Consider the following 288,358-nt stretch of genomic DNA (forward strand, 5'->3'; position numbering starts at 1 on the left):
CCACTTGAATAAAACAAGTCAGAAATTTTTACTCCTGATTTGACATTGAAGAAGACTTAAGACATTTTTATTAGATAATTAGATAATGTATGTTATTAGAGAAAATTCAGATAAAATTATAGATTTTGAAAAACAGAATAAATAAAATGTCAGTAGAAATATTTTGACATGTACACATATTTTAAACAAAATAATAGATAATACCAATTTAGTAACTCATTAAGAGGAAGAGATAAAATTTGAATGGAAGAATAAACTCATATTATTTAATAATCAAATTAATTTAGAGGATTGAATCATACTGACACTTTGGAAATATTTTATATCTTCCTTAAATGAAACAAAATACTGGCATTAATGTAGGTAAGATAAAACTCAAATGTGCCAATACAATGAGTATATTGACAATAAACTGGTTAATTAATATCAATTCAAAAATACTTAAGGTAAGAAAATACAATGGAAACTTGAAATGCTTTAAGTTTAACAGCTTGTATACAAAGCACACTTTACAGTATTTTCCCAATTTAACATTCCTAAAAATGTAACTGAGGCTACTAATAAGTTGTGAAGATGAAAGAAAAATTTCTAAGTAGTAATAAGTATTAAAATTTCTAAGTAGTATAAGTAGTAAAAAACAATTTAATAAACCATACTAGAGGCAAGAATGATCTTCCTTTTCTTCATAAAGAAGATCATGTCACCATATTTTGTCAAAGAGTATACTGACAAAAGTATAGAGAAATATGTGTTTTTGGAGTTGTCAGATGATTAGTTAATTCAAATATTTTTTCAGATTTTTTATTTTGATATTATGCTTTAAAATTTTGTAATTGATATAATACATTCTCAATGTAAACAAATTTTCACTATAAATAACTGTTCATAAATATATTGATTTTTTAAAGTAGCCCCTACTTTTGCATTTGTATGAACTACAGGTACCCTAATTTGGAATTGCCTCTGCTTAAATGTTCAATGAAAATTTGATATATACTTAATTTATTAAAATAGCTCTTTACCCACTTGGGTAAGAATATGGTGTTCTCTGCTGTGTATGCAGCTTAGGTAAAAGGGATGCAAGAGAAATAAACTGATGAATATAATATCCTTTGGTATGACTTAATAGTAGAATTATTGTTGGCTCTGATTTTATTTTTGAAATATTAATACCTTATAAGTAGCTCTTTATATGTCAACTTTATAAAATGGCTCTGCTGAAGTGACTTTCCTATAAAAGAGGAGGTAAGGAAGTCAAAAGGCTTATAAGAAATGTGTAGGTTACCTAGATATTGTTAGAGATAAATAATTGACAGTATTTATACTCCATGTATCTATCTGTCTTTTACTTTAAAACATTTCTTGAAGAATAGCTTACATACAGTAAACTGCAAAAAGTGATAAATTTATGCAACCACCAACAATGTTAAATTATATAATACCCAATCAGTTTTCTCAACATTCAACCCCCAGAAGTAATCAGTATTTTATCTTCTATCAAAGATTAATTTTGCTTATTATATTAAACCAGCATTTTGCTACTATTTCTAAGAGGGATATATCCCATCTCTGCTTTACTACTGGTTACCCAGAACTTCAAAAATGATTAGTGGAATTAAATTATTAATGATATATTTTTCACATATAACAGTTCATTGGTTCTTGCTTTAAAAAAAAAAAAAAAAAAAAATGTAATCAACAAGACTATTTCTCGGGGCTTCCCTGGTGGCGCAGTGGTTGAGAGTCCGCCTGCCGATGCAAGGGATACGGGTTCATGACCCGGTCTGGGAAGATCCCACATGCCGCGGAGCGGCTGGGCCTGTGAGCCATGGCCGCTCGCTGAGCCTGTGCGTCCGGAGATCCTGTGCCCTACAACGGGAGAGGCCACAACAGTGAGAGGCCCGCCTACTGCAAAAAAAAAAAAAAAAAGAATACTATTTCTCTCTAGCTTGTGTGTGCTTGTGTGTCTATGTCTGATCTTTGTGTGTGTATGTGTGAGCATGTTGTAAGTGCGTGTGTGTCTGTGCTCATGTGAACTGGTAGTAAGGCAAATTTTCTCAATTTGAAGGGCCTACTGAAAACAGAAAGAAGAAAGAAATACACTATATCTACAGTTCTAATTTATTTTTTCTAAATATAATCCTTTAGTAGAACAGTTATACAAGTTGCAGTAATTACTTCAGATCAATCCAGGAAAACCTTTTTGAAAAGGTCAGTTTACAGGTTTATTGAGAAATATGAGAGAGTTGAAGACTGATGGAAAAGAAAACAGGTGAACATTCAATTGAATGAAGAATAAGATCCCAAATACTGGTAAAGGAGGAAACAAATTATGCAGTCTAAGCATGCATTTAGTGAGCAAGTAGGGCTTGGGGAAAAGGAAAGCAGAGGGGAATGAAGAATAAACTAAATCAAGAAAGCAGATAAAGGATAATCGATGTGCTTATCCCAATATGGATCAGAATGGAAGGCTAATGAAACATAACTCCAGTGAAAACAACAACCAGATAATGGAGATTTTTCACTATAGGGGAAGTTACTTGCTTTTATCCATTTGGTAAGAAAGAGAAACCATAGATTTTTGAGCTATATTTGCTTTGTCAGGGAATTCTAATTTGTGGTGCTTTAAACAAATATTTGAGTGCCTTCCTCTGCCAGGCTCATTTTGTTGTCATTCTATTTTGTTTTCATTTTTCTTTTGGAGTGTGATATCAAATAAATTCTCTCAATGCAATCTCTTATTCCAATACACAAAACAGACCCATCTTTTAATTTTATGTTTCCTTGAAACATTTGAATTAATAAATCTTGCTTTAAGATCCCAGTTTCTAACTGCAGTCAGTAGTCAATCTGAGATATCTCTTTCTAGGAAAGGCTATTTTTCTTGTTTTCTCACTGACCCAACAGTTCTTAACTGTTACTTTAAGGAATAACATAAATAAGACTAGCAGGATGCTGATTAAACATAGATATTCCTCATTTAACAAATTACAGTATTTAACCTTATCTTTTTATACCAGAAAGGAAGTAGAAAGCATTATCTTATTCTCTATATTCCAGAATGGGAATCTCCATTTTGCAGGGACATTTTCTGGAGTCAGCTTTCCAATGAACCATTTAGAGGGTGGCATAATGGTTTAGTCCAATGATCCTTAATTCAGAGAGATGACTAGCTCAGATTGAAATTCTATAATATGGTAATTCTGTCACTTGGGGAAATTACTTCTTATGCAACTTCATCTATAAAATAAGGATAGTCGTAATACTTACTTCAAAAATTTCAGTGATTGTTAATTGAAGCAATCAATGCAACACTGTTGACGTAGCTCTTCTCAGGTCACTTACTGTCAGTTGTCCTAATTCCATTTGGTATTATAGTGCTTTTCCTGTTTTGTCTCTTAAAAGTTTTCTCTTCATTTCATATCCTTTTATGAGCCATAGATTCTCATATTACTTAAAACTCATTCCATGAAACCAGTCTTCAGAATTTGTAGATACACTCATCCTACACCATGCAAGCACAGCTCAAAAATTGCAGCTGTGCTGTTGATTTTTGCATTCATGCTGGCTTCCTACACAAACCTTTACCTTCTTTAATTTTCTTGGTGCACAGTAAAACACTAGAGTGTGTTTCAAATGAGAGATCTATGACTTCCTTAGTGTTGATTTGAATAAATTTGCACCCAATGCTGCTGAGACTACCGTTCAGATCATTCACTAAAATGGCTAGTTTATCACAGTTAAATTCAAGCAGCCTTAGAACTATATGAATAATAGCAAAATTTAAACAGAATTCTTCAGATATTTAGAACTTGAACCGACATATTATCCACAAAGTTTATGGAGTGTGCCTTGATGGAGAGGGGAAGCAATTGCTGTCATTATCTAGACCCTTGGGAAGTCTCCAGGAATGCTCTAGAAATGTAATAAATCATCACACTCCTTCAAATTATGCAAATATCCATTTTTTTCCCTAGCTCAAGGGCCTTAATACTTTTGAAGGATCAGATTTCTTTTTGAGATCCAGCACGACTTTGATTATTATTAAATTTATTACACAAATAGTACGTGTGCATATTTACAGAGTATTATTTGTGATGGCTCACTTACTTCTTCCCATAGCCATGGAATCCTGTTATAAGCTATCAACATTTCTTACCTATTTTGTTGAAAAAAGGCAAATGAAATACCTGTCACGAAATGGTTTATCACCCACTTCAACCTTAAAACCTTTCAATAACTTCCCATTTTTCTTAAGATAAAAGTCAATATCCTTAAAATTACCTCCATGGCCCTACTGGCTGGACTCTGTCTACTGCTCTAGTCTTCCTTTTCATAGCACTTTTCACAGCTTCAGCTGCAGAAGTTTCCCTTCATTTCCTTATTCTTTCTTCTCACCATAGAGTCTTTGTACATGTTGTCTGCTGGGACAGAATTAACCCAACTCCCTCACTCAGCACGCTTTCACCAAGTTAAATTCTAAAAATCCATTAACGTAGAGATATTAGATTACTTAAGCCCTCTCTGAACCCAAGTCTGGTCAGGTTTTTTTCTACCATTCTTCCATTTAAAATGGTTGCTTTTCTTTGGAGCACATAGGCCAATCTGTGATTATTTATTTGCTTTTTTATTTACTTATTTGTTTATGGTTTTTCTCCACTGATCAGTTCATAAACTCAGTGAGAACCAGCACCATGCTTTTGCTCCCTATTTTATGCTCTGGGCCTGGCCCTGTGACAGGCATGATTATGGTTACAGAATGTGCTAATTTTGAAAGTCAGAAGCCAGGTAATGATTGAAGCTTACTTCAAAGCATAAGAGGGAGATGACAACTAATTCCAGATTTTTACCCCATCTTTTTGAAATAAGCTGTGGGGAATAAATACAATGACCTTACTCTTGACTCTTGAGTGTCAAAGTGACAAATCTAGAAAGGATCCATTTTTAAAAACTAAAATTAAGAGCTTAATTTAAATTGGTGTTTTTTTGATAGGGTTTACAGGCAACAGAATTTTCTACTTTCGATATATTTCTTGGAAAGTTTTTTTTTTTTTTTTTGGTACGCGGGCCTCTCACTGTTGTGGCCTCTCCCATTGCAGAGCACAGGCTCCGGACTCTCAAGCTCAGCGGCCATGGCTTACGGGCCCAGCCGCTCCACGGCATGTGGGATCTTCCCAGACCGGGGCATGAACCCGTGTGCCCTGCGTTGGCAGGCGGACTCTCAACCTCTGCGCCACCAGAGAAGCCCCTCTTGGAAAGTTTTATTTTATTTATTTATTTATTTATTTGTGGTATGTGGGCCTCTCACTGTTGTGGCCTCTCCCGTTGTGGAGCACAGGTTCCGGACACGCAGGCTCAGCAGCCATGGCTCACGGGCCCAGCAGCAGCTCCACGGCATGTGGGATCTTCCCGGACCGGGGCACGAACCCATGTCCCCTGCATCGGCAGGCGGATTCTCAACCGCTGTGCCACCAGGGAAGCCCCGGACAGTTTTAAAATATGAGAAGACACAAAAATCTAAGACTCCAAAATAATTGATGATGGTGACAAAATCATAGGAACACAATCTATTTAAATAAATTACTACTATTTTCAGGGTCTTATCATGTAATCCGTCTCTTTAATCCTTGAGATCCATTATGATACCAGATGAGGAGCTATAGGTATAACTACATGGTAAAATTTAGTATTGACTGGTTTGATAAATAGTAGATTGCTATTTGAGCTGATGACAAGTTTAGGATATCAGGATCCCTGATTTGGGTTTAAGGTGGAATGTGAGTTTGTCTCCTAAAGTGACCTCTTCTAAGATAGGTCTAGATTAGGTTATTAAAATATTGACCCTATTTGGCCTATTGCCTATCTGATTTATGAGTTCCTTACAAATTTCTGATTCAGACAACTTATTTGAATTACAAATTGTCAAGATATTATTTAATCATTTGGACTCATACTACATATTTTGACTACCTGAGTATTATGAGATTTCACATATGATACAGCATTCCTGAGCATCTACTTGTGTTGGCATTATTATTATTAATACTTATTAATTTCTAAAGTAAATAGTAGCAATGGTGGTATCTAATTTTATATGTTGAAAACACTTTTATTTTGCTATAAGCTATACTAGGTAACTTATATTGGATACTTTATTTACTCCTTTGAGAGCATCTCTGTAGTATTTAACATAAGACTAGCAAATGTAGATACCATAGGAGTATTTGTTGAAACAATAAATGAATGTGAAGACTGGCATTTTTATTTCAGCTCTACTGCAACTTGTGATCACCCTCTCACAAATAGCATTCATTTGAATGTTATAGAAACATTAAGAAGTTTTTCTCATCTTCAAAGAGAAAAAGCTTGACTATATTCTTCCTTTTTAATCTAAATTACTAATAACAGGTAGCCCAGTAACTTTAAAAGATGGAGAAATGTATTTTTGTGTAATCTTGTTTTAAAGGTAAACCTTGATATTGATCATGAAACTCCTTTAAGGCAACATATTTTGTTTAGTTTCATTTTTCTATTTCTTGGGAATAAGCTGTTATTTAATTTATTATTTCATTGCTAGTGTCTCCCACAATGTTTAAATTACTCCCTGAAGGTACTTAGTAATCATTCTCTAAATAAATTAATAGTTGAATAACAAAATCCTCTTTCATGTTCTGTCCATGTAAATATCTGACAATGACTTTTACATACCCCCCTTCTCCATATGAATCATATTTCCTTCCTCTAGCTTAAACATATCTGTTTCTTTCATTCATAATTATATGAAAGCAAGATTTAATAGAAAGTACATTGGAAATATATTTTGGTTAAACTCAGCAACTTACAGAAAAACATAGAGAAAATTACTAAACATTTAAAGTGTTGGAAGTGTTTGTATACTGTAAAGTTCTATAAAACATATTAACATTTATTAATTCTTTGTCATATAATGCTATGTACACTGCATTACACACTTTACATCTGGTAATGAATTTACTTCTTATAGCAATCTCATGAGTTGGTTATTGCTATTGGTTTTTAAAATTATATTGCTGTTTAGAAATCCATTCATCTGAATGCATATTTAGCTTTATTCTATTGAAAATGTGGTGTTGAGATATGAATCTAATAATCTAGGAATCCCAGTGCATAATAGAATATAGTGGATTTCTTAAAGGGTCACTTCTATTAAGATGATTTTTTTTTTAATTTTTAAAAAATTTTAAAAAAATTAAAAATATTTATTTATTTTAATTTTTTTGGCAGTGACAGGTGTTAGTTGTGGCATGAGGGATCTTCACTGAGGCATGTGGGATCTTTCATTGTGGCCTGCGGGCTTCTCTCTAGTTGTGGCGTGTGGGTTTTCTCTTCTCTAGTTGTGGTGTGCAGGCTTCAGAGTACGTGGGCTCTGTAGTTGTGGTGCATGGGCTCCAGAGTGCGAACGCTCTCTAGTTGAGGTGCACGAGCTCAGTAGTTGTAGTGTGCAGGCTTAGTTGCCCTGTGGCATGTGGGATCTTAGTTCCCTGACTAGGGATCGAACCTGCGTCTCCTGCATTGGAAGGCGGATTCTTTACCACTGGACCACCAGGGAAGTCCCAAAGGATCACTTCTATTAATGAAGGCTAAGTAGATACACTTGGTCTATTACACTTCCTAGATTTATCTGCTTATAAATATTATCAAAAATAAATTGGGAATATTCTGGTATGACATATATTTGTAAACTAGATAAAAGCATTAACTGATAGTAACTTTCTTTTGAAATTAATCACAATGTTTGCTCTGGTTTTTTTCTCCGCAAATTACACTGGCATTAATATCAAACATAATTATCTATAATTATCACTATCATATGCATCCAATTCAAAAAAATATGGCCTCTTTGATGCCAATATTTGTATGACTAATGCACATTACTATAAGTTTTATTAGTGCCTAGGTGTGTAACATTTTGGCCAGGAAAGTTGCATTAAGTGTAAAAATGTAAGTCACCTTTTACTATTTCGGAATTTAGACCTCTCATTTATGTTTCCCCCATGTTTTAATATACTTAAGAAAAAAACAGTTTAAATTGTCTTACAGTAAAATTGATGTTGTCTGATGATTCACCTCTATGAATTTTAACACCCATGTAGATTCATACAATACCACCACGATCAGGATGGAGAAGAGTTCCATCACTCCCCAAAACTCTCTCATGCCATTCCACTAGAGTCACACATTTTCCTAACTCCTAACCCTAGCAACCACTGATTTATGCTACATTACTATGGTTTTGTCTTTTCAAGAACACCATATGTATGAAAACATATGGCATGCAACCTTGTGAGACTGGCTTCTTTACTCAGCATATAGCCTTTAAGAGTTATTCAAGTTGTTGTACATATCAGTAGCATATTCCTTTTCATTATTGAGTAGTATTCCATTGTATTGATGTGTACAGTTTGGATAGCCATTCATCTTTTGAAGACATTTGAGCTCTTTCCAGTGTATATTATGAATAGATGTACTATAAACATTTTCATATAGGTTTTTATATAAATGTAAGATTACAAATCTTTAGGGTAAGTACATAGGAGCAGGATTACTCAGACAAATGGCAATGTATGGACATCTTTATTAGAAACTATAAAGCTGTTTTCTAGAGTGGATGTAACATTTTGCATTAGCACAAGAAATGTGTAAGAGATCCAACTGCTTGGTATACTTGCCAGCAGTTTGTATTGCCAGTATTTTATTTTATTTGTTTATTAAATTTTTTTCCAGTTTTTTATATTGAAGGATAGTTGATTTACAATATTATATTAGTATCAGGTGTACAACATAGTGATTCAATATTTGTATAGTCTATATTCCATTTAATGTTATTATACTATATTTCTGTGCTGTACAATAAATCCTTGTAGCTTATTTATTTTATACATAGTTTGTACTTCTTAATCCCCTGTCCCTATATTACATCTCCCACTTCCCGCTCCCCAGTGGTAATCACTAGTTTTGTTCTCGATGTCTGTTAGTCTATTCCTGCTTTGTTGAATTCATTTATTGTTTCATTCCACATATGTGATAACATACCATATTTGTTTTTCTCTGACTTATTTCACTAAGAATAATACCCTCCAGGTTCATCCATATTGTCGTAAACAGCAAAATTTCATTCTTTTTATGGATGAGTAATATTCCATTGTGTGTGTATATATATATATATATATATATATATATATATATATATATATATATATATATCACATCATCTTTATCCATTCTTCTGTTGATGGACACTTAGGTTGCTTCCATATCTTGGATACTGTAATTAATGCTACTATGAACATTGAAGTACATGTACGTTTTCAAAATAGTCTTTTCATTTTCTTCACATATATACAAAGGAGTTGAATCGCTAGATCATATGGTAGTTCTATTTTTAGTTTTTTGAGGAAACTCCATACTGTTTTCAATAGTGACTGCACCAATTTACATTTCTACTAATGGTGTACCACATCCTTACGAACATTTGTTATTTGGCAGCCATTCTGACAGGTGTGAGGTGATATCTCATTGTGGTTTTAATTTGTATTTTCCTGATGATTAGAAATGTTGAGCATCTTTCATGTACCTGTTGGCCTTCTATATGCCTTCTTTGGAATAATGTTTATGCAAATCTTCTGTCCATTTTTTAATGGAATTGTGTGTTTATTTGATGAGTTATATGAGTTTTTTAATATATTTTGGATATTAATGCCTTATCAGCCACATATTTTGCAAGTATTACCTGATATTCAGTATGTTGTCTTTTTGTTTTGTCAGTGGTTTCCTTTGCTGTGCAAAGCTTTTAAATTTCTGTAATTTTGCTTTTTTTTCCTTTGTTGGAGAAGACAGAGCCAAAAAAATATTTCTAGATCTTACATCAGTGTTCTGCCTATGTTTTCTTCTAGGAGTTTTATGGTTTAAAGTCTTACATTTAGGACTTTAATCCATTTGAGTTTATTTTTGTATATGGTATGAGAAAGTGTTCTAATTTTATTATTTTACGTGTAGCTGTTTAGTTTTCCAGTACCACTTATTGAAGAGACTGTCTTTTCCCCACTGTATATTCTTAGCTCCTTTGTCATTGATTAATTACCCACAGGTAATTGGGTTTACTTATGTGCTTTCTATTCCATTTCATGATCTATGTGTCTGTTTTTTTTTTTTGTGTGTGTGTGTGTGCCAGTATCATACTGTTTTAATTACTTTAGCTTTGTAAATTGGCTGAAGTCAGGGAGCATGATACCTCCAACTTTGTCCTTTTTTCTCAAGATTGCTTTGGCTATTCAGGGTCTTTTGTGTTTACTTTTATATTTTAGGATTACTTGCAAACAACATCAGCCATTATTATTGCTGTGTTAGTTGAAATTCTTCTCAGGGTCAGTGAGTGCTTAACTTTGTTCTGTGAAGCATATCCTGACTTGACATACGGTTACTGAGCATACTTAGAGTTCACCAAATACAAACATAAAATGTACAAAATGTATCAAGTCTTTCAGGACCATTTGATGCCTGTAAGAACTCAGATGAAACAAAACTGAAAATAAACAAAAACCTCTCAATTCCGTTAAGCCAAAAATTTGGCATTACTTTTGTGAAATATTGACTATTGCTGTGTTGCCCAACCAACAGATAATTGTGCATAAAAAGATTTTGGCCTCCTCCACATTTTTCTCATAAATCCAAGATCTGCTTATATTGTATAGGAGATGCCAAAATGTTTTATAATCATCTTAGATTTCACTGCTCTAGAAATAATGCTATTGTTGAGATTAGTTACAATGAAATGTACTTCTGGAGAAGTTGTATTTTCTTGGATAAAAGTGAGTATAGCTAAAAACTCTTAAATCTCTGCCACACATTTGTATTATCAGTTTATACCATCTTTTGAGACAGTAAAATAATAAAACTTTCCTTTTTCTTATAGAAAAATAAATTTCATTGTGACTTTAATATCATTTTATGGCTTATTGTGATAGGCAGAGAAATGTCCTCAGTAAAGATGCTAATGCCCTAATCCTTACAACTTTTGAATAGGTTAGACTGCAGAAGGAACTTTGCAGAAGTAATTATGGTTTGGGACCTTAAAATAAAGAGATTATCCTGGTGGGCCCAATCCAGTAGCCTGAGCCCTTAATATCCAAGAACTTTATCTGACTCAAAGCAGAGGAGTAATGAAGCAGATAGAGAGATCAGAGAGAACTGAAGAATATGGGGCACTTGACCATCTGCTGCTGGTTTTGAAGGTAGAGGAAGGTGGACATGAGCCAAGGAATGTGGATAGGCTCTAGAAGCTGAGAATCACCCCATAACCAACTGTCAAGAAATGGAAACCTCAGTCTCACAACCCTAAGGAACTGAATTAGGCCAACAATCTGAAAGAGCTTGGAGAGGATTCATCCACAGAGCCTCTAAAATGAACACAGTTCTGCTGATACCTTGATTTCTTCCTTGTGAAACCTGTAACAGAGAAACAGCTGAGCTATACTGTGCCCAGGGTTCTGACCTACAAATTGTGAGATAATAAGTGAATATTGTTTGAAACTGCTGAATTTGTGGAAATATCTAATATGGCAATACTAGAAAATTAATATATTTATTTAATATCTTTCTATTCTGCATCCATGATGCTAATATTTATGAAGCCAGTTAGATTTGGATAGGAGAACAGAGACTTCCATTTCCACTTCATAACTATCATCTTTTTATTTGCTCTCTGAAATCCCTGTTTAAATTTGTTTTCTTCTTTTTTCAAAACATGTGATATCGGGCTTCCCTGGTGGCGCAGTGGTTGAGAATCCGCCTGCTGATGCAGGGGACACGGGTTCGTGCCCTGGTCTGGGAAGATCCCACATGTTGCAGAGCGGCTGGGCCCGTGAGCCATGGCCGCTGAGCCTGCGCATCTGGAGCCTGTGCTCCGCAACAGGAGAGGCCACAACAGCGAGAGGGCCGCATACCACACACAAAAAAACCCCAAAAAAACAACAAAAAAAACCCATGTGATATTTATTACTGCTATTTATTTATTACAATACTTGGGACCAATTAACCCTTCAAGAAATAGCATGGATCAAAGCCATTAGGTAAATCTCTACTGGAATACATTTGCTTCTTAGAAGCACTCAATTCTAATACTAGAATATACCACCCGACTGTGGCAGACAGACTCTAAGTTGATTTCCATCATCCCAAATTCCTGATATTCATGTCTTTGTATTATTCTCTTCCTTTGAGTAAGTGAGAACTGTGACTCACCTATGACAAGTAGAATATAATAAAGGTGATGATTTGTATAAAATTACATTACATAGATTGTAATGTCGATCTTGCTAGATGAAACTCTCTGCCTTATTGGATTTGAGAAAGCAAGCAGGCTACTAAGTTTGCAGCAATATTGTTACACAGAAGTAGATAACAAATACAATGCCCTTATTTAGATTAGTAGTAATGTTAAATGACACTTATTGCTGCTACTCACAAGACACCAGAAGGTGAGGACCAATAAAGGCACCCATCAGTTAAGTAAGTACGTCTATTATGAATTTCCAAAATAACAGAGCAACTGGTCAATTTATCCAAATATAATTATATTGGGAATATTTGTATAATCTTAGTTGCTGGTATAATTATTATATTTAATCAGTAAAGAGTTTTGTTTGGGATATGTATTAAGTACTAGCTAGTTTTAATGGAGTCTCTATTCACAGTAGGTTGGACTTGAGGTTTTACAAGGCAGATTGAATCTAGCTTGCTAAGTAATAAAGAGATCAGAAGGAATAGAGCCGAAGACTGGAAGAAGAAAAAGAAAAACTGAGGGTTAGGGAGGACACAGGTCTTGAGAAAAAATATACCTAATGATAGAGTTTAAATAAAATTATATGCACTTTTTTTTACTTCTAAAATCTTCAGTAAAACTTTAAAAAATAATGATAATCTGGGTGTAATTTGAGATTATTTTGCCAGTGAAGTCACTGAAGATGCTGAATTTATATCAAGGATATCTTGATACTTATACTGAATTAATCCACAAAGACATTAAATTTTTTGTTCACCTTGATGATTAATAAATAATGCCTTATTTAAAAGGAGGTATCCTTGTAGTATACTTAGTATCATAGTATTGCTTGACCTCTTTATTATTATTATTATTATTTTTTATTTTTTATTTATTTATTTTTTTTGTGATATGCGGGCCTCTCACTGTTGTGGCCTCTCCCATTGTGAAGCACAGGCTCCGGACGCGCAGGCTCAGCGGCCATGGCTAACGGGCCCAGCCGCTCCGCGGCATGTGGGATCTTCCCGGACCGGGGCACGAACCCGTGTCTCCTGAATCGGCAGGCGGATTCTCAACCACTGCGCCACCAGGGAAGCCCCATGACCTCTTTTTTAAATTGTTAATGCAATATATTTTTTCTGCTTCTTCATATGTCAAGTAATATCTGATTGTGTGGAGGACATTGTGGTTGCTACATTTTTCAAAGTTTAATTTGTGTTTTCTTCCTTAAAGGGAGTGTTGAGTTTGTTTTGATAGACAGTTAATTTCCACGTATTTCATCTTGGTCCTGCTGAGGCTTGATTTCTAGATTTGTTAGGACATGTCTCCACAGCCCTTACTATATGGGTAGCTTTACTACTGGTAGATAGCCTTACAGGGACTTTAACTGAATATCTGGAGAGTTTAACAAGGTTTATCTGGTTGGTAGAACTTCGCCATCTCTAATAGCACTTCCATCACTGGCATCTGTCTTCAGCTCACAATCTCCAGTGTGTCTCTGACAGAGCTTGTGGAGTTTTCTTCTCATCATTTAGAATTTATTATTTTCCCAAAGAATCAAAGGAATCAGCCTGCAGATTTCTGAAACTTCTGCTCCATGTTGTTCTTTTTAATACCCTGCTCTTCAAATTTTAGTCTCCTCGTCATCAAATTTGTTGTATATTCCCTTTGCTCACTGCACCACTGCTCTTTTTTCAGGCTCCATCTCTCTCTTCAGTGATTCATAAAGTGCCCTAAGCATAAAGATGAAATGAATAGGCAGGTGTTCTTCATTTTTTTCCACTTTGCTTTATTGTGATTCACAGATATTGTGTTTTTCACAAATTGAAGGTTTGTGGCAACCTTGCATTCAACAAATCTATAGGAAAAATTTTTTCCAACAGCATTTGCTCACATCATGTCTCTGTGTCACATATTTGTAATTCTCACAATATTTCAAACTTTATCACTATTATATTGGTTATGGTGATCTGTGATCAGAGATCTTTTATGTTACTACTATAACTCACTGAAAACAGATGATGGTTAGCATTTTTTAACAATAAAATATTTTTAAATTAAGGTATGTACATTGTTTTTAGACATAATGCTTTTGACTCACTTTTTAATGATATTTGCTTTATTGTGGTATTCTGGAACTGAACCTGTAATATCTCTGGGGTATGCTTGCACTGTTCACATCATATGTTTTCCTTTTCTCAAAACTCACATTCCTTTGTATATTTTCTATTTTCAAAATCTTTTTCTTAAATTTTGTCTAAAATTGTTTCATATATTCTGTTCTAAAACTGAGTATAGTAAGAAAGCCATTCCCATATTCATTCCTTTGTCAATATTCAGCCACTGTTTACAAATCAGTATAAATTCATACCACTGGCTATTTTTTCATTCAGGAATCTGTGCAATAAGATATATTGTTCAAACTGTTTCCCACTGGGAAATTTTTCCATTTACACTGCCATCCAGAAGAAACCTTCTGTGAGTCTATAATATGCTAGCATATTACACCAAATCATAGGAAAACCAAAACCAAAATCTTTTAATGCTTTAGCCATAAGGGGATTGTCCATAAATCCATATAAGTGCATAGACAAATAGGATGTAATTCGGGAGGTGTAGATGTTTGAAACTGTGAAACACCTGCTATGTAACTTATTATGCCTTCTAATTTTGCTCAGATAATATAGATAGATAGGTACATAAATAAACAGATAGAACTTATGCTTAATCATGGAATACTGATTATGATTATGATGCAACTAACTAATTAAATAGTTTTATGGCTCATATTCCCCAGTTCAGGATTTGCATTTCAGTTCACATGATTATTTGGTGTCCTGTGGTTCAGTAAGAGGCTATTATGCAAAGTAATAAAAGTTGCTTGTAGAAGACAACTTGATTTCACCACAAAATGTCTTGTTTTTATACTCTGACTTCTATTATTGAGGAGTGTCAGAGGGTCCACACAGTATCCCCACGTGCAGAGACACTTCTTACACCATTGATCTGTTTGGATATTAAACCCAAAAGGGCACTTTGGATGAGCTTCAAACTATTTTCCTACTCTGGAAAGTTTTAAAGATTAGACTATAAATGAGCTGGAACAGAGTTCAACATACCATGAACCATGGGTTGAATATCTGTTCTTGTTAATAAAGTTTTACTGGAATGCAGTCATGTCCATTTGTTTATTCACTGTTTATGGTTGCTTACACATTACAGTAACAGAGTTGAGTAGTACTGACAGAAACTATTAACAACAAGTCAAGCCAACTAGTTTTAAATATTTTCTACGTGGCCGAGAAAAAAAAAAAATTGTTGACCCTCAGTTAGACCATCAAAGAAAATGTGGTATATATATTCCCTTCAAAGGGGCCTATCAAGTAATATATCTCACTCTAAGTATCTGGTGGAGCAATGCACACCAGCTTTCTTTCTTCACCTGTAGAGGCTATCCCAGTACATCCACACACTAGATCCCATGAAATTTCACCAATTAATCAGAGTCATAAATTTAATGTGGTTAATGATAAATGTAATGGATTAAACAATTAATAGGCAGAGATTATCAGACTGAATGAAGAAACAAGACCCAATTGTATTTTGTCTATAGTAGGCACTCATTAGATATAATACAAAAATAGATAAAAGGTAAAAGGATAGAAACAAAGATATATCATGTAAATAGCAACCACAAAAAATCTGGAGTAGCTATATTCATGTCAGACAAAAGAGAAATTAGTACAAAAATATTACTAAAGTTAAAAAAGGCATTTATAAAAATAAAAGGGGAAATCTATCAACACAGAACAATTAAAAAGATATATGCACCTGATAAGTGACCACCAAAACACATGAAGCAAACCTGGGAGAAATGAAAAGAAAATGGATAATTCAACATTTCAACAATAATAGTCAAAGACTTAATACCTCACTTCCAATAATAAATAGAATAACAAGAAAAAAGACCAGCAAGAAATAGAAGACTTGACCAGCTTTAAATATATTCCAAATGATGTAACAGACATCAATAGAACACTATACCCTCTAGTAGCAGAATATACATTCTTCTCAAGTACACAATGAACATTCTGTAGTGTAGATCATACCCTAGAACATAAAATAAACCTCAACAAATTCAACTAAATAGAAAAAAAAATACAAACTATGTTCTCAAACCACAAAGGAATTGATTTAGAAATCAATAACAAATAGAATTTGGTAAATTCATAAATACATAGAAACTAAACAACACAATCCTAAATAACCAATGGCTCAAATAAGAAATCAAAAGGGAAATTAGAAAATATTTTGAACTGAGTATTAATGAAGATATAACATGCCAAAATGTATGAGATGCAGCTAGAAAGACATTTATACTGGTAGATGCCTCCCTTAGAAATGAAGAAACATCTGAAATCAACAACCTTACTTTCCAAATTACAAAAATAGGAAATGAAGAGAAACTTAAATCTAAAGCAAGCAAAAGGAAGACAATAAAAGAGGAAGTAATAGTTAACGGGATAGATTTCTCTCTGAGGTGACAAAAACATTCTAGAACTGACTGTGGTGTTTGTAATTGTGCAATTTAAATGTGTGAATTTTATGATATGTAAATTATATTTCAACAAAGCTGTTTTAAAAATTAATGTGCCTTATCTCACACACTTTGAAGTACATCATCATACTAAGGAGATATCTTTTAGACATTTGCAAATATATATGTGTACATAAATGAGCAAAGGATAATACATTAACAATTGTACCCTATATTTTTTCACCCTCTGTAATTTTTAGTAGAGGTTAGAATTGCCTGTTTTGGAAATTTTATTTGAACAGGTATACATTTAGTAAAGTGAACATACAATTTACAGTTCAATAATTACATGTGATCAGGTTACACATCAATAAACAGAACATTATCAACACCCCAGAAACCCTTTTCAGCCTCCTTGCTGTCACAATATTCCCAACCCCAAGGAGCCCAACAGGAAGAAAACTCCTCCTCTTTTCTGGCAAAAACTCAGCCAATGAAAAGCCACAGACACTTTGTTTACTATAGCCCTCCCAACTTCTTTATGCCCTCTGTAAGTGTTCTCCTTCCCACTGCACAGGGTCTGACTTGGCTGCAAACCCTGAAATGCAATTCTCTTCTGATCCCAAATAAACAAATTTTCTTGTTGGAGAAATAACTGACAGTGTATTTGTTTTAGGTCAACATTGTGTATATTTATCTATATACATATAAATATATGTACATATATAATTGAGAATTATAGAATCATGTTCCAATTAAAAATTTAAAATGCTGATATGTTAATGTGGATTATGTTTACTCTATAGATAAATTTGGAGATAATAGGCTTATTTACAGAATTGTCATTTAACCTATGAATATAATATATCCCTGTGTTTGTCTTTATTTTTCTCAAAAATATCTTGTAGGTTTTGAAGATCTTATATTTATTACTACCTATTTACTTTTTATGATGCTACTGTAAATTGTACTATTTAAAAAAATTTACTTTCTATCTTCTTTGTTGCTTGTATACAGGAACTCATATTTATTTCTTACCTTGTAACTTTGTTCACTTCGGTCAATTAGTTCAACTATATTCTGATTTTCTACACACACAAGAATGCCATTTGATTTCTTTAAGATAAATACTATCATAAAGAATTTAAAAAATGATAAGATTCAAGTTGTCAAAGTTAAAAAATATTCTAGATTTTGAGATTAATGTCATGTTGGAGAAGACCTTCTATACACTGAGCTTATTTCATAATTTTGTTAGGTCAATCATCATCCCCTTGCCTCATGTTTACATTGGGATAGACTTTGGCTAGAGTCAGTGGTTTGCACTTCTGAATGAATATTAGTGTCACCTGTGAAGCTCCTAAAAAACACACGCATACACACACACACACACACACAAGATATATGTTCAGGGCTCTATTCCAAGATGTTGTGATTGTATTGGTCTGGGATGGTCTGGATATTATTAAAGTTTCAGTATGCAGGCAGGGTTGAGAATCTGTAAAGCTAGCCGTTGTTCCTCAAACTTTTGGGTACATTAGAATCATGGAGAGCTGATTCAGCAAGTGTGAGGTGGGGCATTTAGGAACCTGGCATTTCTAAAAACTTCCTAAGGTCATTTTAATGCTGGTAGTCCAGGGACTATATTTTGAGAACCATTCCTAGCCTAGCTATATATCTTGCCCATTTCTAGCCAGAATAATGGGGAAAACATATACATTAGGGAACTTCAATGTCTTTTGTGACTGCCTGTTTTCAGATATAGTATTCTGTTTTGGTTCCCTTGTAATAAGAAATTTTAATCATGCAAGCTCTGTCCCTGTGAGGAAAGATTATGGTGGTTCAGATCCGATTAATCTAGGTGGGTCATACCAAGTAAACAATGTTAGCATATCCTTCTGGCCATACTCTTCAAGAATCAAATTCTCCAGTCAGCTTTATCAGCAATAAAGTCGCTGTATTTCCACTGTCATATTTCTCAACTAATTACAAATTTGGAAGGGTTTTTCAAGAGTGTTTAATATTATCGAACAATTTAGTATGTGTGTAACTGAAGTCCCAGAAGTAAGAGAGAACGGTGTAGAATATATATTTAAAGAGATAATAGCCAAGAATTTTCTGTAATTATTGAAAGGAACAAAGATACAAAACTAATAACTTTTGTGCATGCATATCCATACTTTATGGTGCATCAAATCCTCTCCTAGAAATAGTAATAAAACAAATGTGTGAAAGAGGTGTGTCAAAAGTCATAAAAAAGAATGCTCATAGCAGTGCTCTTCATGCTAACCCAACACTGGGAAAACCCAATTACTAACAAAAAGCACTAGATAACTAAGCTTCCATATAGTCTTTCAATGGAACAATTATACAGCAATAAAGACTACTGTTAATTGAAAAAGAATAAATATATACTATATATAAAATAGATAGCCAACAAGGACCTACTGTATAGCACAGGGAACTATACTCTATATGTTGTAATAGTCTATAATGGAAGAGAATGTGAAAAAGAGTATATATATGTATAACTGAATCACTTTGCTGTACACCTGAAACTAACAAAACTTTGTAATTCAACTATATTTCAATGAAAAATTTTTAAAAGAATAACTATAAACAATGTATTGATCATAGCATTTAGATGTAATCTATGAAAAATTAATTTGCTGTATTGAAAGCATAGTGTTCCTCTCTGCATAAGAGGACAGAGCTATGATTAGACATTGTCATGAAGGACACTATGTACTCCTAAGTTTTTACATGATTTTATATGTATGTGATACTTCAATAACAAAGTTTAGTAGAGAAAATAATATTCTAATATGTATTTCCTTATCTTCTTTTTATATTTATGCTAGCTAGAAGTTTATAAATTTTATTTTGATATTTGTAAAGAACCACCTTTTTCACTTAATAATTGATTTGGTTACTATTTGATTTTATAATTCATTCAGTTTCTACTTTATCTTCATTTTTTTTTTTCTGGACCCTTAGCTTTGTTTCTAATTGCCTTTTAACATGAGAAATGGAATTGATTATATTTTTTCTTTTATAAATGAAAAGGTCTTTTCCTACCTTCTACAAAGGATGTGGCTTACAGTGTGGTTTAATCTCCCATTTCATAAACCAACCAACCAACCAAGCAAACAAACGAAATAATAATGTACCAGTAGGAGGTTTGAATAAAATCGCTTTTAAGTTTCAATTATTTTTTAAAAAAATTATCATAAATTCTTCTTATCATAAACTACTATCTGTATCTGTCCTATAGGTTTAATTCCACCTTGATCAGAGAAAATTGTGCCATTACTTGGCCAAATGAAAACAGACTCCAAGTAATATTTCCCCACAGTTTTCCATATTTTCAGTACCCTTAAGCTTTCATTGAGCTGGAGGAAACTCTGAAGAAATTTGAAAAAGATTGTTGCATTTAGAGATATTAGATGAAACAAATCAATTTGTAAAATAGGATTAGGTTCATACATAGGAATATGCTCTAGTGTCTTAAATAATTAGAGCAGTGTAATCTTTCAAGGACATGCTTTAGGAAAAAAACTAGACATTTGAATCTTTAATGTTTATGGATTATGAATATTTTCTTAAAGCTTTAAGGATAATTTTTAAATATAGGACTCAATGAAAATAATAGCTTGAAAAATTACTATAAATCAAACATACATATACACAATATTCACCCAATGTAATATTAACTATGATTTACTCTTCTAAGAAGTTGGTACCCAAAACAGCTGTGGAGAGAAAAATAATTATAGTATGGTGAACAATAACAACTGTTTTAATCATGCATGCTAAATTGAAATATAATCTAATCTCATGCTTCTCAGGACATATTAATTAATAGTAAATGTTCTTTTAGTGTTTAGTATAAAATTTTTTATTTGATCTATGCTTGATACTTTCCAAAATTGCTTAATCTTTATGAGAAAGAGCCAAGATAGACTTTAAGACATAAAGCATTAATTATATTTCAATATAAAGAAAGCTGTGTTCATTTTCAAGCATCATTCCTCTAGATATTTTATTTTGTCTATAAGAACTATATATTTTTTTAATTTCAAGTACACAGGAATTTTAGAGATTATCTCCCTCAATCAACATATTTTGTAAGTGAAGAGGCTGAAATCTAGATACAATTAATATATTTACTCAAGTTAGATATTTATTCAAGTATAAAAGAGGATTAAAATCTGAATCTCATGTACTCCAGTGAAATCCTATTTCCTACCATGAAATATACCTCTTTAAATTTTTGGCATCTCATATTTAAAATTTTGTATGTCCTACATTGTAGAGAGTGTATTTCTACTATAATAAAACTTTAAATATTAAAATATGTTTATCATTTTTCTAGTGTATGCTGCAATAAAAACATAACCCAGATTTACTTTGCTGTACAACAGAAACTAACAGAAAGTTGTAAATCAACTATACTTCAATAAAAATTAAAAAGAAAAAAATATGACCCATTATCAGTGATGTATAATACTAAAGCTTTTATATGTTTGGTGATTTTATGCCCCCTATGGATTTTCTATTGCTCTACTCAATGTTCTCTTATATTTAGAGCTCATAATTCAGGATGGTGTCCTGTCTAGATAGAACTCATCATAGGTAAGGATATGCTTTAAGAAAATAAACTAGACATATAATTCTTTAATGTTTATGAATTATGAATATTTTCTCAAAACTTTAAGGATAGTTTCAATATATAGGACTCTTAATGAAAGTATAACTTGAAAAATTACTGCAAATCAAACATAGTCTTAAAACTTATAATCAGAAGTGGCACCCATTCCTTTGCCCACATTTCTCTGGCAAATGAACACGGCCAAAGCATGATGAAAATTTATGACAATGGGTTAGGAAGGTACATTCCTCTTAAAGGGAATTCCAGGGAATATTTTGAAAAATACAATTTTACACAAAAATGAATTATATTTTTTTCAAATTTATTAACATATAGTGACATACAAGGAACTGCACACAATCAAAGAGTAAACTTTGGTGATTTTTGACGTATACATACACCCGTGAATCCCTCTCCACAATCAAGAAACCGAACAATTCTATGATCAGCAAATAATTTTTCATGCTCTTTTTCAATCCCTCTCACCTTTCAACTCTGTCACCAGGCAACAAACTTCAGTCACTAAATTTAGTTCACATAGTCTAAATTTATATATAAATGGAATTGTCGAAATTTATATATAAATGAAATTATATAGGATGTACTCATTTTAGTTCGTTGAACCAGCATAGTATTCGAGGTTCATTTCTGTTGGTTGCATATTTTAATATTTTGTTTCTTTTGTTGTTGAGTAGATTCTGTTGGATGTATATACAAAACTTTATCTGTAACTAATAAATATTTGGATTATCTCCAGTTATTTGCTAGAATGGTTAGTGCTGATAAAAGCACTCAAACAATCATTGGTATGGATATATATTTTGATTCATTTTGTGTAAATACCTATGAGCAGCATGGCTGGGTTGCACGGTAACTGAATATTAACTTTACAAGAAATTGGCAAACTGTTTGCCAAATTGGTGGTACACTTTTTCATTCAGTTCGTAATATTTAAGAATACAAGCTGTTCCATGTCCTTGACAATCCTGGGCATTGTGAGCTTTGTTAATTGTAGTCATTCTAGCAGATGTGGTTTTAATTTCAATTTCTCTGATGTTCGTCTTTTTTTTAATGTATTAATTGGTCAATTAAGTAACACACTAATTTCCTTAATAAAGTGATATTCAGATTTTAAATTTTTTCATATATCGATTTGGACAAGATATATTTCAAGAAAAATGTTTATTTTATTAGAAGTGTCAAATTTGTTGTCATGAACTTATTTATAGTTTTTATTATTCTTTAACAATTTAATTTCTCTTAGAATTACTGGTGATGACTTCTTCCACTTTTAAATTGGTGCTTTGTGTTCTCTCTCTTTTTTACTTGACCAGTTAACTGAGCTTTTCAATTTTGTGGCTCTTTCAAAATAAAAGCTTGTTGCTTTGCTAACTTCTATTCCATTTTTATTTTATATTTCATTGAACTCCTGTTGTTAAATTTTATTATTTCATTGCTTTTCTTACTTGAGTTTATTTTGCTCTTACTTTTCTAGCCTAAAATGGTAGAACCTTAAGTCATTGGTTATGGACATTTTTCTTTTCCAATATAAATGTTTAAAGCTACAATTTCTCCTACAAGCACTGCATTAACACTATCTTATAAGTTTTACATGTTTTTTTGTTATTATGGATTTAATTTTTGAAAAAAATTACCTTGTAATTTCATCTTAAACCCATGAATTATTAGAAGTTTTTTTTTTTGTAATTTAGAGTGTTCCAAGATATTTTGTTATCATTGATTTCTAATTTAATTACATTTTGGATCAATATAGAAAATTTTATATGTATTGAGGCTTTTTTTTCAGAGAATATGTTCTTCCTCATTGACTGTACCATGTTCACTTGAGAAGAGTGGATACATTGTCATTGTTAGATGTAGTGCTCCCTAAATATCAATTATATCAAGGTTGTTAATATTATTCTTTACATATTCTCTATGTTCACTAACTTTTTATCCAGTTATTTTATCAATTATTGAGACAAAGCATTAAAATCTACCATGATTGTAGAATTGTCTATTTCTTAAGTTCTGTCAAATTTTTTTGCCTCATGTATTTGGAATGTTGGATATTAGTGTATAAAATTATACAATTAACAGGTCTTTCTGGTGAATGAGTCCCCTGTTTTGTTATGAAATGTCCCTCCCTCAGAAATACTTGTACAGGTCACATCCCAGGGACACAGTCCCATTGGAAGACTGGGACTTAATCATAAGATTATAGAACAGCTTTCCTCTCTAACATCTCTCCAATACACAAACAAAGCTGCCGTGTAATAACAGTAGACTACAGCCTAAAGAACTACAAGACACAGAGTCTTCAGGGAGGAGTATTTATGGAGACCCAAAATCAACAAAGGAGACCAAAAAATGACAATAAAGGAAATTAAAACCTATAGCAAGTTAAACTACAGGAAAGAGTAGACACAGTCTAATTCCTAACCAGATTAATAAAAACCATACACTAAAATCTTAATTATTTAATTCCTAATACCTAATACATTATTTTTTTCTTTCAACAAAAAATCATAAGACATATAAAGCATGGAAAACATTTTATAAAATACAGTCTATAGAGACAAAAAACACTCAAGTGAAACAGATATTGGAATTATCAAATAATTTAACGATAAATAGCATATTAAAGACTCTAATGGAAAAGTAGAAATGCAACTACAGATGGGTAATGAAAGCAGCAAGATGGAAACTATAAAAATAAAAATGAAATTACAAATAAAAAACTTTGTAACAATAATGAAAAATACCATTGATAGGATCCTCGGGTATTTAATACAGCTGAGGAAAGAATCAGTTACCTTGAAGTTAGATCAATGGAAACTTCTGAAACTGAAATACAAAGAGAGAAGAAAGAAAGAACAGGACAGTCCATTCAAGAAATGTGGAACATTTTTAAAGGTGTATCATTTTGTAACGGGAATATCAGAAAGAAAAGAAAAGGAGAAAGAGAAGTAAAGTTTGAACTAATAATGGTTGAGATCTTTTGCAAATTAATTACAGACACCAGAACACAGATCTCAGAGAACAACAGTAGGTTAAACAACAAAATGTCTACACCTAGGCATATTATACAATACAAACTATAAAAAAATCAAAGCTAAAATCATACAATAAGTTGGAAGAAAAAAGTCTTACACATGAAGTTCAAGGATAAAAATTACAATGACTTCTCATCAGAAAATATGTAAGAAAGGAAAAAGTGAGTAAAATATTTAAAATTTGGATTGATATTGGAATTCCAACCACCAAAACTGAGAGAAAATAAATTTCTCTTGTTTAAGCCACTAAATCTGTTGGATTTTGTTATGGCATCCCTAGCAAACTAACACATACCCCCTTCCATTAAAGCAGTTAAACTCCTTTCCCAGGAAACTGATAAGTATATACATTGGCTTCTACAGAAACCTATTAGAAAAGACCTACATTATAGAAATTTTATGGGATTACATTACGTTTCTTATTAGAAAAAAAGGCATTCAGCCCTTAAAATAGCAGGAATTTCAGCCCTTTCCATCTTTCTCTATGGCATTCTGAGTGTGGCATTGTCCAAAGTCATCCAAATGTTTCTTGCCACACTCTGATTGTATGTTTAATGCTAGTTTAGCTAATGCAAACCATTCTTAGTCTTATGCCAGGAGCAAATGGGTAAACCAAGAAACTGTGACTGAGGAAAAAGAAAATAAAAACCATTTGTCAACTCAAAAGAAAGGTATTTTAATCATGTATTGCTACAAAACATTACTATAAAATTTAGTGGCTTAAAATTTTTAAAAAATATTATTTCACAGCTTCTGTGATTCAGGAATTCAGGTGTTACTTAGCTAGGTTCATCTAGCTCAAGACCTCTTACAAAGTCCACCAGTCTAATATTTTATATCCAGTAAATTTCTCCTTCATATTGAAAAAGAAATAAAGACATTCTCATACAGTCAAATATGTATGTCACTCATTCATCATCAACAGACCTGCCTTGCAAGAAATATTTTAAAAAGTTTCCCAGGGAGAAGGAAAAGAATATTATACGGAAACTTCAATATACATAAAGAATGGAGGAACATGGAACAAAGAATAAATGAGAATAAATTTGTAAAAAAAATCTTATGTTTTATTAATTGAAAGATAATGAATTTAAAGTAAGTAGTAGCAATGTTCTAGGTGATGATGGCAAGTGGATAAGTGAAGTGATGCCAGTAATATTATAATGGATGAGAAGGATGAATTGTGTATAATCTGTTACAAGCTGTGCACACACTGCATGTAAAGCATTATATTGTTATCTGAAGGTGGACTTAGATTAGTTTAAAATTTATATTAACATTAGAAAAACCAGTAAAATATTAATATTTTTAAAGTATAATTGATTTGCTAAGAATGACAATAAAATGTAATCATATAAATGCACCATTAAAACCATAGAAAGCCAAAATACAAAAATAATGTAAGTACTAGACTGATCCATGTGTTAATGGATTCAAGTTGAAGACATCAGTATAAACTCATGTTTAACATAATACAAAGATATATTATTACATACAGAAATATTTACAGAAATGTTTATGTATATATGTATATTCATATTTTTTGTTCTGTCACCTGAGACTCTCTGTCAGAATAAATGACACCCAGGAGCAACAAGCCCATCTAATTCCCTGATCTTGGTTTCTAATATCATTCTCCAATGAAAGAAACAGGGGATCGGTCTTCCCTGGTGGCGCAGTGGTTGAGAATCCACCTGCCGATGCAGGGGACACGGGTTCGTGCCCCGGTCTGGGAAGATCCCACGTGCCGCGGAGCGGCTGGGCCCGTGAGCCGTGACCGCTGAGCCTGCGCGTCCGGAGCCTGTGCTCCGCAACGGGAGAGGCCACAACAGTGAGGCCCGCATACCACACACACACACACACACACACACACACACACACACACACACACACAAAGAAACAGGGGATCTTTGGAGAAAGCTATTGATACTACTAAGGGTAGTGCCTGAAATATGCAAGATGAGCTTGGAACAACTTCATATGAATAAAATATTCATGAATGAAAGACAAAATACAGTAAAATCAATAGATTTCCTTTATATCAGAAATAAAATGTATATACTAGGAAAGTATAGCTCATTTATAATAACAATCAAAACCTGAAGAAACTCAGAATTATCTGAATCACAGTTTCTTCACACAAACTCCACAGCAAGATCTAAAGTAGATCTTAATAAAAAGGATTGGTATCATGCCTATGGATCCTTTCAGTTCTGTGATTACTTCAGTACTGTTAAGTGGTAAATTTTGCCCAAACTAATTGTTAAATGCAATGATATTTCAATCAAAATCCAAACAGGATATTTTGAAGCTTCTCAATTTGACCCTAAAATTGATATGGAAAATATTTATCTAAAAATAAAAATAGTAATGGAAATTAACAAAGATATGAGGGTTTTCTTATTCTGATGTCAAAGCATCCATTCATCTGTGATTAAAAATGTATTTATTACCACAGGGATATACAAAAGAGCAGAAAATAAAAATGAGAATTTAGGGAGTGCAGAAATAAGCATGTACATATAAGGATATTTAATGTGCTGTGAAACTTCACATATGTGACCTGAAGATGAATAATTCAGTAAGTGAGTTTGGGACACCTGGGGGAACTTTTAAATCATTTTTTATTTGGCACAATTTATACAAAATCCGAACTTCAAAGATATTACAAGTAAAGACAGAAAAATGCATTTATAACCCTGGATTTTCTGAAATTATGCCTCAGTTAACCTTGACATGAATCTTTTTTCTTATGGTGACCCAGTATCAATTGAATGTCTAGGGAGTAAACCTAAAGGGGTTGGACAATGAAAATATCAAATGATAAAATACAAACAAAACAAAACAAAATGTAATTAGCTGGTCTTGATTCCAAATATAAGTTAAATATTTTTATAAGTTGAATGGTTAATAAGATTTTTTACATATGTGTCTTAATATGATTAAAATGAAAACAAAACATACATAACCTATACAAAGTTTTAATGCTGCCAATCTAAATATCTTGTCCTCTTTTTATGTTAAAATGAGTCAAAATTTTAATAGTTTTAAATGTTTTGTTCCCTCTACTGTTTTCTGAAGAGATTTATCTTCAAAAACAAAAACTAGGATAGAATATTTGAGTTACCTTGAATAATCTAAGGCCAGCTTTTGTCAAATTGTGTTTTCATCATCTCTTAATAGGTGTTACTTGGAAAACATATTCAGTGGTGAAAGGGTGAGAAATTTGGAGTTAAATATAGTTTATGTGAATGCTAATGAGCAATATGAATCTTTACAAGAAAGATATTATTTTAGTGTTTCCCAAATTTATGACCCCAGAAACTTGTATTACAAAAAGTGTTGTAGAGAGCACATTTTGGGAATGTGCAATATTGCTAATAATTGTTATGTGTTTAACACTGTAAAATAATTAGACTCTGAAAACACACTTTATTAATATAGTATGGGTTCCAGTTATCTAATAGATATGAATTATTTATTCTAGAATTAGAAAGGAGTTCAAATGTTACTTTGGAAACTCTTTATCTCTCACTTTTTTTTAAGTTCTATGTATTTATTCATTTCCATATCTAAAATGAATCTTCTCAAATGAATAACAGGCATTATTAGGTGAAAGAAAAGTAATGCAATCTACTTTTAACAACGAAGGCACTTCAGTTATTAAATTAATGAACATTAATTTAAGCATTTCCAATTAACCTTCTCTATCCCCAAAGTCTCCTAGAGTTCCCATTTGTTGCTATACCTTAATATTTCCCAGCTATGACTTGAAACATACTTTCAGTAATGTGCCATTCTCAGTGACAGTGAATAGTTGGAAAGGAGCAACTCACTAAGAGGTTGAATTCCAAAGTGCCAACAGATAAAACAGTCATCTGGCAGATCATCTGTCAAAAAAAAGTATATCATTGCATCTGCAGGGAAAAAATGCAGGCTCACATGTATCAAAAACTCTCCCTTCCTTGTTCTATTCACTGCATGTCAACATATTCTTGGATAAATGGGAATAACTTTTTCCCCTACTACCTGAATAATTTATACATAAAATGAAAATAGTATAGGGTACTGCACATGTACCCAGAGAAAACCATAATTCAAAAAGACACATGCACCCAAATGTTCATTGCAGCAGTATTTACAAGAGCCAGGTCATGGAAGCAACCTAAATGCCCATCAACAGAGGAATGGATAAAGAAGAAGTGGTACACATATATAATGGAATATTACTCAGCCATTAAAAGGAACGAAATTGGGTCATTTGTAGAGACATGGATGGATCTAGAGACTGTCATACAGAGTGAAGCTAAGTCAGAAAGAGAAAAACAAATATCGTATATTAACATATATATGTGGAATCTAGAAAAATGTTACAGATGGTTTGCAAGGCAGAAATAGAGACTCAGATGTAGAGAACAAATGTATGGACGCCAAGGGGGGGATGTGGGCAGATGGGGGGTGGTGGTGGTGGGATGAATTGGGCGATTGGGATTAACATGTATATACTAATATGTATAAAATAGATAACTAATAAGAAGCTGCTGTATAAAAAATAAATAAAAATAAAATTCAAAAATTCAAAAAAATAGTATAGGGTAGCATAATATTAGAGGCTGAAAACATTCTAAGGTAAGATTTTCTTTGAAAATATATTGTAAAAGTCATTCTCATGAATATCAAGCCTGAATTTTTTTAAAAAATTAATAGTTAAATATGAATCATGATTACTAAAGCTTGCATAAAAATATAAAAACTATTTCATGGGAAAAAACAAAAAACCTGTCATTTTTATTTCCATAATGGAATGCTGTGTGATGACACCTAATTATCTTTTTAAAGAGAAGACTGTAACAGTGGTAAAGAGATTATGATAAAAGTACAACTCTCAGTAAAAATGTGGTTCATTAAGTATGATCATTGTAGTTCTTACCTCCTAAAAATATTCTTTGGAAATCACAATGATTGTTCACATTTAAATCAGATTATCACATTAAATTTCATAACTAATAAAGTTATTTTTGTTTAATATATTTTCATTTCTAAACCTTAGCAAAGATGATATTTTGGTATATTTTAAATAAGGGGAATCCTATTGATTGGTCAAGTGTCCAATTTTTTGTTTTGTTTTGTTTTACAGAAATATGAAACTATTTCAATTCTTTTGCATCTGCTAAACCCATGTGTCTGGCTAGAATGAAAAATAGGAACTATGTTATATTCTTCTAATTTAGATGTCCATAGTGAGCCATGAAGTTTTCATACAGCTGTGAAATGTTTAAGTGGTTTTTAAGCATATTTTAAGACCTGCCATTGTAACTATTACATCAGAAAATAATTATTGCTAGAAAATTTCTCACAGAAAGTGAAAATGGTGATTTTTTTTTTCCTTTTTTTCCCTCTTGTGAAAAGGTTGTTTGGTCTCTCTCATTTAATGCCAAAAAATTCCTAATTTTACTGTTGATAAAACACTCAATTATACTGTTAAAGAAGTGAGTGTTCAATATTTACCAAATATGAGATTTAATCAAAGGGGCTATTTTAAGAATCTAAGAAAAAAAATATAATCTTCTAAATAAAATTATCAATATTTATTGTGTTAAATTTCACAAGGCAGATATATTACATATTTTAAAAAATATATGTGGCAATGCAGTATACACAAATGTTGAAATCTCTAACAAACATTTTGTTTTATCATTAGCACTTAATAGTGTTATCTGGACAGGATGATACAGTCTTTTCTCTGTTCCCTCTCAAAATGAAAATTGGGCCAGCTAATCAAAAATATAAATTATTCCTTAGATTTGAGCAAGCTACATCCAAATATTCAAACAATCCATTTACAAAGAGGTATGGACATCAGTCTGTCTAGAGGCAGTAAGAACAACAGAACATGAGATTCAGTTAGAATATGAAATGTTTCACTTCTGAATTGTGTAACTATAAATGTTACTTAACCTCTCTGAAGTTTAGTTGCCTTATCTGCAAAATGCAGTTCCACTGTAACTGATGAGAGTCCATGTTTCCTTTAAAGCATTTAGCCTGATGCTTACAGAGAAAAAAGAGCAGTATTTGAAAGTATGAATTTTGGAATTAGATTGCCTAATTTAATTTAGCTCTGCCAGTTATTAACTATGTGATTTAGGGTAAATTACTGGGCATCATTTTCCTGATTTGTATAATGGTGATAATATTGGTGCTTATTGCATAAGATGATTGCAAAAACTGAATGCTAATATAAAACATTTAGAATTGGGGTTAGTGCATGACTAATAAATATATATGTGCCATTTTTATTACTAGTAGTTGCTGCATTCTGATACATTTGAGAGGTAATTGTCATTTTGACAATTCTTAAATGTACTAAGGATAAAATAATAATAGTATTAACTGAGAGATTTCTTGTATCATGTTTTAAAATTTGGACAATTACATTTTGGATTTAGGAAATATGTCAATGCACTCATTACTAAAATAAAGATGCTCTAAAGGAGCTTAATAAAGAGACTGAGAGAGAGAGAAAGAGACTGAAGTTATCCAAGTTTTCTTCCAGTGCAAAACTCTACAATTTGATTAGTCTTGAGATGGGTAAAATAAAAGAATAAAAATGATTCATTCAATCTTCTCAAACTTACTATTCATTGTTAAATTAATAACTGGCTATACTTCCATTGTGGAATAGAACTTTAGTCAATTTTTGAATTGGATGGAATTTTGGAATTGGATGGAAACAAATAAGGAAAAGAAAGGAGACTCCCGATTAAAGTGGTTAATTACATAAGTGTATATGGTTATTGGAGCTTAACATCTATATGTTCATAAGGAGTTTCTTAAAACTGGAAAGCTTCTTGTATTAATATGTCTGAGCTAAAATAGAACTGCTTTTTTCCTGCTCAGAAGTCACATCACAACAACAAAGAGAAATAGAACCAAAAGAGCAGTTGTCATTTTCCACACAAATTAGAGCTTCTGTAACTCCATATAGGGACAGCGAAGGCTGCTACACACAGTGAAAGTCAAACAGAGGGGAGGAAAGATGTTTAGAAAAGATAATTGTAGTGCCAGCCTCAGACCAAGACAGTTTTTTTCAAAAATGGTATCAGTCCATTGTTTATAACAAGAATGGAAACGCAGTCTGGCAATGGATGCTCAGAAAAATTTAGAAATGCAAAAATATTCTTCCAAAGGAATTTGATTAATAAGTTGAACATCATAGCAGTAGAATTTACACAAACATGCAATATGTTACTAAAACATGCTGAAGGGGAAAGACTGTATTGTGAGAAGAAGTGAAGCTTTAATCTCTGTAGAGCAGTAAAATGCAAAATAATTTAGATGCTCATATTGTAAACTTATTGTAAACCAGAGATAATTATTTCTAGCATGAACAAAATGGCCAGCCTCATTTAAAATTAGTTATTAATTTTGAAAAATCAAAATTAAAAAGTAAGCAAACTGTTGGAAAAAATAAACAAAACAGAAAGTAAACCCTCCAAATGTTGTCACTGTCAAATGCAGCTGGTGAAAATCATTAAAGTTTTCACATGAATTTGAAAATAAAAGTATTAAAGTAATAATCTGTATTAGTTACCTATTGTGGCTTAAGAAATTAATTAGTAGTTTCAAATGACAAACATTTATTATCTCACAGTTTATGTGGGATAGGTATTCAGGAAAAGCTTAGCTGGGTGGTTCTGACTGAGGGTCTCTCACGAAGTTGTCATTAATATGTCTGCCCATGGTGTAGTCATCTGAAGGCTTGACAGTAGCTGAAGGATCCACCTCCCTCTTTATTCAGGTGGCTGAGGTCAGGATATCTCAGTTCTTTGCCATGAGGACTTCCATAGAGCTGCTAAGAAAATGGTAGCTTCTTTCCCCAGAGCAAGTGATGAAAGAGAGAGAGAGAGAAAGAGAGAGAGAGAGAGAGAGAGAGAGAGAGAGAGAGAGAGAGAGAGAGGCAGTCACAATGTCTTGTTATGACATGGTTTTTGAATTTGTATGCCATCATTTCACTACCACTTTATTTTATTTCTTAAAAACAAGTCACTAAGTTCAGCCTACGATCAAAAGGAGAGGAATCAGGGCCCAACTCTTGAAGGGAGGAGTTACAAAAAAATTTGTGACCATATTTAAAAAACTAGCATATCACCCATTTAAAAATATGAACTCAACATATAGACCTAAGGGCTCAGAAACTATGTGACAAAATGAATTTAAGCTGAAAGAGCTCAAAAAAATTGAGAGAAATATTTTATAGAAGAAATAAAAGCTAACTTGAAAACAAGACAGAGAAGAGTAGGCAGGACAAAACAATGATAAAAGATATATAATAAGGGCTCATAGAGGACTTGAATTCCAAAAGTGAGCAAAACAAAATGAAATGATTAGATGCTTTATAGGATTAACGAGGAAATGATTGTTTTTCACTAATCGTATTTAAAATTATTGGCACTCTCACTCTATGTAAATATTAAGCTTCATCTCTCTGCAACCAAAACTCAGGCATGGACCTGTTACTCACTAGGATAAATGAAAAGTGAACTAAAGTAATATATGCCTTTCTGGGCAGAATTTTTAGATCCCAAAGCATGGTATGCAGTGCTCTTTTTCCCTGCTGCTCTGATCAACATCTCTATTAGACAGGGCTCTTAAATGTCCATGATGACAGAACCCCACTGAAGACATGCAATGAGTGAAATAAACTTGATTTTTAAAGTTTTTGAAATTTGTGAACTTGTTTATTAATGTAATATAAATAAGCTTATCATAAATAACATGGACTCTGAGTGGAGCTTATACTATCCTCCGTCCTGGATCTCAGGGTTTGGACTTGGACTGAAACTAACACTGTCAGCTCTCCTGGTTCTCCTGCCTTTGGATTCAGACTGGAGTTATACCATTGGCTTTCCTGTATCTGTACTTTGATGACTGCGGATCTTAGATGTTTCAGACTCTATAATCCTGTGAGTCAATCCCTCTTTCTGTGTCTCACCCTCTGTCTCTCTCTATATATATACATAGAGAGAGAGAGAGAGAGAGAGAAAGAGAGAGAGAGAGAGAGAGAGAGAGAGAGAGAGAGAGAGAGAGAGATGCAGCTTTCTAACTAGTTTCTCTGACTCCATCCTTATCCTAGTCCAATAATACAACTGCCAAAATGACATGTCTAATAAAATACATCAGGCTATATCACTGCCTGCTGAACAACTATTTAACAGCTCTTCACTTTTTTCAGAATAAAGGTTAAAGTTATCATGACTTGTGGTGCATTTAATGATCTGAAAATAATGCTATAAATAGTAAAATAACATTATAAAGCAAAAATATTATAATTCATAAATGCCATAATATATTGCTAAATCATCTATTAATTATAAATGAAACATAAGAAAAATTACTAAACTCTTGAGCCTGAAATAAAAATAAAAATGGAAATACTAATTGTGAAATGGTAAGTTATGCTAATGTAGAACTTAGAATTTAGTTATTTAGAGATATTCTATCGACTTAGGTACTTAGAGTTGGTAGTTGCTAGCCACATAGCTATTGGCATTTAGACTTAAATTAATTTAAATATATGAAATATAAATAAGTGTATTGTTAAATATATAAAACTTAAAAAGTGGCTTTACTAGCCAGTCTTCAATTACTCGATTGTCATATGTGACTTGTGGTTATGTATTGGATACCTGTAAATACAAAATATGTTTAATACACATGTAATACTGTAATACTAGTTATCCCTTTTAGAAAAAAATGTGCCTTTTATATGAACCATCAGTTAATCTGGGGCTTTGATCCAACCTGAGGATATACACACAAAACAGAACAAGAGTATTCTTCTGGGTTAAAGTATTACAAAATGCAGACATTATCTTTTTCTGGGTCCTAAATTTAGCTTTCAATTCAGAGTATTTGAATCTGTAATACCAAGTTTCAAGTTCTAGTGTAGGTTTAAACCAGTTCATGGGTTCACAGAGATAGAAATGCCTACTGAGTCTCAAATTTTAGACAGATCACCAACACTGATATCACTGCCACAATTGGAACCATGCTCAGATCACAGCTGAGGGCTTAACATACCTGTTACGTTACATTTGGAGCTTAGGAGTCTTTGCAAAGGCCTCCCCTGAAACCCTGGCCTATGCCAAGTTGTTGCAGTCATGTAGACCCACTTACTCCTGCAAACTAGTGCATAAGTAAACATTTCTCAGAGCAGATAGGAACCCCATCAGGTTGGAACTAATGCAGATGGTACTCTGTCTTTGACTAGGTGCCTTCCAAGTGACAAACAGGAACATGTAGACTCATGTGCCTGCATTCACCTGTCAGAAATTTATCAGTGCCTATATTGGCTTTTAGCCATCACAACCAATGTATTAGTCTGGATTCTCCAGAGAAACAGAAAATAACTGGAGACCTATATCTGTATCTTTCTCTTTCACTCTCACTCTTTCACAATTAGAAAAGTTAAATAGAAACTATTAGTTAATAATAGTTAGAAAGGTCTTCTCTGGTAGTGCAGTGGTTAAGAATCCACCTGCCAATGCAGGGGACATGGGTTCAAGCCCTGGTCCTGGAAGATCCCATATGTCGTGGAGCAACTAAGCCCATGTGCCACAACTACTGAGCCTGTGCTCTAGGGCTGGGAGCCACAACTACTGAGCTCACGTGCCACAACTACTGAAGTTGATGTGCCTAGAGCCCATGCTCTGCAACAAAGAGAAGCCACTGCAATGAGAAGCCCATGCACCACAACAAAGAGTAGACTTTGCTTGCCACAACTAAAGAAAGCCCGTATGCAGCAATGGAGACCAAATGTAGCCAAAAAAAAAAAAGCAGAAAATAAAAATATAATAAAGAAAATTAGTTAGAAAACTATTGCAATTTTCAAAGTTGATATTGTGAAGGCCTAAACAGAAGAATGGACAGGGCCATTGAGAAGTGAAAAATTTTCCAAAGATAAAAATCATATTAGTGACCACATGGAGTAGTCTCCCAAGAATTTACAGTCTGGATATTATATACTCTCTTAGCTTATGAATATAGTATTGTAAATCTTTCCAATGGAGTCAACTCTGGTTTCAAATTTTAAAAAGATAAAATTATTGTTACCTGTGATTCCATCTCCTGCATTACTTGTTTATGCAGATAATGGTACTATTATCATTAGTCTTTCTGTAAAACAAAAAGCTCTGAGCAATAACATATCTTTTATGAATCTTCCTTTAAATGACAGAAAATCCATTTCATTGTCTGTTAGATAGTAAGAGGAAGTTTTGTGCCTCATAATTGTAAAATCCAGAGGCAAAGCTGGCTCAGGCAAGGTTTGGTCCATCTTCTCAAATATTTTCATCAATGAAAAGGATACTTTTGGTTTCTGCTCTGCCTTCTCTGATCAGCATACAATTATATGTCTACATCCACTCACCTGCTCTTTCTTTGTGGTTGCAAAATAGGTGTACTTTCAGACTTGTCTGTGTGTGTGTAATTGCATTTGTGTGTGTGCATGTATGTGTATATGTATGCACAATGTATATGCACAATGGATGTCCTGGATTATGTATAAATGGGCCACATTTTGAAGTGGACATAAATTTTTGAATTTTTGAGAAGGATTTCAGAGTGCAGTAACTCATATTAGGGGAAATAACTGAGGTGGATGAACCCCTGCAAACCACTTCTACAACAGATGTTTTTACAAGACGTGGTAAAATACCCATGAGTTGGAGTCAGTATTGCTCTAACCTCACTGATCCTTGTTTTTCTCATCTATAAATTGGGAGTGATAAATATCTATCTTTGAAGGATGTGGTGAATACAGACCAATGTGACAATGTGGTTTCCTATCCCAGTTCTGATGTATACTAACTGTGTGAGCCCAAATAAAATAAGTAATCTGTCTGGATCATCTTAGCCACTTCCCACAAAGTGGAGCTAGTAAGAGTCCCTATTTCACTTTTAGCCTTTATGTTTTCAAAATCAAGTCTAAGAGATGAATGAGAGTCTATCCATGTAGAAATTGAGGAAAAAGGCAAGGAAACTTGCTTTGACAAAATCCATAGAAAATGTCATTTATCATTGGTCAAAACTAGGTCCTATGCTTATTTTTGAATAAACCACTAGGAGCATGAAATAAGCTTATTAGACTAAGCCTTTAGTGTCCACTTTTGGGGAGGGGGTGTTGGCATAAATACCAACTGAACCACATCTCTGACTGGGCTAGTTACTCAAAATATGTTATCCAAAGAAAATTCCAGATAATATTTTTTTTAAAGGTGGTTGAAAGATGTGGAGTGTCAAAAACAGTACTACCTGGGCATGGAATAGCTGCCATATTTTATAAATCTTCAATAGAGAATGTTCTGGCAAAAGCCATATAGATGATATTCTTATAACTATTGCCAAATAACAGAGGTAATAATCTACTAAAATGGATTTAAGTTTTCACACACACTGGATAATTCTCTAAATCTGTTAATAAGAACCTATCATTAAAAACAGCAAAAACATCAACAATAATGAAATGATTGAAATAAAAGTGTTCCTATATACCTGAAATTAATACAGTATTGTAAATCAACTACACTTCAATTTTTTAAGTGTGTCTAATAATTCTTTATATTAGAAAATTTTTGTACTGTTCATAAATGAAATATATTAGTACACAATGTATAGCATCATTTTTGCAGGCAGGTGGGGACTGAGAGCTGAGACTTGGCTTCGGAGGTCAGATCCCAGGGAGAGGACTGGGGTTGGCTTCATGAACACAGCCTGAAGGGGGCTAGTGCAGCACAGCTAGCTGGGAGGGAGTCTGGGAAAAAGTCTGGAACTGCCTAAGAGACAAGAGATAATTGTCTCAGTGTGTGTGAAGAGAGAAGATTCAGAGCACTGCCTAAATGAGCTCCAGAGACAGACACATGCTTGCGGCTATCAGTGCAGACGCCAGAGATAGGCATGAGATGCTAAGGCTGCTGCTGCAGGCACCAAGAAGCCTGTGTGCAAGCACAGGTCACTATCCACACCTCCGCTTCCAGGACCCTGTGCAGCCTGCCACTGCCAGGGTCCCGGAATCCAGGGACAACTTCCCCAGTAGAACACACGGCGTGCTTCAGGCTGGTGCAATGTCATGCCAGCCTCTGCCTCCACAGGCTTGCCCCGCATTCCGTACCCTTCCCTCCCCCTGGCCTGAGTGAGCCAGAACCCCCTAATCAGCTGCTCCTTTAACCCCCTCCTGGTTGGGCAGGGAACAGACACCCTGAGATGACCTACACGCAGAGGCAGGGCTAAATCCAAAGCTGAACGCTAGGAGCTGTGAACAAAGTAGAGAAATGGAAATATCTCCTAGCAGCCTCAGAAGACGCAGATTAAATCTTCTCAGTCAACTTGATGTATCCTGATTCTGTAAAATACCTGAATAGACAATGAATCATCCCAAAATTGAGGCGGTGGACTTTGGGAGCAACTGTAAACTTGGGGTTTGCTTTCTGCCTCTAATTTATTTCTGGTTTTATGTTTATCTTAGTTTAGTATTTAGAGCTTATTATCATGGGTAGATTTGTTTATTGATATGGTTGCTCATTTATTTTATATATATCTATCTATATATTTTTTTCCTTTTTCAATTTTTATGGGTGTGTATGTGTATACTTCTTTGTGTGATTTTGTCTGTATTGCTTTGCTTTTTTTACCATTTGCCCTAGGGCTCTGTCTTGTCTGGTTTTTTGTTTTCTGTTTTATAGTATAGTATCTAGTGCTTGTTATCATTGGTGGATTTCTTTACCGGTTTGGTTGCTCTCTTCTTTCTTTCTTTCTTTTTTAAAAAATTTTTATTACTTTTTTATTTTTAATAATATTTTTAATTTTTATTTTAATAACTATATTTTATTGTATTGTATGTTTTTCTTTCTTTCTCTTTTTTTCTCCCTTTTCTTCTGATCCATGTGGCTGACAGGGTGTTGGTTCTCTGGCTGGTTGTCAAGACTGAGCCTCCTAGGTGGGAGAGCTGAGTTCACGACACTGGACCACCAGAAACCACCCGGCCCTATGTAATATCAAATGGTGAAAGCTCTCCCAGATATCTCCATCTCAGTGTTAAGACCCAACTCCACTCAATCACCAATAAGATACAGTGCTGGACACCCCGTACCAAACAACTAGCAAGATAAGAACACAACCCCACCCATTAGAAAAGAGGTTGCCTAAAATCATAATAAGTTCACAGACACCCCAAAACAAATATTACTCACACCTCTCTGTCCACATCATAGAGGACAATAAGAGGGGAAAAGCACCTATATATTGAAAGAATGTGATATTAGATGTGTGTACGTATTGTATATACACAAACACACACGTGTATACAGCACATACATGTGAAATATTTTTAAGGAAACTTCATTCTTAATTCTTAAGAAAACATAATTATAAAATTTTTTTAGAGTATCATGTTGGTCAGACATAGATAAACATGTAGGTAGAAATACAGATGTAGATACATTTGTCCAGAAAACTTCTTTTAGGACCTTTATCATTTAAAAATGCACAAAGGACTAAATTGATCCTAGGATAATAGTGGCTACTTTTATCTGAATCTCTCAGACAGCTTTAAAAAAAAAAAAAAAAAAACTATGATAAATAAGAATTGCATATAAAACCATATGACAACACCCTCTGCAGATGAGAATTCAGAAAATACCATAGTCCTCAAATTACCTATAAGTAGAATGATGTATACCTAATTACAACAGAGCTGCCAGTGGAAATACTGCTTTTGCAAACTTGTGGGTGTAGAAAGTAGGGGAGGGGAAGTCTGAAGATACTTCCTGGAAAAGACAAGAGATCAGGTTACAGATGAAACACAAACAAAACCATTTAAAGAAAGAGAAAGTCAGCACTAAGATGAGTGAGACATTTGCCAGTTCATAGCATTAAATACAGGGAAGACCTTGAAAGAAAGTGGGACTGAAAAAAGAAAACTCAAGGAAACTTTGCTTTGAGAGAATAAACAGATAAGTAAAGAAGGGGTGTGCCTCTTGGAGATTTTTCAGTGGAGGGGAAAAATAAAAATAAAATAAGGTCAAAAAAGTAAGGATACTGCACAAATTTAAAAAGACTCATTGTACAAACCCAAACCTCCCACTCTCTATGAAATCACTATGAAAATCAACCACTACAGAAACAAACAAAAAAATGCTCTTAACTAAGAACATTGCCCATGCAATGCCTAAAATTAGAAAAAATAAAATAAACAACAACAAAAAAGAGAAATTTTATACACAATTAAAAGGAGAAAAAAATATTAGGAAATGAGAATTGGAAGAAGTTACAGAATTCCACTCCTCCAGTAACAATAATGCAGCAGAAGAAAACTATGACGTAGCACTCCAAACAGAATTAAATATTTTCAAACATTATTTGGCATTATATAGTAAAAGTGAAATTGGAAATTTAGAAACTAAGAGCAGACATGGCTAATAAACTAGAAGAAGTAAGAGAGGTAATCAAAGCCACAAAAATTATTTATTAAAAAAAGACAAAACCATCTCAGAAATAAGGAACATATTATATATATATGTGTGTGTGTGTGTGTGTATATATATATATATATATATATATATATATATATATATATATATATTTTTTTTTACTAAGTAATTGGCTCATGAATTTATGGAGGGTGAGAAGTCCAAGATCTGAAGTCAGCAAGTGGGAGACACAGAAGAACCAAAAATGTAGTCTGGTCTGAGTCCAAAGGCCTAAAAATTAGGAAAGCTAACTGTCCAAGTTCCAGTCTGAGGTCAAATGTGAAGGCAGAAGACCATCTTCCTAGCTCAGAGACAAAGGCAAAGAATTTTTTCTCACTCAGCCTTTTATTCTATTCAGTCCCTCCAGGATTTGATGAGGCCCACCCACATTGATGAGGACAATCTGTTTACACAGTTTACTGAGTCAAATGTTAATCTTATTTAGAAACACCCTGTTAAAACAATAAATAACAGTTGTTCTATACATAACAGATGGCTGTCAAATGTAATGGTTTTGATGAAAAATAAAAACAATAATGAGTGGTTAAGTAAGAAAATAAAGAGGATTAAAGGCACTATAAAATGTGAATGCACAGAATGTGATGAGGATATCTGGATGAATATTCTTAAGGATTTTGGTAATGCAGTTATTGGTAAATCCTAAAAATTTGCAGAAGCAGACCACCCATACCTAATACGAGCACTTGTGCTGGCTGATTTGACCTTATAGAAGTCTCTCTACTACAAAGTAACCAAACCTTGCATTAGCCCGGGTTCCCCAGAGAAACAGAACCAATAGGAGCAGTATACAGGGGAATACTTAAGTATCATGTCCAGAGTGTCAGAATAATTGTTACCTTTTGAGTCTCTTACCACAAAGAAGGAAGCACAGTGCCTGGTGATAGTGTTTGGATTCTGGATACAGCAAATTTCACATATGGAAACTTTTGTTTTTCTGAGCCATATACTGGATGATGTGAAAAGCTGCAACCTTTAGTGTCAGAACAGAAAAAGATTCTAGAGTAGGTCCAGAGCATTTCTACTCCCACATCTTTGTGAATTAGCAGTGTGGTAGGATCACTCTTGGGAGCCATTAAAATACATGGGGTGGCCAAAGGTATTGTAATTATATCTGAAGTGACCATGTACCAAATAAAATATCCCATAAACTTAATAGTTTCTTCAACTTATTTCCCCTTAGCCATACCCCCAAATTATCTTAATGCCTCATCCTAGCTAACTCTGAGGAAAGTGTGATGTTGGAGAAGTCAGAATAAAAATAGTCAGAATTTAAAATATCTCTCTTTTGGAAAATGCATTAAAATATGTGTTTTAAAACACATTGCTAGCACCCTTTCCAGGGCCTCAGACAGCATTCTTGCATGTTAGGGAACTTGAGGCTTAAGCTTCATTAGCTTCTGGGAAAATTACCTCTCTCATTGTGCTTTATTATTTGAAGCAATCTATTATCCTCTGAAATGATTTGGTTTGCTGTTTAAAGAAAGGAAAAAAATGACCTTGAAAATTTTCCCTTTTATAAGATCCACAAATAATAAATTACAGTTCTCAGTCTGAAATCAATACTTTAATTAACTTTAATTTCATCTATTAATAATGTAGTTTGAGGCAGAGTACTTACTCGTCTCCCAGCAATGTATATTATATATTTATTAGTTTGGCATTTTATTTTGTTTAATTTGGCCCATCATCAGAAACACAAATTAATCAAATTTCAACAGGGCAAGCAATTCATAGAGAATAAACATCACAAGCAAAACACGTCTCAAAATAAATTAACAAAAAAATAAAAATGTATCACAAACTCATATACAATGCACAGCACTGAGAAACATCAGATGGAATGAATACATGTCAACATTTTTGGCCCCAATAAAGAAATAACTAATGAAGTAGCATAGATAATAACATATATAACAGCATTCCAAACATGCTGACATAACAAATACACAATAACTCCTGTCTATTTGAATGATAAAAGCAGCCTAAAATGAAACACAATTTGTATAGTACCTTAGCAAAGTAGTAATAAATGAGATGACTATCACTCTGCATTTGCGGCAGCTGCTATCTTCTTCATTCTAATAACTTAAAGGCAAAATAAGAAGCAGGTATTTTGGTGCACTCAACTTACAATTAATCTTACACACAGAAAATATAATATAAACACCCAAATTACATATCACTTGTCTCAGTCAGCTAGAATCTACAATCTTGGCTACTTACCAATAATTTGGAAGATTGGTATATAAGAAAATAAAAGCATACTTTGTCTCACATCTCTAAAAACAAAACAAAACAGAAGATAGTCTACTAAAAACATATCCTTGCAGTAGCTGTAGGACATATTTTCTTTACCATTGACTGGCTGACAAATGTATTCTAAACTACTTTAGATAGACATGAAATTTCAGCAGATTGAGTGATATGTTTATGTATTTTTCTTGCTTCTATGTATATTTCTAAGAATTATTTTGAATCTAATTGTTGAGAAAAGATTGTTGCCTCTGAGAAGTTAATGAGCTTTATTTCCTTGGACAATTTAAATTTGATATAGAATTATATTTTCCTTTTCTTTTAAGCCAAGAGAAAAAGCATCACATTTATGGACTAATTTTAGTATACTATTTTCACAATTTCCTGAATGAGAGCAGTAACTTCCTAAGTTGTTTCTCTGCATCTGAATTTCCTTATGAGAAAAGTGTTTCTTGCTACTCCTCATCCTTGACATTTGCACTTCCAGTTGTAAGAGTGCAGAGGGATCTCAGAGTTTCAGGTTATCCAGGTAAATGTGTCCTCTCTCCTAATAGTCACATTCCTATGCTTGAAGATCATCAAGACCAATTACTTTCTGGTCAACACTGTAGGAGTACTGCCAAGATTAGCATTTAAAGACCTTGTCACTGATTCCTGCAGTTTCTTGGAGGGTTGCCTTTTCACCCTAAATCTGTTGGTATTGAACATGATCCTAGGAAGTTGATACAAAAATGTAATTTTGAGGCAAAACAAACTGTCAGATTTATAGCCTAATAAAGGACCCCATCACTGGTCAAATTTTGCTAGTAATTTCCCTTGGCATGCTATGGAGATGCAATTGTTAAAATTCTTCCAGTGGTGAATTGAGATGATATAGATGTGGAAGACAAGGTGTGTTCAGGGAAATTTCAACCATTTGGGAGGTTCAATAGAAGCAGTAATTATAAAGAATATGGAATTGGTGACACTTGCTCGATGTTATTGCTTCACTGCAGAAAGGTTATGAGTGATTAATAAGCCATAAAGTCTAGTAAACAGCATATAAAGGAGTCTTACCTCCTATAGCTACATACCAGAAAAAAATGATTATCAAGGTGGTAGAGCTCCAGCAAAGATTAAATTCTCAACCCCAGAAAATGCATTATGCCAAGACCATAAACCTGATTAGGAAATGCTTAGATTCTTAGAATCAATATGGGTACATATGGCTTCATGCACTTAAATTCTGAATTCCCAGGTTTAGTCAAAATACTTTGGCCAGGCAGAAATTACTTCTCCCTGTTTAAGATAATACACTCCATTGCTTGAAGACCATACAGAAGTCCCTTCCTTGCAAGAAAACACATGACTCCTCATGATAATACCACTTCCTCTTGGCCATCAGACTGAGGCAGGAGATAGATGGGCTCCAGGTTAGACATTTACAACTGGCCTCCTGTTGACATTTCTTGGGGCAGGAAGAAGATGGGCATCATGCTGGACACTTAGGATTAGCCTTCTGTGTGCATTTCCTGAGATAGGAGATAGGTGGGTTCCAGGTTAGATATTTACAACCAGCCTCCTGTTTGCCCTTCGAAATAGAAATAACAACAGAGACAGAGTGAATAGCCAGGCTTTGTCTCCTGAGGACACTTTAAATAACAGTCATGGCAGGAACAGTGAGGGGCTAAACATTGTTGGAGTAAAAGATCAAGAGGTCACACATTTCCCATCCTTGAGGCAAGGGAGACACTGCACATGTGCAGAAAGGCTCCTTGGAGGTCAAAAAAGGAGAGATTATCACCCCATAATATGTGATGCCAACCCCCCTCCCCCGCCCATAGCCCTCTGGGCAGGAATCCATCTTGGAAAAATTCCCTCACGTATGTTGGGGAGGGTCCTAGGGTAGGTCGAGTGTGGAAAAAGAAACCAGATAATTGGCCAAAAGTAAACAAAGGCCCAGAAGAACTGCCCTATATAAATGATTTAAGTGCCTCTTTACTGAACTCTTCCTCACTAGGGGCACATCTCTGCCTTGCTTCTGTCTTAACTAAACAAACTGTTTCTCTGTGTGCTCTCCCACTTGTTGTGGTGCTGTGTCTCTAATAATAAACTTTGTACCTTTTTTTACAATTTTTGCCTCCTTGAGAAATGCATTTTTCAATGGGGGCAAGAACCAGGGAAAATTTGCTTATAGCCTCTAGCCCTTGCTGGTCTAGTGGCTAGGATTCCTGGTTTTCATTCAGGATACCCAGGTTCAATTCCTGGGCAGAGAACTAAGAACTCACTTCAAGCCACCACTCACTGCCACTGCCCCTCTGAGTCAAGACTAATAACTACAGTTAGGTCACAACATAACCCTGCTGAGAAAGAGAAAGATATCCTAAGTTTGTAAGGGGGCTTTCAACTGAAAACAAAATGCACAACCTAAAAGCTGAGAATTATGTTTTACTTGGTGGACTTTCTGCATACTCAAGCCCATGAGGCAGCCTCTCAGTAGCTCTGCAGGACTGCCCCGAAGAGGTAAGGGAGGAACCAGGATATATAGGAATTTTTGCAACCAAAACCAGGTAGTTGGAACATGGAAAGATTACTGTTAATTAAAGAAAAGAAGACACCTCTGCTTAATAAATTAGCACTTTTCTTTTTTTTTTTTTTTTTTTTTGCAGTATGCGGGCCTCTCACCGCTGTGGCCTCTCCCATTGCGGAGCACAGGCTCCAGAAGCGCAGGCTCAGCGGCCATGGCTCACGGGCCCAGCCGCTCCGCGGCACGCGGGATCCTCCCAGACCGGGGCACGAAACCGTGTCCCCTGCATCGGCAGGCGGACTCTCAACCACTGCGCCATCAGGGAAGCCCAAGCACTTTTCTATGTGTGGGAAGATGCAAGAGTCTGGGTTCATTGAAATCTTCCCTTTGATATGCACCTTAACTATCTAGGGCCAGTATCCAGTTCTTCTCATCCTGAATCCCCTCAGGGTACACCACTGGGGGCAGCTGCAGTGGCTGATGGGTTGATGGCTGCTACATCCTTTGTTTACTGATGTGGGAGGTTACAGTTTTGTCCATAGACTCTACACCAAAGGAACTGTAGGCCCTAGTACTTAGAGCTCTAGAGTGAAGGAGAGGCTGGATCACTACATGGAAGAAAAGTGCAACACCCTAACAAGAATATATAGTAATGATTAATCTGGTTCTTCCTCAAAGGGCTTACAGCTGTTTAACTATTTAACTATAATCAAGGAAAGAAGATTACCCAAACATTGCAAAAACTGTTAGATGCGGGAAGTGGGTTGACATTGTTACCTGGAAAAGGTAACAATTGTTACCTGACAATTCATTTATAATGAATTGTCATTATAGCCACCCTTCCCAATAAGATAGCCAGAGGTCATTGCCAAAGGCATACAGATCACATAATAAATGAAACCCTAGAACAGGTATGGCTCACAGGGGCTGATAGGTCTAATAGGTCCACAGAACTACTTGATGGTGATTTTCTTGCTATCCATATGTATAATGCTTGGTGGTTTTTATCGCTGTTCATTTGCAGAAACCCCACATTGCTTCCTTAATCTGTGAGGTAAGAGATCCTATGGAAAAAGCCAAGTGCAAGCCTCAGAAACTAACCCTCTTCTCACGAAGACAGTAAATCAAGAGCACTATAGTATCCTGGGAGGAATGGCAGGGATTAAAGCCACTTTTTAGGCCTAATGGTTGTTGAAATTGTGGGCTTATTATATTTGCTTTCATTCAGTAGTCTGACACCTACAAAAGTCAGATATATCCTTATATATACCAAAGTGCACTATCACAAACTCAAACAAATAGCAGCCTCAATTACAGTATCTTCTCCAGTTGTGTTGTGCCAACTAGAGAATCTAAACACAGATTCCTATAGTTTGTATACAGTCATTAATTGGGAAAATGTGTCCTTTTTCATTGCAATCAAGTGATTGAGAAGAAGCGGAAGCAGTTTGCATCTGCATGGTGTATTGGTTTTCTGGGACTGCTTTAACAAATTACCACAAACTCGGTGACTTAAAACAGAAACTTATTCTCTCACAGTTCTGGAAGACTGAAGTCTGAAATGAAGGTGTCAGCAGGGTTGGTCCTTTCTGAAGGCTCTGAGGGAGAATCAGTTCATGCTTCTCTCCTAGATTTTGGTGTTTACCGCAGTGCCTGCCATTCTGTGGCTTGTAGATGCGGTCACTCCTATACAGCCTGGGTATTCACATGGAGTTTCTAACTGTCTCTGCTTTCTGTTTTTATAAGCATTGCAGTCATTGGATTAGAGCCCACTGTAATCCACTTATTACCTCATTTTAATTGACTAATTACATCTACAAAGATTCTATTTTCAAACAAGGTAACATTCTGATGTTCTGGGTAGACATGAATTTTAGGGGGGCATTATTCAACCTAGTACACTTGGTATTGTCCACAGTACACATTTTCAGTCCTACCCTCTGTAAAATTCTAGAACTAAGGGAAATTCAACCAGTTAGACATTCTACACACATCCATTGGTTGACTATATGGGTAACATCATTTGCTGGATGATAACATCTGGTTATATGAGAAAGAAATAGCAAGCATATTGGAGTCTTTTGAATTACATATGTGCTTCATAGGGTGGGAACTAAGCTCTATGACATTTTGGGGGGCATCTACCACTTAAACTAAATTTTTAGGTTTTATTTATTTTTAAAATTGAAGTATAGTTGATTTACAACATCATATTAGTTTCAGTTGTAGAACATAGCAACTCAATATTTTTATAGATTACACTCCATTTAAAGTCACCACAAAATAATGGCTATATTCCCCTGTGCTGTACAATAATCAGCAATAATAAAATACATCCCTATAGCTTATCCATTTTATACATAGTAGTTTGTACCTCTCAATCACCTACCCCCATCCCAACTCCCTCCCCCCACAACCCCACTGGTAACCACTAGTCTGTTTTCTATACCTGTGAGTCTGTTTCTGTTTTGCTATATTCATTATGTTTTTAGATTCCACCTATAAGTGATAACATACAGTATTTTTCTTTCTCTGTCTGACTGATTTTGATAAGCATAATGCCCTCTAGACCCAACCATGTTGTTTCAAATGGCAGAATTTCATTCTCTTTTATGGCTGAGTATTATTTCCGTTATATACATTTGTTGATGGATGCTTAGGTTGCCTCCGTATTTGGCTATAGTAAATAATGCAGCTGTGAACGTTGAAGTGCATGTCTGTTTTGAATTACTGTTTTCCTTTTCTTCAAGTATATACCCAAGAATTGCTGGATAATATGGTAGTTCTAGTTTTAGTTTTTTACGGAACCTCCATACTATTTTCCATAGTGGCTGCACTGATCTACATTCCCATCAACAGTGCACTGGGTCTCTCTTTCCTCCACATCTTCATCAATGTTTATTGTTTATAGACTTTTTAATAATAGCCTTTTTGACAGGTGTGAGGTGACATCTCATTGTGGATTTGATTTGTATTTCTCTGATAATTAACAATGTTGAGCATCTTTCAATGTGCTTATTGGCCATCAGTATATCCCCTTTGGAAAAATGTCTATTCAGGCCCTTTGCCCATTTTTTAATTGGGTTGTTTGCTTTTTTGATATTGAGTTATATACATTTTCAGTCATGTGTGTAATGGGGAATGCAGAATAATTGTATCTAAAGAAACAAAATAACAACAACAAAACCTAATTATTGCATTTCTCAGTCCCTACCAAAAAGATATAATAAAATGCCATCTTGAACTTTTTGGATTCTGAAGGTGGCACATTCCACAATTGGCTGGGCACTTTTAACCTATGTGTCAAGTTGTATGGAAATTTGTCAGTTTTTAAAAAGGCCTGGAAGAGAAACATTTCTACTGCAGACCAGTCAGTGGTGCAAGTAGTCAGCCCATTAGGAAGTAATCACCTTTCAGACACTATGACTCTAAAATTATGTGTGGTGAATATTCATGTTATATGAACCTCATAGCAACACAAACTAAGAGAATCAAAAGGGAGATACCTAGGCTTCTAAAGAAGAAGAAGAAGAATAGAAGCTCTTGTGGTAGGACAGAAATACAGGTAAAGAGCATGAAGAGTGTTATAGGACAGGTTTCCTGGCAAATAAATTCTCAGGCAGAAATTTGAATACAGCAGGCTTACTTGGGAGGACTCTAGGGAAACTAGTCTATAGGAGTGAGGATTGGACAGAAAGAGTAGTTGAATTGCTATACACTTAGAACAGAGCCCAGTTGATCTTACAGGGAGCTCTGGGGCTGGGGTATTCCTTCAAATCATCTTAAATTGAGGCATGTTACCAAACTCAGTTTGGCTGCTCACCACTTGAAAGACAATACTTGAGAAACAAATACTGGTTGGAAAAGGAAAGGATGATTTATTTGGGAGGTCATCAACCTGGGGAGTAGAGAAATTCCTGTCCCAGAACCAACTTCAAAGATTCCCCATCAGCTCAGCCAAATGTTCTTAAGATGACACTGCTGCTTAACAAGCTCCCATCCAGTTTTCTTTTCTTCCCTTTTTCCTGCACATGTTTCAGAGCTGCATGGTGATGTTATCATTCTCTCAGCCTCCTCCAGGTCCCTCCATATTTCCAATCACAGACATTTCCCATAATAACTGTCTTGCATGTCCATCTGGACTAACACACCCTCCCATTTATATCACTGTTCCTAATAGTCCTATTAAAATTTTTTAATCTTACTAGGATTTACAATTTATCGACTTCATAACCAATCCCCTCACTTCCATTCTTATTCAGTTTACACTATCCTTGTTTATATTTACTCCCTTGCATAATCTTCAAATTATTTTCTCTTCTTTATATAAACTCATTCTCTGGATTTTGTCATCCCCCAGCCCATGACTTTAAATACCATGCCTCTGCATATGTATACCAAACTTATACTACTACCTGTTTCATCCTTCCTTGTGAATCCAATACCATTGAATGAATTTCCATTTTAATACCTAATAGGCATATCAAATTTAACCTGTTCAAAATTGAACTCTTGATCCAGCTGCCAACCTGATTCCTTTAAAATTTTTCTGATTTTAGTAATTAGCAAATTAATTTGTACAGCTGCCTGGATTAAAATTCCTTTTTCTTTCATATCCTGAATATGCCAAATCTGACCAGTTCCCAACCTCTTCACTGTTATGCAGCAGTCCAAGACCCAATAATTTTTTACCTACATTACTATAATCACTTCCTAATTATCTCCTGTGTTCTACTCTTGCTTTCCTATAATATGTTCTCATCACTGTAGCCAGAATGATCCTCTAGGAATGGAATTCAGACATCACCTCTGCTTAAAACATCCACAAGGATTGTCCTCCCTTTTAAGTCCCCAAGGACTTAAAAGATTAAGTCCTTCAAATAATCTGTGACCTTATGGGGCTAGCCTCTCTAACTAGATCTACTAGTCTCCCCTCCTTCATTCACTCCTATAACACTGTCCTCTTTGCTACTACTGAAACACACAAGGCATACTCTTTCCTTAGAACTTTGTACTTGCTACTTCCTCTGAATATAATGTTTTTTCTTTAAATACTCATTTTGCTACCTCCCTATCTTCATTAAAGATTTGCTGAAATCTTACCTTCAATATTTCCTGACAATTGTTCTAAAAATTGCTCCTCCTCAATCCCTCTGGTATTCACTGTGCCTCATTCTTTCTTTACATTTTCTCTATAGTACTTAGTTCTACCATTCTCTTTTACTTATTTATTTATTTAGTTAATTATCTACCTCAATTATTCTAGAATTTCTAGTTTTGTTCAAATATTCTAGATTCCTTCTGAATTTTGTCAACTCGTTATGTCGAGTACTGAGAGAAATGGATCTTTTTATATCTTTGCTTAGTTGTCAACTTTTACTTCATATATTTTGAAGTTCTTATGAGACATACTCATATTAAGCCTGTTCTAGCTTCTAGATAAATTAACTATTTTATCATTATGAGTTATTTCTTTTATCTTTGGTACCAACCACTGCCTTGAAGTCCACTTTATCCAATATTAATAGAGCTATTCAACTTTCTTATTTTTTATATTTGCATGGTAATATCTTCCATTTTATTTGTTTTCAACTTGTGTATATCTCTGTATTTAACATGCAACTTTTGTAGCCATCATATTTTCAAGATCTTATAATTTCCCTTATCTGATAATGTCTATCTTTTAGTTGCAATGGTTATTCTATTTACATTTAATGCAGTTAGAAATATATTTAGGTTTAAATCGAATATCTTGCAATTTGTTTTCTATTTTCCCCAGATAATCTTTAAAATTTCATTGTTTTGCTGCCTTCTTTTTCTGCCTTTCTTTTTAATTTTTGTCTAAGTTAATTATCAATTAAAAAAATTTATTCTAACTCTACTATTCTCTTTGCAGCTTACAATTTTGTTGTTTTTGAAGTGGTTGCTCTAATAGTTTATTTAATATAAATACAAAAAATATTTTACCAATATTTTACCCTTTTTTCCCAGAATTCATCAGTTGTTTACATTTTGTCTTATTTGCTTTCTCTCTATTTTTTTCTCTCAATTTTTTCTACTACTCCTTTTCCATTTGTCAATAATCAGTAAATATTTCAATTATGTAAATATTTCATTCTTTATCAAAATTTCAACTGCAAGTTTTAGCATTCATTAATAATATTTTAACTCAATCATTTATTCCTTAATTTTTAGTTTTATTTTTCCTCCATCTATTTATAGAGTCATGCACTTATTTATATCACTACAGAGTTTTATTTTGTTCAATAAGTTAAAATCCATTGCCATCAATGTTATTTTGATGCTCAAATTGTTCCAGATGTGGGCAACAGGAAACACTTCAGTCTGGCTCCTGTGTACTTCTGATACATGCCCATCATTCTATGAGCACTTCCTTATTTATGTTACAACAGTTTTCTCCAGATACATCTTATTCATTCATTGTCCCAGGCATGAAATCAGCCTTACCTTCAAGGAATTTTGGTTCCTTTTCAAGAAAAATTATATTTAAAAACCAAGATATTGGTTTTGGGTTTGTTCTTTTTTTTTTTTCTTTTTTTTGTCTTACGCGGGCCTCTCACTGTCGTGGCCTCTCCCGTTGCGGAGCACAGGCTCCGGACGCGCAGGCTCAGCGGCCATGGCTCACGGGCCCAGCCGCTCCGCGGCATGTGGGATCTTCCCGGACCGGGGTTCGAACCCATGACCCCTGCATCCGCAGGCGGATTCTCAACCACTGCGCCACCAGGGAAGCCCTAGGTATGATCTTGACTGGTGGCATGATGTTGATTCCAAAGCCGACTAAAACAGATAGATTAAGGTATATAGACATGTATACAAGTTTCTTTGTCAAAAACTCTGATTTCTTGCTAATATCTCCAATTCCATTTCAACATCAAAACGTAAATTCTAGTCTTCTTCTTTTCTTAATTATAATACTCCTTTCCAGCAGTGAGGAAAAATGATTAACTTTAACCTCATACATTTGCTCATTTATTCAAAGATAAAAAAAATACAGAAATTAACTTGCCAATTTACCTCATATACCACTGGAATAAGCAAATCTAATAACTAGAGTTCAATATTTGTTTAAAAATTTAAGTTACATTTCACTTATAGTATAATTTGAGGTAAAAAAAGATTGATATATCAGTAACAACTCTGAATCCAGTTTTATGAGCATAGACAATCTAGTTGTTTGAGAGAGTCTCAGTTTCCTCAACTAAAATTTATCTACCAACAACACCTGACTATCTTTTTTTACAATTGCTCTAATGTAAACTGAAGATGATATTAATAATCAAAGAAGCAACAAAATACCTATCTGAATGTTTCAAAGGCAGTTCATTTTTGCCTTTTCTTAGTACATTCAAGAAGTCTTTTTACAGAGGGTGTATTATCTGTGTGGCTAGGTTACTTTAGTTTCTTACTTTTATTTGATGTCTCATGGGTCACAAACTTATAGAACATTTAAGAAAAATACTATTGGAAATCTTTCTTTGACATCATAGGAGGAGTTGGAAAAAGAAATAACTTCTATTCTTATCAATCTCTGAAAGCCATTAATTTCTGTCTTTCAGCAGGTCAGTGACCACCTTCACTAAGTAGTTTAGTGATGAAGAGGACACGAAGAAAACAAAGAAGTGAATGATCAATATTAGTGCAGGACACTTGAAGAAGATAAGTAGTAAAACATCCCACTGTGTATAAAAAGCATAGATGACAAAGCAGTAATTTCAATGTGAAAGCTTCAGGGAAAAAACAGACAAATTCTAAAAGGAGAAATACAAACAAAAAACCCCCAACTTTTATTTTATATTTTTATAAATTTATTTATTTGTTTTTATTTTTGGCTGCGTTGGATTTTCGTTGCTGCACGCAGGCTTTCTCTAGTTGCGGCGAGCAGGGGTTACTCTTCACTGCGGTGCGTGGGACTCTCACTGCCATGGCCTCTATTCTTGCAGAGCATGGATTCTAGGTGAATGGGCTTCAATAATTGTGGCAAGCGGGCTCAGTAGTTGTGGCTCATGGGCTCTAGAGTGCAGGCTTAGCAGCTGTGGTGCATGACCTTAGCTGCTTCACTGCACGTGGGATCCTCTTGCACCAGGGATCGAACCCGTGTCCCCTACAATGACAGATTCTTAAGCACTGTGTCACCAGGGAAGCCCCAAATTTAAAAATAAATACTATCAATGAAAACTGAAATCTTTCATTGATGGGTAGAATGTGTTTTATGACCATGCTTCTGAATAATCAATACTATTATTTCCTCCAATGTATGCTACCTAAATGGATTTTTATAGTATATTTCATACAGATAGATTTTTTAAATTTTATTTAAAACTTGTCAATATTTCAAGTACATTTTTGCTTACCAAATTTTTAAATGCAATTAAAATTATTTATTTTGTCAACATTATAATTACACACATTTATACATTTAAATTTTCAAATGCTAAGTGCAAATGTCACTCTGCAGAATAAATAATAAAATAAATATTCAACATGATTTATGATAGTTGTCATGGCCAAGATATTATATATTTTAATCAATTAATGTAGTTTTATTTTCACATATGATTTCAATCATTGTGAGCTTTTAAAGAAAATTCTCATAAGTGTCTGTTTACTGTCCTAAGTCTACAATTGGAAAATAAATGTATATTAATAATTTCCTTTCTTTGGTAGCTAATATGATTTCAATAAAAAGAAGCACTAGTAAGGCTGAGGCAGAGAAGAGGTTGAAACTCTATATCCAAAATAGAAATAGAAAAAAATAATAATCTCTCTTTTGATTACCATAGAAGAAAGTAGATTGCTGACAGTTCCCTTTTTTTCTCCATAATCCTATCAATGTTTCCCTTTCTTTTCTCAGATACATAATCATTGTCTAACCTACAAAAAGTGTCTCCTTTTGAAAATATAATGGTCACCTAAGATTTTATTCCTAATCAAAATAAAATGATTGTGTAATGCCATTAGTTTACTAATCTTCCTCCTTCTTTTTCTTTGTCTATACTTCTTTGCTAACAGACTAACTAGAAATGAGTTGATACTATAGCTCTACTGTAACAGATACACAAATAAGAAATAGAAGACTAAGGATACTAAAATAGGAAAGAAGTTGGAAAATCTTTATATTTGAGACTAGGAATAAAAGACCAACAACAACCTTCTGTAGTCATAATATATGTCAGTAATTTATACATACCTACACTATCTCAAATTATGAAATAGGCTTCATTTTTCTCAGACAAAAATCTAATTTTAAAATTTATATTTCTGTTTCTCCACCACAATATTCTCTCCTGACTTCTTTCCCACACCTGTTATTGATATTTTCTTTGTCTTTTATTACATCAAAAGAAGTACATGTTTGAGTGTGTGTGTGTGTGTGTGTGTGTCTGTGTGTCTGTGTGTCTGTGTCTGTGTGTGCTGGGAAATGATCAAGACAGACCTTAAAATATGTAGACAATAGGTTAGATAAATTGGAAAAAAATAAATACCAAGAATAATTTAGAAAGACCTTTCAGTAGTTGAGGAAAAAGAAATGAAGGCTGATTTAGTAGTAGAGAATATTATAGAAATCATCACAGTGAAAAATAATACTAAAGTTGAATTAAGATTTTTAAACTGAAAGTGGGAGTCCAAAGGAAAGGAAGAATAAAAATCAAAGATTACTCAGGAAAAGAAACTGAGTAAAGAAAGCAGAGGAGCAAAATGTGCTGATTCTATCTTTATGGATCAGAGTTGTAAATAATAGTTTCATCACTCTCAGCTTGTTTTTTATGTTGGTCCATCTTGTCTACTCTAAGCCTTATCATCTGTAAAATGTTGATAAAATGCCGACCTAACAAGATTGGTTGCAATAAGGATTATATGAGCTAATGTTCCTAAAGTGTGTATTAAAGCATCTACTGATTAATCAGTATTCAATAGATGGTAGTTATAAGATTCCAAAATATTCCTGTCAAAAATTAGTAATTTTTAAGGCAAACATAAATTTCCAGAAAGATAATGACTTGTTCATATCTGGGTAATACCATATTCATTTCTTTCATCCTGAATAATGTGAGCATTTTTGACTTAAAAGAAATTAGAGCTTTCAATATACCTTAATATCCTATTAATAGTTTATAACAGTCAGGTTATTTCATTTTCATACCATTCATACTTGTAACCATAGGTTACAAGTTCTTAAAGTGTGTTATTGTGGATATTTTTTTTTTTTTTTTTTTGCAGTACGCGGGCCTCTCACTGTTGTGGCCTCTCCCGTTGCGGAGCACAGGCTCCGGACGCGGAGGTTCAGCGGCCATGGCTCACGGGCCCATGCGCTCCGCGGCACGTGGGATCTTCCCGGACCGGGGCACGAACCCGTGTCCTCTGCATCGGCAGGCGGACTCACAACCTCTGCACCACCAGGGAAGCCCTGTGGATATTTTTAAACTAACTTTTAAGTGGGGCTAAATGCATAATCCAAACAAAAACAATTACCAAAAAAAAAAAAAAACAAACAAACAAACAAAAAAAACCAATTACCTCAGAAGTATATACCTTGGACAACAAATGTTTACATTATCTTCATTTGTTTCAAGTAAAATTAAAACATTTAAAACAGCTTTTGTATTATTATATGATAAAGAACAAAGTAAAGATTCAGAGTACATCCAAAGTAATTGAACCCAGCTTATCATTAATAACTATTAAATGATTTATTGAAAAGTAGTTAATGTGAACGACAAAATGATAAAATAAAGGATGACCTTTCCAAATTTGGTAAAAGTGAAAATATTGAAGCAACTGTTGCCATGGATACTGTGCTTTTACAAGCCTGCTATTTCTCTGGTAGTTAAAAAGTTTCAATAGTCAAAGAAAAAACAGCACTTTAACTGTGACATTACCTTACTTTTGAAATTAAAGGTATCCATGTATCTTCCAAAGAAGACTAAATACATTTTTTAAATTGCTTTTCATCGGGGTAATTGAGGGTAATATAATAGGCCTAGAAACTGGCACATGTCTTTTTCAGCAGGTAGACAGCAACTGAAATTTCCAAGTGCTATTTCTCCCTTTCACTACTGGCGGTATAAGACTTACCTATGGCATTTCAAACCTGATTTCCAAAGAAATCAGAAAAGGTATTTTTGTTTTGTTTTGTTTTGTTTTATTTTCTTGGCCCCAAAATTTCATATACAGAAAGAAAAAAAAGTATATAAATGCTATGGATTTATTTATTTTTTTCTATTCTCTCCTAAGAGACTTCAGTTTATACAGATTTTTCTTGAATTGTATCATTTTTATTTAGAAACTTGCAATTGAATTAGGTATTAGGTAGTATCTACCTTACTGCATTGGCTAGAACTTCCAGTGAAACACTATATGGAAGTGAATATCCTTGCCTTGATCTTGATCTTAGCAGTAAAGTATCAAGTGTTTTATCATTAAATGTGATGCTAGTTCTAGTTTTTTTTAGATGCCATTTATCAGGTTGAGGAAGTTGCTTCTGATTCCTAGGTTTCTTAAACTTTTGTATACAAAATAGATGTTGAATATTATCAAATGGTATTCTACATCAGTTCAGGTGACTATAAATATATAGTCACATTTTTAAAATTTTGTGATAGGTGATTTACTTTGATTTTTTAAGGTTAAACAAAACTTGCAACCTGTAATAAACACTTGCTTATGATGTATTATAATTTTCCTATATTTTTGGATTCAATTTGCTGTTATTTTTAAGAAATATTTTTATTGAAGTATAGTTGACTTACAATGATTCTGGTGTACAGCAAAGTAATTCAGTTAGATATAGTTATAGATAGGTATATATAGATATTGTTTTTCAGATTCCTTTCCACTATAGGTTATTAAAAGATATTGAATATAGTTCCCTGTGTATGTGGTAGGTCCACAATATTTTGTATAGAGGAGACTTACTTTAATTTTTATTTTATACTGGAGTGTAGGTGATTTAAAATGTTGTGTTAGTTTCACACATACAGCAAAGTGATTCAGTTATATATACACATATATCCATTCTCTTTCAGATTTTTTCCTATATAGGTTATTACAGAATATTGGGTAGAGTTCCCTGTGCTATACAGTATGTCCTTGCTGATTATCTATATTATATATAGTAGTGTGTATATATTAATCTCAATCTCCTAATTTAACCCCCCATACCTTTCCCTTTTGGTAACCATAAGTTTTGTTTTTTTGTTTTTAAATTTTTATTGTAGTACAGGTGATTTACAATGTTGTGTTAGTTTCAGGCATACAGCAAAGTGAATCAGTTATACATATACATATATCAACTTTTTTTTTAGATTATTTTCCCATATAGGCCATTACACAGTATTGAGTAGAGTTCCCTGTGCTATACAGCAGGTTCTTATTAGTTATCTATCTTATGTATAGTAGTGTGTATATGTCAGTCTTAATCACCCAATTTATCCCTCTCCCCCATTCCCTGGTAACCATAAGTTGGTTTTCTACATCTGTGACCCTACTCCTCTTTTGTAAAGAAGTTCATTTGCACGCTTTTTTATTGATAGATTCCACATATAAGTGATACCATATATTTGTCTTTCTGTATCTGACTTACTTCACTCTGTATGACAATCACTAAGTCCATCCATGTTGCTGCAAATGGCAATGTATTATTTTGTTCTTTTTTATGGCCGAGTAATATTCAATTGTATATATGTACCATATCTTCTTTATCCATGCCTCTGTTGGTGGACACTGAGGTTGCTTCCATGTACTGGCTATTGTATATAGTACTGCAGTGAACATTGGGGTACATGTATCTTTTCGAATTATGCTTTTCCCCAGGTATATGCCCAGGAGTGGGATTTCTGGGTCATATGGTAGTTCTACTTTTAATTTTTTAAGGAACCTCCATACTCTTCTACATAGTGGCTGTACCAATTTATATTCTCAACAGCAGTGTAGTAGGGTTCCCTTTTCTCCACACCCTCTCCAGCATTTATTGTGTTTTTCTTTTTTGTTTTTTTTAAACATCTTTATTGGAGTATAATTGCTTTACAATGATGTGTTAGTTTCTGCTTTACAACAAAGTGAATCAGTTATACATATACATATGTTCCCATATCTTTTCTCTCTTGCATCTCCCTCTCTTACACCCTCCCTATCCCACCCCTCTAGGTAGTCACAAACCACCTAGCTGATCTCCCTGTGCCATGTGGCTGCTTCCCACTACCTTTCCACCCCACGTTTGGTAGTGTATATATGTCCATGCCACTGTCTCACTTCATCACAGCTTACTCTTCCACTCGCCATATCCTCAAGGCCATGCTCTACTAAGTCTGTGTTTTATTCCCATCCTACCCCTAGGCTCTTCTTGACATTTTTTTTCTTAGATTCCATATATATGTGTTAGCATACGGTATTCATTTTTCTCCTTCTGACCTACTTCACTCTGTATGACAGACTCCAGGTCCATCCACCTCACTACAAATAACTCAGTTTAGTTTCTTTTTATGGCTGAGTAATATTCCATTGTATATATGTGCCACATCTTCTTTATCCATTCATCCAATGATGGACACTTAGGTTGCTTCCATGTTCTGGCTATTGTAAATAGACCTGCAATGAACATTTTGGTACATGACTCTTTTTGAATTATGGTTTTCTCAGGGTATATGCCCAGTAGTGGGATTGCTGGGTCATATGGTAGTTCTATTTGTAGTTTTTTAAGGAACCTCCATACTGTTCTCCATAATGGCTGTATCAATTTACATTCCCACCAGCAGTACAAGAGTGTTCCCTTTTCTCCACACCCTCTCCAGCATTTATTGTTTCTAGAGTTTTTGATGATGGCCATTCTGACCAGTGTGAGATGATATCTCATTGTAGTCTTGATTTGCATTTCTCTAATGATTAATGATATTGAGCATTCTTTCATGTGTTTGTTGTCAATCTATATATCTTGTTTGCAGAAATGTCAATTTAGGTCTTCTGCCCATTTTTGGATTGTGTTGTGTTTTTTTTTGGTATTGAGCTGCATGAGTTGCTTTTAAATTTTGTAGATTAATCCTTTGTCAGTTGCGCCATTTGCACCTATTTTCTCCCATTCTGAGGGTTGTCTTTTGGTCTTGTTTATGGTATCCTTGGCTGTGCAAAAGCTTTTAAGTTTCATTAGGTCCCATTTGTTTATATCTGTTTTTATTTCCATTTCTCTAGGAGGTGGGCAAAAAAGGATCTTGCTGTAATTTATGTCATAGAGTGTTCTGCCTATGTTTTCCTCTAGGAGTTTTATAGTGTATGGCCTTACGTTTAGGCCTTTAATCCATTTTGAGTTTATTTTTGTGTATGGTATTATGGAGTGTTCTATTTTCATACTTTTATATGTACCTGTCCAGTTTTCCCAGCACCATATATTGAAGAAGCTGTCTTTTCTTCACTGTATATTCTTGCCTCCTTTATCAAAGGTAAGGTTACCATATGTGTGTGGGTTTATGTCTGAGCTTTCTATCCTGTTCCATTGATCTATATTTCTGTTTTTCTGCCAGTACCATACTGTCCTAATTACTGTAGCTTTGTAATATAGTCTGAAGTCAGGGAGCCTGATTCCTCCAGCTCCATTTTTCGTTCTCAAGATTGCTTTGGCTATCTGGCATCTTTTGCATTTCCATACAAATTGTGAAATTTTTTGTTCTGGTTCTGTAAAAAAAAAAAAAAAATGCCAGTGGTAGTTTGATAGGGATTGCATTGAATCTGTAGATTGCTTTGGGTAGTAGATTCATTTTCACAATGTTGATTCTTCCAATCCAAGAACATGGTATGTGTCTCCATCTATTTGTATCATCTTTAATTTCTTTCATCAGTGTCTTATAATTTTCTGCATATAAGTCTTTTGTCTCCTTAGGTAGGTTTATTCCTAGATATTTTATTCTTTTTGTTGCAATGGTGGGAGTGTTTTCTTAATTTCACTCTCAGATGTTTCATCATTAGTGTATAAGAATGCCAGAGATTTCTGTGTATTAAATTTGTATCCTGCTACTTTACCAAATTCATTGATTAGCTCTAGTAGTTTTCTGGTAGCATCCTTAGGATTCTCTATGTATAGTATCATGCCATCTGCAAACAGTGACAACTTTACTTCTTATTTTCTGATTTGTAATCCTTTTGTTTGTTTTTCTTCTCTGATTTCTGTGGCTAGAACTTCCAAAACTATGTTGAATAAGAGTGGTGAGAGTGGGCAACCTTGTCTTGTTCCTGATCTTAGTGGAAATGGTTTCAGTTTTTCACCACTGAGGATGATGTTGGCTGTGGGTTTGTCATATATGGCCTTTAACATTTTGAGAAAAGTTCCCTCTATGTCTGCTTTCTGCAGGGATTTTATCATAAATGGGTGTTGAATTTTGTCGAAAGCTTTCTCTGCATCTATTGAGAAGATCATAAGGTTTTTATCCTTAAGTTTGTTGATATGGTGTATCGTGTTGATTGATTTGCATCTATTTAAGAATCTTTGCATTCCTGGAATAAACCCCACTTGATCATGGTGTATGATCCTTTTAATGTGTTGTTGGATTCTGTCTGCTATTATTTTGTTGAGGAGTTTTGCATCTATGTTCATCAGTGGTATTGGCCTGTAGTTTTCTTTCTTTATGACATCTTTGTCTGTCTTTGGTATCAGGGTAATGGTGGCATCATAGAATGAGTGTGGGAGTGTTGCTCGCTCTGGTATATTTTGGAAGAGTTTGAGAAGGATAGGTTTTAGCTCTTTCCTGTTTGATAGAAGTCGCCTGTGAAGCCATCTGGTCCTGGGCTTTTGTTTGTTGGAAGATTTTTAGTCACAGTTTCAATTTCAGTGCTTGGTCTGTTCATATTTTCTCTTTCTTCCTGGTTCAGTCTTGGCAGGTTGTGTATTTCTAAGAATTTGTCAATTTCTTCCAGGTTGTCCATTTTATTGGCATACAGTTGTTTGTAGTAATCTCTAATAATCTTTTGTATTTCTGCAGTGTCAGTTGTTACATCTCCGTTTTCATTTCTAATTCTATTGGTTTGAGTCTTCTCATTTTTTTTTTGATGAGTCTGGCTAATGGTTTATCAACTTTATTTATCTTCTCAAAGAACCAGCTTTTAGTTTTATTGATCTTTGCTATCGTTTCCTTCATTTCTTTTCATTTATTTCTGATCTGATCTTTATGATTTCTTTCCTTCTGCTAAATTTGGGGGGTTTTTTTTGGTTCTTCTTTCTCTGATTGCTTTAGGTGCAAGGTTAGGTTTTTTATTTGAGATGTTTCCTGTTTCTTAAGGTATGATTGTATTACTATAAACTTCCCTCTTAGAACTGCTTTGGCTGCTTCCCATAGGTTTTGGGTGGTCGTGTCTCCATTGTCATTTGTTTCTAGGTATTTTGTGATTTCCTCTTTGATTTCTTAAGTGATCACTTCGTTATTAAGTAGTGTATTGTTTAGCCTCCATGTGTTTGTAATTTTTACAGATCTTTTCCTGTAATTTATATCTAGTCTCATAGCGTTATGGTCAGAAAAGATACTTGATACGATTTCAATTTTCTTAAATTTACCAAGGCTACTTTTGTAACCCAAGATATGATGTATCCTGGAGAATGTTCCCTGAGCACTTGAGAAAAATGTATATTCTGTTGTTTTTGGATGGAATGCCCTATGAATATCAATTAAGTCCATCTTGTGTAATATATCATTTAAAGCTTGTGTTTCCTTATTTATTTTCATTTTGGATGACCTGTCCTTTGGTGAAAGTGGGGTGTTAAAGTCCCCTACTATGATTGTGTTACTGTCAATTTCCCCTTTTATGGCTGTTAGTATTTGCCTTATGTATTGAGCTGCTCATATGTTGGGTGCATAAATATTTACAATTGTTATATCTTCTTCATGGATCGATCCTTGATCATTACGTAGTGTCCTATTTTGTCTCTTGTAATAGTTTTTATTTTAAAGTCTATTTTGTCTGATATGAGAATTGCTACTCCAGATTCCTTCTGATTTCCATTTGCATGGAATATCTTTTTCCATCCCCTCACTTTCAGTTTGTATGCATCCCTGGGTCTGAAGTGGGTCTCCTGTAGACAGCATGTATATGGGTCTTGTTTTTGTATCCATCATCCAGTCTGTGTCTTTTGGTAGGAAAATTTAATCAATTTACATTTTAGGTAATTATCAGTATGTATGTTCCTATTACCATTTACTTAATTGTTTTGAGTTTGTTCTTGTAGGTGTTTTCCTTCTCTTGTGTTTCTTGCCTAGAGAAGTTCCTTTAGCATTTGTTGTAAAGCTGGTTTGGTGGTGCTGAACTCTCTCAGCTTTTGATTGTCTGTAAAGGTTTTAATTTCTCCATCAAATCTGCATGAGATCCTTGCTGGGTCGAGTAATCTTGGTTGTAGGTTTTACTCCTTCATCACTTTAAATATATCCTGCCACTCCCTTCTGGCTTGCAGAGTTTCTGCTGAATGATCAGCTGTTAACCTTATGGGTATTCCCTTGTGTGTTATTGTTGTTTTTCCCTGGCTGCTTTTAATATGTTTTCTTTGTACTTAATTTTTGATAGTTTGATTAATATATGTCTTGCCATGTTTCTCCTTGGATTTACACTGTATGGGACTCTCTGTCCTTCCTGGACTTGATCAACTATTTCTTTCCCATATTAGGAAAGTTTTCAAGTATAATCTCTTAACATATTTTCTTAGTCCCTTTCTTTTTCTCTTCTTCTTCTGGGACCACTATAATATGAATGTTGGTGTGTTTAATATTGTTCCAAAGGTCTCTGAGACTGTCCTCAGTTCTTTTCGTTCCTTTTTCTTTATTCTGCTCTGCAGTAGTTATTTCCACTGTTTTATCATCCAGGTCACTTATCTGTTCTTCTGCCTCAGTTATTCTGCTATTGATCCCATCTATAGAATTTTAAATTTCATTTATTTTGTTGTTCATCATTGCTTGTTTCCTCTTTAGTTCTTCTAGGTATTTTTAAATGTTTCTTGCATTTTGTCTATTCTATTTCCAAGATTTTGGATCATATTTACTATCATTATTCTGAATTCTTTTTCAGGTAGACTGCCTATTTCCTCTTCATTTGTTAGGTCTGGTGAGTTTTTACCTTGTTCCTTCATCTGCTCTGTGTTTTTCTATCTTTTCATTTTGCTTATCTTACTGTGTTTGGGGTCTCCTTTTTTGCAGGCTGCAGGTTTGTAGTTCCTGTTGTTTTTGGTGTCTGTCCCCAGTAGCTAAGGTTGGTTCAGTGGGTTGAGTACGTTTCCTGTTTGAGGGGAGTACTGCCTGTGTTCTGGTGCATGAGGCTGGATCTTGTCTTTCTGGCGGGCAGGTCCACGTCTGGTGGTGTGTTTTGGGATGTCTGTAGCCTTATTATGATTTTAGGCAGCCTCTCTGCTAATGGATGGAGCTTTGTTCCTGTCTTGTTAGTTGTTTGGCATAGGGTGTCCAGCATTGTAGCTTGCTGGTTGTTGTGTGAAGCTGGTTTTTGGTGTTGAGATTCATATCTCTGGGAGATTTTTGCCATTTGATATTACATGGATCTGGGAGATATCTTATGGACCACTGTCCTGAAGTTGGTTCTCCCACCACAGAGGCACAGTCCTGATGCCTGTCTGGAGCACCAATAGACTTTAATCCACACAACTCCGAATAAAAGGGAGAAAAAAAGAAAGAAAAAAAGAAAGAAAGAAAGAAAGAAAGAAAGAAAGAAAGAAAGAAAGAAAGAAAGAAAGGAAGGAAGGAAGGAAGGAAGGAAGGAAGGAAGGATAAAATAAAGTAGGGCAAAATAAAGTTATTAAAATAAAAAATAATTATTAAGAAGAAAAATTTTTTAAATTAGAAAAGAAAAACATAAAAAAACTGGGATGGTCAGAACCCTAGGACAAATAGTGAAAGCAAAGCTATACAGACAAAATCTCACACAGAAGCATACACATACACATTCACAAAAAGAGAAAAAGGGGAAAAAAATAATATATCTTGCTCCCAAAGTCTACCTCCTCAATTTGGGATGATTCATTGTCTATTCAGGTATTCTACAAATGCAGGGTCCATCAAGTTGATTGTGGAGCTTTAATCTGCTGTTTCTGAGGCTGCTGGGAGAGATTTCCCTTTCTCTTCTTTGTCCACACAGCTCCAGGGGTTCAGCTTTGGATTTGGCCCTGCCTCTGCGTGTAGGTTGCCTGAGGGCATCTGCTCTTTGCTCAGACAGGACGGAGATAAAGGAGCAGCTGTTTCGGGGGCTCTGGCTCACTCAGGCTGGGGGGAGGGAGGGGTACAGAGGCGGGGCAAGCCTGTAGCAGCAGTGGCTGGTGTGACGTTGCACCAGCCTGAGGTGCACCATGTGTTCTCCCAGGGAAGTTGTCCCTGAATCCCAGGACCCTCGGAGTGGTGGGCTGCACAGGCTCCCGGGAAGGGAGTTGTGGAGAGTGACCTGTGCTCGCACACAGGCTTCTTGCTGTCTGCAGCAGTGGTCTTAGCGTCTCATGCCTGTCTCTGGTGTCTGCAGTGATAGCAGCAGCTGGCGACCGTTTCTGGAGCTCCTTTAAGCGGGACGCTTAATCCCCTCTCCCTGAGCACTAGGAAGCAATGAGGGAAGAAAAAGTCTCTTGCCTCATTGGCAGCTCCAGGCTTTTTCCTGGACTGCCTCCCAGCTAGCTGTGGCGCACTAGCCCCCTTCATGCTGTGTTCACACAGCCAACCTCAGGCCTCTCCCTGGGATCTGATCTCCGATGCCCGAGCCTCAGCTCCCAGCACCCCCCTCCCCGTGCCCCAGCGGGTGAACAGACAAGCCTCTCCGGCTGATGAGTGCTGGTCGGTCCCGATCCTCTGTGCTGAAATCTCTCTGCTTTTCCCTCCACACCCTGTTACTGCACTCTCCTCGGCGGCTCCAAAGCTTCCCCCTCTGCCACCTGCAGTCTCTGCCTGTGAAGGGGCTTCTAGTGTGTCGAAACCTTTCCTCCTTCACAGCTCTCTCCCACTGGTGCAGGTCCCATCTCTATTCTTTTGACTCTGTTTATTCTTTTTTCTTTTGCCCTACCCAGGTACGTGGGGAGTTTCTTGCCTTTTGCAAGGTCTGAGGTCTTCTGCCAGCGTTCATTGGGTGTTCTATAGCAGCAGTTCCACATGTAGATGTATCTGTGGGGAGGACGGTGATCTCCGTGTCTTACTCTTCCGCCATCTTCTCTCCAGTCCATTTATTGTTTGTAGAGTTTTTTGTTGTTGTTGTTGTTGTTGTTGTTGTTTTTTTGGCTGCGTTGGGTCTTCATTGCCGTGCGCAGTGATGGTGGTGGGGGGTACAGGCCTAAGTGGAGATGCTGAACTCTGTCCACTGTGAACATTTTATGAAGTCTGTGCATGGTCATAGTAGCATCGAAAATGAGAAATATGCCAGAGAAGGCATTTCAAGAAGATGGAATGTGAGCTGAGGCATCAGATCAGGAAACCTGCTGCATTCAGGCAGAACCTTCTTATCCTCCAGCTTAGCGCATAAGTTCTCTGAGTGTGGTTCCCAGAGCAGCAGCACGACGTGTACATTTCAGGCCTCAACCACTGCTGGGGACAGGTCCAACAGTCTGTGTTTCAACAAACCCGCCAGGTGATTCTGAACCACAGGCGGAGAGTATATGGAGACTGGTAAAATAGAAAAGTCATCTCCAAATTTTTGACATTGTGCCTATATTGATAAAACATCTAGGGTTATGCATAATCTATGTATGTATATTTCTTTATAAGGTAATATGCACTGTGTATTAATCTTATGTAAATTATAAGGCACATGACAATAGATATAAAAACATAAAATAAGTAGGAATACAAGCTCTAGTATGTTTCTCTAGCACTCCACAGGTCGTCCTGACCATCCCCGTTTGGAGGTCACTGAAGCAGGCAGTGGCCGTGTGGTGGAGGCTCTCCTGTTCCAGGTAGGGTCCTTCTCCATCTTCCTCTGCGGAATTTTTTTTTTTTTTTTTTTCCTTCCTCTGCGGACTTTCTAAGGGTTGTGACCCCAAACGCCATCTGCTCAGCGCCCGGGCGCGCACACCACAACACGCGGCCGCCTCTGCTGCTCCTTAGGCCTAGAGTTTTTGATGATGGCCATTCTGACTGGTGTGAGGTGATAACTCATTGTAGTTTTTATTTGCATTTCTCTAATAATTAGTGATGTTGAGCATCTTTTCATGTGGTTTTTGGCCATGTCTGTTCAATAAGTGGTGCTGGTAAAACTGGACAGCTACATAATAAAAATGAAATTAGAGCACTCCCTAACACCATATACAAAAATAAACTCAAAATGGATTAAAAAACCCAAATCTAAGGCCAGACACTATAAAACTCTTAGAGGAAAACATGGGCCGAACATTCTTTGAGGTAAATTGCAGCAAGATCTTTTCTGATCCATCTCCTAGAGTAATGAAAATAAAAACAAAAATAAACAAATGAGATCTAATTAAACTTAAATGCTTCTGCACAGCAAAGAAAACCATACATAAACAAAACAGAAAAACAACCCTCAGAATGGGAGAAAATATTTGCAGATGAAGCAACTGACAAGGGATTAATCTCCAAAATATACAAACAGCTCATGCACATCAATATCAAAAAACAAAACAAAACAAACAACCTGATCAAAAAATGGGCAAAAATCAAAAAATGGGCAAAAGATATAAATAGACATTTCTCCAAAGAAAACATACCATAAGTTTGTTTTTGAAGACTGTGAGTCTCTTTCTGTTTTGTAAATACATTCATTTGTATCATTTTTTAGAATCCATATAACTGATATAATATTTGTCTTTGATTTACTTCACTTCATATGATAATCTCTAGGTCCATCCATGTTGCTGCAAATGGCATTATTTCATTCTTTTTTATGGCTGAGTAACATTGGATTGAATATATGCACCACATCTGCTTTACAACAGTATGATTTTATTGTTGTCATGTGTATCACTTCAACATTTTTATAAACCCCATGCTACACTGTTACTAGTTTTGCTGTAAACAGTCAATGGTCTCTTAAAGTGATTTAAATGATATAATTAAAAAATCTTTTATGCGTATTCACATAGTAACCATTTTGTTTTGTTCTTTCCCCTGCGTAAATTCTGATTTTCATTTGTTATCAGTTTTCTTTCTTCCTAAATAACTTCCTTTACTATTTCTTGTAGTGTGATTCTGCTGGAGATTCTTTCTTTCAGACTTCACACTTCTGAAAATGAGTTACTGAAAATACTTCCCCTGATGGTTTGAAATATATTTTAACTGTGTATAGAATCCAAGGTTGATACGTTTTTGTTGTTGTTTTTCTTCCATCACTTTAAAGGTTTTGCTCCATTGTCTTTTGTTTTGTATTGTTTTTAGCCAGTAGTCAACTATAATTCTTATCTCTGTGACTCTACACATGGTGTATTTTTCCTCCTTCTACCCTGCCCTGCCCTACTTTGGCTATTGTTTAGATTTTCTTCTATCATTAGTCCTGAAGAATTCGAATATAGTATGTCTTGTTATCATTATTTTTTTTTTTTTATTTCTTGTACTTCATATTTTTTGAGCCTCTTTGATATCAAATTTTGCAATTTTGGCTATTATTTTTCTGATGCTTTTTCTGTCCTCCCTCACAATACAAATTTATTAGGCTGCTTGAATTTTTTGGTTCACCCACCAATATTCTATTAACTTTTCTTTTTAACCATCTTTTTCTCTGGCTTCCATTTGGGATTGTTTCTTGCTATGTATTCATTAACAGTAATCTTTTCTTTTGCAATATCTAATCAGTTCTTAATAACATTCAGTATATTTTTCCTCTGATACATTTTAGCTTTTGCTATGGACTGAATGTGTTCTCTTAAAATTCATATGCTGAAGTCTAATCCACACTGTGATAGTGTTTGGAGAAGGGGCCTTTATGAAGTGACCAGGTCATAAGTATGGAGCTGTCATGAAGAGGGTCAGAACACTTTTAAAAGAGACCCCAGGAAGCTTGCTTAATCCTATCCACCATGTGAGAGGATAGCCATCTATGAACCAGGGAGCAAGCCCTGGCCAAACACCTAATCTACCATTACCTTTATTTTGGACTTCCTATCCTCCATAACTGTGATGAATAAATGTTTGTTGCTTGAGCCACCCAGTCTATGGTATATTCTTTTGTGGTGGCCCTGAATAAGCCAGTTTCTAATCTTTAGAATTGGAAATATGTAAATGCTCTATCTTCAGTGTAACATCCCATTTTTCTTTTAATTTCTTAAACATGTAGAATAGAGCTATAACAACTGTTAATGTTTTTGTCTAATAATTCTATTTGTGAAATTTCTTAATTTCTTTCAATTGATTACGTTTTCTTTTCAGTATGGGTTATTTTCTGGTATTTTTCTACTCATTTTCATGTCTGGTAATTTTTGTTTTACTCTCTTGGATGTAAAATATTTTTGTGTTTCTGTAAATATTGTTGAGGTTTGTTAAGCAATGCAGTTAAATTACTTGGAAATAGTATGCTTCCTTCTTGTCTTTTTATTATTGTTGTTTACTTTTTATTTAGACATGATTTTAGATTTACAAAAGAGTTGCAGTTTTACTAAGGAGAGATCCTGTTTAGCTCTAACTCATCTTCTACTAATATTAACATATTACAAAATGACAGTACAATTATTAAACTTGAAATAATAATATTTGTAAAATATTATTAACTCAACTATAGAGGTTATTCAAATTTTACCAGTGTTATCACTCTTGCCTTTTTTTCCTTCTCCCCAGGTACAGTTCAGGATATCAAGTTGTTGTTGTTTTTTTTAAAATATTTCTTAGGCAGGGCTGAGCAGAATTTAATTTAAGCCTAATATTTCCCAACTACTGAGTGAATATCTTTCAACTGTTCTGCCCAGTGAACCTTGCTTTATGAGATTTCACACACTAGTTAGGGTAAAAATAACTATAGCTTTCCCTATGTGTTCTCTGGAGTTTGTTTACTCTAATCACTTTGAGTTGTTTCCCCAGACTGTAGTAGTTTTCTCATATATATATGCTGATCAACACTCAGCTGAAGAATTGAGGAGAACCCTCTTCAGATCTCTGGAGGTTTACTTCCACATAACTCTTTTCTTTGGAACTCTGTGCTATGAAATCTAATCCTCTTGGTCTTAGTATGTATCCATCTCCTCTCATCACCTCATTGAGAAGACAAAAATTTCTTAGACTCTTCCTACACTGCAGCCTGGAAACTCTCCAGGCATGAAGCTTGGGTGATTATAAATCTCACATTTTTTTGTTTCCTGTCTCTCAATGGTTACTGTCTTCCCTACCTGATATCCAATTTCTGTAAAACCATTATTTTGTACATTTTAATTATGTTTTAGGTTTTTTTAAAGGTAAGTTGGTAAATCTGATCTCTGTTATTCCTCTGTCATAAAGAAGTAGAAGTCTTATTATTAAATTTATATTCATCCAAATGATGAATATGTCTGCCTATGTCAGGCACCTGGGAGACACCAAAAAATGTAGATTATTTCAGACTAAATTTTAAGCTTGGTTTTAGTGGAATGTACACCATTAAATCAAATTCAGGTGAAGGTGTCTCCAGTAGCTTCCTCTACAGGCCTTTGGGGGATACTCAGGACTAAAATGGGAGAGAGGTTAGTCTGAGGTTACAACATATGTAATTCAAATTATTATGCTGTATAACATAAATTTATACAGTGCTGTATATCAATTATATCTCAGTAAAAGAGGAAAAATTAAACCAAAATAAATTAAATAGCCATGAAACAATATAAAATACACAGTATATATATTATGTTATATGTAACATATATATCATATATATAATATAAAATACACCCTACTGGTATCCAAATTTTCTTTCTAACTTTATTCTATTTATGCTATTAATTCTAACTCCATATCATTTGGTATTGAAAAATCACTAATGAAATGAATTAATTCTTTCTTATTTATTCTCAAATTTAAGATTTCATTTTTGAAATAGCCAAGAACTATCATCAAGAAGACAAGTGATAACAAATGCTAGTAAGGCTGTGGAGAAAAGAAAACTCCAGTGTACTGTTGGTGGGATTGTAAATTTGTACAGCCACCATGGAAAACAATATGGAAGTTCCTCAAAAAATCAAAGATATAACTACCATATGATCCAGTAACTTCACTTCTGGGAATATACCTGAAAGAAACAAAAACATTATGTCAAAGAGACATCTGTATCCCCATTTTCATAGCAGCATGATTTTCAATAGCCAAGACATGGAAAAAACAAGAACAACAACAACAACTAAGGATCCATAGATAGATGAATGACTAAGAAAATGTACTGTATATTGAATGGAATATTATTCTGCCATAAAAAGGAAGGAATTCCTCCAACTTGTGGCAAAATGTTTGGATCTTAAGGGCATTATATTTAGTAAAATAAATGAGACAGAGAGAGACAAACACTGTATCATTGCTCTTGTGTGTAAAATGTTTTTAAAAAGAACCAAAAAAGCATATGTTAAAAGAGATCAGATGTGTTGTTACCAGATGCAGGGCATGGAGGGAGAAGGAATTGAATGAAGGTGGACAAAAGGTACAAAATTGCAGTTTAAGATAAATAAGTACTAGAGATGTAATGTACAATAGAATGACTATACTTAACACTGAATTATAGTATTTATGAATGTTGTAAAGAGAATAAATACCAAGAGTTCACAACACAAGAAAAATACATTTTTCTTTTTTTTTGTACTTAGATGATGGATGTTAACTGAACTTATTGTGGTAACCATTTTATGACATATGTAAGTCAAATTATTATGCTGTATAAAATAGATTTATACAGTGCTGCATATCAATTATATCTCAGAATAAGTGGAAAAATTAAACAAAAATAAATTAAATAGCCGCGAAACGATATAAAATACATAGTATATATATTATGTTATATGTAACATATATATCACATATATAATATAAAATACAGGGCTTCCTTGGTGGTGCAGTGGTTGAGAGTCCGCCTGCTGATGCAGGGGACACAGGTTCGTGCCCCAGTCCGGGAATATCCCACGTGCCGTGGAGCAGCTGGACCCGTGAGCCATGGCCACTGAGCCTGCGCATCTGGAGCCTGTGCTCTGCAACAGGAGAGGCCACAACAGGGAGAGACCCACATACCGCAAAAAAATAAATAAATAAATAAGATAAAATATATCATATATTGCATATATTATTTAATATCATATTTTCTATATTGCAGCCATTATGTGCAATTTATATTATATATTAAATATACAATTATTACATATATATGTTAAACATATGTCATATATATGTAATATATTACAGCATTTAATAGTTCTGGACAAGGTGGATTCCCCACATATTTAATCTGACAAAGAGCAAGTCAGAAAACCTTAGTATAATATTTTTTAATACTGTCATCTTAAGTCTCTGGGTGAGGGGTAAGGGAGCAAATTCTTGTGGCATGATAATTTGTTTTATTTATATACATTACTGGTTTTAGCTTCCTAATAATTTAAGAATTTTGGCATCTATTTCCATAATTGGAATTGCTTTTGTTTGGTTTTTATATCAAGTCATAAAAGGTTGTATAAAGTTTATACAACCAAATTCAACTCATAAAAGGTTGTATAAGGTTTTATAAAGTTGTTATAGCCTTAAACTTTAATCTTAGAAATAATTTGCCTGGATACTCTGTTACATAGATTTCTTCTTCCATACTCAATTTGAGGTTAATTGTATTAACTAAAATTTAATATCTATGTCTTTCTTCATATATATGTGTGTGTGTATATCTATATCATATAGTACTATCTTCATATACATGTATTCATATATTTATATATAATATATAAATCTATATATAATGAAACTATATTCCAATATAGTTCTCTCTTTAGATCTCTCTCACTACTCATATATCACACATACACATGTCATACATATACATATATATATACACAGTAATATATATATATATATCCACTATCTACAAGAAATAGTCACTTTGATCTAGCACAAACATTTAAAAACCAATACAAATGTTACTAAAATCATCAACTTCAAATAGTCCCTATACTTTTGGCACAATAATCTATATCTTGGAATGTGACACTAATTGCCCAACAGAGAAATGTAAACATCTCTACTTTTTTTTCTCTCTTTCCCTCACATTTATACTACTATTACCAAATTCTACAAACCTCCAAAATTATTTTGCATATCACAGCCTACAAATATACAAAATCCTTATCATTTTCTTCAACATCACTGACACTTCTCAATGTTCACTTACTATTTGCCAACTCATCTTTTATAGTATAATTAAAGAGATCTCCCAAACTGCAAATTTTATCATATTATTCATTTCATTAAATTGTTCAAAGGTTTCAGATTCTTTCATATAAAGTTCTCCATGAAATCACTCAATTACTTCTCCAGCAACACATGCACCAGCTATTCCTCACATCTTAAAATTTTTCAAATTTGCCATGATCTCACCTAAATCCTAGCCTTCTATCAAATTCTTTCTCCTTCATGTACATTACCTCCTCAAACTCAAATTTATCCTTCTTTACTTGAGATGTCCTCAGAGAAGTCTCTCTGGTACCTTATACATTGGGTTTATGTTTAAATAGTTTACACAATTCCATTGTCATAATCCCAGTCATACTGCAGTGTTATTATTTGATCAATGTCTATCTTTCATGGTATGATGTGAGGCCTGTAAAAACATTCAGGACACTCATCCTTAACATTCTATCATCTGTGTGTAAAATGATGCGTGGAATATAAATGGTCCTTGATTCTTGAATTGATAGGACATTATTGGAACAAAAAAGAAGAACTGTTAGGTTAATTAATACAATACTATAGAGTAAAGATGAATTGGGGGGATAAAGTTTTAGGAAGGACTTTATGGAGAGACAATTTTTAACTGGGTATTGGGTGCTGAATGATAGGTATAGATTATGAAAATGAGGTCATGTGAAAACCTGGATAAAGAACTTGTAAATGTATGAAGTCAGTATAATATGTTTCACATACTGGGAATAATAAAAAAAAGTTTGGCTGGAATGTGGAGGCTGTGAAAGGAACGAGTTCGGGAGAATATATTTGAAAATGAAGATTTCTTTTCTCACACACTTTAGAGGTTATGGAGTAATTAAAAAATGAAAAGGAAGTTTTAGGAGCCAGTTGAAAATATGGGGAAGAAAATTAACTAAATCATTGTCAATTTAATGCTATAAAATACTGATATGAAATTATAAAATTTCATATATGTGACATATATATATCATATATATATATGATGTAAACATTACCCTTGATTTCTTTTGAGAAGTAATTTACAGGCTATACAATGATTGTTTATATCCTTATAATTCTGCTGAAATTAACTATTTGCTTTTATCTCCCATTTTCCCAAATTTCTGCACAAATATATTCATATGGATAATTCAAACACATATATTCTTGCTAAAGAAAATATTATGTTTAGAAAAGAACCTAGTATCCCTCCAAGTCTAAAATACAAAAAAAAATGTTTAATGTGAAATATAGGAATAATTGGCCAATTCTTCACTGTAGGAGATCTCTCCTTAGTAAGGCATAGAGTCAGAAATTTCAAGTTATTTGAACTGTAATTAATATCTTATAGCATTAGAGAGATAAATCCAAAAAAAGAAACTACCCTAGTGACTTCACTTTTTCTTGGCAAAGCAGTCTTTGGGACAACAATTATCTTAATTAACTTAAATAATGGTTTGCTGGTGCCAGAACCTAAGGCAGGAAGGTTGTCCTGGGAATCCTGGAAACACTGTGGAGGCAGCACTGTTAAAAAGAAAAGCTTCTTAACAGCAGGTGTGATATGCTGCACTATGTTCATCAAAAATACTGGGCAAGATGAAAGAGATGATTTGAGATGCATCCTTCAAGCTGAATATCCTTTGCTATATCTAAATCGTGATACTAGAAAAGTGACTTACAGAGACAACTGTCTATAAAAGTTCAAACTTTGCAGTTCTTCTTTTAAATAAATTAATCCTACTGCTGAAGAGTCTTGATAAAATTTTGTAGAAACAGTGAACAGTGATACATTTGCTCTGACTCAATTTTAGAAAGCATCCATTTAGTACAGTTTAAAGGAGTTGGGATTTCAGAATGGAAGAGTGATATAACTAAAATGTCTGAGAAAGAAAATAAACACATATATATTAAATAATATTAAGTACAAAATACTGAACTATCACTTAAGACATAGAAATATGTGTCATTTATGGCTCTCTCAAAGGACTTTAAGTAAGATCAAACAAAAGGATATGAATTCATGAAAAATCAAATATCCATAAAATTATTTCAAAACAATAGCATATTTTATAATATGGTATCTGATTAATTGGGATCATTACACACAAATTAAAAGATGACATTTTAATTTTAAGAAAAGTGTACCTCAAATAATTGTTTAAATTGATAAACTACTAACTATGAGCTATTGAAATTTAACCATGATTTTTAAAAAAATATATTTATGCATAGCACCATCTAAAGTGCTTACACATAGGCTGTCATTGTCATGTAGTTAAAATTTCATCTAATTTTCATTTTCTTTACCTTTTATATTCTTCATTATTTACTGATACCTATTGTATTCTAGTTAGAAAACAGATGACATACTCCTTTTATGGATATTCTGGGTGCATTAAAAAATAAGAGGGTAAGGACAAATCAGAAAAGTTCTCTCTTCTTTACATCGCCAGGACCCTGAACTTGCCATATTATCATACTGTTTCTCTTCTTGAGGAAGGTAAAGTACTCGACTTCAAGCACAATATCTATCTTCATAATAACTGTTTTCTCAGTTCTGAGCACAGAACCTGGCAAATTATTGGACCTCAACTAATACTGTTGAATGAATAAAATCTAGTACTCCATGTGTGAGTTTATAAGAACCTAAAGTAAGTAACAAACTAAACAAGGGGGACCAGGCAGTCTTGAAAATGAAATTTGACTTCAGGTGATATGAGAGCTGAAAGAAAGGAATTTAGCAAAGAAAATGCTAGATTTAAAATATGGAAAAGTATAAGAATGATGATGTTATTAAAATTGACATAATAATAATGAACAAATAATTTATAATTAATGGTAGAAGAGTTGAAGACAAGTTTGGGCATGTTGATTGGAGATAATGGTGAAACGTTTAATGGAAATGCTCTAGAGACATCTTACAAAGTGGGATTGGATTTTGGAAGAGAGGTAAGACTGGAAATACAAATGTAAGTTTATTAGCTTTATTTTTTAACATATTAAGGAACGTGTGGAGTTTAAAGAGAAAATAATACCTGAAAAGAGAGAGTGTAGGTAGCAATAAGGGACCTTAAAACTGAAGAAAGTCAATATCTAAGGAGAAAAAGGAAGGTAGTAAAGAAAACAGAAACACTAGTGGTGAAAGAATGGGGCAGGTGCAGAGAGCAGTAAATGGTTCTGCTTGGTTTCTCTGGAAAATGAGGTCAGTTATATAAATAGAAAATCATTGGGTAGAAAGATTTGGATAGAAAATTTCAAATATGATGATTCTAATCATTTTACCCTGGGCACAAAATACTGAGTGTCAATATGTGTGACCTCACATTCTGTCAGCAACTTTGTTTTCTTCAAGGCCTAGAAATAGTGGAAGTGGTGAAAAATAGAGAAGAAAAAAATTATAAAACTACAATTTTGTTAACTGAACAAAATGACTTTGTTCTGGTTGAGCTTGGCATGAAATTTGCATTACTTTTGACTCATTCAATATCATACATTTAATCTTAAAATCAATGTGATTTGCAACCCCCCCCCCCCACAGTTCTGATTGCCTCTTTCTCTTTTGTATATTTAAGCTGTTTGACTGTGGGGGCTTTGTTTTCAGATAAGCCACAATTCCTTTAAAATAGACAGCGAATCAGCAGAATATTATAGATAATGACATTGTAATGTGTTTGAACTTCAGAGGAGGAAAAGTCTGTAGAATTTTTTTTTTTTAATGACTCTAAAAACACTCAGTGAACTGCCATTCAGTCCCAAGTTAGGACTTTAAGTCATTATCTGCTTCATATGGAAATAATTCTAAAATAATTAAAATAACTGCATGCATCATATTTCAAATAAAGCTGTTGTGACTGATTTGATTAGTAAATAAAAAGTGTAAGTATATAGTATGTTTTGTGTCAAAAAATAATAAAGATTTATGTTTTATGATTTATAGATTAATGCATAGCCATTTATCATCTATAGGAAAAGTGTCATAGGTCAATCACTCAGGAAGTACTCTACTGCTGTTTTGTGTGAGGAGATTTTTTGGAGGTACTTTCAAAACACTACTGAAAAGGTAAAGGAAGCAGTTGTGGACAGAGGGAGAACTTGAGCTGCTAAGAAGTTCCACAGGGAACTCTGGAGCATCACCCCAAATTGCAAGGAAATGACCCAGGCCTTTGTGCCCCACATTAACTAGTCATAGGATGTGATTTGCCCCATGGAGGGGTTGAATTTTGAGTAAGTAAAGATTCCTTTGGGAGCAATTTTTGAACAGGAACTCAGCTGCGTGCTACCATGAGGCAGAATTCCCTGCAGCAGCAATGAGGTTCTCAATTTTTAAGGAGGCCTCTACATCACAGAATCTACCATACAGGAAAGTTGATAACGCTGGGTTTCATGTTTTCAAAATCCTGCTTTTCAAGTCTATTTTTTAAGGAAAATATCCCTTCCCTTTCTTTTCTATGGTGGGCTAAATAAGGAGTTCAAACCTTGGATGTGTCTCTAATCAAGAAGTGAAAGGCTCCCTCTTTTTGAATCTGGGAGTATCCTCTGACCACTTTGACCAATAAAATACAGTGGTTGTGACACCATGCTGACTCCAGGTCCAGGCTTTAAGAAGATGGGCAGGTTTTTGTCTCGTTTCTTAAACACCTAAACTGCCATTTGAAAAGTCTAACTTTCTGAGGAAAACCTCACAGAGGTTTTCTAAATGTAGTCTTAAGCAGGGGTTCCCCAACCCCTGGCTGTGAACAGGTACTGGTCTGTAGCCTGTTAGGAACTAGGCTGCACAGCTGCAGGTGAGTAGTGGGTGAGTGAGTGAAGCTTCATCAGTATTTACAGCTGCTCCCCATCACTTGCATTACCCCCTGAGCTCTGTCTCCTGTCAGATCAGTGGTGGCATTTGATTCTCATAGGAGCGCAAACCCTACTGTGAATTGCATATGGGAGGGATCCAGGTTGCATGCTCCTTATAAGAATCTAATGCTTGATGATCTGAGGTGGAGCTGAGGTGGTGAGGCTAGCACTGGGGAGTGGTTGCAAATACAGATTATTATTAGCAGAGAGGTTTGACTGCACAGACACCATAATAAATCAATTGCTTGCAGACTCATACGAAAGCCCTATCAGTAGTCGGGACCTTAAAGATGGCAGAGGAGTAAGATGTGGAGATCACCTACCACTCCACAAATACATCAAAAATATAGTTACATGTGGAACAACTCCTACAGAACACATACTGAATGCTGGCAGAAGACCTCAGACTTCCCAAAAAACAAGAAAATCCCCACGTACCTGGGTAGTGCAAAAACAAAAAGAAAAAACAGACACAAAAGAATAAGGATGGGACCTGCACCTCTGGGAGGGGTCTGTGAAGCAGGAAAGGTTTCAACACACTAGGAAGCCCCTTCACTCTCAGAGACAGTGGGTGAGCTGTGGGGAAGATTCAGATAATGGAGGAGAGTGCAGCAACGGGGGTAAAGAGGGCAAAAGAGAGAGATTCCCACACAGAGGATCGGTGCCAACCAGCACTCATCAGCCTGAGAGGCTTGTCTGCTCACCCACCAGGGTGGGTGGGGGCTGGGAGCTGAGGCTCGGGTTTCAGAGGTCAGATCCCAGGGAGAGGTCTGGGGTTGGCTGCGTGAACACAGCCTGAAGGGGGCTGGTGCACAACAGTTAGCTGGGAGGCAGTCTGGAAAAATGCCTGGAGTTGCCAAAGAGGCAAGAGACCATTGTTTTGGGGTGTGTGAGGAGAGGGGATTCCTTCCCTATCTGCCCACAGAAGGCAGAGCACCGCCGAAACGAGCTCCAGAGACAGGTACATGCTGTGGCTATCAGCTTGGACACAAAAGACGGGCATGAAATGCTAACGCTGCTACTGCAGCCACCAAGAATCCTGTGTGCAAGCACAGGTCACTATCCACACCTCTCCTTCTGGGAGGCTGTGCAGTCCATAACTTCCAGGGACCCATGATCCAGGGAAAACTTCCCCAGGAGAACACACAGCCTGCATCAGTCTGTTGCAACGTCACACCTGCCTCTGCTGCCGCAGACTCACCCTGAATTCTGTACTCCTCCCTCCCCCTGACCTGAGTGAGGCAGAGCCCCCAATCAGCCACTATTTTAACCCCCTCTTCTGTGGGCGGGAACAGATGCCTGAGGGCAACCTACATGCAGAGATGGGGCCAAAACCAAAGTTGAATGCCAGGAGCTGTTCAAAAAAAGAAGATAAAGGGAAATTTCTCCATGCAACCTCAGGAGCAGTGGATAAAAGTTCCCACAACTTGAAGTACACTGCATCTGTGGAATATCTGAATAGACAGCTAATAAACCAAAAAAAAAAAATTAGGTGGTGGATTTTGGGAGCAATTGTAGACTTAGACTTTCCTGTCTGCATCTGACTTGTTTATGATTTTTAGGTTTATCTTAGTATAGTTTTTAGCTCTTTTTATTACCGATGGATTTGCCTATTGGTTTGGTTGCTCTCTTATTTTTTTATTATTATTACATTTTTTAGATTTTTTTATTTTAATAATTCTTTTTAAAAAATTTATTATTATTTTTTCTTCCTTTTTTTCTCCCTTTTCTTCCGAGTCATGTGGCTGACAGGATCTTGGTGTTCCAGCCTAGTGTCAGGCCTGAGCCTCTGAAGTGGGAGAGCTGAGTGCAGGACATTAGACCACCAGAAACTTCCTGGCCCCATGTAATATCAATTGACGAGAGCTCTCACAGAGATCTCCATCTCAAGGTAAGACCCAGCTCCACCCAATGGCCAGCAAGCTCCAGTTCTGGATGCCACATGCCAAACAACTGGCAAGACAGGAAAAAAAAAAAAAAAAAAAAAAAGCCCACCCATTAGCTGAGAAGCTGCCTAAAATCAAACTAAGTTAACAGAAACTTTGAAACAAGCCACTGGAGGCAGCCCTGTCCACAAGAAAGATAAGATCCAGCCCCACCCACCAGGGCACCAGGAAGCCTACGCAAGCCACTGAACCAACCTTACCCATTGGGGGCAGGCACCAAAAAAAATGGAAATTATGAACATGCAGGCTGCAAAAAGGAGACACCAAATACAGTATGTTAAGCAAAATGAGAAGACAGAGAAATACACAGCAGATGAAGGAGCAAGGTAAAAACCCACCAGAGCAAACAAAGGAAAAGGAAATAGGCAGTCAACCTGAAAAATAATTCAGAATAATGATAACAAATATATCCAAATTCTTGGAAAGAGAATGGAGAAAATACAAGAAACATTTCATAAGGACCTAGAAGAACTAAAGAGCAAACAAACAATGATAAACTACACAATAAATGAAAGTAAAAATTCTCTAGAAGGAATCAATAGCAGAAAAACTGAGGCAGAAGAATGGATAAATGACCTGGAAGAGAAAATAGTGGAAATAACTACTGCAGAGCAGAGTAAAGAAAAAATAATGAAAGGAATTGAGGACAGGCTCAGAGATCTCTAGGACAATATTAAACACACTAACATTCAAATTATAGGGGTCCCAGAAGAAGAAGAGAAAAATAAATAGACTGATAAAATATTTGAAGAGATTATAGTTGAAAACTTCCCTAATATGGGAAAGGAAATAGTCAATCAAGTCCAGGAAGCACAGAGAGTACCATACATGATAAATCCAAGGAGAAATATGGCAAGACACATATTAATCAAACTATCAAAAATTAAATACAAAGAAAATATATTAAAAACTGCCAGGGAAAAACAACAAATGACACACAAGGGAATCCCCATAAGGTTAAAAGCCGATCTTTCAGCAGAAACTCTGCAAGCCAGAAGGAAGTGGCAGGAAATATTTAAAGTGATAAAAGGGAAAAACCTACAACTCAGATTACCCAGCAAGGATCTCATTCAGATTCAAAAGAGAAATTAAAAGCTTTACAGACAAGCAAAATTGAGGGAATTCAGCACCACCAAACCAGCTTTACAACAAATGCTAAAGGAAATTCTCTAGGCAGGAAACACAAGAGAAGGAAAAGACCTACAAAAAATGAACCCAAAACAATTAAGAAAATGCTAATACATATATACATATTGATAATTAGTTTAAATGTAAATGGATTGAATGCTCCAAACGAAAGACATAGATTGGCTGAATGGATACAAAAACAAGACCCATGTATATACTGTCTACAAGGGACCCACTTCAGACCTAGGGACACATAAAGACTGAAATTGAAGGGATGGAAAAGGATATTCCATAAACGGAAATCAAAAAAAAAAAAAAAACTGGGTAGCATTATCATATCAGACAAAATAGACTTTAAAATAAAGACTATTACAAAGAAGGACACTACATAATGATCAAGGGATCAATCCAAGAAGAAGATATAACAATTGTAAATATTTATACACCCTACAAAGGAACACCTCAATACATAAGGCAAATGCTAACAGCCATAAAATGGGAAATTGAGAGTAAAACACTAATAGTAGGGGACTTTAACACCCCACTTTCACCAATGAACAGATCATCCAAAATGAAAGTAAATAAGGAAACACAAGTTTTAAATGACACGTTAAACAAGATAGACTTGATTGATATTTATAGGACATTCCATCCAAAAACAACAGAATACACTTTATTCTCAAGTGCTCACAGAAAATTCCCCAGGATAGATCATATCTCATGTCACATATCAAGCCTTGGTAAATTTAAGAACTGAAATCATATCAAATAACTTTTCCAACTACAATGCTATGAGACTAGGTATCAATTACAGGAAAAATAACTGTAAAAAATACAACCCATGGAAGCTAAATAATATGCTACTAAATAACCAAGAGATCACTGAAGATATCAAAGAGGAAATCAAAATAAACCTGGAAGCAAATGAAAATGAAAACATGAGAACCCAAAACTTATGGGATACAGAAAAAGTAGCTCTAAGGGGAAAGTTAATAGCAATACAATCTTACCTCAAGAAAAAACAAAAATCTCAAAGAAACAACCTACACTTACACCTAAAGCAATTAGAAAAAGAAGAACAAAAAACCCCAAAGTTAGCAGGAACATAGATGCAAATATCCTCAACAAAATATTAGCAAACGGAATCCAACAACACATTAAAAGGATCATACACCATGATCAAGTGGGGTTTATCCCAGGAATGCAAGGATTCTTCAATATATGCAAATCAATCAATGTGATACCTCATATTGACAAATTGAAAGATAAAATCCTTATGATAATCTCAATAAATGCAGAAAAAGCTTTCAAAACAATTCAGCACTCATTTATGATAAAAACTTATGATTAAAAACTCTCCAGAAAGTAGGCAACAAGGTCACCTGCCTCAACATAATAAAGGTCATATATGACAAACTGACAGCCAACATCATTCACAGTGGTGAAAAACTGAAACCGTTTCCTCTAAGATCAGGGGCAAGTCAAGGTTGCCCACTCTCACCACTCTTATTCAACATTGTTTTGGAATTTTTAGCCACAGCATCAGAGAAGAAAAAGAAATAAAAGGAATCCAAATCGGAAAAGAAGAAGTAAAACTGTCACTGTTTGCAAAAGACATGATACTATACATAGAGAATCCTAAAGATGCTACCAGAAAACTATTAGAGCTAATCAATGAATTTGGTAAAGTAGCAGGATACAAAATTAATACACAGAAATATCTTGCATTCCTATATGTTAACATGGATAGATTAGAAAGAGAAATTAAGGAAATAATTCCATTCACCATTGCAACAAAAAGAATAAAATAGGAATAAACCTACCTAAAGAGACAAAAGATCTGTATGCAGAAAGCCATAGACATTGATGAAAGAAATTAAAGATGATACCAACAGGTGGAAAGATAAACCATGTTTTGGGATTGGATGAATCAACATTGTGAATATGACTATACTACCCAAAGCAATCTACAGATTCAATGGAATCCCTATCAAACTACCAATGGCATTTTTCACAGAACTAGAACAAAAAATTTCACAATTTGTAAGGTAACACAAAAGACTCCAAATAGCCAAAGCAATCTTGTGAAAGAAAAATGGAGCTGGAAGAGTCAGGCTCCCAGACTTCAGACTATACTACAAACTACAATAAACAAGACAGTATGGTACTGGCACAAAAACAGAAATATAGTCAATAGAACAGGATAGAATTCCCAGAGATAAACCCATGCACATATGGTCATCTTATCTTTGAAAAAGGAGGCAAGAATATACAATGGAGAAAAGACAGACTCTTCAATAAATGGGTCTGGGAAAACTTGACAGCTACATGTAAAAGAGTGAAGATAGAACACTTCCTAACATACACAAAAATAAATTCAAAATGGTTTAAAAACCTAAACGTAAAGCCAGATATTATAAAACTCTTAGAGGAAAGCATTGGAAAAACACTTTTTAACATAAATCCCAGGGAGATCCCTTGTGACCCACCTTCTAGAGAAATGGAAATAAAAACAAAAATAAACAAATGGGACCTAATGAAACTTAAAATCTTTGCATACCAAAGGAAACCATAAACAAGACTAAAAGACAACCCTCAGAATGGGAGGATATATTTGCAAATGAAGAAACTACAAAGGATTCATCTCCAAACTATACAAACAGCTCATGCAGCTCAATATCAAATAAACAAACAACACAATCTAAAAATGGGCAGAAGATCTAAATAGACATTCCTCCAGAGAAGATATACAGATTGCTAACAAACAAATGAAAGGATGCTCAACATCGCTAATCATTAGAGAAATGAAAATCAGAACTTCAGTGAGGTATCACCTTACACCTTTCAGAATGGTCATCATCAAAAAATCTACCAAAAATCAATGCTGGAGGGGGTGTAGAGAAAAGGAAACCCTCTTGCACTGTTGGTGGGAATGTAAATTGATACAGCCACTATGGGGAACAGTATGGAGGTTCTGTAAAAAACTAAAAATAGAATTATCATATGACCCCACAATTCCACTACTGGGCATATGCCTTGAGAAAACCATAATTCAAAAAAAGTCATGGGGTTTCCCTGGTGGCACAGTGGTTGAGAATCTGCCTGCCGATTCAGGGGACATGGGTTCGTGCCCGAGTCCGGGAGGATCTCACATGCCGCGGAGCGGCTGGGCTGGTGATCCAAGGTCACTGAGCCTGTGCGTCCAGAACCTGTGCTCTGCAACGGGAGAGGCCACAACAGTGAGAGGACAGCGTACCACAAAAAAAAAAAAAAAAAAAAAAAGCCATGTACCACAATGTTCATTGCAGCTCTTTTTACAATAGCCAGGACATGGAAGCAACCTAAGTGTCCATCTACAGATGAATGGATATAGACGATGTGGCACATATATAACAATGGAATATTACTCAGCCATAAAATAAACAAAATTGAGTCATTTGTAGTGAGGTGGATGGACATAGGATCTGTCATACATAGTGAAGTAAGTCAGATAGAGAAAAACAAATACCACATGCTAACACATATATATGGAATCTGAGAATAAATGGTTCTGATGAACCTAGGGGCAGGACAGGAATAAAGATGCAGATGTTGAGAGTGGACTTGAGTACATGGAGTTGGGGGAAAGGTAAGCTGGGACGAAGTGAGAGAGTAGCAATTTCATATATACACAACCAAATGTAAAATAAATAGTTAGTGGGAAGCCACTTCCTAGCACAGGGAGATCAGTTCGGTGCTTTGTGACCAACTACAGGGGTGAGATAGGGAAGATGGTAGGGAGATGCAAGAGGGAGGGTATGTGGGTATATATAAATACTTATAGCTGATTGACTTTTTTATACAGCAGAAACTAGCACAACATTGTAAAGCAGTTATACTCCAAGAAAGATGTTAGAAAAAATAATAATAAAGAAGAAAAATTACCCTATCGGTGAGTGGCAAGTGAAAACAAGCGCAGGGCTCCCACTTATTTTACATTATGGTGAATTGTATAACTATTTCATTATATATTACAATCTAATAGTTATAGAAATAAAATGCATAATAAATGTAATTTGCCTGAATCATCGCCAAACCACACCCCCCCAAGTCTGTGGGAAAATTGTCTTCCATGAAACCCGTCCCTGGTTCCAAAAGTGTTGAGGACCATTGGTCTTAGGCACAGATGAGTGTTTAATTTATCATGTTTTCATGAATTCCCTTTCGGGTATTACTTAAGCAACACTAAATCTTTCTGAGTCAGAATACCAAAAATATGTTAATAAGTATACATTATAATTATCCCTCATCTGCCCCCTTGCTGTCCCTCTTTTCTGCTGATCCAATACAACATATTGCTAAGAACTGCATTTTTTCTTATCATTTAAACTGGAGCCCCCTGATAGAGAAAGAGAGGAGAAAGAGAGGAATATGAAAGAGATAGAGAGAAATATAAATATAATATAAATATAAATTGTATTCAAAAATATAAATATATAAATATAAATTGTATTGGATACATGGTCTAGCTCTACACAGCCATGTCTTCCAGAATCATATTGAAGTTAATTTATTTTCAAGTTGTCATTTTACATAATGTTTTCATAAACCTTAATGTGCAAGAACAGTGATATTTCAAGCAGAGTTTCACACAACAAAGTTTTCCTTTTCTCAATTTCTCATAGTTTTTCTATTCACAGTGTATAGTTATCTAGTGCCCTAATTCCTACACTCTCTGCAGGCAGACTCATCACTGCCTCATGATTGGTATGAAACAGGAGTGTCCCAATGACTTTGGGTTGTAAGCCAACTCTAATGTGTTAGAGACAAGAAAAAGAAGACTCACTTTTGGTAAGTATTTTAATATGTAATCCTTTTTTGAGATTTGAATATTTGATGACAGGATTTGATGTGTAATAATTCTCGAGTTTATTAAAGGATGTATTACTAATGTTGCCAATAACTTGAATGCATCAAAATAATTTAAGTGTGAAAGATTACTTAAAAATTTATTTTAGAAAATTGTATTTTAACATTTTGTTATGGAAAATTTCAATCATATATGTTAGGAGAAAGAATAGGTTAATGAACTTCCATATACACATCACATAGATTTAGTAATCAATAAATTCAGCCATTCTTTCTCCTTCTTATCCTTATCTGTTCTTCCTACCCCAGATTATTTTAAAGAAAATCCAACACTTCACATCATTTCATACATAAGTACAATATTACAGTATGCACCTCTAAAAACAGTTCCTTCTTAAAATGATAGCCATAATACCATTAGTATATATAAAATAACTATATCATGTAATATCTAGGCAGTACTCATAATTTCTTGTTATCACATAATTGTTAGGTTTTTTGAACATTTAGTTGAATCACGATTCATGCAGTTTATATATATATATATTGTCTTTTAAATCTGCATATATCTCTCCTCTTTTCATTTTTCAGTTTATTTGTTGATAAAATTAGGTCAATTTCCTATAAAGGCAACTCCTTGCCTAGAGGATAAAATAAAATTTACTTAGCAGGTTTACATTCCAATCATCCATCCTTTCATCTATCTATATATTCATTGAACACATATGTGTGAATGTCTCTATCTATCTTAGTTATTGTGTATCAATTAATATTTTAGTGTGCATACAGAGAAAACTATTACACAACTCTAAAGGCAATGGCAGATTTTGTTCTGGTGATATGATAAGTTTTGTGTTTGTGAGAGCAAAGCAATTATAATATAAATATTCCTAGGTTTTCCCTTAACCATGCCAAACAAGGAAGTTTCTGTCTTTAATTACTTGATATTTTTCTTATTTCTCAAATGCTCAGAAAAATTACCCTTGACACTTTTTGGAAGGGGACCTTTCTGATGCAGAAACTGAAAGAAATGATAAAGTGTAAAAATAAAGTATTTAATGTCTAAGGATTGAAAGAGCATAGTCCAGGTGATGGATTATAGTTAGAAAATTATTAAATGCTATAGGAAGCTAGTATACAGTGATAAATTGGTGAACAAATAAATACTGGATAAATAATGCTGTTTTAAATTTCTAGTATATGAGGAAGAGCACTTCTATATGATGACAAAATATGGATTGAATGTGCATTTGAGAGATATAAATGGAAAGAAATTGAAGAGCATAGAATTTGAGCAAGTCAAGGATTGTGAGCTTCTACGCTGAATGAATCATCCATGGGAGAGTAAATGCTCCCATAATGATGCACAAGCCAAGGATATAAAGGGAGACTGTAAAGATTGTAAGCCCAGATACAGAAGCTTTCCAAAATGACAAGTTGAGGAAATATTTGGAACCATGTGTTTCTATAGACAAAATGAAAAAGATAGAGGGTATGCAGCAAATAATATGAGAGTACAAAACAAAGAAACAAATTGTAGGTAAGTTTAGGACAACAGATTAGGAGAGGAATGGAAAGATAAGAAAAGTCAACTCTATCTCCTTGCTTCTGAGAGAAAATAAGTGTAGCTACATCAGTGGATTCCACCTAAATTGAGATTTCAGAAGAACCTGTTTCTTCACACTAAAGGCAGGATTCAATTAAGGTAAGCAATTATAAGAAACACCAGTTAAGACACTGAGCATGTGATTAAATTTATGATGAAAGAATCTTAAGTCCAGCCATCCGTGCATTGTTCTTACTATGGTATTCAATTGATGAGCCCTGGCTGTTGTCACTTCACTAGAACAGCAGTTCTCCATTTTTTGCTGTACCTTTGAATCATCTGATGATGTCTGATTCCCATTCTCGGATTCTGGATTTAACTTATCTAGGGAACAGCCCGGATCTCAGAACCACTGAACCATTGTGAGCATTCCTAGTGACTAATGTATGTCGTGAAGATCTAACATAAGCCTAGAATAAAATAATCATTAAATACACATGTGTTCTTGAAATTATTACAGAAACCAAATCTAGATGAAACCCCAGATCTAGTATGTACTGAGAAGAGAATGCAATGGTTATTATGATTAATGAGATTGTCACTTTCTCTTTTGGATTATATTGAATTGATTTAAGAGTGACATGGACATGTATACACTACCAAATGTAAAATAGCTAGCTAGTGGGAAGCAGCTGCATAGCACAGGGAGATCAGCTCGGTGCTTTGTGACCACCTAGAGGGGTGGGATAGGGAGGGTGGGAGGGAAGGAGATGCAAGAGGGAAGAGATATTGGAACATATGTATATGTATAACTGATTCACTTTGTTATAAAGCAGAAACTAATACTCCATTGTAAAGCAATTATACTCCAATAAAGATGTTAAAAAAAATCTTTCACTCTATCAGTATATACTTTTGAAACATTGCACTGAAAAATCTATTTTAGTAGTTTCTGCCTAAAGCTAAAAGATTGGTTTCAGCTCCTAAGCTTTTGAAATTTTGAAAGATGCACATTGATTGTAGCAGAGATTGCCAGGAAAAAAAAAAAAAATTGTTCATAGAACTTCAACCCAGAATCTAAACTATAACGTTCTAAATTGGATATAATTATTTCCAAATTCCACAAAGTATGAAACTTTTATTATATAAAAGCTGGTGTTTAGAGAAATTTAGATTAAAACATATTGGACATTTAACAAAATCACTAAGAATATAGATTTTGGAGTCAAACAAATCTATTTAAATTAAGCTGTGTTCCTTTCCACGTGGAAAAGTATTTATCATACCTACAACTTTATTTCCTAGTTTGTAAAATGAAAATATGAATACATCATTCATTTAATTGTTGTGAAAACTAAATGATATAAGTGAAATAAATTAGTATTTTGATTAATAATTATTAAATGCTCAATATTAAATATGTATACAAAAGTTAAATAAAAAGCTAAACGCTAAGAGCAAGTAACATAGAATTAGAGTAATATTTCCCAAAATATTCCTTATTAACTACAAAAATATTTATAAAGTACTTACACAAAATGCACTGTTTTCATGAAGCTAAGCACTAGTGAAGAAGATAGAAAGTAACCATAAAATTATACAAACACATGTACAATTATAAATTCAAGGAAAAAACCTTAATGTAAGAAGAAGAAATGGATTTCTATAATAGAAGATAACAAAAGAACCTGAATTGAGCTATGTGTGGGTGAATGAGAAATTTTCCCCTAGGAGGTGATGCTCATATTAAAGTATAAAGATTAATAAGAGCTCAATAAATAAAGGACTCATAGTGTGTGTTTGTGTGCGTGTGTGCATGTGTGTGTGTTTAACTTATTTCATTTTCCAGAAAGAACTTGAGACTTGTTTACTGCAAAATAACTTTTTGTAATCCACACAGACTCAGAAATAAAGTTAAAGAATCCTGAATTAGAAAATTTCCTATCTGAGTAGTTTTCATGACTGATAGGAAAAACAGAGGAAGAGAGATAATCAGGAAATGGAAATCTTAATTGGAAAAGAATTGAGAACATTCATAAAGACAAGACTATGATGTGAATCTAAAGATAAGAAATATGAGGAGAGAAAAATAAAATGGTACTCACACTGGGAAAATACAAGTTAATATATAAGCTGAGGTGGTTTTAAATGATTTAAATGAATTCTCCCAAAGTGATGGAAACCAAAATCTAAATACTAGATAAGACTTACAAATTTAACTCTTCATGACTTGAGGATGAATATCTATGGCCATCATCACGCAGATCTGACCATCACTTTCATCTAATCATCATCTATGTTTTGAAAACCATTTAAAAAAAATTTCCCCTACTCTTTGCCTTCAAAGAGACATATTCTCATTATATAATAGAAATCATTCAGAAAAAGTACTTATTATTATTTTTAAACTTTACTGTTAAATGACTTAGATGTTGCAGGTTTTGTACAAAAGATTGTCTGATATGCAGATGATTTCTTTTTCCAAGACAGCTATTGATAGTATTGATTCCTATTAACTCTTCAAATAAATAAAGAAGAAAGGGCCATTTTCTTCATGACAGAAATTGCAGCCATCACTGGGATAACATATAGCAGCTGCTAATAGCTGTGCAGACTGGAAACTGCAATTCAGGGAGAAACTTGGCAGGTGGAATGCAATTACCCAAACTGGACCTTATCCAGATATATAGGGTAAACACCCTCCCACTCTTATAGATTGCTTTCAAATCTTTAATGGTCATAAAAAGACTAGTTATTTAATTTTTTTCTGTCTCACTCAAAATATATCTAGCTTTGTCACATTAAAATAAAATTAAACCTAATTGTGCCCCCAAAAAACAAGTCTAATACTACTATTTTACTTTTGGAGTGTGCTCATATAATAAAGTATTGACATATTTTATGCTTTTAATTAAATGCTGTATTTCTCTCTCATTTCATATATATATGATATGGAAACAGTATATGATGAATTACAAATAATTTTCTTCTCTTTTTTTGAGGTTGCAAAATAAGCTAGTCAAATGAAGTCACTCCCCACAAGGGGTATATTTATTTACCTGATATTAATATCAAACTAATGTGTTAAAAATTACAGATACATTTATTTTATTGTGGGATATTAGGTTTTATGACTTGACAGGTGGCTCATATTTTTACAATGAATTCTCTCTTCTTCTGTACCATTACTAGTTTAATCCTAATTTGGGAAGTAAATATCTGATGTCTGGATTTAAAAAAAGAAAACAAAAAAACACACCTTGGTTTTGATCTAGCTTCTGCCACAATGAGTTTAGGGCAGACTTTTCAGATTCTTTTCTACTTTGCAATGTTGTCTCATAAAAACTTTTAGACTCTCTCATTTTATGTACTAAATTCTATAATTTGCTTATTTTCAGGGGAATACAATCAATGTTTTGGGGTTTATTTTGATTTTGTGGACAATAGTTAACAAATATTTATGCTCAACAGACTTTTAAATTAATCTTAGAAATTAAAACAATTAAAGATTTCATACAGATATTTGTCTCCCATTGAATTTAAAATCAAGTGTTCCTCTTTATTCTTTTTCTTTTATTCCCAGACACAGTACCTCATTTGTCTGACCATATCTCACTTAGGTTTCTTTGGATGTTGTCTTGTCCAGCATTTGACCTTCATTTTAAGCTTATTTAAAATTTTATTTCACCTGATATATTAACTTGTACTTTCCCAGTATGAATTTCATTTTGCTTTCCTCTACTCATATTTGTTATATTTACTTTCATTATATTCCTATCTATGTCACAGTTCTCTATTCTTCTCATTTTATTATTACATGAAATTTGATCATTTTAAGGGCAAGTCTGATATTATATCATCAGCAACTTCCTAAGATTTTCCTAAACAGACTTCATGTATAGGATTTATTATTTCTGTTTAAGTTTTGAATAAATCTCTATCTCTAAGGGTACCACATATGAAGTAGATGTTATTTTAACATCTAGAATGACTACTGTAATGTTCACAGCAATTGCATTACAATATTGATTAATCTATTAATATTACCATCACACAGACTTTTTTCCCCATTAAAAATGAATTTGATGGCCGTTTTCTTTCCTCCCAAGTTATGCTTCATTCTGAGCTTTCAAAAATTTTTCACAACTTTAAGTGGCCCAGGATGTTTACCAGTTCCCTTAATCTCCAAAGGTGCCTGTCATCTGGATCTCCTAATTTGCAAATATTCAAATTTCCCAAGAATACTCTTACATGTGTTTGTATTCATTACTCTCTAATTGCTTCAATTTTTTTCTTATTGTCAGAAAATCAGATAGGCACAAAGTCATCATTCTTTCTAATCCTAACATCATTGAAATAGCTTTTATAATGGAATATTCCAACTAATTTATGAATAACTCTAAACAGTAGTATTTTGTTTTGAATTGAGGACCTTTGAACAATGATGAAGGAAATTGTTCTTCATGTTATCATGATCTTAATAAATGATTTTAAGAATTAGCCAAACCACTTTGATATGAATTTTTTATCATTGTAATATGGAATTACATTGTATACAAATAAATATCTCACTATCATGACAATTTTTGTTTAAACACAAATTATGGTAATTTAAAATACACCAAATTCTCTGTTTATTATATCATAGATTGATGAAGATACTGTTACTTATTTGGAAGAAATTGTTTTACTAAAGAAGGATTTAAGGAAGCTTTCTACTTATGAATATCAATGAGGCAGGGATTTATTATTAACTATTTAGTATATGATAGGTTTTCCACTAAGCAATAAAGATTCAATGTTGAAGAAGACAGACCCCTTTTTTAATTTCTCCTATAGCCTTCATTCTCTTGGATAAGACAGATTATTAATAAGTAAATAAAATGACAATATGAAGTTATGTATGTATGTATGTATCTATGTGGCATCATTACACAAGTGCTGCATTTTTAGAACAATGTTAAAAGAGAATGAGCACTTTCTTTCAGATATGGTATCAAAGAAGGTCTCCCTGAAATCATGATGTTTTCAATGATGTTTTAACCAAAAAAATGTGGGGGATGTTTGTGATGTTGGGAACATACTGAATATCCATGAAATAGGAAAGAAATTTGATGTACTCTGGAAACAATGGGGACATGGCATACAGATGGAGCTTACAGTGATTGAAGCTACCAAAGTTTGGAAAAATAGACAGAGATGCATCAATCAACTGATTTATATTTTAAAGTTAACTTTAACTGCTCTTAGAAGATGAATACTAGGAAACAACAATTGTGAAAGGAAAAAAAAAAAAAGAAAACGGTGAGTGAACCCAGATGAAAATTTACTGTGGCTTCTAATAGGATTAAAAACATATGGAAGTGAGTCAGACTGGAAATTCCCTCTGGCAATGGATAGGAGCAGGGTGGCCACTATCACCACTTTTATTCAACATAGTACTAGCAGTCCCAGCCAGAGCAATCAGGCAAGATAAAAAACTAAAAGTCATCCAGATCAGAAAGGAAAAAGTAAAATTGTCTTTATTTGCAGATGATGCAACCTAAAGACTCAACCAAAAAGAAAAAAATAAAAATAAAAACGTTGTAAATAACAATGAACTCAGTAAATTTGTAGGAAGTAAAATGAGCATACAGCAATCTACTGAATTTCTACATGCTAATAATGAAACATCTGAAAAGGAAATAAAGAAAACAATAACATTTTCAATAGCATCTAAAACAATAAAATACTTAGAAATAAATTTAACAAAGAAAGTCAAAGATGGCAATGAAAACTATAAGACTTTGGTGAAGGAAACTGAAGAACACACAAACAAATGGAAAAATATCCTGTGTTCATGTAACAGAATAATTAAAATGACCATACAATCCAAAGCCATCAGTAGATTTAATGCAATTCCTATCAAAATTCCAATTTTTTTAAACAGAAATAGAAAAAGAAAAAGTTCTGAAATTTGTATGGAACCACAAAAGCCCCCAAATAGCCAAAGCAAGTCTTACAAAGAAGGGCAAAGCTAGAGGGTTTGGTCAATGAATCTATGACAAAGGAGGAAAGAATATACAAGGAGAATAAACAGTCTCTTCAATGATTGGTACTGGGAAAACTGGACAGCTGCATGTAAAACAATGAGATTAGAACATTTCCTCACACCATTTAAAACAACAAACTCAAAATGGATTAAGTACCTAAATGTAAGACTTGAAACCATAAAACTCCTACAAAAGAAAATACACATAACACTCTTTGAATCTTAAATTGTAGCAATATTTTTTGTATCTGTCTCCTAAGATAAACAAAATAAAAGCAAAAAATAAATAAATGGGACCTAATTAAACTTAAAAGGTTTTGCACATCAAAGAAAACCATCCACAAAATGAATAGACAAATTATAGAATGGGATAAAATATTTGCAGATGATATGATCAACAGGGATTAATATCCAAAATATATAAAAAGGTCATACAACTCAAAATCAAAAAAACAACCAAGCAAATATAAAATGGGCAGAGGACCTGAACAGAGATTTTTCCAAAGAAGACACACAGATGGTAACAGGCATAGGAAAAGATGCTCAACATCCTTAATTATTAGAGAAATGCAAATCAAAGCCACAATAAGATATCACATCACACCTGTGAGAATGGCTGTCATCAAAAAATCTACAAATAACAAATGTTGGTGAGCTTGTAGAGAATAGGTAACCCTTGTACACTGTTTGTGGGAATGTAAATTGGTGCAGTCACTATGGAAAACAGTTTGGTCATTCCTCAACAAACTAAAATATAACTACCATATGATTGAGCAATTCTACTCCTGGGTATATAACCAGTAAAATGAAAACACTAATTAATAAAGATACATGCACCTCAATGTTTATAGCAGCACTATTTACAATAACACAGATATGGAAGCAACCTAGGGTCCATCAACAGATGAATTAATAAAGAAGATATGATATCACATATCATATACATATATATATACTCATATACCCACACACAATGGATTATTACTCAGCCATATAAAAGAATGAAAATCTGCCATTTGTGGAATGTAGATGGACCTAGAGAATATTATGCTTAGTGAAATAAGTCAGACAGAGAAAGACCAATACTCTGTAATATCACTTATATGTGGAATCTAAAAAATAATAATACAAAGGAATTATATAGCAAAACAGAAACAGACTCACAGATACAGAAAAGAAACTTGTGGTTACTAGAGGAGAGAGGGAAAGTGGGAGGGTCAAGTTAAGGGTATGTATTAAGAAAATACAAACTAATATGCATAAAATAGATAAGCCACAAGGATATATTGAATGAGACAGGGAATTATAGTGATTATCTTTTAATAACTTTTAATGAAGTAAAATCTCTAAAGATACTGAATCACTATCAGTATTTTTAGAGATACTGAGGATGGACTGAGGGGCTCATAGTGACTATCTAACATACAAGCCAACAATCTGACATCTCTGAGAAATTTTAGACAATTTTTCTTGTCTATAGAAAGGGAATAAAACCTCTCATAGGATGTGGAGAGAGTAAAACAGAATGAACCCAGATGCTGTATTATTAGTTTTCTGAACCTGGTAACTATTTCTGCTTCCCCCACATTTTACCCCCTCTGTGTAGCATAAAGCAATACAGATAGAAGACCCACTGAAAAAGCTCTACAAATAATATCCATTTGATAGCGTCATAATTCATGATCTCAGTGTAGTTATTGGATTGCTCCTCCTTTTCCTTGAGTTACGATATTTATTTATTTCACCAATCATTCCTAATTCTAAGAATGATCTAAAGGTTGTTGATTGACTTTGGACATTACCACGTAAACCTTGACACTTCTGGCAGTGTTACCTTTAATTACGGAGTTCTCAACAGGTGGAGACATCCTTTCCTTCTTTTTTTCCTCCATCTCTTGCTCTGCCTTTCTCCTTTCTCTCCATCTTTTCTATCTCTTTATTTGTCTGTCTTATCTGTGTTTTTCAAGCTGAGAGAATAATGCTAACCATAAGGAAGTGATTCAAAAAGTTTAAATATTATAGGACTCTGAGAAAAAAAAATGAGACTCTTTTTTCCTTGTAAGCCTGTCAAACTACAGCTATGGGAGTAATAGACTCCAAGCCTTCCTATTTTTTTTTTTTTTTTTTTTAACTGAACAGCCATTTTCTGATTGAGCTAATGGAGACATTAGAGTAATAGCTTGTCAGGTGAGCATATTCTTGTGGTGTGTCAAGTCATTTTTCTTCTCTAAAAATGCTATGGATTAGTCATGCAGTTTCATTTGTAAAATCAGTGAGAAGGTGAGTAGTGATAATTTTGATTCATAGAAAGAGAAAATGTTATAAATATTTAATACAGCAGTCTGTGAAATCTCCCCCCAAAAACAAATATTGTGACTATGAAGCAGTCAGATTAAGGATCAAAATAAATTAATTTCAGCCATATTAAATAAAATTGCAATATATAAGGTTTTATAAAAAATGATAGCTGTTTCTCTGTGCCTAATATTTTCCACAGGATTATGCCCTGTTTCAAATTCTGCCTCAGTGTGTAATTTTTTAAGAATAGGGATGAAGCAAGTATAAATGATTATCATCTCACCTTATCAGACTTCATATGTAGAAAAGTTCCCTTAAGATATCTGAGTATAACAATTTAAAATACATATTTTTGTGAGTTTAATCCAAGATATAAATTAGCATTAATTATGGTAAGTCTTTAATTAAAGCTAGTGTTCAGTACATTATTACCAATCTGGGAAAATGAGGAGTCTGTGTGGATAAATTTATATGCAACAATTAAAATTTCTCCCTCCTTCCCTTACTCCCCACAAACTGTGCCCCAAATTCCAGTGTCTACTGGCTTGTGACTTCATATGATACCTCTTCTTTTACCTGCTCTGTGTGCTCTCAAGATATATTAATCACTTCACATTGTTTCTCATGGTAAATAAGTTAACTACCTTGCATCTGTTTTTCTAGGATCATTTTCCAACCTTTACTAAATCTCCAAAATTCTTCCATAAATAAAGAAAAAAATTAAAATCACCAATAAACTCCAAAACACTCCTTTGAATATAGACAACATATTTTTATTCCATGTAACATTATAATATGGTCTAACATTTATAATTAACTGTTCACTTGTCCACTAGATTCATTCACTATATGTATGCTATAAAACAGACCCCATGTAAAATTTATAGACAAGAATATCCAATTGCATAACAAATAGAATCTTAATCTTTTGCTCCTGAACTAAGAGTCAGGAACAAAATAGAGGACAAGTCATTAAATGAGCAGCATAATTCATGCTGTTACCATTCCATGTAAAATTATCCTATCTAACATTGATGGAATATCATATCTACTGGCCTGGTCGGCCAGTAGATATGACACTCCTCTTGGATGGTAAAGAAAATTGTGTTATTTGAGTGCATGAATTGTATAACTCATTGCCCCTGGTGAACCAGTTAATAAGTTGAATTCAGAAAATATCACTCCTGAGGTGTGTGTTAGTAGTATCCATAGGGCAGTGTTGGAGGATGGACTGAGGGGCTAATGGTGATTACCTAACATACAAGAGACATGAGACAATCTGAAAAGTCAAAAATTCTAAATAGTCACTGCAAATTTTAACAGGAGAGACAAATTAAATCATAAGCCATGAAACTTGACAAGCTGCCAGAGAATCAGGTCAACCAAGATGTCAGCAATGGAGTTGGAACTGAAGCAAACATTAATTTAGAATATTGAAAAGGGGAAGTATGAACATGCAGAGAAAGAACAGAGTACTGATGAGTTCATTAACAACCAGTATATCTTTATATTTGAAATACCTTACATAGTCCTTAATGAAAAGCTTCCACTACTGAATGTGTTCAGTCTATATGTACTGACCACCTATATAGGGCAGACTCTGTATAAGGAAATGTGTAAAAAATAAAAATCACAGGACATAACAGGATATGCTGCTTGCTTGTCCTTGTGATTCTTAAAACATAAGTTAGAGAGATGAGGAACATGGAAAACAAGTGATACAAGTGTGGAACAAGTTTAAGAAGAAATTTCAGAAGAGTATTTGATCTTTTCCAAGTAATCAGGAATTCACCCTAAGTATTCCATTTTAAAATCACTTAAAAAAGTAACAGGATATTGTCTGTAGCCCAGAGCCCTGCACACATCTGGTGGTCCAACCCCTTCAGCAACAATCACTAAAAGAAAATATATCAGCATGGGAAATCTCAGTATGTTCCTCTCAATTTTGCTGTGAACCTAAAACAGGTATAAAATTAAAATTTTTATTAGAAAAAAATTTAACAGGATATAGGCTATAAAGAAGTAAAGAGATAGATTGGTGTACTGAGAACAGAAAGAATAATGTACAGGAGATAGAGGAATAAGTATCATATAACAAATTGATTTAAGCACAATGTTTATATTAGGAAATACTGAAGCTTAATGGAGTCCTCTTCTCTGGAATGTCACTTATTGTGATAAAAGAGATGATACCTCACTCTCAGCCTTGTTTTCCCCAGAAACAAACAAATAAAAACTAAAACAAAACACTTAGCAATGATCTTATGTGTTCACCAAAGGCCTACATAATCAACCTTACATTCAAGAATGAAACAATGTACTAGTGAAGTCAAATTCAAAATTCACACAAATACTTGGTAATACTCATTAAAAATGGCTATCAACAGGTTTTGGGTCTACAGTTTGTTTATGAAGCCATTATTTTTTCTTTCATAATTTTTTTTTCACTACAGCTAGGATACCATCTGGATAGTAGGAAAAATACTTAATAGGGGATGAGAAGAAGAAAGTATTAGCCATAGCCACATGTACATCTGTCTATGCTGCTTTGGCAGCAAGTGACATATTTGAATCCTCTCTACTCAACAGCAGCAGTATGTCAGTCTATGTATGTATGCACTTTCAGAAACAAATCTCTTTCAGTTTAGAAAATAATAGCACTTCAAGGTCTTCCAGAACACGCTCTGATCTTTTAACTCTAGGTTTAGAGTTTATGTTGTAGGACTGGAAGACTAAAAACAAAAACAAAAAGAAATAAAAAGAAAAAAAGTGATCATTTTTAATCCCTCGCCTAGAAATGTGTAATCTCAAGGTTGGAAGAAACGGGCTTGGTCTATTGTGTGTGTGTGTGTGTGTGTGTGTGTGTGTGTGTGTGTGTGTGTGTGTGTGTGTGTGTGTGTTTGTGTGCATTAAAAATGCTGAAAAAATGGTCAATCTAGTACTTCCCAGAAAAGTATTGAATTATTCCAGTCTATGGAAGCTAATGAGCCCAACAAGAAAAACCTACAAATATAGACAGTTGTGATTCCTTCAAGGAAATAGCTCAACCACATCACAATGCAGTGAGGCTCAGCATTTTTATAATCTTGACCTATTCACACAAAACTTTCATCCAAGTATAACCACACATTTGATAAACAGCTTTAACCTGAAAAGGACAGAAAAGGAAACAAACATGGTGAGGGGAAAAAAAGAACTTGGTGGAAATTGAAATATAGAAACAGGAAGAGTGGAGGAAACCAGATGTCTTCTCCTTTAGGACATGGCAAATTGGAGATGCTGAACATCTCTCTGTCAAAACCACAACTAAATGTTTTAGATAAAATAATTTAAAAATATACTTTTGAAAGAATAGATGACTTTCAAGAAAGTAAGCAAAATTATTTGAGGTTAAGGAAAGAGCAGGAGTGAGATATCTGGAAACTAGAGTACTAAAATTTTCAGATGTTTCAGGGGCAACTGAGAAATTCTATGCCTGGAGGTTGCTAAGAAATTCTATGTCTTATGTTTCTTTCTGGGCAGATTCAGAGAACATTTTCTAGAAAATCGTCCATAAAAACAGAATGTGGGATGGGATATGCCATTCTGGAATACTTTGAAATAGGGGGAAAATATTCCCTAGAAAGGACTACACAGAAAATGCTCTGTCTTGAATTTGGTTCTGAGATAGGTTATGAAAGATGTTTTTCATAGCAATTCATTAACACTGAGGACTATGTAGCTGTGTTTGAAATTGTCTACAAAAATTTAAAAGGAGGAAATAATGTAATATATGTTTGTACTAACCTGTAAAAAAATCTATAATTAATTATAAAAAGAAAAAAAAAGCTAGGATTTGACCAAGTGTGACATCCATTCTTTTTTTTTTAAAAAAAATTTATTGGAGTATAGTTGATTTACAATGTTATGTTAGTTTCAGGTGTACAGAAAAGTGAATCTGTTATACATATACATATGTCCACTCTTTTTTAGATTCTTTTCCCATATAGGCCATTACAGAGTATTGAGCAATTACAGAGTTCCCCGTGCTATAGGGTAGGTCGTTATTAGTTATCTATTTTATCTATAGTAGTGTGTATATGCCAATCCCAGTCTCCCAATTTATCAGTATATTAATAATAATTGTATTTAAGTAGTTGCACCATAAGTAAGGGTCTTTTATTTCTTTTTTTATTTCTCCTCTTTTTTCCTTATGATATATTTTCTGGTTTAAGGCTTATATTCTAATTTTTAAATGTTTATATTAAATTTAATTTAAAAAATTTAAACCATTTAGGATAAGATTTCTTTATATTTCCCTTTTCCTATCCATTCAAGAGTCTGGTGTATGCCAAAAATGAAATATTTTTCATGCATATATTACTTTTACCCACAATTTTAACTTTAACACATGTATTTAAAATTTTTTTTAATTTATTAAAAAAATTTAATGTCTTTATTGGAGTATAATTGCTTTACAATGGTGTGTTACTTTCTGCTATATAACAAAGTGATTCAGCTATACATATACATATATCCCCATACCTCCTCCCTCTTGCATCTCCCTCCCTCTCACCTTCCCTATCCCACCCCTCTAGGTGGTCACAAAGCACTGAGTTGATCTACCTGTGTTATGCAGCTGCTTCCCACTAGCTATCTATCTTAAATGTGGTAGTGTATATATTAGTCCATGTCACTTCCTCACATTATACCAGCTTACACTTTCCCCTCCCCCTGTCCTCAAGTCCATTCTCTACGTCTGTATCTTTACTCCTGTCTTGCCAGGAGTAAATCTCCATGATTTAGGAGCTGACTCTTGCCATGTTACAAGAACATCAGAAGACAAAAATCTGGTATGAGGGTCATTTTTCGCAGAAGCAGAATGGACTTCATCCACATGTGCCATAATCTTTACAGATTCTGTTTCTCTGTCATTGCATGAAAGTCAGTGAGGGCATTTTCCAGATACTTGGGTTCAGTCCTTTTGATATGATTCTCAATTTTGAGACAGCCATTTCAGAATGTTACATAACTGTGAGCAAAACTTAACACTTTTAATTTTGGGAGTACTAAGTTTAAGTTATACAGGGAATTATCTTGGAAAATTACAGAATCCTTGTTTTCTAGGCAGAATACTTTAAAAGGTAAAGATAAACATTTCATAATTTCTTATTATCAAGAGTAGACCAATAATCCAATAATAATTTGTCCTTTTAGGGGAGGAAAGAAAATTAATGTATAGTTTTACATAAGTACACTATTGATATTAAAGCTTACTCTTAAACTCCCCACAATTACAATTTAATTTTAACTGGCTTGATTACACAAGGTTCTTTCTCTATCTTTCATTTTCTTTCCTTACCAAATTTCTATGTCCATAGTTTGTCTTTCATTTTCTTCTTTATCATTCTGAAGTAACCAAAAGTTTTAGTTTAGATAAAATCACCTTCATTTCCCTTAACAAGTATCTATCTTAATACCTCATACCTTTCTTAGCCAAAAAGTTCTTACTTTCCTTGCATATATAGTTTTCCCTTATTATTTCTAGTAGCTTTAATTATATATACTAATTAGAATTCTTAACTTTTAGAAACTTTAATTTCTAGTGAAAACTAAGAAGTAAGCAATTGTGAACTGTATATAATACTGGTGATTTTTTATATTGGTAAATTTATTAATACATTTCATACTTTCTAGAAACACATTTCTCACAGTGCAATCTTTCAATGTAACATGATACATTTAATTAGAGACTTACATTTATCTTTAGTATCTCTACAATAGGAATTCAAAAGTAAATAAACTCATGATCAGTACATAATGTTACACTAATTTATTTTATTTGAAAATAATTAGGCAAAACTCTAAAGTTTTTAGTCACCAAACATATTTTGGAAGTTATTTTTAAGTACACATACCATAAAATATAATTGTTGTTAAAAAGTTTATCTATAAACTCTTATTCCACTTACATGTACCTAAATCATTTGTTCTCAACACGTTTGGATTACCAATGAGAACTATATGAGACATTAGGTAAAATCAGCCTTTGTTCTAAGTTATTGTTATTTATTATAATATTATTAATTTGCTGACAAATTTTGCTACAAAGATAACATGACTATGACAAGTAAATCCAGGTTGAAAAAAAGTTCTTTATACGCATCATATTTAATGTTAACCTTAAAGATGTCTGTTTTAATTAAACCAATAAACTTAAATTAGCTTTCAATAATGGAGGACTAGCCCAGATCATGAGAATTTGAATAACATTTGGGTTAGTTTCTGACATATTGCTGAGAATTTTAGAATGCCTAATCCTTACAATCCTTGCCTTCAAACCAGCTAAATAGAGCTCTTTTACTAATTAATTTTGTCAATGCCATCTAGAGATATAAAAATATAACACAACTACACCATACACATATAGGCAAGCACACAAACATATAGATAGATACAGAGACATAGTTACTAATATTTGTGCAGAAGATTTATAAAACTTCTCATTAGTGCAATTTCCAAATACCTCCTCTCTCTCTCTCCCTTATGAAAAAAAAAAAACAACCTCTTCTTAAAGTTTGCATTTCAAGGAATGACTCTTAGGTCCTAGAGAAGACTGGGGAAGGGGGCAGGAAGTCTGCATCACAAAAACACAGATTAATTGCAGGACAATTCTGTTTCCAATGCCCTGATTTTTTTAAGCATTTTGAGAGGAATAGCGCAGGGTTGGGGGTTTGGCCAAAGAAAGGTCAGGTGAACTTTGAACTTCTGTAGACACTCCTCACTCCTTTCAACCAGCAGAGATCTGCAAGACAAATAGTTGTTTCCAATTTCCCAAAGAATTGAGTTCAGCTCTGCTTTTACCTCTTTTATTTTTACTTTTTTGTTAGCTTTTTGCAATGAATCCTTCAAAGAAGCTATTTTGGGATTTCAAGAACTTTTAGAGGCTTGTGCATACTAATTAAAATAATATGTGTCCCATTCTATTTGTTTGATTTGGGATCCCTTGCTTCTAGGTGCACTTCTTAAATGACCTTGTCTATTCAGAATGTTTCCCATAACTGCCATTGAAATTTCCCATTAGAGCTGTTTGATAGGTCCCAGGCTACAAATGCAGTTCAACCCACATTTCTGTCCAGTCATCTCTAGCCATAAATGGGGTGTAACTCGCATTTTTATTCAACCATATTTTGGAGCCCCCAACCAGATGGCTACCAGGCCAAGCTCTCAGGAGGCAAAACAAGCTTAAAAATGTTTTGTTGTTTTCATAAATACCTATAGCTTCTGCGATCACAGTGTTCAGATATAAAATAAACAGGTGTGCCAGAAGATGGTGTGCCCAACTCTTTCGATATAATAAACTCCAGATAAACAAAATTTTATTCACCTGAAGCCTCCCACTGGACTCAGTTTGGCATAACTAGTCTGATCCCAGACCCAGTCCAAATCTAGCCAGTATCCACCAACAATTTCTATGGAACCTGGAAATTTCAGCCTGCAAGGCTAAGGGCTTGGCTCTGGACAAAACCATCTGTCAAGTCAATTTGGCTTCAGGCAGAAATGTCTACTAGCTCAAGCTGACCTGCTCTGTAAAGGGAAGTCAATTATCCTGGGGGCTTGTTACAAAGACAGCAGAGCTCAAACCAAGAAGTATTCACCAATGGTCCTTGGAAATGTCAAGAAAGTCAGACAACTCAAAGGGTTCATGGGGAACCACCACTGCTTTTCTTGTCCCCAAAGCTTCCAGAAGGCTGCTTTGATCCCGTCTCTGCCACCAAATCTGTTAAAAACAAAATTCAACCAAGCAAATTTGAGGATCTAATTGGCTTTACTCAACAATTCATGAATTGGGAAGCACCCCATCTAGTAAATAGAAAGGCACTTCAAGGAGCTGTATAAAATAAAAGCCTTTTTATAAAATGGGACAGAACAAGGAGGTTATCAGCAAAATAGAAGAAAAGAATGTTTTACACAAGTTTACCTCAATAGTGCTGACCAGGAAATTGCAGAAATTCCATTCCTACTAGAACTTGAAACTGCAGTAAAGTCTTATTTTTTTCTGTCCTGAGGGCAAGTGACACCACCTTAGGCCTGTTGTTTCTTTTTTTAAAAAACACATCATTATAGTATATAACTGAAATTGGGATATATATATAATATTTACATATAGTATATATATATACATATATATCTGTATGTACACTTACACAAAAACAAACATATATGTATATGTATATACACACACATATATACATGTGGATATGTAGGCTTAGTGATCATGGTCTTACTTTCCAAATTTTCCATTTAATGAATGTTATAAAAAATACCTATTGAGCACCTAATATGATAGTGGTGAAGAAAAGAGATGATATCTGGAATGTTAGCTTTACAATTGGGTCAGAGATTTCCTACGTAAATGCACTGAATCACTTTAGGCATTAAGCTTCCTCTTACTCCGTGTATTAGGTAGTTAATCAGACATTGGCAGAAAGGAAGTGACAGTGGTGAAAAGACAAGAGGGGAATAATCGTCACACCCCAACCATCTGGGAACTCTCCCCTGACCCCACCCAGAACGGGGGCGAAACTATGGTTGTGTGGTGGGCAATTTATCCTGATAAAGAGGGAGCACAGTACCAGGACGGAATTTCCCCGGGCTGCTCATGCCCAGACCAGACAGGTTTATAACCTATAATAAAGTCAAACTCATTATACCATCATTATAATAAAATCTGCAGGTGGTTCCCCCCCCCCCCCACCGACCCGGGTGGGCTGTTCTTAGCGAATCAAGGGTAAAGGCATGCCCCCAAATGAACTTGTTATGTAGCTTGGGACTGTCAATCAAATAATGATCCCCTGTCACTCACCAATGATTGTGCCCCGCCTCCTCTCAGAATGCTCCTTATAATCACCCCTTAAGCCTGTACAGAAGTGCTGGTTTTACTTCGCAGAAACAGCCTGCTCTCCCACTGAGTGTAACTAAGCTTTAATAAACTTTACATTGTACTTAAGCCAGGAGGAGTAGTCTGCAATTCTTTGCTTGCTATCACAAGGACAGAGATTGCTGGTCTGGGTCTTCCCTTTACCTCCTCAGTCGAAGCCATTTGACACAACACACGCATACCCAGCAACACATAGAAGGATATCACAGAAACAGCAGCCTAGTGTTGCATCCTTGTAAGCAATCTTAATATGCTGATTTCAATTTTTTAGAAAAGGTCTTAATAACTATGAACAGCAATAGTGAATATCAAATCTGCAGTAGGTACATAATGGGCAAGAGTACTACAACTTCCTTTTTTATTTACTAGCAAGAAAATAAAAACTTCAGGTTTTTAGATGTCATCTTCAAAGTTCCCTTGGTTCTTTACTAGAGGAATGCTATATTATTCATTTTATACTAGTACCTTTATTTTTAATACCTGAGCATCCTCAACAATTCAGTGGAGCCCATTCCTTTCCTAGGTCTGGCTCTGCTTTTTGCTCTTTTTTTTTGGCGGGGGTGGTTTACATTGGAAAAAAAAAAGAGACAGAAAAAGAAATTCCATTTAGAAATTTTCCTATCAGTCCACCAACTTTTTATTCCCATTTTTATCTTCTGTTCTATATGTCCCACCCTGTGTTATAATTATCTCTTACTGTGTATCAATTTACCCTCATTTTAGTAATAACTTAAAAGAGCAATGATAATTTATTGCGCTCAAGAATCTGCAATTTGGGTAGGACATGGCTGGTTGGATAGGATGGTTCATCTCTGCTCCACGTGGTTTCAGATTGGGCAGCTCAGTTGGGATTGGAGGATCCATTTCTAAGATGGCTCACTCACATATCTGGTTAAGTATGTGTTGGTTGTTTTCTGGTGACCCCATTCCTCTTCACAAGGCTCTCTCAGTGGGGCCACTTGGATTGTGACTGGGCTCCAAAAGGCAGTAACAGAAACCTGAAACATGCAGAATTCTTCAGAGCTACAGAGCTAGTGACAGCTCCTAGTGTCTGAAGTCCTGAGGTCACAAATTGGCAGTGGATCACTGCTGTCATGTTCTAATTGTAGAGCAGTTACAGAGCTCACACAGTTTTAACTGTTGGATCCATAAACCACTCCTTTTGGGGTAAGAATGTCAAAGAACTTGCCCTCTTTAATCTACAGTCTACCACACACCAGCCACAAAGTATCTATTTTTCCCCCATGTACAAAATACATTCACTCCTGTCACAGCGCCCCAACACCCAATTACATCTCATTGAACCTAGGATCTTGACATCTAAATCAGGTCTAGATATAAATGAGGCTTCTTGGGTGCAGTTCATATTAATATGAAGACATGTGAATTAAAGGGAGCCGTTGTCTGCCCCCATACATTTAGCATACAATGTTGCAGCTGTAGGGTAGTGATTGATAAGACAACCAAAATATTTACTCCCATTGTAGAAAAAGGAAGCCAAAAGTAATAGAAGTTGTGGGTCTAAGAAATTCTGAAATTCTACTTAATGTTGCAGGTTCTTTGAGTAGGGGCCAATCCTACTATCTATGATTCTTCGTACTTATTGACTGAGTCTCAGGAAATTTATCCTCCTTCCTTTCCATAGTAATGGCCCATTTTGCAACTGAGTAGACATGAGGTAGGAGGTAGATGGGGCCCCAGGCTGAACAGCTGGAGTTTGTCTGGATGGGCAATTGGAGCTTGTCTCCTCCCGACATTTCAAGGAAAAAGATAACAGCAGGAGTGGAGAGGAACTAAGCTCTGCTGGAGTAGAAAGATATCAATAATATGACTACATCTTTCATTCTTAAGATCAAGGAGACCTCCCCAACTACACATGCACAGAAAGGTCCCTCAGGGGTCAAAAATGGAGGGGGCAGTAGCCCATAATATGTTCTGCCAACCTCCCAGAGATCCCCACGCTGGAATCCATCTTGGCTAAATGATACACATGCACCTTAGGGAGGGCCCTGAGTCAGATCAGATATGGGAAGCAAGCAAGGTGATTGGCCAGAGGGAACAAAGAAAACTGCCCCCATATAAGCGATCTAAACCATTCCTTTCATGGTCCTCACTAGTGAGGATACCCACACTCTTCCTTGAGTGTGTAACTCTGATTTGCTTCTGTCTGAAATAAACTGCTGCTTTGTGTGCTCTCCCACACCTACTGTGCTTCTAATACACTCTGTGCTTGCTTTACTATCTCGGTCTGTTTGTGAAATTTTTTTCCCAAAGAAGAAAAGAGCCAGACCTCTGTTTCTAGCCACTGGTCCTTGGAGGTCTAACAGTTAGGATTCCCCATTTTTCACCCATGTGGCCCAGGTTCAGTACTCAGGCAGGGAACTAAGATCTTGCTTCAAGCTGCTGTTCACTGCAGACACACTGAGATCAATTAAGCCTATTACCTGCTCCTAGAAGGTTTGGGATCTAAAAGTCTTTTTTTTTTTTTTTTTTTTAATTTTATAATCTCTCCTTCCTTTTTGATCCAAGCTGGTAGAATGTCACATATTTTAGGTTTCAGGTGACAGCATACCACTTCCATGTACAAGAAATCCATTCTAGTTATCTATTGTTCTGTAACAAACCATTTCAAATTGAATGGGTTTAAACAACAGCAATTGTTTATTTTGCTCAGGAATCTGAATTTTGGGAAGATTTTTCTTAAAGGTAATGATACTTTGCTCCATGTGGTATCAGATGAAACAGACTGACAGAGCAAAAAGGTTTACTTTGAAGGCAGCTCAGTCACAAGAGAGGGAGATGCACACTTGCTTATTCCCAGAGAGCCCAGCCAGGCTGGCAGCCTGGGGGCCGTCCTTCCTTCTCCACATGGGTCTCTCCGTGAGGTTTTTTTTTCAGTATGGTAGCTTGTTTCCAAAAATGATTGTTCTAAGCCATAGAAAGTGGAAGCTGCCATTTTTTTCCTATCTTTTTCTCTTAAAGAAAGACCAGCTTTATCATTAAGGTTGATGTCTCTTCCAGCTACAGAAGTGAGCATATAATCCAATCTGACCAGTTAGAGCCTTGTATCTCTCCAGCTGTATTGATTCAGGCCTGGTCATGTGCCTCAGTCAAAGCCAAGTAAATCACACATAAAATTTATAGGCAAGGGGCTTCCCTGGTGGCGCAGTGGTTGGGAATCCGCCTGCTGATGCAGGGGTCACGGGTTCGTGCCCTGGTCCGGGAGGATCCCACATGCCGTGGAGCGGCTGGGCCCGTGAGCCATGGCCGCTGGGCCTGCACGTCCGGAGCCTGTGCTCTGCAACGGGAGAGGCCACAGCAGTGAGAGGCCCGCATACCACAAAAAAAAAAAAAAAAAAAAAAAAAATTTATAGGCAAATATTGGAAAAGATGTTCTACATAGTATAAACTATGTCTGGATTGTTAGGGAATATTTTTGAAAGTATTTGCAGAGTCCCCCTGGAAATTACAGTAACACCCAGAAAAGTTGACACTAGGATGAAAATTATTTTGTAAGAATGTAGAACTATCTTTGCCTGAAATCAAACTTCACTCTAGATTTTTCAGTTCTGGGAAAATACATTCCTATTTTGTGATAGTTCATTAACCTTGCTTGATCTGGACCTTCTGTCACTTTCAAGAGATTTGAGTCATGGCAAAAGATGTTTTTCTTCTAACCCTCTATCGCTAATATGTTTATTTATTACACAATTCTCAGAAGTATTTAACAAGAAGATAAAGCTTGTCTAAATTTGACCTCAGACTATATCTTTAGCCTTATTTCTTACTATATCAATCCCTTACCCCTTGAGTACAGTTACACTGAATTGCATAAAGTTTTATTTTAATTATTTAATGTACTTTGCAAAATTTACAACTTCAGCTTAGATAGCTGTTTTCTTCTTTACTCGTAGAGGGAAAAACCTACTTGTCTTTTAGCTAAACCTACTCAACTTAAGCTAAGTATCAGTCACCTGTGAAAGATTTAATACTTCCCCCAGGAGAAATGGGGCATTTCATCTATGTCATTTTTATTACCATTCCAAATTTTCATTTTATTAATCCCATATGTTACAGTTACTGTATGTTATTTGTTTGTTCATACCTCATAACTACAACACATAAAACATATTAGTAAAAAATAAGCTATTTTAAATAAATACAAGATTATTGTTAACAATTAAGATAAAAATTTTAGGCATTATTTTCTCTAAACTTTGATTTGTTGGCAAATTGGAAGCCAAAATTGCTCCTTTTTTTGGATTGCTATAGTGCTTGCATGTAAATAATACATTCAAGGTGAACAATAGAGTTGACAAAATTTGGCAACACGATATACACTAACTGGAATATTGTGGAAATCGAGTAATGTTTTGAAAATTTAAACATATCCTAAAAGACCAAAAATTTTTGGTTTAATATAATAAAGTAATGGAATATTGGCTCTTAAAGTTTAATCTTGGTTCCCTTTCTTTTCAAAAGAGTCTTTTAAGAATTTTCTTATAATAACTTTTCAAACCTCAATTATCTCCCTCTTCTCAATTTCAATTGCTTTATCTTTTCTTTATGTATGTTTAAAGTTTAGTATTTCCATTCTTAGAAGAGATGTAACAAATTTTATGTAGTCCTTATAAAGGTGAATTCTTCAGGTAAAATATTTCAAAGACTAATGAAAATATTATCCATTACAGTGGGAATAGGATAAAACTACACTTATCTTTTACTTTTTGATTTATATGCACAAGTGACACTCTTAAAATTAGTAAAGTTCATGCATGAAGAATAATAAAAATATAGTGTTTTATGATGTGATTGAAAACATCTGTACATACATTGTTGTGTTTTTAGGATTAGTATTTTCAAGGCTGTGTTTAAATACTGATAAAATGTTATATCTTCAACAGAGAGGAAGAAACAAAAGAAATGACTTAAGGGAAACATCAGACATTTTGTCTTATGCATAGTGAATTTGATGTGATAGGAAGACATTTAAGTAGAGATGTCTGGGAGACAGAGAGCGATAAGGGACTAGACAGAAAGAAAAAGGTCAGAAAGAGGAGAGATCTTTCTATCTCTGTAGATAGAAAACTGGGGAGGAAATGAGAGCTTTCATGATTACAGAGATGTAAGAAACCTGAGAAAAGTCCATAAAATATAAAAGAAATTACCAGTGGCACTCACCAATGCAGTCTTTTTGGTACTAATATCATTTGTATAGCTTTTTGCAATTTATGAAAAGCTTTCACATGCATTATATAACTGTGATAATGTTTGTAAGAGTGCTAATTATAGGGCTTCCCTGGTGGCGCAGTGGTTGAGAATCCGCCTGCCGATGCAGGGGACTACGGGTTCGTGCCCCAGTCCGGGAAGATCCCACATGCCGCGGAGCGGCTGGGCCCGTGAGCCATGGCCGCTGAGCCTGTGCGTCCGGAGCCTGTGCTCCGCAATGGGAGAGGCCACAACAGTGAGAGGCCCGCGTACCACAAAAACCAAAAAAAAAAAAAAAAAGAGTGCTAATTATAATTCTTTTGTAGACAGTAGTTGTCTGGTCTATTGATTTAGCAGCTATATTTTTAATAGGGCAGAAGTTATCTCTAAAGAGGTCCCAGACTTAACTATTCAAGAAACATTATGATAGGGAGTACATTTGAATGAAGGTTCTATTACTTCTTTCTTCACTTTAACATCCACTTCTCCCAGCCAAATAATATGCTGAATGTACTCACATCGTCCACCCGCTAGCCTAAAATCTCTTCCACCTCCACTGTAAACACTGTCAAATTTCCCAAAATTTCTGAGCAAGTCTTGTTTTCATTCATCCAAAACTCTCAATATAATAGTAATAGCAAACAATTATATAGCAACTAAATGCCCTATGACTATCCTATGTTTTTTATGGATAATGAATCATTTACATCTCACAACGACATATTAGTAAGAACTGTTATCATTCTTATTTAATAGATGAGGAAACTGAGGCACAGAGATGATAAGTGATTTCCCAAGGTGACATAGCTAGTAAATGTCAGAATTGGAACCTGAAACTAGGCTTTCCGTGTGTGTGTGTGTGTGTGTGTGTGTGTGTGTCTGTGTCTGTGTGTGTGTGTGTGTTTCACTAAGGGATGGTGGTTCTTAAAAATGGACAGTAAATAATTTACTGCTCAGTAATTTAAATTGTTGGTTTCATATAAAACAATTCATTTATTCCGTAAGTAACTTGTAAGCATCTTATATGTGACAGACACATACAGTAATCCCCTACATATGAACGAGTTCCATTCCAAGAGCATGTTCATGAGTCCAATTTGTTCATAAGTCTAACAAAGTTAGCCTAAGTACCCAACTAACACAATATAGTACTGTACTGTAATAGGTTTATAATACTTTTCACACAAATAATACATAAAAACAAACAAAAAATAAAGAAAACATTTTTAATCTTACAGTACAGTACCTTGAAAAGTACAATAGTACCAGCTACATCACCACTGCTTTTATGCTTGCTTCTAGACATCCTGGTCTTGAAATAAAGATACTGTACAACTGTACTCGATACAATACTATATAATAAAGTACACAAAAGCACAACCACTTGTAGAGGATGCACACACGTGACAATGTATGCCAGACATGAGAACTAACTTACGTGATTGGACATGCAAACTCACATTTGCATCTTTGAAATTTCCCAATGTGTAGGTTAGTATGTAGGGGACTTACTGTAGTGGATATTGTAGTAAAGAAAACAAAGCCTTGTGTCTGCAGTAGCCTAATCTATCCTATAGAAAGACCCTGAAATCTTTTAATTAGGTGCTAATTAGACTTGTGGTGATCATTTAGCATATTTTGACATACAGATATTGAATCATTATGTTGCACACTTGAAACTAGTATAATGTTATATGTCAATTATATCTCAAAAAAAATGGAACAAAAAAAATCCCTGAAAGGAAAGTACATGCAGTATAATATATATATATATATATTTTTTCAGGTTATACATTTCAAAGACTAGTGTAATGTATATACTATTCTTAATGCACAGACCTTATTAACAGTGTCACTTGTGAATATAAATCAAAAATCAAAGTTAATAGCAGTTTTATCCTTTTTCCACTGTAATAAATAATAGTTACACTAGTCTTTGAAATAAATTACCTGAAATACATATATATGTATATATATATATATATATATATATATATATGAATAATTAGAAATGGAAAGGGCAAAAGACCTAGCAGACACTTCACAAAAGATGATATAAAAATGGCCAGTAATCACAGAATAAAAGTAATTCAGCATCACTGGTTATTAGAATAATGCAAATTAAAACAATGAGCTACCAATTCCATTCACTTAGAAAGGTAAAAAAAAAAATAAAAGAAAAAAGCTGACAACAACAAATGTTGGTGATGATGTGGAGCAAGTGCGACTCTGATACCTTGATGGTAGGAATGCAATAAGGCATAACTACTTTAGATAACTGTTCATGAGGAGAAAGCAAACAAATGTTAAAAAAGGAAACAACAAAACAAAGCAAGACTTATACTGGAATTCATAGAGCATACTTATTCATGTTGTCCAAAAATTAGAAACACTCTCTCCATCAACAGAAGATTAAATAAATAGACTACAGTAGAGCCAATACAATGGAAAATTCATCAGCAATTAAAAAAAGGAACAAACAACAACATGCACAAAATATCAAAAACATTGTGTTAAGCAAAATAATACAGATAGATAAAAGTATATACAGTGTTATTCAGTTTACATTAGATCCAAATACAGGCAAACTTAAAACAGTTTTATGATTATCAAAATTTTGTAGTGGTTCTGGAAAGTATAGGAATAGTGGTTTGGGAAATAGGATATTAACTGGATAAGGAAATGCCTGGGGAAGAACAAGGAGCACTTGAGAGGGAGGAAGGGGAAATGTTTTATATTTTATTTTGGGTAGTGGTCACTCAAGTGTATACAATTGCCAAATATCTACTGAACAGTTTATTGCTCATTGACTACATCTCAATAAAGAACAATTCTTCGTTCATATAACACTGTTACCAAACTCAGGTATGACTGCTCGCTGCTCAAAAGCCAATACATGAGAGACAAGTGTTGGTAGGAAAGGAAAGTTTGCTTCATTCAGGAGGTCACCCTGGGGAGAAGGCAGATTCATGTCCCAAAGAACAAATTCCCCACTGCCCATCAGGGAGCAAGAGCTTTTAAAGAGGTGTTTCAGGGGTGCATAACCTGAGGGAGGGAGTTATGTGTAGAACAGCATGGTCAGCTCTGACAATTATTTCGAGATTTGTCATGTAGTGGTCTAATCAGCATCATCTTGATTGTTTTAAGTACAGTAGTCTTCAGTTCCAGGGTTGGTTTGTTTCCATTTCCTTGAGGCCAGTTCTTGGAATTGTGTAAGATGGAGCAGCTTATGTCATGGCTACAGTGTGATCATCATGTGGTTAACTTCTTCCACCTTGTGGGGGTTTCAGTATCTGCAAAACAGCTCAAAGGATATGGCTAACAATATTATTTATAGCCCTTGATGAGAAATTAAAGTCCCTGACTTTGTTTAATGGCTAAATTATTATTATTTTATCATATTTGATTGCTTTCTTTTGCTTCTGCATTTTCTCATTTTTCTGATTAAACTTATTCTTTGACTAAAGTTTTTCTACAGGCAAGAGGCAGGAAGAAGACTTGGAGGGCTCTGTCCTGGGAAGGCCCCATAGGGGCCTAATCCATTATAACATATATTCATAAATTTTAATTTTATTTCTGATTCTTTCATACAATAAATTTTTTTCACTAAAGTCATGAAGTTTATTTTACCACTGCTCTATTCACTTCAGAGTACTATGTTAAAAAAATTGACAGAGCATGAGAAATATTATCAATTGACATTTATTGTAAGCTATGAACAAGGAAGCTACTTAAAGTCAGAACTACAGAATGGTTAATGTTATTGGCTATAGAATAAGACCTTCCATTAAAATCCCTGTTCTGCTGCTGAGTAGCTGTGTAATCTTTGGCAAGCTCCTGACAATTTCTATGCCTCAGATTTCCTTATATGTTAAATGAGCATAATAATATTTTTATCACACAAAGATTCATAAACAAAAAAACAGTTTGTTTAAATTGACACTATTTTATACATGATGAACAGATCAATCCTGCCTGGTTATCAAGGCCTTTTGTGATTTAAGCTCATTTTATGTTGGCAATTTATTCTCATTTGCTTCATTATAAGAAGTTACTTTCTCTCTTTGTAGATGACATGATCTTAAATATAGAAAATCCTAAAGAAGCTATTAAAACTTTAGAGCTAATAAACAAGTTCAGCAAAGTTGTAGGGTATAAGTTTAACATACAAATGTGAGTTGTATTTCTATACACTAGCAATATGGAAATAAAAATTAAATCAAGAAAATTGTTGCATTTACCATAACATCAAAAAGAATAAAATGCTTCGTAATAAATTTAAATAATCACAACTTGTACACTCAACATTACAAAACACAACTGAAAGAAATTTACAAATATGTGATAAAATGGAAAAACGCCTGTGTTCACGGGTTGGCAGCCTTACTATAGTTGAAGGGCCAATAGTCCCAAATTGATCTGCAGATTCAATACAATCCCTATCAAAATTTCAATTACCGTTTTTGCAGAAATGGACAAGATGTTACCAAATTACACATGAAAAATTAAAGATGCTAAGTAGCCAAAACAATCTTGAAAAATAAAAAGTTAGAGTCATCACAGTTTCCAATACCAAACGTTTTACCAATCTACTGTAATCAAGACAGTGTGGTACTGACAAAAGAATAAACATAAAGATTTATTAAATAGAATTGAGAGTCCAGAAATCAACTCCTTAGCCCTCATGTTTACAGTCAATTGACTATCAACAAGGGTGCCAAGACCATTCAATGAGAAAAGAATAGTGTGCAACATATATTTCTGGGACAACTGGATGTCCATCTGCAAAAGAATGAAGTTGGACTGTTATACCATTTACAAGAATTAACTCAAAATGGATCAAAGACCTAAAAGTAAAAGATAAAAGTATTAAATGCTTATGAGGAAACAAATATAAATATTCATGGCCTTGGGTTAGGTAAAGCTTTCTTAGATATGACACAAAAAGCACAAACAACAAAAGACAAAATAGGTAAATTGAACTTTGTTAAAACCAAAAACTTTTGTTTATCAAAGAGCACTATGAATTAAAGTGAAAAACCCAAAGAATGGAGAACTTTTCTCAGATAATATATCAGATAAGGATGTAGTTTCTAGATTACATAAAAATTAGTTACAACTCAACAATAAAAAGGCAAATAAACCCATAAAAATGATAAAATGTTTGAATAGACATTTCTTCAAAGAATATACATAAATGGACAATAAGCTCTTGAAAAGATGCTTAACTTCATTAGGCATTAGGGAAATTCAAATCAACTCCTTAATGAGGTTCACATCACACCTACTAGGATAATTTTTAAAATATTTAAAAGCATTGAAATCATATAAAATATATTCTTCAGTCACATCAAGTAAAACTGACAGTTAATTTAACAGAAATATATTTGGGAAATTCATAAACAAGTGCAAAATAAGCAACATACTACTAACTAAGAAATGAGTCAAAGTAGAAATCACAAGTGAAATTAGAAAATACTTTGAGATGACTGAAAATGAAGACATAGTATACAAAAATACAAGAGATGTCACTAAAGCACTGTTTAAATATACCACATTAAAAAGAGGGGAATTATCTCAAAATTAACAACCAAATTTTCCATCTTAAGACATTGAAAAAAACAAGAGTAAACTAAATCCAAAAGGGAAGGAAGGAAGTATATAGTATGGATTTGAGTGGAAATTAGTGAAATAAAGAATAGAAAGTAAAACATTAGTAAAAATCAGTAAAACCAGAATGTCATTCTTTGAAAATAAGGAAATTGATAACCTTTTAGCTAGAATTACCATTAAAAATAGAGAGAAGACTAAAATTGTCAATGAAAGATGGACATTACTGGCAACCTTATAGAAACTGAATAAAATAATACTATTTTATTATGAATATTATGAACAGTTATGAAATGGTTGGGTATATACTCCAGACAAATAATATAAAATTATCACAAATATCTATACATGAATATTCATCACAACATTATTTATAAAAGCCAAAAAGTGGAAATAATTCAAATATCTATCAATTGATGAATAGATAAATACAGTGTAGTATATCCATATAATAATATATGATTCAGCAATAAAAAGAGTTAAAGTGCAGTGGCATTCTATGATGTGGAAAAACCTTGAAAACCTTATATTTAGTGAAAGAAATCAGTAACAAAAGACTTCATATTGTATGACTCCATTTACATGAAATGTCCATAATAAGCAAATCTATAGAAACAGAAAATAAATTAGTGATTCCTAGAGCTGGAAAAGGGGATTGGGATGGTGGCTTCAAGAGTGTTATTAAGGTGTACAAAGTTTCTTTTTTTTGTAATGAAAATAAAGTCATCACTCAGTCTTGGAGGGGATTGGTTCTGGATTCCAGAATCTGTGCACTCTCCATTAGATAAAATTGTGTAGTATCCACAGGTTTTGCATCTGCATATAGAGAGAGCTGACTCTATTTTAAAACTGATGGAGTGATGGATGCCATACTCTAATACACTAAAAGCCATTGAATTATACACTTCATATAGATGAATTGCATACCAGGTGAATACTATCTCAATTAAGCTGTTTAAAAAAATATGCAGGGCTTCCCTGGTGGCGCAGTGGTTGGGAGTCCGCCTGCCGATGCAGGAGACACGGGTTCGTGCCCTGGTCCGGGAAGATCCCACATGCCGCGGAGCGGCTGGGCCCGTGAGCCATGGCCGCTAGGCCTGTCCGCAACGGGAGAGGCCACAGCAGTGAGAGGCCCGCATACCGCAAAAAAAAAAAAAAAAAAAAAATATGCAAAGTATATACATAAATAACCACTATGCCAATTTTACAAAACAAGTGCAAAGATTATAACATTTAACAAATAAAGTTGCTTATTGTGGGAAGATGGAGATTAGAAAGAGATACACAAATAAAAGGAAGTAAATAAACAAAGAATACTGACAGTACTGTGTTGTGAACTAAGGAATGGTATTATCTCAAACCTCTGCACCTGAGACCCAAATAAATACTAGGAGGTAAACTTTATTATGTTGTGAGGATTAAATGTGCTACAAAATGCCAGACACAGAGGAGGAGGAACTGAAGAGATAGAAACTACAATTATGATTAGTCTTATTGTGGAAATAGGAGAGGAGACGGAATGACCTTCTGCATCTTAAGGCTTCTAGGATCTATTTCTTAGCTAAGGAACAGCACTGCACATTCTCTTTCTCTGGTGTCCCCTCCAAGAATCAAGTGGATTAGAGCTTCAGCTGTATAGAATAGCAGCAGCAGTCATGAGGAACAAGGGATCTCTACATACACTAGAACTCTGGTTTTTAATCTTTACCATTCATTAGATATACCTGGGGGGCTAATTAAAATACAGATTACTGGGCCTCAGATCCAAAGCTTTTAATTCAGGAGGTCAGGGGTAAGTCCCAAGAATATGATTTTGTAACAAGTTCCCAGATGCTGTTGCTGCTGGTTATGGTCTGGGGACCTCACTTTGATAAGCACTGCATCAGTCTTCAAATTCAGCACAGTTGAAAGTTATAAAAAGAGAGATGGTGGAACAAGCCAGTTATGAGTTAACAGAAGGAACATTGCTCAGGATGGAGATGTAACATGAACCCATGACACCAACCCCCCAAGCAATCCTCAAGCAGAAAAACTGATTTTTGGGTGTCTGCTAATTAGGCTATTATGGAGTTTTCCTGGTGAAAGTAGTAGGAAGCAAAAGTTGACCTAAACACAAATGGGCTAAGCCAAGACTAAAAATTTATTTCCAGTGTGCCTCTTCCTCTTTTCCCCTCAAAGCCACCTTTATAGTAAATCATACAAAAATCAACCCTTATGAGTACACTATGTTAATTCTTCACAGTTAACCTTTGGGTATTTAATAAAAGCTTTTTATTTATTTATTAAATACTCCTTTGGGTATTTAATAAAAGTTTTTCATTAAAGACATATATGGACCTTTTTATATAATCTTATTGACATTGAACAGTAATTGGGAAATGCCATAAACTGGTACATAATTGTTAAGACTTAATATTTAAAACTTAAGAGCTAAACTTGGGCTACAATATATATATGTTATGTGACTATTGGCAAGTCATTTAAACCCTCTAAGGTTATTTGCCTGTAATTTTGGCCAAAAATATTTACCTACTGTAAATTGTAAGGATTAGATAAAATTGTATGTTCTGCTCCTGTCACACTGTAGATACTAAATAAATACCTTATAACATGTCATTGTCTTAATTATGACAAATTATTCTGAAATGTAAGGTCAGGTACAGCAAACTACGTTTATTAAGTATTTGTAGAAATATGATACGGCATTGCTATAAAATGAATAAAACATAATTTTTCCTGGGGTAAAACTTTAATTTTGAGGCATAATAAATTAAAAATACTTACTCAGCAGAAATCACAAATAAAATAAATTATGCAAAATAGATATAATGAAATTGTGAGTGGAAAGTAATTAAAACCTAAGATTAGAATGTGGGAAGTTCTTAAAATAATCACTGTATTAAGCCTACAATCACACAACATTGAACTACTTTGGTACTTGCATTTCCACTGACACAAATAATGAGCTTTAAAATCAAAGATGACAGTGTTAGCCTAACTAAGCCTTTTCTTGTTACATATTTATGGATTTTTTTCTTTGAGCTTATGTTCTTTAAAGTCCTATTATTTGTATTTGAATCATTTTTCTTCTCCCATGAAATGATTACTTTTAAAAAATGACAGTTAAAATAACTAGTTTTTTAATGGTATTTCATAATTCTCTGACTCCATTAACAGCATTGATTACATATTACAGCTATCTATCTATCAATCCTTTATCTAGAAAACTGTATCTAGATATCTGTATCTATTTAAATAGATTGATACACAGAGAGAGATAAGTGTGTGTGTGTGTGTGTGTGTGTGTGTGTGACACAGTAATGGAAGGTGATAGGTTTGTACAGAATGTTGGCAGAAGGCTTAGCTTGTAGATTTCTGTAGCTTCATTGCCTTTGAACAGGGCAGCTTGTCTTTTATCTCTTTATACGTTTTCATGTTTTCACATAGAACTACTTGAAGAAAGAATACCTAGATGAAAAATAATGTTTGAAAATCATCTACTTTAGAAAACTAACTTCCTTGTTGTTAGCATGCACCTGCATCTTACCAAATCCTAGCATGAAATGATCAGAGGGTTGAAAAATATAAGCTTCCTCTTGGTCTGCAGGCATATCACTAAACTCTTAGGATAGAATTTTCTTTGTATAACCAATTCTTTAAACAAGGTACAGAAACAATTACAGATGTTTTTAATCAGAAAAAATAAGTAGAAAATAAAGGAAAACCCTCAGGTGTAATATGTCAATTTTTTATCATCATTACTAAATTGGAGAGTTCCTGTTTTAGTATGATTTCTATATAATTAAAGATAAAAGCTCTGATTTGAAAAAAATCTAAGAATCTTTTAGATTCATATTCAGTAGAGCTTGCTAAAGATGAAATGTTTCCTCTGTTTTTTTCTTCCAGGAAATATGTGTATTAGAAAAAACACAACTAAACTAGATTATGTTTACATTTCAATAAGAATATTTATTTTAAAGAATCGATTAAATATAAATATTATTAACAAATATCAAAGAGACAATAATCTTGAGAATCATGAATCATGAAGAGGTGTTTTTCTTTAAAGCAAAAACATGTATGTAAGGTAAATATAGAGAAATATACAATTTTATCTTGCCAGCATATTTGTATTTGATTCCATTAGTTGAGTCCACTCTATGTTATCAAAAGAAGTAACATTCACATTTTAATGGAATGTTCAGCCATTTATGGTGGCACTATATACAAAGCTCAGTCAAACATAAAGACTGACATACAGTAACCTCTTTAATTATCTAAGGCTAGGATCTGTGCAGGAACTCTGGAAGAAGAGCATGTCAGCTACAGAATTAACTTGGCACCTGAAGTAGGTGATAAGTTGACATTGTAGCTATGTCCTATCTTGACAGGATAAACACCTGCCATCAACAGGTGTATGGCACTAAAAACCTGAGCAGGTGGGTTGTCGCCTTAGCCTGGCCTTTTAATGAAGCTAGAGATTTCAGTGTCAGGAACTGTTGATTTCCGACCCTGACCCTGTGAACAACAGCATACTATAACTCACATTCTTACTCAACGAAACACAGTCAATTAACTGCAGAGAGAAATGAAGGAGGCTTTTGACCTCAATTCCACAAGTACTTTCACCTTATTTCTGAAAGCATCCCACAATCACCAGGCAGGCCACATGTGTGGCAGCTGAATTCCCTAGCAGGTGCTTTATGCTGCGCTAAAGCCTGGCTGGTAAGTAGGAGAAGCAGTTTAAGGGCACTAAAGCAGAAATTAAAGTGACACAGTATAGTGGCTTGTCTGCTGGGAAACAAGAGAGCAGCAGATGGAACAGATGAGAGAGCAGCCGTCAAAGCTGTGTACCATCAAAAACTTGGGGAAGATACTGATACAGAGCAGGGAGAAAAGCAAATTCTGCCAGGCTCTTCAAAATGTGACTAGCATCGGGACTTCCCTGGCGGTCCAGTGGTTAAGACTCCACACTTCCATTGCAGGGGTTGCGGGTTCGATCCCTGGTTGGGGAACTAAGATCCCACATGCCGCAAGGTGCAGCCAAAAGATTAAAAAAAAAAAAATGTGACTAGCATCATTGGACAATTCTCTCGGGTTCTTGTGTGACTTTACCTCATTGATTATGTTAGCATAGCATTGCACAAATAGATGAGGAAATGTTTGAAATTCTATTTGGTATTTGAAATTCAGAAGGCACTAGGCTAGGTCTTGGGAGGAATCAAAATAAGAAGCAATCCATATTCTCAAGTACAACCCAGAGGGAAATGCATGGCTTCCACATGACTATATTCAATAACTATATGGATTATTTCTTCATCTACACACTTAGACTAGTACTGACAGGAAAAGCTAACGTGAAAACACATTTCAGAAAATCTGATAAACCACAGCTGGCCACATGGAAACTTATTTCTAAAGCACACCTGACTTCCTGAGAATAATTATGATGACAACAGTGGCTGTATAACTGGAGATCTGGAATAAACTATATCATGCAAAGTAGAGGTAACATAAATTATTTTTAAATGCTACCGGCACAACCATTTTTAGGGACACTGAAAATGAAATAAAGATTAAAATATCAGGGTTTAATTCTAAATGAATACAATGTTAAGTGATAAAGTCTAAATATGGAAAGAAATAATTACAAGAGAGTTAAAGGTGAGGTTTGCTCAAAATAGAAAGTATTCAGGAAAATATATTTGGAAAATACAGAGATAACCTTTGAGGTAGGCCTTGAATAATGAGCAGCAGTTCGGCAGGCAGGAACAGAAAACTACCACTACAGGCATATCTCACAGGAAGTAGAAAGACATAATATTAAGTATCCTACCATTCAATTCTTCAATATGCTTCTAAAATGCTCTACTTTCCGAATGTTTTTTATAGTTCATATTATGTTTTTGGAAGCTTCTACACTTTCTAAAGTTTCTCAAACTTTCTGAACTCTCTAAGGCAAATATTGTGGTATCCTCTGTATCTAGTACAAGCCTTCTCATTTAGCAAATTTCTGGTATATATTTTAAATAATGTATAGGGGCTTCCCTGGTGGCGCAGTGGTTGAGAGTCCGGCTGTTGATGCAGGGGACACGGGTTCGTGCCCCGGTCCGGGAAGATCTCACATGCCATGCAGCGGCTGGGCCCGTGAGCCATGGCCGCTGAGCCTGCACGTCTGGAGCCTGTGCTCCGCAACGGGAGAGGCCACAGCAGTGAGAGGCCCGCGTACCGGAAATAAATAAATAAATGATGTATAGAATAGTGAAATTTTCACTTTGGTCACTAATGTTTGCTTATGTCACCATCCATATGATAAAATTAGCTTACAAGATGACATAAATGCTAGCTGCTCTAATGGTTAAATTTCAAAATATCAGTCACTTCACACACTTCAAGTTTATTTCTACTCATATCACAAATTCTAAAGCGGGTGTATCTGACCCCACAGCTCGCCTCCAAGAGATGACATAGCACTAAGGCATGTTCCAGTGTGTGGATGTTTGCTATATTCTCCTTATAGCTCCCAAGGTTATCCTGAAGATTTAATTGCATTTCTGCCAACTAGATGAGGAAATGGGAATGGAGGGTTGTGTACAAGGCTTTTGTTGAAGTGAGAGGATTAAAAGTAATGTATATTCAGCGATGTCCTGAAGCTGGCTTGTAGAGGTTCATGAGAGCCAACTGTGCACGTCTCTTTCAAACTCTGTGTTCAGTGTATGTTGGTAGTTTGAAATTAGCCATACTGAGACTATTTAAACCACAGAGATATGTTAACTCCACAAAGGTAGGTTATTATTATCATTATTAATTATTATCAGTGTCATTAATTTACTTATTTTACAGAGTGCTTACTTACCAGCAAATCAGTCTAATATTATTTCAGTCCACTTTCTATTGATCTAGCATTGTTACCTAAAACAAGGGGCACTCAGGGCTTCCCTGGTGGCGCAGTGGTTGAGAATCTGCCTGCCGATGCAGGAGACACGGGTTCGTGCCCCGGTCCGGGAAGATCTCACATGCCATGCAGCGGCTGGGCCCGTGAGCCATGGCCGCTAGGCCTGTGCGTCGGGAGCCTGTGCTCCGCAACGGGAGAGGCCACAACAGTGAGAGTCTTCAGATGAAGAATGAATACATTTTTCAGTATAATTGTGTGTGTCCCCAATATTTCATGGAACATACCTATACTAAAAACATTTACCTGTTTATTTCAAATGCAAATTAAAATGCATCTCCTGCATTTTTATTTGTTCAGTCTGACAAGGTAACATGGCCACATGAAGGGAGCCTGGAAAATGTGGTTTACCTGTGTGCTCAGGAAGACTAGGAAAGAAATTTTAGTTAACACACAGCAGTATGTGTCATAGTAACTTAAATTGGTTTTAGATGTGTAGACTGAATAGCTTTCTTTTGCCCCTCCAGATCCAATTCCCACCCTCTTCATCCTGCTCTGGTTTTGGATTAGGTTGTCCCATATGGACTGTATCAACATGCTTCTTTGCCCTCTAGCTTTTGGGTGAATTCAGTCATCTGGAGGCAGAGGTAGGACACTGAAGAATCAGAGTGGATTGGGATGAGCATATTTGTTCCTTGCTATAACATCATTGCTTGGCTCCACCCCCTTACTGAAGACCACAGTTCTGACAAGAAACTCTTCCATAAAACTATCATGAGATATTTTATTCTCTATTATACATAGACAAAACTTTTCAGACCTTCTATTTATGGCTGGTTTCATCTGTCCCCTTTGTTGATATGTATATGCTTTGAAAACATTTGCTGAGATTTAGAGTTAGGTATCTACCATTATCCTCTTAGGAACATAGACCAAGTGGCTGAGAATCTGAAACCTCCAAATATCTCTGAACTTTCTTACCAGAAGAAAACCACTCTATTGCTCTGAATTAATTTACTTTCCCTTGTATAAACAAACAAATAAACAAACAAACAAAAAGCACTTGTCAGTGACTGAATTTGAGGACATTGTTTCACAGGGATATCATTTATCCTCAGAATTCACACTTAGCAACACTATTTTCCACAAAGCAAATATTATTTTAGGGGACAGGAGTCATGGGAGCATGAAATAAGTGTATTCCAGTGGGTTTGACAAGGTAGGTTTGAGTATCAAAGTTTTTCCATATATATACCAAAGCTGTTAAAAATGATGAGAAAATTTCTGAACATGAACACTTGTGAGTGCACACACACACATCTCTCAAGTACATACATGATTGCTATATAAGTAGCTTGCAAGTTCTGGTCCTGTAAAACAAAAAAAATACATAGCCTTTTGCTTCTGTTGTGTCAGAAATATCTTGGGTTTTTATGGCAAAATTGACCTTTAATAAATTATAAACCTCAGCAAAATGCAATAATTTTGATGATAATTTTTATTTTATTTTATTTTAATTTTATTGAAGTATAGTTGATTTACATGTCATGTTAGTTTCAGGTGTACAGTACAGTGATATATATATATATATATATATATATATATATATATACCAGATTATTTTCCCTTATAGGTTACTAAAAAATATTGAGTATATTTCCCTGTGCTTTACAGTGGATCCTTGCTGTTATTTATTTTATATATAGTAGTATGTAAATGTTAATCCCAACTTCCTAATTTATCCATTCCCACAACCTTTCCCTTTGGTAATCATAAGTTTGATTTCTATGTCTGTGGTCTGTTTTGTAAATAAGTTCATTTGTATCTTTTTTAAAAAAATTTCACATATAAGCGATGTCATATCATATTTGTTTTTCTCTGGTAGGATTACTTAGTATCATAATCTCTAGGTCCTAGGTCTATGCATGTTTCTGCAAACAGCATTTCATTATTTTTTACGGCTGAGTAATATTCCAGTGTGTGTGTGTGTGTGTGTGTGTGTGTGTGTGTGTGTGTGTGTACACATTTTCTTTATCCATTCAACTGTCAATGCACAATTCAGTTTCTTCTGTGTCTTGGCTATTGTAAGCAGCGCTGCAATGAACATTGGGATGCATGTATATTTTTGAATTATAGTTTTCTTTGGATATATGCCCAGGAGTGGGATTTCAGGATGGTATGGTAACTCTATTTTTGGCATTTTACAGGACCTCCATACTGTTCTCCATAGTAGATGTACCAACTTACATTCTCACCAACAGTGTTGGTGGATTCCTTTTTCTCCACATCTGCTACAGCACTTATTATTTGTAAACTTTCTGATGATGGCCACTCTGACCATTGTGAAGTGATACCTCATTGTAGTTTTGATTTGCATTTCTGTAATAATTAGCGATGTTGAGCATATTTTCATATGCCTCTTGGCCATCTGTATATTTTCTGTGGAGAAATGCCTATTTAGGTCTTCTGCCCTTTTTTTTTTTTTGATGAGGTTGTTTGTTTTTTTGATATTAAGTTCTATAAGCTGTTTGTGTATTTTGGAATTTAATCCCTTGTCGGTCACATTGTTTGCAAATATTTTCTCCCATTCTGTAGGTTGTCTTTTCATTTTTATGGTTTCCTTTGCAGTGCGATAGGTTTTAAGTTTAATTAGGTCCCATTTTTTGATTTTTATTTTTATTTCCATTATTGTAGGAGAAGGGTGTAAAGAGATCCTGCTGCGAGTTATGTCAAAGAGTGTTCTGCCTATGTTTTCCTCTAGGAGTTTTATAGTATCTGGTCTTACATTTAGGTCTTTAATCCATTTTGATTTTATTTGTGTACAAGGTGTTAGAGCATGTTCTAATTTCATTCTTTTAAATGAAGCTGGCCAGTTTTCCCAGCACCACTTATTAAAGAGACTATCTATTCTCCATTGTATATTATTGCCTCCTTTGTCATAAATTAATTGACCATAGGTGTGTGGGTTTATTTCTGGGCTTTCTATCCTGTTCCATTGATCTCTATGTCTGTTTTTGTGCCAGTACCATACTTTAATTTTTTTTTTTTTTTTTTTTTTTTTTTTTTTTTTTTTTTTTTTTTTGTGGTATGCGGGCCTCTCACTGCTGTGGCCTCTCCCGTTGCGGAGCACAGGCTCCGGACGCGCAGGCCTAGCGGCCATGGCTCACGGGCTTAGTTGCTCCGCGGCATGTGGGATCTTCCCGGACCAGGGCACGAACCCGTGACCCCTGCATCGGCAGGCGGATTCTCAACCACTGCACCACCAGGGAAGCCCCCATACTTTAATTTAATGTTTGTAAAAAAGATAAAATAGAGACAAGTATGGGACCAAAGGATGTTACTACATGTTATTAGTGAAATTATCTCTCTTGGTTATTGAGTCAATATTTTATTCTTTTCTTGTTAACTGTGCTTTAATTATGCTTGAAAATATTAATAGCTTGAGTGGAAAACCACTATCTTATTCTAGAATAACTATTGATATTTTAAGTAAGATGTACAATGTTTTGATTCTATAATATGAAAATTTGAATTAAATTAGTCCTCAATTCAAAAGCAATACTTGCCCTGATATTTCTGATCCTTTTTTATTTAGAAAATAAAAAATTAAGTTGTTTATTAAAGTGGTAAATTGAAAAAAAGGATTTGAAATTCTATATTAACCTTAATCTGAAATACAATTGGAATGACTGCATAACAAATTTTTATTATGTAGACAAATCTATTCCTTATATCTGATTAGACTTGGGTATATTTACAAACACTACACATTTTCTGAATGTCAGACTTGAAATTAAATGCACTGGATTGTCTCCAAAGAAAATAAGATGCCAGTAACTGGAGGTATTCAACCATAGACCTGTGACCATTAAAGAAAGAAAACTTCATGGACAGTTCAAGCATTAACCATTTTGTTGGTGTCAAGTATTTTTAAGAATGGTTCTATTAAACCTTGAACTTCTTTATTCCTCTTTCCATGGCCCATATGTAAAATTTAACTGATATTTGAATAGACATTGACAATCCCCCAAACATTCATTTGAAGTCATTTAAATCTAAATTAGATACAATTTATAAGGGTACAGAGAAATAATTAAGTTACCTGTTCTGCTGATGAACTCAGTGGAAGGTAGTAAAATTTACTAAAAAGTACTGTGTGACAATGAGTTTCTTTCAGTTAAGTTTAAAACACACACACAACTCTTTACTATTTTGAGTATTTGATTACCTGTGCTAATATATCCAACTAGGCAATCATCCAAAATGTATTTACTGAATCTATCCTGTACAACACACTTTCTAAGTTTTGTGTACATTATGAAAATAACAAGTTATGGGCTTCCCTGGTGGCGCAGTGGTTGAGAATCCGCCTGCCGATGCAGGAGACACGGGTTCGTGCCCTGGTCCGGGAAGATCCCACATGCCGCGGAGCAACTAATCCCGTGAGCCATGGCCGCTGAGCCTGTGCGTCCGGAGCCTGTGCTCCGCAACGGGAGAGGCCACAACAGTGAGAGGCCCGCATACCGCAAAAAAAAAAAAAAAAAAAAAAAAAAAAAAAAAAAAAAAAAAAAAAAAAAAAAAAAAAAAAATAACAAGTTATATATTATCCTCAAAACTTTCTTTCTCTCTATAAAGGAAGATTTAGGAAGTATAGCTCAAGAACATAACCACTAGGAAGCTCTCACTGAATTTCTAGAGTGGATTTAACAGCTTTATTTTGTGCTCTTAAAACAGCTTATCCATAGTTTTACAATTGATTTACCATATTGCATGGAAGTATTTGTTCCATCAATTAACCTGTTGGTTAGGAAGGCAGAATAAATATTTTATGTTTTTTAAAAATATATATATTTTATGTCTTTTAAAAATGTGATAATCTGGAACAAATGCCAGAATATAGCAGAATAAAAATAAAAGTTTATTTATTTCAATTTTCAGCTATGGGGGCGTGTCAGAAACCCAATAAATGTTGGCCAAGTAATCTGGGACTGGCAACGACAGAAAGCCATGTACCGCCTATACCTGAAAGACAATGAGGGGGACATAGTTGGTGTAAACCCAAGAAAACAGCTGTGGTGAGGTTTGCCTCCTTGGAGTTGTGAGTTAAGGACTGGAGGAGTAATATCTCTATTTTACATCAACTAGAGAGCAAGGGCCTTTTGAATGAGAAAAAGAGTAGAGTTGAGAATGGTAAAAATGTGAAAATATAGAGACAATAGAAAATACCCATCACAATAGTATGTTAAATATGTTATGTAAATGTCAACATCACCCAAGATGATCAGCAAAAGAGCAGAGAAACACAAAGTCAAGGATATTAAGCAGCAACAACAACAAAAATCTGTAATCTTTTATTTGAGAAACTGTTAGTATGAACTAGTTTATTTTTCTTAATAAAATAATGCATGTTTGCTATCTCTAAACACTGAAAAGTCTTAGAAGCCATAGCAACCTAGTATCAGTGAAGACCCTAGTTCCTAGGTTATTGTCTTCAACATTTCTTACTAAAAAAATTTGGCTCCTTAGAATAGCGTCTAGTTTCAGGGGTGATGCACAGATGAAAGGAATGTACCAGATGTACCTGATCATGTAGTAGGGCCAGAGAGCACAGAAAGCAAAGATGGCTGAAGTTTTGTAAAAAGGACACAGAAAATAAGATGGATGGGTGGTGTCAATGTTAGTTTCTTTATTGTGATATTGTACTATAGATATGTAAGGTGTTACCATTGGGGGGAAACTGAGTATAGGGGATTTCTAAGTCTCTTATTTCTTACAACTACATGAAAACTCAGAATGATCTCAAAATTAAATTTTGTTTTTAAAAAAACATAATGCTGTAGACATCTATTGCAAAGGAAAAGAAAAATACAAAAGGAGAAGAAAGAGAAACAATAATTCTAACGGACTTGAATGAACTTCCTTTTAATAGAGTCAGGGTTTGAAGATCAAAAAAGAATAACACCTACAGTGCCTGAAAAGATATAAAAGCTCTATAGCTCCAAAGATCCATAATTATACTTAAAGAAGAATGTAGTACTTCATTAGAATTTATTGGGACACCAAAAAGGAAAGATTCAAATATTTATATTGTTTCCCTTGGTAAACTGTTTCAGGTTAACCAAATACTTAATCAGGAAAGCTTTTTTATGTTTAGGGAAATTGGATCTAAAAATGCATATTTTTTTCATTGTTATTTTGTAACCTATAATGACATAATAGACCTATGCAATAATCATCAATACAAGCTAAAGCTGTTGGATAAGTGATAAATGGGGAAATTTACTTTGAATAGATCAAGCTGAAAATACCTGATGGTACTGTTGGAACACAGGACAAATAACACTGTGAAATTTCTCTTGTTATACAATAGACTGTAAACCACACAACTTGTGTATTATTCTTGCCAAATAAAAGAACTTAAATCTAATCAAATAGTAGCATCTAACTTCCCATTCAGAGGAAAACATTCCTCAGTGGAGAAAGAAGTTAAACAGTTCTGTGAAAGAGCCAATGACAGTTTGTGGAAAATTCCAAGACTGAAGATCCATTTTTGTCAGGGAATAAATGTCATGAGAAAGGGGAGAAATAAGATTGTTAAAGTATTGAAATAAACATGTGACATATCAACTCTGTAAAACCTGTGAACTCTTTCATAGTCTAGCAGTTTGTAAAAGACTGCATTAATTATGTTTGAACACTTCTACAGTAAAAAGTGAAAAAAGAAATTAAGAAAGATAAACACTTTAAATGTTATGTAAGAATGGATTATGAGATATTTCAAGCAGGGAAATAGGGAGTTACTGCAATTATCTCAAAAAATTTTTAAAAAAAGAGAGGATGGTGAAAAGGAGAAGGAGGAAGAAAAGAAGAAAGATGAGAAGGATAAAAAGAAGAGGAGGAGGAAGAGGTGGAGAAAGGAGGAGAAATACAAGCCAAAAAAACCAAATGTATCTAATTAAAATTCAGGGTTTAGCTATGTGTAGCTTTGACCACCACAGCAAAGTACAGACCCAATTCATTCAAAGCAAAGGATGTTTACCAGATGAAATGACTTTTAGTAACATCTTGCAGAAAGAAGCTTGCTCTTTACTGTAACTTTCCTTGCTTTTGGATTTTGGAGTAGATAAAGAAGAAAAGTTTAATCTTTTTGTGAAAATGACCTTTGATATGTTTGGAGTCATCTCATATATTGCTTTTCAAGTTTTTGAGCTAAGCTATAACTCCAAATATTCATGGTCAAAGAGTCTTACTTTTATCTAAAATGGGATTTTTTTAGAAGTCAAAGGCTTGCAGCATATTTTATCATGCCCCCCCCCTTTTTTTTTTTAACATCTTTGAGTATAACTGTTTTACAATAGTGTGTTAGTTTCTCCTTTACAACAAAGTGAATCAGTTATACATATACATATGTTCCCATAACTCTTCCCTCTTTTGTCAACCTCCCTCCCACCCTCCCTATCCCACCCCTCTTGGTGGTCACAAAGCACAGAGGTGAACTCCCTGTGCTATGCTGCAGCTTCCCACTATCATGCCCCTTTAAAAGCAGTGTGAACATTTTGTATTACGGAAGTGATCATAATCAGTCAACTTGCAGTAGCCTTTCTATTTCTACTCAATTTTGAACATTTCTTTATACCTCCTTTAAATGAGGATCATTACCCTTCAAAGAGATTATTTTAATTCTGGTTTGGCTTGTGCTACAGATGTTTAAAATAATTGCTGTGGTGGCAGTATGATTGACTTGTGATTTTTTTCATAGAGAAGTAATGAGCACATAAGTTAGAAACTATTCATTTTACTATTGTTTTTTTCTTACATCTAGTTCTCCCAAAAGATTTGCCATCTACCTCCCTTTTCTGAATATTCCCAAAATTAAAACCAACACTGCCTCCAAGGATATTTTGATTATATGTTTGTGTTTGAACATTTTGATCTCTCAGGATGTATGTCTAATAATATTCATAAAAATGGAGGTAAAGACGGTAAACATAAGATCTTTCTTCATTCATGTAATCATCCAATAATCTGATATCATTTTATCTTGATTGTTTTACTATGAATTTTTATAGATTTTAACTCTATTTTACTATCCATCTTCCTTGTGAATTATTTTCTTACATTTATCAACAAATATTTATTGGGGATAATTTTGAGTGAAGATACAACGCTTACCTATATGCAGAATAGAAAAGGAAGGTGGTAAGTAGAATCTGCTCTTTTATTTTATAAAGCCAGTAGTTTCAGCTTCTGTCTCTGTTGACCTCTTTTCTAATTATTGAATAATTACATATTAATAATGGATATTTTATATGTAATGGAAGTTTGCTAGTCTTCTCTGTTATCTCATGGTATCTCATATCAGCAGAGTACAAGAGTATAATTCTCCATAATGGCTAATTTTAATGGATTTAGATATAGTACCTAGATTGTCAGGAAAAATCTTGATTATATTTTGCAGCTAATATATTTATTTGACTTTTAAAATTTTCTTTTTTCTATATTCATCATTTCAGATGTGTCCTCTCTTTCAGACGTTAGTCCTTCTAAGTGTTTTTTTTTTTTCTCTAACAGATGCTAAGCTACTGGTTTCCTTTCTTAATTGACAGCTCTTTATTCTATATTATTGACTCACTACCTGAAATTTTATCCTGATTGTTTCCTCAACTTGTAAGCTAACAATTATGATTGTCGGCCTCAAATCATAATAATTATTGACAAATACTTGTGATTAATTTGTTCCAGGCACTGTTCAAAGCATTTAATAACATATTAAACCTTAATAAAAGAAATCCCTCTGACAGAGGCATCTTTGATAGGCACTTTATCTGTTTATCAATATCTAGCTCTATAGTTGCAGGTACACAGGAGGTTTCACTTCCCCATCAAGCAGAAGTTAGTCATAACCATGTAATTTACTTTGACCAATTAAATGTTAGAGGAAATAATTTGCAACAATCAAATGTAGGATGATTTAATTGGCTGAGTTCAGCTCCCCAGCCTCCTCATGGGAACTGTGGGCTCATGTGGTGGTGCTTTAAGTTAAAAATAACCTGGGATTCTAAGCCCACCTATGGATAAAAGCTGCCCTGGTGAGTCACCCAAACCAGTAGTAGGCTGTGTATGAACAAAGAATAAACTTTAGTTGTGTTAATTTATTAAGGGTTTGATGTCAATGTGTTATATACCTTAGATATTTTCAAATAATTCTCTGAAAAATATTCTCTGACATTAAAAAAAATTCTCACATACATGTGCACAAAAATCATCAATACCTAGGTGATATTTAAAGCCATGAGAGTGGAGGAGATATTCAAGAGGAAAGGAAAAAGACTAAGGCATACAATCACTCCAAAATTAAGAAATCAAAGAAAGGAGCAGAAAACAGTAAAGGAGTAAGGGAAGAGAAAGACAAAAAACGAGTATAATCAACCATGTCAAAAGCTTCTGGTAAATAAAATAAATTTATGGTTGAGAATTGATGATTGCACTTGGCAACATGTAGAATGTTGGTGACCTTGAATAAAACAGTTTCAGAAGAGTTATATGAGAAAAATATTAATTTTCAAGTAAATGCACAGCAATAAGCTACACTGTATGTTAAGGGACTCATTTCATTAACATAATTAAATTGTTGAAATACAAAATATATTTGGTCAACATCACAATTCGAGAATGAATAATTTTAATTATTCTTTTATTGACCATCCAAACTTCTAAATATCTGTTGCATTAAAAACACTAATGTGAGAACAGCCTTGAACCAGAGATATAATCATTTATTTATACCACATTTTACATCATTAATGCAATTTGGAAATAATACTAGCAGTTGCAATAAGTTTCAAATCTTACTAAGATGCATTTTTCAGACTCCATTGATATGAATATCTAGTGTGTTTAAGATTTTCGTATCAACCTTTTCACACTAGCTGCAGAGTATTTCATAAAAGCTGCATACTTCTCTGGATTCACATACCTTTGTAGATAAAAAGGCAGGTGGTAAAAGGCCAAACACTTTGAACTAATGACAATATTACAGAAGTCAATTAATGAGATACTGACATGGAAACTAAACTTTTAGTTTATCCTTTTTTTTTTTTTTTTTTTTCCGGTACGCGGGCCTCTCTCTGTTGTGGTCTCTCCCGTTGCGGAGCACAGACTCCAGAAGCGCGGGCTCAGTGGCCATGGCTCACGGGCCTAGCCGCTCCGCGGCATGTGGGATCTTCCCGGACCAGGGCACGAACCCGCGTCCCCCGCATCGGCAGGTGGACTCTCAACCACTGCACCACCAAGGAAGCCCTAGTTTATCCTTTTTTTATGATTTGGAAGGCAGTTTGAGATCAGGAATTACTCCGTTATCCATGGGAGCAAAATGTATTGATGCACTAAATGTGAGAATTCTTGCTATTTAAGTGAAAAACAAATCGCCTTCTATTGACGTGTGATAATATCACTATTTTCAGTGATAGTGACTTGACTTGCAACTATTCCCACATTATAGGTGATGTTAAAAAAATTATAATTTTAATTTATTTTAGCATGGGATCTTGAGTTATGGATCATAGTATTGAGGGAACAATACACTTTCTTGAGTACACTGTAGAAAGCAATAATTTGGATTAGTGTTCATTTATTCAAAAAATATTCATTGTCTAACTATTTGGTGCTTACACTCTTCCATGTTTGCAAGCATCTGCATAAATAAGTATTTTTATTTTATTTTAATGATATGCAACTATTAAATAAATGCCAAAATTTATTATACAAAATAACATACATTTGATGAATTATAATAAACATTTATACATTGAATATATCCTTGATCTAATCAGTAGGTCAACATGTTGCCTTCTCTCCTTCATTACAAGTTAGGAAATAAGAAATTTTGAATATATTGATAGAAAGATTAGAAATGATTATGATAAAATGTTTTCTATACTATAATTGTAGAATGAAGAGTGCTAAATAGATTCATTCATGTGTTTATTAGTACTTATCTTTAAATAGAGCTGAATTGGATCGATGAGCATCCAGTGACAAAATTTTCAGTATGTCATTCTTAAAAGTACTACTCTATCTAGAGCCTTTTTATAATTTCTATTCTACGTACAAAGGGTACAGGACCTCAGTTGTCTTGAAACAGAGCTCATTGAGAAATCTGAACACTATTGACCATATATTTGTCATCAGAGTTGTCTATAAATGACAGAGATTTACAAACAGTAAGTTTGTGAAGAAAAAGGATAAATGAAACAGGCTTCAAAGCTTGACTCATAACTGAAAAATGGCAAGTCTAAAGTAGGCTCTAGATTCTCTGTGACAAGTGAAAAATAAATGTACTGGGTCATCTGTGGAAATGCTATTGATAATGGGCAACTTTACAGATAAAGCTAGCCTCAGTAGTTGCACTGGAGCAGAAATAAAAGCTGAATTGCATACCTTAAATCTCTTCATAACCTGCTGGGACAAAAAAAAAAAAAAAGAAAAACGCTTCTCTTCTGTTTTCTTTTTTCTACTACACTCCTGGAAATTATGGGATTTCGTCAGGTAAGAGTAAAAGAAGCTAAATGCATTAAGTCTATATCTCATTCTGACAACTAAACTTATAGTTCGAAAAAATTCAACAATTCTTGAATTCTTTCTTTTTCATTTTTTATGAGGAAATTCTGTATTAATTTCACTTACAACTTACTTTTTTGATTTTCCCTTCCTTAGCATTCTATCTATGAAGCACTAGTAATCATTGAGAAGAGTCTAAAGTACATTTTAAATACTGCATTTTTTTCACTTACATGATATTTACTTTATACCTTCCTAATTGATTTCTATTCTGTGCAATGTAGGTATACCATAATGTGTAGAAACGAAAACTTTTCTCTTTCTAAGAAGCTTACAACACATTAAATAGAACAAAGCATGATAATAAACACACATACATAACACATGCAAGAAGTTACATGATAATGTTATAAAGTGACATCATACTTCAGAGGAGGGATGGATTACTTCTAATATATTCACTGTGAGAGAAGCATTCATGGATTTAAACCAATGTACTACTGACACAAGAGGTGATATTGGAGAAATCAGAAAAGGCCAAATTGTGAAATTCTCTCAAGCAGCATTGTAGAGTGTTTAGAGTTTATCCCGATAATATTAGGGAGATATTGAAGGATTTTTAAAAAGAAAATTCAGTAAAATAAAATTCAAATGTTAGCATATCACCCTCTCTTGTTGACAAACAACTGTGGTCTTTTGTCAATTTGTTAATTAAATTCACAAGGCAGAAAAGTCTTCACTTAGTACAGGGATTATTTATCTTTGATAAAGGTTTCAAGATAGACAACAGCACAGATTTTATGGCAACAGCCCAGCAGGGGAATTGAACTTGTAATGCAATCACCAAAAATGAGCCAAATGAATAAGGATCACCTGAGTTAGAGAAACCATCTGTAAGGTTGCTTAAGTTTTTAGACCTGGCAATTCTAGAATTAATTAGCTCCAGTTTTCTAGAGTAACTGCATCTACTCAATTCCAGCTGTTGGCTATGTAATAATAAAATAAATAGTCAAGTGTGAGTACAGTTTGTCTTGAATTCAATGTGGGTATACTCCTATAAATTCCTTGACTCTTTTTTGTTAGGCATATTGATCAAGGGTCCAATATTCAAGAGCTGCTGAAGTTAGAGGAAAGGGCACATTAGGCATAACTGTAAAGTCTTTCCTTCTAACTAGAGACTTGTATTGGCAACAGTATAAAAAATGGACACAGAAGGTTGTAATGTAAATAAGGTAATAACCACTGGGACAAGACAAATTCATGTATCTAAGAGGTAGAGTTCATATGAACTGGTGTTTGTTAAGATTTCAGGAAGGATTTGTGGGAAGAGTCAAGGATTATAATATCTTGGTTCTATGTTAATAATTGGACGAACGGATATAATTCATTGACATATAGAATACTGGATAAGGAGATACAGATTGGTATTGGAAATGGGGAATCTGAAAATATTGAGTTCATATAATTCTTTTTTTTTTTTTTTTTTTTTGCTGTACGCGGGCCTCTCACTGTTGTGGCTTCTCCCGTTGTGGAGCACAGGCTCTAGACGCGCAGGTTCAGCGGCCATGGCTCATGGGCCCAGCCGCTATGCGGCATGTGGGATCTTCCCGGACCGGGGCACAAACCCGTGTTCCCTGCATCGGCAGGCGGATTCTCAACCACTGCGCCACCAGGGAAGCCCAGCCCTTGAGTTCATAGAGTTCTAAGAAACAGTCAAGTATATTGGTGTGGCTAAAAGATTAGTTCATAATTCTAAAGATAGTACTCAGATCGATTTCTTAATATTCAACCAAGAAAGTCTTTATACAAAGAAAATACAATCAGTATATAATTAAGAAAAATTAAATTTTAAGTTGCCTTCTCCCAGCACTGTAATCAATGAGAATGAAAAAGTAAGATCTTTTCATTCTCATTTACTCATATGTTTCTCTATTAATATTTATTTTTTAAAAAAGTTGAATTGTACCTATGAGAATCTAGTGACAAAGATGAATTTTAACTGACAGTGTCCATCTTTCATCATATCTTTTATTCTTTTTATTTTATTTTTTTTTTTTTTTTTGCGTTACACGGGCCTCTCACTGTTGTGGCCTCTCCCGTTGCGGAGCACAGGCTCCAGACACGCAGGCTCAGCAGCCATGGCCCACGGGCCCAGCCGCTCCGCAGCATGTGGGATCTTTCCGGACCAGGGCACGAACCCGTGTCCCCTGCATCGGCAGACGGACTCTCAACCACTGCGCCACCAGGGAAGCCCAAGAAATTTTGTTTTTATTCTGTGTTGATAAGGGAAACACTGAAGAAGTTCAGCAAGGGTATGATATGGCACAATATAGGATTTGTTTAATATGCAGATAATATCAGTTCAGACTCAGTATTTTTCAAATAGCATGGAGGAAGCATTATTTTTGTGCCAATATCAATGTAACAGGGTATGAACTATTAATCACCAATAGCAGAATAGAGACATTAAATCATTCTTACTACTTTTATTACAAAACTTAAGATCACTAACCCTCCCTGAAAATAGAACACTGATTAGAGATGTAACATACACTTTAGCCTGTGCTACAAAGACGAGATGCAAATTCCACCTTCTGGATTTTCTCAGTTGTATTTCCTTGGCTGATGCCTCTGTGTTTCCTCCAGCTGGTCTCTTAAGGTCTCTTAGCCTGTGGAAGTGCAGCGTTCCACTCTCTTCTGGGGCTCTTCTTGCCTGTCCCAGTAGTCCTCTAGACATGATTCAAGATGATTGAAACCCAGTTCTTTCACACATGAAAGAACTTGTTTGTTATCAAAGCAAACATTGGGAACATAGGCGAAACTCCACGCAGCCTCCAACCTTTCTTATCAGGGCATCAGAAAGCACATTAGTCATTTACTCCCTCTATGTTTCTTAAAATGGGTCACACAGTATCTTTTAAGTTCTAGAAAATGTAGGTTACAACTGTTATTCTATCAGAGTAATTCCCTTAAATCCTATCTCTCTGAAAGTTAGATGAAAAGCAAACCTTATATTTTTCAAAGGTGGAAGGTGGGAGAAAAGCACTGCACTTCAAGAATGTTTCTCTATTCTTCAACGTATTCATTGCTCTGCTTTTCTAACCTTAGTTATTGGAAGCTGTAGTTAGGTCATCTGATAAACATGGAAAACTGTTTCTTCAAGGTGGTCATGTATCTCACGTTGGAAATATATATATATAATATAATAAATAAATATATATATATATATCAGGTCTTCACTCGAAAATGAGACTAAAAGAGTTCAATTTAATATCAAGTTAAAAATCAGAACTAAGGGTGAATGTTTTCGAATCGAGGAAACTTTCAGTGTACTGAAAGTTTAGATCATGAATGATTAAGATAGCTAATTGAATTTGAGAGGATTATTTTTATAATTATTCATCCAAGTGAATATTAAATACTAAGAAATGTTAAGATACTGGGAACTGTGCTGGGCACCAGTAAACAAGACCTCTATTATCTTAAAATCTACTCTGCATATATGTGTACCTTCAGATTCTAGCAAATTTACGTGGGATGTTTGGCGATAGATAGATCGATAGATATACATATATATATACATATATAAATATACACACACATATACACTATTTTCTAAGATTAGGACTATGATAAGGAAAATAGTGTTTGAAAAGCATTTAAGATATATATATTCCTGAACTGAACTAAGATATATATATATTCCTGAAATATATATATTTCAACTGCCTTGAAAAAAATTAACCTTTCCATGAAGACTACCTTACAAACACATTATGCTAGTTAATTACCTGTATTTTGCCTTCTTTACTTCAATATTAATTATAATTAACTACTTATCTCTGGCTATTATATAATTATCAAATAAAAAACTATGTCAATCTGATCAGCAAACTGGTGAGCCAGTGTTCTATGTCAGCTTAAGATAACAAAGCGCACCCTATTACCAAGAAACCTGAAACAAAATGGCATTACCTGTAAAAGGCAAAAATGGTGGTGCAGGTATAAGATGCTTTAAAACCAAATGATATTTGCATAAAAATTTTCTAATTTTCTATGTTTGTTTTATATGATAATAAAATCATCTCATGATATACCTAAAGGGTCTGGAAATTACTTAAGAAGTTGACATATCAAGATTTATGTGAGATTGACATTTCTATTAAATTATTATTATCCAAATATTTGCATGTTGATGAATTGATTTCTTCTGGAAACAATACACAATGTGACTTTTTAAATTGACCCTTTGTGTTCTTAAATGTTCTTGATATTAATTTAGCTGTGCTTTATGCCATTGTTAATTAGCTTTTAGTAGTCTGGGTTTATATGATTTTTTATTCTGAAATATGTATATTTATTTAAAGATCTTTAGAGATTTGTCTTCCATATTACGATATTTATGATAGGGGATAAAGAATTTTCCCAGTGAGAAGCTAAAGGACAATTTGAAATAAATCCCAACAGCCACATGTGTCTCTGATTACCTTGTAGTCATTGCCAGAGAATAGTATGAATGTTATCCGAGAGGTTATGTCTTGCTATGCTTGTGTTTTATGTAGTATTCTCTTGGAGAGAATCTTTCTTTTTCTCCCTCAATTAGTAAGTGATAAAGTACGTAATACTGACACATGGGACCATGAGGCACTGGATATTTCAAAATCTTTTTCAGGATGAGTGCTACAAGAATCAGAAAATGATCAATGTTATGGAGATTGCTAAATTTGAGGAACAATGTAACTTTAATTCACAGTTTGTTATAACATCATTTAGCATACTATATCATTTAAATAAAATACTTTAAAATATTAATGTGATCTCATGAACACCAGGTAACAATAATTTTATGTGGATTGGAACCATCTGCTTAAACACATGCCATTTTTTATCTTCTTATATTATTTTTTTGAGATAACTCTTGCTCTAAGAATTATAGCTTCTTTCCTGGTGTAATCGTCCATAGATTCAGTGGTAAGGAAAAGCAGTATAATCTGCTCCAACAATATCCAGCCAAGATGTTGAAACTGCTTCCTACTAAAAGAATACAGGACTCCTTTGTTCCTTATTTAGTAGAGGATAATTCAAGTTGATCCTGGGATAATTTGCTATTGGCAGAAATCAAGGTTTCATTGACAGGTAGCAGGATCTAGTTAAAAAGGATTACCTAGTCATCATGTACAAAGAGGTGATACAGTGACAATTTGAGCATCCAAAAGAAAATAATGACGGCTAAGTGGATCCAGTCTGTGTAAAGTCATAAGTTTGTGATGCTGTAAGGAATACCTAAATATAAATTCTGCTAGAAATAATCCTATGTGCCCAATTCTTGCAAATATGGGGAACAAGTCACTCAAATGATACATAAATTTGAAAAGTTTTGGAGCACAGGCTTCGCACGCACAGGCTCATTGGCCATGGCTCACGGGCCCAGCCGCTCCGCAGCATGTGGGATCTTCCCGGACCGGGGCACGAACCCGTGTCCCCTGCATTGGCAGGCAGACTCTCAACCACTGCACCACTAGGGAAGCCCTGAGAAACTTTAAGTTGTGAAAGCAATACAATATATTTCTCACATGAGGAAATTCAAATAGATGTTAAAGTGAAATGGTAATATATTTAATTTGTTTTCTTCCTACAATACATGAAGGAGTAAATTTTAGAAATATTCTCCAATATATATGGACCTGCTTCATTTTGTCTTTATTTATATAGTCGCTTATATTTCAGCTTTCTCATCTTTGTTAGTCAGTTGCAATTTTTCAGCTGCTTTCCATTTTCAGAAACTTTGTTGTTCTCATCTGCTACTGTCATTGTGATTTAGTATTTTATATTCGTTAACTATAATTTTGGTAGGGTATGAATGAGAGATAACAATGTAAGTGGCTATCTATTTATTCATGTTTGGTGTATAAGTAGAAGTTTTTTTGAGAAATAAAATACTTCATTTTTCCTCGTATCTCAGAAAACAAACAATATCATGAAATTAGTGTATAATATTTCTATCTGTTTTTATCTGTTTTGTTACTTATGTAATAATCTTAAATAGTAGTGTGTCACCTCCTGTTTATGTACACAAGTTTTTCTAGGATGAATATTGAGGTAACAGAATGAGCTTTTCATTATTATACAATTATAACAAGGTATATAACTGTCAAAGCTAGAGATAGATTTTTCAATCTCTTTTGTGACATCATTTGGGCATGAAATGTGAACTGGAGTAATGTGTGCAAATTTGTTGTTTAAAAGAAAATTAATTGGTCTAGATTTCGTCTCTTCTACCCTTTCTCTAACCTGGGTGCAGAAGTGGAAGTGGCTGGCTTTTTTTTTTTTTTATAGAAGATAACTATAACACTCTATACTAGCCAGTAGATACATATGGCTACTAGAATTAAAATTTTATAAAATTAATAATAGCATTTTTCATCTACATAAGCCACATTTCACATGTCAATAACCACATATGGCTAACGGCTACCGTAATGAGCAGTGCAGATAGATATAGAAATTTTTTTATCATCTCAGAAAGTTCTATTGGTCAATAAGGGGATAAAGAATGGGAAAAAAAATGAAAGCAATGCACGTCAAAACCTGAAATATTGCAGTGCCTTATGGAATATACCTCTCTTTCCATCTTAAATTTCTGGACTAACTTCAAACTGTTGTTTGAAAGAGAAATAAATATCTATCTTATTGATGTCACTTCTTTGAGGCTACTTTATTAGATCAGCATATCCTGTACACACACAAACACACACACACACAGTTGCATACACACACATATGTGTATATAAATGTTTGTTTGCAACCTTGGGAGTTCCCCAGGGTGAAATTCAAAACTTGTCCCCATACATAGAAGGGGAGGAGAGACCAAAGAGGCAGACCACTCCAGATAGGTAAGCCCTGGTTTTAATAAGCAAGGGAACTTACATAAGGAGGCTTGTCTTGGGCAACTACAAGAAAATTTGACCTCTGCACCTGCCTTTAAGAATCTAAAAAGTTTATATAGAGGTCTTAATGGGGTTCAGTCACATATACAGTCCAGATGCTTGCATCTTTGAAACAGCTCAGGCTATGGGAACAGTGGGCAGAATTTATACATTCCAAGGACAGGGGAGGAGGTAAGGAGTATCCAACTGCCTGGGCCCAGCTTGCAGGTAAACCAGCTGTCATGTCCTTTACATGACTTCTCCAAATCTCCACCTCTCGTGACCAGCTCTTACAATCTTACATGTCGCCTTCTTCTGAAACATGCCCTGAGCAGTGAGCAGTGGTTTTATCAGCATGGAAGTGGTTGGTTTGGTAGCTATCTGGCTGTGTTAGAGGCACATTCTACAGCAACAATACAAGCACATGCAAGAGAAAATGCAGATTAAGATAATGATTCCCAAAATAAGCAACTTTTTTGTGATCCAGTCAGTGGTCTTGTCCTCTTGATGACTTCCAACAAAGAGAGAGTTTCTGATCTTTACATATGCCAATGTTAAACTTCACTAAATATTTCTATATTGGTTGTATGTTAATCTCCCATTTATAGTTTTTAAGAGCCCTGGGTTCCTGATACCCCCACTGAAACGACATTTTTAGTGACGATATGCTTTTCTCAGACCTCTTACTTTTCCATTTCAGCTGCATTTACTATCCTTTTCACAGAGAATTTGTGGGTATTGAAGAAGGCACTGAGGCTGCTCGGATTATCTTTCCTCTTGTTGGATAGGCATGCTTAAAGAAAGTATAAAGTCTGATCTCTCAGAGCTACATGAAAGATGTAATGGAACCAGCTCTGCTCCTTTGCATGTGTCCTGTCTTTGATTAATGCTGCCTGTAACTGGTTGGGCAAGATTATCCGGTTTAGAGTGTTTAAGTCCATCTGGCCACACACAGAAGCATGCCTTTCATTTAGACTTTAGCAGTCATTTCACTGAATACTTAAAATATATCATTTGATTTCCTGTTCAGACTTCAGGTAGGGAAGAAAGGATTTTTACCTTAATCTCTTATCCTGTGTGGCTAAGTTTAAAAATTTTGATTTGTTACCCATTGCTTCCACATCCACTTAGCCCTTAACCACTCCGTTTAGGATATGTGCATTTGAATTTTTGCTTCTAAGTTTATATTCTTCATTTTCCTTGTATGTATTTAGTTTCCTCAACAAGTTTGCATATTTACTAAGGACTATCCAAATGGTTCTTCTACAAAGTGTACAACTTTGAAGAACTTAAACAATATAAATTTTCTCATAATAATCAGTAATAAGAAACATAAGATTTACTAGTAAGAGAATTATCTTCACAGTAAAAAATGGTTACAAAATTAATTTTCACAGTCGTGTTAACCTCTGTCAGCCTCTCAAATGGTAGCCAAGGATGTTCTTCAAATATTTTTATTAGGATCAGAAACATCTTCAAACAGCATATTAAGCTGTTTATTCCAAGTTAACTGAGATTTATTAAGCACTCATTATGTGCCAAACACCATGCCAAGTGCTTTATCCATATCATTCAATTTATTTCTCATCGCAATTATGCGAAGTAAACGTAATCACTACACTTTATGGGGGACTAAGGCATAATTATTAAGTAACTTTACTAAATTTATATAGTTAGTAAATAAACAAGAGATATTGAAATCCAGGTTTGACTCCAGAGTATGTTCTTTTAACCAGTACAATATATTGCTTCATAAATATTTGATGCTTATACATATTTTGACCTCACATAAACATTAACGAAAAAGAAGGGAAGCTTTTAATACATGGAGAGAGGTTTAGAGCTCCTGGGGTGTTCTCAGTTATGGTAGAGTGCATGTTTGTGGATCTGACAAAGAGGAATGGGAATTGTAAGTATGCTATGAGGAAAATGGTAAGAGATGGTTATCTGGGTATGAGGGCATGACAGCTCCTGTAATCTTAATAACTTTGAATCAGTCAGTGGAGTGTTTCATAAACCAAGGCAAATGGTATGTTTTAAACATGATTTTGTAAAAAATTTTCACCTTCCTCTTTTTTAGCATTAGTCATTGTATGAATGAGTGTGACAGAGGGATCAGAGAGGAGGGCACATGGTGAGAGTGACATCACCCACAATTTCATGGTGATCAATTCTGGAAACTCTAATTAATCTCCTGCTATTTTGTGGCATAAATGACAGCTTTTGCCAGAAGGGATAGGCTAATTGTTACACAATAATGAAATAAAAGCAGTTCATTGCAGAGTGATTACCCCTTATGCCTTCACTGGCATAATGAAGCATTAGGTCTAAAAAAACATTTTTATAACCTAAGAATTGCATGAAACTTCGTGCAAATGAATTTGATGATATGTAATTGGCATTATGAAATTAAATTTGTAAATAAACATATGGGAATTAGCTTCATGATGTTCGTATTCGACATGTGTAGAAATTTTACAGTCAATTAAGAAACATTTAAAAAAATCACTATTCCTATTTTGTTCTCTAGAGTTTCTGTTCGTGTAACATGAGTTAATCATCAATATTGTGTAGAAAATGTTTAAAGGTATTTGATTACTTCGTGGGGATTTGATAAAATATGCTTTGTATTTTATAGTGTCCCAGTGTCTTGTTTCTGTAATTAAAGTTACATAGAAAGCTAAGTTTAACATTGAGCTCATAGAGCAGTTTCTGAAAATTTGCCAACTTAATCTGAATTCTGTGTATTTAAAAATGTCCACTTGTATGGTGTTATCTAATTACAGAGGCATATTGAATTGCAGACATTAATGTAGCACTATCTGTTATTAATTCAATTTTATAGTGGCTATCAGAATGTTTTACCTCTAACAGGTTGCATATATACATTATTAATAAATTAAAATAGAGTACTACTTTTTTTTGTTGTTGTTGTTGTTGTTTTTGCCGTACGCGGGCCTCTCACTGTTGACGCCTCTCCCGTTGTGGAGCACAGGGTCCGGACGCGCAGGCTCAGTGGCCATGGCTCACAGGCCCAGCCTCTCCATGGCATGTGGGATCCTCCCGGACCGGGCCACGAGCCCGTGTCCCCTACATCGGCAGGCGGACTCTCAACCACTGTGCCACCAGAGAAGCCCTAGAGTACTACTTTTTATCATTCTTTTAGCAAGTCTAAAAATTACGAATTGTGTTACAGAAAAGTAACTTCTTTAGCAACTGTCTTTATAGCAATCATTCATTTTTTAGATCTATATGAACATTATATAATAATCAGATGAATGTGATACTTGCATAATAGTGTGATGATATGAGTTTACTATAAGAAACTTAAATATATTCCTCATTTTTGAGTTTGATCTCATAAGTTAAATGTGAACACTTTACTGGATAAATTTCATTCTTTCTATCATTCAAGTACTTGAGATATGTGGTGAGAGAACTTATAAGAGGTTATACAGAGAGTACAACAGGCAAAAAATACATGCATGTATTCTTGTATATGTTTACCTTAAAATGTAAATCTCTAAAAGTAAAAGTATTCTTGCTTAAAACTCAGGAGTTTGAACATATAATCTATCTTAAAGCAAGGTTATTCACACCTATAATAAGTATATAAAGTGTCTTCATCCATGCATTCATTAAAATAGATTGAATATTTATTATTTATTGCCATTCTTTTATTTTAAGATACTACAGATATAATAAAATTTCTCTACTAATCAGAACTGAGGCCATGAAGGACCGCAAAAACATTAAATGACAATTACTATCTAGGTCTCTCAACAAGGAAACCAAGAGTCATTATGGATATTCCAAGAAGGGCTTCTAACTCAGCCTGATCACTTTGGTCAGGTCTCACATAAAGCAGACCTGGATTTCAATATCTCTTTTCTTTCATAAATTATATATATACAGATAAATTATTTACTAAAATGCCTTGATTTCCATGTAAAATGGAGATAATTATACTGATTATTTAATATAATTGCTCCAAGGAATAAATAAATATGTGCAAATTATTTGTCATGGACCTGAGCACATAATCAGTGCTTAATAAATCTTGTTTCTTTCTCTATCATCATTTTTCATTACCAATTTTACAACTCCGTCCCCCACTGTCTCTCTCTCTCTCTCCATTCCTCCCTCCTTCTCTCTCTATTTCTCATTCTTATACACACACACACACACACACACACATTGAAAATCCTTCATGTAATGTCCTTTCCCCATCTCAAATCTTTTTTTTTTTTTTTTTTTTTTTTTTGGTGGTACACGGGCCTCTCACTGCTGTGGCCTCTCCCTTTGCAGAGCACAGGCTCCGGACGCACAGGCTCAGCGGCCATGGCTCATGACCCAGCCGCTCCGCGGCATGTGGGATCTTCCCGGACCGGGGCACGAACCCATGTCCCCTGCATCCGCAGGCGGATTCTCAACCACTGCAACACCAGGGAAGCCCCCCATCTCAAATCTTGACTGCTGTATTCCTCATGCTAGTTAACTTTTCAGACTACTTCTATTGCAAATAGTTATTGATCAAAATGTCTACTTGAATAACATGGTATTTTAGAATTGAAGTGAGAGTTAAAACAGATGCTAGATTATTAAATCTAACCTTGGATGAAAGCAGATGAGGATATACAAGTCAACCAGTAGAGAAGTAGAATAAAAAGGGTGTGGATATCACTTTTAAACTCTTAGGTAAAGTTAGTGAATAGGTGTCTTAGAGGACTATATATTCCATCATTTTTCCAAATACCATACCGAGTTAAGTACTCTAAACTTTAATTTATACACTCAGTGCATCTTTATTTTGATTATTTGACTGAATCGTAATAGAACCACAGATAAAATCATGTGATCCACAGTATACATGGCATTATTATCTGTAGCATAAAAAGTTACTCTCTTCTATTTTAAATTAGAATTAATAGCATTTAGAGAGAACAGAAAAAAGGTAAATTGGAGAAATGCAGTGGGGGAGGGTAGTTACATTACTGTCAAATTGAATACTTAACAATCATTCAAGAGCTCAATAAATGTCAGCTAACTTCTCATAGAGGGAAACGTGAAAAAATCAAAATCAATAAAATGAAAGGCCATGATTTCTATATTATGATAGTTTATCTTGGCAGCTAGGAGGCTCTATGCTTTTTGTGCTTTTGTAGTAAATGTAAAAAAAGAAAAAGCTGTCTTCTGGAAAACAGACATAACTGATTTCAAACTCCAACTCTGATACATTAGCTATATAAACTTAGGTAAGATACTGTTTCCTTATCTGTATAAAGGGGACTATAATAATTTTCAGGAGTGTAATGCTTAAAGTAATGTGCAGGGTGCCTAACCCAATGCCTGGCACATAGTGAACAATTACTGGATAATACATATATAATAATTAGTTTATTTATAACAAAGCTTACTTTATAAAAGAAATCTTCACTGATAATTTTTTAACCTTTACAAAATAGACCACAAATATTGGATAATAGTTTAATATTTCTTTTGAAAAACTAGCTTGAAAAAGTGTCTTTTTCAGTTTAAGGTTAATGCAAAGTGAACTGAAGATGTTAATCAAACTTATGACATTTGCTACTGAAATATTGGACTTTGAGTATTAGATATAAAGCATGATGTGTTGATCTGTCTAGGATATCCTTACCAATGAGTAACAGAAAACTGACAGCCTCTATCATCCATCCACAAGCAGGAAATATTGATGACATATTTTTAGATCCAAATCTGAATGCCTTTCTCTAAACACTTCAAGAGAATTTAGAGAATGACTATACATAAAACAGTGACATGTTTCTACAATGAAAAGTGCGTAGAAGACTGAAAATTGCCAAATTTTTGGCAAGTTATGAATGCCAGAGTAATGTGTTGGCTACATAAATAAAAGAGAAATAAGGGAATAAGAAATAAGAAAGGGATTAGAGAGACTGTTAAGTAATAAAAGGTGAGATACATAAATAAGTATACAAGCAGGTAAGTTTATGTTCAGCTCTAGAACATTCATTTAGTTGAATGTACTTTAACACTAAAGAAGGCTGGGGGCTTCCCTGGTGGCACAGTGGTTGAGAGTCTGCCTGCCGATGCAGGGGACATGGGTTCGTGCCCCGGTCTGGGAGGATCCCACGTGCCGCGGAGCGGCTGGGCCCGTGAGCCATGGCCGCTGAGCCTGTGCGTCCGGAGCCTGCGCTCCGCAAAGGGAGAGGCCACAACACTGAGAGGCCCGCGTACCAAAAAAAAAAAAAAAAAAAAAAAAAAGAAGGCTGAAATAGGCACTTAAGTGGAATCTGGGAACGTTTTTAAGAAATACTGTTTCTAAAAATGCCAGCATCAGTGTGTCAGTAATGACCATTTCTTCTGTATAATTAATATAAACACAAATATTCTAGGCTAGGAAGAAAAAAAATTTCCTACCCAAAGTCTAGGTAACTCCAGCTTTACTAGATCACTTAAATGTTTTTCACCATTCTTTGCAGAGGCATAAGTTACCCATTTTATCATTTTGAAGAAAAATGATAAAAATAAAACTCAATTAAATAGAGTTGGATGACCAGAAGGTGAAGCTCTCATGCTCTGAGGTGATTGTATAGCCCAACAGGAAGAAGAAAGACTCCTCTTCTTTCCTGGAAGGAACTCAACCAATGAAAAGCCATGGAATCTGTTTACTATAGACCTCCCAACTTTCTTTTCCACTCCATGAAAGTATTCTCCTTTCCTTGCCCTGTGGGAACTTTCACGTGGCTTGCCATATTTGCAGTCCCCGAATTGCAATTTTCTGAAGATCTCAAATAAACCCATCTTTGCTGGAGAAATATCTGGCAGCTTATTTGTTTTAGGTCAAAAATTTGTAACTGGGCTTCCCTGGTGGCGCAGTGGTTGAGAGTCCGCCTGCCGATTCAGGGGACACGGGTTCGTGCCCCGGTCCGGGAAGACCCCACATGCCACGGAGCAGCTGGGCCCGTGAGCCATGAGCCATGGCCGATGAGCCTGCGCATCCGGAGCCTGTGCTCCGCAACTGGAGAGGCCACAACAGTGAGAGAGGTCCGCGTACAGCAAAAAAAAAAAAAAAAAAAGTAACTATATGTAAGAAAAGAGCAGTTTACAATGACATCTAGGCCCCAAGCTAGACATCAATGTATTTCAGTAATATATTTATATAGAATATAGTAAAGCAATCATTAAAGAAGGAAACATTGCTGAAAATGTCAAATGTTGGAAAAATTTTTCACAGGCTAATCAATTGCAGGATCTTCTCTACAAGAATAATCAATCATACTTATTTTCTTCAAAATTGGATAAAATCTAATGGAATATTTCCTCTTGATTGCTAAGATGGAGAATATGTTGGGTTCAATATTCTTTAAAATATAAAGACCTCTGCTTTATTCTATGCCATTTGAAAGTTGCATCAGACGTACTTTAGATACTGTAAATAAAACATTCTTACATGTCTTAACAGTGTAAAATATTTATTCTTGAGTAGAAGGGAAATACTAAGAATACATGTAATACTATATATTAACTATCCATTTTCTTCATCTACACTTCTAAGAATTGACTTTTAAAGTCTAACTTTTCTCATATTCAATAAAATTGTTTTTATGGTGATCAGAGGCAATTGAAGTTCTAATGATTTCAAATACATTAATGAGATCTGTCCATTTGTTACTTGAAGCAGTATACACAAACTTTAGTCAAGGGATGTTTTTTTAAACATTTCCCTAGTTAACACTTAAAATAGTTGCCAAGAGTTTGATCATAAATGAATGTAAAAATAATTAGTATAGTGTTTCCTAACATGTCCCTAAAGTGTTTTCGGAATGGAATCATTACAGCTACTTTTCAACTCTGAATTGTATAAGCTTATACAAATATTTCCACAAACGGTTCTCTTTTAATATCATTTTCTTGGAACCAAAGAGCGCTGTATATGTGGCCTTGCACATTTGTAGCTTTTAATAACATCCTGATATTCCATCAGTAGTTTTGAGTGTTAGTGGCACTATATAGCAAGACCTACCATCTAATCTCATGCAATATAATTTACAGTGTAATTTTGCCATACAAACATATCAATGCACTGTAATTTTGGTGGGTTGATTTATCTGGAAGTTTTCATGAGAACAGAAAGGGACAAAAATGAGATGAACTCAATGGTGACAGTCTTGGTAGTATTGGTCATATGTATAATTTTACTTTTAAAGTGAATCCACGTGGAGATTGTCAAGATATTTAGTTTTTATGATGCCATCAAATATCATTAATATGTATATAGAAAATTTTCTGTGATTTAGATGTTTGGGCTTAAGTATAAAAACTGAATAACCTCCATTCTGACTCAAAGTCCTCTATTAACTACATATGTAGGTTATTATTCATATATTATATTAATAAATATGAATTAAACAGTCATAAATCTTACTCTTTTAATAACCATTGTACCGATGATATTTGTGTAATGACAAACTTATGCTTCTTATTAAAATCGCTCATAAAAAGCTCAGTTATTTTTCCCTGTTGGCCTGGAGAAACCAGCTACAGAGATGTTTTAATTTAAATTAACTGTTTCAAATTAATCTTGAATGTTATCAAATTAGAGACATTAGAGAAATACAGGAAAAAATAAATGTGAGAGAAAAATTTCACTGCTTCAGACTCCTTTCTGGTACTTTTTAATTTTAATTTTTTAAGCTAAAAAAATTAAGCTAACTAAATTGCTAACTAAGTTGCTCATAAGCTGACTAAATTTTTTGTATGTATACACACAAATAGTTGTGTTTATATTTGTGTGTGTGTACATTTGTGCATTTCATATAGTCCAGAATTTCCAATAAAGATAAGATCACTTCATTTTGGTTATGTAAGCTTTAACCTAGAATGTGGAAAATACAATTGATTTAGCTATTTTTATCTTTACACTTTTTCCAAAATGGTTTATTCATGCCTGGTAGCTTTCTTATCTTCTGTCAGATAATTTCTCTTTTATCTTTTCTAGAAATGTAGACTGTCCCTTCTTTCATGGGATTTTTCTAGCCTGTACATTCATCATCACCTGATTTTCATTAGCCAGCTTACATCAACATCAGTCAAATTCAGGATTTGATGTATATTCTAGATGGAGAACTACTTTTTATATTTGAGTTTTACTTAATAGGAATACATATTTTTCTTATTTATTAAAATGTTCTGATTTTATCTATAAAATGATGTTTTTATATAATTTTCATTTGGAATTAGCTGAAAGACGTAGAAATATATAATTTATATATCATGTTAGACAATTTCCTTAAGGAACTATTTTTTCATGTCTAAAATGGGAGCAATGATTTCTGCTTCATGAACACAGGAATAAAAATGAAATAAAGTATTTAGTGGTAGACGTGGATAAAATAAATGGTAACCTTAAGTAAAAAGATATTGACCATATCTAGTTTTATGTAAAAAAATTCAGCTGAGTTTTTCTAAAGGGAAAAATTAAATAATATGAACAAGTAAGTCTCAAAAGACTGTAAACCAACAAAGAATACTAACATATGAAAAGGCCCTATATTCTCTTATAACATGGTAATGTGTAAATAAATTAAGAAGATTCTATTTTGTTATTATCAGTATGGTAAAAATTAAAAGTGGGCATAGTATTCCTTGTTATAAACATGTAACAAAATTAGTACTAATATACACTAATCCTGGAAAGACACATAAATGACTCTTAGGAAGAGAAATGTGGTAGTACATTTTTTTTTGTTTTGTTTCAGAAATTGAAGTGTACATAATTTTAGCTCAGAAAAAATGATCCACTTTTATGGATCATCTGTACCCATTTACACACTCAAAAAATAAGTGCAAGCCTCTTCACATCAGCATTTTTGATAACTAATTATTTTTCAAACCCTGAGGTTAATAGAAATAAAGTATTGTTCATCTAGAGTCTTCAGCCATTTGAAAAGAAACAGGCTTTTACTGATAATATGTAATAACCAAAATTTATTATATATACATAAGTAGAAATCCTTTCTAGACTCATATTTTTCCACTCATTTTTCCTTTTATTATTTACTTATCTTGATGCAGAAGTCAGCTTTTGCTGTGAATGTTAAGAAAAACTATAATATGATAGTTAAAATTTTGAGACCATAATTATTTATTTCATATATATTAATTGGTTAAATATTTGTGATTCTATCTTAATGCATTTAAATATATGCATTTTCAAAAAATTGAAAACTTAATTTATTCAAAATAATCTCCATGAATTTATATATGGATATATGTCATTAATGTGTATACAATGAAATATAAATGTAGTCATTTTCTTGTTGCTCAATTAAGCATGTACCACAGTATTTCACGTTTAGTCATTGAACAACTGTAAGTATATTGTGTGGTATATAAGATTATACATGTTATATATACTTATATAATATATATAAATATATGTTTCAAAATACATAATTTATATATAAAATATATGTTACATTTCAAGTATATTTAAAATGAACAAAGTTTTAAATATATGTTACACTTTGCTTCTTTTTATAATGCAATGAATCAGATGCCTTTTTTCCTAGGTCTTACCTTAAGGTACAGTCAGGTGTATGAATAGACTATAAATAATGACATAGAACAGCTATTTAAAATAATATATTTTAAAATTTATATAGAAATAGATGCAAATATTTATTTTGTGTGCTAAAGAAGCATATTATATACCTGTCTTACCAAATATGAACTCAATATAATATTTGAATACAACTTAATGTACAGTTAAAGCAAACTGATAAATAAGAATCAAAATATATTTTTAAAACATGTTGGGTAATGATATTTGCAAAAGTATATTTTTATTTATAAAGATTTTATAATGAGACTGCTCAAAATGAAATCAAAAGTACTTATACAATATGACTTTAGTGTTCAATACAATTTTTTGCCTTTTACGTAAATGTATAATATTTATAGTAAGATAAGCCTGTATTTTAGCAAACAAACATCATGCAGTTGCTCTATCTACAACTTTGGTTATGCAATAGCCATTTGCACAAGATGCATTTTTATGGATGACATGAAAAATTATGTTGTTAGCTTTTGAAAGAGGTGTTAAAATCAGAGAGCTTTCCCTCCCATTTTTATAACTCATTTCTAGCTTTCACTTTCTAAAATTCAAATGGCTAATGATTTATCAAAACATGTTAATAATTATTATTTGAAACCATTCATGTTCAAAAGTACAATATTTGATGAAAATTTCCCCACAATCTGGATTGAATACTAACAAGCTTGCAGACTTTTTTAAGATCACTGTTGAAATTATCGTCTCTTTCCTAGTCAAGAGAATTTTTTTTGCATTACATTTAACCCTTGCCTATTTTAAAACAAGGCTAGAATAAAATCATGCAGTATAACTGACTAATACCTCAGAATTTTTGAAGTACAAGAATTTTCTAATAAAGAAAAAGAAAGAGAAATTAGTTTTACAGTGAATGAACTTCAGATGCCAAGATAAGAGTGTGAGTATGTAACTCAGAAAACATGATAAATGATCTATTAATTTCATGATGATATCCATTTGAAATTAAATTAATGTTGATTTAAAAAATTACACTATTTTGCCCTCTGAACTATAAAGATAAAGGCAAAACCAAATACTCTGGAAAGATGCAAAAACTGAGAGTAAAAGTTCTGGACATATATAATACATTCCATATTTTCATTAAAATATAATTAAATTTATTTTTACATATGTTCATGTGCTGTTTCCTTTTCAAATAGAAATAGTCCTAGCATATCATAGCTCTTGGGTGTTATATTTCATAGAACTGCTAATTGGTTCACTGCTTTCCTCAAGTTAGTTAGAATCCTATTTTCCTATACTTCAATTGTATTTCTATTTAATCAATGTCTGCTTGTCTTTTGTACCGTAAATATAGCAGCCATTTTTGCATCATTGTTTTATGGTAACTGTCAAAGCTTTAGTTAACCATTCAGGTTTACTAACAACTCTCACTCTTTCATCTAGATAGACACTTTTAAATTGCAAATTTTGATCTGTTTTGGTACTTAGAAAAATCTCCACTCAGTTAAAAAATATTATGTGTAAAATGAGACAAAAAATCTGCTTGTGAAAATGGCAGAAGATTAAACAGATCTGTAAAGAAAATTAAGAAACAGAAAGATATACTGAAGAAATACTTAGAATGAGGTACAGAGAAACAAATGGTTAGAAAATATAGAAAGAGTACAAGATTGATATGAAATACAGTTGCAAATTTATATGTGGTATGAATTCCAGAATGAGAGGAAAAAGAATAGTGCCTCTAGGAAGAAATCATACCCAAAAGGTAATTATTTGGGAAAGATGGCCTGTTAATGCCATATAAGCTTGCATGAGGATTCAGCTAGTGATTTCTAAAGACTTGCTAAAATCCAAGAGTTTACAACGTGTGTGAGTATGAAGCCAATGGAGACCTCAGATGTAAGGAGTTTTGCACACTTTTTCAAGTTATTCCTCCAGGGAGTCCACCAGAAACTCACAGGAAAGGTAGAGCTTAACTCCTTTCTCTTTGAAAGTGGACACTGAGTTGGGACTTTCTTCTAATGAGCAGAGTATGGAATTGTAAGAATAGTAAATTTACTGTGGAGAAACCTGACAGACACCACTATAACAATAAAATCAAGGTGAACATAAGTTGTAATGAGATATTTATATCACATACTCCTGATGTGAGGCAGTAAGAAGAGGATTTCTTTACATACCTCACTACATACTTTTGCACAAATTATTTTATACTTCAATAAAAATCTTAAAGATAGAAGTAAGAAAAGAATTGTAAAATGAACCACTCCTAAAAGATACACAAATACACCTGAGTAAATGGGAAGACATCTTTTTTTCTTGGAGAGGATGTTTTAGCAGTATAAAATGTTAATTTCTCCTCTATAAATATACAATTTTAGTGTAATCCACATATAAATACAAACAAGTTTTTTCTCTCTCTCCCAGAAATAGTAAGATAATTCTATTGTTCATACAGAGAACATTTATCCGCAATACTAAAGGGCATTTAATAAAAAGATCAGAGAGCAAACATCTTCCACAGATATTAAAAGATTTATAAGTCCTCTATAATTAAAACAGTGTAGTCACACACGAATAGATGGACCCCAGGAGCAAAATATAAAGTCTAGAAACAGAAACAAGCACATCAGGAAATCCCGTACTGTTAAGTGCTTTATGGAAAATATGGAATTGTTAATATGCTAAGTAGGGATATTTTGATAGCCATTTGAAAACAGTAACACCTGATTCATAACTCATATTAAATATGAGAAAATTTTGGTGTTAGTAAAAGATCAGAATATTAAAAACAATATCATAATTGAAAACATCAGTTAATTGACATCTCTAAGTATAGGGAAAGGCTTCCAACTGTGACTCACAATTGAGATATAAAAATAAAAGATTGATAAATATGATTATGACATTTAAAAAAAGATTTCATGATAAAAGAAAACCATATACAATGTCAAAAATAAAATATTAAACAAACTGGGAAAATATTTGCAACATATATCACAATTTTTTAAGAGGGATATTTTCTCATATATGTGTCTCATATATACGTATATTACATAGATACATATTCTCAAAAGTTGAAGGGAACAAAAGGCAAAGGCAATGAACATTTCACATCAAAGTATACAAATGACTCAAACACGTGAAAAGTAAACTCCACACTGCTCATAATAAGAGAAAACAAATTAAAGTACATTGAAGTGCTAATTCTGAACTCTTTCTTTGGAAATATTCAAACACTTGACACAAAAACTTTTAGTGAGACAGAAGGGAAAACAGTACTCTTATAGACTGTAATTGAGAATGAAAAATATTAAAACAACTATGGAGGAAAATTTGGTAATATCTAACTTCATATGCATTTATCAATGTTAATATTCTGTTAGTGATATAAAGCTATATGTTTTCAAGATATTTCCATCAGGAGAAACTGATTACAGGGTGCATGGTATTTCCCTTGTTTATTTCTTACGACTGCATGTGAATGTATCAATGCAATTCTCTCAAAGTAAAAAGTTTAATTTAAAAAAAGTAGCTCAGGTTAATGGTTATCTTCGGGGAGGAGGAAAGAAGTAGAGTTTAGTAAGGGGGACAATGAGATTCTGTGATACGGGTAATTTTCTATTTCTTAGAAATCCAAATTGTGGTAAAACAGGAATACTCATTATGTAATAAGACATAGAGGTAGGGCTTCCCTGGTGGCGCAGTGGTTGGGAGTCCGCCTGCCGATGCAGGGGACACGGGTTCGTGCCCTGGTCCGGGAGGATCCCACGTGCCGCGGAGCGGCTGGACCCGTGAGCCGTGGCCGCTGGGCCTGCGCGTCCGGAGCCTGTGCTCCTCAATGGGAGAGGCCACAGCAGTGAGAGGCCCACGTACTGCAAAAAAAAAAAAAAAAAAAAAAAGACATAGAGGTAAACAGTTGTTAAATTTGGAATTTTCCATATGCATGTTATATTTCAATTTTTTAAAATTAAAAAAATAAAGGCTAACTTGGGAAAATTATCCTAACTTGCTAAACATTTTGGCTTGTTGATAAAACTTTCACAAGAAAAGTTGGCACCATGAATGGACTTTCTAATATATGGGGAGTAGAAATGGAGTAGCCTACCCTTTAAGTTTGTACATGAAAGAAGTATTTTCTAATTGGTCCTTGGATCCCTAATTCGAACTCTAATCTGATTAGATTTAAAGAGACTAATGATTTCTAATTGTAAAGAGACCACTGATAGTCCACAGCATGATCTGACAGTAGAAATAGGCAAAATTTCACTATTGGGTACCTGCAATCAAACATTTATAAAAAGCAAGAATCTTGATGATACATATTTTCAAATATTTTTGTCTAACTAATGAGTATAATGAGACTACTTGGGTGCTCCTAAAGACACTGAACAAAGTGGGAAAGCAAAGGAGGAGCTGGGAATTTGAATACAAATTCCCAGCTCAAGAACCGTAAATGACCTGAAAGTTTCTACATCTGCCCTGAAAGATAACCTTTTTTTCCTAAAGACACAGGGCGAAACTGACAAGACCCAAACTCAGAATCTTAGTCCGTAAGTGGCCAAATTACAACACAAAATAAATTTCTAGGCTTGAAGGTAGTTTACTGGTAAAGTGAGGACAATAACTGGGAAGAAATGAGATCCTGAAGATTGGAATGAGGTATGTGGGAAGATTTAGTAGAGCTAGGGAATTAAGCCCCTAAATTCTGATGAGTCTTTTTTGCCAGGAGAAGCAGACACTATCCTCAGTAGAAGCAATCACCCACCCCTAATAGAAGACACACCTCTTTCCCCATCTGAATGGATTAATCTTTCATTGCCTGAAGAAACTTTAATAGCCTCCCATGGAGTAATTGCCTTGAATGACAATTCTGATTCTCTCCAGGACCCACTCCACCACCCCTCTTTGTTTCTAGATATATAAGTAGGCTCAAATCCCAACAGATCCCTAAAGGTAAGGTAAAAAGTGTGACCCATGGGGACATGGACTACACTCCCCCAAAATAGCTGTTTCTAATTTATATAGACAGAAATCTGGGGAATATGTGTGGGAATAGATAGTAAGGGTGTAGAATAATTGTGGGAGGAGTATAAAGGTGAATGCAGCTGAATTTTTGATATGGGCTCTCTGAGCAGAGATTCTACATTTAATGTTCTAACTGTTAAAGAGTTAGAAAGGGCTCTAATAGTTTTGTTAGTTGCTTGGCTAAGACATGAACCAAAGTGTGGCTAATGGTGACTGATGTAGAAATGCCAGACTTGCCTTGGTTTAATGTAGAGATCTGAATGCAAAGTCTCAGGAGGGTTGGAATGTTAGAGTGGATTTGTCATTTAAGTGTACTTACACTGGGAAGGTCCAGAAGGCACACTTTTCAACAAAAGTGTAAGAATAAATTTGTGAAGGGAGCTCCAGCATCCTTGAAGTACTCTGTGATCACTTTTCTCTGTAGGCCAGATTTTACAGTGAGAACTGCAGACGTTGAATTGGGAAATCTAAATATAATGGGAGCAAATAAACCCCTGAAGTCACAGGGGTCAAGTGGTGGCACTCAACCCCAAAGGCAACTTGGTCATGGTTACACTAATGGACGGCAGAGTCAAAGCAGCAATCAGAATAGTCTGACTTTCATAGACCTTTGTCATTGGCTACTTGATTATGGTGTTCCTGGAAGTGACATTGATAGACATCTTACCAAATTCTTACTTGATCTGTATAAGCAAAAAATTTGCAGCCTAGCGAATAAAAGTGTAAGTTGAATCATAAAAACAGAGTCATGGCCCATGAGTCAATTCTCAGTCTTAAGTCCCTTGAATGAAGGGGAGGCTACGACCCCTTTAGGAAGGACTCCTGTATACAACCAAAGTTTATACTTTTAATCTTTCTCACAGTCTGCCCCAGAGTGATTTATGATCTATTACCAGGGTATCTGTGCACTGGGGAAGAGGAAATGATCAGACCTCTTGGGGACTATTGGACACTGATTTGAACTAACATTAATTCTGGGATACCCCAAATGACACCGCAGTCCACCAATAAGTGGTATTTTCATCTGTTGCAGATGTGTTTTCATTACCTGACCAAATTAACAGATCCTCTTGTATTGATCTTGCAGACGCTTTTTTGAAATCTATCCATGTTAAAAAAGACCACCATAAGCTGTTTCATTTTAGCTGGTAAGGTGAGCAATACACCTTCACTCTCCTTCTTCAGGGGTATACTAACCCTCTAGCCGTATGTCATAAATTAGGTTGCAAGGATCTTGATTCCTTTTCCCTTCCACAAGATATCACACTGGTCTGTTACACTGATAATATTATGCTGACTGGATCTAGTGAGCAAGAAGTAACAACTAATCTACACTTATTGCTAAGATATTCATGGCCAGAGGATAGAAAATATTTCAAAAAAATTTCAAGGGCCTTCTACCTTAGTAAAATTTCCAGAGGTTCAGTGATTTAGGGCAAGTGGAGATAATCCTGCAAAGGTGGAGGATAAGTAATTGCATCTTGATCCTCTATAATCAAAATGGAGGCCCATGCCTATTGGTGCTCTTTGGGTTTTGGAGGCAACATATTCCTCATTAGAGTGTGTTGCTCTGTCCCATTTACAAAGGGACATGAAAGGTTGGTAGTTTTAAGTGGAGTCCAGAGCTAGAGAAGGCTCTTCAACAGGTCCAGACTGTCATGCAAGCTGCTCTGCCATTAGGGTCATGGGAGCCAGCAGACTCAATGGTGCTTGAAGTGTCAGTGACAGATAGAAATGCTGTTTGTAGCTTTTGATAGGCCTCTATAGGTGAATCTCACTGCAGGTCCTTAGGATTTCAATAGCAAAGCCCTCAGATACTCCACAGACCTCCATTCTTTTTTTGAGAAACAGCTCTTGGCTTCCTACTGGACCTTAGTAGACGCTGAATGCTTAGCCATGGACCACCAAATTACCATGCAACCTGAATTGTCTATTGTGAACTGAGTGTTTTCTGACTCACTGAGAAATAAATTTTGCCATGCACAGCAGCACTCATCTAAGAAGTGATAACAATGATCATTCCTGTGTTATAAGAAAATCGTGATAGATTATGAATAATGCATACATAAAGGAATTTAGAACAGAGTCTAAAACACCTGCAGTGTAAGTATTAATTATTATAATAAATTGGATTCTTATTTTATCAGAAGATTTGATAGGACTAAAAGATGTGTGAAATAGTCATCATTCAATATTCCTTCAAACAGTGAAATCTATGATTCTTAAAATAATTTCTGAATAATTTTGCTAAGTAAATTTACCTAGAGCAAAGTCAATTACTTGGATGAGTATGTAGTCTTTGTAGAAAAACAAACAAACAAACAAAGAACACTTCTAAGGTATGTCTTTTAAAGACATTAGACATTATTCTAAATTTATTTTTTCTGACTTTGTGTGTTTTCAAAAATACTGCATATTCAGCCAAATTTGAGCTGATTCTTTAATATCTCTCATTTTTGTATTTCAGCATGAATGACCATTCATATATTTCCATGTTTCCAAATATAGCACTGGTGGGCCAGGCAGATATAAACAGTTCACACTTGTTCCAAACATTGCTGCATTACAAGTGTAAATAAAATATATTGGTCAAATGAAGACTCTGACACATATGCCACAGTGCTATTTTTACACTCTGATGTCAAACTCTGAACTCTAAGATATACACAAATCTCTTCTCATTATTTTTTGCCAACCTTATGAATAAGCTTTGTACACTTTTGCATTTTCTTGCCTTTTTCTCAGCTATTACTTTATTCAACAAGTATCTATCTATTAAGCAACTACTAGCTGTCTGGCAATCTCCTATATACTGTTAAAAATACCAAACCAAACCAACCAAACAAACAAAAAACTTGGTTCAAGAGAATTTTACATATAAATGATAGAAAAAGATAGAAAATAATATTATGCACACACAAAATGTTAAGTAATGGTAAGAATTTAGGAGAAAAAGCAAAGAAAAGAGATGTAAGGTTTGGGGAGTGCAGACACTGAGCTTTTATTTAGGAGATCAGGAAAGAAAAAAAGTAGAGGGATTGTGATAAATTATACTTAGGTAAAAATCCAACAAAGTATGTGTAAGATCTGTTCCTGAGAATTATAAAATGATGAAAGAAATCATAAACCTAAATAAATATATAGATATACTATTTTCATGGTTTGGAAGACACAATATTAATAGATGTCAATTCTCCTCAAATTCATATATAAATTCAAACAGAATCCCATAAATACATTTTAAAAAGAAATAGATAAGCTTATTCTAAAATCTACAAGAAAGAGAAGAAAAGCAAATTGCCACATACATTTTATTAAACATTTAACATATTGAAGAAATTATATTAAAACATTTTAAATTGTTAAATATCTAACACCAAAATGAGAAAATTTAAATGATAATTTTCTTTAAAAATATTGTTTGCCAACTAAATGTAGAAATCCTGCATTGAAAAAAAAGCCATAATATATATATATATATATATTAATGTAGAAAGTATCCAAAGCCCAGTTTCCAGATAAATTTTCAGATAAACTATGCCAATTATCAAACAAAAAATTCCTACCATATATAGGTATACAACTACCTAACAAATATAGAAAATTAGCCAAATTTATTTGCAAAGGTATAACACTGAACAAAGGATCAATACCACATATAGACTTAGTTCCCAAAATAGACAAAATTCCTACATGGATGTAGATATAAAAACATTAAAGAGAATATTATTCAAGTGTCTCCAGAGCAAAAGTGATAGAAAAACATGGTCAGTTCTATTAAAGAAACGCTGGATAAATAGAAGGAACTCTATTAGTACAAATAAGCAAATTAAAATTCCCACTGATATAAATGAGGTATTGATATATCCAATATATCCAAAATCTTTTCCAAATTTAAAATATTCTAAAATGTGCATCTAACATGGAAATTAAGGAAACTGACTAATGTTATCAAGTTTATATCCTTTTAAAAAGCTATATTATAGTAAATAATGATAATTAAACCATTAAGTCAAGAATGCCTGCTCTAAAAACAATAATAATTTTGGAAGATCTTTTTAATACAATAAAGCAGAGAAAGTAAAATATAACTACTGGAAAATTCATATGAGAGTTCTGTAACTCTGAAGAATACATATATTTAAAGATTGTTTTTAAAACATATCCATAGCCAAATTGAAGATCAATTTTATAATTGCTATCTGAGTCTTTCATTAGGAAATAATCTCAATTAGGAGGCAGTTTGCTTGCTTTTTTCCATTACTGGAAGTGATTAGTTATTGTTTCAGAGGTTTTGCTCTCAGAAGAAATTTCATTTTTAAGGATTTAGCCTTAAAGAAAAAGAATAAGCACTGCATCGTTTCCCACAATTTAAGAAAAACCGGTCCCCTTAGGATATGCCTCAACTATTTTTCTTTTAAAGATTTTTTTTTTATGTGGACCATTTTTAAAGTCTTTATCGAACCTGCCACAACATTGCTTCTGTTTCATGTCTTGGTCTCCTGGCCGCGAGGCTTGTGGGATCCCAGCTCTACGACCAGGGATCAAACCTGCACCCCCCGCACCAAAAGGCGAAGTCCTAACCATTGGACCGCCGGGGAAGTCCCAGGATATACCTCAACTTTTATATGCCTCATAATTTTCTGAAAGGTACCACCCTAAGCAATGTGTGTTAGTGTATGTGTGTGTGTGCTTGCACACATGTGTGCATGTTCAGTGAGGGTGGGGAAATGGAAAGTGTATGTTTGAATGTGTTTTTATTGTGTGTATATTTATATTCAATTGTCAAAAAAATATTCAAGGCAGTAGGAGCTAAATCACTGAAATACTGATATGTTTCCATTTTACAACCCCTCATTGACTGATATCTTAGTGAAATGCTACTGTGAGTTCTGCTCTCAGACAATGCATGTAGTTAGATTATTGCTTGACAGCTGAATTTCTCTGGCTTTGAGAACTCTTCAGTTTGTTGTGAATCGACTGTGCTGATACTGAGAGAAAAAGTCCATCTGTTCAATTACCACCATTATCCCAGCCCTAGTACTTCCAATGTTGTAGTACGATGAAATAATTTAACACTGCCAAGTGGATATTGAAAAGTATACAACTTTCTCCAAGACATGAAAAGACTTTTTACCATCCCTTTAAGTTTCTCTACCAGTATTTTCCAAACTGTGTTCTTTTGACAATAAAGTTCAGCTGGCTTAGGGGTGGTGATGATCTCAGTTTTTAACTGCTTATTTCCTGCAGATCTGCATAGTATTTTGGGGCGAACAGTTGCTTTTTTAAAAAAAAGAAAAAAACAGAAAAAAAAAAAACAAACCTACACTAAGAAGAACAAAACTGAAGCTCTACACAATGATCAAGATCTAATTATAGAGCTGTGTCACTCAAGGAAGTGTGGTATTGACACAAGAATTGACAATTAGACCAATAGATAGAATAGAGTTCAGAAAAAAGCTCACCCATTCATGTAATTTATAGCAATGTGACCCTGGAGTAAATTAGAGAAATGATCATTCCAATTTGATGTCCATATGGGGAAAAAAAAGATAAATCTGTATTTCTACCATACATTATATACAAAAGTAAATTCCTGATGAATTGTAGATACAAATTCAAATGGTAACATTATGAAGCTTCCAGAAGAAAAAATAGACATATTCCTGACTTAAAGTAGCTTCCTTTTATAAAGGAGTCAAAATCATGAAGATAAAATATGTAGTTGATTATATTAAAATTAATAACATCTGTTTTAAAAACATCATAATATTCAAAAAGTAGGTCACAGAGTGAGCGGTAGTACTTCTAATACACATATATTTTATAAAAATTCAGAAAATAAATCAATTTTCAAAAACCAAAACAAAGTGGCAAACAATCCAATGAAAAATGAGCAAGATAGTTGAAAATGCATTTTTCCAAATAGAATATCAAAGGCCAATAAATATATGTAATGATTCTGTCTCTTTAGTTATCAGCAAAATTAAGAAGAATAAGAATAACAACAACAAAAACACAATGTGATACCACAACATATAGCACAGAATGGAGATTATAGATAAAAATATAGAAATAGATATAAATATTGATAGGTGATAGATAGATAGGCAGATAGATGAAGAGTAAAGTGCATTTTAGAATATGGAGCAACAAAAGCAATCACACGCTGCCAGTGGGATATAATTGATAAACCAACTTGGAAAGGCTGTTTGGCAATTTCTACCTAATCTGACTAAATACAAAACCTATTGCTACCGAAATCTCAGTCTCTGTACACTGGCAGTGAATCAAAATCATGGAGACAGTTTTGGGTGAAGAAGAAAGAAGTAGCTTTATTATTTTGGCAGGCAAAGCAGACCACAGCAGGCTAGTGCTCTCAAGACTGTGTCCTCCCCGAAAGGGTTCAGTGAATAAAACTTATAGTATTAGCTCAAAATAGGGTTCTTGATAAGAGTAAGGGCAGATGTGAGGTCTGCATTCTTCTCTTCTCATGGATCATTTCAAAGCCATCAAGGCTGGAGTCAGGAGGTCCCAAGATGGGCTCTGGAGGTCAATGGGGTTATCATACTGTGACCTACTCTTCTGGAATGAATGCTAACAAACAAGAGGAGTGTGAGCGAGTGTTTAAAAGAGGAAAAACACAAATTGCCTGATATAACTTTAACAAGTGTGTTACTTTAAGCAATTAGGTGCAAACGAATCATTAATGAAAGAAAGAGAAAAAAAAAACTACATGGAAAGAGGATGTGCAAGTGAAGCATAAGGTGATGGAGACCTAGCTAGTCCAGTCAGTTTTAGCTATAACACTGTGACCTAGTAATTCCACTTCTAGGTATAGAGTCAACAGAAATTTATGCACCTGTTCATGAAAAGATCCATATGAGAACGTTTATGGGTTTATTATTTGTCATAGGTCCAAACTGAAACTAATCAATTATCCATGAACATTGAAAAGATAAGTGAACTATAACACGTAATGCAATGCTATGCTGAGATTAGAATAAATGATCACAGAGGTAAAATCGAGTAAGTAAAGGCAGACATGAAAGAGTACATGATGTATGATTGAATTTATAAAAAGTATAAAAACAGGAGATAAACATTTATTTATTAGAAGTTAGAAGTCAATATAAACTTGAAAAGTGTAGGTTATTGTCTAGAAAGAAGCAAGAAGGGGCTTCTGTGGTGTTAGTAATGTTTATTTTTTATATATAGAGGTTACATAGGTGTAAATTTTGTGAAAGTTCAGTGATCTATCCAGTTGCATGGGCACATTTTGAAGTATTTTATATTTAAAAATACTGAATTTAATTCCCTAATATGTACTAGATTTCTCAAAGGAACAAATGCAGGGTTTGCAATCTTTATTTGAAATTGTAAAATTACTGATCATGCCTATGTTTTTCTTTATTATAAAATAAATTGTGTGTACAATTAAATATGAAGGTTCTGGTAAGACAAACAGATAGATATATTCTTCTGTGATAGAAAGGTGATAGAATGTTTACTTTGAAAAATTCCAAAATAAATGTGATTGCCTTGAAATCCCAAAACATTGGACATTATTTGAGGACCAGAATCCTTCTAAAATCTCTTCCATTTCATTTCCATAATTTTCAGCTTTTCATGCAAAATAGTATTCAAAATTAATATTTATTATAGATTCTTTGTAAGTTAAATGTAAATATTATCTAGAGTCAAACTTTCTACACCTTCACTTCTCAGTTCAGTTCCTAATATTTTTATAGATAGCAGCTTTCACATCATCATGCAGTATGTTTTTCACTGTCTTATTGACTCATATCTTTTATTTAGAGTTTAATTTACAGGTCTTAGGAGATGGAACATTTGTGACAAGAATACCTTTAATCACTTCTGTCATTTTTTTCTAAGCACATTTATATACAGAGAATTCAAGTTAGTTTAAATGAATCTTGCTTATGAGTGCAAAAAGTATTTTTAAAAGGATGTTTGAAAAATGTATCTCTGTGTGTGTGTATGTAATCAATAGATCAGGCACCATTTTATTTTAATTTTAGAACAAATAATTTAGTAACTGTTTAGCTAAAGTTAATATTTTTTTAAAGTTTATAAGCATTATAAACCCCAAAGGAAAAGATTATTAGGAAGATGAGCACTGAAATAAACACTTTGCATATTAATCGTGATACCTATGTAGGAAAGTATAATTTAGTAGAGCATAGTAGAGAAGAAAACAAATAGAAGTACTGAAAATATCAAACAGGGCTTGTCAATTTGATGTTTATGAAATTGAAAAACAACATCAACAACTTCAGCATATTGAACCACTGCTCTGATTAAGCATCTGAAACAGAGTGGTTTTAACATCTAGTACATGATGTTTGGAAAGGCTTCAGTGGCCTGCAGCTACAACCTTCATTTCAAAAGAAATTGTCAACAGGGAATGGAAACCAGTCAAGATAATGTAAGAAATGAAAGAACATTTACTCAATCTCTAAGCAATACATGTTGGACACTAGAAGAAAAAAATATTGCATATATTTATCTTTTCAAGTAAAAGCTTTAGCTCTGTGCAGTCAATGACTTGTCTGTATTAAATTATTAAAAACTCACTTAAACTATTAAGAATATCTGTTTCTTAATGATTTTCTTCCGGAATGTGAAAGGTCAGAATTCCATAGATGTCACATGTCCCTCACATACCCTTGAGTTCCTTTTTAACTAGAGTTAACCCTTAATAGAAGTGAATTTCCAAGATCACATCTTTTACCAAAGTGTTATTTTTCTTTCCCTTTGGAAATGTAATTAGCACAGACTTAAGTTTATGTAACATCATATACATGTTACTGTTGGTCAGAAGTCACATTTTAAAAACTATAAAAGTATAAAACATATATTACTTTCTATTTTAATTTATTACAGATTCTGGAATACAATATACTTTAAATAAAATATTTGAAGAAGACAGTATTGAGTGGCAACCATGCATTGCAGGTAGCCTCTAACCAAGTAGTCAGTTGAAATATAAATAAACAAATCAGCAGGAAGGAACTTTCTGACAATACCCTGGCAAATCTATCTATCTATCTATTTTATGTATGGAGTATATATATACACATTATATATACATATTAACTACATACTATGTTGAATATAATATATACATTTATAATCATAATATTAATGATTATTAAATTTAACTAATATTAATCATAATATGATATAATTATCCATATATAAATTTATCAAGGGGACAGGTTGAAGCAATCATGTGGGGAGCTTTAATCATTACGAACAATGAGAATTAATCCCTTTGATTTGTTTTGTTGAGATATAATTAAAATGCAAACATTTAAAAAATACTTCTTCCTAACTCTATTAAGCAGGAAATGAAGGATAAGATAAAAGCAATTTTATAGATAACAATATAAAAGAAAAAAAATCAAAACACGATTATTTAGAAGTTTCAATTGCTTTTATTTACTATCAGTATATTTAACCTTCACAAGAAATTGCACAATGTAATCCATATTTTCCTATTGTACTAAGCTTTTGCAGAGTCAAAAATGTTAAACTGGCATTGAGAAACTTTGAGAAAAGTGCATATAATTGGGCAGACAGTATCCCCCAAATGGAGACACATACATTATTCATCATTGAATTCGTAGCACAGCACCTTGAACAAAGAACCCTAATGAATATTGGGTACAGGACTATCTATAAATGTGTGTCAACTTCTAAACTGTAGGGAAAGATAATGTGGTTTATATATAATAACAAGTTGAAAGACAGATCAAAGATTATGGGTAAAAGACCTAGAGTTACTTGTCATCTGCTTGGTAAAAGCCTGCCTCAAAGTGCTATTGCATATAAAGCAGGAAACATTTCTTTTTCATTATGATTAGGTTAATACCCCCCAAAAAAAATCCTTTACTCAAACCATGGTGGCTTTGCACTTAAAAAGTAAGCGGTTTCTTATCACTTTTGTGGGGGAATTTCAGGAAAACAAAATTACTCATGTAATTAAGAATACGTTGAAGTGATCATCGAAGAATAACCTAGAATAATTATGAATCACTTTGGATGAAATACTGGGAGATAACTGTATTTAGTCCATGAGAAGAGTCATTAAGATCCATGAGTATTCTTTGAGAGTGATAGAGTTACAGTGTAAATAATACTAATTTTCAGACAATAAAAGTGATACTTAAGGTTTCAGTGATCTAATGCTGCAGAAACTTGATATAATATTAAAATCATTTATTGAGCCCTGCTCAATTTTATTGATGAAAATCAAGATATCTATTTTCAAAACAGGGCTAGACTAAACTCAGCTGTATGGAAAACTTTTAAATATTTCCTGTCCTTCCTTCCATCCTTTCCTCCCCTGAGCAAGATTATTCTATACTTATAATTTCTTCCCTTTTGATCTAGTTTTTGTGATAAGTATTTTTTTTAGAATAGTCTTGCTATATACATATACCAGTCCCTACTTTGCCACTAATTTTCACACAAAATATAAATTTTATTGAGAGTTCCTTTGAGTAAGACAAACATGTAGATGTAGACTGTCCATGGAAATGTAGGAGAACAATTAAAGAAGGCTAGAGAATATATAATAGTATTGAAAACTGTAAAGTCTTTGATACTTTTTCCTTCTCTGAGTCAAACTTGAGAAACACTCATGATAAACACTGAAATTAATAACATGTCCTTTTTCTGTGATTCAGAGCATCTAGTGTTTTGCAAGTGACTGCATGAATTTAAGGAGCCAAGGATATATGCTAGTCTATGAATAGAAATCTATAACAATATTAGAAAAGCATCCAATCTAATCAAGATAGCTAGTTCCAGGGAGGCATCGACTATTAATATGTAATTAGTATGGCTAAGCATGTTAACCTAAGCAATTGATAATGAAACAGGTTCACGTGAGTCTGGAATAGAAAACCCAAGCTGTATTAGTTTGATAGTGATTGTCTCACACTGGTTAATAGGAAGAGACTCAGGGAGTCCAGCTTATTAAAGAGGTAGGCATTATTGTGAAACTTCTTCAATATTTAGATGAGGTAGGCCTACTATCTATCTTTGATGATTCCACATCCACAATTTTAAATGTCAGTGTTCTTTTATCTGTAAAATTGCTTCAATAGTTTAATCAATCTCATAGCCTTATGAGAGTTAGGGAAGGTGGTGCATGTAAAGAGCTTAGCACAGTGTCCGAGAAACCCTTAGTAAATGGTAATTATGTACTCATAACATGCTAAAAATAATTTACCATATATTAATTATTAGTAGTAATAGTACTGATGCTACTTTACTGATACTGTAAATTTACTGATACTGTAAATTATATGAACTCTAAATATTGCACCGCATTTGCTGTACACAACAAACCTATGGGATACATATCTCTATTTTACAAACGTGGAAACACATATTAATTCAAAGCTGGCTGAATCCAAAATTCTTAATCTTTATTGCATGTTGCCTGATATGTACTAGAGAGTACTCTAACAGATAAGAGCATTCCAAGCATTAGATAACTATATCCACTTCCTGCTATTAAACATGTATATGAAAGGATTTAAGAAAAAATTTAGCCATTTGTGTTCAGCAAGTGATTCCTTAGAACAAATTCAAGCATCACATGGGTGATTTAACATATAACTTTAGAGCGTCTTCCAATCCTGATGTTAAATATGTGCATAATTGTGTGGTCCACAGATTTTTATTGAGTGGATATAAAACTCTGGAAGATATTAACCAAGGATATAGTCCAGGCATGGCAAGCTGTTTTACAGTGTTTATTGAGTGCTGAAGATGGACCAGGCAGGAAAAGAAAAAAAAAAACATAATAAAACAAAAAAATTCGAAAGTTTCTGGTTTGTGTGTGCCACATACTGAGCTGGGTCTAAGCTTATTTCTAAAACCTCTCAGTAATTGCAAGAAGTTCTCATGAATCCCATTTTACTAAGAAGAAAACTAAATCCAAGAGGTAAGTAAACTTTCCAAAGACAGAATTACTGCCAAGGAATTTAATGACCCATATTATCTCCAAGTATCTCCAGCGTAGGCATTCACCTTTTTAATGACGTATATTTTACGTAGAATCATAGAACAAATATGCTGTGCTTTCTTGAACTTGAATTTTATTTTACATGATAGTAAAATGTCTATCATGACAAAGTCAATTATCAAATTAATAATCGTCAATTATATTTAAGACTTAAAAAAAGAGATATTTTCCATTGATCTGTGAAATAGTTTAGCTTATGCCCAGCACACTCTTTATGAGTCTCCTGATTTTACTGCCATTGGCAGAAAAGTGGTAAAATATATGTTAATATAACATAAACAAAATTACATTACTATAAATCTATCAGTAAGTGTAAGGCAAGCATTTGGGATACCTTCAAAAGTAACTTGTTAACATTGAAACTAAAATTATTATGCATATATCATTATTACTTTCATAAAATATGCCACAGCTAATGGCAACCTAGGAATCCAGAACCAGGAATTAATTACTTCACTGCATAATTTACAATATTTATATAGTAATGTATAATTATTGACATATATGACATTGTATTTATATAATTATTTACATTTTCCAAAGTAACTTTTACATCTAGATGTATTTATGCTCCCTGCAGTGAAATGTAGATTGCATTTTTCTTTTAAACCAGGAGTCAAACATAGAGAACATGACAAAATTCATTGTCTAAATCTCAAAGATAGGCAGAATGTTTGTGTTGTTTTTCACTACTTTATTTTTCCTATATTCTGAATATGATTAAAATAATTGTTCCTACTTAAGAAGCCATCAGAAATTTCCCTGGGAAAAACACTGATTAAAGTGAAGCCAGAATAAAAAATGTCAGGTACTCAAATCTTTATGAACTACCCTCATTATGTGTCATATGTGTCACAGTTAACTACCAGTCCAAAGGCCTTTGGGGTTTATAATCATTATCATTTCACTTTTAGACATGCCTTTTTACCTATGCTGTCTACAAAGTAGAAACTATTTGATTTCATATTTAATACAGAGGACAAATTACCATGTCCCTTAAAGTAGGGGTTAATGCTAGTGGATGAACCAAATACAATCCATCTCTTCCTCTCCCTTCTGCTGCTTAAACTTATGATGACCCATTGTTCCTGGAGGTTAGAGAGTTTCCTATAAATCTAGAAAAAAAAATTACATTCCCACAATAACTTCTAACAGTCTTTCAGTCAGTCCCCTTCTAAGAATTCATCTACTTTAGGAGTTTGGGATTAACATATACACACTACTATATATAAAATAGACAACCAACAAAGACCTACTACCTAGCACAGGGAACTGTACTCAATATTTTGTAATAACTTATAAGGGAAAATAACCTGAAATATATATATATATATATATATATATATATATATATATATATATATATGTGTGTGTATATAAAACTGAATCACTTTGATGTACACCTTAAACTAATACAACATTGTAAACCAACTATATTTCATTAAAAAATAAATTAATAAAAGAAGAATTCATCTACAGGATATATTTTGCTTCATTTAAACATGTTAGTGCATTAGAGTATTTCCATATCAGATACTTCATTTGGAATAGTGATATAACAATTGGGAGCTTCTTTAATTCCAGTAGACTTTTAAAGATACTGACATTTTGATTTATATTGACCCAAGATCTCTTATTGAAACCCTTTGGGTATATATTTCCAAGTGAGAGGTTTTCAGATTTTGGAAATATACTACAGTGTACCTGATAACGCATACTGTTCTCAGCATGGGCTTGGAGAGCAGTTCCTACTTATATTAAACTGTTCAAAAATATTAATTAAAATATTAATTATAAAGATAGAATTCAAATAGTCATATTTCAAATTATGTTTTCCACCAAATGAGTTTAGACAAGTAAGATTTTGCATTGAAAGGAATTTTTAAAGTTTTTCTGCTTTGTCAAAGAAAATTTTAGAATTTGATATTGAGGATGAGATATTTTATACTCTGTATAAATATTTCATATGTGGTCACAAGGTCTAAAACTCACTTGCTTTTTAAATGCAAAATAACAGCAACCAAACAACAGCAACTAAATTACCAGTCAATACCCTAACAACCCCTACCCTGTACCCCAGAATTTCCAAAGTGTATTTTCTTTACAATACAAGGAAAATGTTAATTGACTGCCAAAAGAAAAAATCTTTTGTTTTTCAAGAATTGCTTTAGATCTACATTTCATCCAGAGTTTTAAAATTTGAGTAATGCATCTATCATAAACAATTGAGTTTTTTTAAATTGCATTAATTGCCTTTTTATTGCTGAGTTGTAAGAGTTCTTTAAACCATTGAGTTTTATTTTGTTGTTGTTGTTTTGTTGGGTTTAGAGTATAGAATACTTTTGTATGCACTATATTATTCACCTTCCTTTTTGCCCTATGTGTCAGGTAACATTAGAGTCCGAGTCTTAGAAAGACTGTAACCTTCCCAAGTCTATTCAGTCATTACATAAGAAAGTGAGAATTAGAAATGCCAGAGAACTGAATAAATGTATTTTTCAGTCTTATGCTTTACCTAAATAGTATTAGAATATAAGGAGGAAAGGTAACATGAATTAAAAAATAAAAATAAAAAAGAGGAGGCTGTGGAGTCATGATTACCTGGATTTGAATTTAGATCTATATCTTTGAAACTGTATAACCTTGGTTAAGTTACTCCTGCTCACTTTATCTTATTCTGTTCCTTCCTTTTACTCTTTGAACATTTTAATCACAACCTATTTTTAAATCCCCTTCACATGCTTTTATTATATACGTCCCTTCCCTTTTAATTTTCTCAATTCTTTCAACTTTCAAATTTATTTCATATCTGTGGTTTCCTGATGTGCTTTGTCATTTTATCTGTGAGATCAGTTTAAGTGGAAGTTGCTCTCTGATGAAGAAATCAGTCCTTTTGTAAGTCATAACTGCAAATCAATAGCTAGAAGGAGAAATGATTGGATGTTAAAGTTTCAATGGACGAAACCAGAAATCTTTACATCGTGCTGTTCAAACTCCTTTCAAATAGCTTTTTAAAATTTTGCTAAATTAGACTGCCAATACTACCCTCTCCTCACTTGTTGACCATCCCTAAATCTTCAATCTACCAAAGTTTCATGAGGTTCTTTCTTCTTTGCTGACCCCATGGCAATTTGTTGAGGATATTCTAGGTTGTACCTATATATAAAAGAAAAGTTTCAAATGTAATAAAGGAAAAGTTTCAATTCACTGATTTGTAAGCATGTTTATCAGTTTTCTTATGCTATTCATTTTAAAGTAAATATATATGTAAAATTAGGAGTCTGTGGTTTTATTTTCCATAACACTTTCATGGGAGTCAAGCATATATCATGAGATGTGAAGTTTTTGACCTATAGAAGTTACTTATTTCATATTTATTTTGCAAGACTCTATGGGTTTCATGAGTTGTGGATCTCTCTCTTTCTTTTTCTCTCTCATTTATGGATTGTTTTGTTTGTGTTTTGATTTTGACTCAGAATTTCTGTGCTGGCAAGTGGTAATCAGGATTCAAAAGCTATTCAAGGAATAGACTTGGAGTTCCTTTTTCTTCTTTTCTTTAACTCTTTATTTGAAAGAAAATCCAACTTACAAAAAAATTTTGCAAAAACATCACAAAGAACACTTTTTTCTTCTACCATTTTCAAGTAAGTTGCCAACATAAAACCATATCATTTTCAAATATATTTTAGTGTGTAGTTCTTAAGTACTAGGACATTCTGCTGCATAATCAAAATGTAACCATCAAAGCCAGGAAATTAATATTGATACAATACATCTTCAAAGATTTTCCCAATAATGTCTTTAAAACAAAAGTATCCAGGCAAGAATCTCGTTTGTAATTAGTTTTCATGTCCTTGCGTCTTCTTTAAATATAGAATAGTTTTTCACTTTTTTGTCTTTCATGATCTTGACAGTTTTACTGGTTACAGGCTATTTGTAGAATATTTCTCAGGCTGGCTTGTCACGATTAGATACAAATTTTGCATCTTTAGCAGTAACATCACACAGTGATGCTGTATTCTTCTCATTGCATTCTATAGGTAGCATGAGATTTTGTATTTGTTTTGATCCTATTATCAGTGTTAATTTTGAAGACTTGATTTGGAAAATATAGTCACATAGTTCAAAAAGTACATTATAAAGGTTTCCCATCAGATGGTTATCTGCACAGGAAGAAATCTGGGCATCAAATGTCCTTTGCTCACTCAGCAGGCTTTGAATTCAATCATCTTTTTCCTACTTATGAGGCCCCCAGATTCTTCTGCTAATCCAGGTAAAAATTTGTGATTGATCTAAACCACTTATGCTAATACATATATCTAGGCATGAACATGTGATTTGATTCTGGCTAATATGAAGTAAGAAAAGGCTTCTTGGAGGGTATTTGGGGAAAGATCTTGCTTTCTTGAAAAAAGAAAGATAAGGAGCACAGCATTCAGATTTTTCCCTTCTCTCTTATTTTCTTCCTGTTTGGAAGGCCCATTTCATGGATGGAGGTGTAATAGATGTCTTGAAACATTGACCAAGGAAATCAGCAAGGTTGTAGAGCAGAAAGACAGACCTTAAGACCTCTCTGAAATCAATGTCTTCATACCTATCTGTGATAGCACTAAAGTTGTTTTTACAAGATTCAAACACTCAAAAACCATTCACAAATAATTATTGAAAATTTAAATGAGCTAATCCACTTAAATTGAATTTTCACTGTACTTGACACATGCTACATAATCAATATATGTTAGCTGTTTTATTATTGTTGTTATTCTAACCTATGAGTTATCATAAATAGAATAAATAGCTTAGAAGACTAACATTCCATAGAAATATCAGAAATTAAATAAAATGCACAAAAATATAATACTTGCCCTTAAGGAACAACGGTTTAATGAATATTGATTGAAACATTTAAATCAAATTATAAACAGTTTTCTTTCTCTCTCCCATACTTCGGTTTGAAGCTACCACTTCTACTGATATTACCTGTTGTTAGTTCATAGTTACCCAAAAATCATATTTTGCCTAAGACGTTTTCTTATAGAACTATAACATCAGCCAACTATACAACGGGATGAAAACTGCTGTACTTACAACCTAACACTTCCTGATTTTGCCCTAGAGTGGGCTGTTGATTTCAACATACTTTGCTCTATTTTTAAAAATTTTACATCTGAACTTAACACACCAAAGAAATTATCAGTACTCCCAAGCCCCCTTAGCAGAAGTTTACCAGGCAACTTACCTCATCATCCTGACTTCTAATACCATCTACTTTTATAATACATACAAATGGAATTACGGAGTTTATATTTGTTTATATCTGGTTTCTCTCATCATCATGTTTGTGAAATTCATTCATATTAGTGCAGGTAGTTGCTAATTCATTCTCATTACTATATAAAGTCCATTTTCTAAATACACACAAAATGTATCCATTCTACTCTTGATGGATACTTGAGTAGTTTCTACTTTTCAGATATTGCAAATTCTGTCACCATAAACATCCTAGTACATGTCTCTCTGTGAACATATGCTTGCATGTATATTGGATATAAGAATATTTAAAGTATTCATATATATACATACATATATTCATATACATAGAATTGCTAGGTCACATATTTATATATATTACAGTTTAATAGATACTGCTAAACACTTTCTTAAGCAGTTATCAATTTATCCTCCAATGAATTGTGTGGTTTTAGTGTCTCTACACATTTGCCAACATTTGAGGTTGACAGCCTTTTTAATTTGTTTTTGTTTTTGTTCATTACTATTTTTTGTTTTGTTCTTTGACATTCTAATTATAATGTATGTTTTTCTAATGATAAAATATTAAAAGGTTAAAAAAATGACAGGGACAATTACATAGTGAATGTATGTCAAATACTTTATTATTTTTATTAGTTAATGAGGGAAGAAGTAGACTATTGAAACCAGTTCAAAGTTCATTTGAGCTGCATTGGTAATCTAATAAAAAAATGTTAGGATAAAATTAGATTTTTAGATCTAAAGCTGGTTGATGTCATTTAGGACAATGTAGTATAATCTTTAGACTTATCATTTTTAGCAGACATACTTTTTTTGTATCTTTACTTGTAAATAATCTAGAAAATAAATCTGCCTTACAAAAAGTAAAATAAGCCAGTCAGCAGAAAATCAATCAAAAGTGGAAGACCAGAAATATCCTAAAGGAATAACTAGTAATCTCCTCTGTTATTTCCAGAAAAACGGAATTAAGAGAGTTGTCAGAGAATATATGATCCCTTGATGAAGAATCATGAATGCAAATGAAAGCACTTGATTGTAATAAAAGTGAGTCAGAATCATTTAATATTAAAAGAGGAAGACAACATAAATGTTAGAAAACTTAGTTCTTTGATAGCAAGGACACTTTGTTCTGTGCTTTTTGTTTTTAAAAAAAATTAAGGAAATGGTAAGGTCAACACAAGCAGATAAAATTATCCTTCTTGTGAGATATAGAATCTTTGCTATCTGGACAGATCATACATAAGGCTTACATAAAGTATTACCTTTTACTTCCCCTGAATTAAAAGCTCTGTAACCAATACATCATTTTAACAAAGAGAAAGCCAAATTCCAATTTTACACTATTATACTATTTGACAGGAAAGTTGTCCTTAATTATGTAAACTTGATTTAAAAATATTTCTGAGCTAGTGGTCTTAATAAAAATATAATTTTTCTTTCAAGTCTAGCGAATTTAAATATTAAAGGTTTAACTTTCTTATTTTATGTTACTTTGAGGAATGTTAAATTTATATACCCACTGATTTATTTCTATAAACATACAGAAATCTTTTAACTTAATACATATAAATTTTAATTTATGAATACTCCCTGTAGATAGAAAAGTCTTTACATTGAGGTTAAAGATTTTCTGAGTTGTAAGCAGAGACAAACAGAAACTTAAAATGCTTGTAGCTTCATTTCTACAACTTCAGTTCATTTCAAAAGTAGAAACAGGGCTTCCCTGGTGGCGCAGTGGTTGAGAGTCCGCCTGCGGATGCAGGGGACATGGGTTCGTGCCCCGGTCCGGGAGGGTCCCACATGCCGCGGAGCGGCTGGGCCCGTGAGCCATGGCCGCTGAGCCTGCGCGTCCGGAGCCTGTGCCCCGCAACGGGAGAGGCCACAGCAGTGAGAGGCCCGCCTACCACCAAAAAAAAAAAAAAAAAAAAAAAAAAAGTAGGAACAAAAATGCAAAAGCTCAAGATTCCAGATACCAAAGAACTATTCTAATTGAGCACAAAATGTTTTCTTAACTGATTTCTGTTCACAAATATATGAAGAAACAAACCAAAAGACTAAAAAGTAGATGTTCTGTCACCTCTCACTTGGTAGGGTATAGATCTTCATCATTCATGTAACAAAAATCTACAAATTATCAGACTAAAAACCAAATTCTGAATCACACCAACATTGGGAAATAACTTATTGGCGTGCATGAACTAGCAGCAAACAACAAAAGAGAAAAATCAATAGGAGTAATGATGGTAGAGGGAAACAAGGAGATAGGTAGAGGAAAATTCCATTGCTTCTTAGATTTACTTCTGGAAGCCAAGAAAGAAATGGTGTCTCTGAACTTAAGTGGCCATGAGGTGCTCTTTTTAAGCAACAAATATTACTTAACCCCATCAGATAAGTCCATTGTGGTAACTAAATAGGATATACAAAACTGAAGACATAAAATAAACGTGTATCAAAAATTTTATTTAAATAATGTATTAATAAGGAAGATGTTAAAACCAGTTCAAAATGCACAGCAAAGAGCTGGATATTTAGAGATAACTCAATAAATGCATATTGAGACAATAAACAATAATTTAGATTATATTTCCAAATGACAGAAAATATTTGAATTTTGTTTGCTTTTCAAAAATTAAAAACTTAACTTCTGATTCTATTGACTTATAAAATGTGTAAACCTATCAAAGTTGCAAACACCGTATCACACTTCACTTCAAGAAAATTGAACAATCTCTTTGGCTTATTTCCACATTTCAGATTATTTTTCAGACTGTCTTTTTACTAAATTACTGTTTATCAATTTATCGTCCATGAAGAAGTGTCCAAGTTTTTCGCCTGTTATATTTCAGTTGCAGTCTCTATATTTTTCATATTGATTTTTAGAATGAATATATGTGTACATGTATGTATATACATTTCTTTTTTGTTTGTTTTTGTTTGTCCTTTTCCTTTAATTTTTAAAATTAAAAAATGTTTAATTGAAGTAGTTGATTTACAATATTATGTTAGTTTTAGGTATACAACATAGTGATTCAATATTTTTATAGGTTATACTCCATTTAAATTTATTACAAAATAAGGCTGGGCTTCCCTGGTGGCGCAGTGGTTGAGAGTCCACCTGCCGATGCAGGGGATATGGGTTCATGTCCCAGTCCGGGAAGATCCCACATGCCACGGAGCAGCTAGGCCTGTGAGCCATGGACGCTGAGCCTGCTCATCCAGAGCCTGTGCTCCGCAACAGGAGAGGCCACAACAGTGAGAGGCCCATGTACCACAAAAAACAAAACAAAACAAAAAAATGGCTATATATCCCTGTGCTGTACAATACATAACCTTGTTGTTTCTTAATTTTATACATAGTAGTTTATGTCTCTCAATCCCATACTCCTATTTCACTCTTCCCCCTTTCTTTCTCCCCACTGGTAGCCACTAGCTTGTTCTCTATACTTGTGTCTCTTTGTTTTGTTATATACATTCATTCATTTTATTTTTTACACTAAACATGTAAGTGATAATAGAGTATTTGTCTTTTTCTGACTTATTTCACTATAATAATGATTTCTAGGTTCATCCATGTTGCAAATGGCAGAATTTTAATTTTTTATGGCTGAGTAATAGTCCATTGTGTGTGTGTGTCTGTGTGTGTGTGTGTGTGTATCACATCTTGTTTATCCATTCATCTAATCTAACTTGATGGGCATTTAGGTTGCTTCCATACCTTGGTTATTATAAATAATGCTGCTATGAACATTGGGGTACATGTATCTTTTTGAATTAATATTTTCTTTTTGTTCTAGATATATACTGAGGAGAGAAATTGCTGGATCATATGGTAGTTCTATTTTTCTGATTTTTTTTGAGGAAACTCCATACTGTTTTCCTTAGTGGCTACACCAATTTACAACCCCACCAACAGTGGACTAGGGTTCCCTTTTTTCCACATCCTCACCAACATTTATTATTTGTAGACATTTTAATGATAGCCATTTTACAGGTGTGAAGGGAATCTCACTGTGCTTTTGATTTGTATTTCTCTGAAGATTAGTGATGTTGAGCATTTTTTCACTTGCCTGTTGGCCATCTGTATAACTTCTCCAGAAAAATGTCTATTTAGGTGTTATGTCCATATTTTAACTGGGCTTTCTTTTTTTTGATAGTGAGTTGTATGAGCTGTTTATATATTTGGATATTAACCCGTTATGTGTCATATCATTCACATATATTTTCTCTTATTAAGTTGTCTTGTTGTGTCAATGGTTTTGATTTCTGTTTTGATTATTGTAACTTTATAGTTCCATGTAAAATCAGGGAGCACAATACCTCCAGCTTTGTTCTTTATTCTCAAGATTTCTTTGGCAATTCAGGGTCTAGTGTGGTTCCATACAAATATTAGAATTATTTGTTCTAATTTTTTGAAGAATTCCATGGGTATTTTGAAAGGTATTGCATCAAATCTATAGATTGCTTTGGGTAGCATAGATATTTTAGCAGTGTTAATTCTTCCAATCCAAGAACACAGGATATTTTTCCATATCTTTGTATTATTTTCAAATTCCCTCATCAATGTTTTACAGTTTTCAGAGTTTTTATCTTTCTTCTTCTTGGTTAAGTTTATTATTAGGTAGTTTATTCTTTTTGATGTGGTTATAAATGGGAGTGTTACTTTAATATCTCTTTCTGATAATTCATTATTAGTGAATAGAAAAGCAAAAGATTTCTGTATATTAATCTTGTATCCTCCAACTTTACTGAATTCATTTATTAGTTCAAATAGATTTTAGGTGGAGACGTTAGGTTTTTTATGTATAGTATCATGTCACCTGCAAATAGTGAGACTTTTCATATTTCCTTTCTGATTTGCATGCCTTTTATTTCCTTTTCTTGTCTGATTGCTGTGCTAGTATTTCCAATACTATGTTAAATAGAAATGGCAAGAGTGGGCATCCTTGCTTGTTTAAGATTTTAAAGTAAAAGCTTTCAGCCTGTCACTGCTGAGTATGATGTTAGCTGTGGATTTGTCATAAAAGCCTTTATTATTTTGAGATATGTCACCCCTATACCCACTTTGATGAGAGTTTCTATCATGAGTGAATGTTGAATTTTGTCAAAAGCTTTTTCTGTATCTATTGAGTTGATCATGCGATTTTTATCCTTCCTTTTGTTAATGTGCTTTATCATATTGATAGATTTGTGAATATTTAACCATCCTTTCATACCTCAAATAAAACCCACTGATCATGGTGTATTATTTTTTTATATATTGTTGAATTTGTTTTGTTAATATTTTGTTGAGGATTTTTTGCATGTATTTCCATCAAAGATATTGGCCTGTAATTTTCTTTCTTTCTTTTCTTTTCTTTTCTTTTTTTTTTGGTAGTGTTTTTGGTTTCAGTGTCAGCGTAATGGTGGCAGAGAGCCGAGTAGAAAGAATGTAGGACAGTTTCATTCTCTTCAAGTTTTTGGAATAATTTGAGAAGGATAGTTATTAGCTCTTCTTTATATGTTTGGTAGAATTCCCCTGTGAAGCTGACCAATCCTGGAATTTTGTTTGCATGGAGGTTTTTAATTACAAATTCAATTCCACTACTAGTGTTTGGTCTGTTCAGATTGTCTGTTTCTTCCTGATTCAGTCTTGGCAGGTTGTATGTTTCCAGAAATTTGTCCATTTCATCTAGGTTGTCCAGTTTTTGGCATGCAACTGTTCATAGTATTCTATTCTGATTTTTTTGTATCTCTGTGGTACTGGTTGTTATTTCTCCTCTTTCATTTCTTATTTTGTTGATTTGGGTCCTCTCTCTTTTCTTCTTGAAGAGCATGACTAAAGGTTTATCAATTTTCTTTATCTTTTCAAAGGACCAATACATGGTTTCCTTGATCTTTTTATTGTTTATTTTGGCCTCCATTTCATTTATTTTGTCTCTGATCTTTGTTTCCTTCTGTCTGCTGACTTTGAGCTTTGTTTGTTCTTCTTTTTCAAATTCTTTTAAATGATAAGTTAGGTTTTCAATTTGAGATTTTCCTTTTTCTTGAGGTAGGTCTTTCTCACTATAAACTTTCCTCTTAGAACTGCTTTTGCTGTGTCCCATGAGTTTTGGAAAGTTGTGTTTTTTCAAGTTGTTTCCTGATTTCCCCTTTGATTTCTTCATTGACTCACTAGTTTTTTAGTAGCATGTTATTTGGTCTCCACGTGTTTGTGCTTTTCCCAGATTTTCTTCCTGTAATTGATTTCTAGTTGTACATGGTTGTAGATGGAAAAAAAAAAAAAATGTTTGATGTAATTTCTATCCTCTTAAACTTGTTGAGACTTGTGTTGTGTCCTAACATGTGATCTGTACTGGAGAACATCCATTTTCAATTGAAAAGAATGCATATTCTGCTGTTTTTTGATGGAATGTCCTGTAGATATCTATTTAGTCCAACTTGTCTGTTGTGCCATTTAAGACCACAGTTGCCTTATTGATTTTCTGTCTAGATGATCTACCCATTGATTAAAAACAGGTGGCAATGTCCCCTATTATGACCATATTATTGTCAATTTCTCCCTATATGTTTGTTAATATCTGCTTTATAAATTTACTTGTTCCTGTATTGGGTTCATTTATGTTAAGGAGTGTAATATTCTCTTCTTGTATTGATCCCTTTATCATAATATAAAGAAGACATACAGATGGCTGACAAACACATGAAAAAATGCTCAACATAACTAATTATTAGAGAAATGCAAATCAAAATTACAATGAGCTATTACTTCACACCAGTCAGAATGGTCATCAACACAAAATCTACAAGCAATAAATGCTGGAGAAGGTATGGAGAAAAGGGAACCCTCTTGCACTGTTGGTGGAAATGTAAATTGATACAGCCACTATGGAGAACAGGATGGAGTTTCCTTAAAAAAACTAAAAATAGAACTACTATGTGACCCAGCAATCCCACTACTGGGCATATACCCTGAGACAGCCATAATTCAAAGAGACACATGCACCCCAACGTTCACTGAAGCACTATTTACAATAGCCAGGACACGGAAATAACCTAAATGCCCATCAACAGAGGAATGTATAAAGAAGATGTGCTACATATATACAATGAAATATTACTCAGCCATAAAAAGGAACAAAATTGGGTCATTTGTAGAGTCATGGATGGACCTAGAGACTGTCATACAGAGTGAAGTAAGTCAGAAAGAGAAAAACAATATCATATATTAATACATATGTGTTGAATCTGAAAAAATTGGTATAGATGATCTTATTTACAAAGCAGAAAAAGAGACACAGATGTAGAGAACAAGTGTATGGATACCAAGGGGGAAAGGGGAGGTGGGTTATATTGGGAGATTGAGATTGACATATCTATGCTATTGATACTATGTATAAAATAGATAAATAATGAGAACTACTGCATAGCACAGGGAAATCTACTCAATGCTCTGTGCTGACCTAAATGGGAAGGAAATCCAAAAAAGAGGGCACATATGTATAGCTGATTCACTTTGCCGTAGAGTAGAAACTAACACAACATTGTAAAGCAACTATACTCTGAGAAAAAAAATTTAAAATATAACAAATTTATAATACCCTTCTTTGTGTTTTGCGATAGACTTCATTTTGTCTGATATGAGTATTACTACACCTGGTTTCTTGTCATTTATATTTGCATGAAATAACTTTTTGCATCCCCTCACTTTCAGTCTGTATGTGTCTTTAGTTCTGAATTGGATCTCTTGTAAGCAGCACATAGATGGTCTTGTTTTTTAAACCAATGCACCACCCTATATCTTTTGATAATATAATTTAGTCCATTAACATTTAAAGTGATTATTAATGTAAGTACTTATTGCCATTTTATTACTTATTTTTTGTAGTTCTTCACTATTCTTTTTTTCTTCTTTTAGTTTCTTCTATTGTGGTTTGATGCTTTTCTTTAGTGGTATGCTAGTTTTCTTCTCTTTCTTGTTCTGTGTATCTATGGTAGGTTTTTGATTGTGGTTATCATGGGGTTTATATATGTTGACTTATAACTATATCTATTTGTTTAAACAGGTGGTCCTTTAAGTTCAAACACATTCTAAAATATCCACAATTTTTTACTCCCTTCCCTGAGATTTTGTGTTTTTGATGTTATATTTTACATCTTCATGTTTATCCCTTTACTTTTTACTGTAGTTATATCTAATTTTACAGGATAGACCTGGAGTCTGTCATACAGAGCAAAGTAAGTCAGAAGGAGAAAAACAAATACTGTATGCTAACACATATATATGGAATCTAAGAAAAAATAAATGTCATGAAGAGACTAGGGGTAGGACAGGAATAAAACACAGGCCTACTAGAGCATGGACTTGAGCATATGGGGAGGGGGAAGGGTAAGCTGTGATGAAGTGAGAGAGTGGCATGGACATATATACACTACCAAATGTAAAATAGATAGCTAGTGGGAAGCAGCTGCATAGCACAGGGAGATCAGCTCGGTGCTTTGTGACCACCTAGAGGGGTGGGATAGGGAGGGTTAGAGGGAGGGAGACGCAAGAGGGAAGAGATATGGGAACATATGTATATGTATAACTGATTCACTTTGTTGTAAAGCAGAAACTAACACACGATTGTAAAACAGTTATACTCCAATAAAGATGTTAAAAAAATTAACAATTTTTTGTCCCTTAGTCTTTGTACTAGTACAGCCTAGTACAACGTGGGTGGGTGATGCACAGCCTTTATACATAGTTTAAGTGGGTGATGCACAGCCTTTATATATAGTTGTCTTTATATATATTTGTTTACTAGTTGATTTTTCCTTTCCTATAAATATTTTCTTGCCATAGCCTTTTCTTAGCTACTTATTGAAGACCCTTTAACATTTCTTTTAGAGTAGGCTTAGTACTGATGAATGCTTTTAGTTTTTGTCTGAGAAGTTCTATCCTTCAACTCTAAATGATAATCTTGCATAGTAGAGTATCATAGTTTTCAGGTTTTTCCTTTTTAGCTTTTTAAATATTGTGCCATTGACCTCTGGCCTGCAAAGTTTCTGTAGAAATATCAGCTAGAAGTCTTATGGGATTCTTTGCATATGACTTTTTTTTTTTTCTCTTGCTGCCTTTAAAATTTTCTCTTTATATTTAACTTTTGTCAATTTAATTATGATATGTCTTTGTGTGGGTCTGTTTGGGTTCCTCTTGTTTCATCCCATTTGTGTTTACTGTACCTTGATATCTGTTTCCTTCTTCAGGTTTGGGAAGTTTACAACCATAATTTTATCAAATACATTTTGAATATCCTTCTCTCCATCTTCTTTTGGGATCCCTATAATGCTAATGTTGTATGTTTGATGTTTTCCCAACAATATCTTTAAAACTGTTCTCATTTTTTAATATATTTCTTTATTTTTGCTGTGCTGATTAGTTAATTTCCATTACTCTATCTTCCAGATCACTGATGTGTTCTTTTGTATCACCTAATATGCTATTCATTCCTTCTAATGTGTTTTTCATTTCAGTTATTGTATTCTTCAGTTCTGATTGGTTCTTTTTTATATTTTCTAGTTTATGGTTAAAACTCTCACTGTATTCATCTATTATTTTCCCTAATTCGGTTATTATTCTTATTACTAATGCTTTGAATTCTTAACTGGTAATTATTCATTACTGTTAAATAGCTGCTTTTTCAGTAGTTTTCTCTTGATCTTTCAATTGAGACAATTCTTCTGTCTTCACATTTTCTTTATTTTTCTCTGTCTATATGAAATTAGGTGAAATGGTTACCAGTGCATTCTTGAAGGGGTGTCCTTATGTGAGAGCATCCCTATACAGTCTGCATGAGCTCAGTAGCTGCTGGGAGAGCTATATTTGATGTGAACACTAGTTACATATTTTCTTAGTGTGTGCTGGCAGCTATCATCTTTGTTGGGTGTGGAGCTGAAGATGGAGGGGCTAGGACAGAGCCAACTGTGAGGTGGGGTTCCCTTTTGCTCAGTGGCTGTCACTGCCCTATTTGGGGCATGTTCAGCTCCAAGTTTCTGAAGCAGAAACTATGAGGGTTGGATCAGAGCTGGCTCAGTTCTCTTAAGTGTGATTTCTTCCCCTTCCCAGTATTGGCACTCTCACCTCAGAGGGGAGCAGTACTGGAGCAAGAGTGGCTGATGTGGGTATTTTGCAAGGGTCTGAGGGTGGGCTGTGGTGATCTAGCTGCCATCAGTGATCCAGACTGCTTCTGATGTGCTGCCTGTACAATCAGTCACCAGTAATGGTTGCCTTCTACCTCCTCAGATGCTGCTTAAGTTTTGAGCTGCCTCAGCACCTAATGGGTGAGATTTTTCCTAGGTTGTGGCAGCACTTGCTTCATTATGGATCTGTGACATGAGGCAAGCAGTGCAGGAACATTCACTGGGTTCAGACTGGGTCACATACTAGGGTGGTCGCAGTAAACCCATGTTGTTTCAAGCCACTTTCTCTGCACTGCTTTGGGTGTAAGCAAGCATTCTGCACTCCTCATGAGAGGAATCTAGATTTTCCACAGCTCTCCTAGTAGTCCCATCAGCCCTCCAATCAGTCAAGGGAGCGAATCTTCTGCTTGTTGGATCCCAGGGCTGGGTCCCCAAGATGTAGCCTGAACTACTCACTCCCCAGGAAGGGTTTCCACCCATACAATCTCCCTTTTCCTCTGATTCCCTTCCTGGGGCACAGATCTGAGTCTCTTCCCTTCCTACTCAATTCTGTGTGGATCTCTCTTACAGCCTTGGTTGTACAGGAGTCTGTCTGCTAGTATCCAGTTAATTTTCAGTGAGCATTGTTCCACAGGCAGATGTATTTTTAATGTGTTCATGGGGGGTGGTAAGTTCTACATCCTCTTATTCAGCTATTTTGATTCAAGTCCTTTCCTTTCATCTTTTATCTGTGCTATAATGCTCTGCATAACTGCTATTATACCAAGTTTTCATTTCTATTACTGATTGATTGTGTAGTATAGCAACAGGATACTAGACTGTCTGATTTATAGAATACTAAATAAGAGACAAAGAGAATATTTCTTATTCCAGCTAATCCAAAAAAGCAGTGTTAACACAAGTGTTCAGACTTGTATTTAGTATATCTGAGTCTTGTTTTAATATTATGACAATATCTTGAATAGCTCCATTCTCTGAATTTTTACATAGTCAATTATACAGGAGGGGAAACTATAAATTTTATAAGCTATTATAATTTTAAATTCAATTTACATTAAGAACTGGGAAATGAAAAGTCCCATGTCATGTTTATAGGTTACAGCTTCATATAATTCTACCTCTTCAAATTCCATTTTATCTTAATGATTAAGTGAATATATTTAATGTCCTTTTCTCATAGCAATACCAAAGAGAGATATACGGTAGATTATAAAAACAAATTAAAAATGCATCATTATGAGGAGAATAAAAAATAATGAGACAAAGAGAAATTATGCAGGGGCTGTTCTAAATATCTATTTAGTGTTAAGTACTACTAACAATGCTAATATATTACTTGTTACTATTTTAGAAATATAAGGGATCCAGATAATCAAGACAATATGAAAATTAATGGGTAAGTAAATACATGTGAAAAAATCAAGCAAAAATTGTCAGAGTATAAGACATGATAACAGAAAATTTTATTTGATCTGCTGTCTTTTAGAATGGCTGAAAATAACAACAGTGTTCTAAATTCAAAGAGAACTTTACCATTTGTAATGTAGTTTCACTGACATTTTTAATTTAATTTTGTCTGTGTTATCAATCTAAATTTAATAACCTTTTGGACTAAAGAATATGCTGTGGTAAGAACAAACTAGTCTGAGGAGATCAGTGACAGTATCTAATTAGCTTAATTTTACTTAGTTTTTTAGTAAATGACCTACAGTTGAACTTTCTTATCATTCAACACCATCAAATACCACCAGGTTATAATTTTGGTAACAAAAATTCTTTAAATAAAAACACTAGAGTTTTGGCATATAATTTTTTTTTGTATATCCATAATATAATGCCATATAAATATTAAATCATACATAGATATGTGCATGGGACAAAATAAAGCCACCCACAAACTGTATTTATATAATTCAATATATTCAAGCATCTTAGAGATGACTAGCTCCCAGATAAGTATGTGCACTTGTGCATTTACAGCAGTCTTCTTTAAAGGTTCTGTAAAACACCATTGCACTTTTTTATTCAAAATATTTATTGAGCTGATATTATTATTAGTTGGGGAATACTATACTATGAAACAAAAAGAGGAATAAAATGAAAGTCTTCTTTTCAATAAACTTATAATCTATTACATATGTACACACACATAAATAAATTTATTCAAACATGAGAACATGTGTCAGCATTTACCAGAATAGAAAAGACATTTAAAATCCAGAAGATGGAATATTGTTTTCAAAGGTTGGTTTATTTCATAAAGAGCATATAATTTGGAGTACCTTCAAGATGGTGGAGGAGTAAAACATGGAGATCACCTTCCTCCCTACAAATACATAAAAAATACATCTACATGTGGAACAACTCCTACAGAACACTTACTGCATGCTGGCAGAAGAGCTCAGACTTCCCAAAAGGCAAGTAAATCCCCACGTACCTGGGTAGGGCAAAAGAAAAAATAAAAAACAGAGGCAAAAGAATAGAGGTGGGACTTGCACCTCAGGGATGGAGCTGTGAGGGAGGAAAAGTTTCCACACACTAAGAAGCCCTTTCACCAGTGGAAACGGGTGTTGGGCAGGGGGTAAGCTTTGGAGCTGTGGAGGAGAGCACAGCAACAGGGGTGCAGAAGGCATAGCAGAGAGGTTCCTGCACAGAGGATCAGTGCTGACCAGCACTCACCAGCCTGAGAGGCTTGTCTGTTCACCCTCCAGGGCAGATGGGGGCTGGAAGCTGAGGCTTGGATTTGGAGTTCAGGTCCCAGGGACAGTACTGTGGTTGACTGCATAAACAGCCTGAAGGGGGCTAGTGGAAAAGCTAACTGAGAGGGAATCCAGGAAAAAATCTAGAACTGCCAATGACACAAGAGACCTTTGTTTCAGGGTGTATGAGGAGAGGATATTCAGAACACCACCTAAATGAGCTTCAGAAACAGGCATGAGCTGCAGTTATCAGCACAGACAACAGAGATGGGCATGAAATACTAAGGCTGCTGCTGCATCCACCAAGAAATCTGTGTGCAAGCACTATCCACACCCCCCCTCCTGGGAGCCTGTGTAGCCTGCCACTGCCTGGGTCCTGTGATCCAGGGACAACTTCCCCAGGAGGACTCACGGTGCCCCTAAGGCTGTTGCAATGTCATGCCAGCCTCTGCCACTACAGGCTCACCCCACATTCCATACTCCTCTCTCCCCCTGACCTGAGTGAACCAGAACCCCCTAATCAGCCAATCCTTGAACCCCATCTTTTCTGGGTGAAGAACAGATGGTAGAAGGTAACCCATGTGCAGAGGTAGGGCCAGATCCAAAGCTGAACCCCAGGAACTGTACGAGGAAAGAAGAGAAAGGGAAATTTCTCCAGGCAGCCTCAGGGGGTGGGTTAAATCTCCACAATCAACTTGACGTAGGCTGCATCTCCAGAATACCTCAAGAGACAACGAATCATCCCCAAATTGAGGCAGTGGATTTGGGGAGCAACTGGAGAATTGGGGTTTGCTGTCTGAGACTGACTCGTTTCTAATTTTTATGTTTTTCTTAGTATAGTTTCAAGCACTTGTTAGCATTGGTGGATTTGTTTATTGGATTGGATTGGCTACTCTCTTCTTTTTTTAAAAAAATTACTTTCTTATGTTTTATTTTAATAATATTATTTTTATTTTAATAACTATTTTATTAGTATTGTTTTTCATTTTCTCTTTTTCTTCAACCTTTTCTTCTGAGTCACATGACTGACAGAGTCTTGGTGCTCTGGCTGAGTGTCAGGCCTGAGCCTCTGAAGTGGGAGAGCTGAGTGCAGGACAGTGGACCACCAGGGATATCCTGACCCTTTTTAATATCAATTGGCAAAAGCTCTTCCAGAGATCTCCATCTCAATGCTAAGACCAAGCTCCACTCAATGAATAGCAAGCTCCAGTGCTGGACACCCTATGCCAAACAACTAGCAAGAAAGGAACACAGCCCCACCCATTAGCAGAGAGGCTGCCTAAAAACATAATAATCTCAGAGACTTCTCAAAACACACACCGGATGTGGTCCTGCCCACCAGAAAGACAAGATCTAGCCTCATACATCAGAACACAGGCACCAATCTCCTCCACAAGGAAACCTACACAAGCCACTGAATAAACCTTACCCACTGGGGGCAGACACTAAAAACAATGGGAACTACAAACCTGCAATCTTTGAAAAGGAGACCTCAAACACAGTAAGTTAAGCAAAATGAGAAGGCAGAGAAATACGCAGCAAATGAAGGAAAAAAAGTAAAAACCCACTAGGCCAAACCAATGGAGAGGAAATTGGCAGTTAACCTGAAAAAGAATTCAGAGAAATGATAGTAAAGACAATCCAAATTCTTGGAAATAGAATGGAAAAAATAAAAGACACATTTAACCAAGAACTAGAAGAACTAAAGAGCAAACAAACAATGATAAACTGCACAATAAATGAAATTTAAAATTCTCTAGAAGGAATCAATGGCAGAATAACTGAGGCAGAAAATGGATAAGTGGCCTGGAACAGTAGAAATGACTACCACAGGTCAGAATACAGAAAAAAGAATGAAAAGAATTGAGGACAGTCTCAGAGACCTCTGGGAGAACATTAAACGCACCAACATTCGAACTATAGGGGTCCCAGAAGAAGAGAAAAAGAAAGGGAATGGGAAAATATTTGAAGAGATTAGAGTTGAAAACTTCCCTAATATGGGAAAGGAAAGAGCCATACAAGTCCAGTAGGCACAGAGAGCCCCTTACAAGATAAATACAAGGAGAAACATGCCAAGACACATATTAATTGAACTATCAAAACTTAAATACAAAGAAAAACATATTAAAAACAGCAAGAGAATAGCAACAAATAACATACATGGAATCCTCATAAGGTTAACAGCTGATCTTTCAGCAGAAACTCTGCAAGCCAGAAGGGAGTGGCAGGGTATATTTAAAGAGATGAAAGGGAAAAAGACTACAACCAAAATTGCTCTACTCAGGAAGGATCTCATTCAGATTCAATGGAGAAATTAACACCTTTACAGACAAGCAAAAACTAAGAGAATTCAGCACCACCAAACCAGATTTACAACAAATTCTAAAGGAACTTCTCTAGGCAGGAACCACAAGAGAAGGAAAAGACCTACAAAAACAAACCCAAAACAATTAGAAAATGGTAATAGGAACATACATATCAATCATTACCATAAATGTAAATGGATTAAATGTTCCAACCAAAAGACATAGAGTGACTGAATGGATATAAAAACAAGACCTGTATTTATGCTGTCTACAAATAACCCACTTCAGACCTAGGGACACATACAGAGTGAAAGTGAGGGGATGGAAAAAGATATTCCATGCAAATGGAAATCACAAGAAAGATGGAGTAGCAATTCTCATATCAGACAAAATAGACTTTAAAATAAAGACTATCACAAGAGACAAAGAAGGACACTACAGAATGATCAAGGGATAAATCCAAGAAGAAGATAAAACAATGGTAGATATTTTTGCACCCAACATAGGAGCACCTCAATACATAAGGCAAATGCTAACCACTATAAAAGGGGAAATTGACAGTAACACAGTAATAGTTGGGGATTTTAACACACCACATTCACCAACGGACAGATCATCCAGAATGAAAATACATAAGGAAATACAAGCTTTAAATGATACATTAAACAAGATGGACTTAATTGATATTTATAGGATATTCTGTCCAAACAACAGAATACACTGTCTTCTCAAGTGCTTATGGGACACTCTCCAGAACAAACAATATCTTGGGTCACAAATCTAGCCTTGGTAAATTTAAGAAAATTGAAATTGTATCAAGTATCTTTTCTGACCACAATGCTACGAGACTAGATATCAATTCCAGGAAAAAAGCTGTAAAGAATACAAAGACATGGAAGCTAAACAATACACTACTAAATAATTAAGAGATCACTGAAGAAATCAAAGAAGAAGTAAAAAAAATCTAGAAACAAATGACAATGAAAACACGAGAATATGGTATGCAGCAAAAACAGTTCTAAGGGGGAAGTTTATAGCAATAAAATCCTACCTCAAGAAAGAAGAAGCATCTCAAATAAACATCCAAACCATACACCTAAAGCAATTAGAGAAAGAAGAACAAAAAAATCCTCAAAGTTAGCATAAGGAAAGAAATCATAAAGATCAGAACTGAAATGAATGTATAAGAAATGAAGGAAATTATACCAAAGATCAATGAAACTAAAAGCTGGTTCTTTGAGAAGATAAACAAAACTGATAAACCATTAGCCAGACTCATCAAGAAAAGAGGAAGAAGATTCCAATCAACAGATTTAGAAATGAAAAAGAAGTATCAAGTGACACTGCAGAAATACAATGGATCATGAGAAATTACTACAAGCAACTGTATGCCAAAAAAATGGACATCCTGGAAGAAATGGACAAATTCTTAGAAAAGCACAACCTTCCAAGACTGAACAAGGAAGAAATAGAGAATATAAACAGACCAATTACAAGCACTGAAATTGAAACTGTGATTAAAAATATTCCAACAAACAAAAGGCCATGACCAGATGGCTTCACAGGCGAATTCTACCAAACATTTAGAGAAGAGCTAATACCTATCCTTCTCAAACTCTTCCAAAATAGAGCAGAAGGTGAACACTTCCAAACTCATTCTACAAGGCCACTCTCACCCTGATACCAAACCAGACAAAGATGTCACACAAAAAAGAAAAGTACAGGCCAATATCACTGATGAACATAGATGCAAAAATCCTCAACAAAATACTAGCCAACAGAATCCAACAGCACATTAAAATGATGATCAAGTGGGTTTTATCCCAGAAATGCAAGGATTTTTCAATATACGCAAATCAATTAATGTGATACACCATATTAACCAATTGAAGGATTAAAAACCATATGATAATTTCAAAAGAGGAAGAAAAAGTTTTCAACAAAATTCAATACCCATTTATGATACAAACCTGCCAGAAAGTAGGACTAGAGGGAACTTACCTCAACATAATAAAGGCCATATGTGACAAACCCACAGCAAACATCATTCTCAGTGGTGAGAAAACTGAAAGCATTTCAACTAGGATCAGGAACAAGACAAGGTTACCCACTCTCACCACTATCATTGAACATAGTTTTGGCAGTTTTAGCCACAGTAATCAGAGAAGAAAAAGAAATAAAAGGAATCCAAATTGGAAAATAAGAAGTAAAACTGTCATTGTATGCAGATGATATGATACTATACATAGAGAATCCTAAAGATGATACCAGAAAACTACTGGAGCTAATCAATGAATTAAAATTAAGGAAACGCTCCTGTTAACCATTGCAACAAAAAGAATAAAATACCTAGGAATAAACCTATGTAAGGAGACAAAGTACCTGTATGTAGAAAGCTATAGGACACCGATGAAAGAAATTAAAGAGGATACAAAGAGATGGAGACATTTACCATGTTCTTGTATTGGAACAATCAACATTATGAAAATGACTATATTACCCAAAGCAATCTACAGATTCAATATAATCCCTATCAAACTACCAATGACATTTTTCACAGAACTAGAACAAAAAATTTCAAAATTTGTATGGAAGCACAAAAGTCTCCGAATCATCAAAGCAATCTTGAGAAAGAAAAAAGGAAGCTGGACGAATCAGGCTTCCAGACTTCAGACTATACTACAAAGCTACAGTAATCAAGACAGTATAGTACTGGCAGGAAAACAGAAATATAGATCAATGGAACAAGATAGAAAGCCCAGAGATAAACCCATGCACATATGGTCACCTTATCTTTGATAAAGGAGGCAAGAATAAACAATGGAGAAAAGACAGCCTATTCAATAAGTGGTTCTGGGAAAACTGGACAGCTACATGTAAAAGAATGAAATTAGAACACTCCCTAACACCATACACAAAAATAAACTCAAAATGGATTAAATACCAAAATGTAAGGTCAGACACTATAAACTCTTAGAGGAAATCATAGGCAGAACACTTTGTGACATAAATCACAGCAAGATCCTTTTTGACCCACCTCCTAGAGAAATGGAAATAAAAACAAAAATAAACAAATGGGACCTAATGAAACTTAAAAGCTTTTGCACAGCAAAGGAAACCATAAATAAGATGAAAAGACAACCCTCAGAATGGGAGAAATATTTGCAAAGGAAGCTATTGACAAAAGATTAATTTCCAAAATATACAAGAATCTCATGCAGCTTTATGTCAGAAAAACAAATAACCCAATCCAAAAACGGTCAGAAGACCTAAATAGACATTTCTCCAAAGAAGGTATACAGATTGCCAGCACACACATGGATGAATGCTCAACATCACTAATTATTAGAGAAATGCAAATCAAAACTACAATGACATATCACCTCACACCAGTTAGAATGGGCATCATCAGAAAATCTACAGACAACAAATGCTGGAGAGGGTGTAGAGAAAAGGGACCCTTCTTGCACTGTTGGTGGGAATGTAAATTGATACAGCCACTATGGAGAACAGTATGGAGGTTCCTTAAAAAACCAAAATAGAACTACCATAAGACCCAGCAATCCCACTATTTGGCATATACCCTGAGAAAACCATAATTTGAAAAGAATTATGCACCCCAATGTTCATTGCAGCACTATTTACAATAGCCAGTACATGGAAGCAACCTAAGTGTCCATCAACAGATGAATGGATAAAGAAGATGTGGCACACATATACAATGGAATATTACTCAGCCATAAAAAGACACAAAATTGACTTATTTGTAGTGAGGTGGAGGGACCTAGAGTCTGTCATACAGAGTGAAGTAAGTCAGAAAGAGAAAAGATTCAACATAATCTACTTCATGTGTACTGAGAATACAAGACAGGGTTTAAGTGTATGGGATTTTGATAAAATTGTCTGGGTTGAAATCCATCTTAACCAACCTCTAACTGTTGTATATATTTGTGCAAGTTATTTAACTTCTCTGTCCCACAGTTCCTTAGATGAAAATATCACCAATGTTAATATTTATATCACAATTTATTGTGAAGATTAATTTGGTTAATATATGTAAAGCATTTTAGATAACGCCTGGCACAAGGTATATGCTATGATTGCTGTTGTTATTAGTATATTGTTACTATTATTCTGATAGAGAAACTATATACATAGACATCTGCAAGTCAAATTCATAAATGTACATTATTATAGGGACATATTCAGAAAATAAATATGAGTTAAAGTTATAAACTTCTCCACACATAAGGCTACAGATATAAAATATTAAAAGCTCAAACATGAGCTTATACAATAAAAAATTTTGTATTTTACTAATTAATTGAATAAAAAGTTTATTTCCTTTCTCAGCAGCTTTGTTCTATTCATGCAACATTTATACCCCTATCAGTGTCTGAATGAGTATCGTGTGGCTAGTGCTGTGGTACTTCGTTTGTTCCCTGAACAGAGTTCTACAAAAAGCCACGGTTCTTCTCAGTTCTATGAAGACATATAAAAACAAATTCCATTAATATATAATTATTTTAAAATAAAATTTATAGTTTTTAGCGTTTGTAGTGTTACCAAAATTATTTTTGGCAATTTTATTTTATAATAGTTATTTGTGTATTAAATGGATCACATAGAAACCTACTTATTTTAGTAGGTGTTTTATAAGTTAGAACTAATTATAGTGGATGAAGAATTAGATTGGATGCTCCCTAGATGGCAGAATTTAGGGAGACAATTTTGTAGTATTTTTAATATATAGCTTTCAACAGTAAGTTATGGGCAGATTAGTATATGGCTGTCATTATAATCATATTTTTCTTGCACATTACTCAAATTTTTAGTTTAAAAAGATTATTTTTAAAGCCTTGTTGATATGTAATTCACATACCATACAATTCACTCATTAAAGTACACAATTCAATGGTTTTTAGTATTTTCACAGAATTATGCAACTATTGCCACAATTTTAAAACATTTCATAACTCTGAAAATAACTCTATGTTCATTAACAATCATGCCTCATTTCCCTCAAAGAGAAAGATTTTCAAACATTTAATTTGTGTTATTCACTGAGTGTTTTGACAAAGAATTATGTTGGTTCGACCACACCCCTGAACTCATCTCTTCTCATTGCTAGCTCATGAAAGTAAAATAATTATTCCAGTTTTTCTCCTTTTTCTTTTCTTATTTAATTTCTCTCTTAGGGAAAAATATCAATCATGAGGCAAAATCACATGTAAGAAAGCAGACGCAAAAAACCTGGTGATTTTAAAGGATCAGAAAGTAAACATGAAAGATAATATTGGCTAGTACAAAAAGAAGTGTGACTTATTAAAAGGCTGGTGAACAAAGAGCAAAAGATTTAAAAAAAACAAAAAGAGTATAAGGGTACAAGTTGAAGGCAGTGAGTATGATATCATGATGGAAAACCTACTACGATATTATTGAAAGTGAAAAATGTGATTACTAATTTTCTGAAAGATCAGACATTCCCACAGCAAAGGATAATTTATAAATACATCAATAAAAATATAAACTTCCTGTAATATATCCACACATTCCTTTCTAGGTAATTTTTTGGCAATGCCTACCCACTCCTATACATGATGCAAATTTGTAACAAATTCATCTTTTTTTTGTAATTTATTTTTATAATGGGGTATAGCTGATTTTCTTTTTTTTTAAATTAAATTTATTTTTTTATACAGCAGGTTCTTATTAGTCATCCATTTTATACACATCAGTGTATAAATGTCAATCCCAATCTCCCAATTCATCACACCACCAACTCCCACAACGAATTCATCCTGAGCCACTTATTTCCTTCAACATCTTGTTCTTTCTTCCATACAAACATTTGATCACATTATGCCTTGAACATATATTTCTTACATAAACACTTAACCTATTTTATTTATATTCGTCCTCAAATACTATTTGATATTTTGATATTATTTGCTGCAGGAAGTCTCCCCATCTTTCATTCCAGAATATGTTAGTCCTGCTACAAGTTCTATTAACCCTGCTACTTTACCAACTTAAATTTATCCCATGTTGCCATAATTTCTCACTTAACTATTTGTCATCCTGATAGACGTTTTGATGAAACAAGTGATTATTTTTGTTCAGGTTTGATATAATTACAGTGCTTACTAGTTGGTTAAAGTGAGAATTTTACTAATGGTATGTAACTTTTGGTTGTGTGTAAAAATGCAAGTGTGTTTATTTCTAAGGGCTATTGGGTAGATAAAAGATGCTTTAATCAAACCATTGTTTGCCAAAGACTGTTGCTACTTAGGTTAGATGCTCTATGATCTTCTTGCAAATTCTCATTTTATCTCATCTGAGACCTATACTATCTGTTGCTGGTTCAATAACTCCAAAAGCCCACAAAAGGATGTATAGAGAATTTGCACATGAAAGTTGACCAAGTGATCTACAGATATCTAAAGTATTGTTTTAATCAAATAAACATTTTAAATATTCTAGTAATTGTAAGACATGGATTTTGTTAAAGGAAGTATGGAGCATAGTCAATAAATATTTGTTTGCCTTATACAGAAAATCTAGAACAGTGTTAGTTGCTGTAGAGAAATTAAAGGAGTAAAAGTCTTGCATCCAAAAATGTTCAATTATTTGATAAAATTGTCTGTATAGTACACTCATGAATGTGTTCTTATTGCGATGGTGTGAAATACAAAGGTATAGTATTCAAAAATAAAATGTAGAAAGAGACTCCATATAAGCTTCAAATTATCATATTCAATTAAATTTCAAAAATACGTGACATGGACTTAACCTCTTTTATTAGCTCTCTATGATAACGGCACCTTTTAAAAATGGATTATCAAACAGCTCATAAAATGAGATTGTAAGATGAACTCAATTTGGTAACCTTAAACTCTGTCTCAGGATGAAAATAAAAGAATTCTATTTATTCTCAGTTATTAAAAATTATTGGTTTAATGAAATAGAGAATTTGAAGTTTTATCAGACATCATAAAACAAAGTAATTTTATGTCTTTTGTGCTATATTCCAAACATCATTGTGAATGCCATTACTTGAACATTATTTTTAGGAAAATAACATTTATCATTTTTACCTTTTAAATATTTAATGGTTTTTAATAACTTGCTTTACATTTACTGCTTTATATAAGTTCTTGACTGCTCTGTGCAGTTTAACATTAAATAACTTAAATTATTGTCCAACTTAATGGCATTTAGAAAGAAAAAAATATCAAGTGACATAAGATAATTATATTACCTAAGGTAGAAAGAGCAAAAACAATATACATAGAAATACTGATACTTTGATAGATAGTCACCCAAGTTTTTCAGAAGGGAACATACCTAGATATAAAGTAATCCTACTATTATGCAGTAGGAAGATATAAAAAAGCTAAAAGAAGAGATGAAGTATTCTTGTTGTTGGGTCCACGATTTTTCATATTACATTTCAAGGACAAGTTTTGAACATAAAACAAGGAAATGCAAATGTAATAATAAATCTCTACATAATTGATTATTTCATATGCCAGTATAGAGATGTTGCTTTTCTGATAACTGTCTTCAAATGAGTAAGGAGACAATTAGGGTTTAACTTCCTCATCAGTCTAATCACTAACTAACAGAATAGGTATTTGAAGGGACTGGGTATTTCATTTGAGAACAGAAAGAAATAAGCCTTAATTAAGTTTCATTAAATTAATTATAGAACTTCCAGGTTAATATAGTACTTTGAAAATAGTCATTGAATCCCTCTCTCCTTCTGAATTCCTGGGACTAAGTTAATATACAAACAGTGAAAAGAATCAAGCAACCTATTGTGATATTTATTCACATAGGTTACCTTAAAATCACAGTGTGATGTAAGGAGTCTGGACCATGCAGTGAGACCAACCTTGATTGGGATCTGGATTTCTTACTTAATGAAAGTATAGCTGTAGTTAGGTTACATAATAAATCTGCTTCTGAATCTCTGAATCAGTAAAATGCAGATATATGACTTGCAGACTAACTTAGGGTTTTAAATGAGTACGTATATGCATAGTACATAGTACAAGGTCTGGCACATAGCAGGCATTTAATAAATGAATTTCCTGTACTAGTATTAAAATAATCCACTGTAATTTGTGTGCTACAAATACGTGAAGGCAAAAATGACATTTGACTCAAATGTTAGACCACGGATAACAAAATAAGCTAAATAAACATAAAAGAGCAAGAATAATACTCTACACTAAAATGCTGAAACCTCTCAACTATTTTAGGAAAGAAATAACATCAATGTTACAAAAATACTTCAGAAAATATGTGAGAAGGAAACAACATATCTATCCCAGAATTTTCTGAGATTGATATAACCCTGACACCAAAATCTAACAGATATTATAAGAAGGAAAATCATGAAAATTTTTGAAAAAATATTTCATAAAATATAAGCAAATCAAATCTAACAACATATAAAAATTAAATATATAATAATTGAATTGGTTTTATCCTAGGAAAATAATTTGGTTTAAATTTTGAAAATTAGTGAATATAATCACTATATCAAATTTTAAACAAAAAAAGTTAAGGTTATATCAATTAATGAAGAAAAGGTATTCAACATCTTTATATCCCATTTCAGATAAAACTCACAGCAAAGCAAAAATAAGAAAGACTTCCTGGACCTAAAACCTATAGCTAACCAACAACCAAACTATAGCTAGCATAAATTTTAATGGGAAAATACTGGACACTTGCCTCATGAAATCACAAAGAAAGTAAGACTGTCCACTCTCACTATTTTTATTAAATGTTGTCCTATGAATCTTTGTGAAATAAAACAACTTTTATAAAAGCACAATTTGAAAAAAGAAGTAAAACTCTCTGTATATACAGACATTTTTAATACCAAAACTTTACAAAATCTTTATTAACATAGACAAGAACTAATAAGTGAATTTAGCAACATACAAGATCAAGTATGAAAATCAATTATTTCCATATATTTATTATATAAAATTAGAAATATATCAATTTAAACGAGTTTTAATTTCTTTAATTGGAAAAATTCTTAAAAGGATCATCTAAAGGGAACCTACAAAATAATGTCAAGAGAAATCAAAGAGACCTAAATAAATGAAAGCTATGCTATTTCCTTTGATGGAAATCTAACTATTGTTAAAATATCAATTCTCACCAAATTGATCAATAAATTCATCATTATTTTAACCAATTTTGGCAGCCTTTTTAAAAAAATAGAAATTATCAAGCTGACTCTAAAATTGATGTTACGTCAGTTAACTAAAAATGTCTTGAAAAAGAACAACAAAGTTGGATGTCATAACTACCCGACTTCAACATGTACTACAAAGATATCATAATCCAAATAGTACAGTAATAGACAAATACATAAATGGAACAGAATACAATTCAAAAATAGACCCATGTTCATATGACAAAGTGATTTTATTGGGGCTAAAATAATTCACTGAATAAATGAAAATATTTGAAGCAAATAGTGTCAAAACAAATAAATATCCATACAGATAAAAAATAAACCTTGGCAACTACCTCATAAGATACAGAAAAAATAATTTAAGATAAATCAGAGGCCTATACATAAATGTATAAAAGATATTTTATAAGATATAAAAATCCTTAGACATTATACAGAAAAATCATGAGAAAATAGCAATTAAATCGAATTCATCAAAAATTTTAAAATATTATTAGAACAAAACTTTTACTCATAAAAACAGCTTAAGTAAAGTTGTTTTACAAACCATTGAAAGAAAATACACATGTAATGAACATTTGACTAAGTTCTTGAATCCAAACCTTATTTTAAAAAATTCCACAACTCCATAATAAAACACAAACAACACACTAAAATGGGCAAGATCTTGAAACAAATACTTCATAAAAGATATATGAAGGGTTAGTAAACATATCAAGAATTTTTCAATATCATTATTCATCAAGAAAATGCTAATTAAAACAAAAATGAGAAAACTATCTCTCTCACATTCTCACAAATATGGAACAACTGGAACTGTCATATATTGTTGTTGTGAATGTAAATAGTAATACTATTAGAAGAAAATTTAGGAATTTTTATCATAAAGTTATATAATAACACTTCTGGTTTTTATCCATGAGAAATTAAAATATACTTCCACAAAACTTGTATAAGAATGCTGATTTCAGCTATAATAATAGTCAAAAATGAAACAACACAAATATCTGTTAACAGTAAAAATGATAACCAAATTGTATCACATCCATAAAATGTAATGCCACTCAGAAATAAAAAGGAAATGGACTGCAGATTTATGCAACAAATTTGATAAACCATATGGATTGTGCTGAGCAAAAAAATAATCCCATTTATAATATGATACAGAACTAAAGAAGCATGACAGAATTTGACTGGGAAGTAATATGAAAGAGCTATTTAAAAGTGATGTTATATCCTATATCTTACATTGGTATTTAATTGTCCAAACATCAGATTTCATATGAACATTTGTGCTCATTGTGTGGAAAAATTGCATCAAAAAATAAACTGTAAATAAATATTGAAATGAAATATACTAAGACATTATTTCACTTATAAATGTTGTATTGATGAATTGTTGCTAACTTTCCCACTAAAAAAGTGGGAAAACATCAACTAAATTATAGCTATGTTCAGTTTTTGTTGTTCTTGCGTCAGGGCACTATAGTAGCAAGAATTATATGAACTGATATTACAAGAAAAGAAAAATGTTCTAAATTTGTTTAAAGGTTGATAAGAAGAGAAAAAGATCATCTTCATTCTCTGTGAAGTAATGATGAAGTTAGGGAATAGCAATGCACCTGGAAATGTGATTGCAATTTCCTAATGGGGACCCAGACTCTCCCCCCAAATAAAACATATACAGAAGGTATTTTATTTTTTTTAGAATAAATATACTTGAGTTTCATGGTTTGAGCTATCTCATTTATAGCAAACTATTTTTGTTTTTCTATGTTTTTGTTTCTCTTTTAAATTAAAAAAAAACCTTAATAGAACTAAGGAATGAAAACGTCACCAGTGGAAACACAGTGAATGCAGGCAAATGGCATAGAACTTATTAATAACTTCTCACCATGTCCCTGTAGCACAAGTCTTCCTGGGGAGCTGAGGCAAAGAGTACAGCACATTTTGGCCAGTGATTCTCAACCCTGGTTGCATACTGGATTTACCCAGGAACTTCTAAAACAATTCTTATATTATACCTCAACGCATACCAAATAATTAGGAATTTCTAGCTGTGAGACCACAGATGATTTTAATATTCAGCCAGTGTTGAGAACTACTGTCTTAAACTCTTGTCCTTCATCATGTTCCCAGGGGCTCAATCTCTCAGCTTTAAACATGCTCTTTCAATATCCATACACAATCAAAGGAGGTCAACAATACCTTGAGGAGATAGATAAATGATTAGTTCAAGTTCAACGACATGCCTGCTGGTCATGCAAATTCTATGAGACCACCCTGTCTTATTTCTCTTATAATGTTCCATTGTGGGTGTATACTACATTCTTTTTTTAAAAATTTTTTTAAGTGAGGTACAATAGTGTAGACAGTTATATAAGTTTCAGGTGGACAACATTATAATTCGACATCTGTACCCATTACAAAGTGGTCATCCCTAAAGGTCTAATTACTAACCGTCACTGTACATTTGACCCCATTCACATTTTTCACTCTCCCCTCAATAAGTAGCAATCTCTTCACTGTATCTGTTTGTTTCTGCTTTTGTTTTGTTCGTTTAGATTCCACATATGGGTGAAGTCATGTATTATTTGTTGTTCTCTGTCAGATTTATTTCCCTTAATATAATACCCTAAAAGTCCACCCATGTTGTCACAAATGGCAAGATTTCATTATTTTTATGACTGAGCAGTATTCAAGTGTATGTATGTGTATATATATATATGTATATATATATATACATATATATATATACATATGTATACATATATATATAAGATTTCCAAGTATTTTCACATAACTTTTTTTTTATGTAACTTTTAAAAAATATGATCCTCACAAAAATCCCATGTGGTAGAAAGGAATTTTTTTTTTTTTTTTTTTTTGTGGTACGCGGGCCTCTCACTGTTGTGGTCTCTCCCGTTGCGGAGCGCAGGCTCCGGACGCACAGGCTCAGCGGCCATGGCTCACGGGCCCAGCCGCTCCGTGGCATGTGGGATCTTCCCGGACCGGGGCACGAACCCGTATCCCCTGCATCGGCAAGCGGACTCTCAACCACTGCGCCACCAGGGAAGCCCAGAAAGGAATTATTTTATAGTTAAGGAAACTGTGTCTGAGCATTTCCGCAACAGGCTTAGAGCCCTACAGCTGATAACAAAAAAACAAGGACTTGAACCTGCCCTACTCTAGTTCTGTCCGTCTATCACACTTTCCATAATAGCTCACAGCTCTGTGAGTACTTGCTGATAACATTTGAAAGAGACATTTAGAGCAATTCATATCAGTATCCTATTGCTAGTCTGTCAGAATCCAAACAAAAATCTACCTTTATTGCTACTTACCTAGTATAATTTTACTGTGGTGTCTTTTCCTTCTTATGATTATGCATTATTTACTCCTAGGAATTGAAACACTTAGCAGACATCATCCAATTAAACTTCACAAATTTCCGTTTGAGGTGATATGAAGTAACTGTTAATCATTTTTCTCTTCTATATTTATATTTCTCTTAAGAGCTATAGAAGGCTTAGTGAACTAATAGTTTATAATTAGCCTTCTTGAATTTAAAAGGGAAAAAACTTCTCATACTACTAGGGCAGTCTCTATTAAACTTATATAATAGCAATAGAAAGGGAAAAGATTGGAAATGACATAACAATACAAAAGATGAGTTTGGGCTCCTACTGTGAGCTCTAACATGTGGAGAAAATTTCACTCTTATTGCTGGCTATCATAGAAGGCTTATACTTTTTACATCATATTTTTCTTTTAATGCAGATTTACAAATACAAAAAAACTTACAGGCAGTTTCTTCAAGTGTAGTAGGTATCATGGAATGTTCTGACACTAGAAAAATTGTAGCATGATTGTTCTAATATTACAAATAAAGCATTATTTAAAAATAATTTCATATTGAACCATCCTATGTCCTATTTTATAAATATGAAATGACCACATACTTATTTGGGGAATATTATTATAAAAAAAAAAACTAGTTATTTAACTACCAAACTTTTAAATATTCAGTTTAGCATTTGATATCTTGACTATGTCTATATATTTTTTTGTTTGCTTGTTGTTTTTTGTCCTAAAGCAGATACTATTCCCAGAAATCTATACCACTACCACTTCATCACCTTCTCTGCTCTTCCCTTTTCTAATCTATCCTCTATTCTCTGTTACCTAATGATGTAAATTTTCTTCAAGGTCATTTTATATGTTAAATCTGAATGTATCTGTCAATATATAAGATTTCAAGCTATTAACTGTATATTGGAATACTTAATCATGAACTTACAGGAAATTATTTTGTTGCAAACAAATAAGATTCAACTCATCATTTATGAGAGTATTATCCTTCTTCAGGTTTTCCACTTTGACAATCCACAGTATCTTGGGATGTTATCTCTACTTAATAGCAGAGTAAATCCCAAAACCATAAGTTTAAAGTGCCAGGCCCATTTTAGACCTGAAAAAACAAGGAAGAGAACAGTTCCCGAAGCCTAGACAATATAGTTGTTCGAAGAGGGCTGTGAAATTCTGTACCTAGATGCAACAAACCTGTGACAAACTACCAGGGATGGAAACAAAGTTAATGTCCCATCTCCTTCAACCCCTGCAACCAGACCCCTGCTGTTGCCTTGCATTGATAAATTCCAGCAAAATCATATGGTAAAGAAGCTTATTGATATATCCCAAATGAGTCATTCCTCAGGGGCTTATAGCATGATGTGGAAAGGTGGAGTGTGAATATGGAGTAGCAAACAAGAAATATACAAGGGATTTTAATGTATCTTTATTACATCTTCTGCTGTCATGCCTGAGCTACTACATGTGAAACATATCTTTTGATTTACTTTTCTATGATTTCTCTTTTATGCTTCTTATGGCTTCATAGTGATTTTTTTAAATATGTGGCTATAAGTAGGTTATATAATCTATGAAATACTTTAACAAGATATAAAGAGAGTGCCACAAATTAATGGGGCAGGTCAGATAAGAACTACATTTTGCAGGGTGTTATTAAAGCTACTTTGTATAAATAATTTCAGAACCTCCAGTTGAGAATTTTTTCACTGGCTTTCAAAGATTTGAATAATCTAGACCACAACTGATAAGACTTTGTTCTAGTCATATGATCTTCCTATCCTTCAGGGTATACACCATTATCTTTTTGTGACTTAACTCCATGGATCATTTCTTCTTCCTCTGGGTTTGAATTCTGTTTTGTTTTGCTCTGTTCTTGAGATTGATTTCCTCTGGAATACATAGTAAATATCTTGAGTCTCTCAGACTATTGATCCTTTATTCTTCGGAATCTTTATTTACAGCTGTATTATTTTACTCCCCCTGTACAAGATAATTTCTACCTCTGCCAGCTACAGTGTCTAACCTATTAAAAATGACAACATTTCACTCAACTCAGATACTGTAATAGATTTCTCGTTTATTTTCAATTCTCACAATAATAATTGAGCCATTGTACATTGTCTGCTTGTTATTTGTCTTTGGCTCTGATCTCTATATCTTCCTTTACATGTTTCCCTAGTCATCACCTGAGTCTAGAAACACGAAAACTACATTTCTCATACTTTCTTGCCAGTTAATGGGAGTCACTGAAGAAAGATTTGGAGGTGAGAGAAATAATTATGTTTTTATTTTCTGGTTCTGTTGTTATGTCCTGTAGCAGCAACAGCAGCTCCTGCTTGGGCAGTGTGCTATCAATAGAGCAGCTGAAGGACCTCCCAGAAACCTCAGCCAATAGCAGAGTTCCTACGGACTCAGTTCAGACAGTGGCAGGAACAAGAGTGAGCACAGGAATCTATGAGCAGAGTACCCATTGGCTGGCTTATGCAGTAACAATAACAGTAAAAACTTCGGGCAATTTGAGAAACAAAGGCCTGATCAGCGTAGTGGATTGGAGACTTCTGGCTCCTGCAAAGCTTTAACAATGGGATTCCAACAGCTACAACATCCATAGATGCTCCAGAAGCCTCAGTGGCAGGAATCCTTCATTGTGGCCAGCATTCCTATTAATTTTTCCTTCCCTGAGGGAAGGTAGTTTTCCCTACAGGTTTTCATCCTTACTTTATACACTTACATCTTTTCCAACACGTTTATACCTAATTTTATGCATTAAGATCTTTCTATATGCTTAGAGTGATATCTGCTTTCCTCATGGTATATTGACAAATATATCTTTCTTTAATTCTCCCTTTATTTGAGTATTTTACCTGTATTTAAAATAAATTTTCATTACATAATGTTTGTTATATAATTTTAACAGAATTTAGTCTCTCTAGCATTATCTTCCCTAAAGAACTTGAAACAACTGTCTTCTCTTTGCTAACATTTGATCAAAGCACCTTTTTATTTTCTCTCATCTGTGAAATAAACCATTTCCCTACTTATCCTGGCCTCTTGCAAATAATTTATAATGTATTTTAATGTATTGTTTTATTTTCCATCACTCCCCAAATTAGGAGTTTCCTTGTCTCAGAATTTCTGAGCATAAATTTATATTGAATTTATTATATCATAATCCTAGATCATTTATTAATGAAGATGTTATTAATTGTTAACAGTATTGGTAAATAACAAAATTAGTCTCTCTTATTTAATAAGTATTCACACAGGAAAATTTGTAAAATTTCTCTGACTTTTATCCACTGTAATTGTGGCATTCCTCCAATTAAATGTTCTCTGAAATTGTTTCAAATATCCATATACTCTAGCCTGGGTAAAAACTTACTGCAGACTCAAATGCACTTGAGAGTACCAAGTGTAAAAATATTTGCAGATGAATTATGTCTAGAAAAAATAATCAGTGTGAATTCTCTCACTCTCATTTTTACTATAGGCTTTGTTAATGTAAGTTTCTCACACCTGCCACTACCACACTTGTCTCACACATATTATAGGTTTTTTAATGTGCTTTATAGAATTTTATTATTCATAGAAAATCACCAAATCTATATTTGAACTCACATGGGACTGAAACAACAGGCTCAGCCAAATCTTCCTTTGTAATTTGTATACATCATAAAAGTTTTATTACAGTTAGAAAACTAAACTTACAGATTTTGAAACTGGTTTATATTCAAACTCTTCCCTATAAATACTTCTTTCATTTGCTAACCCTCATTGCATTTCTATGGATTCCATTCAATTTCCTAATTCCTCACAAAGTCAATCTTAAGCTCCATCTTATTTTATTGGTGTATTATTTCAAAACTTTTCATGGAGAAAATGATAAATGTCTACTCCTAGTAATGCCTGGTATTCTATATCTCAGTCATTTTTCTCCTGCATTATATAACTACAAATGGCACAATTTTGCCATAGTAATAACTGTTAACTTACAGCTGAATGCACTGCCATCAGCATACAGGAAACAGTCTGTGATATAATTTATGCAAATGGAAAATCTAAGAGAATACTTCATTGCTTCCCTTCCCCATCTAATGATGTCACTCCTATTTGTTATTGTTATATACAAATGGGCATTTATTACTGTGTGTGATCTTCTGTTATTTTAGTATAACCCTCCTTTGACAGCATAGTTTTTCTGAGATAACCCACAAACATTTTATGCAAACAGTGCAGTACTATACTTTGCCCATAGAATTGTATGTTTCCTTAACATTTAAAAATTTTATATTAACATTTCACTTTCACTAAAGGATTCAGTAGTCTCTAGAGGTTTGCTGAAAGTTAGGCAAAGATGATTTCACTTTATGATGTATATTTTCAATTCACTTGACAGTATAACTACACAGTATGGACAATGAGCTTGCTTTATCAGCCACAGGGTAAATGCCTCAAACTTATCTGTAGGTCAGTAGTGTCATCAAATACTGACTTTTCCATTTTACTTTTACAAGAAAGAAGGTTAAAAGGAAAATAAAAGCAAAATGGTGCATATGAAAACAACAATTTCAGAAAATATTTTGTCATAAGTTAGTACAAAATATAAAGAGAAAAGTATAATTATATCAAATACATAAAGTTAAAAAATTAATATTTCAAAACAACCCTTGGTTGTGAAGTTGTCCTACTATTGAAAATATACTCAAACACTGTGCGAAGATGTTTATTTAAATAACATAAGGGGTATAATATAAAGATTAGAAACAGCTTCTATCTACCATTCATTATTAAATTTTTATTATTTATCCATCTGTATTTATTTTTTTCTTTAATTCTTATATTAGTTACAAGAGGTTGATTTCCTGGTATAATATCTTCAAATAGAATTCGATTTTTGTGAATTTTTCAAGTCTTCAAACTTTGGTGGTAGTTTTAACACACTACAAAATTACAGGTGTGTTATCTAAAAGAGTGAATCTCTCATTCTTTCTGAATGTTCAGAGACTTAGTTTTTCTCCCAAATACCATCATTCTCTAAGATCTAGATATAGAGGTATTTCTCATCTTCCTTCAAATAAGCATACAGGTCTTTCCTACCTTAAAAATATTTTTGGTCTTGCATGTTTTTGGAACAAATATTTTAGGTCACTGCAACATAGAGGTCAGACCACCAGGTTTAAATCTAAGTCCTTCTAATACATGCTATCACAGGCAATTTATTATTCTCTCTAAACCTAATATTCTCATCTGTGCAATGAGGATAATAATAGATCTACCTTTGGATTTGTTATTAGAATTGGATTAGGTAAAGCATGTAAAGTGTTTATCAGAGTACATTTAGTACATATTAGCTCTAAGTAGTCTTAAGTTTATATTACTCTCTGAGCCACATAACATTTTACTTTTTCTTATGCATACTCCAAAATTTGATGAATTTTAAGCTCACTGATAATAGTAATTTATTCTTTATTCAACTTTTAAATTTTCATTATGCCTATAATTGTTTTATGAGCATTATTTTTATTAAACAAATATGATTATTCTTTACATATGCAGTGTACCATAATGAGAACACACTACAAAAAATGTGAGGCTTTAGTTTTATATGTAAACATAATCAACACTTAAATATCTCAGTAGAGAAAAGCTATTTTATGCAACTGGTTATGGATTACTTAAAAAAAGTGTAATATTTTGTCTCTTCAGGTTTATCTTGACTACTTCTTTTTAGTGATTTGTATGTAATTTAGTAGATTTTAAGCAACTAAATTTAGAAATATCACTGTGGAATCAAAGTGTTTTCACTTATTTGGTGATGTGGCTTACATGCTTAATTATCACCTGTAGAAATATATTGATTTTATCTATGGTTCAACTGAATAAATGTGATATGTGACAGATGCTTTCATGGATTTCATCATGGTAGAAAATACTTTTTGGTGAGCTCTCTTTAGTAAATATCATAAGTAGGTATGCAAACTTTTAAAGTGTTCATTTTGCAAGGGCTCCATTATTTCATTGGGTTCAAATATTTCTGACATCCAGATTTTGAAATAATTAATTTTATTTCTACCTGATTTTAAGGGCTTATCATTTATATTCACAACCCAATTGCTTTTGGAGCTTACTCCTTTATAGTATATGTGTGTGTCTGTATATATCCCGGTAATGTCTAAAATATTGGGATGTGTAATTTATCACACTATGACATATTTCTAGTGCTCTCTCCTGTAGTATTCTTTTCACTATGTCTGGCTGCTCTAATCTATGACACAAAGATAATAAAATATGGCCAAAGAAAATGATGGCCAAACTATCCAGGTAGTATGTTTTCGTAGACCTTTGGAAAATAATGCTTAAATGCAAGTGCTTGACTACTCTGGCCAGTATATTAGGTGTTATGAACAAGATATCTACAGGGAAGGAAGCATACTATAAAGAGAAAAGTCTACTTTGCATATGCTTTCAGCAAGCTCTTCATTTATGTATTGAACTCACATTCATTGAGTGTCTGATATATACCAGTCACTGTTTTAGACATCAGGAAAAAAAGCAATAGGGTGATGAAAATCACTATTCTCATCAGACTGAACTTCCAATGGGTAAATTCCAACAATAAAAATAAGCATAACGCCAGGAGTTTCCTGGTGGCCTAGTGGTTCGGATTCTGGGCTTTCACTGCTGTGGCCCAGGTTCAATTCCTGGTCAGAGAATTGAGATCCTGCAAGCCACATGGTGGGTCCAAAAAAATAAAATAAAATAAGCTTTATATTTAAAAGTGGTCTGTAAGAAGGGAGTGAGTGATGTTATGGGGGGAAAGTGCAGAGAATAGGGGATCAGAACAGAGAAAAGTGGCTTAGAGTATTGTCAAGGTAGCTTTATTGAGAAGCTGACATTTATGCAGAAGCTTGAAGAAAGTGAAAATGTTAACCACATGAGACAAGAGCATTTCAAGCAAAAGGAACACATTTGTATGCCTGATATGTTTCAAAAACAATAGAAAGGACAGGTTGGCCAAAGAGAATGTTGAAGGACATAAGATCAGAGCACTAAGAAAAAACAAGTTATTCAGAGCTTTGCAGGCCATTTTGATTTTTTGTTTGTTTTTACTTTCAGGAACATGGGAAGCCATTGGAGATTTCTGATGAGAGAAATGATAGTCACTGATAGAGATTTTAGAAGGATCCCTCTGACAAATGTGTTGGCTATATACTGTAGGAAGGTAAAAGTGGATGATGGAAAGCTAAATTGTCTTTTGCAATATCCCAAGGGAAAGATTATGGTGCTTGGATGGCTGGTATTGATGGAGATATTTAAGAAATTACATAATTTGTAATTTATTTTGAAGGTAAGGCTAGGAGAAAGTCTTAATTGATTGAAGAATAGATGTGGACTGAAGATGAGAAGTCAGGAGGATGCCAAGGCTTTTGGTCTAGGAACTGTAAGGAAAGAGTTGCAATCAACTGTGACTGGGGATTCTACAGGTAGAGCACATTGGGAAAATAGTTAAAAAAATTCAGGTTAGTGCTGCAAAAATAAATTTGGAAGTTTTTGGCATTCAGCTGGCATTTGAAGTTGACAATATCACAAAGAGAATGGAAATAAATAATAAATGCAAGAGATCCAAGTAGTGAGCTCTGGGAATTTCATCAAGAGGTAAAGAAAAAGAGGAGGATCCAGTAAAGCTAAAACTATCCTGAAAAGTTCCATATTTAAAGGGATTGAGTGGGATTTACTTATCTGTAGTCCCTATCTCTAAATTATTAATAACCAATAGTTGAGTCCAATCAGTATAGACATTCTTAAGTCTTAATGTGTATTTATATCAGCACATTTTATTTCAGTAAATTCATGTTTAGATAAAATGATAGTAATTATCAAATATCCGTTTCAAAGATTAATATTATTGCTTTTTTGGGGAAAGGAAGAGAGTGAACATTGAACAAAAGGGTTGTTTCTAAGTACTATAGTAAAATATGAGGGCAGAAATTGATAAAGAAAATTACTTGCAGGTTCTCTATTTTCTGTCATTTCAAGAACAAGTAACAGACCTTCTGTACCAGCATGGGCTTTTTGAGTCCTCTTTAGAAAATTTTTAATTGGCACGAGGTGGTTACTTTCAGTTATAACTTACATCTTCAAGGTTGTCTTTTCTTTAACCTCACCAGTCTTTCAGAGGATACTCATCACTAACTTTCATCTAAATATTTAGTTTGGGAACCTGAATATTGACTTAGGGAGTGAAATAGTTTTAAACTAAGGATGGGTGCCAAAAGGTGGTATCATTATGAAATCCAACTTTTAATTTTTCTCTCAAAATTGTTTTGTTCTCAGCTTGAAGACACATTTTGTCCCCTTTTTCTCATATTTTATTTGCATTTAGTCACCATGTCCTAATGTGTCTATCTATAAAATATTTTTCAAACCTGTTCAGGCATTTACATTTTAATCAAATCACCTTAAAATTTACTAAAGACTTTTTTTTGAAATTTGTGTATCTCTAATTGTCTTTGAGCTCTTTGAAATTGGGGACTTTCTTTTCTTTTTATTTTATTTATTAATTTTTATTGGAGTATAGTTGATTTTTAATGTGTTAGTTGCTGCTGTACAACAAAGTGAATCAGTTATACATATACATATATCCACTCTTTTGTAGATTCTGTTCCCATATAGGTCATTACAGAATATTGAGTAGAGTTCCCTGTGCTATACAGTAGGTTCTTATTAGTTACTTATTTTATATATGGTAGTGTGTATATGTCAATCCCAATCTCCCAATTTATTCCTTTCCCCCTTTCCCCCTGGTAATCATAAGTTTGTTTTCTACATCTGTGACTCTATTTCTGTTTTGTAAATAGTTTCCTTTGTACCATTTTTTAGATTCCACATATAAGTGATATCATATGATATTTGTCTTTCTCTTTGTGACCTACTTCACTTAGTATGAAAATCTCTAGATCCATCCATGTCAGTGCAAATGACATTATTTCCTTCTTCATTATGGCTGAGTAATATTCCATTGTATTATATATACCACATCTTCTTTATCCATTCCTCTGTTGATGGACATTTAGGTTGCTTCCATGTCCCAACTATTGTAAGTAGTGATGCAATAAACACTGGGGTACATGTATCTTTTTGAATTATGGCTATCTCCAGATATATGCCCAAGAGTGGGATTGCTGGATCATATGGTAGTTTTTTAAAGGAACTCCATACTGTTCTCCATAAGGACTGTACCAATTTACATTCCCACTAACAGTGTAGGAGTGTTCCCTTTTCTCCACACCTTCTCCAGTATTTATTGTTTGTAGATTTTTTGATGATGGCCATCCTGACCGATGTGAGTTGAAACGTCACTGTAGTTTTGATTTACATTTCTCTGATAATTAGTGAAAATGAGGATCTTTTCATGTACCTCTTGACCATCTGTATGTATTCTTTGGAGAAATGTCTATTTAAATCTTCTGCCCATTTTTTGATTGAGTTGTTGTTTCTGATTGTTCTTTGTGATGCAACTTCCAGTGAATGTCTTGGCATGTAGTAGATGTTGAGGGAAATTTTTGCTTTTAAAAGGCACAACCTGATAAAATTTCTCATCAGTTAAGGCACTTGTCTCATATTCCTCACTAGTGCTTCTCTGAGTCATTGTGTGGGATGTCATTAAGAATTCATGGCACTCATCCAAGTGCATCTTAGAAGCATGAAAATGTGTCATGGCTCAGTGATCACACAATGATGAAAAAGGTGACTGTATGTTCCCACCTTCTGTTGCTCAGATGGGAAATACTAAAACAAATTATGCATATTACTTCATAAGATTTTGGTGGAATGTGGTCTCAGTGACCCTTTGTGGTGATCAAATTTGGGAGTATAAACTTGCATCATTTTTCCTTCTTCCTTGTCTTTCTCTCTCCAGACTTCACTTGTGCTCCATGGGATCTCTTCACAAAATGAACTAGGGGATTTATGCAGTCTTTTGTTAGGGGGTTTCCTTTTTGAGGGGAATATAAACTAAGACATGTGAGCTCTATTTGTATACACATGATCCATTGTATTTGTACTGCCGGATCAACCTTCAGAAAACTCAACATTCACTATGTCTTTTTTCAGCCTAGAAAATGGTTGGACTCTCCTCCTCCATCAGAATTGACACCATGCCTTCATGTGTATACAGGTATTAAAACAAATTTTAATATGTATGACTAGTTATGTCAAGCTTGCAAATGTTATTTAAGTACTTTTAAATTAAGGTTAGATTTTCTTTCTAAAGTGGTAATTTCCTTAAATGCAAGAAACTAATTCATTGATTAAAAAATATCTTCCTCTTAGTGCCTCGCAAAGTGCTGTCATATATTAGACACTAAATAGTTCTTGATGTGCTGAATTAAATGTCAACCTTTGGAAGATTCCTACAAATATCTAAATCATACTGAAAACCTGTTGTTTTGCAAAAAACAGCCTTGAAAAAAGATAATAACATTGTAAATGCCACCTCATAACTAGGACATTTTAAGCTCTTTCCTTTGAACTTACATTTATTCTCATAGGTACATAATAATTAGAAGCATCACATCAAATATAGGAGATTGCAATAGAAATGTCATTGTTTTTGGAGCCATGTGATGTGCATTTATGTTTTGTTTGTGATTTGCCGAGTCATCTCTTTTAAATCCTCATTTCTCCATCCCTGTAATGGGGAATCAAATACTGTCTTTTCTACTACACAGGGTTCTATTAATTTCAAAGGCAAAAATGTTTGTAAAATAATTCTGTGATCTGTAAATATGTAAAATGTAAATTATTGTACATAAAAGATTTCCTCAAGATTTATGTTTGAGAATTAACTTCCTGTTAGTTAACAATTAATCTTTAAAATGCCTGACCATCTCTAGGTATTGCACACACACAAAAAATCACAACTTTTTAAATTATCTTTTCTCTGTTTAAAAATCAAAAGGTCCACTATCAAAACTTTTGAATTTAACACATGGACACTACAGGAAACAAAATAACTTCAACTTATTTTTACTATAAATATTTCAATTCAAGAATGTATTCCCCTAATAACTGAAAAATAGAAAAGTAAATAACAAAATTTTAAAAATTTATGTTTGGATATGATGCTGCCAGAATTAGTTGGATATGGTTTACAAACCATACAGAGACTGTGAGCACAAATAATTGTAATATTTGTAAAGAGGAAAAAATAAATTCAACAAAAAAATGTACATGGATATTTTTATATTAATTTTTTTTTTGTGGTACGCGGGCCTCTCACCGCCGTGGCCTCTCCCGTTGCGGAGCACAGGCTCCGGACGCACAGGCCCAGCGGCCACGGCTCACGGGCCCAGCCACTCCGCGGCATGTGGGATCTTCCCGGACCGGGGCACGAACCCGCGTCCCCCGCATCGGCAGGCGGACTCCCAACCACTGCGCCACCAGGGAAGCCCTATATTAATTTTTTAACTGTATTTCTCTTTGGGAGCAAGTAGTATACAAATATTTAACAATAATAATAACAGTATGACAATAATTAGTTCTTTGCTTTTGGATTTTTATGGAGTTTAATTTAGCATTATATATTTTCTTACCTTAAATTCATTGTGTTAGTTGTCATTATTGTTTTTCCTTTTTATAACTCATAGCTCTATTTTTAAATACCAATGAAAGGAGAAATGAACTTTTTCCAACAGAATAAACTAAGTTATGAGATTTCATGTTAACCACAAACTCATTTGATACTTTTGACATTTTTTATATTTCTTCAATGGGGACCTGGGACATGAGTGAGTCAGTGGACAAAAGAAATATTGAGCAAGGCTGAGCTGCCTGCCTGACCATAGGGAGATAACTGCAGTTAATGAACATGTTTAATCATGAGACAGAAGGTAATGAAATCTACTAAAGAATAAACAAAACAATAAGCTTATTCTCAACTGAATGTTCTAAAATATTGATTTATTGAGTCTTTCTTTCAGTCAGCCTCAAATATAAGACGAAGAAAAATCCATCATGTCTCACAAAATGGAAATGTCGAAATCACTAAAGTCCTTGAAGAAAATGCTCCAAAATTAGATAGAAAGGAAAACTGTACAACTAAAAATATCAGCGTATTTGCAAACAAGGCTATCTTCACATTCCAGACACCGTAGTTCAGTAAAGTTTGAAATAAACTTATACACATTTTAAAAAGTTAAAAAGTGAAGAGTATAAATGTCCACAAACATGATAAAATGTGAAAATTCTGGATATATGCATGTGCATAAATCTTCATAGCAAGAAATGCCATCTTTTACATTGTAAAATTTGCTAGAAAGCCAATTATACCAATGTGGCAGAGAAGTTAGTTTTAGATTCTCTGTCAGTTGGAAATATGATGTCTTAAACGGAGATTGTTAAGTAGAATGGGCTGAAACAGAATTTTTCAGTCAAAGGAAAATGGAAAAACCTAAAATCCTTAAAAAATATGAACTCTTTATTCCCATCTTCACTACTGAAACACCTCAGTGTTTTTTATTATGTTACAAAAAGGTGATACAAAACAGATTTCTGCCTTTTGTATATCACAGATTCTGTGATGTGAATATGACCTGGTTATTCAACAATGCACATTTAAAATATTTTTTTTTTAACTACAACTGTTCAACAAATATATATTGTGTGCCTATGATATTCTTAGTACTGGCTTGGTCCGTAGTTGTCATATGAGCAAAACAGAAATGATCACTGTGCTAGCAGTACTTATAGTCCAATGGAGAGACAGTTATTAGTTGAACATTCAGACAAAAAATTTAATACAGGAAAGTACCATGGGAGGATTTAATACAGGAAAGAATCAGGACTATCTGACGCCAAAGCCTAGGCCTGTAACTAGTATGTCTTTGAATCCTGGAACTTTACTCCAGGGTCTGAATTTCAATTTGATTAAGATTTCTGACCTGGTTCACTCACTTAAAGGAAGTGCCTTGATTAGAAACAAGTCTTTTTTTTTTTTTTTCATTCTGATATACTAACTTCTTTTTGCTAGGCTTTATAGGCCTCTATATATCTATTTAAGATAAGATTAGATGATATTTTGTTATTTTGTTTTTAATACCTAGGTATATGGACAATGATCAAAATATATTCTCTTAACAAAGAAGGTATTTAATCAGATATCTTGACATTTCAAAGAATAAATACAGAAAGAAAATGAATTGGATGCTTTATAGAATGCTTGTATTTGTACTGGTCTATAAGAATTTGTATGTATACGTATATATATATATATATATATATATATATATATATATATATATATATACATATTTTTACAAAGTATAGCAGTGGTCCCCAAACTTTTTGGCACCAGGGACTGGTTTCATGGAAGACAATTTTTCCATGGACTGGGGAGGTGGGGGAATGGTTCAGGTGGTAATGCGAGTGATGGAGAGTGAGGGAGAGCAGCAGATGCAGCTTTGCTCGCTAACAGGTCGTGGGACCAGTAAGGTTGGGGACCCCTAAAGTATAGCATCATTTTTTTTAGGAAAATATCCTAGAGATATGTATTAATTAGGCAATATAATTTTTAAAATCTTCATTTTTACTCTAGTATATTTTTGTAACTGAATAAAATATTAAAGTAGAGGGATTTAGAAATTTGTCCTGAGTCCAAAACAATCTTGAGTAAATATTTTATAAAAGATGGACTCTACTAGAGAAGAACTCAGCATTGACAGTGACATGTACAAAATAGTTTAACCTCAGAAAATACACATTTGGAAGTTTGAAAAATTAAAATACAGATATATCATTAAGTCCATAGAATGTGCATAGTACATTTTGTTTCCTTCCTTGAATGATTAGTCTCTGTATTTCTGTGAACGGTTTTTGTTTTTGTTTCATTTTAGCTTAAATTAATTGAATTTTAAAAACCTACAGATAAACAAAAATGGTCTCTGGGCTAAATTAAACCCCAAGTGACAAGGTTCTTACCATGTTCTTAGCCTATGTGTGGCCCAGGGAAGAGAGTACAGATACAAATAGTGTGATATATATATATATATATATTTAAATATTTAAATATTATTAAATATTTAAATATATATTAATATATATTAAAATAATATATATTATATATATATATACACACATATTTTTTTAAAGATTCAGATTTAAGGAATATTCAGTTAATACCTACTATGCTCCAGGCACCAGATGAGGCCCTCCCATATACATTTCATGTGCATATGAGAGGGAAGGAAAAAGTATTAAATTCTGTAGAAAAACATTTAATATACAGCATTATGTGTTTATTACAACTTTGAAACCTGTTGAGCTTTCAGCAGAATATATGTTGTTTGTTTCTTTGAATCTCAGTCTCATTTAAGCCTTCAGAAGATTATGTAAATGTCTAACAATTCTGATCAGAAGTTGTAGACATTCTCCTCTTCTAAGAAGAGAGGTAATGATGTTTGAAAAGCTTGGTATTAACAATAAAAAGACACTATATTCTGAAAAAGGGACAGCACCTCTCCTTTCATCTCTTTCAAGAAACTAACAAACAGACAAACAAGCAAACTATTGAACATGACTGCAATCAAATTGAGTTCATAAAACATTTCAGCAATCCAAAACAATTTGGTCTTCCTGAGTTTTGCCCATTAAGATAAGTAAGAGTGAAGGAGAACATTTTTGAACCAAACATGAAATATGTATTTAATTCACTGAGTTTTTTTACTTAGATGCAGATATTGTATAAACCACTACTGCTCAACACATATGGAATATTTTATGATGAACTTTAAGTACCATTTTTTTTTCTTTATGGCAAAAAGTGTTTATATTGGAATGAATAAAGGGCATAATTAACTACATTGAAATACATAAAGGATAGGGCATAATGCATGAATATATGTACACACACACACACACACACACACACACACAGAGCCATGCTTCCTGAATTTAAAATAACATTATCAGTGAAACTGCTGTATTTGTATCTATACATTATGTCCATTTTATATATATAAGCATTTATTAGTTTTCAATAAAAGAATCTCCCATCTGCATTTGTCTCTCCTTTTGCATTGATGCATCAGACATTCATATTTACTTAGTTTAGTAATGCCTCAATAAAAAGCAAATATATTTTTATCTTTGTATATCTTTATCATATATGTTAATAGAAAAAAAACTGCATTATTTAGTTGTCAGGGCTGCTGATTTTTGCTTATTTTAAAACCATGTTACCTCTGGTATCATGACACCAAATCATCTTTTTCTTCAAAGACACATTACTTTACACATCTTCTGCCCTAAATTGTTTATCAAAATGGCATTGCCATGTCTTGAGTATATCCTTAACAAATTTGGCTAAATTCTATATCATTCTCATTAAGCTCACTCTTCAAAAATTTCTGACTTATATTAGAAAGATGACCAATAAGAAGAGGAAATAAAGAAGTAATTTATTGAAGTATGTAAGATTTTTTTAAATGGATGAAGAATAATGATGACATATGTTCATTTGAGAGAGTATAGTCTAGAGGGTCAGAAAGTGGGTTAAAGAAACAGACTGTTTAGTTTCAAAGACTGAATGTTTTACTTAATAGCTACATAAGTCACTGCACCTCAGTTTTCTCCCCATAAAATTGTTTTCATATCCCATTTCATATAGGTTTGTGGGGATTCAATGAATTTGTATACCTAAAGCACTTGGTAAAGCACCTGGCACATTGTAAGAACTCAAATACTACTAAAAGTTTTCATTATTTTTCACAGTTTTATTAAGATGCAATTGACAGATAAAATGGTATGTATTTTAGATGTACAATGTGATGATTTGATACATTATGAAATCATTATCATAATACAGTTAATTAACACATCTGTCAACTCAGATATTTACCATTTTTCAGTACACTTAAGATCTACTCTCAACATCTTTCAAGTATAAAATATTATTAATTATAGTCACCATGCTGTACAATTGATTCCCTAGAACTTATTCATCTTATAACTAAAAGTTGGTACTCTTTGACCAACATCTCCCCATTTCCCCCACTCTTAGCTCCTGGCAATCACCTACTCTGTTTCTACGAGAGAGACATTTTTACATTCCACATATAAGTGAGATCATAAATTATGTGTCTTCCTGTGTCTGGCTTATTTCACTTAGTAAAATTCCCTCAAGGTTCATCCATAGTGTTGCAAATGGCACGGTTCATCTTTATATGGTTGAATTATATATGTATGTGTGTATGTATGTATATATGTGTATATATATGCATATATATGTATATGTATACATAGGTATACATATACATATATATATCTCTCTCACAGTTTCTGTATCCATTCATCCATAGGTGAAAACTAAGTTTATTCCCATATTTTTGCTATTGCAAATAATGTTGCAATGAATATGGGGATGCATATATCTTTTCAAATTTGTATTTTAGTTTTCTTAGGAAAAATACCCAGAAGTAGGATTGTTGGATTATATGGCAGCTGAATTTTTAATTTTTTGAGAAACCTCCATATTGTTTTCTATTGTGGCTGCACCAGTTTTCATTCCTATCACACAAGCGTTCCCTTTTTTTCACACCCTCACCAACAGTTGTAATTTTTGCCTTTTTGATAATAGAAATGTTAACAAATGTGAGGTAATACTTCATTGCAGTTTTGACTCATTTTCCTGATGGATGATTAATGATGTAGAACATCTTTTCATGTAACTGTAAGTCATCTGTGTGACTTCTTTGGGAAATTCATATCTTCTGCCTATATTAAACCAATTCCTTATCAGATATGTGATTTGAAAATATTTTCTCCTAGTCTGTAAGTTGCCTTTTCATTTTGTTAATGGTTTTCTTTGCTATGCAGAAGCTTTCTAGTTTAATGTGGTCCCACTTGTTTATTTTTGCTTATGCTGTCAAGTCCAAAAAAATCATCGCTAAGATCAGTATCAAGGAGATTTGCTCCTATGTTTTCTCTTAGGACCTTTAAGATTTCAGAGCTCAGATTCAAGTCTTTAAGTCATTTTAAGTTAATATTTTTGGGTGATATAACATCGTGGTCCAGTTTCATGCTTTTCCAGGTGGCTGTCCAATATTCCCAAAACCATTTATTAAAGAGACTATCCTTTCCTTGTTATATAATCTTGGCTCTTTTGTCACAAATTTATTGACCATAGATGTGTGGGTTTATTTCTGGGTTGGCTTTTATGCTCCATTGTTCTATGTGTCTTTTTAAATTATTATAGCTTTGTTATAGAGTTTGAGATCAGGGAGCATAATACCTTGAGCTTTGTTTTTCTTTCTCAAGATTGCTTTGGCTATGCAGTGTTTTTGTGGATCCATACAAATTTTAGGATTGTTTGTTCTATTTATATGAAAAGTAGAATTGGAATTTTGATAGTGATTGCACTGAATCTGTATGTTGTGTTTTTTTAGTTTGATGTAGCACATTTTCCTTACAGAGAATTGTACCATAGTAGTTCATAATTAATTTTTTATTGTTTGAATAAACAAAGTTAAATAATACTTAGTTCTTACTCTCAGTAATAAACAGTTGGAGAATAAATAGATAAAAAAACAAACACATATGCTTATATTTTTAAGTTCTATGATAAGGATATATTCAAGATGATGATAAGAAAGGTCAGAGTAGGAGACCTAACCCAGGATTAGTAGTTAGAACCTGGGTCTGCAAACAGTTCCTAAAAGGTTCTCCTTGAAGAGATTTCTTACTTGTGTCCTTTCATCCCACCTTAGTCATTTTTCTTTTCTTTTATGCAGGAACCATACTATTGATAGTTCTATGTAAATCTGAATGCTCTTTTAATCACTTTTTTCACATTCAGATTTTAAAATTCCATGAAGCAAAAAATATGTTTGGGGGGGTTATGTTTATTGGTTGGTTTTTTAACTTTTATGTCAAGAGCAAATAATATAGATGTTGGCAAGTGTTAAAGTCTCAGCAAGTGGATGGTGAATGAAAGACATAATTACATGAGATAAGTGCTAATGGTCAGTAGAAGAAATTACCAGGGCAAAAAGTGAGATATAAATATTCATATATTCAGTGAATGTGTGAAGACATGGAGGTATGAGAAGAATATAAGATGAACGATAAATAAAAAATATCTCATTGTAACTAAGGTTTAGGGATGAAGTGGGAAGGAGTATGTAAAGACAATATCAAAGACAGATGAAGCAGCCAGGTATTAAATCGAGTCCATGTATTTGCCCATATTCAGGATTGCAAGGAATGGAACTGTGCAATATAATTATTAGAGAATTTTCTCATTATTAGAGCAATAGCAAATGCTCACAGAATCAAGAGGAAACTGAAGAATCAAACTTGGAAAACAGACAGAAAGTAAAACTGCTTTTTAAGGCCAAAATGAAGGAAGAATAACCTATTCATTTTAAGTAGAAAAATTTTATTTAGTGTACTGTCAATGTTGTAGGACATATAGAACCCACTACCATTGATAAACAGTGCTGCCTATCTCTCAGGGGATTTAAACAATTATTTAACTCCCTGTTCCTTGCTTTAAATTTAAAGCCACAGGCATGACTGGTTATTTAATAGAGTCTAGTTCTCATAACTGGGTACTAGTGACCAGGTGTTGAAGAAAGAAAATAACCCTACTTTAACTGCTGTAGTGTTAGATAGAGCTTTTTAACTCAGTATCTCAAACAAATGTGGATTCTTCACAAAATCATGGTAACAAGAGAGTCAAATTTGTAGAAAAATTAATTAAAGACTTCCGAAGGAGTTCATACTTTATACCAAAAAAAAGTCACTGGAGTATTTTAAGTGTGAGAGTAACATGATTGTGTTTATGATCTAAAATGACTATATGAATATACCATGGATAATATACTGGAGGGAAGCGAAGAAAGGAACTGTAAAGATGAATAAATTAAGAGACTCTTGCAGTAATCCAAGTAAGAAAAGGCATGAAATAAATTAAGACTAAGGTGAAAGTAGCAGACATGAGAAAATATGTTATTGACATGGAATACATAGAATGTTAGAGCTTAGGGCAATGGATAGGATTTCAAGATTTCAAGTATGGCTTCCAGATTTCTCATTTGAGAAGAAACATAAGGTTGGTTTAACATCCAAAACCCAATTAATATAATACGCTATAATAGCTACTACCACAGTAAACTGCAAAAGGCTGAATTTTTGCTGCTCAGATGAGGAATTAGATTAGTATGCCCATTCTCATCACTTATAGTAAATGTTAGACTAGATGCTCTAGTCAGTGGAGGCCAGAATATAGTATGGAGCAAAGACAGTCTCTTCAATAAGCGGTGCTGGGAAAACCAGACAGCTACATGTAAAAGAATGAAATTAGAATACCCCCTAACACTATACACAAAAATAAACTCAAAATAGAATAAAGACCCAAATGTAAGGCCAGACACTATAAAATTATTAGAGGAAAACATAGGTAGAACACTCTTTGACATAAATCACAGCAAGATCTTTTTGACCCACCTCCTAGAGTAATGAGAATTTAAAAAAAAATAAAAAAAACAGGATCTAATTAAATTTAAAAGCTTTTGCACAGCAAGGGAAACCATAAACAGGATGAAAAGACAACCCTCAGAATGGGAGAAAATATTTGCAAATGAAGCAACTGACAAAGGATTAATCTCCAAGATATACAAACAGCTCATGCAGCTCAATATCAAAAACCAAACAACCCAATAAAAAAATGGGCAGAAGGCCTAAATAGACATTTCTCCAAAGAAGACATACAGATGGCCAACAAACACATGAAAAAATGCTCAACATCACTAATTATTAGATAAATGTAAATCAAAACTACAACGAGATATCACCTTACACTGGTCAGAATGGCCATCATCCCAAAATCTACAAACAATAAATGTTGGAGTGGGTGTGGAGCAAAGGGAACCCTACTACACTGTTGGTGAGAATGTAAATTGGTGCAACCACTATGGAGAACAGTATGGGGGTTCCTTAACAAACTAAAAATAGAACTCCCATGTGAACCATCAATCCCACTACTGGGCATATACTCAGAGAAACTAATTCAAAAAGACACATGCATCCCAATGGTCATTGTAGCACTACTTACAATAGCCATGTCATGGAAGCAACCTAAATGCCCATCGACAGATGAATGAATAAAGATGTGGTACATATATACAATGGAATATTACTCAATCATATAAAGGAACTAAATTGTGTCATTTGTAGAGACGTGGATAGACCTAGAGACTGTCAAAAATAGAAAAACAAATACAAGCAGTATTCTTGAAGCCTCCCTATTTTGTCTTTAGTCTGATACAGACAAAGTAGGGAAGAGAGAGGCAGAGTACTCACATTTGGGACCACAGCTCAAGATTCTTTTAAAGGCTTTTGTCTGAGTAATGTTTGGGATTATCAGACTGTGTACAATCACCTTTGAATGAGTGTTAAGGGAGGTGCCTGCAACCAGTGTATTGTAGCTTTTATTGTATCTCTATAAAAGATGTTTAAGATCTCATTTCATTTTTTTTTTTTTCAGGTTTAGGCTACAATTGACAATTGTAGGACAAAAATAATAATCTCTGCATACAATATCTTACATATGTATATGAATGGTGATGTGTAAGATTATTTTTAAGTGATACAGATGAGCATTTTTAAATTTGTAATGTTGCTATATCCATTTTAATGCAAATTATAGTAAATATAACTGGCATAGAAAACTCATGATTTCAAAGACACTATGACTTAGAATGAACCTAACTTTTAAAATAATAGTTGACTTAATTTCAATTTTTAGAAAATGTTAATAAAATGTTAATAGAGGTAGTAATTAAATGTTACAAAAATTATAATGTTGGCATATGAATAAATGAAGCCCAATATCCCACAAGTCTCTTTTAAAGTAAATCCAAAAACAAGACTTTATGTTTTCCACTGGGGAAATAAGCCACTTGACCTACCACATTTTTAATCAGGCAAACCATAAACATATTATCTGTTAATCAAGGTTGTAAATGCATTCTCATTTTTTAATGAGAATAGAGTAATAGTTTATGGTAATTCATATGATTTAATATATCAAGTTAAGACTAACCACAAGTTTTCTGTTGCAAATCAATTATAATAGAGATAAAGTATAAAATATTATTTTTATGTTACAGGTTTTCAATTTAAAATATTCAATAATTTTTATAGGTTATGACCAGTAACTCAAAAGTTAGTAATGTGGTATCATCTTAATTTTTACAAAGATTCAAGTACACTTATAAATGTTACTTAAACAGACATTCGTGGGTTATCCCTGATATGCAAATCATAACTCTTGACACTCTGAAAATACAAACATAAATAACACAGGGCGTTTGCCATCAAAGGTGTTTATAATCTTACAGGAAAAGAGACAAGATTAATAAAATGGTATAAATGAAAGAAATGTCAGATTACAGTGGGCTTATTGAAACTAAAATGGACAAATGGAGCACTAATACTATTATATGTTTTGTATTTATATTCCATTCCAAGAAAGTGATTGACATGTGATACAGCTGTCTTTTATGTAAACACACATAGTGTAAAAGAATCTAAAAGGCCATGGCGAAAATAAACTGAGTTGAGCTTGAGAATGGCTTAAAATGAAGATATGTGGCTTAGAATGACACAGAGGATTATGAGACCACTGGCTTCAGGAATTCACACAGATGTCACACAGAAAGAAAATATTGGATTGTTCTTTGTGTATCAGAACCAGTGGATGGGTATGAGAAGTTCATGAGCATTTTTAATATTACTAGATCTGTCCTGAAACATAATATTATGTTTTGGGAAAGTAATGAATTCTTTATCAGAAGTAGATTCAAATGGAAAACAAATGACCACAGAAGTATGGGCACAATTTTGTTGGGATGATATAAGCATTAGATAAGAGTGTGGTCTTAATGGCCTCTGAAACTCTATTCATATTTTTGGTATTATGATATCCCATTAGTACACCAGATAAAATAAAGTAAAATATTTGCATAAAGAGTTCTCGTATGTATTTTTCTCTGGAATGTAGATTGGTATTAATATCACAGCCTAATGGTATCAAAATAAGTGCTTTTGAATGCAAATAATCAAGACAAGTGCTTTAGACAAAATAACATAGAATGGATGTGGAGGTTTAATTTTATAGAGAAATATATATCTATGTATATACACATATATATGCATGTATATATGTGTATTATGTGTATGAATATACACACTCATGCATACATATTTCTAATGATCAGGAAAAAAATGTCTTGTGAAGCAATCTCTGGGCTATTTGGCCACACATGTATATATGAATATTCATGCCAATTTAGTCATAACCCTTGATAAATCTAAGTTTGAATTTAAAAATATTAAAAATTTCCATGAGGAATATAAAGTTGTAGTAAAATGTGTGACAGTTTTTGTTGAAAGATCATAAAGAAAAATCAGTTAAAAACCATTTTGTGAGTTTTGTAAACCAGAGGAAGGAAACCTTTCTGCCAAAGTCATCTGACCTCAATGAATCTTAAATGTAATTTTAAAATAAATTTACTGCAGCTCAAAGAGAACAAGATGCGTGCCAGAAAACAAACTCTGTGATGTATGATGAGTAAGGAATAAAGATGCCAGATTATTCTGAAGTATTAAAATAAGAATTTTATGTGAACAACTCTCATGAAAAAGTAAAATTAGATTAATACTTTGGGAATAGATAGAAGTGGATCAAGGATACTGGTTTAGCCTTTGGATGAGGACTACAGTGAAGACAGAGACATGTTCATAATGTCATAAATTAACTCCCTAAACACTGATTTGTTAAAATGTGTTAGAAGACAATGATTAAAATTAATTTTGTACATCAGAAGTAGAATGGACTTAACCTATTGTGGAAGGATGTTAGATAAATAAAAGGAATTTAAATAAAAATTTTATCTTTGTATCAAATAAATCTTACTGAGTTATAGACTAAAGGATTTGTTCATCTGATTTTAATTAATTTCCCCTCCTTTTGATATACAATTTAAATCTATTTGGAAATCTACTTAAGTTATTACCATACACAGAGTAGACACGTAACAAATATTTATTATAAAAATAATTGGATGAGTGAATTAAGGAATCATTAAATAACCTTTTCTTTAAAATGAGAGATACTGATGTTCTGTATTTTGACTTATATCCTTGGAAAGATCTCAAGTTGTTATTTTATTTTTTTTTAATTTTAATTTTATTTATTCTATTTTGAATTAGTATAGTTCACATTAGTAAAATTTAGAATAAACTCATAAAAGGGTGAAAACTTTTGAAACTATAATTTATTAATATCATTTATACACTTTATGTAAAGGCATAAATAATAATCTTTCAAATATATTAACTAAAATATTCCACAGTAATGTATTTCTGTAATAAGTATTATTGAACAATTTATTTACTGCCAGATGCTGTAGCGTGAACTATAGAGGTTATGAGATCAAGACAAACTTCCATCCTTTACATAGGGTATAAAGATTTTATAACACAAAAAATGTTATGAATAAGGCAATATGTTTTCAAGTTCCTATTATGTATATTGTGCAAAAGTGTCTACCTACTGTTTCAAAATTCTGACAGCCTGATGTCTGTGCGACATTTCCCTGACTAATCCCTCATTGCTTTCTGCCCATCTAGAATTTTCCAGTGCTTGTTATCACTCTATTCTATTCTAAACAGGTAATCTAGCACCCTCTATTTTTTTTTTTTTTTTTAACTAAATGACTTATTTATCTTCATGGAAACTTGGCTTTGTCCTCAAAACTACTTTACATACTTTTCTCCTCCAGATGCTGCTTACAAATTGGTATTATTTTTATTCCAAACTATTATTGCCTCATCTTTCTAAAACAGAATAAAGCAAAGGTAAAGAAGGACGGAAATAAGGTAAAGAGAGACTGAGACATAGAGACACAACAACTAGTGAATGTAATTCTATTATCATTCGTGATGACTTCTAAATCTTCCAGATAATTAATCTTGTCTCCTAGGAGAATTTGCCTGTAATATACTCAACTTCTTTTCATCCGCACATAAATTTCTTTTTTTTCTGGCTAAATAATATCCCATTTTATGTATATATAAAAAGTGTAATACATAGGCATATAATTATAATTGTATATATAATAAAACCTACTATATATATTATATATAAATTATATATAAAAACATTTTCTTCATTCATCCATGGACACTAAGGTGGCTTCCATGTCTTGACTATTGTGAACAATTCTGCAATGAACATGAGGGTGCATATATGTCTTCAATATACTGATTTTATTCCCTTTAAATATATACTCGGAAGTGGGACAGCTGGATTAAATGATAGTTTTGTTTTTAAAATGTTTTGAGGAATCTCCATATTGTTTTCTACAGTGGCTAAACCAATTTATAACCTATCAACAACACAAAAGGATTTCCTTTCCTTGACACCCTCACCAACACTTTTTATATATGTATACCTAGTTTTTTTGTTTATTAGTGTGGTATAGTATAGCATTTATAAATATTTTACATCTTATTGATTAAATTCCTTGTTGACATACTTTTATGTTATTTCTATTTTTTGATACAAACACGTTTTTATGTATCATCGCGTATATATGTAAGAAATTATTTAAAACATATCCCCAGGAATAGAATGGCTGTTGCATTTAATATGAGCATGTTCAACTTTATTAAATATAGCCAACTTTTCCTCAGAAAAAATGTTTATGAAATATACAACTTTGTATTGTTTTAGTGCTATATTCTCAACTCCAGAAGCAGTGCCTGACACATGGTAGGGATTAAATCAACATTTGCTTAATGAATAAATTAACATTGATCATAAGTGTTGATTGTCAGATCTACCCTGAGGATTTCCTGAGACTAGGGCAGGAGTATACTTAAAAGTTATAATTAAGTTATTGAATCATTAAATAAAACAAGTTCTAAACATCTATCTTGACAAATATATTTTTCAATTGGCCTGAGTGGCCAGATGGTCCTTAGGAACATGGCTCTCTAGAAAAATACATCTTTTCCCCCTAACTCCAGGCCAGTGTCTTGTCCTAATTCCTTTACCAACTTGGGTTGTATATTGCACCTCTCTCACACATACATGGACACCCTAGCCTACAAATTTTAGCTTTTTTAACAGTCTCTGAGACACCTGCCATTTAATCACTTTCAGCGAGTGTAAGGGATGCACAAATCAGGGTGTGATTTGCCCTTGTGAGGTCAGACCTAGGGAGGAGGTTAGCAGAGGACCTGGAAGTGGTCTGAGAACTTTTTGGTTGGGAAGTCAACAGTCCCAGTTACCAGGAGGCTTCTTTATCAGAGGACAGCGTGGCTTTCTGGTGGGCGCATCCTTGCATTTTTTTCTTCTGAGAAAGGCTTTGGCAAGAGGAGGGACAGAAGAGGTGCCCTCTTAGGCACTGTTTAAACATCTGTTGTGTTCAACAAATTTTAAAAACATTTTTCTAAGCTGTTTTATTTTGAATGTAACAAAATTATTTGCTTAAAAAAGTGAGTTGCAAAGCAAAAATGTTACAGATCTCAAGCAGAAGTTTTTAAATTATAAGATCCTACATTCAAGAAATTACATTTCAATAAATATAATCAGAACAATGTAACAGAAAACTGTAAATGCTGTTCACTGATAGAGCACAAGCACACATAGAAAGTTAATGCTGGGAGTCACTATTATACTTGAAACATTTTGTCATTCTGCAATTGTAATTAAACAGAAATTATCACTGAGACAATGATTCCCCATATTAAGTGGATAGACATGCTTTGAACAAACACTATGTCAATATTTAAAGTAGTTTAATGTAACAATGAGCTTGTATCTTGCTCACTAATTTAATCTTAGATTGATGATAATGGTATTCACAAGGGATAATGGATATCTAAATTGTTTCTATGTTTTTTTCAATAGCATTCAATGAGGAAGTATTCTCACACATGTATGTTGATGAGATTGGAAGAAGAGATTTAATATAATCTATTCACAATGAAGAAAATAGTGCTATATTTTAAAAAATTAATCACTTGTCAGTAGCCAATTCCAACTACTTCTTTTGTAATTTATATTTAAATGTATACCTTTCAATGAAAAAAAAAGGATCTTTGGTCCATACATTTTTATATGTTTTCTTTTAATATGTAGAAAATTTAAATTCAAAACTTTTATAAATGTCATTATTAATGGAAAATAAAATTTTAAACATTTTATCAAATTTGTAAAGTTTTCATTGATAACTTTCATAGATCATCACCTTCTTTAATAATGATTGTTAAAAATTATGAGGCACATAGTAACAATCTAGAGAAATTCTACTGTTCTAACTTCTGTTTTTGTCTTTGGATCTTATCTCTCATTAAAAAACATGTGTCCCTTACTCTCATGGAGGTATTAGAATTATTGAAAAATACAAAATACAGGCAATGCAGCCAATATGGATGTCTAGCTCATGTCATGAAAACATTAAGAACAGTCTGGTTACTTACTTTTTGTAAACACAATTGCGTAACATTTTGCAGTTCAAAATTCTCAGCATAAATAATCTCCTAAATAACTCCTGTGACACTCCATGTACAAGTATGGATGATTAGCTTTCACATAATAAAGGAAAAATCACAGTGTGTTAGCTGTAAATAGTTCACAAGTTTTACTGTGTTACTAAATAGTGTTTTGTTGCTTTGTGGGGTTTTTTTGTTTGTTTTTTATTTTTTTTGAGGAGGGTGCAGAATCAGTGAGTAACATTTTCTCCATGAAAAAAGCAGTGTATTGATTTGTTTACAGGCTGCTGCACCATTGGTAAATATTTCTACAAAACACCTAAATTCCAGAGTTTTTACACACAAAGAGACTCCAAATAGTTTTTATACATAAAGAGACTACAGTTGATAACTTAACTTTAAAATATTAAACATTGCAGAATGGTCCTACTATGATTGGCTAATTAGCAGCTGACAGATGTTCCTCACTATATTATTTCAACAAGACCTAATTTTATACTATATTTTATACTCAGGATGCCACAGCAGTGTCAAATTGCTATATATTTTTTAAACACTTGTTCTCAATGTTTAGATTACTATATTACAAAAGACATAGGGTAGTCCTAACCTTTACATGTATGAATCTTGATATGTATTTTCTTTTTTTAATGATAAATAACTTTCATGTGCTAAATGTGACCTTTTCATGTTTGCCTTTTGATGTCCTTTAATATACAGATCTTCCTCAACATATAATGGTGTTATGAATGTGTATTGCTTTCACATCACTGTAAAGTCAAAAATTTATAAGTCAAACCATCATATGTAGGGGACTGCCTGTATGTGAACAATGTAAATTTTTGTATAATGCTGACTAGTTGCTTTGGTCATCATTAAAACTGAAAAAAGAATGTGTAACTCTTCAGAGTTTCCATGGAAGGGATACCTGTGCATTATTGAGTAGCAATGAAAAACATTTTGCTTATTATATTTTTAAGTGAGTTGATCTGCCATATTACTGGCTGGTTTTTGAATACATTAATATGTAGTACCACTGGAAACTTTCTTCTTTGCCACCTTTCTCCCAACAATACCATGAAAACATTTCTGATACAGTCTTAGACTAATGTTGGTAATTTAATTATATAGATATTAATATAAAGATTTAATATCAGCATTGGAAGTAATACTTTTAAGAAACTGCTAGTATTTTATGTAAAATATTAAACATCTGATGAATGTTTTTAAGACAGAGTTATCAAGATAAAGTTCAAATATCTTATAATTACTTTTAAAATGTATAGTAAAACATTTTTAGTATATTCAAAATTGTGTAACATTCACTTTATAATTTTTGAAAGTTGCTATCACTCCAACAGAAGTCCTATTTCCTTTATCAGGCTTATTAATATTCTTTCTCCATCCACTGTGACAAAAGTTAAAACTAATCTACTTTACGTCTTGATGGATGTGCCTATTCTGGGCCTTTCATATAAATGGAATCATAAAATATATGGTATATTTTGACTGGCTTCTTTTGCTTAGCATATTTTCAAGACATCCATGTTTAGCATTCATAATTTTTATGACTATATCAATAACTATACCATATTCTCTTTATCCAGTCATCAGTTGAGGGACATTTGGTTTGTTTCATCTTTTTGCTATTGTGAATAATCTTGCTATGAACATTAGTGTACAAGTGTTTGCATAGACATTTGGTATTATTTCTCACGAGTATATACCTAGCAGTAGATTTTTGAGGTTTTATATATGTCAAATTTATGTCTAATATTTTAAGGAATGTTTTCTAAAATATCTATACCATTTTATGTTCCTATTAACAATTGCATGAATGTCCCCAATTGTCCATGTCACCACAAACACCAATTATTGTCTTTAATTGTAGCCATAATAATGGATGTGTTGGCGTCTCTCATTGTGGTTTTGATTTGCATTATTCTAATCAGTGCTGGAGTTGAGAATATTTTCAAGAATTTATTGACCATTCATATATTTTCTTTGGAGAAATATCTGTTTGTATCATTTGCCCATTTTTAAATTGGGCTCTTTGTATACTATTGAATTGTCAGAGTTCTTTATATATTGTAGAATAAGTTCCTTATCAGATATATTACTTGCAAATATTTTCTTATTTTCTTTTGGTTGTCTTTTCATTCAATGGTATTCTTCATAACAGAGACATTTTATTTTGATGAAGTCCACTTTGTCTCTTTTATATTTTGTTGCCATGTTTTTAGTGTCATAAATATTACAATCCCTAGCCTATCCAATATCATAAAGATTTACCTCTATTTTTTCTTCTACCAGTTTTTGCTCTTACATGTAGGCCTATAATCCACTTTGTGTTAATTTTTATATATGATACAAGATAGAATTCCAAATCATTCTTTTACTTGTAGGTACTATTTGTCCCAACACTATTTATTAAATAAGCTATTTTTTTCCTCATTGAATTGATTTGTCACCCTTGTCCAAAACAATTTAATCACTTATTTCTGGATCTCAAGTCTGGTCCATTGTTCTACATATCTATCCTTATGCCAGAGGGATTCTATAGAGGTATAGATCTGATCATATTATGTTAAACAAAATCTTCAATGGACTCCCAATGTAAAAATTCAAACTTGTGCTTCATTTAAAGAATGATTTAGCCTGATAGTAACTCTAAGATTATGTTAGCAAAAGTAAATAATAAAAACTGATATTTGTAACATTATAACAATAATATTAAACATAGAAGCTAAAATATTTTAACTACTAAATTCTCATCGAGTGTTACACAGTTAATGACTGAATGATTCCTCACAACTTGATGAGCTAATTGATATTTATCATTATGCTCATTTATAGATAAGGAGAATAAACACAAAGAAGATAAGATCCTAGGTCACAGATTTTATGCTCAATTTGTCCGATATAAAAACCTTTTTTTGAAAAAGTGCTGAGTTATAATAATAAAAATTTCAATGAGAAGTTGCAGTTTGCATTACCCCATTTGTTTCTCAAAATCATTGTAAAATAATGTGTAACAGTGGCTCAGGAAATCTAAGTGACATGTTCAAGGTATAGAGAAAATGCTAAATAAGTTAGTGATATGGAACATTAATTTTTGGAAGCAAAATGGGATTTAGTATTTTGGAGGAGAATGTATGATATTGAGACTAAGAACATAGGATTTGCTATCAGAAAAGCTGCATCACCTTGGATAAAATACTCAATCCCTATTTTCTAATATGTAAAATGAATGTAAAAATATGACCTGGTACTGCTGTTATGGGAGATTCAATGAGATAATATATGCTAAAATTCAGCACAGTTGCTGACATAACATAGACTAATCAGATGATAAATTTTAATAATGGTTAAATAATACGTTGAGATAGGGTGATAGTAAAGTATTAGTATTATCATTTATTTAACTCATTCAGCTAACACATATTGAGTTCCTCTTACTTGTTTGCAATAAAGCCTAAATTGGGAAGATAAAATGAAAAACTTTACTTATCCTTTGCAGAGTTCAAAGTAAAACAAACAAACACAAGAATATTCATAACCACAATACTTTAAGTGTTATAAGTTAATAAATAAACAAGAGCTGTGATTGGCATGACAATTTATGAAGAAGATAAGGTTGATTTTGAATAAAATGATGGCATCCAAGATAGGTCAAAGGTACAAAGAGTTTGTTATGCTTTACATGAGAAACTATACGTCGTAAGTTGAATAGTGAATGAAGGGTCACATATAATCTTGGCATAATTGTAGAATGGCTAAAGCGAAGGAGTCAAAACAGGAAATGTCAGCATAAACTTGGAAGCCAATCATATATGTTCTTAAATACTTTTCTTAGGAGCTAAAAGTTGAGCTGTAGGCAAAGGAGAAATAGCAAAATCATGCAGTAAGTAAATGTATATTTCACAAAGATAAATTTAGTGGAAATGTGAATGAACTAAAGTTAAGAGACACTGGTGAAAGGGAAATCAAATAAAAGCTTATTTAAATAGTTTAGAAAATAGAAGATGAGAATAGGAATTATGATAGTAACAATGAATTTATAAAGAGATAGTAGATCTGACAGATATTGAGGATTTATCTTTAACTGGATTTAATGTTTTATTGGATTTGGGGGCTGACCATAGTGAACATTCGGCTATCATCAGGGTTTCTTGTTCAGAAAGCAAAATGACTGATGATGCCATTTGATCGCATTTTAAGGGGTATTTATTTGGAGGCAAACAGATTAATGAGTTGCTTTACCTATGTGGAGTTAATCACTAAAGATGTCCAATGAGCATTTGGAGATGCAATAATGAAACTTAGAAGGAGCACTGGAGTTGCAAATACAAATTTGACAGATGTTAATGTTGTAGTTGTAGCATGGAAATGAATAATACTGTTTAGTCAGGATGTTTAGGAAGTCATGATAGAATCTAACATGGAAGCTATAAGAAATTTATCAGCACTTTGTTCTTATCTTCCCAGTTATTCCTATTATGTATAACTTGTGATAGAGGATTGATCTTAGCTTACACAATTGGACTCAACTCTCCTAAAGAATAGAAAATTTTCACTCTCTTTTATTCTGTCCAATACTTTGCAATTTATTTTCCTTACTCTTCATGTTTTTATATACATACTGAAGTATAAACTGTACTAGTCATAACAGTACAGTATAAGTACCCTCATGGTTTCCCAGATTGATCTCCGGTAACCTTGGCTTCTAGCAGCTTGAAGCAGGGTTTCAGTTCCCAGCCAGAGAATGAAGTCCTGTCTCAGAGGTGAGAACAGCGAATCCTAGCCACTAGACCAGTGGTCAGTGACAAGATACTGACCCTACAGTTTTGCAGAAAAAGAATTCTCACAAAGACAGAAATTAGTGAAACAAGAAAAGGATTCATTAGGGAAAGAAGAAATACAGCACGTGTGGATAGATACACGGACAGGCTCAGAAAGAGAGTCACGCCCTCATGGCAGGTTGAATCACTTTTATGGGGCATTTCTTCCGGTTTCTTTTGGCCAATCATTTTGATTTGCCTGCTTCAAAGTCCTTATTTGGTATACCTCAGGATTTTCCCATGTGTGTGTGTGCATCTCTTAGCTAAGACGAATTCTACTGAAGAGGTCTATGCGTAGTGAGCATCAGTTGACATCAGTTAGCATCACTCCCCTTTAGACCTCCAAGGAGCCTTTCTGCACATGTGTAGTCTGAGAGGTCTCCTGACTTTGAGAAAGAGGAGTATGTGGTCTCTTATCTTCTCTCTGGACAGGGCCCAGCCTCCTCACTTAATTGTCCTGTTATTCCTGTCTTAGAGTACAGGTCCACATGGAATGAACTCCAACCATTTGCCCTGGGAGCCCATCTATCTCTTGCCTCAAGATGAATATTTTAAAATGCCCACATTCTAAGCATTTGTATTTCCTAAGCCAGTAAAAATACACACACACACACACACACACACACACACACACACACACACACACACACACACATTCACACAAACACTTCTGGGACAGCCATCAAATTGGCAATTAAATTTTGCCAAGTAAGAACACTAAAGGAAAAAAAGGAAGCATAACATAAACTAAAAACCTGACATGAAATTTATTTATCATTTTGCAAAAGATATTTTAATATTCCTAAAAGAAGAAAGGTATAATCTCAAGATTAGAAGAGTTCTTCTCAGGAAAGGGCAATTAGAAATCATAAATCAATGAATCCCTTGTCCTTACTTTACTCATCTTATAGTTTTATCTCCTTTCCATGGGTAAGATTTTAGTGTTTTTCTGTGAGGAAGACTCCATAGTGCTTTTGCCTTTTTCTCCTTGATGATAGCTTATCCAAAACTAAAAGTGTATTTATGTGTAAATATCCAATCTAGATAAAACTAATGAGTTCATCATTGTTTCAAGTTTTTGTTGTTGTTATTGTTGTTTGCGTTTCTTAAGACATGTATTATGGCCTCTAATCTGATGAAATAATTTTACTGGCATTTCTTCATAGTCACAGTCATTATGCATATTTTAGCCTCTTGTTTGTGTATAATTATTTCTCTAAATAATAAATTTCTTGAAGAGGTATGTATGATTCACTTTGTATTCTCTTAAGTGCCCACAACAATACATCTAAAATCAAAGGAGAATAATTTATTTCTCAGAAAAATAAACTGAGGATAGCCATTGCTTGCAAACATATTCTAAAAGAAATATTAAAGGAAATTCTTCAAGCATAAGGAATATGATTTAGGTCAAAGTCTCACATCTTAACAAGGAAATAAAGTGTTGGAAATAGAGGAAAAATAAAAGCATTTTTATTTTATTCTAATTTCTTTTAAAAATAACTAACTTTAAATATAGTAGTTTTTGTGTTTATATCATACGAAAAATGAATTTATGGCAACAATAGCACAATAAGTTGGAGGGAGAAATAGGTAATATATAAGGTCCTTACCCAACATATGTGGCATTAAAATGCCATTTAAAGGTAAATACCGATGATATTAAAATGTGTATATTACAAGTACTTTAAGCATTAAGTAATAAGAAAAACAAGCAACCCAACTTGAAAACAAAAGCAAAATATTTTAGCAGAAATTTTATAAAAGAATGTATGGAGAGGGCAAATAAACATGTGAACATGATCAACAGCATTTAATCATTAGGAAAATGCAAATTAAAACTGTATTGAGCAATTCTGCATTGCTAGTAGAAATGTAAATTGGTGCTATTTTACTAGTGAAGAACAGTTTGACAGTTTCTTAAAAAGTTAAATATAAATTTACCATGTGAGAAGAACTTCCATAATGATGGAGTAAGGACCTCCCAATATAGACACCTCCATAATGAAATGAGAAATTTGGTCCAAAGAGTTAAAATGAAATATTTTTAAGAACTTTGGCAATTAACCAAAGACTTGCATTAATCCATGAAGCATTTATTTAAGAAAATGTTAGAATCTTGGGATGAACAGTGAGGTTTATGGCATTTTATCCTTTCTCCATCTCAAGGAGTCCTATGCCTACCTCCACGGTAACTTTGAAACCTGGTAGTTAGAAACGTGGTATCACTGGAAATAAGCAGCCTAGTATCCAGTGGAGGAAACAGAATGTGTTTGGAACTCCCCACAAGAGAGTAAAACTCTAGAGAATAATTAATATTTGACTTATCTGGCAGCTCCCTAGAAAATTGCTATTCTCAGGGCTTTTCTTTTTCACCCTGACTCAGAGCTTGTTCAGTGAGCAAAGTCCTCTCCCCAAAGGCTTTTGTTTAAAAATCTCAATGGCAATTGTCTAACATTGCAGCTCACTGGGGCTGTGATACAAGTTGGAAAAAGTAAGAGGGAGAAAGAAAAATTTATCTAAAAGAGATGCACAGGAAAAACTGAGAGGTCTCCAAATTCTCATTTCTTTTTGAGCTTGAGGTCCCTGGACAAGCAGTAAGTGAAAGTCGAAAGAGAGTTATGTAAACTACTTGTTCATTTAAGGCATGTCTCTCAAAACACACAGAGCAGTAGAGCAAAGGATCTGAGACTTATTGCTTCAGGACATTTAAGAAATCTCTGTTCATTAGATGGCCAGTATCCTAACCACGCAGAGACTTTACTGACCATAAACAATAAAGAAAACAAACATTACAGAAGTAGGAAATAGTAGGAAATTCATTAAACAAACAATCAACAACAATATACAAAGACAAACATCAAACTGGAAACAACCCAAATGTTTATCAACTGGTGAAGATCTACAAAAAGTAATATAGCCATACAATGGAATACTATTAAGCAATAAAAAAGAATGAAGTATTGATGGCATACCACAATATGGATGAAACTCAAAAATATTACATTAGCTGAAAGAAGCCAGACAAAAAAAAAAAAGACCACATGTTGTATGATTCCATTTAATGAAATGCCCATAATAGGAAAATCTAGAAATACAAAAAGTGGATTATCATTTGTTTAGGGCAGGAGGTGGTAACAGGGAATGACTGGAAAAGTGCACAGGGGATTTTGGAGGTGGTTATAGAAATGCTCTAAAATTGGTGATGGTTGTATAACTCTGTAAACTTAATAAAATTCATCCTTGTGTATGTGTAATGTACTGTGTAGTCTGGAAATTATATCAATATAATTCTCAACAACAAAACAAACATACACATGCATACACATATTGAGATGCCATTACAACTATTAGAATAGCTAAATTTAAAAAGAGAATTATAACCAAGCATTGGTGAATTTATGGAGAAACTGGGACTCTCACACACTTCTGGTGAAATGTAAATATTTCAACCCCTTTAGAAAATAAATTTATTTTTAAGTTAAACATACAGTGATTATATGATCCAGTCATTTAAGTCCTAGATATTTATCCAAAAGAAACAATATCATATGTCCATAAGCAACTCTTATGTGAATATTCATAGAAGTTTTATTTGTAATTGCTCCAAAGTGGAAACAACAAAATGATCATCAATACAAAATGGATAAACATTTAATGGTATGCTTATACAATTGAATACTATTCAACAATATAAAAGAATGAGCTAATGATACATGCTCAACATAAATGAATCTCAAAATAATTATACTGAGCGAAAGAAGCTAGACAAAAACTAGTACATACATGTAATTACATTTCTATAAAATTCTAAAATTCAAACCAATCTATACTGACAAAATACAGATTGACTGTTGCCTGAGAAATGTAGAAGTGATGGGGAAAGGAAAAAGATAGGAATACAAATGGGCAGAAAGAAACCTGTAGTAATTAACATATTTACCATTGTCTGTAATGGTGATTACACGAGGGTATACATTAGTCAAAACTTCTTAAAGAAAGAAACACTTACATTCCCCGAAGTTCCAATGAATTATTAAAAACACCTCCAAAAATGTCTCCAGAATCCTTCAAAAATGTTTCCCTCTCCACTTCTTTTGGGCTACTGTTCATTACACAGTAATTTATATTTTAAGCCTGATCTTCAAAGTTGTATTATTTTCAACTACTACAGCTGTTCTTCCATCTGTTAATTGCCCTAGTCCTTTACCTTAATGAGAATTCAGTACCCGTTTATCCAATGTATTTAATTAGCACTTTATAATTTTAAGTGTTTTCAGATATAGTGTGGTATTTGATCCTCACAGGTTTTTAATTATAAAGAACATTAACATACTTAGATTCTATTTTTGATCAGTAGATAAAATATCCAAATTAAATGTTATTAATGTTTTATAAACTCAACTTAATCACATTATTATTGTTTTTTCAGTCTTTTTTTTCTTATTATTATTCTATGATTTTATTCTCCATTAAAGATTTGAAAATATTGCCTAATGTACTTCATATTCTTTCTGCTTTCCTGGTTATTGCTAAGAACTTTATGTTTATTTATATTATAATATCTAGTATTTATGATGCTTTTCTAAAGTAGGCATCATATCCCCCTTTTATAAATGAGGAAATTGAGGCTCACTATAGATGAATAATGTTCTTCAGTTGATATGGAGTGTACATATTAAATTTGGCTTGATTTGAAGGTCAATGCTTCAAAATTCTAAGGTATTATTATGTCATTTTAACTCTTTCATGCTGTGTTATACTGTATTTCTACTCTCCAAAGCATTCTCTTTCTTGTCAGATTGCGAACTTTTTTTTTAACTTTTAATTTTCTATTGGAGTGCAGTTGATTAACAATGTTGTGTTAGTTTCAGGTGTACAGTGAAGTGATTCAACTATACATATACATGTATTTATTCTTTTTCAAATTATTTTCCCAGTTAGGTTGTTACATAATATTGAGCAGAGTTCACTGTACTATACAGTAGGTCCTTGTTGGTTTTCCATTTTAAATATAGCGGTGTGTACATGTCAGTTCCAAACTGCCTAACTATCCTTCCCCACCACCCTTCCCACCTGGTAACCATAAGTTCATTCTTTAAGTCTGTGAGTCTATTTCTGTTTTGTAAATAAGTTAATTTGTATATTTTTTTGTTAGATTCTGCATATACATGATATCATAGGATATTTTCCTTTCTCTGTCTGACTTACTTCACAGTATGACAATCTCTAGGTCCATCCATATTGCTACAAATGGCATTATTTCATTCTTTTATATGAACTTTTTAAATAGGTTTCCTTCTAATAAGATTTTCTTTTATTTTTTTAACCATAATCTTTGCCAGATGATCTCCAAAGTATTTTCCTATTTCACATTCAGTCACTATCAGTAAGTTCTCCTTACCTCCTCACCTAATCCCCCTTTTCAATGGCTTCCTCTACCAGATTTTTCCTTCATACTTCTGAAAATTACACTGTTCATTCTAATGTGTTCGGTATGTAAGAGTCTGATTTTTTCTGAAAGTCTCTAAGCCTCTGGATGATCTAGCGACCTATTTAACTTTACATACTATTGGATTGTCTCTTTACCTGCTGCTTTCTGCTTTTCCTTTTAAATTATGAACATTTATGGTTTACTCTGCCTTTTACTTCAATTTATCAGTACCATATTTTCCTTAATTAATGATGAAAATACTAAAATAAAACACATACAATAAATGTTATGAGCCAGTCACTGTCTTAAGAGCTTTATTTTATTTAATTCAAAACTACAGTGAGCCTACAAAATAGGTAGTACAACCAGCCCCAAATTTATAAATAAGAAAAATACAGGAAATTATGCGTATTTCCCCCAAATTACCCTACCAGTAAATGGTGAAGTTGGCGTTTGAGTCCAAGCTGTCTGCCTCCAGAATTTATGCTACTAATATCTTTGTTATACTCCTTTTTATTAATAGAAAAATGCATTTCTTATTATGTGTTTTCATTTTTTTATTTTCAAAAAATTATCAGAGCATTTTGTCATAGGGAGGTAGGATTTTAAAGACTGTTCTCAATTTTTTCTGAGTTCTAAAAAAGTGATATTAAAATGTAACCTTATCCACACAGACTGCAAACTGTCCCCATCATATACACAAACACATTGATTTATAAGGAAATATCCAAATCTCTTCCCCTTATATTAATTTCCTTTTGACTGTATCCTTGTTATTTCTAGAAATTTTATCAGATTAATCCTTCTTTTTTTCTTTTATTTACTGGAAACACACATGTATAGAATTCCAGAATACTAATGCCAGAAAATACATATCCTGCTTACCCTAATGGTGATTTCCCAAACCCTTGTCTGTAAACCATCTTCCAAAATTTAAGTTTCTAGTTTATCAAGCTGTGTGCAAAAGCATCTCATATTTTTTCTTGCATTTTTTATTCTCACTACTCTTTTATCATCTCCACTGTTATATCTTTGTATTCTGTTTTGATAACTCTTGTCTATTAAAACATCATTCCTTTTTAATTTTATTTTTCTTCTATTATATTATACATTAAGAACAATGACCAAGTTCTTCCAAAAAATTTCTTTTCAGATAATTCAGACATCTATAGAATTCAACATTGAGTCCTGTCAGAGAAATGCTTCTTTTCACTGACAATCACATTGTCACATCAATTATTATTATTTTTTATTTTTCGGTAAGTGAACCCCTCACCACTGTGTCCCCTCCCGTTGCGGAGCACAGACTCCGGATGCTCAGGCCCAGTGGCCATGATCCACGGGCCCAGCTGCTCCGCAGCATGTGGGATCCTCACAGACCGGGGCACAAACCCACGTCCCCTGCATCGGCAGGTGGATCCTCAACCACTGCGACACCAGAGAAGCCCTGTCACATCAATTATTAAACATTCAAAAGATTTTATTAAAAGAACAGAGAGAACAACAAAAAGATAGGTATGTAAGAATGACAAAGCATCAAAATACCCAGTTCACACCATGCAGACTCAGCCTGAGACTTGTAGATGCCTTCCTGCAATCTCCCTAAACTAATTGCGTTACAGATTTTTATTAGCTGGGATGCATTTTTCCTGGAAAGGCGTGCATAAGTACACAGTCTCCTTGTCTGACTGACTTACCTAGGTCCTAAACTATCTCCAAGAGGTAATAATATTTAACATTCATATTTCAGCTTATACTCCCCAAGCAAGTTAACATTTCAATGTCAAGAACAAGTCCATTCTCCAGGCCAACAGAGACATTTCCTCTTATTCTCAAATTTGGACCTGTGAGACACACAACTCTTCAAGGTAATCATCACTCTAAATGAGTTATACTTTAAAAATTTAGAAGTGGGTGTACTCTTGAGTGATATACAATGTAATATTTATTTCTAACACAAATGTTTTATTTTTGAATTATAAATGAAATTCATCTATAGAGTTATAATGGGTAACAATGAGGTTATGTTCTAATAATTTTATTTCAAGTCAAATTAACATCCATGTTAATTTGGGTGTTAACATGTATAATATGGCTTACAACCACTCAAAAGAATGAGCTCAAGAATAAGGAACTCATGGTTTAGATGAATTTGTAAATATATTGCTGTACACCTGAAACTAACATATTGTTAATCAACTATACTCCAATATAAAATAAAAAGTTAAAAAAATAAATACACATGAGTAAATATAGAGTTAAAGCTAAATTGAATGATGATCTTTTGCTCCCATCTTTTTAATAACTCTCCTCTGCAAGCATGATTCTTGTTTTGGATGACTAGAATGTCAAGTCAATGATCTTGGTAATTATTTAGAATTCTTAATCATTTACTGTTCTTACTGGAAAACTCTTAGTGTTTAATATTGTGTGATGTGAAATAGAAAATATTTATCACTTAAATAAATGATCTTTTTAAATATCTGTATTGAGTATAATTGCTTTACAATGTGTTGTGTTTCTGCTGTAGAACAAAGTGAATCAGCTATATGTATACATATATCTCCATACCCTCTCCCTCTTGAGTCTCCCTCCCACCCTCCTTATCCCTCCCCTCTAGGTCATCTCAAAGTATCAAGCTGTTCTCCCTGTGCTATGCAGCACCTTCCCACTAGCCATCCATTTTACATTTGGTAGTGTATAAATGTCAATGCTACTCTCTCACTTTCTACCAGCTTCCACTTCCCTCCTCTATGTCCTCAAGTTCATTCTCTATGTCTGCATCTTTATCCCTGACACTAGGTTCATCAGTACCCTTTTTTAAGATTCTACATATGTGCATTAGCATATGGTATTTGTTTTTCTCTTTCTGACTTACTTTACTCAGTATGACAGACTTCAGGTCCATCCACCACATTATAAATAACTCAATTTCCATTTTTTTTATGGCTGAGTAATATTCCATTCAATATATGTGCCACATCTTATTTATCCATTCAACTGTCAATGGACATTTAGGTTGCTTCCATGTCCTGGCTATTGTAAATAGTGCTGCAATGAACATTGTGGTACATGACTCTTTTTGAATTACGGTTTTCTCAGGGTATATGCCCAGTGGTGGGATTGCTGGGTCATATGGTAGTTCTATATTTAGTTTTTTAAGGAACCTCCATACTGTTCTCCATAGTGGCTGTATCAATTTAATTCCCACCAACAGTGCAAGAGTGTTCCCTTTTCTCTACACCCTCTCCAGCATTTATTGCTTGCAGAATTTTTGATGATGGCCATTCTGACTGGTGTGAAGTGATACCTCATTGTGGTTTTGATTTGCAATTCTCTAATGAGTAGTGATGCTGATCATTTTTCATGTGTTTGTTGGCAATCTGTATGTCTTTGGAGAAATGTCTATTTAGGTCTTCCACCCATTTTTGGATTGGCTTGTTTGTTTTTTGGATATTGAGCTGCATGAGCTGCTAGTATATTTTGGAGATTAATTCTTTGCCAGTTGCTTCATTTACAATTTTTTTCTCCCATTATGAGGGATGTCTTTTTATCTTGTTTATGGTTTCTTTTGCTGTACAAAAGCTTTAAAGTTTCATTAGGTCCCATTTTTTAATTTTTGTTTTTATTTCCATTTCTCTAGGAGGTGGGTCTAAAGGATCTTGCTGTGATTTATGTCATAGAGTGTTCTGCCTATGTTTTCCTCTAAGAGTTTTATAATGTCTGACCTTACATTTAGGTCTTTAATCAATTTTGAGTTCTTTTTTGTGTATGGTGTTTGGAAGTGTTCTTCTTTCATTCTTTTACATGTAGCTGTCCAGTTTTCCCAGCACCACTTATTGAAGAGGCTGTCTTTTCTCCATTATATATCCTTGCCTCCTTTTTCATATATTAGTTGACCATAGGTGCATGGGTTTTTTCCTCTGGGCTTTCTAATCCTGTTCAACTGATCTATATTCTGTGTTTGTGCCAGTTCCATACTGTCTTGATTACTGTAGCTTTGTAGTATAGTCTGAAGTCAGGGAGCCTGATTCCTCCACCTCCATTTTTTCTTTCTCAAGATTGATTTGGCTATTTCCAGTCTTTTGTGTTTTCATACAAATAGTAAAATTTTTTGTTCTAGTTCTATGAAAAAATGACATTGGTAATTTGTTAGGGATTGCATTGAATCTGTATTGCTTTGGGTAGTATAGTCATTTTAACGATGTTTATTCTTCTAATCCAAGAACATGGTATATCTTTCCACCTGTTTGTATCATCTTTGATTTCTTTCATCAGTGTCTTATAGTTTTCTGCACACAGGTCTTTTGCTTCCTTAGGTAGGTTTATTCCTAAGTATTTTATTCTTTTTGCTGCAGTGATGAATGGGTATTTTTCCTTAATTTCTTTTTCTGATTTTTTTGTTGTTAGTGTATACGAATGCAAGAGCTTTCTGTACATTAATTTTGTATCCTGCTTCTTTATGAAATTCATTGATTAGCTCTAGTACAGTGAAATAACTGTTTCTTTTTTTAGTACTGGCATTTTAAATTTGATAAATGCCAATTCCTTTTTATTAATTAGATATGAGAGAGTTATAAATGCTTTTGTTTTAAAGTTTTTGTATGTTTTTGTGGTAGAATATTTTTAAAAATGGCTGCAGTAATGTGTCTTATCACTGTATACAGGCCAGTTTGCAATGTAACTTTTGAGCTCCTCCCATCAAGAGGAAGAGTTTAATTCTCCATCACTTAAATCTAGGCTTAGCCATGTGACTTGCTTTGGCCAATGGAACATTAAAGAATAGGGGGTAAACAAAGACCAGGAAAGTTCTTGTGCTTTCAACTTGTCCTCTCTTGTGGTAGATACCCTATGACACCATATAAACAAGCTTAGGCTAGCTTCCTAAAGGATGAGACCATATGGATAGAGATCCCAGCTATCCTTACTAACATGACTTCCTACTCACTCCAGCTAAAGCCACAGATCTGTGAATTATATCATCCTAGATCTTCTACCACTAAGCAAGACAGACCAGAGAACCATACAAGCACACTATAGAATTATGAGGAAAAAAAAAAAACTTTTTTTTTTTTTTTTTTTGCTTTAAGCCACTCAGCTTTGAGGTGGTTTATTACACAGCAAAAGTTAATTGATAGAGATGTTTAAACTTTGTAATTTCTTAAATTAAATCTCCATTTTTTTTAGAATTTTGTTTTGTTTCCCTGTGCTAGAAATTTTTGTGTAATTACTTTATTATACTCTAGTAACTCATTTTTAATTTTTTATCTCCTCTCTCCAAATATCACTTTGATTCTTCATGGATATTCCCTTTTAAAGTATAAGCTACCTTTACTGGATGGCTCTATGTAAAAGTACCTGCCCAGCTTTGAAAAGTAAATATATAATATTTATTTAAGGGGAAATCTGTCATGTTTGGATCTTTTCATTGGCATTAGTTTTGTTTATTACAGCATTCAATGCTTTCTATATTTTAACAATTTATTGTTAACTACGTCTCTAACTATCCTAATCCCTTTTGGGTGATGTTGACTCTTTTTGTGACAGGAAATGATGAGAGCAGTCAATAAAATATGCTGCCACTTCTATTAAAAAACTGAGTTAAATTATTAAAAAAGGCCTCTTAGGGAGGATGAGCTTGATTCTTTTCCAGTCTGAGGGCTGCTTCCCATGCAATAGTGGCCAACTGGCAGAGTCCATGATGCAAAATGCATTTCCCCAAACTCTTATTTTACCGATATGGCACGATTCTTGCTAACACTGGGCTTGAAAGGTAAAGAATTGTGGACTAAGTAAGGCTTAGATGTAGTTGAGAAGAGGGCTCAGAGGAGGCTGACTAAAGTTTGGTCAAGCAGGGAGTCCTTGTTATAATGTCAGTAAAATTAAGAGAGACACTGTAACCGGGAAACTGGCAGTGGTACCTATAAATGTCTGTCTTTGGGGACACTAAGCTCTATTTTGTTTAACTATAATTGGGTCTTTTGCTGACCTCAAGTTTAAGAAGGCAAGAATGTGAACTCTCTGCTGTCTCTTAACTTTTCTTTTAATTTGGTCTATTTTCTCTTAATGTTTATCCTAAATTTACTGACATAACATGTTTTATTTCTACAATTTAAATTTGATACATTTCCTCCTCCAGTGTAGATGCTTTCTCTTCTGATCAGTATTACCTAATATGTGTCTGGGAATTTTTGTAAATTTATCCAATTTAGATCTTTATGTTTGTATTAACTACATATTGATGTATAACAAATTACCTCAAAGCTTGTCAGTTTAAAACAGTGAGCATTTATTATCTCACAGTTTCTGGGTGTTAGGATTTCAGATGTGGTTTAGCTGGATGTCTCCTGGTCAGTCTTTCATAAGGGTCTAATCAAGATGTCAATGGAGCTACAGTTCTCTCTCTTATGAGGGAAAATCAATTTCCAAGATCACTAACATGATTGTCAACAGGCATCAGACCTCAGCTGACTGTTATCAAGAGATGTCTCTCTGTTCCTTGCCATATGGTTCTCACTGTGGGCTATTCACAAACTGGCAGGGTTTTATTTCCCTAGTGAAAGGAATCTAAGAGAGAGAAAATGAGATAGGGCATGCAAGACAAAGCCATACTTTCTTTTTATCCTATCCTCCAAAGTGACATCTTATTACTTTACCATATTCACTTCATTAGAAACACATCACTAGTTTCAGACCACAAACAAAGGAAAGGTATTAAAATATCTATACTATTAATCTATTGTTATGTATCCAATTACCCGGAAATTTACAGCAGATATGTATGTTGTCACAGTTGCTGTGCATAGGAATCCAGGCACAGCTTATTTGGGTTTCTCTGCCTGAAATCCTCTCACAAGGTTGCAATCAAGATGTTGGCAGTGTCTGTATTTTCACCTGAAGGACTGACTGGGAGAGAATCAGGATACAAGATGACTCACATGGTTATCAGTAGGCTTCAGTCCTTTTTTGGTCTATTGGACTGAGGGTTTTAGTGTCTCAATTGTTGTTAGGCAGAGTCTTTCCCTCAGCTCCTTGCCATGGTGACCTCTCCATAGGCCAACTCACAAATGGAAGCTTACATCCATAGAGCAGTCATAAGAAAGAGCAAGATGAATTTTACATTTTTTTTAAATAGTCTAATCCCATAAGAGATACCCCATCACTTTTACCATGTTTTATTCATGAGAAGTGAGTCAATAGGCCCAGCTCACCTTCAAAGGGAGGAGATTACACAATGGCATGGATACTGGAATGAGACATCCTAGGAGCTATTTTAGAGGCTGCCTGACTCAGTGCTATTAGCTTAACTGATTTATATGAACCTTTTTATTTAAAATATTACTTATTTGTAATATTTCCTGCAAACATCTCCCATAATTTTAGTTGTCATTTTAATTAGTTTGACATATACACATATTAATTTTATGTTATCTTATGAAGTTTAACTTTTTCTCTGCAACGACTTCCATTGTCTTTAAACTTGCCAAGTCACCTGAAAAATATGATGAAATTTTACTTAGATTCTGTCCCTCTGTTTTTTCTTTTTTCATTTTTGTCTCTTTATATTTAGTTTAATTTTCCATGTAATTGCTGAATAATATCAATTTGGAGGGACTTGCCTTAAATTTTTAGCCAGTCAACCCAATTTCTGCTATTTTTTAATGAAAGAAATTTTCCTTTCCCTCATAATTTATGCATCTTCCTTTGTCATAACTCAATATCTTACATATCAGACTCTATTTATTTTTATTTCTCATGTTTCACACTGTGATATCTGCTGTTGAGTAATACACTTCTCATGTTAGAATTGTTATTATTAAATTCCTTACACCACTGTTTCTAGCATGTTGATTTATTTCCTTGCCTATGATACTGCAATCCCCTTTTAATCTTCTTCCTGTCCTTGCTCCCTTTAACTCAACATCAGTCTCCCTTTTTTCTATACACATCCTTCTTTCCTTTTTGCTTTTTGAGATTTTGTAAGTCCTATGTTATCCTCCTCTCCTGTATTCCAAATATTCCATTAATATGGATTGTTTTAGACTTAGAGTTATATTGTTCTCATCATCTTTGTATTTTCCCTCTCTCCATTCATTTCCCTAGGTAATTATTAACTATTTTTAGAGCCCTTAGGTGAATATGTATTCTCTATGTCAAGTATTTCTTTGTTCCACAAAGGACATGTTTACCATAATGTATATTATAGAACAGATTGTCAATCCCTAGCATCTATATCTAATTATTTTCCTGGTAGCATTTATATCTCTATCTATCTATCTATCAATATAGATATAGATATATATTTTCAGACTTTTCTATGTTTAGGGGTATAAGACAAGTGTCATAGAACTATATTTCATTTATTTTGTAAATAGTAAAATGAGTGGCCTCTTTTCACTGCACACTTTAATGGCAGAGATATATGTTTCCCTGAGAGAAGTTTAATGGAGTGTCCTGTTACCCCTTATAGATACTCTTATGTGTATATAAGAGAATATTTGAAACTTCTTAGGACAGTTTTATAAGGATAGAGTAAGGAACAGATCTTGAAGGGAGAGGAGAGAAAACCAGCACATAATGGGAAGTAGTACGGTTGCACTGTTATTCCTCCTCTATGGTCACCAAATAGTTAAGTTTAATAAACTTTTAATATTCTTGATGTGAGAGTTTTCATTAGGAGAGCCAGAGGAGTGGCCAATTTCACTTGGAGTAAATGTGGTAAGAAATAAAATAAAAGGCTAAAAAAACTGTAACTTCAGATGTAAAAAAATAAAAATAGGTGAAAATAAGCCAGTGAGAATTAACATGTTTTGGGGTTTTTTAATGATCTAATGAATGGTTGAATCATACTTTGATCTCTGAGAAACAATACGACTACAATATTATATCTGATAAAACATATAAAGTATGTATCTTATATTTATGTTGTATATTATAAAATTCTAATAGTAATTACATTTACCTAGACATATCATTCTTGATCCAATTCAATCAATTAATAAAACCAGTAATTAAAACCTACTTATTAATTATAAAAACTTTATTTCCAAATGAGGTAATTAATAAAGATATAATTACAAAGTTAAAAGTGTAAAAAATAAGTTCTTTCTAATGGCTCAAGCAAGCAGTTAGTAATTTAAGTTCACATATTCTCTAGGAATGTGCCCCAGTATTTCTGATAAGCAAATAAAATTAGGTGAGAATTGTCAGAAACATGTCTGTAGAATCATAAATTTGAATTAAAAAAACCTTGCAGATTCTTCTAATTAATTGCACAAAATATCAGAAGCCTTGTTAATTTTCTCACAAAAGCCAAATAAAAAATAAAGTGTTAAACTATTTCTATCTATTTTGAGTATTAGAATTGTCTTTTGAGTGTTAGAATTGTCAGAGGACACTTTTAGCTATTACTTTCCCTCATCAGGTTATTCTCACACAGTAGCAAGAATCCCAGACATGACTGAGAGAATTAGAAGTTATAAATCACAGCAGTTTTGAAATGGTTCTGTCATTTGTCTCAAAACAATGATAAATTTGAAAGTATTTGCTATTTATGTTCTTATTATATAAAATGTCTATACTATTTTTAAGTAAAAATAGACATCAATATGTACTGAATTTGATCTTCCTAATAACCAAAATGATATTCCTCAATTGCATTTCTAAATATTATTAAGCAATATTATTCTTGATTAAGAATCTTAATGAAGTATTGACTTGAATTTGAGAGTCATTCTAGGCTGACATTTTTTATTTCCTTCTTAGTAATAGGTAATATCATTTATTCAAGAGTTGTCTCACAAATTTCTATGATCATTTATGCTGTGAATATCTACAACATCCTTACCTTCATCCAGAACCAAGTTAATTCAATTTTCTATAATTCCTAATACCTCTGATTGTGTCAGGATGGATCCATAGAAGCACATGGTAGAACAGAGGAAGGCGAAACCAGGGTTAATGTTTTCTCCCACAGGTGTCATACTTCTGATATTCAGTGAATCCCAAGAGACCCAAGAGACCTATAGCTTATTAGTACATAGCAATAGAAAATTTATTGAATATTGTTATTCAGTGGATATCAAGGTCCTGGGACTCATCCCAGGCATATTTAAAGCATCAGGATAGGAAATCTCATTTTGCAGCCAAAAATAAATAAATTAGTTAAATTAAATTTTAAAAAATTAAAAAAATAAAGTGCTGGTGGGACTTTATATATAATCGACTCTGTCACCTTCATTTTCGTATTAATTCAAAACATATGCGTGGAGTATTTCCTATGTAGCAGGTGAATCATGCCAGGTGACAGACCAAGTAACGAAGATACTTTACTTGTTTTCTGTTATTAATATTCTACAGCACAGGGAGCTCAGCTCAGTGCTCTGTGATGACAGATGGGTGGGATAGGGGGCAGTGAGAGGGAGGTACAAGAGGGAGGGGATATATGTATACATATAGCTGATTCACTTCGTTGTACAGCAGAAACTAACACAACATTGTAAAGCAATTATACTCCAGGAAAAAAGAACATTTGTGAAAATAAAAACATTGGTATGATGTGAGAGAATGTGTTGCCACAGAATTCTATGTGGATTCAAAAGAAATGAAGATAATATTAGTTTTAGGAAAAGCCTTAAGAAGATTTGAGAAGGAGCTTCAGGAATTAGGTAGAATGTGGAAAACTAGTGGGTGCATTAGGGTTCTCCAGAAAAGCAGAATCAATATGATACACACACACACACACACACACACACACACACAGATTTTAAGGAATTGGCTCACATAATTGCAGAGGTTGGTAAGTCCAAAATCTTCAGCGTAGGCCAGCAGGCATTCTCCTAGCAAAATTTCTTTTTTCTTGCCAGGTCAATCTTTTTCCTCTTTCGGCCTTCAACTGGATGGAGGGAAGATAATCTGCTTTACCCAAAGTCTACTGATTTAAAAGTTAATCTCATCTGAAAAATATCTTCACAGCAACATCTATACAAGTGTTTGACCACAGAAGTGGGTACCGTGGCCTAGCCAAGTTGACACACAAAATCAACTATCACATGTTTAAATAGAAAAAGGGTATTTCAGGTGGATAGGTCATTACAAAAAATACAGAAATGACAGTGTAGGAAGATTGTTCTGTGAAAAGAAAGAAGGAAAGAATGTTTCATTGCATCATAATGGATTATGCTATTAATCAGATAAACTGTTTAAAATTGTGACTCTTCTACTTACTAGGTATCTGGGTTTAGACAAGTTAGTATTTGTAAACCTTAGTTTTCCAGGTATTTAAATTGGTAGATCAATGCCTACTTCATTAATGTGATTTGAGGATGAAATTCAGTTTGGAAAGTTTCTAGCATCCTGCTTAGTACATCAGGCACAAAGTAAGTGCTCAAGAACTGAGAGACAGCATTGTAGTTAAAAGTTCAGAGTATTGGTCTTCCCTGGTGGTTTAGTGGTTGAGAGTCCGCCTGCCGATGCAGGGGACACGGGTTCGTGCCCAGGTCCGGGAAGATTCCACATGCCGCGCAGCGGCTAGGCGCGTGAGCCATGGCCGCTGAGCCTGCGTGTCCGAAGCCTGTGCTCCACGACGGGAGAGGCCACAACAGTGAGAGGCCCGCGTACTGAAAAAAAAAAAAAAAAAAAAAAGTTCAGAGTCCTGAGAAAGACTCAGCTCTAATCCTGGGTGCACCATTTTTTAGCTGAGTAATCTTGCACAAATTGCTTAATCTCTCTGCACATATTTCTTCTTTGAAAATGTGTGTGATAATAAAACATCCAGAACACAGCTGGTATACAGCAAGGGCTATACAAGTGTTAACTATTAGTATTTATAAGGTGGAAGGATAATACAATATATTGGATTAATTCATGATGGTTTTCATCATCACTATTAGTACAATTTGCCATGCTCTTAGAATTAATAGGAGACAAAAGTATGAAAAGATGGCAATTCTTTGTAGTCTGAGTTCTGAGCTCACTGAATCTAAGGAATTATCAGGGCCTGAAACAAAAGTTGGCAGAAAGTATTCCTTAATTCAGGCTTCTGTGTGAGAGTTTCTTCCCACTTAAACAAAGGTGCATTTTCCACAGAGATAGAAGATAAAAGGAAGCTTGAAGGACACAGGTTCAACCACATTTAGATGGGGAGGGTGTTTGGGGGATTTTTATGAGTGGAGTAGATTGCATCTCAGAGATTACTGTTGTATGCATCAGAGAAATAACTCCTGATATCTTTCTTGACAACATCAGAAGAGGATTTTGTATTGAAATTGTTCAGTGGCAAGGAAGGAAGAGTGAACATCTCTGAAGCTACTGACTGTAGCTGTGCTATATTGAGTGTAGATGACCAACATATGGCAGCAGTACCAGCTAACAGAAGGAATAATGGTAATAATGAAATCTTCAGGAACTAAGTAGTAGAGCCATGTCCCATTTTCTTAGTATCAGTTAAGCCCCAGGACCCTTTCTAACCATTTTGAGGTGATGCTTATAGTGGTGGTTCACAGACCACACTTTGAATAGGAAGTTACTAGATTCTCATTTGGTGTTTAGAATAATCTTTTAACATCTAGGTATTTTCTCCTAAATTTCTTTAATTTTTATACTTGTTCCTGGAGAAGAGTATAGACCAAATGGTCTCTTTAGCTGTACTTCTAAGCATTCATTTCTAAGAAGCCCTCTGTACTACTATGCAACTATTTATTCATCATTCACTCAATTACCACATATTAGCTAATAATTAAATATTAATTATTAATCTCCTATTATGTGCCAGACACTATTTTAAGTCCTGGAGATACAGTGATGACAGGGAAGAGGAGTGACATCATCTGATCTAAGCATTCAAAATATAACTTGTCAACAAGCACATAAAAAGATGCTTGACATCATTAGTTATCAGGAGAATGCAAATCAAGACCACAATGAGATGCTACTTCACACTTGCTGGAATGACTAGAATCAAAAATTAAAATAACAAGTTTTGGTAAGGATGTGGAAAAATTAGAACATTCATACACTGCTGGTAGGAAGGTAAATTGGTGCAAATGCTTTGGAAACCAGTATGGCAGTTGCTCAAATGATTAAACATAGAGTTACCATATGATATCATAAGTAATTCCAGTTCTTGGTATATACTCAAGAGAAATGAAAACATATATATGAATGCTAATATATATGAAACTTGTATATGAATGTTCATATCAACATTATTCATAATAGTCAAAAGGTAGAAACACCCCAAATGTCTATCAGGGGACCAATGGATAAACAGTACATGGTTTATGTATACAGTGGAATATGATTCAGCCATAAAAAGGAATGAAGTACTGATACTTGCTAAAACATGAATCTATATTCATTATGCCAATTAAAAGAAACCAGTCTTAAAAGACCACATACTACATGACTCATATGAATATCCAGATCAGGGAAATCTATATATAGAGAAAGTAGGTTAGAGGTTGCTTAAGGATGTGGTAGGGAAATGGAGAATATAGAAGTGAGAGCTGAAAGGCATGCAGTTTCTTTTTGAGATGATGAAAAAGTTCCAAATTTGTGGCGATGGTTGCACATATGCGTGAATATGCTAAAAAAAAGTTGAAATATACACTTTAAATGGATGAATAGTATGAGAATCATACCACAATAAAGTTTTTTTTTTTTTTTTTTAATATTGCTTTGGCTCTTGTGCGGCACATGACTAGGAGAGGCAAATCATGGGAGCTGGGAAGCCCCACATGAGGTAATTTCAGTAGTCCAGAGAGATTCAAGGAAATCATAGACCAGAGTGATTGCAGTGGAAATAGAAAAAGATAAATTCATTCCAGATTTATTTTGGAGATAAACAGCAAATCTTGTTAAAAGATTTGTTATTGATAGTGAAAACAGTGAGATCAAGGATGATTCACACATGTGTGGCCTTAGCAGTTGGATAATTTAGAATGTGATTTGCTAACAAGAGACTTTCTGAAAATGAAGGTGAGGTGAGACAGGGTGGGATATTCTGAGGAGAAATCTAGATTTCTGTTTAATAATAACTAATCAGTTGAGTATATGAATCTGAAGCTCAAATGAGAGATTAAGCCTGGGGATATAAATGTCATTTATTTATTGGTTATTCATATTAATAACTGCTTTATTCTGCACATTCATGGAGCCAAGGCAACTTGCTAGTTAGGTATTGATGGAGAAAACCAAGGAAAACCAGACACATTCTTGCCTTTATGGAATTTACAATGAAGGACTCATGATCCTCTTTATTCACCAAAATATTAGGTTGGATAAATGTGTGAATGCATTAATTTTCACCTCTATTAAGTGTAATGTAGTAAAGGGTTTGCTATTTAGTCATACTTTGTTTCAAGTGAGCTTGGTTAGAGACCCCTATATAAAATCTGTCATTGATCTTCCGCACATAAAGAACCTAGCTTTATGTGCCATAAAGAACAGGTTCTATGCCTATTCTCTGGAGCTATAAACAGGAGTGATCATGCAGAAGATCTCTCATGGCTCCTCAAATCACCTAGAGTTAAAAATAAATAACAATGTACAGATATACTTCTGTATCCACAGATTCAAGTTACCAATTAAATCATCTATTTCTTATAAATGCCTGCCCCAAGTGATTCTAATAATATGTAGGGCTGGAAACCACTGGCTTAAGGAAAATGAAATGCTGTTCTCAAAAGCAGTTTAGATAACTGGAATGGGAAATTGAAAATTGAAAAAAGTGCCTGCAGCAGAATTACTCTAATTTTACTTGGGATCTAATGCATTCTCCAAACCGCAAAACAGGGAGTATGAGATTTCACTCTCTCAGAACTTTAAGATGCTAATTTCAGATGCCCCTCCCAGAGAGGGGGGGAACAAGGAGGTAAAACAACATAAGAAATGAGCTTACGCTATTTTGAGCCAGCTTATTTTTTATGGAGCAGAAAGCTAGAAATGATTTGTGTATGCCCTAAGGAAAGATTGTTTGTCTGAAGTCATTTTGTTGTTTTCCTTTTAGTTCTAGTCCAAGTCTCCATCCAACAGGAGATAATGGCAGTCCTTTTAAGGTCAATGACATGACCTAAAGGCAAAGAAGGTAGAGAAGAAATGTCAGATGGCAATAGTGTCCGTGGCATGGATGGATGTCACTATGGAGATGGTGAGGGTGACAGTGATGGCAATGAAGAAGGTAAACAAAAGTGTCATCTGTTTGTCACTGACCCCAGTGATGAGGCCTTGACTGTCATAGCCTAACAGAGGAAAGAATCTCCTGAGCACTTTCTGGGTTTGGTGAGGGGACAACTCAGAACAATGCCCTTTGTTGGTAATACAAAAAGGCAGGAGCATCAACATTTGATCTCCTAATTCTGAAGGACTATAGGATTATATTTGAATTTTTAAATCTATATCAGCCAGTAAAGGACAAATTAGGTCTGGGGATCAGACATAATTTGGGGTTGACTGAAGCATGGGAACAAGTTTAATATCTCTAAGGGTTTTATTTTTTCAATTAATATAATTTGTGAATATGCATGTTAGAGAATAATTATAAAAATAAAGTTAGAAACAATAAAGACAAACAGCAACTACTATATTTGTCCATATTTGAAGGTCTCACCCATATCAAATAATAAACTCTCACTTTAAAAGAGATAATTCTATCCTGTGTTTATAAATGTGTTTGAAAGGTACACAAAGCAGGTCATTGCAAATATTAAAACAAATTTTTAATGTGACTAGGTGTTAAAATACCTGAAAATTTATTAATTCAGATCCTATTAATTGTATTTTGCTCCTGTTTATTTAGAGCATTTTTAAAAACTTTAACTGGTTGCTTAGTTCATTTACTATTACTATTTCAAAAAGTGACATGAGTGATTTTTCTTCTGCATGCTGCTTTGCAAAGGCATTTATCCCATAGGTTGTGATATATAATGTTTTCACGATTGTTCTTTCTTAGGAAATCTGAAATTTTACTTAGGAGTTAACAGTGTTTAATTTCCAAATGGATCTTATTTTGTTCATTTGTTTGTTTATTAGTTTGTTTGCTATCTGATTTTGTTATTAATTAGATATTTTATTACACTATTATCAGAGAACTCTATATTGTTTCTACTTTTTGAAATTTATTGAGATATTCTTTGTGGTCTAAGGCATACAATTTTTTTTAGTACATCATCAGCTCTCAGAAAGAAATTGACTTCTGTAATTTTAGGACATGGATTTCCAAAGGTATTCAGTAAAGCTGTCCTATGAATTGTGGTATTTTTGTTTTTGCACTTGGGACTTTTGCGTGATTCTGTTGGTATAAGTATTATTAATAACATTTATACAATTTGGAGTCTGTGTTTTCTTTCTTTATTTCACTAAACACGTGTGTTTGTTTTCATTCAGGTTCGCCTTATTTCCATGAGAAGTGGGAAGACTCAAACCTAATACCAATATGCTTATTAAAACCTAGTCAGATCTTGCTAATTGGAAATTGCTAGAAATGTGAACAGTGAACAAACAAGCTTAGCTTTGACTAATATACTAAACAATGACAAAAATAATTTCAATTTTCTCAAAATCACTAAGGTAGAATTTTTTCCTATTTAATGGGATTGATATATTGAAGTCCACCTATATTCCTAACTTAATAATATGTGAGTTTATTTTAAAAGTATATCCTGTAACATAAGTGTTTCAATAGATTAAATTGTCTTTCTACAAATTATACTGAGCTAATGAGCATCTTATCTTCATTTATCATGCAATGTCTAAGAAAGCATCAGGGCAACATAGTTCTCAACACAATAAATTGAATCCAAATATTGATGATCAAATAATTTTTGAGTTGACATAAAATTTTTCAGGGAAATCTTTTAAACCACATGGAACAAATTTCCCTCTCTGCCTTGATTATATAAATAAATATTAGCATCAAAATTCTGAGGATATTCAAAGAATATCTGTATCCAAAGATGCAGAAAACCAATAAAACACTTGATCATTTTTTCTCCACCCATATAATTATAATTACTGCCATCATTACAACTACCAGTTTATGAGAAAAAAATACTTTAGGACTTTTGACTCAACAATTCTTTTTGTTCAGCTAAATAATTAAGAACATCTCTAAGTCGGCTGATTCAAGCAGGCCCCATTCTTTCAGTGACTTTCCTGCAGTTGCTATTTCTTTGCCCCTTGACTGAGCCAGCCATTGCCAGTGGCATAAGCACTTTGCTGCAGTCAATGAAGATGATAAATGAAGTACCCTTATTTAAGCAGGAACTATTAATAAAAGTGCTTTTAATGGGTGGTCTGACTGCTTGTACCATGCAAGTTCATACACTGACATACAGGAAGAGATAAAGGACTTATTTATCATTGTTCCTTGTAGATCAGCATGACAGTCTCACTTTGGGGACAAATACTAGAGCTAAATTTTATAGTTTATTGTCATGGTCAAAATGTTTGCTCTTTTTCTAATACATGCAATAGATCATTAAAAAAAAAAAACTAAAGGAAATGTACTTAGCTGTGTCTATATGAGGCAATAATAACATGAGATTTGTTGCAAACAATTCTTTCTTAATTTGATTTTGTCAACAGAGAAAAAGAAAAGGATTTACATAGTGCAGGCCTAACTTGATGATTAAGTAGCCAAAACCCACCATCATTAAAACAGTAAAGACATTTACATGGTGGAGATTATTACACAAGGTACTTTGACTTATAGATCAACACTGAGGTATAAGTTCATAATTTTAATATAAAAAGATTTTTTCTTCTTGATAATTTTTGTGAGTTTGTCCTATTTAAAAACACTTTGCAAGATCATGAAAATAGCCACTTCTGTTACCTTCTAAATATTTTTAATTTTCAAATTTTGATTTATAATCCAATCTGTTTTAAATTTCTTTGTGATCAGAAAAAATGTTAATTCCTTAAATATTCCATGTGTACATAAAAGGCAATATACTCTGTAGTTGTTAAGTGTAGTGTTTTATTTAGGTAAATCCAGCCAAGTTTGTTAACTGTTTATATCTTCTACTTATTTTTGTCTATTTATCTTATTAGCTAATGAGAGGTATATTATATCCTCTAACTGTGGTTTTAAGTTTATCTAGTCCTTCTTATAATTCTGTTGACCAACTCATTATATTATTTGAAGTTATTTTGTATGAATATACATTTAAGAGTTTGATATTTTTCTTACAGTTTGACCCTGTTATTGCTATTTAATATTACTCCTTTTCTGCAATATAACACTTCTTTCCTTAAAGACTACTTTGTCTGATGGTAATTTAACTACAGCTAGTCTCCTGTTTTTAATGTTCTTATAGATTCTATCATTTCAAACACTCTTTCTGTATATATAAAATTTCTTACATAAAAATTAGTATATAGTAAAAAAATAATCAGTGCATAATCAGCTTTTATTTTATCATCAAGTCAGACAACCTTTGTCATTTATTTGGATTATTTTGTCCTCTTATTTTAATGGGATTACGGATTTACTGTTGCCTTATACTATTTTTTTTTTTTGGTGTTTTCTCCTTTCTTTCTTTTTTTCTACTAATGATTATTTTATTATTTAATTTCATTCTTACTTAGTTTGTTAGATATGAGTATACAACATGCATTCCTGACATATTAAAATATACCAAAAAGTACTTTAACACTCCTGCACAATGCTAAGGACCTCAAACACTTTAGATCCAATTATCCTGCTACCTTTGATGTTATTATTATGATCATGCATTTATATGCACATAGTCAAAATTTTTATACGTTTATTCAAATATTAATTTTAGATAATACCCTCAAATTCCAAAGTGCTTGTTTCATTTTACAATTCCACAAATAATATAGTAAAATTCAAGTTGTCTTCTATATTTTTTTAACACTTGAGTTCATCAGATTTTTTTTTTTAATATATAACCACAAGCCTCTAAATGGGATAGATTTTCATTATAACATCTTGTAATGTGCTTGGTGGTAATTCTTGTATCTCATTATGTGATATGTCAGTTCATACTTATTGCTTATTTTTAAACTTGAGTTACTGACTATTTATTATTGATTTGTAAGAGTTCTTAAATATTAAGGAAGTTTGTCTTTTAACATGTATATATATCTATATCTGTCTATAAATATCTATACAGAAAAAGTGAATATTAATTATATTTGGTATTACTGTATAACTGTATATTTTGTTTTTACAATTTTTTTCAATTGCATTTTGATAGTATAAAGTTACAAAATTGAGCATTGTATGTTGACCCTGTACCCATTATATTTTTAAATTCAATTGTTAATTCTATTCATTATTTCCAGATTCTCTTGAAGGTTTATTACAAGCAATTACATCATTTACAAACACAGAGAGCTGTATGTCTTCTTTTCTAAAATATACATTCCTTTTCTTGAATGTACTAGCTAAGAATTTCCAATATGTCCAAATAGGCATGATGTAGTAAGTGCTTTTGTCTTATTGCACACCTCAAGAGAAAGTGTTCAGTGCTCAATCATTGAACTGTAGCTAAAACCCAAAAATCTATAATAGTTACACACACAAAAATAAAGAAATCTAAACATAACATTAAAGATAGCCTTCAAATCACAAAGGAAGAGAGCAAAGGAAGAAAACAGGAAGAAAAAAAACTACAAAAATCCCTCAAACAATGAATAAAGTGACAATAATTACATACCTATTAATAATTACTTTAAATATAAATGGAATAGAAGCTCCAATCTAAAGACACAGAGTGGCAGAATGAATACAGAAACAAGATCCATTTATATCCTGCATATGAAAGACTCACTTCAGATCTAAAGACACACACATCTTTTCATGTAACTCTTGGTCATCTGTATGTCTCCTTTGGTGAAATGTCTATTTAGGTCTTCCGCCTATTTTTTTGATTGGGTTATTTGTTTTTTGATATTGAGCTGCCTGAGCTGTTTGTATATTTTGGAGATTAATCACTTGTCAGTTGCTTCATTTGCAAATGTTTTCTCCCATTCTGAGGGTAGTCTTTTCATCTTGTTTATGGTTTCCTTTGCTGTTTGAAAGCTTTTAAAAGGTTCCATTTGTTTATTTTTGTTTTTATTTTCATTACTCTAGGCAATGGGTGAAAAAGCTCTTGCTTTGATTTATGTCAAAGAGTGTTTTACTTATGTTTTCCTCCAAGAGTTTTATTGTGGCTGGTCTTACATTTAGGTCTTTAATTCATTTTGAGTTTATTTTTGTGTATGGTGTTAGAGAGTGTTCTAATTTCATTCTTTAACATGTAGCTGTCCAGTTCCAATAATTGAAGAGATTGTCTTTTCTCCATTCTTGCATCCTTTGTCATAGACTAGGTGACCATAGGTATGTGGGTTTATCTCTGGACATTCTATCCTGTAACATTGATCTTCATTTCTGGTTTTGTGCCAGTACCATACTGTCTTGATTACTGTGGCTTTGTTGTATACTCTGAAGTCAGGGAGTCTGATTCCTTCAATTCCATATTTCTTTCTCAAGATTGCTTTAGCTATTCAGGGTCTTTTGTGTTTCCATACAAACTATAAAAATTTTTGTTCTAATTCTATGAAAAATGTTATTGGTAATTTGATAGAGATTTCATTGAATCTGTAGGTGACTTTGGGTAGTATAGTCATTTTGACACTACTGATTCCTCCAATCCAAGAACATGGTATATCTCTCCAACTGTTTGTGTAATCTTTGATTCTTTTCATCAGTGTTTTATAGTTTTCTGAGTACAGGTGTTTTGCCTACTTAGGTAGGTTTATTCCTAGACATTTTATTCATTTTTTTGGCAATCATAAATGGGATTGTTTTCTTAATTTTTCTTTCGGATATTTGTTGTTAGTGTATAGGAATGCAAGAGCTTTCTGTGTATTAATTTTATATCCTGAAATTTTACCAAATTCATTGGTTAACTCTAGTAGTTTTCTGGTGTCATCTTTAGGATTTTCTATGTATAGTATCATCATTCACAAAAAGTGACAGTTTTACTTCTTTTTTTTCCAATCTGTATTCCTTTTGTTTCTTTTCCTTCTCTGATTTCTGTGGCTAGGACTTCCCAAAAAAAGTTAAAAAATACTTGTGAGTGGATATCTTTGTATTATTCCTGATCTTGAGGAAATGCTTTCAGTTTTTCACCATTGAGAATGAAGTTCACCGTGGGTTTGTCGTACATGGTCTTTATTATGTTGAGGTATGTTCCCTCTATGCCCACTTTCTAGGGTGTGTTTAATCATAAATGGGTGCTGAACTTTGTGAAAAGCTTTTCCTGCATCTATTGAGATGATCATATTTTTAAATTCTTTAATTTGTTAATGTGGTGTATCACATTGGTTGATTTGCATATATTGAATAATCCTTGTATCCCTGGGATAAATCCCACTTGATCATGGTGTATGATTCTTTTAATGTGTTGTTGGATTCTGTTTGCTAGTATTATGTTGAGGATTTTTGCATCTATATTCATCAGTGATATTGGTCTGTAATTTTATTTTTGTATGATATCTTTGTCTGGTTTTGGTATCAGGATGATGGTGGCCTTGTAGAACAAGCCTGGGAGTGTTTCTCCCTCTGCAGTATTTTGGAAGAGCTTGAGAAGGATAGGTGTTATCTCTTCCCTAAATGTTTGATAGAATTCACCTGTGAAGCTGTCTGGTCCTGGACTTTTGTTTGCTGGAAGATTTCTTTTCTTTTTTTGGTGGTACACGGGCTTCTCACTGCTGTGGCCTCTCCTGTTGTGGAGCACAGGCTCCGGACGCACAGGCCCAGCGGCCATGGCTCATGGGCCCAGCCACTCCACGGCATGTGGGATCTTCCTGAACCAGGGCACGAACCCGTGTCCCCTGCATCCGCAGGTGGATTCTCAACCACTGCGCCACCAGGGAAGCCCTGCTGGAAGATTTTTAATCACAGTTTCAATTTCATTACTTGTGATTAGTCTGTTTATATTTTCTATTTCTTCCTGGGTCAGACTTGAAAGTTTCTACCTTTCTAAGAATTTGTCCACTTCTTCCAGGTTGTCCATTTTAAGGGCAAATAGGTCCTTGTAGTAGTCCCTTATGATCCCTTGTATTTAGAGAAATGCAAATCCAAACTACAATGAAGTATCACCTCACACTGGTCAGAATAGCCATCATAAAAAATTCTACAAAAAATAAGTGCTGGAGAGGGTGTGTATAAAAGGGTACCTTCTTGCATTGTTGGTGGGAATGTAAGTTGATACAGCCATTATGAAGAACAGTATGGAGGTTCCTTAAAAAACTAAAAATAGAACTACCATGTGACCCAGCAATCCCACTACTGGGCCTATACCCTGAGAAAAACATAATTTAAAAAGACACATGTACCCTAATGTTCATTGCAGCACTCTTTTCAATAGCCAGGACATGAAACAACCTAAATATCCATCGACAGAGGAATGGATAAAGGTGATGTGGTACATATTTACAATGGAATAATACTCAACATTTAAAGGGAACAAAATAGTCCCATTTGCAGAGACATGGATGGACGTAGAGATTTTCATACAGAGTGAAGTAAGCCAGAAAGAAAAAAAAAAAAAATCATATATTAATGCATATATGTGGAATGTACAAAAATTGTGCAGATGAACCCATTTGCAGGACAGGAATAGAGAAGCAGATGTAGAGAATGGACAAGGGGAAACAGAGGGTGAAGGGGAGTGTGGGATTAATTGGGAGATTAGGATTGACATATATACACTACCATGTATAAAATAGATAGCTAGTGGGAACCTGCTGTATATCACAGGGAGCTCACCTCAGTACTCTGTGATGAATTAGATGGGTGTGATGGGGGGTGGCAAGGAGGTCCAAGAGGGAGGGTTTATATTTATACATATAGCTAATTCACTTTGTTGTACAGCAGAAACTAACACAACATTGTAAAGCAATTGTACTCCTATTAAAATAAAAATAAAGACATACACATAGAATGAAGGTGAAGGGATGGAAGAAGGTATTTCTTTCAAGTGGAAATGATAAGAAAGCTTGGTTAGTAATATTTATATCAGACAAAATATACTTTAAAACAAAGACTGTTAACAAGAAGCAAAGAAGTATACTACATAATGATCAAGGGATAAATCCAAGAAGATATAACATGCATCCAACATAGGAGCACCTAAAAATATAAAGCAAATATTAAGAGACAAAAATGGAGAAATTGACAGTAACACAATAGAAGTAGGGAATTTACACTCCACAAACACCAGTGTACAAATCAAGACCAAAAATCAATAATAAAACAATGACCTTAAACCACACATTGGACAAGATGAACTTAAAAGGTATAGGTAGAATATTGCATCCAAAATCAGCAGAATACATATTCTTTTCAAGTGCATGTAGAACATTCTCCAGGATAGATCATGTGCTAGACCACAAAACAAGAAGCAGTAATTCTTTTAAAAAATGATATCACAGCAAGCATCTTTTCTGACCACAACACTGAGACTAAATATCAAATACAAGAAATTTTTAAAAAAGCAAAAAACACAAACACGTATTTGTGTTTGTGAGATTAAACAATATGCTAATACACAACCAATGGATCACTGAAGAAATCAAAGAAAAAAAAAAAAAACTTGGAGACAATGGAAAAATAAAACACAAAGATCCAAAATCTATGGGATGCAGCAAAATCAGTTCTTAGAGGAAACTTTATATGACAGTACAAGCTTACCTCAGGAAACAAGAAAAATCTCCAAAAAACAACCTAAACTTACACCCAAAGGGACTAGAAGAACAAGAACAAACAAAAGTCAAAGTTAATGGAAGAAATCATAAAATAAGAGCAGAAATAAATGAAATAGGAAATAAAAATAGAAAAGACCAATGAAACTAAGAGCTGGTTCTTTGAAAATATAAAAACAAAATAGACAAACCTCTAGCAAGACTCACTGAGAACAAAAGAGAGAGGTCCTAATCAATAAATTCAGAAATAAAAAGGAAGTTACAACTGACACCACAGAAATGCAAATAATCATGAGGTTACTAAAGTATACATCAATAAAACGGACAATGTTGAAGAAATTGACAATTTCTAGAAATGTACAAGCTCCCAAGACTGATCCAGGAAGAAATAGAAAATGTAAACAAACAGATTACCAGGAATGAAATTGAATCAATAATAAAACAAATCACAAACAAACAAAAGTCCAAGAGCAGATGGCTTCACAGGTGAATTCTACCAAACCTTCACAGGGAGTTAACACCTATCTTTCTCAAACTATCCAAAAATTTCAGAGGAAGGAATACTTCTGAACTCTTTCTATCAGGCCAGCTTCAACCTGGTACCAAAACCAGACAAAGATATCTTGAAAAATTAAACCATAGCCCAATATCACTGATAAACATAGATGCAAAAATCCTCAACAAAATATTAGCAAACAAAAGTCAACAATACATTAAAAGGATCATGCAACATGACCAAGTGGGATTTATCCCAGTGATATAAGGATGATTCAATATCTGCAACTCAATCAATGTGATATACAACATTAATAAATTGAAGAATAAAAATGCTATGATCATTTCAATAGATGCAAAGACATATTCTGTTAAAACTCAACATCCATTTATGATAAAGCACTCTTAGCAAAATAGGTATAGAGGAAACATCTCAACATAAAAAGGCTATAAATGACTAGCACATAGCTAACATAATTCTCAACTCTGAAAAGCTGAAAGAATTTCTTCTAAGATCAGAAACAAGAAAAGGATGCCACTTTCATTCAACATAGTATAGGAAGTCCTAACCATAGAAATCAGAAAAGAAAAAGAAATAAAAATAATCCAAATTAGAAAGAGAAAAATAAAACTGTCCCTGTTTACAGATAACATGTTACTACATATAGAAAATCCTGAAAGTGTCACAAAAAATCTACTAGAATACATTAATGAATGCAGTAAATTTGCAGGGCACAAATTTATAAATATTTATAAATATTTATAAATATATAAAAATATATAAATGTTGCATTTCTATACAGTAAAAACAAACTGTCAGAAAGAGAAATTAAGAAAACAATTCAATTTACAATCACATCAAAAGGAATACAATACCTGAGAATAAATCTAAGATAGTAAAATACCTGTACTTGGAAAACTATAAGACACTGATGAAAAAAATTGAAGATTACATGACACAAACACATGGGTTTGTGTTCAGAGGTTGGAATAATTATTATTGTTAAAATGACCGTAACACTCAAAGTATTCTACAAATTTCCTCATATCCAAAGAAAAAGGAAACACTAATTAGAAAAAAAACACATGTCTGTGCCCATTGCAGCATTATTTAAAATATCCAAGGTATGGAAGAAACCTCAGTGCCCATCAATTAATGGATAAAAAAGATGTGGCGTGTGTGTGTATGTGTGTGTGTGTGTGTATATATATATATATATATATATATATATATATATATATAAAACATATATATAATATTACTCAGCTCATAAAAGATAATTGAAATCTTGCCATTCACAACAACATGGATGGTCCTAGAGGGCATTATGCTAAGTAAAATGAGTCAGAAAAAGAAAGACAAATAGTGTATGATTTCATTTATATGTGAAATCCAAAAATAAATAAATAAAGCAAATGAAATGAACAAACAGGTGGTTGCCAGAGTAGGATGTGGTTGTAAGAAAGAGGTGAAGATGATTAAGAGGTACAAATTTCCATTTTCAAATATAGTGGGAGTATAGTCAATAACTATGTAATTTATTTGTATGGTTACTGATTATAACGAGACTGATCCTAGTGATCATTTTGAAATGTACAGAAATTTAAAGTTTCTATGTTTTATAATAGGAATTAACTTAATGTTGCATTAAACATTTAGAGAAGACTTAACACATATCCTTCTCAAAATATTCCAAAAAATTGCAGAGGAAGGAACATAACCAACCTCATTCTATGAGACCACCATCATCCTGATACCAAAACCAGACAAAGATATCACAAAAAAACACAATTAAAGGCCAATATCACTGATGAACATAGATCCAAAAATCCTCAACAAAATGCTAGCAAACTGAATGCAATAACATATACACCATGAGCAAGTGGGATTTATCCCAGGCATGCAATGATTCTTCAACATACATAAATCAATCAATATGATACACCACATTAACAAACTGAAGAATAAAAACCATATGATCATCTCAATAGATGCAGAAAAAGCTTTTGACAAAATTCAACACCACTTATGATAAAAACTCTCCAGAGTGGACATAGAGGGAACATACCTCATCATAATAAAGGTCATATATGATAAACCCAGAGCAAACATCATTCTCAATAGTGAAAAACTGAAAGAATTTCCTCTAAGATCAGGAACAAGACAAGGATGTCCACTCTTATCACTTTTATTCCACATAGTTTTGGAAGTCCTAGCCATGGCAATCAGTGAAGAAAAGGAAATAAAAGGAATCCAAATTGGAAAAGAAAAAGTAAAACTGACACTATTTGCAGATAAAGAAAATCCTGAAGACACTACCAGAAAACTACTAGAGCTAATCAATGAATTTGGTAAATTTGCAGGGTACATCATGGATTCACAGAAATCTCATGCATTCCTGTACACTAACAACAAAAGATCATAAGAGAAATGAAGGAAATGATCTCATTTACCATCACATCAAAATGATAAAATATCTAGGGATAAATCTACTTATGGAGGCAAAAGACTTGTACTCAGAAAACTATAAGATATTGATGAAAGAAATCAAAGATGAAACAGATGGAGATATATACCATGTTCTTGGATTGGAAGAATTGATAGTGTCAAAATGACTATACTACCCAAAGTAACCTGAAGATTCAATGAAATCCCTATCAAATTACCAATAGAATTTTTCACAGAATTAGAACAAAAAAATTTAGAATTTGGAGGGAAACACAAAAGACCCCAAATAGCCAAAGCAATCTAGAAGAAGAAAAACGGAGCTGGAGGAATCAGACTCCCTGGCTTCAGACTATACTACAAAGCTACAGTCATCAAAACAATATGGTACTGGCACAAAAACAGAAATATAGATCACTGGAGCAGAGTAGAAATTCCAGAGATAAACCCTTGTACCTTTGGCCACCTAATCTATGACATAAGAGGCAAGAATATACAATGAAGAAAAGACAGTCTCTTCCATAAGTGATGCTGGGAAAACTGGACAGCTACATGTAAAAGAATGAAATTAGAACACTCCCTAACACGGTACACAAAAATAAACTCAAAATAAAGACCTAAATTTAAGGCTGGATACTATAAAATTCTTAGAGGAAAAAGTAGGAAAAACACCCTTTGACATAAATTACAGCAAGATCTTTTTGACCCACCACCTAGAGTAATGAAAATAAAAACAAAAATAAACCAATGGGACCTACCTTAAACACATTTGCACAGCAAAGGAAACCATAAACAAAATGAAAGCACAACCCTCAGAATGGGAGGAGATATTTGCAAACAAGCAAATGACAAGGGACTAATTTCCAAACTATACAAATACAAATGCAGCTCAATATCAGGAAAACCAAAAAACCCCATAAAAAAATTGGCAGAAGATCAAAACAGGCATTTCTCCAAAGAAGTACAGATGGCCAAAAAACATATGAAAAGATGCTCAACATCATTAACTATTAGAGAAATGCAAATCAAAATTACAATGAGGTATGACCTCACACAGGTCAGAATGGTCATCATTACAAAATCTACAAACAATAAATGCTGGAGAGAGTGTGGAGAAAAGGGAATCCTCTTGTGCTGTTGGTGAGAATGTAAATTGATACAGCCACTATGGAGTACAGTATGGAGGTTCCTTAAAAAACTAAAAATAGAATTACCATGTGACCCTGCAATCCCACTACTGGGCCTATACCCAGAGAAAACCATAATTCAAAAAGACACATGCATCCCAATCTTCACTGCAGCACTATTTGCAATAGGCTAGACATGAAATCAACCAAATGTCCATTGACAGAGGAATGGATAAAGAAGATGTAGTACATATATACAGTGGAATATTACTCAGCCAAACTAAAAAACAAAATAATGCCATTTGCAGCAACATGAATGGACATAGAGATTTTCATACTTGGTGAAGTAAGTCAGAGAAAGACAAATATCATATGTTATTGCTTATATGTGGAATCCAAAAACTGGGTACAAATCAACTTATTTACAAACCAGAAATAGAGCCACAGACGTAGAAAACATACTTATGGCTATCAAGGGGAGGGAGGAGGAGGGATAAATTGTGTGATTGTGATTGATATATACACATTTTTATATGTAAAGTAGATAACTAATGAGAACCTACTGTATAGCACAGGGAACTCCACACAGTGCTCTGTGGTGACCTAAATGAGAAGGAAATCTAAAAAAGAGTCAATATATATATATGCATAACTGATTCACTTTGCTGTACAGCAGAATCTAACACAACATTGTAAATCAACTATACTCCAATAAAAATTAAAGAAAAAATTAAAAAAATAAAGCCACAGTAAAAAAAAAAATGGTATTGTAGGTCAGTTATACTTCAAAAACAAACAAACAAGCAAATTCATTGAAAAAGAGATCATGTGTGTGGTTACCAGGTTTGGGGAGGTGGAGAGAGGGGGAACTGGATGAAGACAATCAAAAGTACAAACTCTCAGTCATAAGAGAAATAAGTACAAGGTATGTAATGTACAACATGATAAATATAATAAACACTTCTGTTTTTTATATATGAATGTTTTGAAGAGAGTAATTCCTGAGTTCTCATCACAAGGAAAAATATATATTTTTCTCTTTCTTTAATTTTGTAATTGTATGAGATAATTGATGTTTGCTAAACTTACTGTGACTATCATTTCATGATGTACGTAAGTCAGATAATTTTGCTGTACACCTTAAACTTACACAGAATTCTATGTCAATTATACCTCAGTAAAGCTAGAAGATAAATACATCATTGAATATAATGTTAGCTGTAGAATTTTTATAGATATCATTTGTCAGATTGATTTACTTCTATGCCTACTTTTTTGAAACATTTTGTAACATAAGAGTCTTAAATGTATCAGATATTTTTTCTACATCTAATATTATGATATAAGTTTCACCTTAACTATGTTAATGTGTTGAAGTACATTGATTGATTTTTTTAAAAGGTTAAACCGTTCTTGTAATTCTGCATTACACATTACTGTTTCTGTTTATTTGTTTAAAATATTGACATTATTTCTCCCTTATGGATTTGAAATTATTTGCCACTGAAGCGATTCAGGAAACATTGAAATTTTATTTTTGGAAGTTTTAAAATTATGTATTCAAAATTTTAATCATATAAGACCAGTACATTTTCTGTTTGCCAGTCTCTGGTCACTTGTGTTTTTCAAGTAATTTGTTCATTCTGTTTAAGTTTGTAGAAAATATTCACACATTTATTCTTCATAGTCTCATTGTCTTTATAATGTGTATAATATGTAATATCAATTTTGTTACCTGATATTAGCAGCTTGTCTTTTCTCTCTTTTTCATCCTGATCAGTCTTGTTATAAATTTCTCAAATGTATTTTTCTCTCCAAATAATTAATGTTAGGCTCATTAATTTTATCTATTTAAAATCCATTTTAGTTCATTGATTTTGGCTTCTATTTTTTTAAATTATTTTATTATTTACTTTACTTCCTTTATGGATTTTATTAGCTTTCTTTTCTCATTGTTGTTTCTCCTGATGGTAGCTATCTTTTCTCCAGCTATTTAATTGTGTCTTCTGTATTGCAGTTAGATAATTTATATTGTTTGTCCTTCAAGTACATGCATTTTTTGGCTGTTCTGATTCCTTTGAGGAAATTGATAAAACCATTCCTTATCTGTTTTACTGTGCTGTACATTTTAATGTCTCCCATTTTATTCTTGTGGTTTCTATTTCTTGTGCTAACATCTTATTATATATGTTGTTTATAATTTTCATTAGAGTCTTTGACATTTATCATAGTTATTTAAATTTCCCTGTCTGATAGCTAACAACATCCTTATCATACCTGAATCTAGTTTCGATGATTGGTCTATTTGTTGGTGATGGGCTTATTCTTGTCTTTAAAAAGACTTATAATTTCTGTTGAAAGCCAATTATCTCATGTAGGATAGATGATAAGTGGGTTTCCAGCAAATATACCTGATTGCATTTTCTATCAAAAACCTCATGATGTTAATCCCAAACTATTAACATATACACACTACTATATATAAAATAGATCATCAACAAGAATCTACTGTATAACACAGAGAACTGTTCTCAACATTCTTCTCATATATATTATAAATTTATAATATATAAATATATATATTACTGAATCACTTTGCTGTACATCTGAAACTAACATAAAATTGTAAATCAACTATACCTCAATATAAAATAAAAATTAAATTTTAAAAAAAACCTCATGAAATTAAGTTCTTAAACTTGAATTAGATCCTGCTGAATGTAAGAATAATTGCCAAATTATATCCATATAAAGAAAAATGAGATTGGAAGAATTGAAAAATATTGTTAATTCACCAGCCTTGATGTCTTCATCAATAGGGTTAGGAGGGAATGCTTGAAGTTGGAGTAAAACCATCCCTCTAGTCATTTCTCTTTTCCTCACCCTATTTGCAATCAGTATATACTATTATCTCTTCCTTCATAATATGTGTAGAATCAATCAATTATCAGGAAGACCACTGTTACTACCTTAGTCTAAGAAATTATTACCTCTCAACTTGATTGTTATCATTGTTATTAATTTGTCTCTACCTTTATCTATCCTTCCTGTTCTAACCACAGTAGCTAGTTTGATCTTATTAAAAGTCAAATCAAATTATATCATTGTTACACTTCTGTATTAAATTTCCCTTTAGCTTTCTTTTACACTGTGTATTTATTTTCTAATATTTTGTTCTACTTATCCAGTCCCATTTCCTCTTATGCCTATCTCCTACTACTTACCTATTTGCTCATCCACTTTGGCTTCCTTGTTGTTCTCAAATGTACCAGCATGTTCTTACACAGAGCTTTTGTACTTACCATGTCATCTTCCTGGAATGGTCTCGCAACATATATCTACATATCTCACTGCTTTATACTGTTTATACCCAGCAGAGCCTATTCTATTTTTCTGCTTAAATTTTCTTGATGGTACTTATTACCTAAAAGTATATAGTCTACTCTTATTTTATGTCTCTTCTGACACAGAGACAAATATCACACAACTGCAGAGATATTTGCCTTCTTTGTTCACAGAAGCATGTCAGAATTTTCCCTTCAAGTGAAGGGCAAGTTTCTGCACTGTGATCCCATATCACATGAAAAATAGGCACAATCCTTGTAGAACCTTTTGGATTTGGGGAAAACTATAGGCATACCTCGGAGATACTGCAGGGTCAGTTCCAGACCATAACAATAAAACAAACATTGCAATAAAGTGAGTCACACAACTTTCTTGGTTTCCAGAGTATATTAAAGCTATGTTTACACTAAATTATAGTCAATTAAGTGTACTATAGCATTATATATAGAAAACAATGTACATAACTTAATTAAAAAATAATGCTGTTGGAAAATTGGTGCTGGTAGACTTGCTCAACACATGGTTGCCACGAAACTTCAATCTGTAAAAAAAAAAAATTGCAATATCTGTGAAGTGCAATAAAACAAGGTATGCCTGTATATTTGACTGTGCTGTTCCAACCCAATTACAGATGATCTCAAAAGGTGCTAACTTTGGGTGAGCTTATAGCAAGAAAAAGCTAATCTGATGATTTTGTTGTAGCTCTGCCACTTCGTCATTCTGATCCAGCAAATCAAACTGTGCTGAAAGTTTCTGTGGTAGGTTGGGTGTATTGTGGTGGCTGAATGTCCATATAACATAATATATTAGCTTGCTAAAGTTGCAGTTATAAAATGTAACAGTTTAGGTTGCTTATGCAACACAAATTTCTTGTCTCACAGTCTGTAGACTAAAAATTCAAAATCAATGTGTTGCAGAGTTGGTTTCTTCCAAAGACTGTGAAGGATAGATTTTTTTCCAGTCTTCTCTTTTTGCCTTGTACATGGCTGTCTTCTCTCTATGTTTCTTTACATCATCTTCCTTCTATATGTGTCTCCATGTTCAAATTTTCCCTTTTTATAAGAATACCTGTCATATTGGAATAGGGCTTACCTTAATGACTCCATTGTAACTAGACTCCCTTTGTATAGACCCTGTCTGCAAGTGTGGCCACATTCTGGTGTATCTGCATTTATAAATTCAATGTATGAATTTGAGGCTGTGGGATACAATTCAACCCATAACACACAGTGGCTGGTAAACGACGGCCTAGGACCAAATTCATGCCCTGCAAGTTTTTTATAAGTCAAGTTTAATTTTAACAAGCCTTATTCACTTGTTAAAATATTATCTATGTCTGCTTTCACACTACAACAGTAGAGTTAAGTGGTGGCAACAGAAACCATATGGCTCAAAGAGTCTAAAATGTTTACTATTGGCTTTTTAGAGAAAATGTTTACTGACTCCTGTGAAAATATTGGAAAAGTGATAACCACTTTAGAATGTTTATTAACTTGAGAAAAGTTTCCTGTCCTGGCATGATATTGGATTTTAATAAGCCATCATGTAAAGGCTAATGTTGGGGTGCCTTGGGTATTAGATAATACTGATCAAAGAGTATACATATTAACTGACACCCAAGTTTAAAGTTACATTGGTAGAGATGAGACCTGACAAAAATCCAGGTTTTTATATGTAAGTTATGTGAGCACCTTGCTCAAATTGTTAGCAGGCTTGCTCCTTGATGCCCTTCCCTCTACTGACACCTATGACAAGATGATTAAAGAGGGAAAACATACATGAGCCTAGATTTAAAATGGCTCTTTATGATATGTTACTTTAACCAGAATGGATTCCTTTGGCTTTTCAATCATTGTCATCATCAAGTTGACCATAAAAGAGAGTGGAGAAGAGTATTCCTTGTCATGAGTAGAACCTGATGAAGATGAAGTTCCACTTTACCTGTAAGAAGATCTGTCTTCATTGAAGTTCAACACAGATTAATGGGAAATGGTAGTGACTAGTTGACATGGATATGGAATATCCACTCTTCTGTTCAACTTTCCATGTGTAACCTATTTTAGTTTTATATTCTTCATTTTCTATGAATTTATTGCACACTGTTTCAACCTGTACTGACTCTCCCTACCATAAACTTAGAGACGCAGAAGGAGTAATATCAGTGAATCTGTTACAAGAGGTTGGGGAAGATATGTGGGTGGATCTAAGTGTTGCTTTTCATCCAACCTTTCTCATTCACCTCTTACTCTAATCCAATAGAGGGGCTCCCCTACCGCTATGCTCAGTGACTTCAAAGTTGCAGTAAATATTTAGTCTTCATATTCCTCTACCTTCCTAAAATTTTTAGAACATTATAGAGTCATGTAATCAGTAAATGATTAAAAAAAATCTAGGACTAGAAGCTGAAACTTTATACCACATTTCTAACCCTCTTATTTTTTTAATAGACTTTATTTTTAGAGCAGTTTTAGGTTCACAAAAAATATTGAGCAGGAGGTAGAGATATTCCTTATATCTCCTGTTCCTACACACACGTAGCTTCCCTCATCAACATCATGTACCAGAGTGGTACCTTTGTTAGAAATGATAAACCTACATTGACACACCATTATCATCCAAAGTCCTTAGTCTACATTAAGATTTACTGTTGGCATTGTACATTCTATGAGTTTGGATGAGTTTATAGTGATGTGCATTCACTATTAAAGTATCATATCAAGTATTTTTACTGCACTGAAAATTCTCTCTGTTCTATTAATCCCACCCCCTCTCCCTTAACTCTTGGCAACCAGTGATTCTTTTCTTGTCTCCATAATTTTCTCTTTTCCAAAATATTATATAGTTGGAATGATACAGTGTGTAACATTTTCAAATTGTCCACTTCACTTAATAATATGCATTTAAGGTTTCTCTATGCTTTTTCATGGCTTGACAGCTCATTTCTTTTTAGCACCTAATAGTATCCCATTGTCTGTACCACGTTTTTTTTTTTTTTTTAATCCACTTATTTACTAAAGGATATCTTGGATGCTTCCACATTTGTCAATTATGAATAAAGAAAGCTGCTATAAACATCTATGTGTACTTTTTTGTGTGGACATAAGTTTGTGAAAATACCAAGGAGTTTGATTGCTCTCTGTATGGTAAGAGTATGCTTACATATGTCAGAAACTGCCAAAATGTCTTCCAAAGTCGCTGCACCATTTTTTATTCCTACCAGCAAATCCTTCTGAGCATTTGGTGTTGTCAGTGTTCTGGACTTTGCCATTCTAATAAGTGTGTAGTGATATCTCACTTTTTAATTTGCATTTCCCTAATGATATATGATGTAGAATAACTTTCCATATGCTTATTTCCCATCCATATATCTTCTTTGGTGAGGTATCTGTTAATGTCTTTGGTCCATTTTTTAATTGTGTTGTTTATTTTCTCATTATTGAAAAAATAACCCTATTAAACCCATTTTTAATTGGGTTTATTATTTTCTCATTATTCAGTTTTGAGAATTCGTTGTATATTTTGCAAAACAGTCATTTATCAGATTTGCACTTGCAAATATTCTTCTCAGTATGTGGTTTGACTTTTCATTACCTTGACAGTACCTTTCATGGAGCAGAAATTTTTAATTTGAATAAAGGTGTAGTTTAACTCTTAAACCTGTAATCACAGGTAATTATGAATGTATCTTCAATAGAGTAATAAAATTAGTCATACTTTATGTTTTTAAAAAGGACATCATTACAAACTTTGATCCTTTCCTTGTATCATATATTCATTCATTTAGGCACTCATTTATTTGTTCAATCCATTATGTGTACAGCAAATATCTATCAAGCCAAGCTCTGTCTACACATAGGACTACTAATAAGTTATATGTGACACACTACAAAGTCATCATTACATGTTAGTATCCTGTGATTTCTTAATTAAAAATTTTAGATACTATCATAATGATTAAGCATTTAGGGTAGGGAGAGATCTGTACAGGCTGGAATAGTGTTTGTGGATTCAGAAGGTGGTTGAATTTGAAAGTAATCACAGAGGGTTGATTATGTTTGTTTGTCAGGGAGAAGGGGCTTTCCAGGTTATTTAATCATGCAATAATTACTCATTCAACAATATGAATTTGTTAGTGTAGTTAAAACTTTGAAGATTGATCCATAGCTACAAATTATTTTTGATGTAAAAATGCAGAATCTTATTTAACTGTCCTTAATTATTTTGCACTATGGAAATTCAAGGCTTCAATAAGCCTCTCAATATGAAAGTTTTAAACTGAAGCTCTGTAAATGAACAAAATATAATCCCAGAGATCTGGGTACACAGTGAGACTAGAGTCAGTTTAATAAACTATCAATGTGTCTAGTTTGGAATTTGAATTATTAAAATAAGAAAAGGAATCTCATATGGCTGACAGTTTCACCCATATGATCCTCATTAATAGGGTAAAGCATGACATATGCAGGCCAATTCAAAGTCATTGCTCTGGTCTATGAAAGCAAATATTCTTTGCTGCTTCAAATGTTGACCTAAAATCTGCTCATATATTTCTGATTCTCCTTGGTAGAGATTCTCAGCTGCTAAACTGATGAGTTTTGATATTATATTTTTGTGAACGACATAGTAAATTGCATTAAAGGAAAATCAAAGCATCAAAACAAAATAAGGGCCTTACTAGATGTTGTGATGAATGTAAAAAATGCATACAGAGGAAATCATCTATCTTATATTCATGTTGATAATGATAACTAATTTGGCTCAGATTTCTTTTAATGTTTTTATTAATTTAATTTCGATAGATAGTAAACCTTGTATAGATAAAGAATTCAGTAAGGTCTGCTCTGTTAGCTACTTTTTAAATACATTCTTCTATGTGGATTCAGATATCAGGCATACTGAAATATTTCATTTAAATCAAAGCTCTGATCCATAAGCATTTAATCAATGAGGATGGTACATAATCACTATTTTACTCAAATCTCAAAAAATAGCATGCCTTTGGGAAACATTGGTCAACATTTTAATTAAAACAGAAAATGCTAGCAAATATTTCTTAAACATACTCTATGAAGTTGTTTTGAAATTAGTCGATAAAGGCATTATATGAACACTATGAAGTAACTTCAATTATAACATTAAGTCCTGATTTTTTAAAAAGTTTAATTTATTTCCTATCATGTATAGAAATTACTGACAGAACAGAAGGAAATTTTCTGTTTAATCAAAAATTGATTCAAGGACACTGAACCAAAGGATATATTTTGGGAAACATCATTTATTGACAACTATCTAGCATCAGCTTTATAATATCCAGTTATACATACATAGATGTAGATTTATATATCTATAGTATACACATTATATGTATAAAAGCTTTAACTCTGAAATAAATATTTTATTCATGCTGACCAATGTTGAAGAATGAAAAAATCAAACATGTATGTCAATGAATCAAAATTTTCCCAGTTTTGATGTAAGAAAATATTAAAATATATGGCATTTTATTATTATTTAAGTTATTAGGTAAATATTTAGCTTACCAAACTCAATACAATTTTAGTGGTACATTGATTACTGCAATTGGGAAACCAGAGTTTCTTACAGACTTTACATCCCTAAGTTGGGTAAGTCAAAGGCAGGTGTGAGAAAATGTATAAATTCACCTTTCTGGACTCTATCTCAAAAGAGACTGATTTGGAAATCTAGGGCTGGGTATGATTACTTGTAAAATTTTTTTAAAGCCCAGGTGTTTCAGATTTGCAGTTAAATCTTACATAATCATATACAATTATTGATTTCACAGTTTATTCTTAAGGATTTGTTCCATTAACTTATTACACAGAGGATGAAGTTGATGTAGTGGAAAGGACAGATTTACATCCAAATAATGGCTGTGTGTGAATAGTCAGCTACTTAAATTCTTAAAGCATCCATTTTATCATTTATAAAATGGTAATTATAACACCTACATCATGTTATTGTTGTGCTGAATTAAGTGAGGAAATAAATCTAAATGTAAGATAATATACTGTATTTAGGAACTTCTAAGTTCAATACATTGCATTTAATTGAATTTGGAGTACATTTCATTTAATTAAGAGAACTACCCAGATAAATTGATTGTTTCCTCATAGATTGTTTCTGATTAGAATAATTGAGGAAAAAAAACCCTTCATTTCTGTAGATCAAAGGCAGACTAATTCTAGTTTTTATCATCATCTTTATTTCAAAATAAATAAACATTACTGAAAGTTGAAGGATTATTTGACCTAATATTATGGTGCAATATGGTTATGTTTGCTTTATGTAGATCTAGATATAAATTATAGCATGGAGTTAACCTGTCTTTGAACCTTATTTTAGATCATATATGCTAACAGTGATTAGTTGCTAGGAGAAAGACTTGTTATACTTGAGTAAAAGTAAGTGGACATTCTGAAGCCTGGGCTATGGAACAAATGTTCCCTAATAATCAAAGATATATTGGAGAAAGTCACTAAAATATAGCTGTCAATTATATAGTTGAGAGGAGTATAATAAATGCTAGGAAAATAAATTATTAATAATACATCCATTTATACACATATATGTATTCTGAATAGATTGAGTAAATAAATTTACTCAATAAATATTCATAAGAATCAGGTATAATATTAGACAATGTTATGGATACAGAAATTAATACAACAGAATAAAACAGATTCATTAGGGATTCATATGCATAACAATTATGCATTTGACTGACACAAATAACATAACTGATTAACATAATAGTTATAACACTTAGGTGCCCAAACCTGGCATTTTGTTAGAGCAATCTAAGGATTTCAGTTTAATTTTATAAATATCATATTAAAGTTCCTGTTCCTTAGTCACAGGTCCACATTTTCTGAAGTGAAGCTTAGATATGTAAACTTTTTTAAGGTTTGGCTTTGAAACTGATGTAGACAAATATTTGGAAATCATTGTTGGTAGATTTCAGAGAATGGAGATTTCTTGCTGTTGGGAGGTCAAGTTCTCCGTGGATGTGTTGGTGTAGTGTGTGGAATAACATGATGCTTGCTGATTTTATTGTCATCTGTGCTTGAGTATTCAGTATAAATGTAATGTTGCTTTTCCTCCATTTCCAGTGAAATTTTGTACTATATTCACAATTATTTACCTGCATCATATTTTTCCCCTTCCATTTTAAGAAAATTTTTTTTCTGTTTACTATCAATCCAAAGAATGAAGTTACAATATCTTCCTGTTTTGACCATTTTGCATTTCAGTTTTTTCATATTCTGTTTAAATATTGAGGAAATAAAGGTTGCATTTTTTGGTAGGCTTAAAGTGAGACAGAATCTTATACTATGCTAATCTATTTTAAGAGTTTTAAAATTAATTCCCATTTATGTGAAATTTATATTTTCTACCTACCACTGTTTAAACTTTATCTTCTGCAATAGTCCAATGTTTCATTACAGTGATACTGAACTACTTTGTATTCTCTAGAACGCTTTGTTATCTCAAGTCTCTGGGTCTTTGCACATGCTTCTCTGTGATAATTATCTTGTAAACATTAATTCACACCTTAAAACTGAACTCTTAGAAAATGTGCACTCCCAGATGCAGAGTTTTTCTATACATACATCTATTGTCTTGCTCATCACACTTTATCGTAATTATCTGCAATTTCTTGGCAGAAAGAATGTGTCTTTTTCAACTTTATTCCATAACCCAGCATGATTTCAGGAATATAAAGCATAACTTTTTAAATGAGAGCATACACACATATTTAAAAATATGTTTCTATTTCTGAAATAAAATAGAAGAATTGCTTGAATACTCTCCAATGCATTATAAAATGGATGCAATCTCAGAGTTATTGTGGGTTCGTTTCCAGACCCAAAGTGAATGTTGCAAAAGTGAATCATACAATTTTTTTTTGGTTTTTCAGTTCATATATATTTATGTTTACACTATACTCTAGTTTATTGAGTATGCAGTAGCTTTATGCAGAAAAATACAATGTACATATCTAAATTTAAAAAGACATTATTGCTAAAAAATGCTCACCAACATCTGACCCTTAGTAATCTTTTTGCTGGTGAAGGGTCTTGACTCAATATTGATGCCTGCTGACTGATCATGGTGGTGATTGCTGTAGATTGAGGTGGTTGTGGCAATTTCTTAAAATAAGACAATGAAGTTTGTCACATCAATTAACTCTTCCTTTAACAAAAAATTTGTCTATAGCATGCAATGCTGTTTGATAGCATTTTGTCCACAGTAGATTTTTTTTCAAAATTGGAGTCAATGCCCTCAAATTCTGCCACTCCTTTATCAACTAGGTTTAGGTAATGATTTCAGTCCTTTGTTGTCATTTCAATCAACTTCACAGCATCTTTACCAGCAGTAGAATCTGTCTCAAGAAACCACTTTCTTTGCTCATCCATAATAAGCAACTTCTCAGCCATTAAAGTTGTATCATGAGATTGCAGCAATTCAGTCACATCCTCAAGTTCCACTTCTAATTCTACTTTCCTTACTATTTCCAGCATATCTGCAGTTATTTTCTTCACTAAAGTCTTGAACACCCAAAATCATTCCTGAGTGTTGGAATCAACTTATTCCAAACTCCTGTTAATATTATTTTGATGTCTACTCTGAATCACAAATGTTCTCAATGACATCTAGAATGATGAATCCTTTCCAGCATGTATTCAATTTACTTTGCCCAGATCCATCAGAGGAATCACTATTGATGGCAACTATAGCCTTACAAAATATATTTCTTAAGTAATAGGACTTGAAAGTCAAAATGACTCCTTGATCCATGGGATGCAGAATAGATGTTGGATTAGCAGGAAAGAAGATGACATTAATCTTGTACAGTTTCATCAGAGCTCTTGGATAACTAGGAGCATTGTCAATAAGCAGTAATATTTTGAAAGATTTTTTTTTTTTTTCTGAGCAGTAGGATTCAAGAGTGGTGTTAAAATATTCATTAAACCATGTTGTAAACAGATGTGCTGCCATCCAGGCTTTGTCATTCCATTTAGATCACAGGCAGAGTAGGTTTAACATAATTTTTAATGGCCATAGGATTTTCAGAATGGTGGTTAAGTGTTGGCTTTAACTTTAAGTCACCAGTTGCATTAGCCCCTAACAAGTGAGTCTGCCTGTCCTTTGAAGCTTCAAAGCCAGGCATTGACTTCTACTCTCTAGCTCTAAAAGTCCTAGGTGGCATCTTTTTCCAATATAAGGCTGTTTTGCCAACAATGTAAATCTGTTGTTTACTAGAGCCACACTTCACTAATTATCTTAGCCAGATTTTCTGGAATACTTGGTGCAACTTCTACATTAGCACTTGCTGCTCACTTTGCACTTTTATATTATAGAGATGTTTTCTTTCCTTCAACCTTATGAACCAACCTCTGCTAACTTCAAGATTTCTTCTACAGATTCCTCACCTCTCAGCCTTCATAGAATTAGAGAGTTAGAACCTTGCTCTGGATCAGGCTTAGGCTTAAGGGAAGATAGATTGGTCTATCTTCTATCCACATCATTAAAACTTGCTCCATTATCACCAGAAAGGCAGTTTTGCTTTACTATCAGTTGTTTGTTCACTGAGTAGCACTTTTAATTTCCTTCAAGAACTTTTTCTTTGCATTCACAACTTAGCTGTTTGGCACAAGAAGCCTAGCTTTTAGCCTATGTTGGCTCTTGAAATGCCTTCCTCACTAAGCTTAATTATGTCTAGCTTTTGATTTAAAGAGAGAAACATGTGACTTACCCTTTCATTTGAACACTGAAGGGCCATTGTAAGGTTATTGATAGGCCTAATTTCAATATTGTTGTGTGTCAGGCAATAGGGAAGCTTGAGCAACAGGAGAGAGATGGGAGAACAAGAGTTGTTGAGCAATCAGAACACACAACATTTATCCATTAAGTTCACTGTCTTGTATGGGCACAGTTCATGGCACCTCAAAACAATTACAGTTGTGAGATTAAACCACTCATCAAAGATCACCATGACAAATATAATAATAATGAAAAAGTTTGAAATATTGTGAGAATTACCCAAATGTAATACAGAAACAACAGGTGAGCAAATGCCGTTGGGAAATTTGTGCTGAAAGGCTTACTTGATGCAGGGTTGCCACAGCAGACCTCCACTTTGTAAAAAAAAAAAAAAAAAAAAAAAAAAATATATATATATATATATATATATATAACATATGTATATACATATACATATCTACAGAGATTAATAAAGCAAAACAAAATAAAACAAGGTATGCCTGTATGTGCTATCTTTATTTTTTTTTTTTTTGGTGAAGAAATTATATTATGTTAATAAAAGTTAAGAATTCCAAAATAAAGGGTTTAAAACAATTAATACATGTCTCATGTTCATTCATACTAAGTTTAAGTTTCAGTAGTGCTGTGTATTTTGGATGGTGAGATAAAAGCAGGCAGCTTAAAGTTAGGAATGTGAGTTCCTATTACCAAATTGTCTAATATACAGTATTATAGAAACACTGATTCCAATGTTATGTTTATACATAGACACTTTCAACAGAATACAATTCAATAGCTTCACATAGAAAAACTGTTAAGAAAAAAATCTACTTTTTCATGAAGTGCATAATTGGAAATACATTGCCTTTAAAGAATTTATTACTGTACCTCCCTTCTTCAAAAGGAATCATAGAGACAATTAGTGTAGTACTTAGGCTGTCCACCTAAATCCATTCTTGTCGTGATCTGAATGACTGCAATTTATATAAGGATGTTACAATTATGGGTTATTATTAATTTGTGTACTTTTGTTTTCTCTATTTTCCTTCCACAGTATGAAGTTGGACTGCAATAAATTAGCAGGGCTTTTTTCCCCAAGTCAAGCCAACAAGCATTTATTAATCTGACTTTATTCATTAAAAGTTACCAATTGACTCCATGGCTTTGTATGAATGTTAGTCAAGAAACATTTGACAACGCTTCCCTGAGGCCAAGGAAAATTTGGTTTGGAAATAGAATTTGGCAGCATTTGACTTGTATGATGCTCCAGGGGCTTTTTCACAGGCAAGTTTCACAACGTGCAGGACTTCATTATTCTTTTTAGAAATTTGTATCATTATTATTTTACATTTATTTTGATTGAAAAAAAGTATTTCATGCTGTTAAAATCCCTAAAAGCAAAATCCACAGTTCTTGGGTACATATATTAAAGCATTCTATACTTAGCTGTTCTGATAACACTGCTGACAACTAATATTGCTTCTATGCTTCTTGTGCTTCTGTCTTTCTGTTTCTACTATTCCCTAATAGGGTCAGGTTTCCAAACATTATCTTAGTATTGAAGAAGACCCATCAAAAATGATTGCTTTGGGTGACTGGTAATCCAGTGACAGCTTAGGAGATGTCCAAGATGCTTCTGTCAGATTTTGACAGAAGCATTGTTTTCAGTAAACTCGGAACTTCAGTTTGCTGATTTGAATGCATTTCTACGACCATGCTAGGAAAAATGAACATTTTTTGCTTAACATTATTATTTTGTAAATCATTTTCCTATTGCCTGGCTTTTAAAATTTACTTCTAGTGTAGTTAATAAGACTTTTCAGATAAGGAAACAAAAGAGTGAGGAAATTAAATAAATTAACTATGTCACAAAACTAACAAATGCCAGAGTTACTGCTAGAACTCATATTTCGTGGATTTCATCCGTCATTCCACTTACTTACCCAGGAATTATTTTGCTAACCACTCACACTAGAAAATAACCCTAAATTATATACCACAATATTTTGTACATTTCCTTTATGCCACTTAAAATGTTATTTAAATACTTGTTTATACTTGTTCTCCTTACTAGAAAGCAGGTTTGAGAAGAATATTTCTGTGCTGTTCACGATTAGAAACATGGTATTACTCAATGATATTTGTTGACTAATACACAGCAGTGGAAACTAAGTGCTCAAAACATTACTTTGATATTGATATTTAAGAACTGCTTTCTGCCTTGTTTCTCCAACTGGCACACCCGCCATCTAACTGAAGTCTGTCTGTTGAACTTTGCTCTCGTTTTTAATTTTCTGCCTGTTCTCCGTCTCTTTTATGAGTCTTATCCCCAGCCCTACCCTGACCAGTCCTCCTGACCCACCTGACACCCCACCACCCCCCAAAAAAACCTGTCAGGAATGACTCAGTTCTGGCAGCTCCTTTAGTCATGCTGTATGAATTAGAACTAAAACAATAGCATGTCAGTTGCTATCTTCATGTTATCAAATTCTTTCTGCCCATAGATTAAAGAGTTGCTTAATTATAAACTTGTTCCTATCTCCAAAGGAATTAATGTAGTCAATTGGATTAATAAAAGTTTTGTGACAGGCAGATCTGAATGCACATTCTAGGTGAACCTCTAGCCTCAGTTTCCATAAATATCAAATAACAGTATTAATATCTAACACAAAGTTTTGATAAGAACAGAATATATCAAGCACCAGATGTACAGCATGTTCTTGTGTTCTCCATCTTTTATCTTCAACATTGAAAAATCACAACTTCTTTTTCTAATGAATGCTCCCTCCAAACTCCACACTCACATCTTTTTGTACTTTTCATTTCCATAGAATATAATCCTACCATTAGTGCCATCTCACCTATTAGCACTTCCCTGTGTGAATTCTGGCCTTCTCTAATTGTTTACTCCATCACTCTGATCTTAGATGTTGATCTCCTTATCTTGATTGAAGGCTGGTTGTTCCTTCTATAGTCCTTTTCCCACTGACTGACCCCCAATTTGTAGGCCATGGAGAAGGATTGGACACTCTCTTTGTCCCTATTTTTCATTCTTCTGAATAACCTCTCATCTTTTCAAGGCTACTACTTCATACTTGGTCCTTTCTTTGGTATCCTCTCATTTGTATCTGTCTTGTAATACTTACTGTAGCAAACATGTGATGTCTGTATCATCCCCTCAATCCTCTTCTAATTGCAGCCACAGTTGCAGTGCATGGATCAATGTGAACTCAAACCTGCCTCTTACTACCAGCCACCAACTTCTGTTTTCTTCCTCAAGGTCTTCTGCACACAACGAGAGCATACTGGACCTAGTTATAGCACAGCCAAGACGTGAAGAGGAGTTAATCCCCTAAGACCTGCACAAGTACTGACGGATTAGAGAAAATACTCTGATCTCACATATCTTATATGCATAATACTGGAAAGCATCCCTGACACTTCTCAGAGATTCCCCGGATCAAGCCCCCATTGCTCACATAAGTGACCTCAAAAATATTCTGATATTGAATCTTCCTCCTTCCTGGTCTGACTTTCTTTTTTCCTCACTTTGATTCTTGGGTTTATTTCTCAAATAAGCTACCTGTACCCATATCTGTAACATACATTCTCTTATAGGACAATAGAAATTAAAACGCATACACCGTCAAGTAGGTAAGCATGTAATCCATTATCTTCATCCCTCTATTCTCTCTGCTGTTACCTTTCCTCTAGCCTACTAACATAACCAAGTACACTATTCCTCCCTGTTTTTTTCTTTGTTTGTTTTTATTTTGTTTTGTTTTACTCACAATAGCTCCAAATTTCATTTTATGTTCAAGCATATTTAGGAAGTAGTTGTATACTAATATTTGCTACTTTCTCACCACTTGGAATCCAGTCCTTTCCCTTGCTGCTCTCTGAAACCACTTCTTGAAACTTATCAAATGCATTCTAATTGCCAAATTCTATAAGCTATTTTTCTGTTTTCATTCTCCTTGATATTTTGGTGCTTTGATCACAACATAAAGTTTCCTGTCCCTTGATTTTAGGACAAAGTTATCTCTTGCTTCTAGACTTTCTTCTCTGATTACTTCACATATCCTACTGAATTATGTTTAAATGCTTTTCCTTGAGATTCAAATTGTTTAAAAATCTAACTACAGTCTATTTTTTTCTCTAAGGATGTTTCAATTTCATATTTAATACTCTAAATCTTTGGTTATCAAAATTTGCTGCACACTGAGATCACCAGAGGATCTTAAGAAAAAAAAAAAAATACTGCAGCTTAGCACCTGCTCCCGGATATATTCATTGGTATGGATTGAGAAATGGGCATTAGGATTTTTAAAGGATTCTCATGTGATTTAATGTTCAGCAAAATTTGAGAACCACTGTTCTAAATTAAATATAAGTGTAACTTCTAAATTTTTCAGTATTTGTCCAACATCTTGTCATCTCCAATTTTTAGTTTACATTGTTTTAAGAATGCTTTTCTAGCCTTATCTCCACTGTGCCAACTCTTACCTTTCTTTAAGGTCCAGTGGAAACAGCATTTCTTCCATTAAATGTGTTCTAGTTGCCCCTGCCCTAAGCAGTTTTGACTAATGTTGAACCTTTCAAAGGTGTTATTAGTGAATCTTTTATGAAATTTTGTTTCCGTGAGAATAAATTCAACTTCTATGTTGTTCACTAATGTATCCCAGAGTCAAGGCAGAGTTCCTGAAAGTCACAGAGGAGAGTCTCATGAAATACTAGCTAAATAAGTGATCTACCGACTAACTGAAGAAACCAACTGAAGAATGACAAACAATCTCAAATGTCTTTGCTCAGGTCCTATGAGCACCTATAGATGACAAGCTCCTGAGAGAATTATCTATGTCTAATTTATTTAACATGCCTCTCTATTCTGAAGGACTATTTTATATATATATATATATATATATATATATATATATATATATATATATATATATATATATATTGCTGATAATTATTTTTGGATAGATAAATTAATGAACGTATAGATAGCTTTAAGTTTAATTACTTTAAATTTTTAAATAACAGATTTAATCACTTAAGAAAACATTTGAAATTGACAAAGTCATAATATGTCTTCACTTCAGTTTTCTGTTTCTGAATGAAAAGACTTTGCTAGGATATTTCTGTTTTACACCTTTTAAACAACCTACTGCTCTATTCATTTTAAATTCTATAGCTATTATTTATTGAACACTAGCTGTGTGCCACGCATTGGGATAAGCTTGTTGAAGGAATCATTTATTTAATTCTCACAAATGGTGGTTGTAGGGCATAAAGTTAAGGGCATGAAGTTAGGATACAGACTATATTAGATTCAAATCCAAGCCCCAGTACTAAATTAATCATGATGAAGGTAAACTACTTAACCTCTCTAATTCACTTTCACTCACTATAAAATTAAGATAATACAACTCATCTCAATGTGTTGTGAGAATTAAATTAGTTAATGAGTGAAAGGTGTTTAGAAGGTATCTGGTATTGAAAAAATGATTGGGTTTTTTAAACTATTAATTTAATAGTTGTTATTCAATACTAACTACATGATGAAAATGGAGATTAGGATATAGGTGTTTCTCAGGGCCATAGATGCTTTAAATGGAAGAATCTAAATTCATATAAGATTCATTACAAGCTCCTTAGAAATTGTGCTCCTTTTAATATTGGAATGTTTCCATAGCCCTACATATGCAGCCTACTTTTTATCAACCTATATTGCTTGATACTCTTTAGAGAGAAATTTGGATTAATTCTCTGATTAGATCTATTATAATGTTATAGAGCTCTAAAACAGATTCATAAAGGAAATCCTGACATAACTTTAACTATAGGTGACACTAAATAAATAAGTGTCTCAGCTTTGGCTCTGAATCTACTCAGTACAGTGGAAAATGGCTGTGTTAGCTGCATAAGCAATCATACAAAACAGCTCAGTGAATTGTAAGAATGTGTTGGCACCAAATGCTTGTGCAAGAACAGCAATTTTGCAGGAGTATGCATATTTAAATTTGAGATCAACATGCTGAATCTGTAATAACATTTGTAAGAAAAACTTTTGAAATATAGTTAATGTTTAGTTTCCTTTTCTACTAAATTAAAGAGCATGTAGTAGTACATAATCTCCTTTAAAAATGTGAATTATATCTATCCAAGTACAGAGCTCATATATTTAAGCAAGATCCTATAAATAAACAGGATTTATCCATTTTCATGTAACATTATGAGCTCAGTAACAGTGTCACCATCAAACCCCAAGAAGTTGGTAGGAAAACAAAGAGTACATGTCTTCTCAGGAGTATACTTTAGAAAACACATCAGTTCATATCTTTAAGATCCATATAATTGACAAAAAATAACTGCTCATTTACAAAGAATTACATGAGCAGAAAATAATAATTTGATTTTGATAATTACCCAGTATCGACAGTGCTCCCTCACGTGACTAAAATATAGCTTAAAAAAGTGGAATTCTTAGTATAGGGTTGTCCAAATTCAGCATACCTTAAACAAAACTTTACTTAAATTTTTTTTTTCTGTTTTCCTTTTTAGGATATCTCTGAAGTATGTTTGGCTGGTACTTTAATTATTGATATATTACCTTTATTTATTAAGTCTCTAAGAAAATGCTCAATGTTCATTTACTGTTTGATTAATTTTTGGACATTCTGATATATGTGTAACATATAAACTATAAAATGACACACAAATCCAAGGAGCTATTAAAATAATTTATTAAAATAATAATTTAATTTAATCTAGTTATTAAAATAATTTAAAGTTATTCTCCTTTTTATAATAAAGGAAAGTTAGAGATCAACCTTGAGTAGTATGTATTTCTTTGGACTTACAGTTAACAGCCATTACATTATGAGAAGATTTCTTTCTGTATGTATAGAAGTCACTTATCCTACCACTTTTTCAATATCCATCAAACTACTCATGTCTTTATTTTAACTTTAAATTTTTTATTAGGGTATAGTTACTTTACAATGTTGTGTTAGTTTCTGCTGTACAAGGAAGTGAATCAGCTATATGTATACATATATCCCCTCTCTATAGCACCTCCCTCCCTCCACCTTCTAATACAGTTTAGAATACATGGTATACTATTAAAATCAACTATCTGCAAATCCTTAACTCTCCAACCCCTCTCTATTTATTGTATTCATCCTCCTCCCAAATTCCAACTGTTGTTAAAATGAGCCACTGACTACACTCTGGCTATAATCTGATTGTCACACCAAGTCACAGACCCCCTTGATCTCATTCTACTTTTGTGCTAAACATCTAAAATTTCTCTATTAATTTGTCAATATACTGTACCTAGGTAAGCTCATCTAATTTCTTAAAATTACTCTCTGTAGATCAATGACTATAAAATTTTTTCATCAATTTTTGCTTCTTGAATCCTTATATCCATTTTTATTTGCATATTCACTGGGAAATATAATAGTTATCCAATATTTATCATATCCCTAACTGCCACATATATTCTCCCTCTTCCAAACTGGATCCACCCAACATGTTCTTATATCACAAATTGCTCAAGCTATAAACCTAGGAGTCATTCTTGATTTTTAACCTTCTCTCACCACCTTATCCAATATATAAGCAATTCCCATTGATCATAATTTCTTTCTTTCCAATGTTATATTCTTTATTCAAACCTCTATTATTTCTTATTCACTCTGCTTTTTGACCATCTAAGTCTTCTTTATGCTTCCATTCTTGCTTTGTTACAAAATATCCTTCACAGTATCACTACAATAATCCTTTGATCACTACCCTAAATAAAAATCTTCAAAGACATCTAATCACATATAGAATAAATCTGAAATCTTTATCATGACCTGCAAGACATTAAATAAAATAGGAATCAAACATCTGGCCTCCCATCACATTTATAATAAACCAAAATCTTTATAGTGGTTTCAGGTAGGAGCCAGTAAACTTTTTCTGTAAAGGGCCACATAGTATTAGTTTATACTTTGTGAGCTATACAGTCCCTGTTGCAATTATTCAACTCTGTTTTATAGTATGAAATTAGCCATAGACAATACATACCAAAGGACATGGCTGTGTTCTAGTACAACTTTATTTACAAAAGAAGGTGTATCTCACTGAGCCTGGCCTAAAGGACTACACAGATCATGTCCCCTTTCCCAACACATAAACACACACACACCTACACACACACACACACACACACACAAACACAACTGATGTGTTTCCAACTCTTCTCCCCTTTCCTTACAAGCTCTAGTGATACTTGTCTCCATGTTGTTCCTAAAATATGCTAAGCACATTTCTGCCTCAGGGCCTTTGTAATTGTTGCCCTTTTCTGGAATATCAGCAGGATTTTCTGTTTCAATTCCTTTTGCTCTCTTTTTACCTATTCATTAAATATTGTTTTCATCAATGCTATTTTTTAACATCTTTATTGGAGTATAATTGCTTTACAATGCTGTGTTAGTTTCTGCTTTATAACAAAGTGAATCAGTTATACATATGTTCCCATATCTCTTCCCTCTTGCATCTCCCTCCCTCCCACCCTCCCTATCCCACCCCTCTAGGTGGTCACAAACCACCTAACTTATCTCCCTGTGCCATGCGGCTGCTTCCCACTAGCTATTCACCCTACGTTTGGTAGTGTATATATGTCCATGCCACTCTGTCATTTCGTCACAGCTTACCCTTCCCCCTCCCCATATGCTCAAGTCCATGCTCTAGTAGGTCTGTGTTTTATTCCCGTCCTACTCCTAGTCTCTTCATGACATTTTTTTTTTCCCTTAGATTCCATATATATGTGTTAGCATATGGTTTTTGTTTTTCTCCTTCTGACTTACTTCATTCTGTATGACAGCCTCCAGGTCCATCCCCCTCACTACAAATAACTCAGTTTCATTTCTTTTTATAGCTGAGTAATATTCCATTGTATATATGTGCCACATCTTCTTTATCCATTCATCTGTTGATGGACACTTACTTAGGTTGCTTCTATGTCCTGGCTATTGTAAATAGAGCTGCAATGAACAATTTGTTACATGACTCTTTTTGAATTATGGTTTTCTCAGGGTAAATGCCCAGTAGTGGGATTGCTGGGTCATATGGTAGCTCTATTTGTAGTTTTTTAAGGAACCTCCATGCTATTCTCCATAGTGGCTGTATCAGTTTACATTCCCACAAGCAGTGCAAGAGTGTTCCATTTTCTCCACGCCCTCTCCAGCATTTATTGTTTCCAGATTTTTTGATGATGGCCATTCTGACCAGTGTGACATGATATCTCATTGTAGTTTTGATTTTCATTTCTCTAATGATTAATGATGTTGAGCATTCTTTCATGTGTTTGTTGGAAATTTGTATATCTTCTTTGGAGAAATGTCTATTTAGGTCTTCTGCCCATTTTTGGATTTGGTTGTTTGTTTTTTTTTTTTTGTTATTGACCTGCATGAGTTGCTTATAAATTTTGGAGATTAATCCTTTGTCAGTTGCTTTGTTTGCAAATGTTTTCTCCCATTCTGAGGGTTGTCTTTTGGTCTTGCTTATGGTATCCTTTGCTGTGCAAAAGCTTTTAAGTTTCATTAGGTCCCATTTGTTTATTTTTGTTTTTATTTCCATTTCTCTAGGAGGTGGGTCAAAAAGGATCTTGCTGTGATTTATGTCACAAAGTGTTCTGCCTATGATTTCCTCTAAGAGTTTTATAGTGTATGGCCTTACATTTAGGTCTTTAACCCATTTTGAGTTTATTTTTGTGTATGGTGTTAGGGACCATGCAAAACAGATGCTTGAGGTGGCAAGGAGAAGAATGAGGGGATCTAAAATAAGAGCAGTCCGGCCAAAAAGGGGCCTTTCCTTGAGGCTGGGGAGCATGGAACTGCTGAGAGTCCCCATAAATACAACAGATTGGGTGTTTTGGGTGGTCATCAGCCTGATCTATCAACAGAAGAAAGCTCCTTTGAGTCTCAAAACAGGGAAGAAGGGCCC

The sequence above is a fragment of the Kogia breviceps genome, chromosome 7 (genome assembly GCF_026419965.1).
Source record: "Kogia breviceps isolate mKogBre1 chromosome 7, mKogBre1 haplotype 1, whole genome shotgun sequence".
In the NCBI taxonomy this organism is placed as follows: Eukaryota; Metazoa; Chordata; class Mammalia; order Artiodactyla; family Physeteridae; genus Kogia; species Kogia breviceps.